The sequence below is a fragment of the Magallana gigas genome, chromosome 8 (genome assembly GCF_963853765.1).
Source record: "Magallana gigas chromosome 8, xbMagGiga1.1, whole genome shotgun sequence".
In the NCBI taxonomy this organism is placed as follows: Eukaryota; Metazoa; Mollusca; class Bivalvia; order Ostreida; family Ostreidae; genus Magallana; species Magallana gigas.
This window is the reverse complement of record NC_088860.1, coordinates 26,612,908-26,856,315: the sequence shown is the minus strand read 5'-3', so window position 1 is coordinate 26,856,315 and position 243,408 is coordinate 26,612,908. Positions and strand designations below refer to the sequence as shown.

The following is a 243,408-nucleotide window of genomic DNA, read 5'->3' as shown; positions in this document are numbered from 1 at the left end:
ATTTCCCCAGTGAAGAGAACAAATAAGTACGGTGAAAACTATTCAAAATCAATTAATTTGAATGAATGTTGATCATCGTATATTTATATAATTATCTATTGTATTCTTTGTACTATATCTCGTAGTACTTTTTAAACCATTTTCATTGTGAGTTTTCCGACATTCGGATTTAAACTAAAAACGCGAGGATGATATATACTATATTTTGTTAAAATCATAAGCACAATAAAAATGAATAATTTCATAATACAATAAATATTGATTAGTGAGAATAAAAACATAATAAATAAAACGTTTTTTCCTCTGTTTGATTGAAATCAAATGTTGATGCCACCATCTTAACATTCAGAAATTGTCTATTACCGATAATCTGTCCGGCCATAACAAAATTCCTTGCTCCGGTTGGAAGTACAACCTGGTCAAATGAAATGTTTATGAACTGTATATTTACGCGTCAAACATTTTCATTTGTCGTTTTTTCCCCTGAAATTTAATCGTATTCGGAAACTTTTTATGTTCAAACCTCGTATGTTTTTCCTCCTCCATGTGAAATAACCTCAGTTCCCGGAGTAAGTTCTCCATTCAAATACATTTTTATCGTGAAAATAGGTTTTCTTGTAGTTGCTTTAACTGAAGGACCACAGACATCGAGTAGTATGACGTCATCCCCAGACTTAACTGCAAGAGCACAGTTTCAAGCAGCCACTGTATTACATCTACGGTAGAAGACTCGGACCTAAACACCAAAACCAAAATATAAAAAAAAATTGAAGAATATGACGCATATGATATTAAGATCACCTAAAGCTAAGGTAATTATGGGAAGTTTCAAACTCAAACATAGAAAATTATTATGCTTTCAGAAAATATAAAGCTAATTTATTTTCTATCCTAAACCTTCGCCTGTAAGTTATTGAATTCTAACAATATTTATCATTAAAGAACTACAGTAGATATGACAGAAGTTGAGCATATTCAATTACTACTGCCTGGGAATGTGAGAAATTGATGCTTTCGAAATTTGTCGATCATCTTTCAAACTAAGCTAAAACAATTTCAACAAAAGTAAATCAGTTGACGTACACATGTTAATATCATTACTATGGTTCTATTATCATCTTTTATACACTCTCAACCTTTTCTTAATTATAGTTAGATTTATGATATTTTGATGTTTTGTATAAACGTATACTAGAAAAAAATACAAAGTAACATACATGAAGATGTCTTATTTTATTCGAGATTCTTTTATTCAAACTAAAACCAAAGTTTAAATGTTTAAGTAAATGTGAGCTTAAATTGTAGATTAACAGTTATATCCCAATATATATAAGGTATAAACTATGTACCTCATAAGGCAAGCTCTTGTGCCTGTACAATACAAATTTGCCTTCCAAATAGTTGTCATAATTACTGCAAGAATAAGATAGTCGAAGAATGCTCAGTAAACTTCAAATTTGCAACATAATACTTTCAAAAATTAATTATAAAAATCTGAGATGAAAAATATAATTATGTAGTCTTGTTCTTTTTTTTTACCTTTTATCAAATGATGTCATGTGAGGGTCATTTATAGATGAACATGTTGCTATCCTTTCTTCATCCACTATAGTCATCTAACGTATATTTAAGTGATTAACACACAACAATTATTCTTTATATACTGGGATCATCAAATTCATTTACTCTATTAAATGCGTGTCATACGTATGGCTACTGTGGAATCATTAAAATTCGTTGGGGCCAAATTTTCGTGGATTGCTTAAATTTTACAGGTTCGTGGGGACGTAATTTCGTGTATTCTCTTATACCTAAAAAAAAAAATGACTTTATAGTCCTGATTTCATGATTCGTGGAGGATACTAATTCGTGGATGAGAGTAACCGACGAATTCCATGAAAATTGAGCCACCACGAAATCTAATAATTCCACAGTATATAATATCGTAATGCTATACCATATAATTTCAATTTGTTATGCATCATTTTCGTTTTTAATGTATGAATTTAATTTTCATTGTATTATTTTCATAGCATTATCTTTCGTCATTTTCATGGTATAATATTCTTTTGTGATTTATAAATTCTCTTTTATTGTAAAATATAGTATACATGCACTATTATTGTAAAATATCTAAATAAAATATTTGAATTTATTTCAGTTTTTTTTTATAACAATAGATTTAATTTGTTCAATCCAAAAAAAAGTTATTTAATAAATAACTGCAGGCAATACAAATAACATAAACTATAATACTAGCATAAACAAGAAAAATCATATCATCAATACAGATAGAAGCTTTACGAAACAAATGCTATTTTTATCAATTTAGATAGAAATAAACAATTATAAAACTAAACGAAATTGCAATATGATATACGCATATGAAAAAAGTATAGGATTCAAATATGAAAAAAATAAAAATGAAAGAGAGCAGATATCAGATCTTTAAAAAAATCAAAGTACTGAAAGTACTGAGAAGCGCTAAGCATTTGCTGTTTGTTACTGTATTAAGGAACATCTGTTAAATCTAATAATAAGCAATGTACATGAGATATACTTTCTCTGTTTTAGAATTTTGAAATTGAACACTATTTGAAAAAGAAATGGGATATGGCAAAAATTTATACAATGAAAGTCCCAGCGGGATTCAAACTCACAACCTGCAAATTTTTAGTAATTGCTGTACCACATTTTCTACGCTGTTGAACAACAATTAAAGGAAAGAGAAAATCTATAAAGTATGTCAAACAATGAAGGTGTACCATTTTTTGTTGGATTTGACAGCCTTACCATGTTTACTGGAAAATGAAAGGTTTCAATTTTTGAAATATTTGCAAAAAGGTAATTATTGGTTTCATAAACAATGTTCTAGGTTATCTCAGATTAACATTGATGTTTTGTGCAGGTGAAAACATTTATATTCATTTTATTAGCCATGCATTTATAATTTCGTTTATATCTTAATTTAAATTGTAAAGGGAATTAAGAGTAATTTGCACAATGCATGCAGGTCTTAAGTTATTTGTAGAGGTAAAAGTGGAAAGAAATTTAAGAGATTTAACAAGTTTTATTGCAAAGAATTTCACAATGAATACAAAGTTAGAAATGCTTACAATGGTAATGTAAAACATTATTTGACACTGAAAAAAGAAATGAAAAAAAATAAACAAGTAGAGGTTCTTTAGGATGAAGAAAAACATATTTTCTTCAATAAAAAAATGTAGTTAAGTGTGATAAATATTACAAAAATCTGTTTGCTGGCCTAGAAAATTAAATATGAAATTTAATGGTGCTGGAGATTGGTTTCAACATGTAATAAGATAAAAAACAAAACAAACTAAAAACCAACACATGTACATCAGGTATGAATTAAATACAAGCACAATCCAATCTGCAAGATGTTAATAACCATAACAATACTTCTTTAATAGTAATCATGTCACAAAATTGTTCATCGATAACAATAATGGACAAACAAGTGTATCAAAAAATTGCAGATAAGGTTTTACCATGTCTTAATTTGTAACAAATGGAAAATGTTTGCAAAATTCATATAATATACATGTACACACAACAAGCAATATTGCTGCACAACAAAAGCTTAAATGTTCTTTCACATTTTGAATATATTTTTGTTTAAATCCTTTACGATAAAAATAAAAAAAAAAACACGTTTTTTTCTAAAAATTGCAATGATATTTGTTATAACAATATATAAAAAGGAGGGAGAGTGTATACTTCGAAAACATTTTTTTTCCTCAGAATTTTACATAACTATTGGGAATAATTAATTTTCAGAAGTATACAGAAAATTTTGAGTTGATAAATAGAGCTGAAATTACAGTATGAAATCCATCTCCTTCTCATTTGAGATTGGTGTTGTGGTTGTTGTCAGTAAATGCAATATTCAGACTGAGAATTTCAGATCCTTGTTGTGTGGTAATAATGTTAATTGGGATTTTACTCCAAGAGATAATCTTTTGGTTCATTGACGGAGAGACTGGAGGCATGGTTGTCACTTTCTGATAATGTTGTTTCATTACTGATTATAGTTGAACTGTAATGTCCCTGTAGTTTGAATCCAGTGATTGTTCTTTAATGGCCCTATTGCAATTGTAGACCTAAGTGCTTCCATGTGTCCACTAATTTGAATTTGAAGTGGCTGTATTTTCTGCAAAGAAAGAAAATTGCAAATATATATTAAAAAATGTCAGATTGACTTTCTTTATCAGTATATCTTTTAAAAATATGGTAGTTAAGTGTGACAAAAACAATTTAAATTTGAAAATGACAGTTATAATATTGTTGTAATTTGCAATACATATATACATTCATGTAGTCAATGAACAAATAATTGACCTAAACAATAGTGTTCCTACTTGAATTAAGAGTTCCATATCTTGCAACTCATTCAACAGACAATGGGAGATTTTGATTTGAATTCCCTATCTGTTGTTCTTGTTCTGCAAGTTCTGTCTAAAGAGTGACATCAATGTACATGGGTTATCTTCTTGAAGAGTTATTGATCTAATAAATGTGTTGTTCCATTAACCGTAACAGTTTTTGAGGCTTCATTCTAAAATAAACAAATGGAGAAATTCAGATGTACATGAATAAAATACCAACATGTTGTAAATGTATGTTGTTTTCTACTATCAATGTCAAAGATTGAGATTTTACTATAGTCTTACTTTGATTATTTGTCTCTTAACAGAGAAAATGGATCTCCATGGAGAAGTCTTTGTTTCAGAAACCTTCTTTATTGGTGATGTGGGCATGGTCATTTAAACTGCAGATTCCTCTATGGCATTTGGTACATCTATTCTTGCCTTCACCCATTCTTGTTGTTTTTGGCGATGTGTTCCTTTTGTAAACACTTTGACAGTTATACCATTTTTCCTCCTTGAGGTCAAGAATGCTTTTGAATGGCATTCTACAAAGAAATAACAATATTGTCACTGTTCAACTTTGAAACAAAGTCAGAAGAGATAGAGAATAGCTTTTGATGGCACAAAAAAATATTATATTGATAATACAGTTTATCTCACAAAATTAACAGGGAATAAAGTGTTTCTTTTGCAAATGTATATTTTTTCGAATTAACTAATATACACCTGATTGTAACTCAGATTTTTCATATTAATGGAATAACTGAAATTTAAATTTATGTCAAGTTCAAGTCTGATTCGGTATGAAAAATTATTTCTAAACCCCAAGAGGAATGTTATATTGACAACTGAGTTTATGTTACATTGACAACTGAAAAAATGCTTAAATATCATGATAATTTCAACGTTTTTTGTTTTTGTTTTTATTCAAGTTCATCAGTATGATCATCATGATATGGTAAATAAGCCACAATTGGCTTGTGGTCAGAGTAATATGACTTCAATGTTGCACTTGATATTTGAGAAGGACACATCATATTGGTATAAATGTGGTCCAAACATGAGTCATAATCACTTGTAACAGAGTGAACAACCTGGCTTACTTTATGGTCTATGAGAAATTCTGATAAACAAGTCTGTGTAAAAAAGTCAACATTTGCATCTCCCATAATAACAAAATGATGTTCTGTTCCAAGCAATTCAAACAATTTCTGAAGGTACTGACACAAATACCCCTGTGAAGCTTTTTGAGGAGAGCAATAAAAGAAGACAAGTTGCAATATTCTTTCCCGGTGAATTATATGACAAAGCACTGTTTCAGTTGCCATAATATGGAGTCTTCTTATATTCTGGAAAGGGATCTTTGAATAAATAACTATTCCGTGATATGGCCTTCCACTTACGTATTTCTCATCATCAAATCTAAAGGTGCTATATCCTTGTAATTCATAACATGTAGCATCATCTGATGGTTTTAGTCTGCTTTCGGCTATAGCAATGATATCAGCTGATATCAAGTTTTTCTCCAACTTCATATCATTGATATGCAAATGCAGTGATCTGCAATTATGATACAGTAGTTTTAAATCCTCGTTCAGATTTTGTAAAAGTGGCAAACATGAGTGTAGAGTAGCCTCCGAGTACAAACGATCCATTTCATCAGCAACACTCTTTGATACAGAAATCTTACTTTCATTTAGTTCTAATAAAAACACATCTTCTAATTTTCTAACTCGGCTTAAACCTACATAATGCATGTGTTCTTGCTTCCTTTTTCCAAAATGCAAAACGGCTTTATTCATGGTTGACCCCTGAGATTTGTGTATGGTTTTAGCACAGGCCAAACGCAAAGGAAACTGTCTTCTGATCACATATGCAGAGCGAAACATGCCTACATTAAAATTTCTTGTAATTTCTAAGACAGGAGTCCAAGATTTACTGCAATATGGAGCAAAAAGGTGTGCATACTTTGTACGTGCTTTTGAACCAACAGCTTCATTTTCAAATGCAACCCAAATAATACTGCACCTCTGTGAATTTTCCACTCGAAAGTCTAATTTTTTAACCAAACATGTTGTTCCATTAGTGAGACCATCCTCGACATCGATATTGATACAAATTTCAGCCGGCATATCTTCAACTATTAGCAAATTTTTGAATAACCCCATTGTTTTTGATGGATCATCAGAAACTTTTGACAAAATTTTCTGTTTAATGTCTTTAGTTACATCTCCACTAACAGTATCTATGGCTGAAATTGTACATTTTTTACTGGTTTCTGCATTTGTGTATGCTAGCATGTTATGCTCATCTACTTGTGCATTAATAGTGTACAAGTAAGGCAAAGAAGATGGGATGGAATCAAGTGACTTTAACCTTGTTTTCAGAGTGGCAATATCAGCAGAAGAATGCAATCCCTTGCGCATTCTATTGAGTAGTTCAGCAAAACTTTTATCATCCTTTTGACGCATGATATCTGTCAATTCAAATACCCTGAAATGGTCTTGCCAAAGATTTGCTGCCAAAGGTCCATAATCATCTACCAAATTCTGAAAGATCCACCCATCAAATACCGGTTTCAACTGAAACAAATCTCCAATAGCAATAATGCTTACTCCACCAAATGGTTTCTCTGTAGCAAATATTTCTTGAAGTCTTAGATTTATGTAATTGAAAAGTTTGTTTCCAACCATGGATATTTCATCAATGAAAATAACTTTCAAACTACGGAATTTGACTCTGAAGGAATCTAACTGCTTCATATCTAATGGTTTGTACTTCAAAGATTGATTTGCAGGAATACAGAAAAGAGAATGAATTGTTTGTCCACCTATATTGTAAGCTGCCTTTCCTGTTGGGGCACACAAAAGAGTTTTCACATCATCTGGATTTTCATGGATTTTTTTTGCAAAATACCTTGTTACAGCCTGGTAAATAGCAGTAGTTACAATGCTTTTTCCAACACCTGCTCCACCAGTCAAGAAACAGTAAATTGGTCCTTCATTCATCTTCATTTTATGTAATACATGATAGAAAAATATTTTCTGTTTTTCATTCAAAGTTCTGACCAAATTCATATAATCATTATGACTAAGTGAGTTCACAGGTGTATCACAAATGCTGATTTGTTTCCTTGTTATGCCTAAATCAAGGCCAATGTCATAGTCGAGACCAATATCTTTTGGGTTGAAACTTTTTGCCCATTCAGTTGACACTTTCTCATAGCCAAATTTACTCGATCTTGAATTTGCTTGATTTGCAGTTTTTTTAGTTTAAAGAAAATATTTGGAACTGAACAAGCTGCACGTCTGTCAACACTTCTCAATTCCCATTTGCAGATAGTGCTATAATGCACGGGCATTTGCCTGTCTTTGTTCTCGGGACGTTTCTGACCACAGTAAATACTTGGAAATGCTAAATATTCTGCATTATTGTCTTGATAAAGACCAAGTGGTACCTGACCTTCTCCAGGGGCAAATGAAAAGGTTTTACACAAGGACCTTACATCAACGGGATGAAGCAATGTATCTGTGCTACCAGTTAGCCTGTTTTCAAAATTTGGATCCTCTGTCCACTCATCAGAGTCATCATCATGATTTGTATTGTTTTGATTAGTCAGTTCAGTTTCACTTGATAATGTTTCAATATGTGAATCACTTTCACTATTACCCACATCATACCCTAGCCATTCATGCATTTCTGATTCTATGTTCCAATTTTCATTCATTTTAATCCCTTCTGTCTGAAATAATGAACTGTTATTCAAAAGCCATTTTAAAGCTTTCAAGCATTTGTTTGGTCTGATTGCTTCATGCAATACAGAGTGCTTGAAATTCATCTTTCTTTTCAGCTTAACCTGAACAGTTTCGGAATCTGACAAAGTTCTTGGTAAAGATGTAACTGTAGAATTCACATCTGATGGTACATTGACAACATTTCCTCTCAAACTTTTCTGACCACCACGAGGTTTCTCTACGACTTGCATAAATGGTATTCTTGGACTTATTAATCTTTCTTCAAGTTCAGTAATGTCAAGCTCAGGGGGTTTCTCTGGGAACCCCATTCCATTGAAGACAGAACAGGATGGAATTTTTTGAGATTTTAGATTTCTATAGCAAGTATTACATACCCATTCTGTATTTTCCACACTTTTGATTCCAAGTAAGCAGTTTTGCAATAAATCTGATGAACCAATGAGGGAAGTGGCTTTATGAACATTTTCCCTAAACCATGTTTGTGTACAGCAACTGCATATATAACAGGGTCCATGACAAACTTTCTTTTGAAAGTTTTGAACAACTTTGTCTATTCTTGCATCAGTAACATTCTTCAAAGTGAAATCATTTTCTGTTTTTTCCGTATTCAATGATGATTCGCTATTTACAATATCAAAAGCATGTTCACATGTTTTGCCACTTACTGAGTGAGTAATGTTCAGGTCATTATCTACATCTGTATCCAAATCTAAGTAAGTTTTCTTCCGCTTTTTGGAAACTCCTATTTTGACTCGACAAATCTCATACTGAACTTCTTGTAAAGTTGATGTTGGAGACAATGAAATACATAGTTTTCTCAGAAATGAACACAGATCTTGGAATGATGCTAAAGTACTTAAAACACCTGATCCATTTGGATCACACAAACCATTCAAACCCCGACTATGAGAGTCAAATACTCCATATGTGCCATTTCTTTCATTAAAAGTGATTGCAACTGCAGATGAATGGAAAATTAGGATGGCAAACTGTTTGGAACAAGAAGATGACAACACTGAATTCAAACTTGTTTCTAGCTTCTTCCCAACACCATCAACACTTCCATTGACTGACATGTTTCCATAAAATGTCGATAAAGTTTCAATTGAGAAACTAACGCATTTGAAATTGACAAACTTTGGTAAATCTGAAAACTGTAAAAGTTCTTGATTTGGTCGAAGAAAACCATATTGACACATCTTTTTATACAAAATATCACCTTTCACTAATGTAAAATTCAAATCGTTTCTGTCAATATCTTCAAAGCTTTTCAAACAACTTTGCATTATGAAGACAACACAGTTTGTCATACACTGTTTACCCCTGGATTCATTAGAGAAATAAACATCCCCTTGACTAAAATTAGCTTGAACTACTCTTTTCTGAGAATCATTTGTAGCCATTTTCTTTCAATACTTTAACTGTGTACTATCGAATGGTATTAAATTATTATCCTAATCAATAAATAAGTTGACACAAAATAAGAGAATTAGTCCTGATCTGTAGAGCATACTTGCAACTGTATCGGATTCATTTGGCATGACTACAAAGGGAACTTGAACGTCAGGCAGGCAAATATTTTATGTCGATTATCAAATTACGCTTCATATAATATCCCGCAGTTATATTTTTTAAAATAATCGATTAAGCTGTCATTCCTAAAAAATTTAGAATAATTTAGCCAAATGATGAAACAAATGGACACATAAAACTCTACATTACTAGTATCAATTTCTAATTTATAAAAAAAAAACTAATTATACACCATCTACAAAAATCTTATATTCTTTGAATTTGTAATCAAAATTCAAAACTAATGGACCTTTTTAGAATTATCTAAACAAGGTTTCAAGAAAAGTTCTACAGTGTCAATATTAATTATACAAAATCAAAGTTCTCACTTCTCATAAAGACAACATTGTTATAAAGCATAATTGATCTACATTTTGAGTCTTTGTCAAAATTCAAGTTGTATGTTTCTCACAATTCATAATTTTTATACTGACTCATTGTTCATAAATGCGTGTCTCAGAATTCTAAGTCGTGTCAAAATTCTAATTGAAGTTTCATAATTCTCATGTTAATCTCATAATTCTCATAAAATCTCTCATCAAGGGTATCATCAAATCTCTCATAAAGTCATCAATCTCAAATGTGTGTCAAAATTCTAAGTCGTGTCAAATTTCTCATTGGAGTTTCAGAATTCTCTCATGTATCTCATGATTCTCAAGTCTCTCAATGTTCTCAAATATATATCATTATAAACAATCGTAAATAAAATTCTCATTCAAATACTCTCATATTATTATAACGAATAGATCTGCTTCGACGTACTACTTTTGAAAATGGTTTAAAAGCAATTGCACTGTATGTACTCTTCAATCAAATTTACCGCCAGATATATGATTGTATTTACCTTTTCTCGGTCTGATGATTCTTTCTCCGCCTACTTTAATTGTCTTCGTCTTGTTTAAACAGCTCTCAGGTTCGCCCACGTTTAAGATTTTTCTCGCCTTCTCGAAGTAAATATTGTATTATTCCGCGGGTTTGACCTCATCATTTATAAATCGAATATATCAGTAATTAAGTGGTAAATGGTTTATATCTGGCATTTCATTATTAAAAGTGTAAAAGAAATAAAGTTAAACAACAATATGAAAACTTTAAACACCTTCTTTTTAGAACTATATTTCACCGCGGAGATATTTTATGAGACCTTGTACACTAGTCATAGAACCCCACTTTGTTTACATCATGATAGAGGTCGCTGTCGAGTTGCGTTCGATTTCAAGGAAGATCCACGAATTTTAAATCTTAAGTTGCTAATGTGTCCGCTAAGTGAGAAAATGACGAAAAATTGAAAATTATTTCATGTGCAGTATAAAACATATAAACGTTTCTTAAATTAAAACTTTATATCATTGGGCGCGTATATAAAAAGTTAACTTACACGTTTTCTCTTGTAAAGTTAATATTAATCGTAATTTTGTCCTACATAATTCCGCGAACGTTGCTCTTATTATCATACATGTATATTCTATCGAAACAATTCTAACTTTAACTTGAATAGAAACTTAAACGGCACCCAATCTCTTCAATTCACAAAAACTTGATTGTAGCAAATATATTTACTATGTCTGGATATTTGTAGTATTGAACGCAACCACGATTGAAACTACCGATAGATGTCGTTGATTGAAAGATCATGGAAAGATCATGAGATCTGAGAAACCCTAATAAGCGCTTGCGCATGCGCTTAGCGCTTAAAAATGACTATATAACATTTAATGATTGGTTTTCCGTGTATGGAATTGTTCCTAAATGGTTAATCTTATTTAATATATTTATTTAATTTATTTTAAAGTATAGAATTTAATTTCAGTTAATCTTGGAATAAAATGCCAGAAATTATTTTGTGATTTAATATCTGCTATATAGAGTGTTCTAAAATTTGTCTTAGAGACATTTGAATATAAGTTAGATGTGCCCTAAATTTAATTACATTTTTTGTTTTTAAAGGATTAAATTCACCAGGAAAGATCACTAAGAGATATTAGATGATATTAAAATTGTTTGCATACTTTCCTATTTAAGCTCATCACTAAAAAATGAGGAGAATAAAAGTATTATGATTCATCTATAAATAAACATAATATTTTACGTAAATAATTATGTATGAGCAAAAGTTGGACTGTTGGTAATTGCATGACTAATCAAAGTACTGAAGTACTGACGGGAGTTGATTTTATCGATTATTATTTATTTTAAAATCAACGATTTGTTATTTTGCATGCATGGCAAGTAAATTCCTGTAAGTATTTGAATTACGCACATTTTTCATAATATGAATTATCCTACAGGAATTTCGTGAAAATCCAATATCAATCATGTTGTGTAATATTCAAAGAATTAATTCCATCAAACTACGTATCAGTAATCGAAATAGTTATGAGAAATTGTATGGATCCAAGCAAAACTGAACTCTAGTCTCGTTAAACCAGACTCTCAGCTGTATCCGTTAATCTCCGACAAGCAAGAGAGACTCTCTGCTTGTCGGAGATTTACGGAGACAGCCGAGCGTCTGGTTGAACGAGACTATATTGAACTCTGGCGTAGGAATACCTACAATGTACGAGTACAAAAAATATCTTAATTGTTCGTACCATTTAAAATCTGACTATTTACAAGGTATCTGCAAATTAGTTTCCTTGAAAAACAATGCTTAAGAACTCATTACATCAAATTTATTGATTAGAACTAAATGTTGTCAGCGGTGTTTATTTGTGCTTAGGTCCAAACACTGTTTCACTTTAGGTTTGCCTGAGTAACTGCATAGGAGAGTTGATTAAAATCAATTCCCAAAAACTTTTGTAATCGAACCATCATTCGAGAGAATGAATCAATTTTTGAAATCGCAAATGAACGATTGATTTGTTGATTTGAATGTGTCCAACTAGTACTGTCACCACTATCCATTAAACTTCACCTCACCTGTACAGTAGATATGAGCTTTGTCACGTTGGAAGCGGTTAAAAGAACCCGGATGTTTCTGTATTGATTTCTGTCAACAATGCCGTCCAGTGTTGCCTTCACTGGTATTAATACTTCAGACGACCATGTCATCTTATCTGTACATGGTTTGGAATGTGAAACGTATGTACCGAATACAGCTTGACTGATAGGCACATGCGAACGAATACATGTTCTTTCCCATCCTGAAATATATCGTAGTAATTCAATAATTACCTTAATTTTGTTATAGTTCTCAACTCTCAGAAAATAAGGGCTAACTTTTAGAATTCGCAAGGGATATTTCCCTTCGTTTTTCGCGGATATCAATTCTTCGCGTTTATTAGGAATATAAAGAATACTATTGGTACCAACCAATCTTTTGAATGAAAATTTTTGAAAATGCAATCAAAATCAAGTTTTCCCTTTTAGAGCTTTTTGAAATGAGGTTAATAATGCTTCAATTTAGTTCAAATTTCAAAATGACTGAAAAACTCCACAGTCCAGATGTTTGGAGATACAACAGTCTATCGTTGACCTAAAAAATCACGCAATCCAGAACAGAACAAACGCACAGAAAGTGATATTTAGTAATGTAATATATATGATATTTTGTCAATAAACATGCTTTCGCATTCGCATCTTTTATATATATATATATATATATATATATATATATATATATATATATATATATATATATATATATATATATATATATATATATATATATCAACTCACAAAATTATTGGGTATTATTACCTTTTATATGAGCGGAGAGAGAGAGAGAGAGAGAGAGAGAGAGAGAGAGAGAGATTTTCATCGTTTACTAGCTAAATAGAATAGACCCTATCAATTATTTCATATCAAACCATATTAAATGGTTTATAAAAAAAACATTTTTCCATGATAAAAATTCGATCTTTTAGGCTACAAAATACACATATTGCGTGTATATGTACTTCTTTCATCTTTTATGTGATATAGTTCCAAATTTTGACTTTCAGAAATTCTACTTATATTTGCAATTTCTTTTAAAAGAAAGTTTTCTTTATTTCTTGACATTCATTTTACATTTATTTTAGTTTTGGTCTTTACATGATATCCCTTTTCCTATATAAAGTGATGCAAAACAAAAATGCAAATTTACGTTACATAATATCTAGTTAGCATGCGATGTAAGTTTGATATTTAGGTCAAGTCAGAATCTATTGGTAGTGGGTGTAATGGTATTTGATTTCAAAAGTAGCGGGCGTAAGGATTTTTGATGAGAGTTTGTCATGATAAGTTAGAAAAAATAAAACATCGACTGAAAAGAATACGTTTTGTCACCAATACTTCAAAGATATATTAGTCCCTATTTTTGTTTTTGCGAAAGATACATTAGTCCCTATTTTTGTTTTTGCGAAAGATTGTTTAGACCTGATAAATCAAACAAATGATAGAAGCTTTGAAAAAGTTTCACCTTTCAAATGTTTGCATGTAAATTGTAGTTCAAAATTTATGATACAGAATGTGCTTGAACTTTAAACCATTTTACATAAGCAAGAGGATTTGTCACAAAAAGAAATCTATAATATAATTTTAACTGCAAAAACGTGCGAGGTGTTGCATTAAAATGCGTTTTATTTATTGACACATTCCGATTTAAAAAAAAAAAGGATTGCTTGTTTGTTTTTGTAATCCAATTCACTCGACACCGAAACACGATTTACGTTATTGCGTGATAGTTTGAAAACTTTTCAAAAATTATTTAGGACATATGATGTAGGAAATTATAAACACTTATGCATTCATAAGGGTGTAGTGTTTGGTTTTTAGAATTATTCATAAAGGTTTTAGATTTTTTTTTACGTTTTTCTACATGTATTTATAATAGCTGAAATGAAACTGGAATTTTATTTCATTTTTATCAGATATCTAAGGTGAAAAAAACCCGATGGAAATACTTCGTAAATCATTCAACGATTATAGAGGCAGATATTGTTACAAGGATAAACTTACGGACTTGTCGGTTTAAAGAATAACATATGAACAATTCTAAGCATACGAGAATAAAAACATTTTTAGGATTTCGATTTGATAATTTCTCTGGAATATTTAAATGAAATCAATTTTTTGATTTACTTGACTTGACGTAAAACTTTTGTTCAGTGTTAGAGGAAAAAACACAAAACAAAGCACTGACAATATATGATATGATAGCCTCTATTTCTTTCAGGTAAATGATTCTTTCATGTAGATTTTACTCAGCATTAGAACCAACCATCAAACATCCTTTCCAAAAATATTACCCTGTTGTAATCCAAGAGGGCTTATTGCCTGACGTCAGGCATATCTAAGGTTTAAAAGTTGCATTCTCCAAAATAGTGCAGACAATGGGACAAGCAATATCATGATATTTCACAAAAAAAATTAACCGATGCATGTTTAAGATGTCAGCATTTAAATTCACAACTGATAAAAATGTTATATGGCATGTAATAACAACAGCGAGCAAGAGTTTTCAAGTTAAAAGGGACGTTCACCATTCAGTGCACGTGTGTAATCCTGATTTAAAAATAGATCAGCATTCGACTATTATTGAACACTGAAAAAGGGGGAGGGGGTCATCGCAACAAGTTGTAACATATTGTATATTACGGTACAATGTAAGTAATAATTGGTGTTAGATTATCATTATTACAAGGGAGTCATCAGTTTGGATTAAAACAAATATATATTTATTGCCTGACGTCATGACGTCAGGCATATCTAAGGTTTAAAAGTTGCATTCTCCGAAACAGTGCAGACAATGGGACAAGCAATATAATGATATTTCACAAAAAAGATTAACCTATTTATGTTTAGGATGTCAGCATTTACATTCACAATTGATGAAAATGTTATATGGCATGTAATAAGAACAGCGAGCAAGAATTTTCAAGTAAAAGGGACGTTCACCATGCAGTGCACGTGTGTAATCCTGATTTAAAACTAGATCAGCATCCCACTATATTTAAACGGTGAAAAAGGGGGAGGGGGTCATCGCAACAAGTTGTAACATATTGTCTATAACGGTACAATGTAAGTTATAATTGGTGTTGGATTATCATTATTACAAGAGAGTCATCAGTTTGGATTAAAACAAAGATATATTTATACAGCTGGAATTTTTACAGGAGGAACTAAATCGCCGAAGCGGGGTGTGACCCGATTTTCGTTCAGTTGGGCGATTTCATTAATCTTGAAAAGGGGTCATAACTCGCGTGTCTTACTTAAATGTACATTACTACATTTAACAATTACTAATCAAGTGTGTGTCTTAATTCGTTAGATTTCTTCCAAAACATCCGATCCAAAGTATAATATACCTGTATTTAGCTGTTACAAAACAAATGTCAAAAAATTCATCTGACCCTGGATCTTCTGCCAATGGATGAGTTCATTCGTTGCGTGAACGGTAATAGTAGGATTTCGCGCCATAATGTCTCATTCATAATTTTGCGCACCGATTAGTTGGCGAGTGCGCTGGGATCATGCGAATACCCCAGAGCACACAATGTGTTTACATCACAGGCACGTATCATCAGGGGTTGGAGTGGGGGGGAGTGAGGGGGCTGCTTCCCCCTCCCCACTTTTTTGGCAGCTGGCACTTTTCTTAACTTTATATGATATAGAATGGAAATATCATGGATTTGCCCCCCCCCCTCAACTTTTGTAGGAGCATGCAATAAATAAAACTGCTAATAAGGAATTCTAATTAAATTGAAGTTACAGTAAGGGGTTTTTTTTCATGAATTTGAGAATTCACCCTTTTTTAATTGCTTGTCAAGATGATTTTGATGAAGCTGCCCACACACATTAAAAGTGTTTGTATACCCATATTTCATATGGTTGGAATTTTTTTTTAAAATGCCTCTCAGTTGATTTTACATCTTAATATAACAAATATAATTTTAAAAAACGACTATTTACTCTCCAGCTTTCAAGCTTACATGTACTTATATGATATATGTGTACATTCCTAAAAATAATTGAATTCATAAAATAACTGAATTTCAAGTGATACATGTATATATGTACATGTTCTAGATCGAAGAAAAGACTGACATTTCGTCTTAAATTTGCACGTTCCGTTTATAAATTTATGATCAGCAGCGAAAATAAAAATTCATTTCTAATAAGATAGCCTAATTGATACATGGATGCTTCCATTGAATAATTTTGTTTAGTCAGGCAAGCTTTTTGGAAAGCTATTACTTGTACAGCTGGAATGTTTACTTGAGGAACTAAATCGCCGAAGCGGGGTGTGACCCGATTTTTGTTCAGTTGGGCGATTTCATTAATCTTGAAATGGGATCATAACTTGCGTATCTTACTAAATGTACATAACTACATTTAACAAATACTTATCAAGTGTGTTTCTTAATTCGTTAGATTTCTTTCAAAACATCCGATCCAAAGTATAATAAACATGTTTGTAGCTGTTACAAGACAAATGTCAAAAAATTCATCCGACCCCCTTGCCAATGGACGAGTTCATTCGTTGCGTGAACGGTTATAGCAGGATTTCGCGCCATAATGTCTCATTCATAGTTTTTTGTGCACCGATTAGTTGACGAGTCCGTTGGAATCATGCGAATATCCCCGAGCACACCATGTGTTTACATCACAGGCACGAAGCATCGGGGGTTTGGGTGAGGGGGGGGGGCTGCTTCCTCCTCCCAACTTTTTTGGCAGCTGGCACTTTTCTTAACTTTATATGATAAAGATTTGCCCCCCCCCCCTCTTTGTAGGAGTATGCAATAAATGAAACTGCATATAAGGAATTCTAATTGAATTGAATTTACAGTTAGGGTGTTTCTTTCATGAATTTGAGAATTCATCCTTTTTTAATTGCTTGTCAAGATGATTTTGATGAGGCTGCCCACACACATTCAAAAACAATGCGTGTTTGTATAACCCTTTCATATTTCATATAGTTGGAAAGGTTTAAAAATGCCTTTCGGTTGATATTGCATCTTAATATAACAAATACAATTTTAAAAAAACGACTGTTTACTTTCCAGCTTTCAAGCTTACATGCACTTATATGATATGTGTACATTCCTAAAAAAATTGAATTAATAAAATAAAAGAATTTCAAGTGATATATATGTACATGTTCTAGATCAAAGAAAAGACTGACATTTCGTCTTAAATTTGCACGTTCCGTTTATAAATTTATGATCAGCAGCGAAAATTAAAATTCATTTCTAATAAGATACCCTAATTGATACACAAATGCTTCAATTGAATAATTTGGTTTAGTCAGGCATGCTTTTTGGAAAGCTATTATTACTTGTAATGAATATAATTGACAAATCTTTCTCCTAGCTTACTTCAAACTAAGACTACATGTTTCGATGTCTGTTTTCTTCGGACTAATTTATACTTTATACCATCCTTTATGATTCCAAGTTAAAAAACAAACTAATCTCAGCTCAGTAAAGAAATGAAACAGTGTCTTCTTAAACTTGATTAATGTTCCCTGTTTTTCTCTTCAATATTGATGAGAAATAGAATTGAGAAAATCATAAAATAGAAATGAGTTTCTAACATGGATCTTTGATAGAAAAATTTAAAAAAAATCAAACATTTTATCCATTTTCTTATCTTTATTCACAATCCCCTTGTACAGCCTGATATTAATAAAATTATCAAGTCGGTTCTTTAATGTCATATACATGTACAAATGTATATAGTTTCCAAAGCAAATCCCACGTAAACTTTATTTTGAGGCCGACTTAGTCCATCTGATACGACAGAGTGGGTGATTGGGTAGTTTAATGAAGAAATTTAGGTATTATTTTTTTTAGTTAATAATATGACTTGGGCATTGCCTTGTTTAGGCAGATGAAATATTACTATAAAGCCATGCATGTATTAATAATTGGACACTCCATCATACTATTGTATCTCCATGTCCAGTACAAATATATGACGATATGGAAATCCCTCAACAGTTTTGTTATCATTGCATTTATACTCTTTGATTTTCTTAGGAAGAATAATTTTTATACTTTTATTGACAATTTGCCTCTATGAACATAGATAATATACAGAATAATGTTATTACTTATGATTTTATTTTTATCATATTCTAGTATGTATATGTAAAATTTGGTTATCTTGTTTTGGGTTTTTCATTTCATTTTTTTTTGGTCTTGTATGGGTCTATGAAGACTTCATACATGTACATTAATATTCATCATTTCCAACATATTGTTACCCCCCCTCCCCCCCGATAATTAATTTAAGACCAGTTTAGCAAGACATATGATTATAATCAGGTAACTGTATTCCTTACTGTGTATAAAATGTCTTGAAAACGGGAGCTCTTTCCAATTAAGAATTATGTTAAGATCTAAATTCTAAAAATTTGCTACAATTAATTGACGATGATTTACATGTTTTTATTTATTCTAAGCATTGTTTCGGTAATTTTCATTAACAAATCATTCCTTAATTTACACAAAAATTAAATGTATAAACTTTTCGACCATCGCACAATTAATGAATAAACATAAAATATCAAAAATAAACCTCACTGAAAAAGTCTAATTAAGAATCTGTATCGTCATTTTTCTAAAGAGCGCCCATTTTTTGCTCTAAATAAATGACAAATTAAATATAACAAAACAAATTTGTAATGAATGATATATTTTATTACAATTTAATAGTAGATATAAAGGAATAAAATTCAAATAACAGCTGGAAAAGAAGATGGGGAGGGAAGGATACAGCAAATGCCTATTTTGTTTAGTCGTAATATACTGTTAAAAATTTTTAAAGAAAAATTTATACCTATATTCAGTTTAGACTATTTTAACTAATTCTAAACTAATTTTGCTCTAACCACTGAGTCACTTCGGTTACAACAAAGTGTGTTGTTTGAATGTTATATGGGACTTTGGCCTTGAATTTACAGACTTTATTTTTCTAAAACGTTCAATTGCTGGGGCACAAAATGACATTTTAAAAGTAAGTAGCTCATCTCTCCACGTTTTCGTTGATTGAAATCGGTTTGATTACCATTAAACCTCATTTAAACAATGACAAAAATATGGAGTTCAGACCCATTCTATATAAGGAAAGGTACTGAGGTTCTAAAATGCCACTATTTGGAGGTTTTGATTTTGAGAATTTGGAGGGTTTCCGCCACTGTAAATCAACCTATTCTAAATATTTAACATACATAAAGTGTAACAAACCGATGTTCTTTTTATTTATTTAAAGATAATATATCTGACTTGTTGTATATTTTAACTTTGCAGTATCTTATCCCTCTTCATATAGGCATATTTCTCGCCTTCTTCTTTATTTAATTAAGGACATTTCAGAAAACATAGAGTTTCCAATGATATTTAATTAACATTACACAATGCTGAAACAAATCTTGATACTTTATGGAGGCAGGAGGCATTAGAAATTAACACGTTGCTTTGTTCGTAACACATTCATAGTAAAACTTAAAAGGAAAAGAACTTTTTTCAGAGATTGTCCAGAAACCAAAAACATGTTCAATCACAAAATTATAAACTTGTGACTTTAAACATGTACATACATGAATACATTATGATTAAACCTACTTATAAAAGTTTTAATAATACTTTTCGATTATATAGATAGAATAATTGGATAAAGTGCATATCGCATAAGACTGATATTATATACAATGTTCCAACTTTAACGATTTCATGGTTTGAACACGAGAATTTTGGATAAGCAAAGCTTAGTAAACTTAAAAAAAAATAACCAAAACCTTGATGGTTTTAACGGCGTTTAGTAATGTTAATCACCAGCTTTCTTGTTAACTTCCCATGACTTGTATGTAGTGATGGTATCCTTTTCTACTTCTGCTGCATTTGACGTTTCTGTGTAAGACCTGAAAAAATTGCAAGGTAACAAAACTAATAATTATCTAAATAGTTCAGCTACCAGTGTCGTAGTTTGTTTCAAACATTGTAACACTAATTTAATTATTATACATTAAATTTTCTTAGATGTTACAATCGCAAGAATTTTCGGTCAATAATTTTTTTAATTTTATCTATTAGTACTGCTTTGGCATGAATAGTAACTACTTGTCGCGTTTTCTATTATTAAATGATGTTGGTTACTATTTTATTTGTTCCTTGATACATGTATGATATTACTTCTTTACTAATTGATTTGTCTGGAATGCAATATTATTCAGTAATCAATATATCAATCAATCAGCTGTCCTCTATATCGTTATTGCTTAGGATAAAATACCTGTAAACTTTTTTTGTCCTTTCATTAGCAGGAATCTCTTTTTTTAAAACCACTGTTCTCCTGTTCTGAGATGTGGCGACCGACTCTCCTTGGAGTGGCTCCTTAACTTTAGATCCAGAAACAAAACTATAGCCATCCGACACATATTCTTTTGATCCACATGGTCTGTATCTAAACAAATGAACAACAGCATGAATATGTTCTTACAAAACTTCCCCACAAGAAACTCATAATAGTAAGAGCATTTACCAAATATAAAATACCTGTACATAATTCCATCCGGCTTGTAATGGACGAGGCTTTCATCATCTACCGAAGAATCCACTTTTTCAGCTGTATTCACATCATACCTTTGCAATGTTGTTTTTCGAGTTCCTATTTGGGAAACATCATATTTGATATCCCCGTTTTGGAAAGATTTGACCACTGGTCTCATCTCAGGTGTCTGAACACCAGCAGCAAATTTTTGTTTTTGTTCATCAGAGCGATGGTTGACTCTGCTATATTCATATTCAAGAAAGCCGTCGCTCGTTTCCCCTGATTTTCGAGAGAGTGTTCTATGAAAATGTTTTTCTGGTTTCTCTTCGACTATCTCAGCAGCTGATCGCCTGATAACATAGATGTTTTGACATTCTGGTTTTATTTCCATTTCAGTGCTCTTGCTAGAGTCTACAATGGTTAATGTGTCCGGCTTAGCTTGAATAGGATTTCGAGCTGACCCTGAAACTAGTGGTATAACATCTGCAGTATTCATGACTTCACCACAATGTTGACACAACTTTTTATTTTCTGCGATAACCTTCTGTTCATTCATTTGATAAGCATTTACCCGGCTTTGTTGTTCGCTCTTTGAATGCCTTAATAGTCTTGCATGATGAACTTCACCCCCGTCTCTCATCGTTTCGCCTGCTGTATATGATTTAAAACTCGGTTGTGTTTCATTATCATTTGCATATTGGATGATAAACCCTTTCGCAGAGTCCGTTGAAATCATTTCTTTATCCTGAATGTTACTTCCAAGATCAATCTCCTTCTCAGACTTAAGTATTTTTCCAACAGCATTGTCGGATTTTTCATCAATTTTCTCTGCGACAACCTTTCCACTAGTCTTACTAACAAGAAGGCCTTGTCGAGAGTAGCCACTTCCATTTTCTGATGCCTTAGGGTTTAAAACGCAATAATTTTCCGACAGGCCGTGCGATGTTGTATAAATTTTCATTTTTTTTTCTGGAATCCACTCCGTTATTATTTCATATGATTCATCACTGCTTCCCTTTCTCTGTATTCCTGTCGCCTCATTAGAATAATTCGCATGTGGCTGCTCTATTCTAGTAGTCAATGAACTCATTTCATTCTCTTCATATTCGCTTTGCAACCAAATCATTTTTTCTTGTTCTTCAAGGCTCAATCTCTTTTTATCTTTGTTTTTCTCTGATAAATACACCGCGTTGTCTAGACTATGCAATTCAATGCTTGACTCTGTTGGATTGATTTTTGGGGAAAGCTCCGCAATTTCTTCTCTTGCCGCTCTAAGCGGTCTTGATTGTGTTGTTTCTCTTTCCTCAGTTATGGCATGACCCATGCTACCCAACACCACTTGCCTTGGGTTATCCTCGACATCGTACACTACATCTTGGTGCTCACTTGTTGTTGCTTGGCTGGTCGAAACAGCTAAGCATGATTTGGTAGAGGACAACACATTCGTTTCATCATCTCTTTGATATCCAGAGATATGGCTTTGTTTCATGTACGTTAATTTGTCTTTATTGTTATCAGCAATATCATTCTGCGTTTCTCTTGAGTGTAAGTTATAAGCTTCTGTTTGACAGCTGCTGTCTTTAAAATAATTTTTCTCACTTGTGTTACGGCTTTTAAGCATTTCTCCATGTAATTCACCATGACTCGTACAGTATGAACAAAGGTATCGGCTTTCATTTGACTGATCATTTTTCGATAAGCTAGTATTTACTGTTTTGATCGTTTTCTTATGACTTTGATTTTCTGCATATCTCGTGTTGATCATTGCTTGACTTCTATCCGTAAACGTTTCATGTCTTTGGAGTTTATAGTCTGCCGACTCTTTATGGTTTTCCTTTTCTGATATTTGGTACAAAGAAAAGCTTGTTTCATGTTCTGGAGCTGACATACGTACTGCTTCATTGACCAAAGGTCCATCAATTAATTGGTTTCCATGTTCGTCATTCGCTGAGAAACTAGTTTTTCTTCTATAATTAGTCTTTTCTATGTGATCTGTTCTGATTTCATGAGTGGTGCGAGCAAACGATCTTCCACTTGTTTCATCAGAAAACCCTTGTACAACTTTACCTGTAGTTGTTTCCTGGTAAAATGGAATGTCTGTGTCATGGGTTTGTTTGACGTCACGATTTGTTATTTCTCTTTCATGCGGAATGGCTTGGTTATGCCCTTCGTACCTACATATATACAATAAATATTTTAAAAGGGTTTTCATCGATGTTTACATCTTAATTAATCATTTTGAAATTATAATTCTCATTTTTAAAATCAAACAATGTTTGTCCATGTGTTTACACGTACCTGTACATCCTCCAGGCAGGGTTTTCTCCAGTCCAGTGATGTCTGTATGCGGAGGTTCCGGAATCGTCTAAGAATACAGGGTTTAGTACAGCTTTTTTAGACTTCGTTTTCCAATCACCTTTGCTCTGCTCAGCTGATATCAGACTATTGTACCGCTTCTTCTTCTTGCGCCGTCGTTTGCATCTGTAATTATAAGAATCTCTGTCGCTGAATTAATGTTCTCAAATAAAAATTTAATCTTTAGTTGGTGTAAAAATTTAAGATATAGTTAAGTTAAAAGTTTGGCTTGTGTGTCACTATTACGTATGAATATATATGTGTTTACCCTACCCGAAAATAAAACATATGCAACAGATGATGGAAAATGAAATTCCGGAAAGAATAGATGTAGAGATGACTGCAGCTTCTAATGCAGTCGATGCCGAAGATCTTATGCACGAGTTACTTGGTACCGGAGGGATTCGCTCTGAAAGAAAATGAGTACAACATGTAAGTATGATCTTCAGTGCTGAACGTCCATGTTAACTTCAAATTATTACTTTAACATTTAAAGACCAAACTCCTAAATAAAATATATGGTTTGAATTTTAAGATAGGAATTTGTTACTGACCTATAAAACATAGATCTCTTCTGTTAACAATTTCACAAGAAGCACACACAGTGGTAAGACGTTCTATAGCAAGTTTGCAGTTTTTGTCTTTTTTTGAAGATCCTCCAAGTACAAATTCTTTAAGAGTGGTGTAATGTGACTCTGGTCTTGAAATGCATTTCTTGCTTGATACTTTTGTGCTGTTATCGATGCTTAAAAGTAATCCACTTTGCAGACTCCACATCATCTGTATACGAATAAATTCATCCATCTGAACGCTGGATATGGAAACAGACCATTCGTGCCTACTGTTGCTAGCTCTGGCATATAGACTGTCATTCTCGAGCCAAATAGCGTATCCGTAATGAGAAACTTCCTCTCCGCCAGTACTGAAAACAAAACAGGTTCTTGCGCTTCTTGTTAGTCTGACATCAAGGTTTATAGTTATACCAAGTGGATTCTTTTCTGCATCACCGAAACAAGTACTTGTATTAACTAAATCACCAATTGACAGGTACTGGTTTCCATCCAGCACGAGAGCTTTTCCTCCTGAAGAACCAGTTGTTATTGTTGGATAACCAGTCCCCCCAACTAAAACTTTGGAATCCTTCGTCAAAACAAAGGAACCAGAAATATCTTGAAAATCGTAACTCTTCTTTGGAATGTCTTTAACTGCAAATCATGTAAAGTAGACCAAGATAAAATGTATTGTTTACCACATGGATAACATTTATCAATGTCATTTCTTAAAAATATTGTAACGCATCTTTAAATGAAGTTGTTTATAATAATTGGACGAGAATAAAAAAAACACATGAGAAAAACTTAATAAATGAAAAAAGGTTAAATGAGAAAGGTGTGTTTTACAGCAAAATCATTATTTCAGGTATCATTGTTTATATCAAAGACCTGTTTTTCCATTAACTAACCATTTAAAGTAGACCACTGAATTTTAGAGAGTGTAACGTTGCAAACTTCCAATTGGTTCCTGGGATTCACAAATCCATGGTCCAGACACTCACCATTAATTTTGCAGATATTATTCTAAAGGAATGCACTAGTAATTTCAATGGGGCAAACAAGTACAAGAAGAGAAAAAGAGAAACGTGCTAATGATGAATTCAAAATTACACCAATAAAATTGTATTCATCAAAAGATCTTATAATGCATGTTACGAATTATGTTTATAACAAATTAAAATAGCACGTTCCTTTTATTTCTAATTTCAGAAGAAACAATATTTTATAATTAGCCTATGCATACCCTTGTTGTACACCAAGAACTGTTGCATTGGTGACAGTAACTGTTGAAAACAATGTATTGTTTGTATTTACTGGTTATTTCTCCGTCGTTGCTGACTGCAATTTCATACAATGCTACATCTGGAAGAGTGCACTTGACTATTTCACTGTTAAGATACGCCGCCTTTATTGTTTTAACATCTGAAATAGGATCCAGTCTCAGCTGAAAAAAATGACAAAATAAGGTTTAAAATTGAATGGAGAACATTCAACATAGTTTTACCTAATTATAAGCTATTTCCATATGAATATTTAATATAAAAGTAAAGCTCTTACAAATGATTAAGAAGTAACTCAATTTTAAGGCGTATATAAAATTTTGAATTGCTTGATTTAACGATTTCAAATAATACCTACATTCAGTACTTTATAGTGGCATGTAAGATTTTCAACATCAACAAAGTTCTCGCCGTATAATCTGACAGAGAGACACTCTGAACAAACAGCGTCACACGGCTCTCCATCGCCAACTTGATCAAGCTCTGGTGGCACAGTACTGTTGACGGAGCAATCGTCTCCAATCCAGGGATGAAAGCACTGACAAAGTCCTGATAATAGGAGTTCATTAAAAAAAGAATTTTTTAAATGCAACAATGAAACGCCACGCATTTCCTTTACACGATAACGATACGATTACAGTTAATCTCTCTTTCTCTCTCTCTCCTCTCTCTCTCTCTCTCTCTCTCTCTCTCTCTCTCTCTCTCTCTCTCTCCTCACCTTCAGTACAGTTTCCGTTGCCCTGGCAGTTGTTTGGACAGATGAGGTTGGTAATACCCGGTGGTGGACCAGCCTCCCCTGTCTCATTGCTCCACTGGTCTGTGTCCGTCTCCACTATGGTAATACATTCTCGTAGCAAATTGACAAGGCTTTCCTTCGCCCAATCAGTACTGTCCGTAAGCTTTTAAAGAACAAGAAAATTGCTAGATGAAAACAAGTTCAAAGACAAAGCTCAAATAGTTCATTTACACTTGTTTTAATCTATACTTCTATATTAAAATAATAGACTCGAATTTTTGGGCTTTAATACCGAGAAATCGGAAGAGTACTGTATTTTGTTTTCTATATTTTAAACATCATTGGTACTTGAAGATTACCAATTTGTTTTAATTTTTTTTCAATCAAGCTTCGCTAATTAATAATCAACAAAAACTCCTTTTTAAAATCCAGAAATCATCTGGATTTTTTGGATTTTACAATCTTGCGCATGCGCATTACATTCACGCTAAATAACGGGAGGCTCTTTATTAGTTTATGCTTCCACAATATCACATTTGCATGGATAAACTCCGAAACGATAATACAAATACGTGTAAATTTTCATTATTGGAAACATGCAATATATTCTGTTCATCAAAGAAAATACGGGAGGTAACTCTAACTCAGTGCATTTAATATGAGAGTTCCGAATGTCAACATGGTATGTAAATTCGAAGCGAGTAAAAAACGTTGGTGAAAAAGTGTTGAATTCTTCAATGATAGAATTAAATTTTTAGATGAAAGGTACTTACAGCCTCAAAATGGTTTGTTATGAATAATTTGACTGTTATTTTCAATGCAGCTTCATTAATTTTCTCCATAATCGTTTTGGAACGATTCTCACGGCAATGTTTTGCTACATTTCGCGTAAATGGGAGGCATTTTAACTGTGGTGAAGGCCTGTCCCGAGACACAGATTATTTTAACTATGCAGAGTGAAGTGAAATTAATAGCATTATTGTAAGCTTAAAGCTTGGTTATGTAAATGTCATCGATACGGTGTGTTGATGTATCTATTTTGTAAATTTCCGATATCATATGCATTGTCAACTCAACCCGTGCACGCACTGATCAAAGTCTAGTATAATATTATAATAATCATTGTAATTGTTCAGGCCATTTGGTTGTCGCATTACGTCATCAGGAGCTTTCCGGAGTATTTTACCATAATCGGTTTTAAAACCAATATTTCTTGCTTTTAAATTTTGTTTTAACACAGATTAAGTAATGTAAAGTGAAGTGACAATAATCTATATCAATTTATAGAGCAACATTAGTTGAAATCGCGGAATTCAATGAAAACTGATAAATTCATACAAATGCAGTCGTGTATATACACCATATTTTTTTTTACCTAAAGTGCTAATTATTTCTTTGCATATGTCGAGAGGACACATAATAATTTACAAACGTCTCCATTTTGAGTGGATTTGAACCTTTAATTAAAAGGTTATAGATATTTTGAGTTCCTAAACTGTATTTTTTCGATTACAGTTTAAGGTGGAATGCTACACCAAAATGTTATTTTATGGATCGTTAAGGTATCATTTCTAAAGCAAAATGACATTGTTCAAAGAAGGATATATGCCCTTAATTTTTCATACATTTTTTTGGCATTTTTTACGAAAAGGTGGAAAATCTGTTTTGGTTGCAAGTAAATTTTTTCATATAAAATTATTTATGAAAATAAAAAAAAACTTTTGTTCATACTTTTCAAACCTACGGATAAATTTTTTTAAAGATACGTGTATTATGGAGAAAGAATATAAGGCAATCACTCTTTATAAAGAAATTGAATCAAATTGACGAAATTTTAGAAATATTGCTAATTTTCAAAATTTGGTCGATCCCGATTAGAGACAAACTGATCCCGATCTAAATTGCAAAAAAATGAAAAAATCAACAGTATTTTTTCATGTGCAGAAAAGAAATCAATTTGATTTTTAATTGTTCTCCTAATTTACAAGCCATATTACAACCAAACATCCTAGTTTTGGGGTGAAATTGTTATATATTTAAAATTTCTATCATTCAAATCGGGATCAGTTTAATTTCGATCGGGTTTGTTTCAATTTTGAAAATTTGCCATCTCTCTAAAATTTCGCCAATTTGATTCAATTTGATTTCTTTTTAAAGATGATTGCCTTGCATTTCCTTTCTATAGAATACGTTTCTTTAGAAAATTTTATCCATAGGTTTGAAAAATATTATCAAAAAGAAGTTCTCTATTTTGATAAATATTTTTTTTTTAATTAAAAAAAATAAAACGTCTTTTTGACATTACTGGACATACTTTATTAGATATTTATATTATGCATGTATTGACATCAAATTTTAAACTCAGAAATGCGTTACTTGCAAACAAAACAGATTTTCTACTTTTTCGTAAAAAATACAAAAAATTCGTATAAAAAATTAAGGGCATATATCCTTCTTTGAACAACGTTATCTTGCTTTAAAAATGATACTCTAACGATCCATATATGATGATAAAATGGACATTTAAATACAAATACTTTCAACTTCAAGTAGCCTTTAATTCTTTGTTTGATAAGATCAAAAAAGGGGATTGTGATAACTAGTAATTTCTGTAAAGATTGCCTTTATATATGGAAAGCAGAAAAGACATTTAATTTATTTGATATTAGACTGGGGAGCAGTCGTTGCTATCTCAGACTGTGTATCTGTGTTTGCTCCCTCAGCATTAAAGATATTTGCAACATATCAATATTTTAGTTTAGATATGTTGTTTACATATTGAATTTAAATTTACAGAACAGTTAAACGGATAAAACTATAAAAAAAAATTAAAGGTGATAAAACTCTAATGAACTTCGTAATCTTCAAACTTAAATATCACTGTAAAATAATCATGTACTATCAATGTAAAAAAAAAATCAGAATTTTACGTTGAAAACGGAATCAGAACAGTATGTTGATACCATATGATTGCTAAAAAAGTGAAATAACCACTCGCCTGTATGTCAGTAATACAGCCTTGCAGTATAGGATTTAGATCTAATCCTGGCAGTTTCGTACATAATGCTCCTGCTTTGTCACTTCCCAAAAAATCTTCACAAGTTTTCTTTGCCATGTTCTCTGTGATATTTTTTGGGGTAGGCCATATTGGGTCCTATAATTTGGAATAGAAAATAAAGGCAGGTTGACTCTTGATCATACAAGCGAAAACTATGCTATTGATGTATGTTCAAAAAACATATATATTCTTATCAAAAAGTGTCAGTCATGTTTCAAGGACACCAGTTTCATGTTTAAGTTTGTTTTTTTTGGTGTCACTTTTTATCATCAAGTTATCCTTAAGCATTTATAAGCATAGCACATACAGATAAAGGGTGCAATTTCATATTACAAATATTTTTAAATTAATGATTTATTTGTAATAATCAATACTGGTCAAAATAATTGTTGATAATTAAAACAAAACTAAACAGACAAAAATAATTCCCACCCTATATAGTATAGTCATTACTTAAATATATTATGGATCTTGCAAAAAATAAACAAGTTATGTAAGAGATACAGTTGATTCACACACGCTTACATCAAATTTTATTTCATTTTCAATTTTTTATCAGCTCATGTAATTACCATAAGATTTAATTGCAAAACTTAGTTATGGTTTAAAAGAAGGATAGGTATACCTCAACATTGTTGTGTTATGACGAAAAATATTTTTTGAGTGTATGTGTACAATTAATACCGGTGGCATATGCTCTGGGTCAAACTCAAATGAGTCTGTCTTCCGAGTTGACACACATCGAAGTGGTGGGGACTCGGCATCTTGTATCAAGTCTTGCGTAATAAGTTTGACTCCTAAGAGAGAAAAAAGGCTTTTATAAGTAATTAGTTATCAAAACGAGGGGGAAATTGTTTCAAATTGAAAACAGTACCTGGGTTCCAGGCAGTACCATTTTCACATAGCCGCCAAACCCCATAAAAAAGTGCATAAAGGATAGTTCAAGTGTATGTATACGCATTTAGAAATTTGTCTTTTTTGTATTATGAAACACTAAATAATTATGTAGACTTTAACGGGACAACTTTGTCAATTTACAATCCCTTCTTATTATAATACTTACCTTTTTGTGCATTTAAAAGTCCTCTCCTCTTCTGAATCTCAGCACATGTCATCACATCTAATCCTTGCTGACAAACAGCAGTTTGTCTCTCCATACAATCGCAATAAATGTTCTTTTCAGCGATGCTGGAAGTTGATGTCCTGCAATCACCTCTAAATAACGACTCCTCCTCAGAAACCCTTGATAAATTCGGAAAAAGTTTTGAAAACAGTGAAATTTAAAAAAGAACTTAAAATGGAAAAACGCCAACTTTCATTTTGTTTATCAGTTTGTTTGTTTTTTGGTTATTTTTTAAAAAAATTACCCAGTTTTATTTACAAGAATTTTTATTGTTAAACAAGTTGTTTTAAATCAATGCTGATATTTTTGTTAAAAGCATCATTTACCTCCAAGACAAGGAGAACTCGTTCGGCTGTTTGCCTCCTCTTGTGTAAAGATCGCCATCCCTTTTCATCAAATCGTTATTTCTGTTTCCATCAAATGTCCCACAAAGTCCTAAACAATAAATTAATTTATCCCTGTATTTCATTAACTTTACCCCTAATATTGGTTTTCTTGTTTCTCAAAATTTGTTATATTACTCTCTCTTGGAAGTTTCTAATGTATAGACACTACAATAAAGAAAGCTGAGTTTAACTTCTTATTATGAGAAAATAATTATCAAAACTTGAGGAAAATAATGCCAAAAACTCCAAGCCGACTTCATGCCACGGTTAAGGCATATTGCTGGAATATGATATCATAGAAGTTTCCGGTCAGAAATCTATCACAGATTCTTCTATTTACGTGTATTAGAGAGAAAGATCATTTATTTTGTCATACGTTGTAGGTCACAATGGTTCAAATGTCTTTAACTGGTCTCAAACATTTTTCAAAAGTTTGTGTTTCCTTGCAATTGATCTTTAATAATATTCTTATCGACCTCCTTTTTTTTGAAGTATAACTTAAGTTTTGTCGGAATAACTTTTTAAACTGTTACTATATTGTCAAAACACGTTAATAATGTGAAGGAAAAATTTGTCGCAAATAGAATCGGATGAATAAACAACAAGTGATGACATTATATTCGTTACTTCTATCAATGGTTTATCTATTTTAAGGTAGTCCTATACTCGGTATTTAATGGGCTCAATCATTAAAAGCTTAGCTTTAAATGATAAATATACATTCTAGCAATACATATTTAAAAGAAAATATGTATGTTTACATGCTAGTTTGTTTGTTATCACCTCTCAGACGGGTGTACCCCCTTGCGAAAATTATTGACAATTATGAAATTTGCCAGACGTCCGTTTTTCATAAAAATAATTACCAATTTTGGGAAAATTAAAACTGAACATACAAAATAGAGTATAAATATTTAAGCCATATCTCATCAATAATTTGGCGCAAATTTTTGTAAGTGAGTACGCTTTATGGACCTGATGTATCAAAATAGAATACATAAAATGCAATGCTAGTGTCGCGTTTGGTAATTTTTTTTACTATTTTATGGACTCAAACTTAAATACATGGTGTTTATTCTATAGACTGACATCTTAGAAAAAAGATTGGGTAAAATAAATTATACGTTGACGGATTACTTTTCACGCTATAAGCTCTAAACCAAGTAGACCCTGACGAAAAAATCCGTAAAAGTCACATTTTGGTACAGTTTTCTGCCTAGATCTGTCAACAATATTAGATATCATTTAAACATTAATTAATTGACGATTGATTAAATTCGAAATAGCTTCTGTCTCTAAATTTAAACCGGTTTTAGTAAGAGAAAAAGAAAAATTGGGGGGGGGGGGGGTCAAAACAAAGAAGATATAAGCATACCTGAGATCCTGGTTAATCAGAAACTTCGTTTTTTACTTTAACAGAATCGAGTTTCTCAACATGAATCATTTCTATCTCTCATAGAATGCATATATTACCGTTCTAATTGCTTATTATTGCCATTAATTACAACAGCGATGTAGAGCAAAATCAATACCGGGTATCAAAAACGCTGTGTAAAAGTCGAACCAATATTGTAAAATCCGTATTATGACGTAGTGCGATACTCGGACTACTTTAAATATATTCATTTCTTCATTCAAACATTGTCTTTCAAAATTCTCGTGATCTTTACATCCCATGACATCCGCTAGAAGACAAAGACCACTTACCTTCTGTTTGATTGAAATCAAACGTGGAGGCCACTACTTTAACATTCAGGAAACGTTGTTTTCTGGTCATCGTTCCAGTCATTATAACGGTCCTTGCTCCGTTTGGTAGTACAACCTGGTTAATCAAACTAGAATTTGACCTGTGCGTACACGGGTTGACATTGCATATCATATCGGGCATTTACAAAATAGATCAAGTACCAATTATGTTTAAAATATATAAAACAAAAGACAGTACTTTTCCGATTTATCGGTATTAAAGCTCAAAAATTCGAGTCTATTTTTTAATATAGTAGTATAGATAATAGTTAAACATTTTTATGAAGGTGACCATTTAAAGAATCCAGTTTTAACGCTAGCGTAAAAAACAATCTAAAAGACTTTGATTTGCCATTAACAGTGGTTAAGAAGTCTAACTAACTGAAAAACTGTATGGCTAATGCGTTTTGAAAAACAATAGTTAGGTGTATTATAAAGGCAGTTGAGGCCAAGGGAGAAAATCTTATTTTTTACCATTGACCTTAAAATTTTGGGTCAAGGCATCTCTTACGAGAAAACAGTATTTTGGTAAAGTCTGATCAAGATATTAAGATATGGAAATGTAAATAAGGTTGTTTTTTTATAACATTTATCTGCTATGACCTTGATCTTTGACAAAGTCTTTAATCGAAGCAAATTACCACCCTTTACCAATATTCACTATTTAGGTAAATTCAAGCCAGTTTGGATCAACAGAATAAAAATACTACATGAACAATGTTTTTGATAATGTTGTTGGACGGAACACTACTAATTAGATGGGACTCACATATCGGGTTCCCTGCAGTCAATATGTACACCATGTGCATTAAGGTCAAACGACACGTTCCTCGAGAATCTTTTTTGTATCTCCTCGTAATAAAGAGTTCAATAAAAAATATGAATTTTATAATTATTTTTTAAATGATTAAAATTTAATTTGATGTGGTTATGTGACTAGATGGCCGAGTGGTTAGAACCGCAGCCGCTCACTGCAAGAAGCGTATAGGTTCTAGAGGTCGTGAGTTCAAAGCACCGCCCCGGCCGAGATAGAGATCCAATATAGTGAATTTTACTGTGCTGTTTATGTATTTATGGATTTATTTTCATAACAGCAATTCAAGTGTATTTTCAAGAAGATTATATAGGAAATTGCATACTCTAGTATTTTGCAGAAATGCCTGGTAAGGGACTCTAGTTTTTTGCAAGAAAGCTTGTCAAAATAGTAGTAAACAATCAACAAATTCCTAGAAAAAATTAAATAAAATTGGGGAACGTGTCGTCTGACCTTAAAACAAGACTTGAAAATCTAAGGTGTCAAAATAAGGCTGCCAATTCCGCGCTTTAAATGATCATGAACTATAGTTTTCAGATAGATGAAACAACCTCGAGTGTTTTTCCTCCGTCATGTGAAATAACCTCAGTTCCCGGGGTGAGTTCTCCATTCAAATACATCTTTATGGTAAAAATAGTTCTTTTCGTCGATGCCCCTCTTGACGGTCCGCAAACATCTACTAGGATGACGTCATTACCGGACTTTACCGCAACTGCACAATTGCATGCGGCCCTTAAGTTACATCTACGGTAATAGGTTCGCACCTAAAACAAACGTTTGTTTAAAAAAAATTCTATATCCAATTTTATTTTATTGGATATATTTTTTTTTAAATTGGATATAGATTTTTTTCCCATGAAAACTGGGTATTTGGGAAAGTCTTTGAAGGCCTTACAATAACTGTTGGTGTCCATACATGTGCAAATCTGAACCTCCTCTCTATTATACTAGAGATTTTAAAAGTTATTGCTATTAAAATTTAACGTTTGCTACTCATTACACCGTAACATGGTATTGAATTGCACAAATATTTCATTGAAATAGGCAGCAATTTCTCGGCAAACCCTCATTTGTCACTAGCTTATACCTACATGTATCCTGGCCTTGAAAAGTGTTCGCTTCTACTTTTCAAAATATAAATTGTCTTAATTTACTTATTGTCTTAATCTTCTAAATTGTAATGAAATTGGATTATAATAATTGTACAACTTAAGAATTTACTCAAGTGATATTTGTAAAAACTTGGATTAGAATATTTTCAAATTCTTTAACCAATACATAATCTCGTAAAACTTGATTGCAGTAGCTTTAAAGATCGTTCTTCTCTTTCGATATTTTTTTTTTATTTGAACTAATTCATAACCATACCTCATAGGGCAGAGTTTTGTGTTTGTACAAAATAAATTCGCCCTCCAAGTAGTTGTCATAGTATCTACAAACCAACGTCATTAAGATTTATATACAAAGATGAAGGCAACACGTAAAAGTCACAAAAAGACATTATAATTTAATGGAAAAAATCTGAGTATAGATGTACCTTTTATCAAATGTTGTCATGTGAGGGTCGTTTATCGATGAACATGTTGCTACCCTATCGTCATCCACTACAGTCAGCTAGTGTACAACAAAAAGTATTTTACTTAATTAAAATATTAACTAAAAAATGTAGGCGGCACATGTCGAACTATTGTGATATCATTTAAAGGTTTTCAGCTGGAAACGTGTGTATTAAGAAATAAAGGTACGTATCACTTAATCAGGTCGGGTACACTACCTTATATGGATAGCATTATTTAACACGTGACAGTATTTTCGTCAAACAGATTCTCCAATCCAGTGAATGAGTTGCAATGCATGACGGTCTACAACGTGTTTACGATTCAACAGACGCACATGGTTTTTGTCTGTTTTATTCACAATATTTAATTGCTTGCCGGAATTTTTGTACATCTTGATTTTTACTTTAGAAGGTAAAAAAGGAAAGATTACGTACCATTCACTTTGTTCCATGCTCACATTGAAAAATACTGTTGTTTTAGTTGATCAATTGTTGCTTCAAAAATGATCAGTATCAAACGACTGACAAACATACGCATACAAGTACAAACAGATTTTGATAAGAAAAAGCTGCACAGTTGTGTATTGGTGACTTTATCATTGTGGACTAGAAATAAATACAGGTAACTACATTTTTAACATACGTGAATACCACGGTAGTAGAAATGCACAAATATACAAACGCAGAAGCGCAAGCTGTGCAGCATATAGTATTTTGTCCTTTACGCATTCTGATGAATACATACAAGAATGAATACATATAAGAAAATATCAATGCGCATTCTAATAATGTTGTCTTAAATATGGGATATCACGTGAAAAAACGGTACTCGCTGCTTCTAATTCTATTGGACGTACCTCTCTTTTAAACAGTGACAATGGGGTATTTAAATAGGTTTATATAAGTCCTCATATGCAATATTTTTTAAATGTGAGCATAGAAATTGAAGTTCAGACATAACTGTCCATATTAATTTCATAAATTCTGAAAAATCATTCAAAATGAGTTTCCAAAGGACAATTCAAAATGGTATATATTTTCAATACGCTTTGTATACACTGAAACTTGTAGTAGCCCACAATGCCTTGCAACTCATTCACTTGATTGGTTTGTCGATAAAAGTAAACAGATGGCTTATTTAGTATGCAAATTTATGCCGACGTCACAAAATATAGTGGTCTCGACCTGTTAATTTAGAAGAAATAATTTTAGAACATTCTTTGCAATTATATCTTTTGAATTGTGCTCACGATAAGCAATTTAATTTAGGCTCAGTAACCGGAGAGGTTGTATGGTCCAACAGTAAGATCTTACCTTCACGGTTGAGATTAATTTTGTGACATTTGAAGCGGTAAAAAGAACTCGTATATTTCTGTATTGGTTTCTGTCCTTTATGCCATCGAGTGCTGCCTTTACCGGAATCAACACTCCAGATGACCACGTGTTCATCGTCATTTGGTACGTGCAAGGTTTGGAGTGCGGACTGAACATACCAAACACTGCTTGACTGACGGGGACATGAAATTGACCGCAGGTTATTTCTCGTTCTGAAAGGTACAAGACATATTTTTTTATTTAATCCAATGATACTTAGAACCATATTAACAAGAGCTTGGACTTTGGGTAGTTGGTGTCAAACAGCAATGTGATGTAGGCCTGTCTATTTCATCGAAGGCCACTCGGCCATTTGAAATCAACAAGATTTGTCTGGCTTTTGAGCTTAGACTACGCAATCAGTATGTATTTTATTTGAAACAAGCGTCATTTTTAACTTGTTTTGAGCATCAAATAGATAGTTTCGTCCTACTGAAAGTCCAAGGTCTTGTTAAAATGGTTCTAATAATGGAGCAGATAAGAAACCTTTTCTGATTTACCAGGCAAACTAACGATCAACTCACACACTTTGTAAACGCAAATTTGAATTATTGATGAAACTAGAGCAGAGCTCGTGGCAAAGCGCCGAGTAGGTCTTCCGTTGCTGCTGCGAGTTGAAAATATATGTTATATGGTGTCAAACGATTATAATGACTATACTTTCAGTTCTGCTTTTGTTATAAAAACGTGTTGTGATTGAAAGCTTGTATATAAAACGTGTTTTGAAAAAAGAAAGGAAGAAAATATTTTAGGAAAACTATTTGTCGAGCAGAGTTTATGTAATCGTTTCAAACATTCTTTAAAAAATGAGATGTTTGATGGCGAGTAAAATTTTCAAAGGGTAGCATGCATTGTTATAAACAGTATGTACTCATGATTCATGTCAGGAATTGTATTTCTTTTTTAAACTGAACCCGCCTACAAAACACGTAAACTTTTCTCGAAGATAACTTCTATATTGAAATATTTTTAAATTTTTGAAGACTATTTGCAAGTTTAGAATTGCGTGCTGACAAAATTGACAGACCCTAAAACGTATACTACTACACCAAAAAAAAGCGTGCGGCCTACGTGCGAGAAACGTTTCGTGTAAACCTTTTAGAGTTTCATGTAAACCGTTTAGCGTTTCGAACAAAGCGTGTAAATCGTTTCGAGCATAGCATGCGAGAACCGTGTGAAACGTTCATCAGATTTCATTCGGAACTCTCTGACAAGTTTATTGTTTCAAAATGGCGCCTATGTTTTACATTACTTTAACAAAATTGAACGAATTTTTAACAAACAAAAGAAAGGTATATATATTAAAGACGACTAGTTACAGAGTACATGTATATTTAAATAACGTTTTCATGCGATGTTTCAGTACTGAAACAATATTAAAATTCTCTATACATAAAGAATATTAAATACAGTTAGCGAAACATGATTTCTATTGGAACAAACCTAAATCAACTTTAACTTGCACGATCATGTTTTGATAAGCATGTATTTTTATTATTTATTTACATCGATAACTCTTACTAAGACAATTCGGCTGTGTACAAGCAGCACACATAACCTCGGACATCGGGTGAGACCTGCACCTGGCTGAACCTGTCAATCAAACTCTGTGTATTTGTTTTCATTGGATGGTAAGGCGTCTCTCTTTTGTCAAAAGCCAATAGAAAATTAGACTTCAAGGTAATCGGAATCAGTATTTGATGAAGCACACAATTTAAATGTTAGAAAATTTATTAATCATTTGATCAAAATTAAATGTAAACATAGAAAGGAAATAAAAATTTAAATATTATGGGAATCTATACGCATGGTACTCAATTCAAATAGATTATATTATGATTTTATTATTTTATGCAGTAAAATTACCCTTCCAACTGTTACTCAATTACATAACAATTGATGACCTGGGGCTATAAATGTTCTGAGCTGTGTGCGCTGAAGCGACACAAGATTCTCGGTCGCATGCGGCAATTGAATTAACACAGACTGGCCGAATAAACAAAGGGGTGGGAAAGTGAAACAAAATGTTACACATAAGAAGAAACCACCAAAAATGATTTTCGAAAGATCTTGCTATCTTTTCTCCAATTAAAAAAAATCCAGCGCGAGCACCTGTCAGCGGGGCGGGAGGAGTGGGGGGGGGGGCAGCAATGAGTTCGCTTCCACAATGAAACTACAGAAGTGATTAATATGTGACCGATAGAATCTAATCTAAAGTTGTTTAAACTCATGTGAATATTTTTGAAAATAATCATCGAATGCCTCAATTCAGGGCATTCCTTTATCGTGCTAGCACCTACCGCAAACATGTAACATGGAACTTTGATTATAATTTGATTTGATTTTTAAACTACCTTGTACGCTATCGTATTAATCAATGCTTAATCAACTGTACAAGTAAAATAAATTTATCTTTTTATCTTAAACCAATATAATAGTTGAAAACATAATAAAATATAGTTGTGTCCGTACAAAATATGAAACATAAACGCGTCATTAGGTACATGTTAAAGAACACGAACCGACCGCGGATCACTTATCCACTCGCACCGGATCTCCTCAGCCATGTGCGAGGGATGATCATCATTTAAAGGTTTAATATTTGAGGGGGGGGGGGTGTTGATTTAAAACGTTAATTGTACAGTTTTAAAGTAGTTTACATAAACAAACCAACCATTAGTTTATGTCTAACGATTTTTCCGATTTGGAGCAATATCGTTCTTTAATATTCATTTACACTCAAATATTTAATTAAACATATACAAGTAGGACAAACTTTTATAACATAAAATTAAAACAGTTCTTGTATATACGGCTATATTAACTCAAACACGTTCATATGCATGTAAGTGTAAGTCGCGGTGTGCGAATCTTGTGTATTAAATAACCGCTTACCCACCCCTGCGAATGTTATTGTCATTTAAATTTAGACCACGTGGTTTTATTTGACCCTTTTAGTTTCGCAGTAAAAATTGTGCCTCATGATGATAGTCTATTTCTTAGAATTTATAGGTACTTGTAGTCAAATGTAAAATCTAGGCATTTATTGATTTTAAACTTTATCTTCATTAATTAGAGGATAAAACGAGTTCTAGAAATAAATATGTAAATAGAAATTATAATTTTTTTCTGCTATTGCAACAATTAACATTCTTAGTAACGGTTCCCCTTTTAGGATTAATGTTTGATCCGCGCCTGACCTAGTAATAGCATCAATTTTAAAACAGACTATAATATTTTATGCAGAATATTCCTTGAACATAGCTCGATATACTAAGTTTTTATGCAAACCAAACACACATTCTTTTTTTAAAAAGCATGGTATTGCACGCAAAAAGTATCAAACATGGCTATGATTTTATTAGGCAACCAATGTTTATACTTACAACCACGTGTAGAGTGATTGAACACGAATGATAACTCTGTTCTAAATATTATCGTTTAGTTTAAATAATCTCTAGAGGATGAAATAAAACATATATCTTAACAGATTTTCATGTTTTAACATAAATCAAAGTAGGGTATGATATGAAAAATGACCAGAACTTACGTATTTTGAGAATAATATCCGAACACTGACACTTCCGCTTAAAATTTCACAGGAACTGAACAAATCTCGGTGAAGTATCGTGAACTTTCATTCGAGCATCTCTGGATTTATTACATACTTAGCTACGATAAAGGAAACATTCCGAACACATTTGCAGGGGTGTTACCGCTAGGTAATGAAGCCGTGGCTGATCTCCTCGGCCGTGGGCGAAGGATAGATTACGTAAAGGTACAAAGCACAGAAACGCACAGCTCAGAATCAAGGAAGATTTGAAAAGTTTGCAGTATAATGACCTTATCTATCAAATAGAAGTTATTTAGTTTAAACTTAAACCTCACAATTGATCTATGTCTATTATTGCTTTAGAGAATGACATTGCTTTTATTAATTAAATGAACTATTTCTTACTTGACATCCAATCGTTTAATCCACAAACGATTTTGTGTAATCAAAACTAAAACAATTATTGAGTTCGCGGCTAAATAAACTCATATATGAGAGACACAACTCTCGTGTATTAGATAACCTCTGACCGCTAGGTAGTCCAGCCGCGAGCATGGTGACCGATTTTCTCGGCCGCGGGCAAGGGAGAGCTTACGTAATGGTACACACACACACGTGCAGCTTTGATTCAAGGTAGATTTTAAATGCATGGAGTTAATAACTAAAATGTAATGCATAGAGTTTTTTAATTCCATATTTTGTGGTTTACTAGAAAAGAAAAAGAATGATTTGTTTTCCAATCGCCGTTTTTAATGATTGTGCACTATAAGAACTTAACAACAATGAATTAAACTCCTAAAGAAAAAGCTTATACTCCAACCAAAAAAAAAATTCTTATGAATTAATGCCTCCTTTATAAACCAGCATACTTTCTGCGGCAACTTTACGCCAGTTGTACGCATTAAGACTTTCTTTAACTTGTCAAATGAAAACAGGTACATGTCAACATGTAAAGCTTTATACACTCATACTACACAAATCACTTACAAAATAACATTGTTACGACCTTTATGAGATTCCAACAAACAACTTTTCCAGCGACAGCCATATCAAAATCCTAACCGTTTTTGAGTTATTAAGCAAAAACTTTTAGGGGCTATTGGCCCTTAATTTAAGGGGCCAGCCCTTTTTCATTGGTGTCAAATAAAAGCCCTTGATATTCTGCACAACTCTTATTCTACATGTCTTATCAAAATATTTTTCGTTAAAAAGATATAAAGGAAAATATGTCTAAATTTTTGCACTTTTTTGAATCCTGTTTTTTGACCCCCTACCTTTTCCTAAATAAAAAACGTAATCTAAAAACAAAAACCGATGTGCACCACTACAATGTCTCTGCTATTCAAACTCGTTGGATTCTCATTCCCTGCTATCATAGTCTCGGAGCCTATGTCTGGAAACCAAAGGCCCTAAACATTTTTAAAAGGGGAATAACTCGTTAACGGAAAGGGAATTCTAACTTTTATGAATTGATGAAGATAGTGTTTTGTAAAGTCCATAAGCCCTGAAAATTTGAGCAAAAACCGTTCACAAATCAGCACGATATGAAGCCTCTAAGTTCGCGTTTAGGAAGAAAAAAAAGAAGAAAGAAAAATAAGAATAATCTTAACCAGCACAATAATAGAAAGTTCTTTCGTTGGAAACGGAAGACCTTAATAATTCAAAGTATGCAATCTTTTAAAAAAAAAATTTGACTGCATCACAAAAAAGAAAGTAAGTGTAGAAAGTATATGAAACCTCTCACTAGTTCGATGGAGACATGTGCGTTACATAGTTCGATATTATTTCGGTGACTTCGTTCACAGAACAGATGTATGGGGACTGTGCTGGTGACATTGAAGTAGGCGGGGCCTGAGCTCTCAGCCACCGTGATCCGGACCTCGCTAGCCACCTGCCATGTTAAAGATTAATTCATCATTATTCATGCTACCTCAATTTTAAAGTTGCATCAAAATTGATAGTCATCAAAAATTATTAAGGGGAAGTAATTCACATAATATCGTATGTCATACCTGGACCTTTGCTGTGATAACGTTGCTTTCCCGAGGAGAACCTCTCATACTGCAGTTTCCCGGCATGCATGGGGTTACGGCACATTTTATCTTTTATTTGAAAAAAAAAATATATAAAATAAATCAAAACATATCGGTTTGATTCCAGGTAGCTTCACTAATTTTGGAGAGAACATAAATAGGCATTATGCCTGCTGTTCAATCTATTTCAATGTATCTATATACTTAAATAAAATACTTCTTAAATTAAATTAATTTTGGAGAAGATGAAAATCTGAACAAGAAAATATATGACAATGACAGACGCCGGACATATTTTTAAACAATCAGATACGCCCTTTTAAGCGTTCAGCTTAAGTAAGCTAAAATAAATTCAACTGTTTTTTATAATGATAACAGCGGATTATTATTACTGCATTCTGAATTTAGTGTTAAGCAACATTTCATTGTACAATTATACCTGATCTTCTTGCTTTAACAATGGTAAATCTCTTTCGTGCAGTGAACTTTCTGTTTCGTCAGTGAATGTGTGATCTTGAATAACTCCATCATTAAGATACCACTCCAATAAGAAATCGACATCCGAGATATTGGAACGAAAGGTACAGATAAATCTCGTTTCATTTCTGGGGGCCTCCACTGCCATTGTCAAAACAGGGTCGTTGGTCAAATGAAATGCTAAAGATATAATGAATAGTTAATGGAGAATGTTAGTAGATGTGCATAGCTTGTGTTGTTTCATTTTATATTTATTATAAAACAGAACGTTAAATAGCAGAAAACATTTTTATTTTGAATGACCTTTTTTTCAATCATTGACCTAGTGATTTTTTAAATTTACTTTATCCAATTTTAAAGAATTGTTATGTTAAGAATCCCAATACATACTATTGCGTTCACACATTACTGTGTGATATCTATTACAAGATACGTCATGCCATAATCCTCCGCCTCGAGCAAGCAATAGACAGTCCTCTGCCCCATTGTCCGGTTCACCTTTTACCGACAGAGAGAAATAAGAAAGCATGGGAAAATTTACCTACTCCTTACAAAATTGCGACCAATCCATAAATTTAAAGAACTAATATCCTGCATATTTGACTTCGCCGAGACCATATATATATATATATATATATATATATATATATATATATATATATATATATATATATATATATATATATATATATATATATATATAAGAAGCACTAGCAAACCAACAACACTCGTTATCTAAAGTGTCGGATCAAAAGATACACGGTTATAAGATGAGATATAAAAAAGCACTAAAAATAACCAACGACACGAACAATAAAGTAAAATATTGTTAAATTTTCGGGACAACCCGTCCCTTCTTCAGGACAACAAAATAAAAACCACATAAGAAAGAAGAAAAACATCTACAAAACTAGCACTAAACTAAACTAAATAATATATAAAAACTAGATAATGTTTAAACACCGGATCAAAACGTGGCAGCTACATCTTTATATTTAAGAATTCGAGCCCGAGAAAGAAAAATCCCGTCCGACGCTGCGTCAATATTTTACTTTATTGTTCGTGTCGTTGGTTATCTTTAGTGCTTTTATATATATATATATATATATATATATATATATATATATATATATATATATATATATATATTGAAACACAATAAAATCCACAGTGGTCGGCGAGTTATAGATAAAAAAATAGATAAGAAAACACGAAAAACGTTCAATATAGCTTTATATTTTATATATATATATATATATATATATATATATATATATAAGAGAGTTGGCAGTTGAAGATATTGATATTAAATGTATCCTTAAATAGTTAAGAATAAGATTAGAATAGATTAAAGACAAACGTAACGATTTTTAAAAAAATCAACAACAAAACAACTCCTAAGAACCACTGATTTCCGTTCTGTTTGCTATGAGTACAGTTTTTACTAATAGAAAAAAGGAAAACCTCGATCCCAGTACTGATAATTCCAAGGTAACGTTGTTCCTGCCCATGCCCATACTTTGTTTTTGGCCCCATCAAATCCACCAACCCACAGATGATCAGAGTTATATAAACCTGCCGAACAGAGGATATCAAAGCCAAACAGAGGATATCAAATTTATATTGTGTATCAATTGTGAATAAAGTTATTCATTTATAGCATTCAATCAATAGAATAATTTAAGATTTAAACCACACAAATTATCAACTGACCATTTACGTATGTCTGCTCAGCAGAGTTCTCAATGTTGACGAGCGTTGCAGAGTTTGACTGACAGAGCTCGAGCGCTTTGGTCCACGTTAACGTTCCGGGAAATCTTTTGTAGCATCTTCCTTCTCTGGTACTCCATGTTTTGTCGCAAAAAAATAAAGTAACTGAAAGAAAAATTAGCAACACCTTGATTGTAAGTACATGTACACGTTTTGATACTTGTTATTAATCATTCAAACCAAATCTTTGGTGGCTGCAATGAATGTGTTTTGTTTCGAGTAACATCAAATTGAAAACTGCATTTAAAAAGCAATCCAATGGTACGTATAAAATTTTGATATTTTTAATTTCTTTATGTTTTCATTTGTTTCTATGTTGACATTTACGCTTATTACATTCTATTTTTCAACCGTTTAATTCACGTTTAATGTTCTAAATTAACACTCACAACCCACCTTTTCTTTTACAGACAAATGGCCGAGTATAGCTACATTCCCGGTCGTTCCACATGCCGTTTGGCCTGATTAGTCCGCAGTGTTCATTTTTCTTGAAGTTATCGGGCTGATCTGTTCAATTCAGTAAACTTAAAATCAGTTGTCAAATTACGTTATATGTTATAGGGTCAACTCATTTAACTTTACAGTTGCAATATTTTACCTTAGGTACTCCATTTGCATTTTTAGGGCAAATACAAATTGAAGAGTGCATAATAATAATAATAGGAACTAATCCATTTTTTATGGTTTAAATAATTTTTGCCGAAAATTGTGCTTTACAAAATTGTATTATATAATTTAAAAAAAAATATTGAAAACAATTAAACCAGTTGGGATTTGCGCCATCCTATTACCCCATCTTTGTTTTATTTTGATCATTTCTAGAATCTAGAATTGACGGAATATGCTTCACAAAATTTTGAATGTTAAAATGTAAGAGAGATACAGAGCTCAGAATTCTTCGTTATGTAGGTTCGTGCTATTTTATAGTTACATAGGTAATATATTGGCAAAAGTTTTATTTATCTCGCTGTTGTTGTGGGTTTTTTGTTGTTATTGTTGTTGTATTTGGGTGGTTGTTGTTGTTTTTTTTCTAAAAGTTTATCACAATTATCACTTGTCAGTCTTTCAAAAAATATAGATTTTACAGTTAACATAACAAAAAGTGCCCGGATTCAGTATCTTGTTTGTACATAAAGCTCGACTTTTGACATTCAAACGTTGTCAATTATAAGAAATACCACAGAAAATCATTCTAGGCATTAAACGAAGAGAAGATAGAACTGTTTTTTAAAGATAAAACGTTAACCACATCTAATTTTTTATTTTTTATAATTGAAATGCCGTACGTGTATCCCACTTGGTAAACCCCCAGGGCTGGGTGCTGCCGTACCACAGCCATCTCCCCGCACAGTCCGACGCGCCTATCCAAAACATGTCTCCATTTGTTAAATCTGCAAAGTAATAAACACCATTCCAGATGAAAAAAAGATATGGTGTATTTATATATATATATATATATATATATATATATATATATATATATATATATATATATTGTGTTTTATGCTATTTTTCCAGGGCAGCCTACAACGTTAAGCAGCATCCTTTCATATAACTCAAAATTAACATTTAAACCATTCACTTCATTATTGAAGAATATAATATAACATTGAGCGAGAGTTTCGAAAGTCTATAATTTCAGATGAAAAAATAGATAAACGGCATACAGAAGAATTACTCTTACGAAAATACGTCTTTCGTGTATATTGATTGATAATTATTACTTTGCAGAAAGGCTTGCTCGTCTGCGTTTTCAATATCTGTTAGGAATCCATTGTCTGACTGGCACGTCTTGAAGGCGTAGATCCATGCCTTCTGTGACGTATAATATCGGTAACAGCTGTCTCCATACCGGACCCAGTCGCCATCACACGACTGTGTCATCACCCGGTGTTCTAAAGAATATATATAGCACTAAAAATGGCTAACGACACGAACGATAGAAATTGTCAAATTTTCGGGACAACCCGTCCCTTCGTCAGGACCAAAAAATAAATTACATGAGTAAAAAACAAAGAAAACAAAATCTAAAGCTACTACTAAACTACTTAAAGCTGAACACCGCCCGCAAATAGGCACCGTCACACAGATACCTGGTATATAAACCCTTCGATTTCGTTACACCCGATTGCACACCTGAACCTCGTGGCCCACATGTAGTATTCCTTTCGTGGTCTTTAGATTTTATGCAATTTTGTCTAATATTATGTTCATTTTCTGTTCGTAAAGAATGCATTGACCAATTTATTTGATGTTAGTATTCTCCTGGCTTCAAAAAGGTGCGTAAAATTTGATAATTTCATCGCGACCGAGTAACACGGCGAGACAAGATGTGTGTCCACACAGGTGAGACCTCTACAGCAAAGTACTTTGAACTGTTTAGAGGTCTGTCCCTTATATAAGGGTTGTAAAGACAGCAGTGATTAAAGAGAAATATGGCGGACAGTGCCTATTTACGAGCGGTGTTCAGCTTTAAGAAACTATGAAAAAGAACAGCTACATTATACACATCATTAGATCACATTCTTAAAGGTGTTGATACTGTCGCCGATCGCTATAAAGTAATCAATCGACTGCCAACTTCACGCCTGATTAAGTTAATTAGCTAATTAAAATTGACGTCCGAGTTAATAAATGAAAATTTGAACCCCCCTTGTTAACTCGTACGGCACTTATGATATAGACTCGAATTTTTGATTAAAAAGAGATAAAATTAGATGAAAATAAATAAATAAATAAATATCCCGAATGAATCCCCAAAGAAAGCATTTTATTGTTTAAATAATTATGTTTTGGACAAACAAGTATATTTATAGTTGACCTCCAACTTTGCTACTGAAAAATCAAAACTTAAATCAGAACACAGTAATTCTATCTTGGCCTAAACTGTAAAAATGGAGAGTGTTTAAAAAATCAAACATAAAAATTGCAACAGATAAAAAATACTCTAACGTGATGAGTTTTTAAAAAATATATATCTTGAAGTGTTGTTAAACTATACATTGGATTTAATATTCAAAACATGTACAATTTCTATATGATTATAGTGCGCCTAAAATTTACTTGAATTTGCTATGTTTGTGCAAAATTTACAAAAAGGGTATATATGCAATTCAACTCATGACAATTAATAGATTATCTTATTGTAAATGATGCTTACCTTGGCTCAAAACACAAATCAACTTAGTTGAGATGAACATCACAAAACCTATAGTTTTGCAACTGTAACACGTCCGAGGCATCTTCTTTTCTATGTCGCAACCCTCCTGTGTCCAAGAATTGATAAACTTTGTATTTTGAAAACGGTCGTTCTATTTATACAAATTTTAAAACAGCCCTTCGAATGAAAACGTCAATCAAAATTTTTCTTAATTTTCTTATTGCGTGTGTTCGACAGAGCTATATTTAAAATGGGTTTATATTTCAAGATGACCGTATTATCAGCTACCGAAACTTGATGAGAGAGAGAGAGAGAGAGAGAGAGAGAGAGAGAGAGAGAGAGTTTCCCAAACCCCAAATAAGATAATAATAAGTATTTGTATTTCTTTCAAGATCTATTTATGCAAACATTCAGAAATATCTACAACTTAAGGAAGTGCATTGATATTCATCAAAATTTTTTGGCATCATAATCACTTGATCAGATTCATTTATCTTTGTCGTTCACAGAAATTTCAACTTTAACCCATGCTGACAGTGAGAGGTTTTAGTTCTCCTTTATACATATATTAATCAAAAAATATAAATGATATAACATATTTTTAATATGCTATTAATGTGTACAGCATGCCTCATATAATATATCATTGGCGTCGGAAGCCCCCCCCCCCCCTTCACTTTTTTTTGCAAAGTTAGACCTAAGCATTAGGCACATAGCAGAATAGCAGAATAGAGGGTTCAGCGCAGGAAACATAATTGTTCCTTAATGTACCTTTGAAAGATTGAGAAGTTGGAGTCAAAGGCATACTAGCGGCCCCCCCCCCCCCCCCGAATAGGAATTTCGTTATTTTTGAAAAGAAGAAAATTTGGAAGGTAAGTTTTTTTTATTGGAACTATAGGTATACCCCCCCCCCCGGATTAGGATTTTCATAAATATTATGGCCGGAAAGATTTTTAGTTTTGGAAGTATAGGTTTAATCCACCCCCACCCCCTCCCCACGGATTAGGATTTTCATGATTTTGAGAATTAGGGTTTTTTTTCTCTCAATATTTCTGAGGATCAGTCTAGCCGCCCCCCCCCCCCCCACTTTCAATTTGCTTCCGACGCCAGTGTATATTCAAACAATAAAATGCTTTCTTTGGTGATTCATTCGGGATATGAAGGTAGCGACATTACAGGAAAAATACATAACCCGCGTTAGCGGGTTATGTAAATTTTTCCTGCAATGATCGCTACCTTCATAAACCATGAATCATCAAAGAAAGCATTTTATTGTTTATATTAACATCTTTCTTTAACTAATTAATAAACTGATTATGAAAAGTTAGTAAAATTCACTAAATTACTGTTAACGTACATAAGTACATTAGCTAAAAGAAACAGCCAAATCGTCTCCTGTGAGACTTTGAGTCTGGCATCATCATGATTATTTCATGCAGTCCGGGATTTTATTAAGGTCGCTGTAGGTTCAGACCATTCGATAAACAGGGCGTGTTAATTTCAGTTTTGTCACTTTCAGCCGCTGTAGATTTCGACCAATCGATAAATAGGGCGTGTAGATTTCAGTATGGCTGTATCTATAGAGTTATGAATTAACTATAACTTTCCTTAAGAAATAGAGGAAATTATACTTGGTTGATGTAAATATCATATATTGAATAAAATTTAAACCGTGATCTACATGTATTAGAAAAAGTGTCATACAAATGGCTTCTTATATGTAAATTCAATCCATCAAAAACAAAGTTGTGTTCTTTTCTGTTATAAAAAATCTGTTTTCTAAATTATTTATTCAGGCGATGGCCTAGAATTTGTATCAGTCCATCATCATTTGGGTCTTCTATTGTCGCAAAATCCCGGATAGTCTGAATATGTTAATAATACTGTAAGCAATGGGTATAAAAAACTGGGTCTTCTTAAGAAAAACTTCAATTTTCGATTGGGAGGGAAAAGCTTTTATATTTGTATACAATGTACAACGTTTATAAGAACTCTCCTTGAATATTTTACAGTTGTTTGGGATGGCTGCACGTTATACGAAAAAAAAATTTACAAAGTTCAATCGGCCGTCGCAAGGATTGTACTTGATCTCCAAATGAGAATCACTTTATTTTGAAACAGGCTGGAAACCTTTAAAAAAAGCAACGCTACGAAAAATTATATTTAAATTCACACAGGTGTGGTACCTGAATATCTACAAGAAATTGTTTCTAGTCGACGAGAAAACGTTTCAAAATAATATATCTGTAACAAAAACCAATATGATACTCCGAGATGTAAATTGGGAGAATTCAATCGGTCATTTGTACCAGATGCTGCCCGAAAATGGAGTCCTTTAAATGCAGAAGCAAAGAAGACTTCCTTTATATTTTGTAATACTTTATCTTCAAAGGATTCAAATCCACCCCATATTCTTCATTTGGTAACCGTTATACACGATTGTATTATTGTAAATCACACTGTAAGTTAGGACACGGCTGCTTGCCTAATTATGATTTATTCAGACGCAGTACTATAGATAGTTCCCTTTGTTCTTTTTTTATTTTTGCATAAAATATTCTAATGATAGAAATAATGTTTTAAACCGCATGTTTGAATTTGATTTAAACAAATAGATACCCACTTATTACATTCAGGTCATGAAATTTTTTTGTGGATCTTATCAATAATTATTTTGCCTCTTGTTCACAAATTCATAGCAGGTCTAAATAATACATATGTTGCCTGTATAATTATATTATTTTTAAAAAGTGTTAAATTACAGTTATGTTTACTACTGCACTACATACATGTATATACTACTGTATGTATTACCTACACTAAGTAATACCACTGTATGCATTACATAGTAACAAATCATTTTAACATTTTATACATTTAGTTAAGTTTAAAATTTCTGTTAATTTATATATTAGTAAATTTGACTACTGTTGTTCTATGCTGAGAGGAACTATAGTAAGTTGTTAGAATTGATTTCCGATCTACTTGAATAATTTCAAAAAAAATATGTTCGAACCAAAATTTTTTTTACTGAAATACCATGCACTAACATAAAATATTGCAAATAAACCATTTATGACCTAATTAAGTGGCAAGTGCACGTGCACGAGATAAGCACTTATTTTACCATGTAAATATCGCAGTTTTTTCTGCCTCCAGCTATAACTACTTTCTTCACGCAACTATCTCTTTACACTCTTGATATTGTTCATAGTTATTGTTTGAAATCGTGTAGTGTCTGGTACATGCATAAAGCAAAATCTGTTAACTGATACACCCCCATCCTTACATAATACCAAATTAGCGTGCTATACGGTTCGGTATGCGGGTCAGGTCAATACTTTCAGTAGCCCTCGTAGAGATATTAGATCTTGTAAGTGTAATATATCTATATCAGTCAATGACTCAAAAAGCATCAACTTCAAACCGTCTGCTTTGTCACTAATACTTCAAAGAAATAAATATCTCAGGATTTCTATAAATTACAATTCATTAAAAGCATTTATTACGTGTATCGAATTCATGCTATTATTGCATGTGTATTTATAATTGATTTATGAACGAAGAAAAATGCTATTAAATCTCTTATTTATTAAAGTGCATAGATCATGTAACGAGACAATAGGCAAACGCCCCCTCCCTCCCTCGCACTCCCTCCCCTCCCCCTCTCTTTCTCTCTCTCTCTCTCTCTCTCTCTCTCTCTCATAATATTGATGAACTAATAATTTACAAACAAACATCAAATATATTCATTAAGTAAATTACAATATATTTCAATACAATAGTATTCATTTGAAACCAAGTCTTTATAAAATCGACCCATTCCCCCTTTTCTCTCCATACAGTCATCAGGGCCTTGGAACAACAAAAATGTCACGACGATATCAAAATTTGAAGTATTATTCAAACAATTATCTTCTCGGCGATGTTATGGCATATTTAGCCTCATCTAAATAAATGACACCAAAAACGAAATGAAATATGTAACTGTTATGTTGAGCATATATCAGTATATTCAAAGTTCCAAGTTAATAGTTACTTGGTTGATCCACTATTTTATTGGACATTTTATCATTTCTAGAGAACAGTGTTACACTAGAAGTGGTCGTCAGATGTCCTACAAGTGATCTAATTATTTTGTTGGACTCATGAAAACAAACAACACACTCTGTGATAATTCAATTCAGGCCAGTTTGAAATATTTGAGGAACAATAAAAATGCCCCTTGGTTTAAACCCGTTATTACATGTTCATTCATTTGACGAAAGAATCTAATATCATTTATAAACATCATTTTATAAGCATGTAGTTTACTTGCCAGTTTTCCTGGCAGGTAAAATATCAATTGAAAGTATTTTTTTTTTAAAGCCAGGCATTAAAACGTCCGATATTTCGGACCAAGACACCTTGGGTCACATATTTTTATTACAATGAAAAACATTAAAATACATATACCCCTACCTTATAAAAGTATTTGAAAGATATACCGGGTATTTTAATTACAAAGAATATATATAACGTCAAATGCCTGTGGTGCTTTGAAGCAATATGAGCTGTATTTTTTTAGAATTTTATTTTGCTGCAAAAACCTGCTAGCATGCTTAGTCTGCATTTAACTTAAACTTTTAAGAATAAAATTTAAAAAATTAAAAAACCTTTGGGTTAAAGGTATGGACTTTACATCTAATTCATGTAAAAATACAAAAAATATTTTTTGGAAAGAAGTTTTTAACAGCTGGATTTTAATTGTAAAAGCAACTAGACAAGAAATTATGAATGTTCCAACATCTGAAAACATCTGGCTCAACCCAAAAATAAAATTTAATAACAGTTCTTTTTTCTAAAACATTATTTTAATGCTGGTTTTATACATATACAAGATCTTTTTGATAATGAGGGTATTTTCGTAGTCTAGAAACAATAGAAAATCAAAATATAAAACAAATTTTATTGAATATGCAAGCCTAAAAAGAGCAATATTTGAAATAAAATTAAATTATTAAATATTATTAAATGAAGACAATATCAATGATATCAAATACAAGTCTTGACCAAGTATACCCAGTCACATAAATATCTTCTTCACCTATGAAAAAGGTTGCAAAGACGGACTTATTAAGGAGAAAATAGAGCCAATTACATCTGTACATAAATGGCTGGAACAAAATAATTGAACTTCCATTTAAAACTACTAAAGTGTCAAAACTCCAATGGCTACAATTTCAAATACATAGAATAATACCAACAAATGATTTTCTTCACAAGATTAAGGTTAACGAATCCCCAGTCTTCTCCTTTTGTAAAAGGGTTAATATTGAACACTTATTTGAAGATCGCTATTGTGTAAAAGAACTTTGGGAACTATGCAAGGAGTGGTTGTTAAGGAAATTTGAAATGCAAGTAACATTTGACAAAAACTCAATTTTATTTGGAAAATATAAAGAGAGAAATTAGTATAAAGTACATAATCTTTTTATTCTAATAATAAAACAATACATATTTGTAAGTAGATAACTAGATAGAAAGAAGTTCCAAAACTGAATTTTAGTGCACTTGAAAATATAATGAAAAACAGAATATCTGTAGAGAATACATTTTGCTTAAAAACTGTAGATTCTCAGAGTTTGAAAGGCACTGGCAAAGAATGTGTGACTTATTATTATGACATACTAGTTATATTTATCAGATTCAATACATGATATAAAGTACTACCCCCTGCACACACCCACACAAACACCTTTCTTTTAAGAATTTCTCTCTTTCATCTTATTTTCACTGACTAACCTCCTTTTTCAAGTAGTATACAGGTACATTTGTATACGAGTTATATGCATAATATATAGTATATGCAACTTAGGCCTACATTGTATTCTTATTCTTTAAGAGACAATCTGTTACATTGTGAGATATGTGTACTTGTAACCTTTGTATCCTTTTCTACTGTCTTTGTCAATAATTTTCAACCCCCCCCCCCCCAAAAAAAAAAACCCCAAAAAAACAAAACAAAAAAACTTTTCTGATAAATAAGATTTGAAAAAATAAATAATTTTTGCCAGAAGAAAGATTTCTCTTCTAATGAATATATAGCAGTTCAATTTTTGTACAGGACGACAATAATTAAACTTTGATTCCATCAGGGCTTCTCACGCAAAAAATAAGGCTAACAGAAAAAAAATGACATTTTTGTCATTTTTTAGTAGAAATAACATTAACATTTTCGTAAACAAAAATCAGCATTTGAAAATTGCAGCTCATATTGCTTTACATGTACATATAATACTTGTTATATACATGTACATGTATATATATGAACACATATAATACAAAAAATAGGGGTGGAGGCGCCCTGGCGGTGTATTTTTGGCAAGAGTACTCACTCTATGAAACAAACAGAAAACGTTTGCTTACTTTTTTAATATTTTCCTGATGTTATCTAATTTTATTTATATATCACAGACGACTAAACTAAACGAGAAAATCAAACATTCAAACACGCGGAGCCGCACGGAACTGTTTGCGGATCCAATTTTCCTATTAGATGCTCATGATCTGGTGTCTTTTATATGCTTTGCTTCATGAGTTGGGGTGATGAACATTTCAAGCTTCTTTAAAACATTGAGAATATTATTTCTACACAAGAAATGTTTATTTCACAATCTTAAAAATGCTCGAATTAATCGAAAATAATATAGAAAGTAGCTTGATTGATCAACAAATTTCAGATAATGAATGGAACAGCGTTAATTTCGGTTGATGAGGAATCGCAACAACCGCCTGTTAGTTTTTCAGACCTTCCTGACGATGTCTTGTTTACAATTTGTAGACAGCTGGACATTGCATCCTTGTCAGTGTTATGTCGAGTTTGTCGCAAATTGAAGGACTTGCTGAGCAGTGATCACGCCTGGCTACCGTTCGATAAGAATTTCAATGTCCTGCGTGCTGACAACGGCATCACGTAAGTTTCAGAATAAATCAGAATAAGTATCTGTTAGATAACGTATTTAGTGCCACCCTGTATATTGTGCACAAGTAGTGCTTACGTCATTAGATGTTGAGTTTTAAATAAACACATAAAACCTAACATGGTGTCAGAAGCTGGCGTATTCGAAGCCACAATTTCCACAAACAGAAGCAAGACAACACCAATCGAGTGATTATTTCGTCGAAAGAGCTTCATATCTACCTCAGGCTAAAGTTGCATATTTACCCAACGACACTGAAAGAACTATATATGATATTAGTCAAATTTGGCCCCCAACATTCGCTATTTTTAAAATGATTCTGGTACATTAACTTCTTGTGTTATTTTATAAAAGAGTTGACATGAAATATGTTTTTCACCCATTTATTTGATTTATATGCACCCACTGGCAGTATATGACGTCAGAAGTGACGCTATTTTTATAATTCAATCAAAATCAACCAAAAATTGACATTTTTCTTATCTTTTTTCGAATGGGAAATATAGAGCGACTCTATGAACAAGAACGAACTTTTTGTCACTTATAAGTATTGGAAAGATACATCTTTGGTGAAAATATTTTGTTTGCTCAAGTAGTCGCTCAATGTTTCCTTAAAGAAAAACTGCCTCAAAACAAGCCGTTTTATGCTAAAAATGAGAAAATGGCGGGAAAAGGTAAACTTTATGATGTCATATTTTTAAATTGTGGGCACTAAAATCAAAATGAAAATTATGAAATATTTCAAATGTATATTTGTACAAATAAAACAAACAATTACAGTAAAATGACAATGTTCATTTTAGAGGGCCATTTTAGACTCAAACCATATATAATCCTTTCACTGTAAAGTTTGTCACGCTGGTGAGCACGTTTTCTACGGCAGCCATTTGCAATCAGATTTGAACTTATTTATTTATCAGAAAAGTCTGAGAGTTTGACAACATTTGATGTTAGTGTGCATCAGAAATACAATATCAACTATGCACAATAGTGTATTGACAGCAGTATTTGCATTTTTATACCGAACGATCGATTCTGGGAAAAAACTACGGTGTGCAGTTTGTGACATTTCAAAATGTCTGTAGTGCGAAGTGAATTACCGATTCCTTTACCTATGAATGTGAAGGGAGACCTCAAAGGGAACTGGAAATTCTTTAAATCACAATGGATGAATTATGAAATAGCCACAGGCCTGGACAAGAAACAGGATGCAATCAGGATAGCAACATTATTAACAGTCATTGGCAAAGATTGTTATCATATTTATGAGAACTTAAACCTCACGGAAGAAGAGAGACAGGATATAGCAGCAGTTATAGAAGCACTTCAAAAACACTTTACACCAAAGACAAATGTTATCTATGAAAGATATATCTTCAATACAAGTGATCAACTGCCTAATGAAACACTAAATGACTACATCTGCAGGCTGAGAGAACTCGCGAAGTCGTGCGAATTTCGAAACATGACTGATGATATGATACGTGATCGTCTAGTGTTAGGGACCAAAGACACAGCATCAAGAGGCAGAATGTTAAGAGAAGCCGACTTAACACTGGACAAAGCTATAACAATGTGTTTGACAAGCGAAAGAACTTCATCACAGCTGCAGAAGTTAGAACACAACACCAGTCATACAGCCAATTCAGAACAAGCAGAAGTGAAATACGTCAGTTCAAAAGGAGACAAAGCCTATAAACCCAGAGGAAAACATCCATTCAAAGGTCAAGGGAAGAAACAGCAGAAGACTGTTCAGCCAAAGAACAGTGCAATGGTTATTAAGTGCAAGTACTGTGGAGGCACACATCCACGAGACAGAGACAAATGCCCAGCTTTCGGACATACATGCTGGAAATGTAAGAAGAAGAATCACTTTCCAAAAGTTTGTAAACAGACTACTGTGAACAGTATCCAAGATGAAGACACAAGTGACTCGGACTCTGATTCTCTATATGCCGTGAATTCTTCGTCTGGAAAACAGTGATTCGTAAAAATACACATGAGTGCTAGTGGAAACAGTTCTAATGTTACCTGTCAATTGGATAGTGGGTCTACCTGCAACATAATAAACTTTAGGCAGTACGCTCAAATCATGCAAACAGGCGACCCCCCACTGAAACCTACCGAGAAGACACTAAAGCTCTACGGAGGGAAATCGAAACTCATTCCACTTGGCATTGCAACCTTTAAATGCCGGGTGATCCAGTCTGGAAAAACAGAAAATCTTGACTTTTATGTTGTCGAGATGGACCAGACACCTATCCTCTCAGCAGAAGCTTGTGAAAAACTTGGATTACTGACTGTCAATGTAGTTCACAAGCTGACAACTACGTCATCACAATTTAAGCCAATGTCCAAGGAACAAATTCTTGATGAGTTCAAGGATGTATTTGAAGGACTTGGTGAGTTTGAAGGCGAGTACCACATTGACCTTGACCCAACAGTGAAGCCAGTACAGAGACAGCCAAGAAGGGTACCACAAGCTCTTAAGGGAGAAATTAAGGAAAAAATTGAATCTCTAGTCAAAAGAGGTGTTCTCAAGAAAGTGTCATCACCCACAGATTGGATTAGTAACATGGTTGCTGTCAAGAAGCCTGGTAAACTGAGACTGTGCATCGACCCCAAAGACTTAAACTCTGCTATTAAAAGACCACATTACCAAATGCCAACTGTAGATGATATTCTACCTAAGATATCAAAGGCCAAAGTGTTCACTGTGATGGATGCAAAAGAAGGTTTCTGGCACGTGAAGCTGGACAAGGAATCCAGTCTACTCACCACATTCTGGACTCCATTTGGAAGATAACGTGCAAAAGAAGGTTTCTGGCACGTGAAGCTGGACAAGGAATCCAGTCTACTCACCACATTCTGGACTCCATTTGGAAGATAACGCTCTGGACACGTTTTCCATTTGGACTCTCATCAGCACCAGAGGAGTTCCAACAAAAGCAGCATGAAGTATTAGAGGGCCTTCAACATACAGAGGTCATTATGGATGATATCTTGGTCTATGGATCTGGTGAGACTATGGAAGATGCAATTAGGGATCATGATTTTCACCTACAAGCGCTTCTTCAAAGAGCACGTGAAGTAGGTCTGAAACTCAACAAGGAGAAGTTAAAGCTGCGACTCACTTCTGTCAAGTATATTGGTCAGATACTTACCACTGAAGGAATGTGCCCTGATCCAGATAAGGTGAAAGCTGTTGTCGAGATGCCACGACCCAAGAATGTTAAAGATGTTCAGAGACTTATTGGACTTGTGACTTACCTATCCAAATACTTACCACATTTATCTGAAACTTGTGAACCTCTACACAGACTAACCGTTAAAGATACCTTATGGCACTGGGAGTCACAACAAGAAAATGCATTTAAAGCAATAAAGCAACTAGTCAGCACTGAACCAGTGTTAAAGTACTATGACGTGAATGAGGAAGTGACTATTCAATGTGATGCATCTGAAGTTGGTTTAGGTGCAACTCTAATGCAGCAAGGACAACCAGTTGCGTATGCGTCCAGAGCGTTATCTCAGACTGAACAACGCTATGCCCAAATTGAGAAAGAATGTTTGGCAATAGTGTTTGCATGTGAGCATTTCTATCAATACATCTATGGCAGAGACCTTGTGACAGTCCAGTCTGATCACAAGCCCTTGGAGACAATTTTCAAGAAATCCTTATTGGCAGCTCCAAAACGTCTTCAAAGGATGCTACTTCGTCTCCAGAAGTACAATCTACGAGTAACATACACCAAGGGAAGCGAACTTTACATAGCAGACACTCTGTCCAGAGCCTTTGTGACAGATACCGAATACATTTTCAACGCATTTTCGCAAGAAATCTCACAGATTAATCAAAGTGAATGGATTCCAAAGATCAGCCATTCAAGATTTCAGCAGATCAGAGAGATGACTAACAGTGATCCAGTACTACAAACACTGAAGACTGTCATACTTACCGGCTGGAATGACCGTCAAGAAGATGTCCCAGTAGCAGTCAGAGACTATTGGAACATACGTGATGAGTTAACGGCTCAGGATGGATTGATCTACAAGAGCAACAAAGTCGTGATACCAAAAGTTCTTCGCCCTGAGATGTTCAGTAGAATTCATTCAAGTCATCTTGGAACTGAATCATGTTTAAGGAAGGCAAGAGATGCAGTTTTTTGGCCTAATATGTCAGCTGAGCTACGCGACTTCATATCGAAGTGCAGCACTTGCAACAAAATGCAGGACCAACAATCAAAGCAGCCTCTTATCGCACATGATGTACCAAAAATACCATGGACAAAGTTAGGAGTTGATATCTTCACTTACTAAAACCAAGAATATCTAGTTACTGTGGACTATTTTAGTGATTTCTTTGAGCTAGATATCCAAACAGACACATCAGCAATGACCGTAATAGATTGTCTCAAGCAACAGTTTGCTCGCCATGGGATTCCGGATACCGTTATTTCTGATAATGGACCTCAGTTTAAATCTGCAGACTTTCACACCTTTGCTTGTGATTGGGAATTTGAACATTCTACTTCATCACCGTATCACAGCCAATCTAATGGCAAGGCGGAATCTGCTGTGAAAATTGCAAAGAAATTAGTGAAGAAGTGTATTTCTAGCAAGACTGATATCTGGAAAGCAATTCTAGATTGGCGAAACACTCCTACAAAGGATATGAATTGTAGTCCCGTCCAAAGACTTATGTCTAGGAGGACAAGACATTCCTTACCAACAGCTGCTGCTCTACTTGAACAAAATATCAGCACAAATACCCATGAAAAGATCATGCATAAGAGACAACTTTCTAAACAGCAGTATGACAAACACACTAAGGACCTTCCAGAACTACAGATTGGACAAATCGTTCGAATGAAGAAACACCCAAATGTAAAATACTGGCAGTTTGGAACATGTACCCAGTCTCTCGGGAACAGGTCATACCTCATCGACTTAAATGGAAAGTCATACCGCAGAAACAGAAGAGAGATGCGCCCAACCAAGGAGGCTCATGATGCAGAAAGAACAGATCCTTTACCCTACAAGCCCGAGGATGATCCACTCATGATTACAAATGTACGTCCCCATAACGAGAGTGTGAAGCAGCCTATTGCTCCAGAACCACAAACCGCATTGGGATCTTCTAGAGAGACTATCACATCTTCCGCAAGTGACAATAATTGTGCAGTAAATGCTTCAACTAAATTGCGTGGCAGCTCAAGAAATGCCAGATTACCATCAAAGTTCAAGGACTTTATTATGACCTAAGATACATAAAAAAGTGCAGTATGAACTTCTAATTGTAATGTGCGTTTTTTTTCTTTCGTTTTAATAAAAGGGGGATGTTAGATAATGTATTTAGTGCCACCCTGTATATTGTGCACAAGTAGTGCTTACGTCATTAGATGTTGAGTTTTAAATAAACACATAAAACCTAACAGTATCCACCAGTTGTCTATTGGCTAATCAGGGTTGTGGCTAACTTTTCAAAGTCTATGGGTCCACAGTTAAACTTACGGGCATACATACTACATCAAGAAATTTTATTGAAAATAAATATTTTGAAGAAACGTCTGTGTGTCGTATGTCGTCATTATCAAGTCGAACATATGAACTATCTTTCTTTTTTACAGTGTCTTTGTGACACAATAATGTTAAACTGCATAACAGGACATAAAGTAAATATGGTTTACATCAAATCATATTTATTGCTTATCTTCCTGCATTTGAAGAAACTGTGAAGTCCGACATAAGACAGGTGCATGCTCCTGACACTGGATATTGTTAAACAAACATTGACCACGCGATGAGTCAACAGGTGGCTGATTATGTAATGGCGATTACACTGGCGAGAACTTGTTTGATGCAAGGAACAGTGGTCTCAGAGGATTGAAATTATAAGACATGAAAATAAAATTAATAATAAAGTATTTTTGATCAGTAGTGTACATTGTACACTCATACAATTTGCATAACATGAGATATCGGCAGAAATGCACTCTGAAAAAATGTTATTCGCATTTCCCAAATTTGATTAAATTTTGGCTGAATAAAGGTGTGAATTATACACAGGACTCTATGGTACTCACTCTTACAAATAATAAAAAAAACTCCTATTTTGGAAAAAAAACCGCTCGCCATGTGGACGATCAGACTTTGAATTTCTTATCGCCCACATAAAATTTTATTCACATTGGTGAGCGGGCAAGTGGATATCTACAACCCTGCTAATCTCAGCGGGATTCATTGAGGCTGAGAAATTTTGACTGAAGTTTCTTCCAAATCTAAGAAAGTAGTCATGCAGTCAAAAAGTTTTACAGTCTCAACGAATTTTGCTGAGATGAAATTTATAACATTAATAACACAAGGTATCTAACTCCAAATTGTTTGGGATATCCCTTCCATGAACTGATGAAATACGATCAATGTTCACTTTCAATAGAATAGCAGTGGACAAGTGTAGAGCCCCATTCTTTTTATGATAATATACTTAAACAAATGATATAAAACATGCTGGTCTCTATTTTCTTCTTACTATCATTGTTCACTTTCACTAGAAACTAGAAAGCATCATCTTCGCTAGCCAAGGGTTTTCGGTCCACTTTGCTCCCTGTAAACCCTTGGCGGATTTCATTACGAAAACTCGGTGATGTGGTGGCGCTATCTAGCGAGCAACTTGAGTTGCGCCCCTTACATATTTACATTTTAATTGAATTAAACAACGGGATATATACACACTACGGCATTAATACAACTTAAAAAAATGTTGACAGCCGAATGTCGGAACATAATTAATGATGCTATAAAACATGTTAAATACGAATTAAGTTATAACCTAGGGAAAACACGGAATGTGGTTTTTTTCATAGTGTTTTGTGTGAAGTCGCCGATTTATATGAAAGCTTTCATGCCATAAAACCAGGTATCGCTGTCGTGAATATTGCGGACCAAAGAAATTAAATAAAACAAAGCTCATTGAACCTTTACAAGCAATAATCATAAGCAGGAACGTATATACTAACGGGATAGGCTACTTCTACATTCGCCATGTTTACTTCCCATGCTGATCACGCGAGCCTTAACACGTTTGTAGAACTACACGTTCAATCCCAGTAAAATAGATATGTTTTAAAGCAATTTGGTTAGACCATCGTTGGGGAGGCACTGTACTCGTGAACTTGTGTCTCAACTTGTTAAAAGCACCAAATGTTTTACCAAAGATCACACATGTGTTTTCTTTTTAAGTTTATATTTACAAGCACTGTGATTGGATCAGCTACTCGCAGCTGCAGCCAATCATAAAGCGGAGCTTGTCACCGAGTTTTTGTAATGAAATCCGCCAAGGGTTTATGGGGAGCAAAGTGGACCGAAAACCCTTGGCTAGCGAAGATGAGAAAGCATAAACAGCATTGAAACATTGCTCACTGATTGGAAAAATTGTTTCACACCACAAAACTCTTAAAAACTGAACTTGGGTAAATCTCGGTGAGACTAGTTTAGACTGAAAAATGTTGACTGATGTCTCTTCCGAATCTCAGACCAATTTCACAAAATGTGTATAAAGAAATGACAGTTTAAGTTTTCAGACTCAACAAATGTTATTGAGATTAATCTTTAGCATAAGTACGCAGAGTTGGGGTCAATTACTTTGAAAAGTAATTAATTACTTTCAAATACATTGACAATTTTATCAATTACTTGCAATTACAATTACATTGATTTTTTAAAATGTAATTTATTACTCTCAATTACTTTGATAAATGTAATTAATTACATTTCAAATACTTGAGTTTTATTTTTTTAAATTTTGAGAACATATATTAACAGCTTTAAGATATACAGAGCTTTATGTACAGTAATGTTTCAGTTCAGATCAGATTTCTTGAAAATTTCTAGGAAAATTTTCTTTAACATTAAATTCATTAAGTACCATTGAGTTCATTTTTGGTTCTGAATAATATTTTCTCTGTTGCGAATTAATTTTTATTCACATATTAAAACTATGTTTGGGCAGTGTTTTATGCTGTATAAACATTATGGGACATTTAATTATTGTATAAACAAAAGTCCATGCCAAACATGTATAAAATCTATTTATAATTATAAGACACCTTTTTTATATTTTAAACATGGAAAAAAAAGTAATTGAGATGTAATTGAAAAGTAATTGAAAATACACAATATTTTTGGAATGTATTTAAATACATTCAATTACTTGTAAATGAAGACAGACTCAATTACAAATTACTTTCAATTACTTTGAAAAATGTAATTAATTACACTCAATTACAAATACTTTTTTCAATTGCCCCATCCCTGTAAATTAAAGTACGCATCATTTGATTACATATAATATACGGAGTTTTGAAAAAGCTATAAATATGGAAGATTATAGTTTGTGAAATAAAGCTATATACATGTATTATCTATTTGATAAGTTACAGATTTCTTTTTTAGTTGTTATAAAATATTTTTAATGTATTATTTATATTTTCTTTTATATCATGTTTTATACAGTATTGTTTGATTATTTTCTTTTATTACTTTAATTAATGATAAACAAATTTCATTTACTTTCAGACTTTCTTTGAAAGAGAAGTTCCGGATTTCTTGTAACAGAGAAAAGGGTGTTTATCAAGAATCTCTTTTTATAAATTTCACTGGAAGGTATGTTCATTGCTCCCCAGAAACCACAGTATGATATTTATCAGTTTTATTATTTACTGAGATGTTTTGAGTTAGGAGAAACATTCTAGAACAAGCTGAAAACCATACAAAAGCAATATCAATTAAATCCATTTTCGGTTTAATAAAGTACATTTTGATACCCATGCTTACCAGTATGTACCTTAGTTTTAGAGTTGCATGTATTTAGAGATATTTATTGCTTTTCATTAATTATTAATGATTTTTCTGGAAAATAAGATTTGACTGAATTTTAAATTTCAGACAACTGCCATGGCGAAGGAGTGAAAGTGCGAAGATGCAACAGCGAAGCGCGAAGATGCGATGGCGAAGGCGAAGGAGCGCCTTCGCAACTTCGCGCTCTGGCCTTCGCATCTTCGCACTTTGGCCTTCGCCTTTTTTGATTGCATTCAGCAAGTCTCGGTCGATTACATAAAATGTGATTCATGCACTGTTCTCGCCAAGGTTTTCCGATTAATCCATGCTATTATTGGTACGCATGCGCTAGGCCATCGTGCTTACTATGAATGTTTATAAATATTTTTATGTGTACATGTGAACTATATGTTTACCAGAGCTGGCTATGCCCAATCATTATATACTCAACATAAAATGTAATGTCCGCCATAATGTGTACATATGCACTTTCAGACTCCTGTCACTGAGCAGCCGTCTGTTTACCTTGGATCAAACACAGTAACATTCTAATTTCATTATGCGACACTCCTTGCTGATGCATGAATCTGAAGGGGAGAGGGGGTCCGCCCCCGGAATATTCAATATTGATAATTTCACGCAGTAAAAGGGGAGAGGGGGTCCGGACCCCATCCCCCTGGATAATTTAATTTTATTAATTATATAAAATAAAATTTCCAAAATATATGCCTTGGAACCCTTTATACGATAAAGAGCTCCGCAATTATAAAAAGGCGAAAGCGCGAAGATGCGAAGGCGAGAGTGCAAAGTTGAAGGAGCAATAGTAGTATCCCTTCTTCGCCTTCACAACTTAGCACTTCGCCTTCGCATCTTCGCGCTTCGCCATCGCATCTTCGCACTTTCTCTATATCGCCGTCGCACTTTCGCCATCGCAACTTCGCACTCTCGCATCTTCGCCCTATAGGCGAAAAAGCGAAGGTCGAAGTGGTCCGTTGAAGCACTACATGTATCTCATTATTACGAGTGACAACACATTAAAATTATTTCGAGATACAAGACACTTTTAACCAAATTCTGTTTATTGGAAATGAAAGAGTAGACTCGATATTTTTATGAATTATATTTGCATTGACGATGTCCCCTACTACAAACTGCTGGGTATGATAGTGCATCACCCAGAATTAATGATGAAACCAAAATTATGAAAAGTTTACTCCACTGTTAGGCATTATAACCAAGCTGAAGGTAGCTGGTACTGACAGCAACCATTACGCCAGCAGAAGTTAACGGCCAATAAATATAAATGTCAAAGTACTGAGAGTACTCGAAAAGAAAATATATTTTACTTTATCATCGGCATACTTTAATCAATATCATATGATTAATGCATCAATAGTTTGTATGAGCATTGACAACTTTAAAAAGATCGTGTGATCAAAATCAAGGGGTATATAAACCCCTAATAAGCCTAAACCCTTTATCAATGCTTTTAGAAACAATCTTTTCTTATTTTAATCGATCAGAGTTTATTATATATTAGGATTTACTATAGTCAGGTACTCTTCACACATTTGTTCTAAAAGAAGTCTATTCATGATCACAAATACAACATTACAACAAATGTTTAGAATATTGGTGTTCATGTATTACGTCGAAGAAAACAAAACTAACGTAAAATGATTTTTTAAAAACCACTTTCCCCCAGAAATGTAAATAAGAAGTATAATTCATATTCCTGCGTTACCTTCCTTAGTCTTTCTCCATAAAAATATATACATATATCATTCTTCGATTGACAATTCATTCACCAATGAATATTGCTTATATTCCATAACAACAATTATTATTTTATGATTATTGTTCGTTAATTATTACATAATATCCTCATTGTGTATGAATTTGTTTTTCTTTATTTGTGTCATTTCTCGCCATATGTCGACGAGAGAAGTGACGTAACTGTTAACAATCAATTTGTGGCAATGTTAGAGTCTTTTGTGTGTGCTTGCTACGGATATTAAAAACTATTTTAATATACAGTGATCCATTGACAAGTTCGGTGTTTTTAACTTCAAAAACAGTTGAACAGAGTGAAAATTCAAGTAATTTCAAAGTCGTACTAGACTTTGACCTGTGCGTGCACGGGTTGACATTGCATATGATATCGGACATTTACGAAATAGATACATCAACACACCGTATATTGTTGGCATTTACATAACAAAGCTTTAAGCCTACAATAATGCTATTAATTTCACTACACTCTGCTTAGTTTGAATAATTTGTACCATAGTTTACGATTATTCATTATATCTTATTATCATAGTAATATTGGGAGTGCATTTGCCTCTAAACAATACGGTGCCAATGCGTTGGTCTTTATATATGTACATTGTACTGCGTGAATTTCCAAAATGACTTTCTATCCCCGACAAAGATTAATTATTCTTAATTTTAAAAAAAAAATATAGCCCTAATGAATATATGGACTTCTCATTGTTATATTTTTATTTTATATTCATTCATTTCCGACTTATAGTATCGATATTTGCTTCAAAGAAGTAAACTTATTAACACAATTTCATATGTACGAACCGTAAATTGTGCAATGCTTCTGTTTAAACACTTGAAATTAAATTTAAATTGATAAAGGTAATTAGTTTTTAAAATCTTATTTGAAACTCTGTATCAATGTATGTTTTTTAAAGTGGCTGAAAAAACATGTACATATATATTTTGATCAAAATCAATCAATAAGCCAAAAAAAAAAATTATTTGAGAAATGCATCCCGCGAAACCGTGAATAGTTAATGTCGAATTCGATTGGTTACCGCTATTCACTCTGTCCACAAAACAAGTTTTCTATTCAAACGCTTTCCTATCACGTGATTGACTTTATATAAAACCTTTAAACGGGATACCCCTATTTCATTTAACACGCGTTTCTCTGATTGTCCAAACACATGGAGAGGAATATTAAAATAGAGTCTTTCTGACAAAGCCATTGCCGATATTGTTTTGTCTCGAGCTAAAAATGAGATTTATTGGACGAACTACATGTATGTTAGTCGAGTCATTTATCCGTGTTGAGTTTTGGCAATTTTGATCTGAAGCTCTTACTGTGGTGTATTATCACCCCTGCAAATATGTTCTGAATGTTTTCTTTATCGTTGCTAAGTAAGTAATAAATTCAGAGGTGCTCGAATGAAAGTTCACGAGACTTCACCGAGATTTGTTTAGTTCCTGTGAAATTTCGAGCGGAAGTAAATGTGTTCGGATAATATTCTCAAAATACGTAAAAACTGGTCGTTTTTCATATCATATCCAACTTTGATTTAGTTAAAACATGAAAATCATTTAAAATGTATGTTTTATTTCACCATCTAGCAGTTATTTATATTAAACGATAATATTCAGAACAGAGTTGTCGTTCGTGTTCAACCACGTGTAGAGTGGTTGGTAACATAAACATTGAGTTGCTTGATAAAATCATAGCCATGTTTGATGCTTGTGGTGTGCAATACCATGTTTAAAAAAAAAATGGGTGTCTGTTTTGCATTAAAACTTAGTATATCGAGCCATTTTCAAGGAACATTTTGCATAAAATGGTATAGTCTGTTTCACTATTGATGGTATTACTAGGTCAGGCGCGGATCGAAAACTAATCATCAGGAGGGATCTCTTTTAAGCATGTTAGTTATTGCAACAGCAGACAAAAACTAATTTTTGTATAGTCAAATTTATTTCTAGAACACATTTTATTCACCAATTAATGAAGATAAAGTTTGAAATCAATAAACCTCTAGATTTTATATTTGACTACAAGAACCTAGATACTGTGAAATAGACTTTATACACGAGGTACGATTTTTACTTCGAAACTGAAAGGGTAAAATAAAACCAGGTGGTCTAAAATTTGAATGACAATAACATTCGCAGGGGTGATTTTGGACGCGCTAAAAACAACTTGTTGATGTTTTTTCTCGAGATAGTGGGCGGAGTTATAAAAAAAAGTGTGTGGTATGTACATATAACCCACACCTTTAACAATAGAAAACTCGCCAAGCTATGGTTCAAGTAACTTACCCATATAATATTGTTGATTTTGTGCAGATACCCGCTGGGCGTGGTCCCGAGTGTCATTATGACCACGCCCATCGGGTATCTGCACATAGCCAACAATATTTTATGGGGTAACTACTACATAACTGTGTCACGGGACAGGCTATCGCTACAATTAAAATCCCTCCAATATACCCGTAATGTAGCAATAAATTGCAGAATTGCTCCGAAATTGCATTGAAAATAACAGTTGAATTATTCATAACAAATTATTTTGAGGCTGTAGATATCTTTCATCTAAAAATTTAATTCATATTAATGAAGAACTCAACACTTTCTCACCAACGTTTTTTACTCGCTTCGAATTTACACACCATGTTGACATTCGAAACTCGGGTGATTTTTCATATTAAATCCACTGAGTAATTAATAGTTATCTTCCGTAATTCCTTTGATGAACAGAATATATGACTTTTCAATGAAAATTTCCATGTATTTGTAATATCGTTTCTGAGTTTATCCATGCAAATGTGATATTGTGGAAACATAAACTAAAGAGCCTTCCGTGATTTAACGTGAATGTAATGCGCATGCGCAAGATTGTAAAATCCAAAAAATCTAGATGATTTCTGGATTTTTTAAAGGAATTTTCGTTGATTATTAATTAGCGAACTTAATTGAGAAAAAATAAAATAAAAACAAATTGGTAATCTTCAAGTACCATTGAAGAACCAATGATGTTTAAAATATATTCGAGTCTATTATTTTAATATAGTAGTATAGATGCATTGTTCAAAATTTAAATTCAGTTAAAGCTGCTTGGTCCGATTTTTTCGTAAATACAGTATCAAAATTTTGTTCATACAATTCATTTATCTTACAAAGTTATGGACTTTCTCCTATTTACACCAGCAGAATCAATCTCCTTTCAAAGTTAGAAATATTCAAAGTAAATAAAAATAATTTCTCTTTAGGCAAACGAAAAAACAAACCAAAATGCATCACGGGAATGTTTAGAAAAGGAAACCGCATGGTTTCGTCCCGCGAATGATTGGGGTTATTCAACCCGCATGCTATGCATCGATTGTAAAGAAAGTAGACTTTAGAAATATTGGCAAACGTACACATGTTTACTTGTAATTTGTCTGATCATTTGTCTGACCATTTCGACCTTTATTTAAAGTGATGTCAATTCGTAATACAACCATACCCGTCTCGTCGTCAGGGGTGAAATTTAACATGAGGCGAAATAACGCGGTACCTTTTAATGTCGTTTGTTTTGTTAGCAGATTTTGTACGTATTTTTCTTCATTGAAATTTGGCTTAATTGACTGGAAAAACTACTGCAATGTCTATTATTATACATATACTAAGCATACCCATCGTTTAAAAGCGTGCATAAAATTTGATATAAAGTCGGACCAAGCAGCTTTAATTAATTAAAGAGCGAACGAACGATAAGGCAAATTCAGACTTGTTTTTATTTTCTATGTACAAAATTCCAGTAGAGACGAACGGCAGTCATACCGCAAGTTGACTGGAAGCCAATGAAAACACCTATTTAATATGTAAGACATCTGTGTATAATCCGTCTTGATTTTAATTTCGACTTGCGCATGAAGTTCAGTAGTATTCAGGTGAAAGATTGTCAAAATAAAATTCACAACTTTTCAAAAATAGCACATTATGTTTGGGAACTTTACATTCGATTCAACCTTCAACCTCTTCTATTGATTAATGAGCTCGTACACCCAATCGTAACTGCTCGGGCCTTTCCGACAGAGTAGACTCATATCATCAATCGCAACTTCTCGGGCCTTTCCGGCAAGCTCGGAAAAACACCTCGAATGTATTACCTAGGCGTCCATGACAACCCCCCTTTTTGTACAATTTGAAATAAATAGAACACATTTTACGATCTGTTGAGATGTGAGCTATACTTCATTAAAGTAAACGATATACACTAAAATATAACACAGAAGCGACATATAAGACTGTCTAGCCGATACTTATTTTAATGACTCCATTTTGTATAAAATTCTAACATCCGGTGATGTTAATACATTCGAGGTGTTTTTCCGAGCTTGCCGGAAAGGCCCGAGAAGGTGTTTTTCCGAGCTTGCCGAAAGGCCCGAGAAGTTGCGATTGCTCATATCATGTGTTCTACGCGTGCCTTCCGGTTTGAGACTTCGGCTGACAGTAAACAAATAGACGAGGTCACGTGACCCCGTCTAAAAATTACAAAGATAATGGGGGGGGGGGGGTCAGTGTTCACCCCTCTGAGTTATTGCCAATTTAATTTGACCTTTTTGCACGTAAAATGCAATTTCAGTCTGATTGGGATTTGTTGTCAGTATTTTTTATTAAGCAAACTTTACGCCTCGGCTTTTATATTTCAAAACAACATTTTTCGACCTCAGAGGTTATTCTGCAACATTTCTGCTTTATTTCTCAAATATACCACGAACGATAACAAGAACATTTTATCTATTCTACTTACAGCTCAGGTAATTCTACAGATCGTTTCTCCAATAGAGAGACGATCTAGGTCATTTTGACGGCTGTTCCGTGTAACTCCAACGGTTTGGTTAGTAATGTTTACATGTGTATCGATCACAGAAATCACATGCAGACGACAAAATTTTTCTTTGGATTTTTAATACTCTTCACTTATTTATAAAATATCTTTGAATCATATTCCAAATATTTTAAGGCAATTTGATAGGATTATTAAATACTACACATTATAAAGAGTTATAGCGCCTTTACCCATTATTTCGCCTACACCAGTGTTTGGAAGGAAAGTACCTATTACTAAAAATAGCTACAGGTACCTAGCTGTAGCTAGATTTTCGAAACCTGGATACATTTACACTGTACTGATTTTATAATGGTGTCTGTAACAACTGATTTCATAGTTTCGGGAAACTCTGTGTGTAACAGTAGTTGATATTCTGAACCGTGATAAGTTCAAGCAAAATGCAATGGATCTAAGTGTAAATAGAATACATGTATAGTATTGATGGAGAGATCTATATATACTAATGAATGTGCTCATACTAAGACTGAATTAAACAAGATAATTAAAAAAAAACAAATAGAAGTTTCAATTTAAGTGAAAGAAAAATAACTACTTAGTGGATTCGATCCAGTGACCACAAAATCAAAAAGACCTCCGCGTTACCACTAGGCCATGCATCTAACATTTTCATCAGTTACATTTTCAATTTATATGGCTAAATACATGATTGTAATAGAAAAGACACTAATTGAAATATTTGTCTAATTTTCAGTACGAAAACTAATTCAATGTAAACGTGTACTACACTACCTGTTGAACATAATTTTAATCGGATGTCTTTGGTTTAAAGTGGTTCAAATAGTCAAATATCCAATTTTTTATCGTATACTAACTACTTTCCTATATATCCCTCACAAAACCTGAATATTTTAATGATGTCGTGTAAGATAATGAAGACTCTTAGAGCATGGTGATTGTACAATTTGCGTTTCTTTGGTTATATTAAAACTAAATATTGAACAGTGGGACGGACAACTTCGGATGGACATTTTTCCGGCGTTGCGCACCCCTTTCCATTCACAATATCGACCAAAGTTTAGTACCAAATGGTAGGGTTTTTTATTCTAAATAAATTTATGGAAAAAAATTGAAACATTTTTAGATAGTTTTTTTTAGATATTTGAACTAAAAAGTTCCAACCCCATGGGATATTTGTATAATACTGAAAATGTCCGATGTTTGCAAGAGGCTATATTTGAGGCCAAATCGTATATTAAGTGCGCTATACCTCTTTATGTAAAAACACGCAGTGAAAATGTGCAAGGGAGGTCCTAGGAACAGCCGCATTGATCTCTTAAAAATAAACTTTTGGTTTTAAAACTTTTTATGGTTTGAAATTGTACTTTCATGCTCATTGCGAGAGAAATATGTATTTCTGATCTGATAATTTACTGATGACGAAAGGAATACAACATGTCGGCCACGAGTTTCAGGTGTGCAATTAGGTGTAACGAAATCGAAGGGTTTATATACTAGGTATCTGTGTGATGGTGGCTATTTACGAGCGGTGTTCAGCTTTAACTTAAACTAACTCTCCGTTATGGAGGGTAATCGTGTTCAAAAATCCAGACCTGTAAACTTGTAAATTAAAAAATACAATCGTATTAATGTGTGAGTCTGAGTATAAATTATGTAATTTTATGGTGTTCCGATGGGGCCACTTTGACCTTCGCACTTTCGGGCGAAAATGCAGGAGTGCGAAGGCGAAATTGCGAAGGCGAAGGAGCGAAAGTGCGAAGATGCGACGGTGAAGCACGAAGATGCGAAGGAGAAAGTGCGAAGGTGAAGGAGCGATACTACTATCGCTCCTTCGCCTTCGCAATCTCGCTTTCGCAACTTCGCACTTTCGCCTTCGTCTTTTTATGTTTGTGAAGCTCTCTATCGTGTAAAGATAATTTTAGCACTATTAAATGACATCTGAGGCAGAAGGCGAACTACTGAGAATTTATTTTCAACAGCCCGGGTATATTCGACAAACCTTTGGCGAGTACAGGCGATCATCAAATTCTGTGTAATCGACCAAGTCTTGCTGAATGCAATCAAAAAAGAAAGGCGAAGGCGAAAGTGCGAAGTTGCTAAGGTTAAAGTGGCCTCATCGGAACACCATCTGATCTAAAAAGAATAATCTTACCGTGACCAGGCTCCGCTCAGGTCACAGTAAGAATTCGTCCCATTTACTGCAATGTAGCAGCCGCGAAGCGGATCTGCTTCGCGTCGAATTTAAGTCTGTTACTTTAAAACAAGTAATAGCTTTCCAAAAAGCTTGCCTGACTAAGCACAATTGTTCAATTGAAGCATGCATGTATCAATTAGGCTATCTTATCAAAAATGAAATTTAATTATCGCTGCTGATCATAAATTTATAAACGGGACGTGCAAAATTAAGACGAAATGTCAGTCTTCTCATCGATCTAGAATATGTACATATATATCACTTGAAATTCAATTATATTATTATTAATTCAATTTTTTTTAGGAATGTTCACATATGATATAAGTGCATGTAAGCTTCAAAGCTGGAGATTAAATAGTCATTTTTTTTTTAATTGCGTTTGTTATTATATTAAGATGCAATATCTACTGAAAGGCATTTTTAAAACTTTCCAACCATAGGAAATATGAAAGGGTATACAAACCCGTATTGTTTTTGAATGTGTGTGGGACAGCTTCATCAAAATCATCTTAACTAACAATTAAAAAAGGGTGAATTCTCAAATTCATGAAAAAAAACCCCTAGCTGAAACTTCAATTCAATTAGAATTCCTTATTTGCAGTTTCATTTATTACTACATTTTTATTACATGCTCCTACAAAACTGGAGGGGCAAATCCATGATATTTCCATTTATTATAAAAAGTTAAGAAAAGTGCCTTCTGCAAAAAAGTGGGAGGGGGTGTAAACACACGGTATCCTCTGGGGTGTTCGCATGATCCCAACAGATTCGTCGACTAATCGGCGCGCGCTATGAATGAGGCATTATGGCGCGAAGTCCTGCTTTACCATTCAGGCAACGGCTGAGATCTTGATCTAATTGTTTGAATGAACTCATCCATTGGCAGAGATGCATGGGGAGGGGTTAGATGAATTTTTTGACACTTGTCTACAGCTTCATACATGTATGTTATAATTTGGATCGGATGTTTTGAAAGAAATGTAATATCGAAATAGAGCAGAGCTCGTGGCAAAGCCACGAGTAGGTCTTCCGTTGTTGCTGCAAGTTGAAAATATATGTGTACTGATATGGTGTCAAACGATTATAATGACTTAACTTTCAGTTCTGCTTTTATTATAAAAACTTGTTGTGATTGAAAGCCTGTATATAAAACGTGTTTTGAAAAAGAAAGGAAGAAAATGTTTTAAGAAAACTATTTGTCGAGCACAATTTATGTAATCATTTCTATAACAAGCCAGCGACGCGTATCCTCAGTTGCTGCGCGGTTCCCTGTACAATTGCAATAACGACATCATTACAGTTAATGTTTTGAACAAGCCCTTGTCGGAGGGGAGCTTTCGCAATGATCGCTGTGTTGTGCTGTCTGAAACATGTTTCAATGACTTTGGAGCATCTTTGCGGTGAAAACCGAAGTCCCCCACCACCTGAATGCAAACACCTTTAAAAGAATTTGTGTAAAGTATATCATTTCAGCAATAAATGAGTTCGTATGTATTTCAAATTAAAATGTATATGTACGAGTTAGAAGTAAAAAAAAATAATACCGAAATCTGGATTTTAGAACTCCGAATGCCCTCTCAACAACTATTCTCGTCTTTGATAAAGCTTCATTGTACTTTTCTTCTTGGGGGCTACTTGGGGACAAAAACGGTGTAAGTAACCATTCTTTCAGGGGGTAACCTGAATCCCCAAGTAACCATCCCCTTCTGGCAATGTTTCCATGATTGCTGGGACGCCAGAAGACCGGAACACATACGCATCGTGGCTGGCTCAAGGAAAACACGTGTTGATGTGGAGAAATCTCTGAATAAAATCATAGAAGATTTTTAAAATTAGGAAAATAAGTTTTAACTTAAACTCATTGTTAACACCATCTCTTGACAATATCTCGATCTCATGTACAATATTAGATTGTTTAATTATTTACTTCAACAAATATATTTTAATTACCGCATATTTGGGTCAGCCACAGCCTGGATGTTCAAGGCGCAGAAATTCTTCCTGCAGATAAATGCAGGTTCTCCCAACCCACTCATCCCTTTGATTGGTATAAGGGTTCCGTCAATAGCCCCTACACAATTGGGAATATGCGCTATCTTAAAGAAATCAGCTTTAAAAGAACGTATGGTATTTGCATCATTGGGGAACATGATGTTCTTCATCGTCGAATTGATGGCTCCACACACTAAAATCTATATATACATATGTATTAATGAAATGTCATCTGTAATAACTTTATATATGAACAATAAATCATTATATAACGTATACCTTTGTGAATCTCTCTCTCTCTCTCTCTCTCTCTCTCTCTCTCTCTCTCTCTCCTTATTACATCATAACTTAAAAAGAAAAAAATCAGACACATTTTAAAGCATTATACTTTGCGGTTGTTTTATTATCATTATTTTTCCAAAGTATAAAACTGACTACCTTCATGAACAATTTTGCTAACTGATGCACGAGAAATGCCATGCAAGTCCCCCACCTCTGAATAAAAATCTCCTTTTCCTAGGTACCTTAGAGTCACAAGCACCTTGTATAATTTAAATATATGATATAAAACAGCATATAGTTATTTATCATATGAAATATGTATGTAATGATTAAAAATAAAAAAGAAATGGTAAATGATAAATTTTGAAATTTGAATTAAAGTTTTATAACACACATACATGTATGAATACTTTTGTGTTTGTTTAAAAGTTCATGTATATTTATCACAGGATGAAGTGCTCTTGTACCTGTGTATAAGTTGGAACTGCATTAGTTGGACCTCCCAATAATGGGATCAACGCTGTTTATAATGTCAACGATGACATTTCTTGGAAAGCGGTACCTCTCAATAAGGTCCAAGTCATCAAAGCTTTCGCGTACGTTTGTTCGGTCTCTAAAAACCCTCTCCCTCCTTAGAGAATGTTTAGAACGCCTCCGGAGCAAGAGCAAAGTCGCCATGTTTTTTGTTTATGTTTAATTTGGAACTTACGCCTACCCATGAGTAGACGTAAAATTTTGGCTTAACTTTAGTCCGGCGTAAAGATACGCCCTTTGATGAAACGTAAAATAGCGCGCTGGTCCCGAACTTACGCCGGCGTAGAGCTACGCCTGAGCCTAGGACCTTTGATGAAACGGGCCCCTGATATTGCAAGTTTGTCCTGTAATGCTATTTAACCTTTGTAACCTTTAAGCCATGTATGAATGAATACATTATGCGTAAGCGATGCATCATACCCAGGTGGGGGACTCAGAAACGACTGAAAACCTGCATCACAATTTTATTTCTGACAGTTCTGCCAGTTTTGTTGCTTTATTTAGAAATAAAATATAACTCTGAAATTTGAACACTAAATGTTCACTCATGATCATCGTAGATGGGCCGAACTAGTCATAACTGTCCATCATAAGTAAAATGTTATATATACCCATGTAAAATGATGTTGAGCAGATTCTTGATTTGGGCAGATTATGCAATCTTGATTGTACGGTCACACTTATTAATTAACTATTGGGGAAAGAAGTACTGGACTTCGTGGTTACTGAGCTTGAGTAGCATCTCCAGGAGATACTAAGGTAGAAGGCTTACATTTATAAAATTTGCTTGCAAGTTATAGTGAATTATTTGTCAGCGTTAATGTCGACTTTCCATGCCGTGTATGTTGTGAAGATGTGATTTCCTCCGTCTGTTGTGTCCGATGTGTTCAGGGGTTCCCTATAAGAACGAAATACACATGTACATTGACATCTGTTAATTTCATCTCAATAAATTTATGTAAAATAAAAGTTTGCTTTTTAACTGTTGTTAAGTTAAACTAAAAAGTGGAAACAATTATACGAGATATTTTGTGTTTAAATCTTTCAATTTTATCTCGTATTGCAGGATACACGTCTAATGATGTTAAAATTTATATAGATACATGTATATTTTTCACGTTATTGAATTTTATCAGTTATTTCGGCTACAATATTGAGCTTTATAAGATCAAAATCTGTAAACGTGCCTGGTCCATTCATTTCCAGGGACATCTATTTTAGACATCGAGGATGTCGTATTGTAACTTGTAGGGACTGATTCCGTTTTCTGCAGCGACCCCTCTACGATAGATGCAGAATCATGGTCCTTCAAGACAGGTTCTTTGAATTCTTCTGCAGCTGGTCTGTATCTAAGTAAGACAACGATTTGTGTAATAAATCTCACAAGTAGCATTCAGGATATTTTTGTTGTCAAAATTAAACATTCATTTTTAATCATACTTGAACATGGTTTCCCCGAATTGATAATAACCATCGTTTTCTTCATGTGAAGAATCCTCTTGGAGCGTTTCTTGTTTCTTAAAACCAACAGCAAAGTCTTGAATTTGTTCAGACAGATGCTTAATGTTGCTATATTCAATTCTTTCAGACTGATATTTCACTTTGCCAGAACCAACTAATACATTGCTGTCATATGTTTTCTTTAACAGTTGAGAGCTCCTACATGTATATCTTTCTTGGCTGTTTTCATGCATTTTTGTAGCAACATGGCCAACCATTTCGATGCTTTGGGGATGTTCTTGTATCTTATGTTGCTCTTTGATTTTCGCTTCACCAGTTTGCGCCCCCAATTTGGCTTTTCCTAAGCCCATATCCAAATTTGTTTGCAAGGAAGAGGACTCCGGATTCAAATTTCTACGACAGTGATTACACACTTTCTTATTTTCTCTAACAACCTGATGTCCATTTAAAATGTTAACAGATAAACACATTTCTTCTTTTATACCTGAATGCATATTAAGTGATCTGGCTTCAGGAAATTGACTTCCATTTTCTTTACTTTCAGACTTTTTATCTGTTGTGTATTTGCGGTTTACTTGTTTTCCACTGTCAGTTTTGCTATGAGTTGCAAGATATTTTGGGGAATCTGTTGAAACCAAATCTCTTCCCAGTACATGCATGTCACTTCGTGGAACAAATTCCTTGTCAAGTTTCACCTCAAAAAGTTCATTTGCTTTTCTTTCAGATTTTTGCTCCATTTTTACTTTGCTAAATTGAGTGTTTGCTGTGCCTTTCGAAGCAAACGTAAACGAGTCCGGCTGAGATCGAGAAGTTCCATTTTGCATTTCAGCAAAATTCAAAATTTCAGAACTTTCATTTCATGATGCACTTAAAACGTGGCTTGTGTTTGATTGGTGATTTCTGGAATCCATTCCATCCTAATTTCATATGATTTATCAATACCATCTTTTCTCTGCATTTCTGCATCCTTCATTATTCCCCCCATTTCAATCTCTGTTCCACAAGACAATAAACTTATGCTATCCTCTTCAGTTTCGCTTGGCATCCACATAGTTTCTACTTGTATTTCCTGGCCCTGTTTTCCCTCCTGCAATGTTTCTTTAGATAAATAAACCTTGCTATCTAAAACCTGTGATTGATTGCTGCACCCGGCCTGATCCCTGCTTTCCATGATTTCATCTTTTGAAACATCAAACTTTTTTGATTGGCTTGATTGTTTTTCTTCATTGATCAAACCATGCTGCCATGTTTAATTTTCTTATTTTTATACGAAACAAGATTTAACATGTATTGTTGACCTAGTTTTGTTTCTGGAAAATCTGGCAAAGGTTGACGAGAGCTCATGGAGTACAAATAATGCGACTCAGTATATTTCTATTCTCACTTTGGTTTTTATTGCTGAATTGGTCGTTATGGGTATAGGCAATGTTTCTTCGAGTTTTTCCAGAGGATTCGGAATAAGATTCAGTTTGACAACTGCTGTCTTTAAAGCAATTAGTCTTTCTAAAGACACCACCGTCAAGCATACTGGTATTTTCATGAAATTCATAATGACCCTTGCAGTTTATGCAAACATGACTTTTCTCTTTTAAACTACTAGTATCTTCTTTGGATAGGGTGGTTTTTACAGTTTTCATCATTCGGTTTTGATTTTGGTTTCCTATTCTACTTTTCTTTGTAGTATTATCAGGTAATAATTGATTACCACTTCGAACACGTGAACTATCTTCTATCTGTTCATGGCAATCCCTCTTTGATGTTGTGCTCACATCTAACTAATTTTTCATATTTAGACTTTGAATCCAGAGCACCTGATCAGGTCGTCTTTGATAGAAGGTTGGTACGTGTCTATTTTCGTCTGTCGATGAAATCCCGGAATGAAGGATGCACCTTGTGCTCTCTACGTGACGTGTATTAATTTCATTGGTTGTACGAGTATATGGACCTGTACTTGGCTCACTGGAAAACCCATAAACAGCATTGCCGTATCTCGTTCCAAGAGAAAATCTAGTTTCTGCTTCATGGATTCTTACACTGTTTGAATTTGTCATACCGTTATTTTGCGTATTGATCCTTATTCTATCATGCTCTGCGTACCTACAGTGAAGATCAGATGCTTAAAGATACGATTGTTCACTACATGTAAATTACGTACATCATAGCCAGGATTTTTAAAAATTTGAATTATATTTTGGGTAATTTTGAATGCAAGAAATAAATTGCGTATATCCTATCTTATTACTACATTTAAAGGGAATTGTTTTCCCTGAGTTTTAAAATGTAATTTGCGAATAGATCAAACAATATATATGTCTATATTTTTTCTACATGTAACATGTACCTGTATACTCTCCATAAAGGAGTCTCGCCTGTCCAATGATGCCTGTAAACTGAGGTTCCGGAATCGTCCTCGAATACTGGATTAAGTGCAGCCCTCTTCGCGTTTGCTGTTTGGTCAGTTTTACTTTGATCAGGTGACACAATGTGATTGTATTGTTTCTTTTTCCGACGCTGTTTGCATCTAAAGCAAACCCACAACAATAGTCAATTTAGATATTTGAAATCTTATTTAAACAGTTTGATATACATGTATATACTTGTATATTCTTCATACTGTGGTTTCATCAATATTCGTTGAATACCAATTTTCGTAGATTTCGTTTTTAAGTTTAACCATGAATTTAAATGTTCATTGAAGTGCATTTTCTTCTACCAGTTTGTATTGATAGGGTCATTGACCACGAATTACGTATCCGTGAAACTGTGATTTTAACTTTATTCACGAAAATTGATACCCTTGAATATTAATGAAACCACAGTATATTCCGTTTTATAAAACAATTTTCCTTTCTCTTTACGTACCCGAAAAATAAAAATAGGCAACAAACTGTACAAAATAAAACTCCCGAAAGTACATCTCTGTTGAGATGACGGCAGCTTCTAACGCTGTTGCTGACGACGTCGACTCTTCTCATGGCTTACCAGTAAGTATGCCTACCGTAGTTGTCCGTTCTGAGAAATAAAAGCAGCCATATATATATAGACATATACATCTTTTATTGTTAACGTAATTATTTAAGGTAATATTTAATTAAGTCTGAAATATATTTTCAACTGACCACCATTATTTGTCATAAAATGAATTGAAACTTGAAAAATGTAAAAAATATCTAACCAAAAAATGGTTTTTGAAAAATTCCAAAGAATTGGTATTTTATTCACAAATTATCTCTTACCAGTGACAGGCAAATCTGTACTGTTGGTTGTGTTGATAATGTCTCCAGAGGCACACACAAAAGTTAGATGTTGTATAGATAATTTACAGTTTTGGTCCTTTTTTGAAGAACCTCCAATTACAAATTCTTTAAGAGGTGTGTAATTTGATTCTGGTCTTGAAATACAATTTTTGCTTGATGTCATCGTGTTGGAATTTATAGTTAGTTGTAAACCACTTTGCAGACTCCACATCATCTGTATGTGAATAAATTCCTCCATCTTCACGCAGGAAGTAGAAACGACCCATTCGTGCCTACTATTACTAGCCTTGGCATATAGACTGTCAATCTCGAGCCACATAGCGTATCCGGAATGAGAAACTTCCTCTCCACCGGAACTGAAAACAAAGCAGGTGCTAGCGCTTCTCGACAGCTTGACGACGAGAGTGATAGTTATTCCAAAAGGACTTCCCTCCACGTCATGAAAACAGGTACTAGTATATGATAAACCTACTAGTGAGAGATATTGATTACCATTTAGTACGCGAGCCTTCCTGTTCAATGACTCTGTTAATGTTGGTAAACCTGTTCCTCCTACATAGAACCTCGATTCCCTCGTAATGACAAACTGGCCAGATACATCTTGAAAAGTGTAACTTTTCATGGGGATATTTTCAACTGAAATGTATGTTAATTTTAGCATAAGTGGCAGTACTTGCGTCATGAAATAATTTGCTCATTATTAATGTGATATGTTCTATTGCATTCTAGCTACAAATCATTTTGTTCATAATTGAATGAGAACAATATGAAAGCAAACATAAAGTGTTAAACTGAATTCATATATTCAAGAATTATTCATACCTCTAAAATTTCAGTCCAGTTTAATCCTATTTATTGTCTATTACAGTATTTAAAGCTTGTAAAATTCTGTATGCATATCCGATGACTTACCATTTAATCTAGACCACTGGAATTTGGAAAGAGTTACGTTGCAAACTTCCAACGTATTCGTGGGATTCATAAAGCCATGCTCTTGACATTCATCATTTATTTTGCAAACATCATGCTGAGAGAATATAGAAATATAAAATAGTACACAACTGAAGTTTACAAATATCATACTATGTCATCATTGGAAGAATAATGTTTCTTTCTGAGACAAAAATTTAAAAAAATGCATTCTCATACATACCCTTTTTGTACACCAAGCACTATTGCAACGGTGACAATGGCTGTTAAAATCAATGTATTGTATGTATTCACTCATGATCTCCCCGTCGTTGCTGACTGCAATTTCATAAAATGCTACTGCTTGAAAAGTGCATTTGACCATTTGACTGTATAAGTACTCTGCTTTGATTGATTTTACATCGGATATTGAGTCCAATGTTAACTAAAAAACCAATTAGATTTGCTTTCAATATCAAAACTCCAAATAAAATAATTCATATGATTAAATGGAAAACATTAACGTATATATGGAATTACAAAACAAAAAGATTATTGCATCAATATCATTGATGTTCTACGTTGGATTAGCAAATGTAAATAATTCATACATTTAATATTCTATAGTGGCATGTAAGATTTTCAACATCAGCAAGGTTCTCGCCGTATAATCTGACAGAGAGACACTCTGAACAAACAGAGTCACACGGCTCCCCATCGCCAACTTGATGAAGCTCTGGTTGCACAGTTTTGTTGACGGAGCACTCGGCTCCAATCCAGGGATGAAAACACTGACCGAGTCCTGTTAATGTATAATATGAAAAACTTAAGCAATACAACTCTTGTTGAAAAAAAAAGAGAAATAGTAATACTTCTATCATTTATTGCTTATTTTCTTCCCGCAATGAATATACATTTCGACATATTTACCATCAGAACAGTTTCCGTTTCCCCAACAATTGTTTGGACAAATGATATCTAATACATCAGGTCTCGTCATATTGCTCCAATCATCTGTCTCTATAATAGTTATACATTCACGAAGCTAATTGCCAAAAATCTCCTTCGCCCAATCAGTAAGTAGCTATTAAGAAAGAATAAGAAATATGAAAGAGTAATGTATGATTATTAAATTACCAGTATGTCTGCTTAATAACAATCATTAACCCTTATTGTCCTAATTATAACTAACCTTCTTTTTAAGAATTATATATTTGTGAAATATTGATTTTAAATGTAATGTTAAAGATGCTACAAGGTTGAAGATTTGAAAAAAAAACTCCTTACCTGGATGTCGCTTATACAGCCTTGCAGTATGGGATCAATATCAATTCCAGAGACATTCACGCATAAAGCTCCTGCTTTGTCGTTTTCTAGGAAATGTTTACAGAAATTTCGTGCTATGGGTTCGGTGATATTACTTGCAGTAGGCCATTCTGGAATCTATGTACACGTGTTAAAGTGAAATTTTCTCTTAATACATGTACCTAAAATTCAAATTTCATATATTTATATTGTAGCTTAACAGAACATATTTTTTAGAGTAGAATGTAATACATAATTTATAAAGATGATCATTATCATGACTTTACTGCAGTATTGTGCTCGACACATATTTCATAAGCCTTGGTTCACTTGTAAAAAAAAATAGATTAAAAGATGCTTGTACAGCCTAAATAAAAAAAAAGCCAAACCGGAATTTCAAGCAAACATTAACTGGATAGAACTCTGTTTACTTTAGTTTATTTTAATTGTTTACTAGTGCTGATATAATTATTTCTACAACATAATTGCCGACGATTTTATTGCTTACTCAATATGAAAATTGTTAAAGTCAGAAGGTTAAATCTTTTTATTCTCTTACGTGCATCGTATAATTTCGTAAAAGAGCACACAGAAGTTCCACAATAAACTAAAATTATTTATTTGATAGAATCTCCATACCGGTTGCCTATACTCTGGATCGTATTCAAACGATTCGTTCCTTGTGGACCCACAGCGTATAGGAGGGGTCTCCGCATCGTTCATCAAGTCCTGTGTGATAAGTTTCACTCCTACAATACAAAATCATTCAGAATTTTTTTTTTTTACACCAAATGATTAATAAGTGTTTATTGGTAGTGAAGAATATGTTATTTGCAATAAAAAAAATGCAAAAATGTGCTAAAACAACGTAAGCTTAATATCTTTTGAAAGAATGCAAAGTTGATAAAACGAATACTTTTTTTTTTTTACAATTTTGGAGTGTAACTTTCAGATGTTTGTTTATAAACTGTCAAAATTAGTGCTTCAGCTTGTAAAGTTTGAAGTTGATATCAAAGCGTAGTTAAATATTAGTCGGACCCTTTTGTCCGTTCAGAAGGCCTCTCCTTTTCTCGATTTCTGCACAGGTCATTACATCCACCCTTTCTTGACATATGGCGGTTTCTCCCTCCAAACAATCACAGTAATGTCGCTTTTCAACCATACCAGAGTTGGAGGACCTGCAGTCGCCCTTGAATAGCGATTCTTCAGGGGAAACCCTAAAGAAGAACATATTTATGGATCCAATAAATCTTATGTTCAAATAAGCACAAGTTGAAAGCACACCTTGTTTTATCACTTGATTAAAACAGAATAATAACCTACTTTTACTTTTATGTTGAAATGAGTAACAACCTCCAATTACTGACTAACTTTTCATTCATACCTCCATGTCAAGGAAAACTCGTTAGGGTGTTTAACTCCTCCTGTATACAACGAGCCATCCCTTTTCATCAGATCGTTATTTTTGTCTCCATCAAATGTCCCACAAAGTCCTAAAAATGTGCTTTTTTAAATAAGAAATTCTCCAACAAACACCTAAGATTTATTGATGCATACCGTTACTAGCGACGGTTACATATAAAATAGTTGGTTTTAGAGATGTTTCAATGTAAATGAATCAATGTTATAAATAAAATCCAAAATGTTTTAATATTCGTAAGATTTACATTTTATCAATAAGTTAGGTAGCATGGTACATGGTATTATTTTGCAAAATTGAGAAGTGTTACATATGATGATTTTGCTCAAGCTGGAATGGTATGCAACCTGTATGGTAAGGGTCCTCCACATCCCTAATTTTTACTTTTTTAACAGTATGCAAGAACACGGCGATTTTAATCCTTTGCAAATGTGATCTAATGCTCTAGCTAGCACAAAGCATATATAGGTTTGGTCGGAAGATTCGAGTTCAAATTCAAATGGAACTTTTTTATGAACAGCGATTAATTCATAAAAGATTACCTTTTCTCAAAACTAAACTCTTTTCTGTAATTTAGAAGTGAAATCCATGCTAGAATTCAATATCTATAGGGAATATACCAACTTGGGTTGGTTTTCCAAAATTTCCCCATAAGAACTTAAGTACGATGAAAACTATTCAGAATCAATTCATTTGAATGAATGTTGATCATCATATATTTATATGATTATCTATTGTATTTTTGGTACTATATCTCGTAGTACTGATTTACTTGTTTTGGTGAGGTGATATCGCTCTTGTCCATTTTACAAACAATTGATCATCATAATAAACAATACATAAAGTTTTTCACATTTTCACTATGAGTTTTCCGACATTCGGATTTAAACTAAATATGTGAGGATGATATATGCTATATTTTGTTAAAATGATAAGCACAATAAAAATTTACAATTTCATAATACAATAAATATTGATTAGTTAGAATTAAAAAAATGATAACAATTGAAAAATAAATAAAATGTTTTTTCCTTTAAAATTTATTCAATCTTACCCTCTGTTTGATTGAAATCAACTGTTGATGCCACCATTTTAACATTTAGAAATTGTCTATTACTGATAATCTGTCCGGTCATAACAAAAATCCTTGCTCCGGTCGGAAGTACAACCTGGTCAAATGAAATGTTTATGAACTGTGTATTTACGCGTTAAACATTTTCATTTGTCGTTTTTTCCCCTAAAATTTAATCGTATTCGGAAACTTTTTATGTTCGAACCTCGTATGTTTTTCCTCCTCCATGTGAAATAACCTCAGTTCCCGGAGTAAGTTCTCCATTCAAATACATTTTTATCGTGAAAATAGGTTTTCTTGTAGTTGCTTTAACTGAAGGACCACAGACATCGAGTAGTATGACGTCATCCCTAGACTTAACCGCAACAGCACAGTTACAGGCAGCCACTGTATTACATCTACGGTAGAAGACTCGGACCTAAACACCAAAAACAAAAAAAAAAAAAACCAAACAAAATACTTGAAGAATATAGCACATATGATATTAAGATCTCCTAAAAACTAAGGTAATTAGGAGAAATTTCAAACTCAAACATAGAAAATTATTATGCTTTCAGAAAATACAAAGCTAATTTATTTCCTACTCTGAACCTTCTCCTGTAAGTTATTGAATTCGAACAATATTTATCAGGAAAGAACTAAAGTAGATATTACAAACGTTGAGCACATTCAATTACACCTGCCTTGGAATGTGAGAAATTGATGCTTTCGAAGTTTGTCTATCAACAGTCGATCATCTTTTAAACTAAGCTAAAACATTTCAACAGAAGTAAATCAGTTGACGTACACATGTCAATATCATTACTATGGATCTATTATCATCTTTTACACTTTCAACCTTTCTTAATCATAGTTAGACTTATGATATTTTGATGTTTTGTATACACGTAGAACAAAATACAAATTTACATATATAAAGATGTCTTATTTTATTCGAGATTCTTTTAATCAAACTAAAACCAAAGATTAAATGTTAAAGTAAATGTGAGCTTAAATTGTAGATTAACAGTTGTATCCTAATATTTATAAGGCATAAATCATGTACCTCATAAGGCAAGCTCTTGTGCCTGTACAATACAAATTCGCCTTCCAAATAGTTGTCATAATAACTGCAAGAATAAAATAGTCGAACAAAGCTCAGTAAACTTTAAATTTGCAAATATAATACTTTTCAAAAATGAATTATAAACGGTATAGGTTAGAAATTTAAATGAAAATATGAGATGAAAAATATAATCATATAATCTTTTCTATTTTTTACCTTTTATCAAATGTTGTCATGTGAGGGTCATTTATAGATGAACATGTTGCTATCCTATCTTCATCCACTATAGTCATCTAACGTATATTTAAGTGATTAACACATAACAATTATTCTCTATATACTGGGATCATCAATTTCATGTACTCTTTTAAATGCGTGTCATTCGTAAGTCTATATAATATCGTAATGCTATACCATATAATTTCAATTTGTTATGTATCATTTCTATTTTTAATGTATAGATTTTATTTTCATTGTATTATTTTCATAGCATTATCATTCGTCATTTGCATGGTATAATATTCTTTTGTGTTTTATAAATTTTCTTTTATTGTAAAATATAGTAGACATGTACTATTATTGTAATATATCTGAATGAAATATTTGAATTTATTTCAGGTTTTTATAACAATAGATTTAATTTGTTCAAAACTGCATGCAATACACATATCGTAAACTATAATACTAGCATAAACAAGAAAAATCATATCATCAATACAGATAGAAGCTTACGAAACAAATGCTATATTTATCAATTTAGATAGAAATAAACCATTATAAAACTATACGAAATTGCAATATGATATACGCATATGAACAAAGTATAGGATTCAAATATGGAGAAAAAAATGAAAGAGAGCAGATATCAGATGTTAAAGTATAGAATTTAATTTCAGGTTATCTGAAAATAAAATACTAGAAATTATTTTGTGATTTAATATCTGCTATATACAGTGTTCTAAAATTTGTCTTAGAGACATTTGAATATAAGTTAGATGTGCCCTAAATTTAATTACAATTTTTGTTTTTAAAGGATTAAATTCACCAGGAAAGATCACTAAGAGATATAAGATGATATCAAATGTGTTTGCATACTCATCACTAAAAACTGAGGAGAATAAAAGTTTTATGATTCATCTAGAAATAAACTACGTAAATTATAAACATGTATGAGCAAAAGTTGGACTGTTGGTAATTGCATTACTAAAAACTTTTGCAACCGAACCATCGTTATAAAGAATGAAGCAATTTTTGAAATCACAAATGAACGATTGATTTGTTGATTTGAATGTGTCCCACTGTCAACACTATCCGCTAAACTTAATCTCACCAGTACAGTAGATATGAGCTTTGTGACGTTGGAAGCGGTAAAAAGAACCCGGATGTTTCTGTATTGGTTTCTGTCAACAATGCCGTCCAGTGTTGCCTTCACTGGTATTAACACTTCAGATGACCATGTCATCTTATATGTACATGGTTTGGAATGTGGAACGTATGTACCGAATACAGCTTGACTAATGGGCACATGCGAACGAATACATGTTCTTTCCCATCCTGAAATGTATCGTAGTAATTCAGTAATTATCTTAATTTTGTTATAGTTCTCAACTCTCAGAAAATAAGGGTTAAATTTTAAATTAGAAAGAGATATTTCCCTCCGTTTTTCGCGGATATCATTTCTTCGCGTTTAATTAGAAATATAAAGAATAAGGTTCATAAAAAAATAAAACTTACCTCTCACTAATTGAATAGACACATGTGGGTTACATAATTCAGGGCTATCTCGGTGACTTTGTTCACAGAACAGGTGTGGGGGGACAGTGCTGGTGATATTAATAAGGGCGGGGCCTAAACTCTCAGCCAATGTGATCTGAGCTCCGCTTTCAACCTACCAAGAAGTTAACAAGAGACCCATGGGCCATATCGCTCAACTGAGCAACAATAGGCATGCTAAAATCAGTTAAGGGAGTCATAATACGAAATTTAGATATTTGGACAATGTGGTATAATACATGTAGATCCTCTATATAAATAAAAATCCATTTTCCTCCTGGTCATTCTTTTGTTTAAAATCAAGCCCCTGTTTAACAGGATGATTTCATAGTCATATCACATGTTGAGCATTGCAGTTCTTAAAAATACCCCCAAACAATTGTTTATACATGGGATATAAACGTACATCAAACTTTAAACCCCTTGTAAGGCCTACGAATCGTCTAGCGGTCAGAGTCTGAACAATTTCAAAGAATCAGCAATGTGTCAAAATGCTTGCATTTAAGAAATAAAATATATGATGACATTCAAGGTTTTTTTTTAATTAAAATGTTCTCCTTGGTAAAATTGGATCCCCATTATGGCCCCACCCTGCTTATCAAGATTTTGATTTTAACGAATTTGAATTTATACTACATGAAGTTGCTTTCAATAAAGTTACAGCTTTTCTATGCAATTGGTTTTATTAGAAGAAGACTTTTAAAGATGTCTCTCTTTATATTCCTATTTAAAGATTTGTCCCTCCAAAGTTGGGACCCCATCCTAGCCATGGGGATCATGATTTTGACAAACTTGAATCTACCCCATCTGAGGATTCTTCCTTACACGCCTCTAAGAAGAAGACTTTTATCTATGTATACCCTTGTAAAAATTCGACTCCCTTGTGGCCCCACCCTACCCCTGGGGATCATTATTTTCTCTACTTTGAATCTACAATACCTAAAAACGATTTCACATAAGTTTCAGCTTTCGTGGCTGATTGGTTTCTGAGAAGATGATTTTAAATATTTACTAGTACTCTATACATGTATATTCCTATGTAAAAAATCGACCCCAGTGTGCCCCACCCTACCCTCAAGGATCATGGTTTCACAACTTTGAATCTACACTACCTGAGGATGCTTCCGCCTGAGTTTCAACTTTCCTGGCTGATTATTTTTTGAGAAGAATATTTTTGAAAAATTCTTTCAAAATTTCAATAATTATCTCCCCTTTTAAAAGGAAACTGGTCCAGTTTTTCTGGAGAAGATGTTGAAAATGTGAAAAATTTACAGACGGATAACAGACAAAATGTGATCAGAAAAGCTCACTTAAGCTAGCTAAAACATTTCATACATCACGAAATCACATTACAAAATAAGGTATATCATTCAGTTAAAAAGACAATTTCCTAAATGTTTGCTTGAATTTTTCAATTGCTAATATATTCCAATAAAAAACCCAAAGTCATGCGGAATTGGAAATTTCCATCTTCCTTTAAGAAACTTTTGGCGAAAGGAACAGGAAAGAGGAAGCTTCTTTTCTTGATATGTCATTTTCTTTATCATTTTCAAAACTTGATAGATTCCAAAAGTTAAATAAGTTACCATTCTTGCTACTTAAATATTTCGTTTGTGTACAAAAGTACACTTGGTTGCTGAGTTTTCCTTCTGGTGAGATAATTTGACAGTTTGACGAAATCTAAATAGAAGGGGATAAGTAGCCCCGTAAATCTTAACTAATTTTAAAAAAAAACCCACCGGTTTTCATGATAAATCTAATATTTTATTAGACGCCCGTTCTCACGAACATCGAAATATTCCTGTAGCATTTAAAAAAAAACAACACGTTTGAGGTGCAAAGAAATATATTTCTATACATAATCCTGATTTTAAAAAAAAGACATTTTTGGCTGGTGTTGGATCAAAAAGTATAGGGAAGTTTCTGAACACTAGCATTTTTATGGATAAGAAAGATAAACAAAACAGTTGAACGAATGGAGTGTTTCAAAAACGTGCAAAATTTACTTGCATAAAAATGAAAATAATGCAGAAAAATATTTACCATGAAATCCTCTGACAATTATTATGTAGATATACTGTTTATACAGATCAATGCATTTTACCATACCTGAATCTTTGCAGATATAACATTGCTTTCTCGTGAAGAACCTCTCAAACTGCAGTTTCCTGGCATGCACGGAGTAACAACACACTTCATCTTTAGATGTAAATCAAGTAAATATTATCGTAAGTATAATTTTTCTTTCTTATTTATAGATGAACTTTTTAAATATCTGAATGGAAAACTTAAACATGTACCTCAGGCCTGCATTTGTGTAAAGAGACATGACTGTACCTGATCTCCTTGCTTTAACAATGTAATATCTTTTTCCAGTAATAAGCCCTCTGTTTTATTATTAAGTGTGTCTTCTTTAATAACTTTATCATTCAGATACCATTCCACAGAGAAATCGACATCCGAAATGTTGAAAATAAAAGCACAGATGAGTCTCGTTTCATTGCTAGAAGCCTCCACTGCCAATGTCAAAACAGGATCTTCGGTAAGATAAAACGCTACAAGAGTATAAAATGAGCCATGATATGTATAAACAAAATAGCACACTTTTTAGTTTTAATGCTGACAAAGCATATTCTTATTAGACAATTATGGCATTAGTTATTATTTTATAAGAAATATGTGATGTCTTGTAAAATCCAATCAATTCCTCAATTCTATTTCCGTAGGAAATGAAAGTAGACCACCTACTCTTCCTTTCACATATATATTGTATGTAGTGGCCATCGCATTTTCCATCGTCCCAGAATCCAGTAGATGGAGCAAGCCCAAGGCAGTTCTGTAATCTACCGTTATTTGGCTGACCTTGACAATATGAAATCATACAATAAAACGTCAGGGGAGAGAAAGACAGAGACATGAACATTATAGGGCCTGTTAACATTCACCTATGCTTTTCTAAATCTGTAGAATAGCGAAGGTATGATGCTCATACAATACCTGGGCCCCAATACTGATATTCCCATGGTAGGTTCGTTCCAGCCCATGCCCAAACGTCTTCCGTCGGTGAGTAAAACCCACCAATCCAAATCAACCAAACACGAAATAAACCTGTGTAAAATGTAGGCTTGAAAGGAATTGTTATGCCGGGATAAAATGCCCTTTGATATTCTTATTAGAAATCAAACGGGGATTTAAAATAAATCTTACCAAACACATAATTTTGTTTAGAAATGCTATCGATATTAGCAAGTGTGGCTGAATTTGATTGACAAGTTCTTTGAGCGTCTAGCCAGTTCTTGAAATCAGGAAATACTTTGAAGCATCCTCCATCTTTCTTTTTCCATGTTGAATCGCAAAAAGATATCGTAACTAAAATATATGTACCAATTAACAATTTTTATTTTAAATTGTTTTTCTTTCAATTTATAAATTCCTTAAATAAATATCTCACCTGTCAGGCGAGAAACCACAAAATACTCTTAAAGCAATGTACTTCAAATGCGCATTAATGAATTTTGCGGACACTGCTCATTAGACAGGTGCAAAACGCAACCTTTGCATCATAAGAATTATCTGGCACAGTAATAGTGTTATGTACATGATTGTCTTACCATAGTACCCACAACTTACCTTTTCTTTTACAGACAAATGGCAAAGTCGAGCTACAGTCCAAATCCTCCCATTTTCCGTTTTCTTTGACTACAGCACAGTCCTCATTACCCCCAGAGTTATCAGGTTGACCTGTTTAAATAAGTCAGCTCAAGAATCAGTTAATTCACAAAATTTCACTTAAAATCACATTGCAATAGAAACTTTGGAATAATTTTAATCTTAAGGTTCAAAGCTTTGAAATGTAATTTAAAAGGTGAACGCTAATAGTAAAAAGACAGTTTATAACAATAACTGATTCATTCAAACAAGAGCCGTATGAGCTTTTAATGCATCCACATGAAGGATCCGTAAATGATAACAAGTGCCCAGTTAAATTTTTTAAAATTACTATATATATACTGTACTACGGTACATGTATATATGGTGTTATGTCATTCAACAAATCATGAAACAATAGTCGGGAATGAGTGATAAATGCAGGGGAATCGGATGCAGTAAATACGAAGGAGGCACAGGTTTCATAATTCATACTTTAATATCATTAGATAGAAATCTTGATTAAGTCGGGATATTCTAAGAATTGTAACGCACATTTGATGTTCGCTGTCTACTTTATTTCAAAATCTCAAAGATACCTGATGTATTTACTAGATAATTAATTACATATTCCTATAGATATTTTTTATATCTTTTAAATAGATACAAAAATGTCATTGCTATCATTTTCCCGTCTTTTGCCAATCAGAATAATTCTATATACTTTTTTCATTTCATTATAAATTTACATACCTTACGTTTTTTAGCCAAACGATTAAAAACATTTACCACCTCATGTTCAAGAATTTTTACTCAATTCGACATTATTAAGGAAAGAACAAATTGCGCTGTAAACCAGTATTTATTTTTAAATTTTTATTAAAAAAAATACAAAATATACAGAAAAATATACGAGTAAACAATGTTTGGCATGAAATGAAGAAATGCTTGCGCAATAGACGCGTAAACTAAAAACAATCCAAATATTTCTTTTTTTTAATCTGAATTTCATTTCATAAATCTATATTGTTTACCTCCAATGAATAAACTTTTCTCATACAGCGCATTTATAAGATTGCTATTGTAAGCAATTACCGCATTGTTCTTTCAAAATTACAGCTTCAACAAAAGTTACACTAAATGATTAACCTTAAATCATTAACAAAGTCGTGCCACTTGTGTTAAATAGTCACAAACAATTACTGACCGGTGTCCCAGTTGGTATATCCCCAGGGGTGAATACCGCCATACCACATCCATTTAAACCAGTCACCCACAGAATCTGACGCGCTTAACCAAAATTTTGCCCTGCTCGTTAAATCTACAAATAAACATAAAAAATATCAGTATAAAAATGATGCATAATTGGTCCGACTCATTTTATTCCAGATATTTTGTTTTCGAAATTTGAAAAATATTTTTTAATATATACATCTTTACATTTCTCATCCGTATTTATATATAATACAATTTATGTTTTACTTTGCAGAAAGGCTTGCTCGTCTGCGTTTTCAATGTCTGTTAGGAATCCATTGTCTGACTGGCACGTCTTGAAGGCGTAGATCCATGCCATCTGTGACGTATAATATCGGTAACAGCTGTCCCCATACCGGACCCAGTCGCCATCACACGACTGTGTCATCACCCGGTGTTCTAAGAATTTTACAATAAACGAGCAAATGAAACGATATTTTATTATGTAAAGTGGTATAAAACTTTTTAGAAAATTATATCTTTGATAATGAGTTGCACTATTCAGTGTTATACAGGTTTTTTTAAAGGTATGTTGACATTAGAAAAAGTGGTACAAGAAATTCTTAAGTATTTATCAGCAAGTATTCACATATGTATGGAATAGCATGAGTATTTTCGGTTACACATTTGAAAGCAATAGCCTCGTATATTCCCAGTAAATATTAATTTTAATCAGTTAGAATTTTGATTATTAAAATAACTCGCACAGCGAGTTCACTATTGAACAAGAATACCCATGATACAACCAGAAATCATTGATTTGGATTTAATCCCCCGGAAAAATATGAAAGATTTTTTGTCATAAGAAATATAACTTATTAGATATAGATCTTCTTTTCGGTGTTATTTACTAAAATAAGTTTGGTATTACAGGAAAACAAGTTTTAAAAGAGTCTCAACTACAAAATAATGTATACAAAAATAAATGAGATAATAATAGCATTACATTTTTTCTTGTAATAAACTCTGTTTTTTTCTGAAAGCTCAAGATTAAGCTTGCTCTTTAATTGAAAATGTTCAAATGGTGCGAAAATAAGGCAGTTAAAATACATTAAAATTGTATATACATGTGAACAAATTATAACACACATATGAATTAATTGGTACTTGTTACAAAGAATTATTAAATCAAATAAAAACGTCTGATATTAAAAAAAAACACAGTTCAGAACAGTTTCTTGTGTAATGTTGGTTTATTTTCTATCCATATGCTTTCCTACACTTGGAATTATTTTATACAATCATACGTCATTAATAAAAATACGACTAATTATGGACAATCAATGCTTACCTTGACCCAGAACATAATTCAAATTTAACAAGAGGGGTATGAAAAACCATAAAGCCTTGAGAATTTGAGCTGTTAAACACACGGACATTTTCCTCATACTATTGGTAGAGTTGTCCTACCAATCTTTTGAATGAAATTTTTTGGAAATGCAATAAAGATCAAGTTTTTCCTTTTAAAGCTTTTTGAAATGAGATTAAAAATGCTTCAATTTGGTTCAAATTTCAAAATGACTGAAAAAACTCCACAGTCCAGATGTTTGGAGATACAACAGTCTATCGTTGACATAAAAAATCACGCAATCCAGAACAGAACAAACGCACAGAAAGTGACATTTAGTAATGTAATATATATGATATTTTGTGAATAAACACGCTTTAGCAATCGCATTTTATATATACATGTCAACTCACAAATTATTGGGCATAATTACCTTTACTATGAGAGAGAGAGAGAGAGAGAGAGAGAGAGAGAGATTCATCGTTTACTAGCTAAATAGAATGGACCCTATTAATATTTCATATCAAACCATATTAAATAGTTTAAAAAAAACATTTTTCCATGATAGAAATTCCATCTTTTAGGCTACAAAATACACATATTGCGTGTATATATACTTCTTTCATCTTTTATGTGATATAATTCCAAATTTTGACTTTCAGAAAGTCTACTTATATTTGCAATTTCTTTTAAAAGAAAGTTTTCTTTATTTCTTGACATTCATTTTACATTTCATTTTAGTTTTGGTCTTTGCATGATATCCCTTTTTCAATATAAAGTGATACAAAACAAAATTGCAAATTAACGTTACATAATATCTAGTTAGCATGCGATGTAAGTTTGATATTTAGGTCAAGTCAGAATCTAATAGTAATGGATGTAATGGTATTTGATTTCAAAAGTAGCGGGCGTAAGAATTTTTGATGAGAGTTTGTCATGATAAGTTAGAAAAAATAGAACATCGACTGAAAAGAATACGTTTTGTCACCAATACTTCAAAGATACATTAGTCCCTATTTTGGTTTTTGCGAAAGATTGTTTAGACCTGACAAATCAAATAAATGATAGAAGCTTTGAAATAGCTTCACCTTTCAAATGTTTGCATGTAAATTGTAGTTCAAAATTTATGATACAGAATGTGCTTGAACTTTAAACCATTTTACATAAGCAAGAGGATTTGTCACAAAAAGAAATCTATAATATAATTTTAACTGCAAAAACGTGCGAGGTGTTGCATTAAAATGCGTTTTATTTATTCACACATTCCGATGATATGATAGCCTATATTTCTTTCAGGTAAATGATTCTTTCATGTAGATTTTACTCAGCATTAGAACCAATCATCAAACATCCTTTCCAAAAATATTACCCTGTTGTAATCCAAGAGGGTTTATTGCCTGACATCGGGCATATCTAAGGTTTAAAAGTTGCATTCTCCAAAATAGTGCAGACAATGGGACAAGCAATATCATGATATTTCACAAAAAAAAATTAACCGATGCATGTTTAAGATGTCAGCATTTAAATTCACAACTGATAAAAATGTTATATGGCATGTAATAACAACAGCGAGCAAGAGTTTTCAAGTTAAAAGGGACGTTCACCATTCAGTGCACGTGTGTAATCCTGATTTAAAATAGATCAGCATTCGACTATTATTGAAGACTGAAAAAGGGGGAGGGGGTCATCGCAATAAGTTGTAACATATTGTATATTACGGTACAATGTAAGTAATAATTGGTGTTAGATTATCATTATTACAAGGGAGTCATCAGTTTGGATACAGCTGGAATGTTTACTTGAGGAACTAAATCGCCGAAGCGGGATGTGACCCGATTTTTGTTCAGTTGGGCGATTTCATTAATCTTGAAAAGGGATCATAACTTGCGTGTCTTACTAAATGTACATTACTACATTTAACAATTACTTATCAAGTGTGTTTCTTAATTCGTTAGATTTCTTTCAAAACATGTATGATATACATGTTTGTAGCTGTTACAAAACAAATGTCAAAAAATTAATCTGACCCCCTTGCCAATGGACGAGTTCATTCGTTGCGTGAACGGTTATAGCAGGATTTCGCGCCATAATGTCTCATTCATAGTTTTTGTTTACCGATTAGTTGACGTGTCCGTTGGAATCATGCGAATATCCCCGAGCACACCATGTGTTTACATCACAGGCACGTAGAATCGAGGGTTGGGGTGAGGGGGGTGGCTGATTCCTCCTCCCAACTTTTTTGGCAGCTGGCACTTTTCTTAACTTTATATGATAAATGAAAAAAAAATGGATTTGCCCCCCCCCCTTTGTAGGAGCATGCAATAAATGGAACTGCATATAAGGAATTCTAATTGAATTGAAATTACAGTTCGGGTGTTTTTTTCATGAATTTGAGAATTCACCCTTTTTTAATTGCTTGTCAAGATGATTTTGATGAAGCTGCCTACACACATTCAAAAACAATACGTGTTTGTATAACCGTTTCATATTTCATATGGTTGGAAAGGTTTAAAAATGCCTTTCGGTTGATTTTGCATCTTAATATAACAAATACAATTTTAAAAAAAACGACTGTTTACTTTCCAGCTTTCAAGCTTACATGCACTTATATGATATGTGTACATTCCTAAAAAAAAAATTGAATTAATAAAATAAAAGAATTTCAAGTGATATATACATGTATGTACATGTTCTAGATCAAAGAAAAGACTGACATTTCGTCTTAAATTTGCACGTTCCGTTTATAAATTTATGATCAGCAGCGAAAATTAAAATTCATTTCTAATAAGATACCCTAATTGATACACACATGCTTCAATTGAATAATTTTGTTTAGTCAGGCATGCTTTTTGGAAAGCTATTATTACTTGTAATGAATATAATTGACAAATCTTTCTCCTGACTTACTTCAAACTAAGACTACAAGTTTCGATGTCTGTTTTCATCGGACTAATCTATACTTTATACCATCCTTTATGATTCCCAGTAAAAAACAAACTAATCTCAGCTCAGTAAAGAAATGAAACAGTGTCTTATTAAACTTGATTAATGTTTCCTTTTTTTCTCTTCAATATTGATGAGAAATAGAATTGAGAAACTTATTAAATCATAAAATAGAAATGAGTTTCTAACATGGATCTTTGATAGAAAAATAAAAAAAAATCAAACATTTTATCCATTCCTTTATCTTTATTCACAATCCCCTTGGACAGCCTGATATTAATAAAATTATCAAGTCGGTTCTTTAATGTCATATACATGTACAAATGTATATAGTTTCCAAAGCAAATCCCACGTAAACTTTATTTTGAGGCCGACTTAGTCCATCTGATACGACAGAGTGGGTGATTGGGTAGTTTACTGAAGAAATTTAGGAATTATTTATTTTAGTTAATAATATGACTTGGGCATTGCCTTATTTAGGCAGATGAAATATTACTATAAAGCCATGCATGTATTATTAATTGGACACTCCATCATACTATTGTATCTCCATGGCCAGTACAAATATATGACGATATGGAAATCCCTCAACAGTTTTGTTATCATTGCAATTATATTCTTGGGATTTTCTTAGGAAGAATAATTTTTATACTTTTATTGAGAATTTGCCTCTATGAACATAGATAATATACAGAATAATGTTATTACTTATGATTTTATTTTTATCATATTCTAGTATGTATATGTAAAATTTGGTTATCTTGTTTTGGGTTTTTCATTTCATTTGTTTTGGTCTTGTATGGGTCTATGATGACTTCATACATGTACATTTATATTCATCATTTCCAACATATTGTTACCCCCCCCCCCCCCGCCGATAATTAATTTAAGACGAGTTTACCAAGACATATGATTATAATCAGGTAACTGTATTCCTTACTGTGTATAAAATGTCTTAAAAACGGGAGCTCTTTCCAATTAAGAATTATGTTAAGATCTAAATTCTAAAAAATTGCTACAATTAATTGACGATGATTTACATGTTTTTATTTATTCTGAGCATTGTTTCGGTAATTTTCATTAACAAATCATTCCTAAATTTACACAAAAATTAACTGTATAAACTTTTCGACCATCGCACAATTAATGAATAAACATAAAATATCAAAAATAAACCCTTACTGAAAAAGTCTAATTAAGAATCTGTATCGTCATTTTTCTAAAGAGCGCCCATTTTTTGCTCTAAATAAATGACAAATTAAATATAACAAAACAAATTTGTAATGAATGATATTTTATTACAATTTAATAGTAGATATAAAGGAATAAAATTCAAATACCAGCTGGAAAAGAAGAAGGGGAGGATAGGATACAGCAAATGCCTATTTGGTTTAGTCGTAATATACTGTTAAAACATTTTAAAGAAAAATTTATACCTACATTCAGTTTAGACTATTTTAACTAATTCTAGACTAATTTTGCTCTTACTACTGAGTCACTTCGGTCACAACAAAGTGTGTTGTTTGAATGTTATATGGGACTTTGGCCTCGAATTTACAGACTTTACTTTTCTAAAACGTTCAATTGTTGGGGCACAAAATGACATTTTAAAAGTAAGTAGGTCATCTCTCAACGTTTTCGTTGATTGAAATCGGTTTGATTACCATTAAACCTCATTTAAACAATGACAAAAATATGGAGTTCAGACCCATTCTATATAAGGAAAGGTACTGAGGTTCTAAAATGCCACTATTTGGAGGTTTTGATTTTGAGGATTTGGAGGGTTTTCGCCACTGTAAATCAACCTATTCTAAATATTTAACATACATAAAGTGTAACAAACCGATGCTCTTTTTATTTATTTAAAGATAATTTATCAGACTTGTTGATATTTTAACTTTGCAGTATCTTATCCCTCTTCATATAGGCATATGTCTCGCCTTCTTCTTTATTTAATTAAGGACATTTCAGAAAACATAGAGTTTCCAATGATATTTAATTAACATTACACAATGCTGAAACAAATCTTGATACTTTATGGAGGCAGGAGGCATTAGAAATTAACACAAAAAAGTTTGTTCAGGACGTTGCTTTGTTCGTAACACATTCATAGTAAAACTTAAGGTACTTCACTACACCCAGACTTATACTTTTTAAGACACTACATCACAAGATGGCGATTTAAATGTTTTGTTAAACTGTTTATATCGTTCGATTCGGTTGTATATCTTCGTAGCTCAGTGGTTAAAGTACTGGGCTTCTAAACCGCAGATCATGAGTTCAAATCCGCCTGGAGCTTTTGTTCATGTTTACTGAATTAATTTTTCGAAAATGTTATTTTTCATCCAAAATTGCACTTTTGTTTGCCTATTTGACTTAAATACTTCTTATCCATTATATTATCTATCATAATCAAGTAATTTTCTGCTGATTTGAGAAAATACTTAAAGGTGTAGTGAGCCACCTTAAAGGAAAAGAATTTTTTTCAGAGATTGTCCACAAACCAAAAACATGTTCAATCACAAAATTATAAACTTGTAACTTTAAACATGTACATACATGAATACATAATGATTTAACCTACTTATAAAAGTTTAAATAATACTTTTCGATTATATAGATAGAATAATTGGATAAAGTGCATATCGCATAAGACTGATATTATATACAATGTACCAACTTTAACGATTACATGGTTTGAACTCGAGAATTTTGGATAAGCAAAGCTTAGTAAACTTTAAAAAAAATAACCAAAACCTTGATGATATTAACGGCGTTTAGTAATGTTAATCACCAGCTTTCTTGTTAACTTCCCATGACTTGTATGTAGTGATGGCATCCTTTTCTACTTCTGCTGCATTTGACGTTTCTGTGTAAGACCTGAAAAAATTGCAAGGTAACAAAACTAATAATTATCTAAATAGTTCAGCTACCAGTGTCGTAGTCTGTTTCAAACATTGTAACACTAATTTTAATTATTATACATTAAATTTTCTTAGATGTTACAATCGCAAGAATTCTCGGTCAATAAATTTTATAATTTTATCTATTAGTAATGCTTTGGCATGAATAGTAACTACTTGTCGCGTTTTCTATAATTAAATGATGATGGTTACTATTTTATTTGTTCCTTGATACATGTATGATATTACTTCTTTACTAATTGATTTGTCTGGAATGCAATATTATTCAATAATCAATATATCAATCAATCAGCTGCCCTCTATATCGTTATTGCTTAGGATAAAATACCTGTAAACTTTTTTTGTCCTTTCATTAGCAGGAATCTCTTCTTTTAAAACCACTGTTGTCCTGTTCTGAGATGTGGTGACCGACTCTCCTTGGAGTGGCTCCTTAACTTTAGATCCAGAAACAAAACTATAGCTATCCGACACATATTCTTTTGATCCGCATGGTCTGTATCTAAACAAAAGAACAAAAGCATGAATATGTTCTTACAAAACTTCCCCCCAAAAAAACTCATAATAGTAAGAGCATTTACCAAACATAAAATACCTGTACATAATTCCATCCGGCTTGTAATGGACGAGGCTTTCATCATCTACCGAAGAATCCACTTTCTCAGCTGTATTCACATCATACCTTTGCAATGTTGTTTTTCGAGTTCCTATTTGGGAAACATCATATTTGATATCCCCGTTTTGGAAAGATTTGACCACTGGTCTCATCTCAGGTGTCTGAACACCAGCAGTAAATTTTTGTTTTTGTTCATCAGAGCGATGGTTGACTCTGCTATATTCATATTCAAGAAAGTCGTCGCTCGTTTCCCCTGATTTTCGAGAGAGTGTTCTATGAAAATGTTTTTCTGGTTTCTCTTCGACTATCTCAGCAGCTGATCACCTGATAACATAGATGTTTTGACATTCTGGTTTCATTTCCATTTCAGTGCTCTTGCTAGACTCTACAATGGTTGATGTGTCCGGCTTAGCTTGAATAGGATTTCGAGCTGACCCTGAAACTAGTGGTATAACATCTGCAGTATTCATGACTTCACCACAATGTTGACACAACTTTTTATTTTCTGCGAAAACCTTCTGTTCATTCATTTGATAAGCATTTACCCGGCTTTGTTGTTCGCTCTTTGAATGCCTTAATAGTCTTGCATGATGAACTTCACCCCCGTCTCTCATCGTTTCGCCTGCTGTATATGATTTAAAACTCGGTTGTGTTTCATTATCATTTGCATATTGGATGATAAACCCTTTCGCAGAGTCCGTTGAAATCATTTCTTTATCCTGAACGTTACTTCCAAGATCAATCTCCTTCTCAGACTTAAGTATTTTTCCAACAGCATTGTCGGATTTTTCATCAATTTTCTCTGCGACAACCTTTCCACTGGTCTTACTAACAAAAAGGCCTTGTCGAGAGTAGCCACTTCCATTTTCTGATGCCTTAGGGTTTAAAACGCCATAATTTTCCGACAGGCCGTGCGATGTTGTATAAATTTTCATTTTGTTTTCTGGAATCCACTCCGTTATTATTTCATATGATTCATCACTGCTTTCCTTTCTCTGTATTCCTGTCGCCTCATTAGAATATTTCGCATGTGGTTGGTCTAATCTTGTAGTCAATGAACTCATTTCATTCTCTTCATATTCGTTTTGCAACCAAATCATTTTTTCTTGTTCTTCAAGGCTCAATCTCTTTTTATCTTTGTTTTTCTCTGATAAGTACACCGCGTTGTCTAGACTATGCAATTCAATGCTTGACTCTGTTGGATTGATTTTTGGGGAAAGCTCCGCAATTTCTTCTTTTGCCGCACTAAGCGTTCTTGATTGTGTTGTTTCTCTTTCCTCAGCTATGGCATGACCCATGCTACCCAACACCACTTGCCTTGGGTTATCCTCGACACCGTATACTACATCTTGGTGCTCACTTGTTGTTGCTTGGCTGGTCGAAACAGCTAAGCATGATTTGGTAGAGGACAAAACATTCGTTTCATCATCTCTTTGATATCCAGAGATATGGCTTTGTTTCATGCAAGTTAATTTGTCTTTATTGTTATCAGTAATATCATTCTGCGTTTCTCTTGAGTGTAAGTAATAAGCTTCTGTTTGACAGCTGCTGTCTTTAAAATAATTTTTCTCATTTGTGTTACGGCTTTTAAGCATTACTCCATGTAATTCATCATGACTCATACAGTATGAACAAAGGTATCGGCTTTCATTTGACTGATCATTTTTCGATAAGCTAGTATTTACTGTTTTGATCGTTTTCTCATGACTTTGATTTTCTGCATATCTCGTGTTGATCATTGCTTGACTTCTATCCGTAAACGTTTCATGTCTATGGAGTTTATAGTCTGCCGACTCTTTATGGTTTTCCTTTTCTGATATTTGGTACAAAGAAAAGCTTGTTTCATGTTCTGGAGCTGACATACGTACTGCTTCATTGACCAAAGGTCCATCAATAAATTGGTTTCCATGTTCGTCATTCGCTGAAAAACTAGTTTTTCTTCTATAATTAGTCTTTTCTATGTGATCTGTTCTGATTTTATGAGTGGTGCGAGCAAACGATCTTCCACTTGTTTCATCAGAAAACCCTTGTACAACTTTACCTGTAGTTGTTTCCTGGTAAAATGGAATGTCTGTGTCATGGGTTTGTTTGACGTCACGATTTGTTATTTCTCTTTCATGCGGAATGGCTTGGTTATGCCCTTCGTACCTAGATATAATAAATATTTTAAAAGGGTTTTCATCGATGTTTACATCTTAATTAATCATTTTGAAATTATAATTCTCATTTTTAAAATCAAACAATGTTTGTCCTCGTGTTTACACGTACCTGTACATCCTCCAGGCAGGGTTTTCTCCAGTCCAGTGATGTCTGTATGCGGAGGTTCCGGAATCGTCTAAGAATACAGGATTTAGTACAGCTTTTTTAGACTTCGTTTTCCAATCACCTTTGCTCTGCTCAGCTGATATCAGATGATTGTACCACTTCTTCTTCTTGCGCCGTCGTTTGCATCTGTAATCATAAGAATATCTGTCGCTGAATTAATGTTCTCAAATAAAAATTTAATCTTTAGTTGGTGTAAATATTTTTGTATGAATATATATGTTTTACCCTACCCGAAAATAAAACATATGCAACAAATGATGGAAAATGAAATTCCGGAAAGAACAGATGTAGAGATGACTGCAGCTTCTAATGCAGTCGATGCCGAAGATCTTATGCACGAGTTACTTGGTACCGGAGGGATTCGCTCTGAAAGAAAATGAGTACAACATGTAAATGATCTTCAGTGCTGAACGTCCATTTTTACTTCAAATTATTACTTTAACATTTAAAGACCAAACTCCTAAAAAAAATATATGTTTGAATTTTAAGAAAGGAATTTGTTACTGACCTATAAAACATAGATCTCTTCTGTTAACAATTTCACAAGAAGCACACACAGTGGTAAGACGTTCTATGGCAAGTTTGCAGTTTTTGTCTTTTTTTGAAGATCCTCCAAGTACAAATTCTTCAATAGTGGTGTAATGTGAGACTGGTCTTGAAATGCATTTCTTGCTTGATACTTTTGTGTTGTTATCGATGCTTAAAAGTATTCCACTTTGCAGACTCCACATCATCTGTATACGAATAAATTCATCCATCTGAACGCTGGATATGGAAACAGACCATTCGTGCCTACTGTTGCTAGCTCTGGCATATAGACTGTCATTCTCGAGCCAAATAGCGTATCCGTAATGAGAAACTTCTTCTCCGCCAGTACTGAAAACAAAACAGGTGCTTGCGCTTCTTGTTAGTCTGACATCAAGGTTTATAGTTATACCAAGTGGATTTTTTTCTGCATCACCGAAACAAGTACTTGTTTTTACTAAATCACCCATTGACAGGTACTGGTTTCCATCCAGCATGAGAGCTTTCCCTCCTGAAGAACCAGTTGTTATTGCTGGATAACCAGTCCCCCCAACTAAAACTTTGGAATCCTTCGTCAAAACAAAGGGACCAGAAATATCTTGAAAATCGTAACTCTTCTTTGGAATGTCTTTAACTGCAAATCATGTAAAGTAGACCAAGATAAAATGTATTGTTTACCACATGGATAAAATTTATCAATGTCATTTCTTAAAAATATTGTAATGTATCTTTAAATGAAGTTGTTTATAATAATTGGACGAGAATAAAAAAAAAACACATGAGAAAAACTTAATAAATGAGAAAGGTTAAATGAGAAAGGTGTGTTTTACAGCAAAATCATTATTTCAGGTATCATTGTTTATATCAAAGACTTGTTTTTTTTGTTTTTCCATTAACTAACCATTTAAAGTAGACCACTGAATTTTAGAAAGTGTAACGTTGCAAACTTCCAATTGGTTCCTGGGATTCACAAATCCATGGTCCAGACACTCACCATTAATTTTGCAGATATTATTCTAAAGGAATGCACTAGTAATTTCAATGGGGCAAACAAGTACAAGAAGAGAAAAAGAGAAACGTGCTAATGATGAATTCAAAATTACACCAATAAAATTGTATTTATCAATTGATCTTATAATGCATGTTACGAATTATGTTTATAACAAATTAAAATAGCTCGTTCCTTTTATTTCTAATTTCAGAAGAAACAATATTTCATAATTAGCCTATGCATACCCTTGTTGTACACCAAGAACTGTTGCATTGGTGACAGTTACTGTTAAAAACAATGTATTGTTTGTATTCACTGGTTATTTTTCCGTCGTTGCTGACTGCAATTTCATACAATGCTACATCTGGAAGAGTGCACTTGACTATTTCACTGTTAAGATACGCCGCCTTTATTGTTTTAACATCTGAAATAGGATCCAGTCTCAGCTGAAAAAAAATGACAAAATAAGGTTTAAAATTGAACGGAGACCAACATATTTTTACCTAATTATAAGCTATTTCCATATGAATATTTAATATAAAAGTAAAGCTCTTACAAATGATTAAGAAGTAACTCAATTTTTAGGCGTATACAAAATTTTGAATTGCTTGATTTAAACGATTTCAAATAATACCTACATTCAGTACTTTATAGTGGCATGTAAGATTTTCAACATCAACAAAGTTCTCGCCGTATAATCTGACAGAGAGACACTCTGAACAAACAGCGTCACACGGCTCTCCATCGCCAACTTGATCAAGCTCTGGTGGCACAGTACTGTTGACGGAGCAATCGTCTCCAATCCAGGGATGAAAGCACTGACAAAGTCCTGATAATAGGAGTTCATTAAAAAAAGACTTTTTTAAATACAACAATGAAACGCCGCGCATTTCCTTTACACGATAACGATACGATTACAGTTAATCTCTCTCTCTCTCTCTCTCTCTCTCTCTCTCTCTCTCTCTCTCTCCTCACCTTCAGTACAGTTTCCGTTGCCCTGGCAGTTGTTTGGACAGATGAGGTTGGTAATACCCGGTGGTGGACCAGCCTCCCCTGTCTCATTGCTCCACTGGTCTGTGTCCGTCTCCACTATGGTAATACATTCTCGTAGCAAATTGACAAGGCTTTCCTTCGCCCAATCAGTACTGTCCGTAAGCTTTTAAAGAACAAGAAAATTGCTAGATGAAAACGAGTTCAAAGACAAAGCTCAAATAGTTCATTTACACTTGTTTTAATCTATACTTCTATATTAAAATAATAGACTCGAATTTTTGGGCTTTAATACCGATAAATCGGAAAAGTACTGTCTTTTGTTTTCTATATTTTAAACATCATCGGTACTTGAAGATTACCAATTTGTTTTTATTTTTTATCAATCAAGCTTCGCTAATTAATAATCAACAAAAGCTCCTTTTTAAAATCCAGAAATCATCTGATTTTTTTGGATTTTACAATCTTGCGCATGCGCATTACATTCACGCTAAATAACGGGAGGCTCTTTATTAGTTTATGCTTCCGCAATATCACATTTGCATGGATAAACTCCGAAACGATAATACAAATACGTGTAAATTTTCATTATTGGAAACATGCAATATATTCTGTTCATCAAAGAAAATACGGGAGATAACTCTAACTCAGTGCATTTAATATGAGAGTTCCGAATGTCAACATGGTATGTAAATTCGAAGCGAGTAAAAAACGTTGGTGAAAAAGTGTTGAATTCTTCAATGATAGAATTAAATTTTTAGATGAAAGTTACTTACAGCCTCAAAATGGTTTGTTATGAATAATTTGACTGTTATTTTCAATGCAGCTTCATTAATTTTCTCCATAATCGTTTTGGAGCGATTCTCACGGCAATGTTTTGCTACATTACGGGTAAATGGGAGGCATTTTAACTGTGGTGAAGGCCTGTCCCGAGACACAGATTATTTTCACTAAGCAGAGTGAAGTGAAATTAATCGCATTAGTGTAAGCTTAAAGCTTGGTTATGTAAATGTCATCGATACGGTGTGTTGATGTATCTATTTTGTAAATGTCCGATATCATATGCATTGTCAACTCAACCCGTGCACGCACTGATCAAAGTCTAGTATAATATTATAATAATCATTGTAACTGTTCAGGCCATTTGATTGTCGCATTACGTCATTAGGAGCTTTCCGGAGTATTTTACCATAATCGGTTTTAAAACCAATATTTCTTGCTTTTAAATTTTGTTTTTACACAGATTAAGTAATGTAAAGTGAAGTGACAATAATCTATATCAATTTATAGAGCATTTTAGTTGAAATCGCGGAATTCAATGAAAACTGATAAATTCATACAAATGCAGTCGTGTATATACACCATTTTTTTTTTACCTAAAGTGCTAATTATTTTTTTGCATATGTCGAGAGGACACATAATAAATTACAAACGTTTCCATTTTGAGTGGATTTGAACCTTTAATTAAAACGTTATAGACATTTTCAGTTCCTAAACTGTATTTTTCCGATTACAGTTTAAGGTGGAATGCTACACCAAAATGTTATTTTATAGATCGTTAGAGTATAATTTCTAACGCAAAATGATGTTCAAAGAAGGATATATGCCCTTAATTTTTTATACATTTTTTTGGCATTTTTTACGAAAAGGTGGAAAATCTGTTTTGGTTGCAAGAAAATTTTTTCATATAAAATTGTTTATGAAAATAAAAAACATCTTTTGTTCATACTTTTCAAACCTACGGATAAATTTTTTTAAAGATACGTGTATTATGGAGAAAGAATATAAGGCAATCACTCTTTATAAAGAAATTGAATCAAATTGACGAAATTTTAGAAATATTGCTAATTTTCAAAATTTGGCCGATCCCGATAAGAGATAAACTGATCCCGATCTAAATTGCAAAAAATGAAAAATCAACAGTATTTTTTCATGTGCAGAAAAGAAATCAATTGGATTTTTAATTGTTCTCCTAATTTACAAGCCATATTACAACCAAACATCCTAGTTTTGGGGTGAAATTGTTATATATTTAAAATTTCTATCATTCAAGTCGGGATTAGTTTAATTTCGATCGGGTGTGGGTCAATTTTGAAAATTTGCCATATCTCTAAAATTTCGCCAATTTGATTCAATTTGATTTCTTTTTAAAGATGATTGCCTTGCATTTCCTTTCTATAGAATACGTTTCTTTAGAAAATTTTATCCATAGGTTTGAAAAATATTATCAAAAAGTTCTTTATTTTCATAAATTTTTTTTTTTTAATTAAAAAAAATAAAACGTCTTTTTGACATTACTGGACATACTTTATTAGATATTTATATTATGCATGTATTGACATCAAATTTTAAACTCAGCAATGCATTACTTGCAAACAAAACAGATTTTCTACTTTTTCGTAAAAAATACAAAAAATTCGTATAAAAAAATAAGGGCATATATCCTTCTTTGACCAACGTTATCTTGCTTTAGAAATGATACTCTAACGATCCATAAATGATGATAAAATGGACATTTAAATACAAATACTTTCAACTTCAAGTAGCCTTTAATTCTTTGTTTGATAAGATCAAAAAAGGGGATTGTGATAACTAGTAATTTCTGTAAAGATTGCCTTTATATATGGAAAGCAGAAAAGACATTTAAGGTATCCGATCCATAATAGCCTCAGATTCAATGAATCTAGGTGCATAACAGATATGTATGGGCTTAATACTCAGTATACTTGGACATAATTTTCCTATTTAAGTATTAATATGTATGAGTAGAATGTGTGCTAATTAATGACCTTTTCCTTTTTTTGAAGAGTTGTCCCCCTTTGGTTTTATTCTATGAAAATTAATTCTAAAAAAATATACACGGTATAAAATTTTTTTTTATTAGTGTTTGTATTTCTATTGATAAAATACATCTTTTCACCAAAGCATTTTTTGATATTCCTAGTAATTATTTTTTTATCTTAAAAAATGTGCTTGTCTCCATAGACCTTAACGCAATCTTCATTAATTAATTACTGCTTAGTTAATAATTTTTTTGAAAATTTCTCTCGGTAAATCTTTTTCTACTCTTAAATGCTTTATTTAAGTATCAAAGTATTAAATACATGATGAATATTCAAGGTTGGAAAAATTTTGTCCTAAAGTGGATCGGATACCTTAATTTATTTGATATTAGACTGGGGAGCAGTCGTTGCTATCTCAGACTGTGTATCTGTGTTTGCTCCCTCAGCATGAAAGATATTTGCAACATATCAATATTTTAGTTTAGATATGTTGTTTACATATTGAATTTAAATTTACACAACAGTTAAACGGATAAAACTATTAAAAAAAATTTAAAGGTGATGAAACTCTAATGAACTTCGTAATCTTCAAACTTAAATATCACTGTAAAATATTCATGTACTATCAATGTAAAAAAAATCAGAATTTTACGTTGAAAACGGAATCATAACAGTATGTTGATACCATATGATTGCTAAAAAAGTGAAATAACCACTCGCCTGTATGTCAGTAATACAGCCTTGCAGTATAGGATTTAGATCTAATCCTGGCAGTTTCGTACATAATGCTCCTGCTTTGTCACTTCCCAAAAAATCTTCACAAGTTTTCTTTGCCATGTTCTCTGTGATATTTTTTGGGGTAGGCCATATTGGGTCCTATAATTTGGAATAGAAAATAAAGGCAGGTTGACTCTTGATCATACAAGCGAAAACTATGCTATTGATGTATGTTCAAAAAACATATATATTCTTATCAAAAAGTTTCAGTCATGTTTCATGGACACCAGTGTCATGTTTAAGTTTGGTTTTTTTTGGTGTCACTGTTTATCATCAAGTTATCCTTAAGCATTTATAAGCATAGCACATACAGATAAAGGGTGCAATTTCATATTACAAATATTTTTAAATTAATGATTTATTTGTAATAATCAATACTGGTCAAAATAATTGTTGATAATTAAAAAAAAATAAACAGACAAAAATAATTCCCACCCTATATAGTCATTACTTAAATATATTATGGATCTTGAAAAAATAGACAGGTTATGTAAAAGATACAGTTGATTGACACACGCTAAAATCAAATTTTATTTCATTTTCAATTTTTTATCAGCTCAGGTAATTACCATAAGATTTAATTGCAAAACTTATTCATGGTTTTAAAGAAGGATAGGTATACCTCAACATTGTTGTGTTATGACGAAAAATATTTTTTGAGTGTATGTGTACAATTAATACCGGTGGCATATGCTTTGGGTCAAACTCAAATGAGTCTGTCTTCCGAGGTGACACACATCGAAGTGGAGGGGACTCGGCATCTTGTATCAAGTCTTGCGTAATAAGTTTGACTCCTAAGAGAGAAAAAAAGTTTTTATAAGTAGTTAGTTATCAAAACTAGGGGGAAATTGCTTCAAATTGAAAACAGTACCTGGGTTCCAGGCAGTACCATTTTCACATAGCCGTCAAACCCCATAAAAAGTGCATAAACGATAGTTCAAGTGTATGTATACGCATTTAGAAAATTGTCTTTTTTGTATTATGAAACACTAAATAATTATGTAGACTTTAACGGGACAACTTTGTCAATTTTCAATCCCTTTTTATTATAATACTTAGCTGGAGTTTAATTCAGACCTTTTTGTCCATTTAAAAGTCCTTTCCTCTTCTGAATCTCAGCACATCTCATCACATCTAATCCTTGCTGACAAACAGCAGTTTGTCTCTCCATACAATCGCAATAAATGCCCTTTTCAGCGATGCTGGAAGTTGATGTCCTGCAATCACCTCTAAATAACGACTCCTCCTCAGAAACCCTTGATAAATTCGGAAAAAGTGTTGAAAACAGTGAAATTTAAAAAAAAACAACTTAAAATGGAAAAGCGCCAACTTTCTTTTTGTTTATCAGTTTGTTTGTTTTTTGGTTATTTTTTACAAAATTACCCAGTTTTATTTACAAGAATTTTTATTGTTAAACAAGTTGTTTTAAATCAATGCTGATATCTTTTGTTAAAAGCATCATTTACCTCCAAGACAAGGAGAACTCGTTCGGCTGTTTGCCTCCTCTTGTGTACAGATCGCCATCCCTTTTCATCAAATCGTTATTTCTGTTTCCATCAAATGTCCCACAAAGTCCTAAACAATAGATTAATTTGTCCCTGTATTTCATTAACTTTACCCCTAATATTGGTTTTCTTGTTTCTCAAAATTTGTTATATTACTCTCTCTTGGAAGTTTCTAATGTATAGACACTACAATAAAGAAAGCTGAGTTTAACTTCTTATTATGAGAAAATAATTATCAAAACTTGAGGAAAATAATGCCAAAAACTCCAAGCCGACTTCATGCCACGGTTAAGGCATATTGCTGGAATATGATATCATAGAAGTTTCCGGTCAGAAATCTATCACAGATTCTTCTATTTACGTGTATTAGAGAGAAAGATCATTTATTTTGTCATACGTTGTAGGTCACAATGGTTCAAATGTCTTTAACTGGTCTCAAACATTTTTCAAAAGTTTGTGTTTCCTTGCAATTGATCTTTAATAATATTCTTATCGACCTCCTTTTTTTGAAGTATAACTTAAGTTTTGTCGGAATTACTTTTTAAACTGTTACTATATTGTCAAAACACGTTAATAATGTGAAGGAAAAATTTGTCGCAAATAGAATCGGATGAATAAACAACAAGTGATGACATTATATTCGTTACTTCTATCAATGGTTTATCTATTTTAAGGTAGTCCTATACTCGGTATTTAATAGGCTCAATCATTAAAAGCTTAGCTTTAAATGATAAATATACATTCTAGCAATACATATTTAAAAGAAAATATGTATGTTTACATGCTAGTTTGTTTGTTATCACCTCTCAGACGGGTGTACCCCCTTGCGAAAATTATTGACAATTATGAAATTTGCCAGACGTCCGTTTTTCATAAAAATAATTACCAATTTTGGGAAAATTAGAACTGAACATACAAAATAGAGTATAAATATTTAAGCCATATCTCATCAATAATTTGGCGCAAATTTTTGTAAGTGAGTACGCTTTATGGACCTGATGTATCAAAATAGAATACATAAAATGCAATGCTAGTGTCGCGTTTGGTAATTTTTTTTACTATTTTATGGACTCAAACTTAAATACATGGTGTTTATTCTATAGACTGACATCTTAGAAAAAAGATTTGGTAAAATAAATTATACGTTGACGGATTACTTTTCACGCTATAAGCTCTAAACCAAGTAGACCCTGACGAAAAAATCCGTAAAAGTCACATTTTGGTACAGTTTTCTGCCTAGATCTGTCAACAATATTAGATTTCATTTAAACATTAATTAATTGACGATTGATTAAATTCGAAATAGCTTCTGTCTCTAAATTTAAACCGGTTTTAGTAAGAGAAAAAGAAAAATTGGGGGGGGGGGTCAAAACAAAGAAGATATAAGCATACCTGAGATCCTGGTTAATCAGAAACTTCGTTTTTTACTTTAACAGAATCGAGTTTCTCAACATGAATCATTTCTATCTCTCATAGAATGCATATATTACCGTTCTAATTGCTTATTATTGCCATTGATTACAACAGCGATGTAGAGCAAAATCAATATCGGGTATCAAAAACGCTGTGTAAAAGTCGAACCAATATTGTAAAATCTGTATTATGACGTAGTGCGATACTCGGACTACTTTAAATATATTCATTTCTTCATTCAAACATTGTCTTTCAAAATTCTCGTGATCTTTACATCCCATGACATCCGCTAGAAGACAAAGACCACTTACCTTCTGTTTGATTGAAATCAAACGTGGAGGCCACTACTTTAACATTCAGGAAACGTTGTTTTCTGGTCATCGTTCCAGTCATTATAACGGTCCTTGCTCCGTTTGGTAGTACAACCTAGTTAAATCAAACTAGACTTTGACCTGTGCGTACACGGGTTGACATTGCATATCATATCGGGCATTTACAAAATAGATCAAGTACCAGTTATGTTTAAAATATATAAAACAAAAGACAGTACTCTTCCGATTTATCGGTATTAAAGCTCAAAAATTCGAGTCTATTTTTTAATATAGTAGTATAGATAATAGTTAAACATTTTTATAAAGGTGACCATTTAAAGAATCCAGTTTTAACGCTAGCGTAAAAAACAATCTAAAAGACTTTGATTTGCCATTAACAGTGGTTAAGAAGTCTAACTAACTGAAAACCTGTATGGCTAATGCGTTTTGAAAAACAATAGTTAAGTGTATTATAAAGGCAGTTGAGGCCAAGGGAGAAAATCTTATTTTTTACCATTGACCTTAAAATTTTGGGTCAAGGCATCTCTTACGAGAAAACAGTATTTTGGTAAAGTCTGATCAAGATATTAAGATATGGAAATGTAAATAAGGTTGTTTTTTTATAACATTTATCTGCTATGACCTTGATCTTTGACAAAGTCTTTAATCGAAGCAAATTACCACCCTTTACCAATATTCACTATTTAGGTAAATTCAAGCCAGTTTGGATCAACAGAATAAAAATACTACATGAACAATGTTTTTGATAATGTTGTTGGACGGAACACTACTAATTAGATGGGACTCACATATCGGGTTCCCTGCAGTCAATATGTACACCATGTGCATTAAGGTCAAACGACTCGAGAATCTTTTTTGTATCTCCTCGTAATAAAGAGTTTCAATAAAAAATATGAATTTTATAATTATTTTTTAAATGATTAAAATTTAATTTGATGTGGTTATGTGACTAGATGGCCGAGTGGTTAGAACCGCAGCCGCTCACTGCAAGAAGCGTATAGGTTCTAGAGGTCGTGAGTTCAAAGCACCGCCCCGGCCGAGATTATGGATTTATTTTTATAACAGCAATTCAAGTGTATTTTCAAGAAGATTATATAGGAAATTGCATACTCTAGTATTTTGCAGAAATGCCTGGTAAGGGACTCTAGTTTTTTGCAAGAAAGCTTGTCAAAATAGTAGTAAACAATCAACAAATTCCTGGAAAAAATTAAATAAAATTGGGGAACGTGTCGTCTGACCTTAAAACAAGACTTGAAAATCTAAGGTGTCAAAATAAGGCTGCCAATTCCGCGCTTTAAATGATCATGAACTATAGTTTTCAGATAGATGAAACAACCTCGAGTGTTTTTCCTCCGTCATGTGAAATAACCTCAGTTCCCGGGGTGAGTTCTCCATTCAAATACATCTTTATGGTAAAAATAGTTCTTTTCGTCGATGCCCCTCTTGACGGTCCGCAAACATCTACTAGGATGACGTCATTACCGGACTTTACCGCAACTGCACAATTGCATGCGGCCCTTAAGTTACATCTACGGTAATAGGTTCGCACCTAAAACAAACGTATGTTTAAAAAAATTCTATCTCCAATTTTATTTCATTGGATATTTTTTCTTTTTTAAATTGGATATAGAATTTTTTTCCATGAAAACTGGGTATTTGGGAAAGTCTTTGAAGGCCTTACAATAACTGTTGATTCATACATGTAGGTGTCCATACATGTGCAAATCTGAACCTCCTCTCTATTATACTAGGGATTTTAAAAGTTATTGCTATTAAAATTTAACGTTTGCTACTCATTACACAATAACATGGTATTGTAATTGCACAAATATTTCATTGAAATAGGCAGCAATTTCTCTGCAAACCGCCATCTGTCAATAGCTTATACCTACATGTATCATGGCCTTGAAAAGTTCGTTTCTACTTTTCAAAAAATAAATTGTCTTAATTTACTTATTGTCTTAATCTTCTAAATTGTAATGAAATTGGATTATAATAATTGTACAACTTAAGAATTTACTCAAGTGATATTTGTAAAAACTTGGATTAGAATATTTTCAAATTCTGTAACCAATACATAATCTCGTAAAACTTGATTGCAGTAGCTTTAAAGATCGTTCTTCTCTTTCGATTTTTTTTTTATATGAACTAATTCATAACCATACCTCATAGGGCAGAGTTTTGTGTTTGTACAAAATAAATTCGCCCTCCAAGTAGTTGTCATAGTATCTACAAACCAACGTCATTAAGATTTATATACAAAGATGAAGGCAACACGTAAAAGTCACAAAAAGACATTATAATTTAATGGAAAAAGTCTGAGTATAGATGTACCTTTTATCAAATGTTGTCATGTGAGGGTCGTTTATCGATGAACATGTTGCTACCCTATCGTCATCCACTACAGTCAGCTAGTGTACAACAAAAAGTATTTTACTTAATTAAAATATTAACTAAAAAATGTAGGCGGCACATGTCGAACTATGGTGATATCATTTAAAGGTTTTCAGCTGGAAACGTGTGTATTAAGACATAAAGGTACGTATCACTTAATTTAGAAGAAATAATTTTAAAACATTCTTTGCAATTATATCTTTTGAATTGTGCTCACGATAAGCAATTTAATTTAGGCTCAGTAACCGGAGAGGTTGTATTGTCCAACAGTAAGATCTTACCTTCACGGTTGAGATTAATTTTGTGACATTTGAAGCGGTAAAAAGAACTCGTATATTTCTGTATTGGTTTCTGTCCTTTATGCCATCGAGTGCTGCCTTTACCGGAATCAACACTCCAGATGACCACGTGTTCATCGTCATTTGGTACGTGCAAGGCTTGGAGTGCGGACTGAACATACCAAACACTGCTTGACTGACGGGGACATGAAATCGACCGCAGGTTATTTCTCGTTCTGAAAGGTACAAAACATATTTTTTATTTTATCCAATGAAACTTAGAACCATATTAACAAGAGCTTGGACTTTGGGTAGTTGGTGTCAAACAGCAATGTGATGTAGGCCTGTCTATTTCATCGAAGGCCACTCGGCCATTTGAAATCAACAAGATTTGTCTGGCTTTTGAGCTTAGACTACGCAATCAGTATGTATTTTATTTGAAACCAGCGTCATTTTTAACTTGTTTTGAGCATCAAATAGATAGTTTCGTCCTACTGAAAGTCCAAGGTCTTGTTAAAATGGTTCTAATAATGGAGCAGATCAGAAACCCTTTCTGATTTACCAGGCAAACTAACGACCAACGCTCACACTTTGTAAACGCAAATTTGAATAATTGATGAAATAATTCAAAGTATGCAATCTTTTAAAAAAAAATTTGACTGCATCAAAAAAAAAGAAATTAAGTGTAGAAAGTATATGAAACCTCTCACTAGTTCGATGGAGACATGTGCGTTACATAGTTCGATGTTATCTCGGTGACTTTGTTCACAGAACAGATGTAGGGGGACTGTGCTGGTGACATTGATGTAGGCGGGGCCTGAGCTCTCACCCACCGTGATCCGGGCCTCGCTAGCCACCTGCCATGTTAAAGATTAATTCATCATTATTCATGCTACCTTAATTTTAAAGTTGCATCAAAATTGATAGTCATCAAAAAGTATTAAGGGGAAGTAATTCACATAATATCGTATGTCATACCTGGCCCTTTGCTGTGATAACGTTGCTTTCCCGAGGAGAACCTCTCATACTGCAGTTTCCCGGCATGCATGGGGTTACGGCACATTTTATCTTTTATTTGAAAAGAAAATATATAAAATAAATCAAAAGATATCGGTTTGATTCCAGGTAGCGTTCACTAATTTTGGAGAGAACATAAATAGGCATTATGTCTGCTGTTCAATCCATTTCAATGTATCTATATACTTGAATAAAATACTTCTTAGATTAAATTAATTTTGGAGAAGATGAAAATCTGAACAAGAAAATATATGACAATGACAGACGCCGGAAATATTTTTAAACAATCAAATACGCCCTTTTAAGCGTTCAGCTTAAGTAAGCTAAAATAAATTCAACTTTTTTTTATAATGATAACAGCGGATTATTATTACTGCATTCTGAATTTAGTGTTAAGCAACATTTCATTGTACAATTATACCTGGTCTTCTTGCTTTAACAATGGTAAATCTCTTTCGTGCAGTGAACTTTTTGTTTCGGCAGTGAATGTGTGATCTTGAATAACTCCATCATTAAGATACCACTCCAATAAGAAATCGACATCCGAGATATTGGAACGAAAGGTACAGATAAAACTCGTTTTATTTCTGGGGGCCTCCACTGCCATTGTCAAAACAGGGTCGTTGATCAAATGAAATGCTAAAGATATAATGAATAGTTAATGGAGAATATTGGTAGATGTGCATAGCTTGTGTTGTTTCATTTTATATTTATTATAAAACAGAACGTTAAATAGCAGAAAACATTTTTATTTTGAATGACCTTTTTTTTTTCAATCATTGACCTAGTGATTTTTTAAAATTTACTTTATCCAATTTTAAAGAATTGTTTTGTTAAGAATCCCAATACATACTATTGCGTTCACACATAACTGTGTTATATTTATTACAAGATACGTCATGCCATAATCCTCCGCCTGGAGCGAGCACTAGACAGTCCTCTGCCCCATTGTCCGGTTCACCTTTTACAGACAGAGAGAAATAAGAAAGAATGGGAAAATTTACCTACTCCTTACAAAATTGCGACTAATCCATAAATTTAAAGAACTAATATCCTGCATATTTGACTGCGCCGAGACCATATATATATATATATATATATATATATATATATATATATATATATATATATATATATATATATATATATATATATATATATATATATATATATATATATATATATTAGAGAGTTGGCAGTTGAAGATATTGATATTCAATGTATCCTTAAATAGTTTAGAATAAGATTAGAATTAAAGACAAACGTAACGATTTTAAAAAAGATCAACAACAAAAACAACTCCTAAGAACCACTGATTTACGTTCTGTTTGCTATGAGTACAGTTTTTACAAATACAAAAAGGAAAACCTCGATCCCAGTACTGATAATTCCAAGGTAACGTTGTTCCTGCCCATGCCCATACTTTGTTTTTGGGCCCATCAAATCCACCAACCCACAGATGATCAGAGTTATATAAACCTGCCGAACAGAGGATATCAAAGCCAAACAGAGGATATCAAATTTATATTGTGTATCAATCGTGAGTTATTCATTTATAGCATTCAATCAATAGAATAATTTAAGATTTAAATCACACAAATTATCAACTGACCATTTACGTATGTCTGCTCGGCAAAGTTCTCAATGTTGACGAGCGTTGCGGAGTTTGACTGACAGAGCTTGAGCGCGTTGATCCACGTCAGCGTTCCGGGAAATCTTTTGTAGCATCTTCCTTCTCTGGTACTCCATGTTTTGTCGCAAAAAGATAAAGTAACTGAAAGAAAAATTAGCAACACTTTGATTGTAGGTACATGTACAAGTTTTGATACTTGTTATTAATCATTCAAACCAGACCTTTGGTGGCTGCAATTAATGTGTGTAACATCAAAAATTCAATTCAATTTTTAAAACTGAATAAAATTATTTAAAAAAACAATCCAATGGTAGGTATAAAATTTTGATGTTTTTAATTTCTTTATGTTTTCATTTGTTTCTGTTGACAGTTGTACGCTTATTACATTCTATTTTTCAATCGTCTGTTTTACATTAAATCTTCACCTAGGTTCACCCACACACAACCCACCTTTTCTTTTACAGACAAATGGCCGAGTGTGGCTACATGGGAAGTCGTTCCACATGCCGTGTGGCCTGATTTCTCCGCAGTGTTCATTATTTCTGAAGTTATCGGGCTGATCTGTTCAAAGCAGTAAACTTAAAATCAGTCGTCAACTTACTTTATATGTTATAGAGTCCACTCATACTAATTTTACAGGTGCAATAGTTTACCTAAAGTACTCCATTTGCATTTTTTAAGGCAAATACAAACTGAATGTGGATAATGATAATAAGAACTAATCCATTTTTCTCTTTGTGGTTTAAATAATTTTTGCCGAAATAATATTTCTTCTCAATTCAACATGTCATTTTTTTAAAAATATACATATAGTTATCTCTGGTTTCGATACGGCTTCATAATCATTTTGATTCGTTGTTGATAACATCTTCATTGAACGATCACTCAATGCCTCTTGATTCAAATTCTTTTACATTGCATACCACGAATACCATTTGTGTTAAAGTACATAATATGAAATTCGTAGATGCTAATCTTTACTAGATCCACCAAAAAAGTGTTACCGGGTTAACGTCTCGTTTTCTCGGTAAAGAAAAAGATAATTTTATATTTCCGAATTCGTAATCTCAAGGTAATATAACATAGCCATGGTATGAAATTGTCCTAATTATAATAATAAAAATATTTATTTCATAATATTAAAAGACACATAGGACATTAGTGTCTATATAAGAGGTCATACATGTATAAATAATGAAAGCTTATATGTGTTAAGAGTCATTGTGATAATCCATGCAGTTCCATTAGAGGGTAAGAAAAGCATGATCACAATTTGAGCCATTAAAAAAATTATTAATAAATCTGATAATTCTTTCATAATATCGTTGCAGACAATATACATGTATATATTTTACATAGCATCGATTTATAATTACTTGAGTTATGTTGATTTGAACCGATGTATGTGAATACTAAAGTCTTAAAATAATGCCATTTCTAGATCTTCAACGCCTATTGATGGTTTGATTTTTAAAATTTTCTTTGTGTTAATCAAAATATTTAAACTGCCTATAGTTAAAAATTGCGCATTGCACAATTGTATTACATACGAGGGTTGATCCAAAAATAATGCCACAGCTGCGATAAAATTGTGTAAAATTCAGGTAAAGTGACAAAAACTTGTGCTTTGAGATATCTACCTAATTCAATTTAGATCTGTAAATTCTAATGCGTTATGATAAATATTACTGAAGATAATATATTTTGTAGAGCACGAGGTAACGATAGTCGCCGCACGCTAGCGACGTCATTTCTAGATCTTTGGCGTTCTTGTAGAATTTCGTAATTTAGTGCTCTGTAAAAATTGGCAACGATGCTCTATTTTACATTTTTTTTCCATTATTTATATATAAAGTAAATAATTACTATTTTTGATGGTGTAGTATATTGAATATTATTTAATGTGCGGTCAGTTTGTCGAGGTCTCTAAGACGTCATGAACGTAGCTTTATGATATAGCTCATGACGAAAGAACCTAGTTTTAACTTTCTTTCAGAGCTTATATCCTCTGTCTATTTAATTTATTTATTAACATGATATATGCTTTTATTAGATTTTTGAACCACGTTAAGGGTACCCTGTTCACTCGCTCTCAATTTAAGTTGATATGTCAATTCCAGTACATTTTTTGATTATTTCTATCCATCGAAGCAAACAATGTCTCGTATCACTATTTGCATATCCAGTCTTTTCATTTCTTAATCTGGAAACAAATGGCATTGCATAGATATCCGAAATTGCCGGTTACTTTCCTTTTTGTAATTAAGAAAATTATCAAAAAAAAAACTATATTGAAATTGTTTTTTTTACAATTCAATCAGTGGTGATTTGTGCCATCCTATTACCCCATCTTCGTTTTTTTAACATCGTTTCTAGAATCTAGAATTGACGGAATATGCTTCACAAAATTTTGAATGTCAAAACAGAAATAAAGAGCTCAGAATTCTTTGTTATGTAGACTGGGCTCCTGCTATTTTATAGTGACATAGGTGATATTGATATTGGCAAAAGTTTCATTTATCTCGGTGTTGTTGTGGGTTTGTTGTTATTGTTGTTCTTTGGGGAGTTGTTGTTGTTTTTGTGGGGGGTTTTTTCTTCAAAAAGTTTATCACAATTATCACTTGTCAGTGTTTCAAAAAAATAGGGATTTTAATGTTAACATAAGAAAAAGTGTCCGGACCCAGTATCTTGTTTGTACATAAATCTCGACTTTTGACATTCAAACGCTGTCAATCATAAGAAATACAACGAAAATCATTCTAGACATTAAACAAAGAGAATATAGAACATTTATTTAAAGGTGGAACGTTAACCACATCTGATTTTTAAAAATTGAAATGCCGTACGTGTATCCCACTTGGTAAACCCCCAGGGCTGGGTGCTGCCGTACCACAGCCATCTCCCTGCACAGTCCGACGCCCCTATCCAAAACTCGCCTCCATCGGTTAAATCTGCAAAGCAATAAACACCATTCAAGATGAAAATATATAAGATATGTCATATGAATTATAACTTTAACATGTAATCCATATTTTATAAAAGTTTTTATGTTGAGTATTAGTTAATATTATTTTGCAAGAAAGTCTACAAAGTGTACATTGATTGAAATTACTTTGCAGAAAGGCTTGCTCGTCTGCGTTTTCAATGTCTGTTAGGAATCCATTGTCTGACTGGCACGTCTTGAAGGCGTCCATCCATCTCATCTGTGACGTATAATATCGGTAACAGCTGTCCCCATACCGGACCCAGTCGCCATCACACGACTGTGTCATCACCCGGTGTTCTAAAGAATATTTAATTAATGATATATATAGGGAATTTTATGAATATGGGATGATAAAAGTTTTGAAAATGTACATTATTTATGCAGCCAATGACAGCCTGGAAATAAATTGTTTAGAGAATATAAAATAGATATGTTGCCTTATTGTCCTAGAGAACTCTGAATTTTTTTAAACAATAAACTGCTTTGTTTGGTGATTCATTCGGGATATGAAGGTAGCAACATTGCAGGAAAAATACATAACCCGCGTTAGCGTGTTATGTAAATTTTTCCTGCAATGATCGCTACCTTCATAACCCGCATGAATCATCAAAGAAAGCGTTTTATTGTTTATATCAACATCTTTCTTTAACTACTTAATAAACTGATTATAAAAAGTTAGTAAAAATTCCCTAAATTACTGTTACTGTACAAAAGTACGTTAGCTAAAAGAAACAGTCAAATCGTCTCCTGTGAGGCTTTGAGTCTGGCATTGTCATGATTATTTCGTGCAGTCCGGGATTTTACTAAGGTCGCTGAAGATTCAGACCAATCGATAAACAGGGCGTGTCAATTTCAGTTCAGTCACTTTCAGCCGCTGTAGATTTCGACCAATCGATAAATAGGGCGTGTAGATATCAGTCTGGGTGTTTCTATAGAGCTATGAATTAACTATAAGTTTCCGTAAGAAATAGAGGAAATTATGCTTGGTAGATGTAAATATATATTCATGAATGATAAGATACCTATCACATTCTTCTTTCACCGATGAAAATTTAAGCGTATATTTCTTTTCGGGAATTTTTAAAGCATTATGAACTGTACTTTTTTGGAATTTTATTTTGCTGCAAAAAGCTGCTAGTATGATAAGTCTGCATATAACTTTAACTTTTATGATAAATAAGGTTAGAAAAAATCATTAAATTTTGTCAGAGGAAATATTTCTCTTTTAAGGAACATATAGCAAATCAATTTTTGTACAGGACGACAATAATTAAATTTTGCTCCAATTAAGGCTTCTTAACGACCTTTTCCAAAAAAAATTTGGCAAATAGGAATTTTAAAATCATGATATTTTTGTCATTTTTGTAGAAAATATCATTTTTGTAAAAAAAAATTTCATTATGAAAATTGCAGTTCATATTGCTTTAAGTTAGCCTGGTAGGATGTAAATTTTTCCTGCAATGATCGCTACCTTCATAACCCGCATGAATCATCAAAGAAAGCGTTTTATTGTTTATATCAACATCTTTCTTTAACTAATTAATAAACTGATTATAAAAAGTTAGTAAAATTCCCTAAATTACTGTTAATGTACAAAAGTACGTTAGCTAAAAGAAACAGTCAAATCGTCTCCTGTGAGACTTTGAGTCTGGCATTGTCATGATTATTTCGTGCAGTCCGGGATTTTACTAAGGTCGCTGAAGATTCAGACCAATCGATAAACAGGGCGTGTCAATTTCAGTTCAGTCACTTTCAGCCGCTGTAGATTTCGACCAATCGATAAATAGGGCGTGTAAATATCAGTCTGGGTGTTTCAATAGAGCTATGAATTAACTATAAGTTTCCGTAAGAAATAGAGGAAATTATGCTTGGAAGATGTAAATATATATTCATGAATGATAAGATACCTATCACATTCTTCTTTCACCGATGAAAATTTAAGCGTATATTTCTTTTCGGGAATTTTTAAAGCATTATGAACTGTACTTTTTTGGAATTTTATTTTGCTGCAAAAAGCTGCTAGTATGATAAGTCTGCATATAACTTTAACTTTTATGATAAATAAGGTTAGAAAAAATCATTAAATTTTGTCAGAGGAAATATTTCTCTTTTAAGGAACATATAGCAAATCAATTTTTGTACAGGACGACAATAATTAAATTTTGCTCCAATTAAGGCTTCTTAACGACCTTTTCCAAAAAAAATTTGGCAAATAGGAATTTTAAAATCATGATATTTTTGTCATTTTTGTAAAAAATATCATTTTCGTAAAAAAAAAATTCATCATGAAAATTGCAGTTCATATTGCTTTAAGTTAGCCTGGTAGGATGCTACTTGGCTTTGAAGGCTTTTGGCGCACCTCGTTTGAAGTAACAATAGTATGTGTGATTTAATACCAAAAAAATACTCTGAGCATTCGGTTAATATGTTTGGAACACACGGTATATTTATGGTTGACCTACAACTTTGCCACTGAAAAATGAAAAATCCTAACTGAATACGGTAATTCTATCTTGGCCTAAACTGTAAAAAAGAAAAGTGTTTAAGAGAAAACCATAAAAATTGCAACAGTTAGTAAACACTCTAACATGATATATATATATATATATATATATATATATATATATATATATATATATATATATATATATATATATATATATATATATATATATATATATATATATATATATATATATATAATAAATACGTTGAGGTAGTTAAAACACTACACAATGGATTAAATATTCAATACATGTACAACTTTTTATGTAATTTAAGTGCGCCTAAAATTCACTTAAATAATTTACGATTTTTATTCAAGTAAAAAAAAAGGTTAAATTATATATGTACACCGTTGCAATTTAACTCATGACAATTAATAGATTATTTTATTATTACTGATGCTTACCTTGGCTCAAAACGCAAATCAACTTAGTTGAGATGAATATCACAAAACATATAGTCTTGCAGCTGCAACACATCCGATGCATCTTCTTTTCTATGTTGCAACCCTTCTGTGTCAAAGAATTGTTAAACTTTGTATTTTGAAAACGGTCGTTATATTTATACAAATTTTAAAACAGCCCTTCGAATGAAAACGTCAATCAAAATTTCTCTTAATTTACTTATTGCGTGGGTTCGACAGAGCTTTATTTAAAATGGGTTTATATTTCAAGATGACTGTATTATCAGCTACCGAAATTTGATGGGAGAGAGAGAGAGAGAGAGAGAGAGAGAGAGAGAGAGAGAGAGAGAGAGAGATTTTCTTAGAGTAATTGCATAGAAATTCAAAAAAAATTTCGCCATCATAATCATTCAATCAGATTCATTCAAATGTGTCGCTCACAGAAATTTCAATTTTAACCCATGCTGACAGTGATGTTTTTTAATTATCCTTTATATATAAATGATATAAATTATTTTTAACATGTTATTAATGTATAGACTGTTTGCTGATGACAATTCTCTACAGCATGCCTTATATAATATATCAGATATTGAATCAAATTTAAACCGTGATCTACATGTATTAGAAAAATGGTCTTGCAATGGCTTCTTAAATTCAATCCATCAAAAACAAAGTTGTATTTTTTTTCTATTATAAAAAATCCGTTTTTTATTCAAGGCGATGGACTAGAGTTTGTATCATTCCATCATTATTTGGGTCTTTTATTCAAGGCGATGGACTAGAGTTTGTATCATTCCATCATTATTTGGGTCTTCTATTGTCGCAAAACCCCGGATTGTCTGAATATGTTAATTATATTGTAAGCAATGGGTTATAAAAAAAACTTGGTCTTCTTAAGAAAAACTTCAATATACGATTGGGAGGGAAAAGCTTTTAAAATTGTATACAATGTACAACGTTTATAAGAACTCTCCTTGAATATTTTTCAGTTGTTTGGGATGGCTGCACGTTATAAGAAAAATCAAAGTACTGAAAGTACTGAAAAGCGCTAAGTCGGGAAGAAAGTGTTTAAAATATATCGATTGATATGAAAATACATGTAAAGAATCATATTGTACGTTATTGAGAAAAATGCACTTACCTAGAATTCTGAAATGATGTAGAATTTGGATATGTCTCGGTTATAGAATGCATAATTTTTTTAATGATTTATCCATTTCACTGTAAAGTCAAAATTTCAATTTGACGATCTGCCTTAAAGCATGTTTAAAAAATGCTTGATTTCAAAATTTTAGCAATTTCTGGAAATCGAGATCATTTGTAGAAATTTTATAATGATATTGCTTTTTAGTTTTAAACAGATTTCGCTACTGTTTAGCAGAGCTACAGAGTGCATGCTTCTTGTGAAGAAAATAAAGTAAAATAAGATTTTCGCCAATAACAACGATCAAATTATGATTAATATCTATTTATGTTTATTTGCTAATTTTCATTATTTCTTTGTTTTTACATTTGACAACTTCCAAACCAAAAAAAAAAGATTGATGAACTCTAAATAATACAGTGGCAAATTACGATACCAATATTATTCCAAAATAAAAAGCCAAAACGTTTTGATAAAAGTAAGATTATACTAATCGCATTACAGATCTGCCTTGCAGGGAATGCTACATTGTACTTATTCTTCAAAATATAAGGTATTCGAATAATATTTCCTGCCTTATTTTACAATACAACATGAGACCCCTAATGTATTAACATTATCTGATGTTAGGATATCAAAATGGAGTCGCTTTTTTTCATTTAAGCATCAACTAGACGGTGTCTTTTGGGGTATATTTTAAGGCATATCATTGAATTTGATGAAGTCTAGCTCACATCTCATCAGACGTAAAAAGTATCGTTTTTTTTTTTTAAACTTTTATTTAAAAAATGTTGTTATCGACGCCTATGCAGATGTCACCACAGTATTTCACCGTAGGTTCACGACAAAAATAGCTGAGGCAAAACCATTCCCGAATTCTCCTTCGAATTTAAGCCGTTGCGGCCTGCGTCAGGGGCTACCTTTTTATGAGATGAAAAAAATGTGTAAGATGTCTGACTATTCACGTATTGTAATAATGCGAGCTAGGTCATTTTTTGTGATGTGTGTTGTTTTTTTGTGGGAAGAGGGGTGATAAGTTCTTGGCTTGTGGTCAAGTGCTTTTCAAGCACACATGTAACTTCGACGTAAACAAAATCTCGTGCATTGCTGGATGTACCTGTGTTTTTGGTACTAAATTGGAGAAGAAGTGTTGTTTTAAAAAATATCAAAAGGATTTTCGCAGAAGTTTGTATTAACTTTAATACTGTAGCGACACCTGCAATACATAAAGGTCTGCTGGAAAGGCCCGAGAAGTTGCCATTGGATGGAAGAACTTTTTTCACCAGCGCATCAGAGGTCATTTTAAAGAAAACTCGTAGCCATGTAATAGGGTACGGGTTCTTCTAGAAAAATTGAACTCAAATAGAAAACTTTTAGAATATTTTGAACGTTATCAAGCAATATTAAATTGGCAAAAAGTTTCATTTCATATATACCAATATAATGGGTACAGTTATCACATAATACGCGAATTTATTTAAATATCTAATATTCATATTTACATTGTAATTCATAGCAATATTGAATCTTACACATCCCTTGCAATTTTTACTGTTACTAAGTGTTTTTAATACTGCGTAATTTGTCCATACTGCACATAAATTAAATCATTAATAAAATCATATTTGCAAATTAAACGAGATTAGCTGGTATCACGTTTAAAGATTATTATATATATTTACCGTAGTAATTCAAGTAACTCGACAGTTGTATATATTTTTTTTTTATCAATAATAATCAAATCATTGGTTTTGGATAATTATAAAATTACATATCAATGCAAATTGATAGAAAAATATTTATGAAATATTGCATACAGAAAACGAAACCTAAAATAATGTTAATAAAAAGCAGCACAAATTATCGTGGAAAAAGCTCGGTGTTAATCGAAAAATTTTGTATATAAAAATTCTGCATTTTTTATAAAACATGGTGTTCATAACTGTAACATATTACATTTAAATAGACTCAAAACCTATTGATATTTTAGAATTCTTCCAATTAATACTAAACACCTAAAACACAACTTAATGCACATATTATCCATTTTTTCTCGAAATGAATCATCATGATATGGCTTTTGGAGCACCCGTGTCTGATATATAATAATGACATTTAAATGAAACTTATTGTTAATTCAATACTGGTAGAACTGCATCTGTATGCTGAATAACTTGAAGATAATTAAGTTCTCCCTACTGCAATGTTATCATTTTTCCAGAGTACGACTTCTCCAGCATCCGCCAGTAGGTGGCGATATATAGGAAACGCGAAAACGAAAGTGGAAGTAGGTTTAGAAATCTGGCGACAAAAAAGCGCTGCAGCTATGCTAAGCGCTTTAAAAAGGATAAAGCTCAACTGTCCACCGCAAGGATTGTACTTGATCTCCAAATGAGAGTCATTTTATTCTGAAACAGGCTGGAAACCTTTAACCAAAGTACTGAAGTACTGACGGGAGTTGATTTTATCGATTATTATTTAAAATCAACGATATGTTATTTTGCATGCATGGCAAGTAAATTCCTATAAGTATTTGAATTACGCACATTTTTCATAATATGAATTCTCCTACAGGAATTTCGTGAAATTCATGAAATTTCGTAATAATCATGTTGTGTAATATTCATAAATTCCATCAAACTACGTATCAGTAATCGAAATAGAAATTGTATGGATCCAAGCAAAACTGAACTCTAGTCTCGTTAAACCAGACTCTCAGCTGTATCCGTTAATCTCCGACAAGCAAGAGAGACTCTCTGCTTGTCGGAGATTTACGGAGACAGCCGAGCGTCTGGTTGAACGAGACTATATTGAACTCTGGCGTAGGAATACCTACAATGTACGAGTACAAAAAATATCTAAGTTGTTCGTACCATTTAAAATCTGACTATTTACAAGGTATCTGCAAATTAGTTTCCTTAAAAAACAATGCTTAAGAACTCATTATATCGAATTTATTGATAAGAACTAAATGTTGTCAGCGGTGTTGATTTGTGCTAAGGTCCAAACACTGTTTCACTTTCGGTTTGCCTGAGTCACTGCATAGGAGAGTTGATTAAAATCAACTCCCAAAAACTTTTGCAATCGAACCATCATTCGAGAGAATGAATCAATTTTTGAAATCACAAATGAACGATTGATTTGTTGATTTGAATGTATCCAACTAGTACTGTCACCACTATCCATTAAACTTCACCTCACCTGTACAGTAGATATGAGCTTTGTGACGTTGGAAGCGGTATAAAGAACCCGGATGTTTCTGTATTGATTTCTGTCAACAATGCCGTCCAGCGTTGCCTTCACTGGTATTAACACTTCAGATGACCATGTCATCTTATATGTACATGGTTTGGAATGTGGAACGTATGTACCGAATACAGCTTGACTGATAGGCACATGCGAACGAATACATGTTCATTCCCATCCTGAAATATATCGTAGTAATTCAATAATTACCTTAATTTTGTTATAGTTCTCAACTCTCAGAAAATAAGGGCTAACTTTTAAAATTCGCAAGGGATATTTCCCTTCGTTTTTCGCGGATATCAATTCTTCGCGCTTAATTAGGAATATAAAGAATATTATTGGTAGAATTGTCCTACCAATCTTTTGAATGAAAATTTTTGAAAATGCAATAAAAATCAAGTTTTCCCTTATAAAGCTTTTTGAAATGAGGTAAATAATGCTTCAATTTGGTTCAAATTTCAAAATGACTGAAAAAACTCCACAGTCCAGATGTTTGGAGATACAACAGTCTATCGTTGACCTTAAAAATCACGCAATCCAGAACAGAACAAACGCACAGAATGTAACATTTAATAAAGTAATATATATGATATTTTGTGAATAAACACGCTTTAGCAATCGCATTATATATATATATATATATATATATATATATATATATATATATATATATATATATGTCAACTCACAAAATTATTGGGCATTATTACCTTTAATATGAGCGGAGAGAGAGAGAGAGAGAGAGAGAGAGAGAGAGAGAGAGAGAGAGAGAGAGAGAGAGAGAGATTATCATCGATTACTAGCTAAATAGAGTAGACCCTATTAATTATTTCATATCTAACCATATTAAATAGTTTTTAAAAAAAACATTTTTCCATGATAAAAATTCTATCTTTTAGGCTACAAAATACACATATTGCGTGTATATGTACTTCTTTCATCTTTTATGTGATATAATTCAAAATTTTGACTTTCAGAAAGTCTACTTATATTTGCAATTTCTTTTAAAAGAAAGTTTTCTTTATTTCTTGACATTCATTTTACATTTCATTTTAGTTTTGGTCTTTAGATATCCCTTTTCCTATATAAAGTGATACAAAACAAGAATGCAAATTTACGTTACATTATATCTAGTTAGCATGCGATGTAAGTTTGATATTTAGGTCAAGTCAGAATCTATTGGTAGTGGGTGTAATGGTATTTGATTTCAAAAGTAGCGGGCGTAAGAATTTTTGATGAGAGTTTGTCATGATAAGCTAGAAAAAATAAAACATCGACTGAAAAGAATACGTTTTGTCACCAATACTTCAAAGATACATTAGTCCCTATTTTGGTTTTTGCGAAAGATTCTTTAGACCTGACAAATCAAACAAATGAAGCTTTGAAATAGCTTCACCTTTCAAATGTTTGCATGTAAATTGTAGTTCAAAATTTATGATACAGAATGTGCTTGAACTTTAAACCATTTTACATAAGCAAGAGGATTTGTCACAAAAAGAAATCTATAATATAATTTTAACTGCAAAAACGTGCGAGGTGTTGCATTAAAATGCGTTTTATTTATTCACACATTCCGATTTAAAAAAAAGGATTGCTTGTTTGTTTTTGTAATCCAATTCACTCGACACCGAAACACGATTTACCTTATTGCGTGACAGTTTGAAAAATTATTTAGGACATATGATGTAGGAGTATGTAAAATGATAACTAATTATAAACACTAATGCATTCATAAGGGTGTAGTGATTGGTTTTTAAAATTATTCATAAAGGTTTTAGATCTTTTTTTACGTTTTTCTACATGTATTTATAATAGCTGGAATGAAACTGGAATTTTATTTCATTTTTATCAGATATCTAAGGTGAAAAATAAACCAATGGAAATACTTCGTAAATCATTCAACGATTATAGAGGCAGATATTGTTACAAGGATAAACTTACGGACTTGTCGTTTTAAAGAATAACATATGAACAATTCTAAGCATACGAGAATATAAGCATTTTTAGGATTTTGATTTGATAATTTCTCCGGAATATTTAAATGAAATCAATTTTTTGATTTACTTGACTTGACGTAAAACTTTTGTTCAGTATTAGAGGAAAAAACACAAAACAAAGCACTGACAATATATGATATGATAGCCTCTATTTCTTTCAGGTAAATGATTCTTTCATGTAGATTTTACTCAGCATTAGAACCAATCATCAAACATCCTTTCCAAAAATATTACCCTGTTGTAATCCGAGAGGGTTTATTGCCTGACGTCAGGCATATCTATGGTTTAAAAGTTGCATTCTCCAAAATAGTGCAGACAATGGGACAAGCAATATCATGATATTTTACAAAAAAAATTAACCGATGCATGTTTAAGATGTCAGCATTTAAATTCACAACTGATGAAAATGTTATATGGCATGTAATAACAACATTCAAGTTAAAAGGGACGTTCACCATTCCATGCACGTGTGTAATCCTGATTTAAAAATAGATCAGCATTCGACTATTATTGAACACTGAAAAAGGGGGAGGGGGTCATCGCAACAAGTTGTAACATATTGTATATTACGGTACAATGTAAGTAATAATTGGTGTTAGATTATCATTATTACAAGGGAGTCATCAGTTTGGATTTAAACAAATATATATTTATACAGCTGGAATGTTTACTTGAGGAACTAAATCGCCGAAGCGGGATGTGACACGATATTTTATACAGTTGGGCGATTTCATTAATCTTGAAAAGGGATCATAACTCGCGTGTCTTACTAAATGTTCATTACTACATTTAACAATTACTTATCAAGTGTGTTTCTTAATTCGTTAGATTTCTTTCAAAACATCCGATCCAAAGTATAACATACATGTTTGCAGCTGTTACAAAACAAATGTCAAAAAATTCATCTGACCCCCTTGCCAATGGACGAGTTCATTCGTTGCGTGAACGGTTATAGCAGGATTTCGCGACATAATGTCTCATTCATAGTTTTTGTGCACCGATTAGTTGACGAGTCGGTTGGAATCATGCGAATATCCCCGAGCACAACATGTGTTTATATTACAGGCACGTAGCATCGGGGGTTGGGGTGAGGGGGGGGGGGCTGCTTCCTCCTCCCAACTCTTTTGGCAGCTGGCACTTTTCTTAACTTTATATGATAAATGAAAAAAACATGGATTTGCCCCCCCCCCCCCCTTTGTAGGAGCATGCAATAAATGAAACTGCATATAAGGAATTCTAATTGAATTGAAATTACAGTTAGGGTGTTTTTTTCATGAATTTGAGAATTCACCCTTTTTTAATTGCTTGTCAAGATGATTTTGATGAAGCTGCCCACACACATTCAAAAACAATACGTGTTTGTATAACCGTTTCATATTTCATATGGTTGGAAAGGTTTAAAAATGCCTTTCGGTTGATTTTGCATCTTAATATAACAAATACAATTAAAAAAAACCCCGACTGTTTACTTTCCAGCTTTCAAGCTTACATGCACTAAAAAAATTGAATTAATAAAATAAAAGAATTTCAAGTGATATATATGTACATGTTCTAGATAAAAAAAAGACTGACATTTTGTCTTAAATTTGCACGTTCCGTTCATAAATTTATGATCAGCAGTGAAAATTAAAATTCATTTCTAATAAGATACCCTAATTGATACACACATGCTTCAATTGAATAATTTTGTTTAGTCAGGCATGCTTTTTGGAAAGCTATTATTACTTGTAATGAATATAATTGACAAATCTTTCTCCTAGCTTACTTCAAACTAAGACTACAAGTTTCGATGTCTGTTTTCTTCGGACTAATTTATACTTTATACCATCCTTTATGATTCCCAGTAAAAAACAAACTAATCTCAGCTCAGTAAAGAAATGAAACAGTGTCTTATCAAACTTGATTAATGTTTCCTGTTTTTCTCTTCAATATTGATGAGAAATAGAATTGAGAAAATTATAAAATCATAAAATAGAAATGAGTTTCTATCATGGGTCTTTGATAGAAAATAAAAAAAAATCAAACATTTTATCCATTCCTTTATCTTAATTCACAATCCCCTTGGACAGCCTGATATTAATAAAATTATCAAGTCAGTTCTTTAATGTCATATACATGTACAAATGTATATAGTTTCCAAAGCAAATCCCACGTAAACTTTATTTTGAGGCCGACTTAGTCCATCTGATACGACAGAGTGTGTGATTGGGTAGTTTAATGAAGAAATTTAGGAATTATTTATTTTAGTTAATAATATGACTTGGGCATTGCCTTGTTTAGGCAGCTGAAATATTACTTTAAAGCCATGCATGAATTAATAATTGGACACTCCATCATACTATTGTATCTCCATGGCCAGTGCAAATATATGACGATATGGAAATCACTCAACAGTTTTGTTATCATTGCAATTATACTCTTTGATTTTCTTAGGAGGAATAATTTTTATACTTTTTTTGAGAATTTGCCTCTATGAACATTGATAATATACAGAATAATGTTATTACTTATGATTTTATTTTTATCATATTCTAGTATGTATATGTAAAATTTGGTTATCTTGTTTTGGGTTTTTCATTTCATTTTTTTTTGGTCTTGTATGGGTCTTCATACATGGACTTCATACATGTACATTTATATTCATCATTTCCAACATATTGTTACCCCCCCCCCCAATGATTTATTTAAGACCAGTTTAGCAAGACATATGATTATAATCAGGTAACTGTATTCCTTATTGTGTATAAAATGTCTTGAAAACGGGAGCTCTTTCCAATTAAGAATTATGTTAAGATCTAAATTCTAAAAATTTGCTACAATTAATTGACGATGATTTACATGTTTTTATTTATTCTGAGCATTGTTTCGGTAATTTTCATTAACAAATCATTCCTAAATTTACAAAAAAATTAAATGTATAAACTTTTCGACCATCGCACAATTAATGAATAAACATAAAATATCAAAAATAAACCTCACTAAAAAGTCTAATTAAGAATCTGTATCGTCATTTTTCTAAAGAGCGCCCATTTTTTGCTCTAAATAAATGACAAATTAAATACAACAAAACAAATTTGTAATGAATGATATATTTTATTACAATTTAATAGTAGATATAAACGAATAAAATTCATATAACAGCTGGAAAAGAAAAAGGGGAGGGAAGGATACAGCAAATGCCTATTTGGTTTAGTCGTAATATACTGTTAAAATTTTTAAAGAAAAATTTATACCTATATTCAGTTTAGACTATTTTAACTAATTCTAGACTAATTTTGCTCTAACCACTGAGTCACTTCGGTTACAACAAAGTGTGTTGTTTGAATGTTATATGTGACTTTGGCCTCGAATTTACAGACTTTATTTTTCTAAAACGTTCAATTGTTGGGGCACAAAATGACATTTCAAAAGTAAGTAGGTCATCTCTCCACGTTTTCGTTGATTGAAATCGGTTTGATTATCATTAAACCTCATTTAAACAATGACAAAAATATGGAGTTCAGACCCATTCTATATAAGGAAAGGTACTGAGGTTCTAAAATGCCACTATTTGGAGGTTTTGATTTTGAGGATTTGGAGGGTTTTCGCCACTGTAAATCAATCTATTCTAAATATCTAACATACATAAAGTGTAACAAACCGATGTTCTTTTTATTTATTTAAAGATAATTTATCAGACTTGTTGATATTTTAACTTTGCAGTATCTTATCCCTCTTCATATAGGCATATTTCTCGCCTTCTTCTTTATTTAATTAAGGACATTTCAGAAAACATAGAGTTTCCAATGATATTGAATTAACATTACACAATGCTGAAACAAATCTTGATACTTTATGGAGGCAGGAGGCATTAGAAATTAACACAAAAAAGTTTGTTCAGGACATACCTCACGTTGCTTTGTTTGTAACACATTCATAGTAAAACTTAAAGGAAAAGAATTTTTTTCAGAGATTGTCCACAAACCAAAAACATGTTCAATCACAAAATTATAAACTTGTAACTTTAAACATGTACATACATGAATATATTATGATTAAACCTTCTTATAAAAGTTTAAATAATACTTTTCGATTATATAGATAGAATAATTGGATAAAGTGCATATCGCATAAGACTGATATTATATACAATGTACCAACTGAAACGATTACATGGTTTGAACACGAGAATTTTGGAAAAGCAAAGCTTAGTAAACTTTAGAAAAAAATAACCAAAACCTTGATGATTTTAATGGCGTTTAGTAATGTTAATCACCAGCTTTCTTGTCAACTTCCCATAACTTGTATGTAGTGATGGTATCCTTTTCTTCTTCTGCTGCATTTGACGTATCTGTGTAAGACCTGAAAAAATTGCAGGGTAACAAAACTAATAATTATCTAAATAGTTCAGCTATCACTGCCGTAGTCTGTTTCAAACATTGTAACACTAATTTAATTATTATACATTAAATATTCTTAGATGTTACAATCGCAAGAATTCTCGGTCAATAAATTTTATAATTTTATCTATTAGTAATGCTTTGGCATGAATAGTAACTACTTGTCGCGTTTTCTATTATTAAATAATGTTGGTTACTATTTTATTTGTTCCTTGACACATGTATGATATTACTTCTTTACTAATTGATTTGTCTTGAATGCAATATTATTCAGTAATCAATATATCAATCAATCAGCTGCCCTCTATATCGTTATTGCTTAGGATAAAATACCTGTAAACTTTTTTGTCCTTTCATTAGCAGGAATCTCTTCTTGTCCTGTTCTGAGATGTGACGACCGACTCTCCTTGGAGTGGCTCCTTAACTTTAGATCTAGAAACAAAACTATAGCTATCCGACACATATTCTTTTGATCCGCATGGTTTGTATCTAAACAAATGAACAAAAGCATGAATATGTTCTTACAAAACTCCCCCCCCCCCCCCAACTCATAATAGTAAGAGCATTTACCAAATATAAAATACCTGTACATAATTCCATCCGGCTTGTAATAGACGAGGCTTTCATCATCTACCGAAGAATCCACTTTCTTAGCTGTATTCACATCATACCTTTGCAATGTTGTTTTTCGAGTTCCTATTTGGGAAACATCATATTTGATATCCCCGTTTTGGAAAGATTTGACCACTGGTCTCATCTCAGGTGTCTGAACACCAGCAGCAAATTTTTGTTTTTGTTCATCAGAGCGATGGTTTACTCTGCTATATTCATATTCAAGAAAGTCGTCGCTCGTTTCCCCTGATTTTCGAGAGAGTGTTCTATGAAAATGTTTTTCTGGTTTCTCTTCGACTATCTCAGCAGCTGACCGCCTGATAACATAGATGCTTTGACATTCTGGTTTCATTTCCATTTCAGTGCTCTTGCTAGACTCTACAATGGTTAATGTGTCCGGCTTAGCTTGAGTGGGATTTCGAGCTGACCCTGAAACTAGTGGTATACAATCTGCAGTATTCATGACTTCACCACAATGTTGACACGACTTTTTATTTTCTGCGATAGCCTTCTGTTCATTCATTTGATAAGCATTTACCCGGCTTTGCTGTTCGCTCTTTGAATGCCTTAATATTCTTGCATGATGAACTTCACCCCCGTCTCTCATCGTTTCGCCTGCTGTATATGATTTATAACTCGGTTGTGTTTCATTATCATTTGCATATTGGATGATAAACCCTTTCGCAGAGTCCGTTGAAATCATTTCTTTATTCTGAATGTTACTTCCAAGATCAATCTCCTTCTCAGACTTAAGTATTTTTCCAACAGCATTGTCGGATTTTTCATCAATTTTCTCTGCGTCAACCTTTCCACTGGTCTTACTAACAAAAAGGCCTTGTCGAGAGTAGCCACTTCCATTTTCTGATGCCTTAGGGTTTGAAACGCCATAATTTTCCGACAGGCTGTGCGACGTTGTATAAATTTTCATTTTGTTTTCTGGAATCCACTCCGTTATTATTTCATATGATTCATCACTGCTTTCCTTTCTCTGTATTCCTGTCGCCTCATTAGAATATTTCGCATGTGGCTGCTCTATTCTAGTAGGCAATGAACTAATTTCATTCTCTTCATATTCGCTTTGCAACCAAATCATTTTTTCTTGTTCTTCAAGGCTCAATCTCTTTTTATCTTTGTTTTTCTCTGATAAATACACCGCGTTGTCTAGCAATTCAATGCTTGACTCTGTTGGATTGATTTTTGGGGAAAGCTCCGCAATTTCTTCTCTTGCCGCACTAAGCGTTCTTGATTGTGTTGTTTCTCTTTCCTCAGCTATGGCATGACCCATGCTACCCAACACCACTTGCCTTGGGTTATCCTCGACATCGTATACTACATCTTGGTGCTCACTTGTTGTTGCTTGGCTGGTCGAAACAGTTAAGCATGATTTGGCAGAGGACAAAACATTCGTTTCATCATCTCTTTGATATCCAGAGATATGGCTTTGTTTCATGCAAGTTAATTTGTCTTTATTGTTATCAGCAATGTCATTCTGCGTTTCTCTTGAGTGTAAGTAATAAGCTTCTGTTTGACAGCTGCTGTCTTTAAAATAATTTTTCTCACTTGTGTTACGGCTTTTAAGCATTACTCCATGTAATTCACCATGACTCGTACAGTATGAACAAAGGTATCGGCTTTCATTTGACTGATCATTTTTCGAGAAGCTAGTATTTATTGTTTTGATCGTTTTCTCATGACTTTGATTTTCTGCATATCTCGTGTTGATCATTGCTTGACTTCTATCCGTAAACGTTTCATGTCTTTGGAGTTTATAGTCTGCCGACTCTTTATGGTTTTCCTTTTCTGATATTTGGTACAAAGAAAAGCTTGATTCATGTTCTGGAGCTGACATACGTACTGCTTCATTGACCAAAGGTCCATCAATGAATTGGTTTCCATGTTCGTCATTCGCTGAAAAACTAGTTTTTCTTCTATAATTAGTCTTTTCTATGTGATCTGTTCTGATTTCATGAGTGGTGCGAGCAAACGATCTTCCACTTGTTTCATCAGAAAACCCTTGTACAACTTTACCTGTAGTTGTTTCCTGGTAAAATGGAATGCCTGTGTCATGGGTTTGTTTGACGTCACGATTTGTTATTTCTCTTTCATGCGGAATGGCTTGGTTATGCCCTTCGTACCTAGATATATACAATAAATATTTTAAAAGGGTTTTCATCGATGTTTACATCTTAATCAATCATTTTGAAATTATAATTCTCATTTTTAAAATCAAACAATGTTTGTCCATGTGTTTACACGTACCTGTACATCCTCCAGGCAGGGTTTTCTCCAGTCCAGTGATGTCTGTATGCGGAGGTTCCGGAATCGTCTAAGAATACAGGATTTAGTACAGCTTTTTTAGACTTCGTTTTCCAATCACCTTTGCTCTGCTCAGCTGATATCAGATGATTGTACCGCTTCTTCTTCTTGCGCCGTCGTTTGCATCTGTAATTATAAGAATATCTGTCGCTGAATTAATGTTCTCAATTAAAAATTTAATCTTTAGTTGGTGTAAAAATTTAAGATATAGTTAAGTTAAAAGTATGGCTTGTGTGTCACTATTACGTATGAATATATATGTTTTACCCTACCCGAAAATAAAACATATGCAACAGATGATGGAAAATGAAATTCCGGAAAGAACAGATGTAGAGATGACTGCAGCTTCTAATGCAGTCGATGCCGAAGATCTTATGCACGAGTTACTTGGTACCGGAGGGATTCGCTCTGAAAGAAAATGAGTACAACATGTAAGTATGATCTTCAGTGCTGAACGTCCATCTTTACTTCAAATTATTACTTTAACATTTATAGACCAAACTCCTAAAAAAATATATGTTTGAATTTTAAGAAAGGAATTTGTTACTGACCTATAAAACATAGATCTCTTCTGTTAACAATTTCACAAGAAGCACACACAGTGGTAAGACGTTCTATAGCAAGTTTGCAGTTTTTGTCTTTTTTTGAAGATCCTCCAAGTACAAATTCTTCAATAGTGGTGTAATGTGAGACTGGTCTTGAAATGCATTTCTTGCTTGATACTTTTGTGTTGTTATCGATGCTTAAAAGTAATCCACTTTGCAGACTCCACATCATCTGTATACGAATAAATTCATCCATCTGAACGCTGGATATGGAAACAGACCATTCGTGCCTACTGTTGCTAGCTCTGGCATATAGACTGTCATTCTCGAGCCAAATAGCGTATCCGTAATGAGAAACTTCCTCTCCGCCAGTACTGAAAACAAAACAGGTGCTTGCGCTTCTTGTTAGTCTGACATCAAGGTTTATAGTTATACCAAGTGGATTCTTTTCTGCATCACCGAAACAAGTACTTGTTTTTACTAAATCGCCCATTGACAGGTACTGGTTTCCATCCAGCATGAGAGCTTTCCCTCCTGAAGAACCAGTTGTTATTGCTGGATAACCAGTCCCCCCAACTAAAACTTTGGAATCCTTCGTCAAAACAAAGGGACCAGAAATATCTTGAAAATCGTAACTCTTCTTTGGAATGTCTTTAACTGCAAATCATGTAAAGTAGACCAAGATAAAATGTATTGTTTACCACATGGATAACATTTATCAATGTCATTTCTTAGAAATATTGTAATGTATCTTTAAATGAAGTTGTTTATAATAATTGGACGAGAATAAAAAAAAACACATGAGAAAAACTTAATAAATGAGAAAGGTTAAATGAGAAAGGTGTGTTTTACAGCAAAATCATTATTTCAGGTATCATTGTTTATATCAAAGACCTGTTTTTCCATTAACTAACCATTTAAAGTAGACCACTGAATTTTAGAGAGTGTAACGTTGCAAACTTCCAATTGGTTCCTGGGATTCACAAATCCATGGTCCAGACACTCACCATTAATTTTGCAGATATTATTCTATACGAATGCACTGATAATTTCAATGGGGCAAACAAGTACAAGAAGAGAAAAAGAGAAACGTGCTAATGATGAATTCAAAATTACACCAATAAAATTGTATTTATCAAATGATCTTATAATGCATGTTAGGAATTATGTTTATAACAAATTAAAATAGCTCGTTCCTTTTATTTCTAATTTCAAAAGAAACAATATTTTATAATTAGCCTATGCATACCCTTGTTGTACACCAAGAACTGTTGCATTGGTGACAGTTACTGTTGAAAACAATGTATTGTTTGTATTCACTGGTTATTTCTCCGTCGTTGCTGACTGCAATTTCATACAATGCTACATCTGGAAGAGTGCACTTGACTATTTCACTGTTAAGATACGCCGCCTTTATTGTTTTAACATCTGAAATAGGATCCAGTCTCAGCTGAAAAAAAAATGACAAAATAAGGTTTAAAATTGAATAGAGAAATTCAACATAGGTTTACCTAATTATAAGCTATTTTCAAATGAATATTGAATATAAAAGTAAAGCTCTTACAAATGATAAAGAAGTAACTCAATTTTTAGGCGTATACAAAATTTTGAAATGCTTGATTTAAACGATTTCAAATAATACCTACATTCAGTACTTTATAGTGGCATGTAAGATTTTCAACATCAACAAAGTTCTCGCCGTATAATCTGACAGAGAGACACTCTGAACAAACAGCGTCACACGGCTCTCCATCGCCAACTTGATCAAACTGTGGTGGCACAGTACTGTTGACGGAGCAATCGTCTCCAATCCAGGGATGAAAGCACTGACAAAGTCCTGATAATAGGAATTCATAAAAAAAGACTTTTTTAAATGCAACAATGAAACGCCACGCATTTCCTTAACACGATAACGATACGATTACAGTTAATCTCTCTCTCTCTCTCTCTCTCTCTCTCTCTCTCTCTCTCTCTCTCTCTCTCTCTCCTCACCTTCAGTACAGTTTCCGTTGCCCTGGCAGTTGTTTGGACAGATGAGGTTGGTAATACCCGGTGGTGGACCAGCCTCCTCTGTCTCATTGCTCCACTGGTCTGTGTCCGTCTCCACTATGGTAATACATTCTCGTAGCAAATTGACAAGGCTTTCCTTCGCCCAATCAGTACTGTCTGTAAGCTTTTAAAGAACAAGAAAATTGCTGGATGAAAACGAGTCCAAAGACAAAGCTCAAAAAGTTCATTTACACTTGTTTTAATCTATACTTCTATATTAAAATAATAGACTCGAATTTTTGGGCTTTAATACCGAGAAATCGGAAGAGTACTGTCTTTTGTTTTCTATATTCTAAACATCATTGGTACTTGAAGATTACCAATTTGTTTTTATTTTTTATCAATCAAGCTTCGCTAATTAATAATCAACAAAAACATTTTTTTTTAAAATCCACAAATCATCTGGATTTTTTGGATTTTAACAATCTTGCGCTTGCGCATTACATTCACCCTAAATCACGGGAGGCTCTTTATTAGTTTATGCTTCCACAATATCACATTTGCATGGATAAACTCCGAAACGATAATACAAATACGTGTAAATTTTCACTATTGGAAACATGCAATAAATTCTGTTCATCAAAGAAAAAAACGGGAGGTAACTCTAACTCAGTGCATTTAATATGAGAGTTCCGAATGTCAACATGGTATGTAAATTCGAAGCGAGTAAAAACGTTGATGAAAAAGTGTTGAATTCTTCAATGATTGAATCAAATTTTTAGATGAAAGGTACTTACAGCCTCAAAATGGTTTGTTATGAATAATTTGACTGTTATTTTCAATGCAGCTTCATTAATTTTCTCCATAATCGTTTAGGAGCGATTCTCACGGCAATGTTTTGCTACATAACGGGTAAATGGGAGGCATTTTAACTGTGGTGAAGGCCTGTCCCGAGACAAAGATTATTTTAACTAAGCAGAGTGAAGTGAAATTAATAGCATTATTGTAAGCTTAAAGCTTGGTTATGTAAATGTCATCAATACGGTGTGTTGATGTATCTATTTTGTAAATGTCCGATATCATATGCATTGTCAACTCAACCCGTGCACGTACTGATCAAAGTCTAGTATAATATTATAATAATCATTGTAATTGTTCAGGCCAGTTGATTGTCGCATTACGTCATCAGGAGCTTTCCGGAGTATTTTACCATAATCGGTTTTAAAACCAATTTTTCTTGCCTTTAAATTTTGTTTTTTACACAGATTAAGTAATGTTAAGTGAAGTGACAATAATCTATATCAGTTTATAGAGCATTTTAGTTGAAATCGCGGAATTCAATGAAAACTGATAAATTCATACAAATGCAGTCGTGTTTATACACCATATTTTTTTTTTTACCTAAAGTTCTAATTATTTCTTTGCATATGTCGAGAGGACACATAATAAATTACAAACGTTTCCATTTTGAGTGGATTTGAACCTTTAATTAAAACGTTATAGACATTTTCAGTTCATAAACTGTATTTTTCCGATTACAATTTAAGGTGGAATGCTACACCAAAATGTTATTTTATAGATCGTTAGAGTATCATGTTTAAAGCAAATTGACATTGTTCAAAGAAGGATATATGCCCTTAATTTTTCATACATTTTTTTTTGGCATTTTTTACGAAAAGATGGAAAATTTGTTTTGGTTGCAAGTAAATTTTTTCATATAAAATTATTTATGAAAATAGAAAACATCTTTTGTTCATACTTTTCAAACCTACTGATAAACTTTTTTAAAGATGCGTGTATTATGGAGAAAGAATATAAGGCAATCACTTTTTATAAAGAAATTGAATCAAATTGACGAAATTTTAGAAATATTGCTAATTTTCAAAATTTGGCCGATCCCGATTAGAGACAAAAAAATGAAAAATCAACAGTATTTTTTCATGTGCAGAAAAGAAATCAATTGGATTTTTAATTGTTCTCCTAATTTACAAGCCATATTACAACCAAACATCCTAGTTTTGGGGTGAAATTGTTATATATTTAAAATTTCTATCATTCAAGTCGGGATCAGTTTAATTTCGATCGGGTGTGGTTCAATTTTGAAAATTTGCCTTATTTCTAAAATTTCGCCAATTTGATTCAATTTGATTTCTTTTTAAAGATGATTGCCTTGCATTTCCTTTCTATAGAATACGTTTCTTTAGAAAATTTTATCCATAGGTTTGAAAAATATTATTAAAAAAAGTTCTTAATTTTCATAAATATTTTTTTTCAATTAAAAAAAATAAAACGTCTTTTTGACATTACTGGACATGATTTATTAGATATTTATATTATGCATTTATTCACATCAAATTTTAAACTCAGCAATGCGTTACTTGCAAACAAAACAGATTTTCTATTTTTGCGTAAAAAAATACAAAAAATTCGTATAAAAAATTAAGGGCATATATCCTTCTTTGAACAACGTTATCTTGCTTTAGAAATGATACTCTAACGATCCATAAATGATGATAAAATGGACATTTAAATACAAATACTTTCAACTTCAAGTAGCCTTTAATTCTTTGATTGAGAAGATAAAAAAGGGGATTGTGATAACTAGTAATTTCTGTAAAGATTGCCTTTATATATGGAAAGCAGAAAATACATTTATTTGATATTAGACTGGGGAGCAGTCGTTGCTATCTCGGACTGTGTATCTGTGTTTGCTCCCTCAGCATGAAAGATATTTGCAACATATCAATATTTAAGTTTAGATTTGTTGTTTACATATTGAATTTAAATCTACACAACAGTTAAACGGATAAAACTATAAAAAAAAATTAAAGGTGATGAAACTCTAATGAACTTCGTAATCTTCAAACTTAAATATCACTGTAAAATATTCATGTACTATCAATGAAAAAAAAAATCAGAATTCTACGTTGAAAACGGAATCATAACAGTATGTTGATACCATATGATTGCTAAAAAAGTGAAATAACCACTCGCCTGTATGTCAGTAATACAGCCTTGCAGTATAGGATTTAGATCTAATCCTGGCAGTTTCGTACATAATGCTCCTGCTTTGTCACTTCCCAAAAAATCTTCACAAGTTTTCTTTGCCATGTCCTCTGTGATATTTTTTGGGGTAGGCCATATTGGGTCCTATAATTTGGAATAGAAAATAAAGGCAGGTTGACTCTTGATCATACAAGCGAAAACTATGCTATTGATGTATGTTCAAAATACATATATTCTTTATCAAAAAGCATCAGTCATGTATCATGGACACCAGTTTCATGTTTAAGTTTGTTTTTTTTGGTGTCACTGTTTATCATCAAGTTATCCTTAAGCATTTATAAGCATAGCACATACAGATAAAGGGTGCAATTTCATATTACAAATATTTTTAAATTAATGATTTATTTGTAATCAATACTGGTCAAAATAATTGATAATTAATTTAAAAAAAAATAAACAGACAAAAATAATTCCCACCCTATATAGTCATTACTTAAATATATTATGGATCTTAAAAAAATAAACAAGTTATGTAAGAGATACTGGCACTGTACCAGTTATCGGCTATAATTTTACGTTTTCTTCTCGTGTTTCCTTATTTCTTGATATATTGGAATAAAACTTTTCATACCTTAAATTGTGAACTCCTTATTTATCCATCGGTTAGATTATATCATCATTTAGAACCTAAAACATATTGTTTCTGGGCTTTTTAGGAAGCCCCGAATTTGCCTAGGTTTTATGATTTACTGTACCAGTTATCGGCTTCGTGATAATAACATAGTAAAATCCTTGTACATGTTGATTTTATATTCTGCAAAGTGTTGATTGAATTATGTCCCTTGCGGGGTCAGCCTATAGGTCGTAGGGGTAATTATACATAAATTAAACTCATTAAATTATTCTTTAATCATGATAGGTAATACACACAATTGTACGCTAATCAATGCATAATTATACAATCAGGTGTTCAACTGCGCCATGAATCTCTCGGAATTTAGTGAGTTCCTTTTCTTTATAAATGTTATATGTATTGATATTATATGTCAAATCAAAGAAGGGATATAATTATGTATCACAAAGAGGTCATATTCTATTTTTAACTTATTACGTCACTTCCCTCTCAGCTGAAAGTGCAAAGATGTAAATCAGCGGTAAACACTGATCGTTAAAGCTCAGGTTTAAAACATATTGAAGAAAGTTTTCAAGCAAACTTACTTTTCTTTATTAGAAACAGATGACTGAATTAAAAAATCTCGGATATTCGCGTGCTATAGACCCGAACCCTCAGTTAAGCCGATAACTGGTCTTAGCCGATAACTGGTACAATACCAGTATAGTTGATTCACACACGCTAACATCAAATTTTATTTCATTTTCAATTTTTTATCAGCTCATGTAATTACCATAAGATTTAATTGCAAAACTTATTTATGGTTTAAAAGAAGGATAGGTATACCTCAACATTGTTGTGTTATGACGAAAAATATTTTTTGAGTGTATGTGTACAATAAATACCGGTGGCATATGCTCTGGGTCAAACTCAAATGAGTCTGACTTCCGAGGTGACACGCATCGAAGAGGAGGGGACTCGGCATCTTGTATCAAGTCTTGCGTGATAAGTTTGACTCCTAAGAGAGAAAAAAAGTTTTTATAGGTAGTTAGTTATCAAAACTAGGGCGAAATTGTTTCAAATTGAAGACAGCACCTGGGTTCCAGGCAGTATCATTTTCACATAGCCGTCAAACCCCATAAAAAGTGCATAAACGATAGTTCAAGTGTATGTACATGTATACGCATTTAGAAATTTGTCTTTTTTGTATTATGAAACACTAAATAATTATGTAGACTTTAACGGAACAACTTTGTCAATTTTCAATCTACAATCCCTTCTTATTATAATACTTAGCTGGAGTTTAACCCAGACCTTTTTGTCCATTTAAAAGTCCTTTCCTCTTCTGAATCTCAGCACATGTCATCACATCTAATCCTTGCTGACAAACAGCAGTTTGTCTCTCCATACAATCGCAATAAATGCCCTTTTCAGCGATGCTGGAAGTTGATGTCCTGCAATCACCTCTAAATAACGACTCCTCCTCAGAAACCCTTGATAAATTCGGAAAAAGTTATGAAAACAGTGAAATTAAAAAAAAATTGAAATTTCTTTTTGTTTATCAGTTTGTTTGATTTTTTGGGTTATTTTTTACAAAATTACCCAGTTTTATTTATAAATTTTTTTATTGTTAAACAAGGTGTTTTAAATCAATAATGATATCTTTTGTTAAAAGCATCGATTACCTCCAAGACAAGGAGAACTCGTTCGGCTGTTTGCCTCCTCTTGTGTACAAATCACCATCCCTTTTCATCAAATCGTTATTTCTGTTTCCATCAAATGTCCCACAAAGTCCTAAACAATAAATTATTTTGTCTCTCTATTTCATTAATCTTTTCCCACTAATATTGGTTTTCTTCTTTCTCAAAATGTATATACTTTCTCTTGGAAATTTTAATGTATAGACAATACGTTAAAGAACTTTGAGTTTGAGTTCGTATTATGAGAAAAAAAATATCAAAACTTGACGAAAATATTGCCAGGAACTCCATGCCGATTTTATGACACGGCCAAGGCATACTGCTAGAATACCATAACAAATCATAGTAGTTTCCGGTCAGAACTTTATCACAAATTCTACTATTTATGTGTATGAGAGAGAAAGAACTTTTTTTTCATACTTTTTAGGTCACAATGGTTCAAAAGTTAATGTCTTTAACTGGTCTCAAACATTTTTCAAAAGTTTGTGTTTCCTTGCAATTAATCTTTTGAACAATATTTTCTCTGACCTCTTATTTCTAAGGTATAGTTAATGTTTTGTAGGAATTACTTTTAAAACTGTTACTATATTTTTGTCAAAACACGTTAATAATGTGAAGGAAAAATTTGCCGCAAATAGAATCGAATGAATAAACAACAAGTGATGACATTATATTCGTTATTTCTATTATTGGTTTATCTATTTTAAAAATATTCATTTCTTCATTCAAACATTGTCTTTCAAAATTCTCGTGATCTTTACATCCCATGATATCCGCTAGAAGACAAAGACCACTTACCTTCTGTTTGATTGAAATCAAACGTGGAGGCTACTACTTTAACATTAAGGAAACGTTGATTTCTGGCCATCGCTCCAGTCATTATCATGGTCCTTGCTCCGTTTGGTAGTACAACCTAGTTAAATCAAGTAATACTTAAACATCTTTAAGAAGGTACCATTTTTAAGAATCCAGTTATAACGCCAGCATAAAAAGCAATCTAAAAGACTTTGATTTCCTATTAACAGCCGTTAAGAAATCTAATGAATTATAAAACTTTATGGTAACTGGTTTTTTTTTTTTAAAAAACACTCGTTAAGTGTATAAGTTTATAAAGGCAGTTGGAGTCAAGGGAGAAAATTAACGTCCAGTTCTTCTTATCTTCTTATTTTTTACCGTTGATCTTACAATTTGGGTCAGGGCATCTCTTTCAAGTAAGCAGTATTTTGGTAAAGTCTAATCAAGATATGAAAATGGAAATGTATGTAAGGTTGTTTTTTGTGTATATATGCCATGACCTTGATCTTTGACAAAGTCTTTAAAGGGACTTAAACACGATTTGACTTTAGATTTTCAAATTTTATTTTTTCCATTTTCAATGTTTATACGGATAAATATAGAATTTTATAATGCTATATCAAAATTTGAAAGTCAAATATCAAGTTATAAGCAAGATACAGAGTTCATAATTCTTTGTTTTGTAAACAAAGCTCGAATATTGTCATTTTTACATATGTGTTGTATTGGTGTAAGTTTCACTCAAATGTCTCTTCTTTTGTTGATAATAGAATTTATGGAGATATTGAATTAGTTTAAATTGTTTTTAACATGTCATTTTGTCCACGACGTGGTAATTCTTTACATTACATTTTTGTATACAACTATAAGACTCGAGTTTTGCTTACATAACAATCAATTCTTACCTCTGTATCTCGCTTGTAACTTGACTTTAACATTCAATATTTTGGTCAATCATTTAAAATGCACCAGTAAACCATTTTGTACATAAAAAATAAAAATAAAATTTTTGATCTAAAATCGTCTCCAAGTCCCTTTAAACGAAGCCAATTACCACCCTATACCAACATTCAATATTTAGGTAAATTTAAAGCCAGTTTGAGTCAACTGAATATGAATACTACTATGCTTTGGACAATGTTGTTAGACAGATCACTACTAATTAGAGGGGGCCCCACATACCGGGTTTCCTGCAGTCAATATATACACCACATGCATTAAAACAAGATTGAAAAACCTGAAATGTCAAAATAAGACTGCCAAATCTGCGTTTTAAATGATTATGAACGATGATTTCAGATAGATGAAACAACCTCGAATGTTTTTCCTCCGTTATGTGAAATAACCTCAGTTCCCGGGGTGAGTTCTCCATTCAAATACATCTTTATGGTAAAAATAGTTCTTTTCGTGGATGCCCCTCTTGAGGGTCCGCAAACATCAACTAGGATGACGTCATTACCGGACTTTACCGCAACTGCACAATTGCAAGCGGCTACTAAGTTACATCTACGGTAATAGGTCCGCACCTAAAACAAAGTTATGTTTAAAAAAATTCTATATCCAATTTTAATTTTTTTGAATTTTTTTTTTTTGGAATTGGATATAGAATTTTTTTTAATGAAAACTGGGTAATTGGGAAAAGTCTTTGGAGGTCTGACTGTGACTGTTAACTCATAGGTATCCAAATATGTGCAAACTTCCTCTCTGTTATACTAGAGATTATCCCAATTAAAATATAACGTTTGCTACCCATTACACCATTACATGGTACTGAATTGCACAAATATTTCATCGATAGGTAACAATGTATCTCTGTAAACCGTCATCTGTCGATAGCGTCTACCCATCATAGCCTTGACAAATGTATGCTTCTACTTTACAAAATATAAATTGTCTTAATTTTCTTGATTATAATAATTGTACAACTATACAATTTACTCAAGTTATATTTGTAAAAACTTGAATTAGAATATTTTCATGTGCAAATTCTTTAACCAATAATCTCGTAAGACTTGATTTCGGTAGCCTTAAAAATCTTTCTTCTCTTTAGATATTTATTTTTATTTGAACGAATGCATAACCCGTAATGCATAAACCATACCTCATAGGGCAGAGTTTTGTGTTTGTACAAAATAAATTCACCCTCCAGGTAGTTGTCATAATATCTACAAACCAATGTCATTAATATTTAGATACATGTACAAAGATGAATCGAAAACGTAAAAGTCACAAAAAGACATTATTTAGTGGAAAAAATCTGAGTATTGATGTACCTTCCATCAAATGTTGTCATGTGAGGGTCGTTTATAGATGAACATGTTGCTACCCTATCTTCATCCACAACAGTTAGCTAGTGTACAACAAAAGATATTAAAGTACGACAACTTTAAAATAATAACTGTGTTCTAGGCACACCAAAAAGTATTTTACTTAATTGAAATATTAACTCAAAAATGTAGGCAGCACATGTCGATCTTCGGTGATATCATTTAAAGGTTTTCAGCTGGAAACATGTATATAGTTAGAAGTAAAGGTACGTATCACTTAATTTAGAAGAAATAAAATATTCTTTGCAATTATATCTATTGAATTGTGCTTATGATAAGCAATTTAAATCAGGCTCCGTCACCGGAGAGTTTTATGGTCCAACAGCCAGATCTTACCTCCACGGTTGAGATTAATTTTGTGACATTTGAAGCGGTAAAAAGAACTCGTATATTTCTGTTTTGGTTTCTGTCTATTATGCCGTCGAGTGCTGCCTTTACAGGAATCAACACTCCAGACGACCACGTGTTCATTTGGTACGTGCACGCTTTGGAGTGCGGACTGAACATACCAAATACTGCTTGACTGACGGGGACATGAAATCTACCACAGGTCATTTCTCGTCCTAAAAGGTACAAAACATATTTTCATCTTATCCAATGATACTTAGAACCATTTTAACAAGAGCTTGGACTTTGGGTAGTTGGTGTCAAACAGCAATGTGACGTAGGCCTGTCTATTTCATGAAGGCCACTTGGCCATTGCACTTTGAAATCAACAAGATTTGTCTGGGTTTTGAGCTAAGACTACGCAATCAGTATATATTTCATTTGAAACCAGCGTCATTTTTAACTCGTTTTGAGCATCAAATAGATAGTTACGTCCTACTGAAAGTCCAAGATCTTGTTATAATGGTTCTAATGGAGCGAATAAGAAACCTTTTCTAATTTACCAGGCAAACTAACGGTCAATTTCTCGCACTTTGAAAACGCGAATTTGAATTATTGATAAAATAATTCAAAGTATGCAATCTTTAAAAAAAATATGACTCAACAAAAAGAAGAATTTAAGTGTAGAAAGTATATGCCACCTCTCACTAGTTCGATGGAGACATGTGCGTTACATAGTTCGATGTTATCTCGGTGACTTTGTTCACAAAACAGTTGTAGGGGGACTGTACTGGTGACATTGATGTAGGCGGGGCCTGAGCTCTCAGCCACCGTGATCCGGGACTCGCTAGCCACCTGTCATGTGAAAGATAAACACATCATTATTCATGCAACCTCACATTTCGATCAATAAGTATTAAGGGGAAGTAATTCACATATTATCATATACATCATACCTGGACCTTTGCTGTGATAACGTTGCTTTCGCCAGGAGATCCTCTCATACTGCAGTTTCCCGGCATGCATGGGGTTACGGCACATTTTATCTTTTATTTGAAGAAAAAAATATATAAAATAAATCAAAAGATATCGGTTTGATTCCAGGTAGCGTTCACTAATTTTGGAGAAGATGAAAATCTGAACAAGAAAATATATAGCGTAGTGTTATCACAGGCAAAGACACTGAAAAATGTAAATATATAATGATAACAGCGGATTATTATTTTTGCATTCTGAATTTAGTGTTAAGCAACATTGCATTGTACAATTATACCTGATCTTCTTGCTTTAACAATGGTAAATCTCTTTCGTGCAGTGAACTTTCTGTTTCGTCAGTGAATGTGTGATCTTGGATAACTCCATCATTGAGATACCACTCCAATAAGAAATCGACATCCGAAATATTGGAACTAAAGGTACAGATAAATCTCGTTTCATTTCTGGGGGCCTCCACTGCCATTGTCAAAACAGGGTCGTTGGTCAAATGAAATGCTAAAGATATAATGAATAGTTAATGGAAAATGTTAGTAGATGTGCATAGCTTGTGTTGTTTCATTTTATATCTATACTACTATATTAAAATAATAGACTCGAATTTTTGGGCTTTAATACCGATAAATCGGAATTTTAAAGAGTAGTGTCTTTTGTTTTATATATCTTAAACATCATTAGTACTTGAAGATTACCAATTTGTTTTTATTTTTTCTCAACCAAGCTTCGTTAATTAATAATCAACGAAAATTCCTCAAAAAAATCCGGAAATCATCTGATTTTTTTTTTATTTTACAATTTTGCGCATGCACATTACATTCACGCTAACTCATTGGAGGCTCTTTATGTTTCCACAATATCATACTTGCATGGATAAACTTGGAAACGATAAAACAAATTCGTGGTAATTTTCATCGGAAATTTTTTCTGTTCGTCAAAGAAATATACGGGAGATAATTCTAATACAGTGCATTTACTATAAAAAAAATCCCGAGAGTTTCGAATGTCAACATGGTTTGTAAAAAAAACGTTGTTGTAATATGTTGAATTCTGCAATTATAGAATTAAACTTTTTGAAGAAAGGTATATAAAGCTTCAAAATGGTTTGTTATGAACAATTTGACTGTTATTTTCAATGCAACTTTATTAATTTTCTCCAAAATCGTTTTGGAGCGATTCTGCGGTTTTCTGCTACAATACGGGTATATAGGAGGCATTTTAACTGTAGTGAAGGCCTTTCCCAAGACACAGGTAGATTATTCCAACTCAGCAGAGTGTAGTGAAATTATTAGCATTATTGCAGACTTGAAGTTTGTTATGCAAATGTCAACAATATACGGTGTTTCGATATGATGTATCTATTTTGTAAATGCCCGATATCATAAAACTATGCAATGTCAACCCGTGCACGCACGGGTCAAAGTCTAGTTTATTGTAAAACAGAACGTTAAATAGTAGAAAATATTTTTATTTTAAATTACCTTTTTTTCAATCATTGACCAAGTGATTTTTTTTAATTTAAATGTTATGTTAAGGATCCCAATACATACTATTGCGTTCACACATCACTGATATATATGGTATATATCCTAAACAAGTTATGTCATGCCATTTTCCTTTGTCTTGAGCGAGCACTACACAGTCCTCTGCCCCATTGTTCGGTTGACCTCTTACTGACAGAGAGAAATAAGAAAGCATGGGAAGATTAGTGCTTGTGTTTACCTACTCCTTACAAAATTGCGACCAACCCATAGATTTAAAGAACTAATATTATTTGACTGCTCCGAGACTATATATATATATATATATATATATATATATATATATATATATATATATATATATATATATATATATATATATATATATATATATATATATTAGAGAGTTGGCAGTTGAAGATATTGATATTAAATGTATCCTTAAATAGTTTAGAATAAGATTAGAATAGATTAAAGACAAACGTAAAGATTTTTAAAAAAAATCAACAACAAAAACAACTCCTAAGAACCACTGATTAACGTTCTCTTTGCTATGAGTACAGTTTTTACTAATAGAAAAGGGGTAACCTCGATCCCAGTACGTATAATTCCAAGGTAACGTTGTTCCTGCCCATGCCCATTCTCCGTTTTGGGGCCCATCAAATCCACCAACCCACAGATGATAAGAGTTATATAAACCTGCCGAACAGACGATTTTTTTTTAAACCTGGATGTCAATCTATATTGTGTACCAATCGTGAATAAAGTTATTCATTTATAGCATTCAATCAATAGAATAATTTAAGATTTCAATCACACAAATTATCAACTGACCATTTACGTATGTCTGCTCAGCATCGTTCTCAATGTTGACGAGCGTTGCGGAGTTTGACTGACAGAGCTCGAACGAGCTTGTCCACCTCAGCGTTCCGGGAAATCTTTTGTAGCATCTTCCTTTTCTCGTACTCCATGTTTTGTCGCAAAAAAATAAAGTAACTGAAAGAAAAATTATCAACACTTTGATTGTAGGTACATGTACATGTTTTGATACTTGTTATTAATCATTCAAACCAGGCCTTTGGTGGCTGCAATTAATGTGTGTAACATTAAAAATTCAATTCAATTTTTAAAACTGAATAAAATTATTTAAAAAAACAATCCAATGGTACGTATAAAATTTTGATATTTTTAATTTCTTTATGTTTTCATTTGTTTCTATCTTGACAGTTACGTTTATTACATTTTTTTTTCAATCGTTTAATTTACGTTTAATGTTCTCCTAAATTAACACTCACAACCCACCTTTTCTTTTACAGACAAATGGCCGAGTGTGGCTACATGGGAGGTCGTTCCACATGCCGTTTGCCCTGATTACTCCGCAGTGTTCATTATTCCCGGAGTTATCGGGCTGATCTGTTCAAAGCAGTAAACTTAAAATCATTCGTCAACTTACGTTATATGTTATAGAGTCCACTCATAATAATTTTACAGGTGCAATATTTTACCTAAAGTACTCCATTTGCATTTTTTAAGGCAAATACAAACTAATCCATTTTTCTCTTTGTGGTTTAAATAATTTTTGCCGAAATAATATTTCATCTCAATTCAACATGTCATTTTAAAAAAAAATATACATATAGTTATCTCTGGTTTCGATACGGCTTCATAATCATTTTGATTCGTTGTTGATAGATCTTCATTGAACGATCACTCGATGCCTCTTGATTCAAATTCTTTTACATTGCATACCACGAATACCGTTTGTGTTAAAGTACATAATATGGAATTCGTAGATGCTAATCTTTACTAGATCCACCAAAAAAGTGTTACCGGGTTTAAGTCTCGTTTTCTCGGTAAAGAAGGAAGATAATTCTGTATTTTCGAAACTGTAATCTCAAGGTAATATAACATAGCCATTGTATGAAATTGTCCTAATTATATTAATAAAAAATATTAATTTCATAATATTAAAAGACACATAGGACATTAGTGTCTATATAAGAGGTCATGCATGTATAAATAATAAAAGCTTATATGTGTTAAGAGTCATTGTGATAATCCATGCAGTGCCATTAGAGGGTAAGAAAAGCATGATCACAATTTGAGCCATTAAAAAAATTAAATCTGATAATTCTTTCATAATATCGTTGCAGACAATATACATGTATATATTTTACATAGCATCGATTTATAATTACTTGAGTTATGTTGATTTGAACCGATGTATGTGAATACTAAAGTCTTAAAATAATGCCATTTCTAGATATTCAATGCCTTGATAGTTTGATTTTTAAAATTTTCTTTGTGTTAATCAAAATATTTAAATTGCCTAAAGTTGAAAATTGCGCTTTGCACAATTGTATTACATACGAGGGTTGATCCAAAACTAATGCCACAGCTACGATAAAATCGTGTAAAATTCAGGTAAAGTGACAAGAACTTGTACTTTGAGATATCTACCTAATTCAATTCAGATCTGTAAATGTTAATGCGTTATGATAAATATTACTGAAGATAATATATTTTGTAGAGCATAAGGTAACGATAGTCGCCGCACGCTAGCGACGTCATTTCTAGATCTTTGGCGTTCTTGTAGAATTTCGTAACTTAGTGCTCTGTAAAAATTGGCAACGATGCTCTATTTTACATTTTTTTCCATTATTTATATATAAAGTAAATAATTACTCTTTTTGTAATCGATGGTGTAGTATATTGGATATTATTATAGTGCGGTCAGTTTGTCGAAATCTCTAAGAAGTCATGAACGTAGCTTTATGATATAGCTCATGACGTAAGAACCTTTTTTTTAACTTTCTTTCAGAGCGTATATCCTCTGTCTATTTAATTTATTTATTAACATGATATATGCTTTTATTAGATTTTTGAACCACGTTAAGGGTACCCTGTTCACTCGCTCTCAATTTAAGTTGATATGTCAATTCCAGTACATTATCTAATGATTTCTATCCATCGAAGCAAAAATTGTCTCGTATCACTATTTGCATGTCCAGTCTTTTCATTTCTTAATCTGGAAACAAAAGGCATTGCGCATTGCGTAGATATCCGAAATTGACGGTAACGTTCCTTTTTGTAATTAAGAAAATTATCCCCAAAAAAAAAACTAAATTGAAATTGCTTTTTTTGTTGACAATTCAATCAGTGGGGATTTGTGCCATCTTATTACCCCATCTTCGTTTTTTTTAACATCGTTTCTAGAATCTAGCATTGACGGAATATTCTTCACAAAATGTTGAATGTCGAAATGCAACAGAAATAAAGAGCTCAGAATTTTTTGTTATGTAGACTGGGCTCCTGCTATTTTATAGTTACATAGGTGATATTGGCAAATGTTTCATTTATCTCGGTGTTGTTGTGGGTTTGTTGTTATTGTTGTTCTTTGGGGAGTTGTTGTTGTTTTTGTGGGGTTTTTTTTTCTTCAAAAAGTTTAATATCACAATTATCACTTGTCAGTGTTTCAAAAAAATAGGGATTTTACAGTTAACATAAGAAAAAGTGTCCGGACCCAGTATCTTGTTTGTACATAAATCTCGACTTTTGACATTCAAACGCTGTCAATCATAAGAAATACAACGAAAATTATTCTAGACATTAAACAAATAGAATATAGAACATTTATTTAAAGGTGGAACGTTAACCACATCTGATTTTTAAAAATTGAAATGCCGTACGTGTATCCCACTTGGTAAACCCCCAGGGCTGGGTGCTGCTGTACCACAGCCATCTCCATGCACAGTCCGACGCCCCTATCCAAAACTCGCCTCCATTGGTTAAATCTGCAAAGCAATAAACACCATTCAAGATGAACATCTATAAGATATGTCATATGAATTATAACTTTAACATGTAATCCATATTTTATAAAAGTTTTTATGTTGAGTATTGGTAAATATTATTCTGCAAGAAAGTCTACAAAGTGTACATTGATTGAAATTACTTTGCAGAAAGGCTTGCTCGTCTGCGTTTTCAATGTCTGTTAGGAATCCATTGTCTGACTGGCACGTCTTGAAGGCGTACATCCATCTCATCTGTGACGTATAATATCGGTAACAGCTGTCCCCATACCGGACCCAGTCGCCATCACACGACTGTGTCATCACCCGGTGTTCTAAAGAATGTTTAATTAATGATATATATAGGGAATTTTATGAATATGGGATGAAAAAAGTTTTGAAAATGTACATTATTTATGCAGCCAATGACAGCCTGGAAATAAATTGTTTAGAGAATATAAAATAGAGATGTTGCCTTATTGTCCTAGAGAACTCTGAATTTTTTTAAACAATAAAATTCTTTGTTTGGTGATTCATTCGGGTTATGAAGGTAGCGACATTGCAGGAAAAATACATAACCCGCATTAGCGGGTTATGTAAATTTTTCCTGCAATGATCGCTACCTTCATAACCCGCATGAATCATCAAAGAAAGCGTTTTATTGTTTATATTAACATCTTTCTTTAACTAATTTATAAACTGATTATAAAAAGTTAGTAAAATTCCCTAAATTACTGTTAATGTACAAAAGTACGTTAGCTGAAAGAAACAGTCAAATCGTCTCCTGTGAGACTTTGAGTCTGGCATTGTCATGATTATTTCGTGCAGTCCGGGATTTTACTAAGGTCGCTGAAGATTCAGACCAATCGATAAACAGGGCGTGTCAATTTCAGTTCTGTCACTTTCAGCCGCTGTAGATTTCGACCAATCGATAAATAGGGCGTGTAGATATCAGTCTGGGTGTTTCTATAGAGCTATGAATTAACTATAAGTTTCCGTAAGAAATAGAGGAAATTATGCTTGGTAGATGTAAATGTATATTTATGAATGATAAGATACCTATCACATTCTTCTTTCACCGATGAAAATTTAAGCGTATATTTCTTTTCGGGAATTTTTAAAGCATTATGAACTGTACTTTTTTTGAATTTTATTTTGCTGCAAAAAGCTGCTAGCATGATAAGTCTGCATATAACTTTAACTTTTATGATAAATAAGGTTAGATAAAAATCATTAAATTTTGTCAGAGGAATATTTCTCTTTTAAGGAACATATAGCAAATCAATTTTTGTACAGGACGACAATAATTAAATTTTGCTCCAATTAAGGCTTCTAAACGGCCTTTTCCAAAAAAAATGGCAAATAGGAATTGAAATACTCTGAGCATTCCGTTAATATGTTTGGAACACACGGTATATCTATGGTTGACCTACAACTTTGCCACTGAAAAATGAAAAATCCAAAGTGAACACAGTAATTCTATCTTGGCCCAAACTGTAAAAATGGAGAGTGTTTAAGAGAAAACCATAAAAATTGCAACAGTTAGTAAACACTCTAACATGATGAGTTTATATATATATATATATATATATATATATATATATATATATATATATATATATATATATATATATATATATATATATATATATATATATATATATATATATATATACATATATACATATATATATATATATATATATATATATATATATATATATATATATATATATATATATATATATCTTGGAGTGTTTACATAATAAATACGTTGAGGTACATGTAGTTAAAACACTACACAATGGATTAAATATTCAATACATGTACAACTTTTTATGTAATTAAAGTGCGCCTAAAATTTACTTCAATAATTTACGATTTTTATTCAAGTAAAAAAAAAGGTTAAATTATATGTGTACACCGTTGCAATTTAACTCATGACAATTAATAGATTATTTTATTATTACTGATGCTTACCTTGGCTCAAAACGCAAATCAACTTAGTTGAGATGAATATCACAAAACCTATAGTCTTGCAGCTGCAACACATCCGATGCATCTTCTTTTCTATGTCGCAACCCTTCTGTGTCAAAGAATTGTTAAATTTTGTATTTTGAAAACGGTCGTTCTATTTATACAAATTTTAAAACAGCCCTTCGAATGAAAACGTCAATCAAAATTTCTTTTAATTTACTTATTGCGTGGGTTCGACCGAGCTATATTTAAAATGGGTTTATATTTCAAGATGACCGTATTATCAGCTACCGAAATTTGATGAGAGAGAGAGAGAGAGAGAGAGAGAGAGAGAGAGAGAGAGAGAGAGAGAGAGAGAGAGAGAGAGAGAGAGATATTTTCTTAGAGCAATTGCATAGAGATTCAACAAAAATTTCGCCATCATAATCTTTTAATCAGATTCATTCAAATGTGTCGCTCACAGAAATTTCAATTTTAACCCATGCTAACAGGATGGTTTTTAATTATCCTTTATATATAAATGATATAAATTATGTTTAACATGTTATTGACATGACTGTTTGCTGATGACAATTCTCTACAACATGCCTTATATAATATATCAGATATTGAATCAAATTTAAACCGTGATCTACATGTATTAGAAAAATGGTCTTGCAATGGCTTCTTAAATTTAATCCATCAAAAAACAAATTTGATATTTTTTCTATTATAAAAAATCCGTTTTTTATTCAAGGCGATGGACTAAATTTGTATCAGTCCATCATCATTGTCGCAAAACCCCGGATAGTCTGAATATGTTAATTATATTATAAGCAATGGGTTATAAAAAAAACTGGGTCTTCTTAAGAAAAACTTCAATTTACGATTGGGAGGGAAAAGCTTTTAAAATTGTATACAATGTGCAACGTTTATAAGAACTCTCCTTGAATATTTTTCAGTTGTTTGGTATGGCTGCACGTTATAAGAAAAAAAAAGGACAAGGCTCAACTGTCCGCCGCAAGGAATGTACATGTACTTGATCTCCAAATGAGAATCACTTTATTTTGAAACAGGCTGGAAACCTTTATAAAAGCGACGCTACGAAAAATGAAAATATTATATAAAATTCACACAGGTGTGGTACCTGAATATCTTTAGATACGAGAAATTGTTTCTAGTCGACGAGAAAACGTTTCAAAATACTATATCCGTAACAAAAACCAATATGATACTCCTAGATGTAGAACAATTTTAACAAGAACTTGGACTTTGGGTAACTGTGTCATAACAGCAATATGACGTAGGCCTGTCTATTTCATTGTCAGCCATTCAGCCATGGCTCTCTGAAATCAACAAGATTTGTCTGGCTTTTGAGCTAAGACTACGCAATCGGCGCATATTTCATTTGAAACCAGCGTCATTTTAACTTGTTTTGACGCAAGAATTAGATAGCTACATCTTACTGAAAGTCCAAGGTCTTGTTAAAATGGTTCTAAATTGGAAGAATTCAATTGTTCATTTGTACCAGCTGCTGTCCGAAAATGGAATCCTTTAAAATTTAATGCAGAAGCAAGGAAGACCTCCTCGATTGATATATTTCGTAATACTTTATCTCCAAAGGATTCAAATCCACCCCTTAGTAACCGTTATACATGATTGTATTATTATAAATCACACTAAAAGTTAGGACACAGCTGCTTACCTAATTATGATTTATTCAGACGCAGTACTATAGATAGTTCCATTTGTTCTTGTGGAAACGATGGTGCATATCATTTTTTTTTTTTTTTTTGCTTTTTGTAGAAAATATTCTAATGATAGAAATAATAATTTAATAATTTTATAATAATTTGAATTTGAGATAAACAAATAGATACCCACTTATTAGGTTGAGGTCATGAACATTTTTTGTGGATCTTAATAATAATTTAATAATTTTATAATAATTTGAATTTGAGATAAACAAATATATACCCACTTATTACGTTGAGGTCATGAACATTTTTTGTGGATCTTAATAATAATATTTTTGGCTATTGTTCAGAAATTCATAACTGGTTTAAATAATACATATGTTGCGTGTATAGTTCTTAAAAAGTGTAAAATTTGAGTTATGTTTACCACTGCACTGCATACATGTATATACCATTGTATGTATTACCTACACTAAGTAATACCACTGTATGCAATATATAGTAATAATTAAATCATTCTTACATTTTATACATTTAGTAAATTAAAAATTTCTGTCAATGTATATATTAGTAAATTTGACAACTGTTGTTCTATGCTGAGAGGAACTATAGTAAGGTGTTAGAATTCATTTCCGATCTACTTGTATAATTTCAATAAGATATGTTCAAACCAAAAAATATTTTACTGAAATACCATGCACTAACATAAGATATTGCAAATAAACCATTTATGACCTAATTAAGTGGCAAGTGCACGTGCACGAGATAAGCACTTATTTTACCATGTAAATATCGCAGTTTCTAAAAATTCTTCTGCCTCCAGTTATAACTACTTTCTTCACGCAACTATCTCTTTACACTCTTGATATTGTTCATAGTTATTGTTTGAAATCGTGTAGTATCTGGTACATGCATAAAGCAAAATCTGATAACTGATACACCTCATCCTTACATAACACCAAATTAGCGTGCTATACGGTTCGGTGTGTGGGTCAGGTCAATACTTTCAGTAGCCCTCGTAGAGATATTAGATCTTGTAAATGTAACATATCTATATCAGTCAATGACTCTAAAAGCATCAACTTCAAACCGTCTGCTTTGTCACTAATACTTCAAAGAAATAAACATCTCAGGATTTCTATAAATAACAATTCATTAAAAGCATTAATTACTTGTATCGAATTCTCTACAATCATTGCATGAGTAATTGATTTATGAACGAAGAAAAATGCTATTAAATCTCTTATTTATTAAAGTGCATAGATCATGTAACGAGACAATAGGCAAAAGCCCCCTCCCCCCCCTCTCTCTCTCTCTCTCTCTCTCTCTCTCTCTCTCTCTCATAATATTGATAAACTAATAATTTACAAACAAACATCAAATACATTCATAAAGTAAATTACAATATATTTCAATACAACAGTATTCATTTGAAACCAAGTCTTTATAAAATCGACCCATTCCCCCTTTTCTCTCCATACAGTCATCAGGGCCTTGGAACAACAAAAATGTCACGACGATATCAAAATTTTTAAAAGAATTATTCAAACAATTATCTTCTTGGCGATGTTATGGCATATTTAGCCTCATCTTAGACATCTAAATAAATGACGTCAAAAACGAAATAAAATAAATGTATGTAACTGTTAAAGTTGAGCACATATCGATATGTTCAAAGTTCAGAGTTGTTACTCGGTTGATCCACTATCTTATTGGACATTTTATCGTTTGTAGAGAACAGTGTTACAGTAGAAGTGGTCGTCAGATGTCCTACAAGTGATCTAATTATTTTGTTGGACTCATGAAAACAAACAACACACTCTGTGATAAATCAATTCAGGCCAGTTGGAAATATTTGAGGAACAATAAAAATGCCCCTTGGTTTAAACCTGTTATTACATGCTCATGCATCTAACAAAAGAATCTAATATCATTTATAAACATAATTTTATAAGCATGTACATGTAGTTTACTTTACTTGCCAGTTTTCCTGGCAGGTAAAATATCAAAGTAGTATTTTTTTTTAAAGCCAGGCATTAAAACGTCCGATATTTCGGACTAAGACACCTTGGGTCACATATTTTTATTACAATGAAAAACATTAAAATACATATACCCCTACCTTATAAAAGTATTTGAAAGATATACCGGATATTTTAATTACAAAGAATATATATAACGTCAAATGCCTGTGGTGCTTTGAAGCAATATGAGCTGTATTTTTTTAGAATTTTATTTTGCTGCAAAAACCTGCTAGTATGCTTAGTCTGCATTTAACTTAAACTTTTAAGAATAAAATTTTAAAAATTAAAAACCTATGGGTTTAAGGTATGGACTTTACATCTAATTCATGTAAAAATACAAAAAATATTTTTTGGAAAGAAGTTTTTAACAGCTGGATTTTAATTGTAAAAGCAACTAGACAAGATATTATGAATGTTCCATTTGAAAACATCTGGCTCATCAACCCAAAAATTAAATTTGATAACTTCTTTTTTTTCTAAAACACTGTTTTAATGCTGGTTTTATGCATATACAAGATCTTTTTGATAATGAGGGTATTTTTCATAGTATAGAAATAATAAAAAATCAAAATATAAAAACAAATTTTATTGAATATGCAAGCCTAAAAAGAGCAATATTTGAAAGATTAAATAAACACAATATCAATAATATCAAATACAAGTCTGGACCAAGTATACCCAGTCACATTAATATCTTCTTCACCTATGAAAAAGGTTGCAAAGACGAACTTATTAAGGAGAAAAGAGAGCCAATTACAAAAAATGTACATCTGTACATAAATGACTGGAATAAAATATTTGAACTTCCATTTAAAACTACTAAAGAGTCAAAACTCATATGGCTACAATTTCAAATTTTACATAGAATAATACCAACAAATGATTTTCTTCACAAGATTGAAGTTAAAGAATCCCCATGCTTGAACAGTCAATAGATCAGAATTTTTCCCTTGATGCAGGGAACAGCTCAGTAGCCGTTGGCTGAGGGCAATAGATCATACTGAGCTGTTCTCTGCTGTTGGCCTCGGGCAAAAGATCATACTGAGCTGTTCCCTGCACCTCGGGAAAAATATTCTGGTCTATTGACTGCTCAAGCATTAAATAATTGTATAGTGTTATCCGTTGCCAAGTGTGTTGCTAACGCTGAGGGTAATAGAACGGATTACCAACTGCGTCTAAACCAATCAGATTTCAGTATTTAACATGAAAGTATGATAATGCCAAATGTTAAATATATATATAAGAAGATAAAAAGGTAAATTCAGAAATGCGCTAATTAAAATCAAATCCATGCTTACTTGTTAAAAAATTATATTCCGCCAAATAGTGTACACCCTAAATATAGTACGTTTATAGTATTAACGGAGACATTCCAACCACACGATTTTTTTTTATATTGATATGAAATATTGTAAAAATGAATCAAATAAAATGTGCGTCCGTGTGAGAGGGAGAGAAAGAGGGGATTATGTTTGGTTTAAGGTAATACACAGGTAAAAAAAACCTCTTTATAATTGCAAGTTAATTTTGTCAAATTACGACGTCAAAATTCATGATATACATATTAAAACAATTCTTATTATATGTTAGAAACTGGTAACCAACCAGTATGCTATAAATCACATTGTATTCGATCGATTCATTTTTACAGTATCTCAAATCTATAGAAACAAAATTGTTGTTAGAATGTCCCCTTCAGTATCATCATCATCATCATCATCATCATCATATCTCTCTCTCTCTCTCTCTCTCTCTCTCTCTCTCTCTCTCTCTCTCTCTCTTTCTCTCTTTGTTCCTTTCTATCGCTCTCCCAAACTTGCGTATATATTTTGCTATGTGATGTCGCTGGTAAGTTTTAAGGCCTCTCTCTCTCTCTCTCTCTCTCTCTCTAAACGTTAACGTCTGAATATCATTTAATGAAACAAATTAGAAACATTAAAAGGTATAGGAATGTACATCAGTTATTTACATAATTATATAATTTTTGCAAATTTCGGATAATCGGCTTAAAAATTTGCAGCGGCAATCTGAAACATACAGGTAGTTATATTTTATGGTTCAAAAATTTATTTTAATGAATTTATTTTCACTTTTATGTAGTCAAAATTGATATTAGTTTTGTTTAAATTCCGTTTCGTATTGTTTCGATTTTTGGTTTCGTTACGTTTTGATTGGTTTCGTTTCGTTCAATTTCGTTTCGTTTCGTTTGCATTGTGAGATATGTGTACTTGTATCCTTTGTATCCTTTTCTACTGTCTTTGACAATAATTTAAAAAAAAAAAAAAACCCGAAAAACCCCAAAACCAAAACTTTTATGATAAATAAGATTTGAAAAAATAATTAATTTTTGCCAGAAGAAAGCTTTCTCTTCTAATGAATATATAGCAGTTCAATTTTTGAACAGGACGACAATAATTAAACTTTGTTTCAATCAGCTAGGGCTTCTCACGCAAAAATAAGGCTAACAGAAAAAAAACATGATATCTTTGTCATTTTTTAGTAGAAATAACATAAACATTTTCGTAAAAAAAAAATCAGAATTTGAAAATTGCAGCTCTTATTGCTTTACATGTACATATAATAGTTGCTATATACATGTATATACATGTGTACACATACTTTACAAAAAAGTGGGGGCGGGGGGCGCCCAGGCTGTGTATTTCTGGCAAGAGTCCTCAGTCTTAGAAACAAACAGAAAACGTTTGCTTACTTTTTTAATATTTTCCTGATGTTATCTAATTTTATTTATATATCACAGACGACTAAACTATGCGAGAAAAATCAAACATTCAAACATGCAGAGCCGCGCGGAACTGTTTGCGGATCCAATTTTTCTATTAGATGCTCATGATCTGGTGTCTTTCATATGCTTTTCTTCATGAGTTCGGGTCATGAGCATTTCAAGCTTCTATAAAACATTGAGAATATTATTTCTACACAAGAAATGTTTATTTCACAATCTTAAAAATGCTCGAATTAATCGAAAATAATATAAAAAGTAGCTTGATTGATCAACAAATTTCAGATAATGAATGGAACAGCGTTAATTTCGGTTGATGAGGAATCGCAACAACCGCCTGTTAGTTTTTCAGAACTTCCTGACGATGTCTTGTTTACAATTTGTAGACAGCTGGACATTGCATCCTTATCAGTGTTATGTCGAGTTTGTCGCAAATTGAAGGACTTGCTGAGCAGTGATCACGCCTGGCTACCCTTTGATAAGAATTTCAATGTCCTGCGTGCTGACAACGGCATCCGGTAAGTTTCAGAATAAATCAGAATAAATATCCACCAGTTGTCAACGGGCTAATCAGGGTTTAATTAACAATTGAATTCTTAGGGGCTATGTGGGCTCCTAACTTTTCAAAGTCTATGGGCCCACAGTTAAACTTACGGGCATACATACTACATCAATGAATTTTACTATCATTATCAAATTATTGTCAATATCAAATCGAACATATGAACTATCTTTCTTTTTTACAGTCATACCTGTTAACCCTCCTGCATTGCGCGGGAGACTCCCGCAAAACGGCCTAAAAATCAAAGATCTCCCGCATCCAACCTATCTCCCGCGCGGGAGACAAATTTCTCCCGCAATCGTATTTGTCTTCCCCATACACCCCCCCCCCCCAATTCTGAATCTTTACATGCAAATTTCTCTGATTTTGAGCTAAAAAAAAAAAGCTGCTGTGTAGCTTGATCGAATATATCAAAATCCATCCAAGTGCTGTCTACCGTAGTACCGTTATAGTCCAGTTTACTTTTTACGATTACTTCCGGTTTTGACTTAAATCAGTTACGTATTTAGTTATGCATAGGCCTTATAAAAAAAGTAAGTGAAAGCTTAAAACATCATGATTTTACTTTGTAACACCAAAGAAAACAATACACAGCCAGTGGTGTCACTTTACAGGTGCTCAGGTAAAGCACCCAAGCCACGTGCAGTGAGTCGTGACTAATTCTGTCTGGCCAGCACGGTCGGTAAAAATCAAAGTGAGTTTGGAACAGAGAGTGTTTATACAAGCTACCGATAAAAGTGAAGCTCGAGGAAAAAGTGTAAAAGCATTTCACAAGAGTTTTTAAAGTTTATAGTACCGGTACTATGAATTACAGGGATGCTATAGACATTACAACAGAGATCATTTTTAAATTATACTGGAGAAATACATGTTGTTTTGTGAATTAAAAATCTTTCCTATATATAAGGCAAAAAATAATTTTATAGAATATTATTTACTGGTATTTTCTTAACTGGGTCTCACTGCATGTTCAAAATACGCAAAATAAATTTTCTGTGTTTACCCTAGATGTCAGCATGCAGTGATTGTTCAATACTGAACAATAAGAAGACTTGATATAAAAAGTGGCACTATTGACTTCTTGTATTGTACTATGCAAACAAATTAATAGTTTTATGAACACAACACATGTTGTAATTGCACACTGGTAGTCATAGAAATAATAAAATTTAAAATGATTGCAAATGCATTAATTACAATAGTAAATTAAGGTATCTAACAGTATTTTTAATATATATTTGCATTTCACCTGAAAAAACGTCGTTTACGCAAAATCTCCCCCTTAGCCAAGTTGGTAAGGGGGAGATTCTCCCACATAGCAGCTTTGAAAGGTTAACAGGTATGTACAGTATCTTTGTGACCAGCGACATAAATAACAGAGATTGGCGGCTGATCGAAATCTTGCGAAATCCCGCGGTCCCTATTGTAAAGTTTTCCCAGTTTAAATCAGTATATCTTTCTAATAAACAATTATATCGAAATATAAACAGCTATAACCTATCACCAAAGCATTCAAAATATTATATTTTCATGAGTTTATGTCATATGAACAATTTTAAAAGAGGAGTTTTAGGAGGCAGTTAGCTACCCATCGTCCGAGATTTCGCCGATGTTTTATAGCTGGCCAATATATTTTTTATATATTAATCTTATCTTTCAATTTTTTGTTTCAAAAATGTCTAAAACCTTAAGTTTGCACAATTTTCAATAAAACAATATACTTTTGGTTTAAGATCATTATCTCTGGTCATTAAAATGTAATTCTCAAAGTTAGGTTGGTCCCGTACCATTTTTCAACAACAAAACACGGCAATGGCGGAGTTGCCAATCTCTGTTGTGTCACAGTAATGTTAAACTGCATAACAGGAAATAAAATTAATAATAAAGTATTTTTGATGAATAGTGTACATTGTACACTCATACAATTTGCATAACATGAGATATCAACAGAAATGCACTCTGAAAAAATGAAATTCGCATTTCCCAAATTTGATTAAAATTTTGGCTGAATAAAGATGTGAATTATACACAGGACTCTATGGTACTCACTCTTACAAATAATAAAAAAAATCCTATTTTGGAAAAAACGTTCGCCATGTGGACGACCAGACTTTAAATTTCTTATCGCCCACATAAAATTTTATTCACATTGGTGAGCGGGCAAGTGGATATCTACAACCCTGCTAATCTCAGCGGGATTCATTGAGGCTGAAAAATTTTGATTGAAGTTTCTTCCAAATCTAAGTAGTCATGCAGTCAAAAAGTTTTACAGTCTCAACGAATTTTGCTGAGATAAAATTTATAACATTAATAACACAAGGTATCTAACTCCAAATTGTTTGGAATATCCCTTCCATGAACTGATGAAATACGATCAATGTTCACTTTCAATAGAATAGCAGTGGACAAGTGTAGAGCCCCATTCTTTTTATGATAATATACTTAAAAAATAATATAAAGCATGCTGGTCTCTATTTTCTTCGTACTATCATTGTTCACTTTCACTAGAAACTAGAAAGCATAAACAGCATTGAAACATTGCTCACTGATTGGAAAATTGTTTCACACCACAAAACTCTTAAAAACTGAACTTGGGTAAATTTCGGTGAGACTAGTTTAGACTGAAAAATGTTGACTGATGTCTCTTCTGAATCTCAGACCAATTTCACATTTCAAAATGTGTATAAAGAAATGACAGTTAAATTTTTCAGACTCAACAAATGTTATTGAGATTAATCTTTGGCATAAGTGTGCATCATTTGATTACATACAATATATGGAGTTTTGAAAAAGCTATAAATATGGAAGATTATGGTTTGTGAACCAAAGCTATATATATGTATTATCTATTTAATAAGTTACATATTCTTTTTTAGTTGTTATAAAATATTTTTTATGTATTATTTAAATTTTCTTTTATATCATGTTTTATACAGTATTGGTTGATTATTTTTTTTTTTATTACTTTAATTAATGATAAACAAATTTCATTTACTTGCAGACTTCCATTGAAAGAGAAGTTCCGGATTTCTTGTAACAGAGAAAAGGGTGTTTATCAAGAATCTCTTTTTATAAATTTCACTGGAAGGTATGTTTATTGCTCCCCAGAAACCACAGTATGATATTTATCAGTTTTATCATTCATTGAAATGTTTTGCATTAGGAGAAATGTTCTAGAACAAACTGAAAAGCATACAAGAGCAATTTTAATTAAATCCATTTTCAGTTTGATAAAGTACATTTTAGTACCCATGCTTACCAGTATGTACCTTAACTTAAAAGTTACATGTATTTAGAGTTATCTATTGTTTTTCATTAATTATTTATTAATGATTTTTCTGGGAAATAAGATTTGAATAAATTTTAATTTTCAGACAACTGCCATGGCTGCAGTACAACAATGGAAAGCTTTGGGTCTCCTCAAAAAATGAGATCCATTCAGTTGATCCTTCAGCAGGCAAGAAAAACAGACGAAGCCGAGACAACAATCGACGCAAGCTTCACACAGATGTCACCAAGTTTGTTGTCAAAGACCAAAAAATAGTCAGTGGGTGCTTGTAAGTAAACATGCACACATGAGCTACTGTGAAAAATTAAATATCAAAATCATGGGAACTTTTAACTGGCTGGTGCACATCCGAGAAACTTCAAAGTGACCATGACACTTAAAAATTTGAAGAACTTGAAAAGTCAGAGAAAGCTAAAAACAGATTAACATTTTCTAGTACATATATTTGAAATATAAATGACACACAGTCCTTAACATTTATTATTTGGGGATTTGTTAGGGATGGAAGCATCCATGTCTGGGACAACTGTGGAGCACACACTGAGATAAAGAATGCCCACTGTGTAGACACCCAGGCAGTGGACTCTTACGGCAGTACCATTGTATCAGGCTCAAGGGACGCAACTCTAAAGGTAAACTGAGTCTTTGTCAGTCTATTTTATAGAGTATACCTACAGTAATTCTCTTTTGATTCAGCATAAGGTCTTTGATAGACCTATAAAGTTATCGAGTTTGAAACAGTATTGACACAAAGAGTGTTATGATGTCTTTAAATTTCAATATGAATAGATCATGTGCTTCACAATTCAGTATATCTTCAAATTTCAATACATGTATAACTTTGTGTACTTCACAATTCAAACCATCTATAGATCTGGACGTAAAGATGTTGTTGTACCTTTAATATGAGCTGTTGGAAAACTAGTCTGTTGATTAAGAAATTCTATACTGTATAAACATCAATAAAAAGATCTGTTTAATGATTTAGGTTTTTAGTGTACAGTATGACGACAACAGGGGAATCTCAGGAGTCATGGAGAAGTGCTGTTTTCCAGTGGGAGACCGAGTGTGGTCCGTTTCCCTGTCCCAGTGTTGTCGGTAAGTTCCTTTCAATTATACAACAGAAATTTCAAAGTTTTATTAACGGTAAAACATTTCAGTTAGCTTCTTTTATTTATCCAACGGAAATGTCAAAGTTTTATTGACATTAAATTAGTAAAACATCTTCATTCCTGGCACCTTGATATACATTTTATGAAGTTTAAAAAAGAGGCTAATATTACCACAATGTTGTTTTTCTTCTAGTTTTTGTGCTTGTGGAACAGCTTTCTGTGATGGAGATGCACCTGTGTCTATAATTGATTTGAATAAGTAAGAACTTCAAGATTTATTCCTTATGTTTTCAAAGTTTTGCAACTTTTAGATTCAAAGAAAAGTGAAAGCATTTGATCATACTTGAGTTTTGCTTATATTAGTGACTAGAAAAAGATAAATATAAGAAATCTATATTGCCCTCCATCTCTCTTCTTTTTCAATCCCGGAACATTGTATATACCTTGTACATGTAGATGAACTAGAACAAAGAAATGATGGAACATCAGACAATCAGAAACCAGATATGCTTTAGACGTCTTCAATGAAAAAAGATGTTACAGCATCTATTGTTGCTTTTAGATCTTGCATACTTAGTCAGTTGGGTCGGGAACACAAGATCGGTGCTGGTGTACTGGATATGCAGTTTGAGGATGAACACACCCTGCTTACCTGTGGCTATGATACATACGTCCGGATGTGGGATCTCCGAACCAACCAGTGGTATATGACAGTCCCTTTATCCTACTCCCAACAACATGCTACATAATTCTGACCTTTTTATTTAAATCAAATTAATATCCTGGTTAAAAAGCTTGCAAAATTGAATGGATTATATATATATGTTGTAGTGAACATGATAAAGTAAACTACAGTTAATTTATCAAATACTTGCAAGTAATGTGTCATGAATTCAACACAATAAGCAGTTTACCTTTTAATGTAACCTGGTCAATGGTCAAGGCGATTTTGTTTACAATACACATATATATATCCCCTTTGGTTGTCATTATTTCTTTATTACATGGAGAACTGTGGCTTTTCATTACAGCTTCTAGTTTGATCATTGCAAGAAGATTAGTACATGTGTACACGTATTATAATTAGATAAGTTTTGCCAGCTGTAGTTTGACTGCATCAATGAATTAGCCACTTCTTTATGACAGTGTTGGTTCCTGGGAGCAGCAGTTTGACTCCGCATACTACTGTCTGCAGTCAGACGGACACAGAAACATATTTGCGGGGACGTCTCGACACGGTTCTATGGATTTGTGGGACAAACGACAGACAAAGTCACCTGTAAAGGTAGGTTCTATAAAAGTAATTTGTAAACCTTCTATCACCTGTCTAGTTAAGCTGCCGTCATCTGTAAAGGTAAGTTTTCAACACCTGTAAGAGTAAGCATCCATCACCTTAGCTTCCATCACATGTAAAGGTGTTAAGGTACATGTAAGTTTCTAGCATCTGTAAAGCAAAGCTTCAATCACTTGTAGTTGTTAGCTTCAATCATCTGTAAGGGTAAGCTTTTATTGAAAAATTTTAGTAAAGATATTGGAATTTTTAAAGCACGTAATGTACCATTAACAAATTTTTTTAAAATATTCATTCACAATTGATATATGCAAAAAAATATCAAGAGAGTCACAAAAGCATCATCTGAATACATTTTTTTTTTTTTTTTACTGTGAACCAGTCTTTCATTGTGTTGTGAAATGTTGATAATTACTTTTATTGGCCTAATTGTGAAATGTAATCGCAGGGAACAAGTTGTTAACAGATGAAATCTTGAAAGTTGCAAATTTAAGTTGTTGCAAATTAAAGTTATATTCATTTTGTAGTTTCTTTTCATTGCTCATAAAAATTTATAAGTAGAACTATTTCGGCACATTTTTGATTAGAATGTATAATACTGAACATTTATTATGATGATCATTTTAAAGTAATGACATGTTTGTTTCTTTTTGCATATAAAGTCTGTCACACCATTTTATTGATTGTTTATTTGGTTTTTTTTTTTGGTCAGACTTTTTATGCAGGTCACCGGAACAGTCCTGTGTATTCCTTGGCCTTCAACAGCACCAGTCTATTTGTCGCATTGGACGTCCAAGTCAAGACCCTTAACTTCAGCTGTTACAAGTGATTGAACATGGATCCAAGAATACAAAAAAATGAGAAAGCTGCTACAAGTGATTTGAACATTTTATTGTATTCAAGAATACTGAAGAATTAAAAACAAGTTCTGACAAGCGACAAGGTCCCTTCAGCAGCTACAAAGTGAAATGGACTTTTGAAACTTGTAGTTTGCAGTATATGTCCATTAAATGATATTGTAAGTGAGATTCTACGCCTTTGATTTAACTGTCTCAGGGTAAAACTGTGTACTTTGTGTCTGTGAATACAGACTAAAACTGCTCTACAATTTAGCTTCGAGCTGCTTGGTTCTTTTGCATATCATACTTAACTGACTCTGTAAAACAATATGGTTAAATTAGGTTTAGTACAGTATTAGTACATTTGTAACCGATGTGGTAAAAAAGAAACAAAGAATAAAAAAATAAAAGAAAAAATGATGTATATATATTTTAAAGGATAATAGGTGGTTTTGCCTCATAACTGTCCAGGTATTTCCCTACAATTATGTACTAAATTAATTTTGTTAATGGTGTTATACCATGGTAAATGTATGTAATTTCCTTAGAGATTTGGATGGTTACATGTTATTTGCAAAATATCAGACCAAGAAGTTTAATATTTAATATACATTTGTAAAGGTATTGAGTTTTGCTGTATTTATTTAATGTGATTTTTTAAAAATACATGTCAAAAAAGTCTTTCAATAAATATATTTAACAAAATCTGAACCTTATCTCTTTTCAAATATATACAGCTGTACAAGTACATTTATTTTATCACATACTAGTACATGTATTTAGACAATAAAATGCCTTCTTTGGTGATTCATGCAGGATATGAAGGTGGCGACATTACATAACCCGCATTAGTGGGGTTTGTAAATTTTTTCTGCAATGATCGCTACCTTCATTACCTACGGTACATGAATCATCAAAGAAAGCATTTTATTAGGGTCCCGCTCTGCGGACATCCTATATTGATCAGTTTGTCTGTCCGTCCAGGATCGCTTGTCTGGAGCATATCTTCTCTCCCCATGGCCAAATCTGGCTCATACTTCACCCACAGAGTGCCTTCGGGTAAAGGGTTGCAGTGACTTTGAACCATATCTTTAGGTCTATGGACAAGATCAAAGCAAAATTTTCTATAAAATCCTTATCTTGGGGCATATCTTCTCTCCCCTTGATTCAATATGGCTCATACTTCACTCACAGAGTGACTAGGGTCAAAGGGTGTGCAGTGACCTTGAATAAGGAATGTTGGTCAAGGTCATATCAGACAACATATGAATTTTTTTTCAGAGCATATATACCGGTACTTTCCACTTAGCCCTATTTGGCTCATACTTCACATAAACAGAGCTTTTGGGTAAAGGGTGTGTAGTAACCTTGAATAATTTTTCAAGGTCAAATGTTAAGGTCATAGCAGAATTATATGAAAAATCCTTTCCCGGAGCATATCTTCTCTCCCTTTGCTCTCATCTGGCTCATACTTCACCCACATGGTACCTTTGATCTAAGGAAATGCAGTGACCTTGAATAATGATTGTAGGTCAACTGTCAAGGTCGTATTGAACAACACAAAATCCATTTTTTAAGAGAATATATATATATACTCTCCACTATGCCCTATTTGGCTAATAATTTACTCAAACATAACCTTTTGGTTAATGGCATGCAGTGACCTACAACCATCAATGTGAAGGTCATAGCAGATTTCTTTCTAATCAGACGTACTGTATATTATTTCCCATTTATAAATCTTGCTCAGATTGAACAAAAATGCCAATACGTAAAGGGTTATGGGAGTGAATTAGAAGTTCTATGCCAGCTGGAAAATTTCTAAGTTATAGGTCAAAATGAAATTCTTATTATCCTATATTGTCCATTAGTTAAGCGGGGCCCTTTGAGATGGTGACCATCTCAATGTTGTCTAGTTGTTTATATTTACATCTTTCTTTTAACAAATTCATAAATCTATCGTGAAAAGTAAGAAAAATTTACCAACTGCAAATTATTGTTAATGGACATCAGTACGTTACCTAAAAGAAACCGCGAAATCGACTCCTATGGGACTTTGAGTCTGACATCATCATAATTACTTCTGGCAGTCCCTGATTTTTCTTAGGTCACTGTAGGTTTCAACCAATTAATAAAAGGGGCATGTAGATTTAAGTGCTGTCAGTTTTATTAGCTTTACGTTTTGACCATAATGATTTCTGTCTGGCTGTTTTTATAGAGCTATAAATCAACTACTTAAGAATCATTTTTATTTGTGGGGTCCATGTTCTTGGGTAGCCAAACTTTTCCTGGTTCATGGGGACGTAATTTGGATGTAAGAAAGTTCGGGATGTTAATTATTATAAACAAAGAATGCTTGTATATACGTTCCTGGGATTGTAAATTCATAGGCAAGGGTTACCATACGAACAATGATGATTCCACAGTATAAGTTTTAATAAGAAATAGAGGGAATAATACTTGGTAGATGTAAATATATAGGAATAATTTGTTCATACCATAGATTTGGGTTTTAATACCCGATTAGGGGAGGAGTGTTCAGATCCACGGTGAAAAAGATAGTCAAAAGGTCTTTTATCCAAATGCGAGTCCTGTCCTAACTTTGTTTTTCTGAGAAAAGTTATGGCAGAGTGTTTTATTAGTTTTGGAGTATTAGCTTTTGGAGTATTATCTGTTGGAGTAAAATGTATTGATACTGTAAATTCCTTATATTACGTGAGTACTTAATTCAGCGATCCCGATGTTTTTAATCAAATCGCGAGAATATAAAATCCCGAGATTTTTTATGCTTATATATTTCTTATAGTTTTCAACTCTCAAAAAATAATGGCAAGATTTTAAAATCCGCGAAGGGTGGTCCTCGCGATTTTACGCGGGTATTAATTTCTTGCCTTTAATTAGGAATCTGCAGTAGTCAAAAGGTCTTTTATCAAAAGGGGAGTCCTGTCCACACTAACTTCATCTGGATCGAATATGTATGGCAGGAGTTTTAATTAGCTTTGGAGTATTTCAGAGCACAATGTATTACTGAACACTGGAGGCCCACTCTCCACACTCTGCTGTTACACTAAATGTAAATTGGAATAAATCAGGTCTATTAACAAAGCATAAAAGAGGAGAGGGAAACTAGCAATGTTTTCGAAATATTTATATTTCATCAAATCATTTTTAAATAAACATTGTAGTGATATCACAGAGATAAAATAGTTTCAGTTTCATATACACAGTATAACAAATATCTGTATAAACTTTCTCATAAAATTGTACTGAAATTTTATGCCATATAGGGCAGGTACATGTATCTTTAATTTTAAAAATAACTTCATTTAATATTTGCAGAAAATAAAGCAGTAAATTTAACATTTCATTCAATTCCTTAAACAAAATTCAATGCAAGTATAACACATGCAAACTAATATATTAATAGTAACAAGGGTCTAATTTGTCACATTTTTGTCTTCCGATTGAAAATAAAGCTCAAACAAGCAATTAATTTGTCCTGCATTCTTTGAAGACAACACTCGGCTGATAATTGTACATTAGGAATAAGCGATCACAGTGTTCACATTTTCTCCTTTGCTAGTGTTCAACCTGAACTAAAGCTGGGAAAGTTCTCATTCTCAATCGCTCTACTTCTGCTCGTAAAACAGCCACTTCCTGTGCCTGAGCTTTGGCGAGATCGACTAACTTTCGACGCTGCACGATTTCTTGATATCGTTTTTCTGTTCCAGTATTGGATCTTCTGTCCGCTAAAGAACAAAATGATAAATTTGGGTCATTATTTCCTCTAATAACTATTTATGTTACCTTAAAATATTTTTGTGGTGGCAATTACATTTGATTTTCATCACTCAGAATCCTTAATCTCTAAAATAAACTAATCTAGAGGAAGGCAAAGTACATGTATTTATAGTCTTCCCAATAAAATGTCTATAAAACATGAGATGTTGTCCATAGTAACATACTTACCATTGACTTCATCGATATGCCTCCTCTCATTCACCGTCACATTCAGTTCCGCCAAATCATTGTCCATGGAAGAGTTCTCGGAATCCCGCGATTTTACTGTTTTTCCTAAATCCTTCATGATTCGCTTCTTTTCTCTGACATTCTTCTCATGATGCTACAAAAAAAATTGGAAGAATATTGATTAAAATTATACCTACTTTTGGTTTTTGATTAAAATTGCTAAAAATATCTGGCAACCAAATGAATGACATTAAGAACACCAATAGAAATGATTTCTGTATTCCTAAGATCTAGATCTTCCTTGTCAATTACGTCCCTGTATGCTTTACCTTTAACTGTGTAAGAATGGTCTGTTCCAACTTTCCAATTTCTTCTGATTTTTTACCTTCATAATCTTCATTAGATAGATACTATAAACAAAACAAAACAGTATGGATTAGATTATTAAATAGAATTTGGTTACCATTTTTTAATTCCTTTTACATTTCTTTCAAGATTTGGCTAGCATTTGATACAAATACACTGTAATTTTTTAAATTTTCTTTAATAATTTAAATATTTTTTTTAAGATATAGCAAGCATGATTTAGATAAAGTGCATAATAAAAATATTTGAAAAAGATTGTGGAGATAGATGTGAAGCTAAACTTACCAATTGAATCTCCCTAGTTACTTTCATAAACTGAATGTCCTTCATTTTATTTTGAAGATCCTCCATTTGCATCAACATTCGCTTTTGTTCCCTGTTGTAAAAAAGTCATGTATATATCAAACCCCATAAGTTTCGAGAATATCTTAATGTCCCTGGAATCATTTCCTTCCTCAGTGATTAGTATTCAACTTCTTGAATTTTTTGAAAAGACGTTTTTGAAATATATTACCCATTAAGCAATACAAAATATATCAAACACTCATTGCAATCAATTAAAAAATAATAATCATTATGATTAACAATTAATTACCATTCTAGCTGTATAATTCCTTTCCTAAAGTCCTTGCTCTCCATCATACTTGTTATCTTGCTCTCACCAAGTTGCTGCAAAATAAGAAATTGAAATAAACTTTAATTGTGTATCAATGATAGTATATACTACAGATGCTCCAATAGAATAGAGACCAAAACCAGGTTAGTCAAACTTTGAAATACTGCATTCTTAAGTCCTCCAAACTAGACCTTAACACTGTTTAAAGTAAGAAAATTTGAATAACTTATATATTATATATGTCTAACAGTAATAAACTATACAATCTATGCTGAAAGTATATTCAACTTATCTTTTTAACTTGTTAAACAAACCCTCAACAGTTGAACTTCGCTATCTCGAACACTAATATCCCTAATACAATGGATGTGTCGAAGTGATTTGTAAGTCCAAACCACTTATCTTTTAAGTATTTTACCCTCATATCTCAAATACTCTGATATCTCAAAGTTATTAAAGTTCAAGATAAAGAAGTTTGACTGTATATAGACACAAATTCAATATCTTCAAGAAGTATATTGCAACATTCATGGGGCTTGACCTAATTGTTCAACTTTTGGATCTTGACCTAGATAAGCTCCCATACATGCCCCCGCCTTGACCCCCATTACACGCCTGTGCCCCACCTTGATGTTGCTGTTGAGCTCCTCCACCACCGTCCTGTGAATCAGGGCGCTGTCCTTGTAGTCCTGAATGAAGTTGGTCGGATCCACCTCCACCTGACCTTGTTTGAGCATTAACTGAACCTCAAGGTTCAGGTTGAATCGCACTCTGTCATCATGTAATCTGAAAAAACCAAAAAAACAACTGAAACCAATCCAAAACCTCTGCCAGAATCCCTGCAGTAAAACTATGGCCTTATGCAATACTGTACATTGCATTTTCCTAATTTGAGAAATTGATAACTGCTTAAAATTGTCAGAAGTGCCCCTCAAGATCAAGAACTATTAGAAATTACAATTAATGTAGGATAAAAGTTCTGCATTTGCGTTTATCCTCTCGCAATTTAGTACAAACTAGCTGGATCACATAATTAAGTAATCAAGTCACATGTTAAATAAAGAATCTACAGTCAGGTAGTTGATGCCAACATACGCAGAAATTTAACACTCACAATTATGATTAAGAGAATTTATATACCATGCCTAATCCTTCGGTTTCTTATCAATGAAATTAAACAAAACTTTTTTCTTAGCAGAGAAAGTGAAAATACAGCCAGCCTTTTTTTTAGACAAATACAAATACCTGGCCATAAAAACTAAGACAATCTCATTTTTGATCCAAGACTTACTTTCACAAAAGGAATACACATGACACTGCTTAGTTGAAAAGTGAGACCGAGATTAAAAGTGGGCTTGTCTAGGTTTTATGGCCTCAGGGCCATGGATGCTCCAGATTCTATGCCTTACTTGTTAAGTGTGTCAAAGATGCCCTCAATTTCATTCCTCAGCCTCTCATCTTCCTCCACTCTCTTCTTGTAAAAGTTATCCATCTCAGCTAGAACCAAGGCTTTCTGTTTGATCTGTGAAATAGTTTAATTGGCATAAATATTACCGTTGATTATAGGTATCCTTTTTTATTTTTTCCGTCAAAACATAAAATTGACTATGACTGTTCCTAATATGAGACTTTAGTGAAATTGATGGTAGTTTTACCAGTAAGTCATTCTCAATCTTTTCCCTCCTGTAGGCACAGAGCCGTTGCCACACTGATTCATCAATGCCCTCGGGCATGTTGGAGATTTTGTCCAGGTCATTAATGGCGGCCTCCAGTTGGGACTTGGCCTGGGCGTGCTGTCTGGCTGTGGACGGGCGGTCAGCAAACGGATTGGGCAGGGAGGAGTCTGCCGTAGATGGAGCGGGCGTGTCAAAGCCCTTCAGTCTGGGGATTCTGATTAAAAAAATAATGAAAACTTAATATTTGCAATTATTTTTAACACAAGTACAATGTATGTAGATAAGGCACATAGTAAGAGAAGCAATTTTTTTTAAATCCTTTAAAAGCCTAGAATAACCATAGGTCTATGATAGCCATTGATTGTCAATAAAATTTCTAAGCACATGCTTCCATAAATCGATAAAAAAATCAAGAAAACTAGCTTTTCAGATTCTCCCACTTTTAATTTTATTTAGCTTCAACAAAATCTGAAGTGAGTTGACTATTCTTACTTTTCATAAGTTTAGTTCACTCAGTTTAGTATCCATTGACATCAATAAAAGTCAATCTCTAATTAAGTTAATTATACTGCCTTAAGATGAAGTTGGATAAGAAATGGCTGTCTTTTAAACCATTGCCAAAGTAATCACAATTTTGCTGTGCAACATAATAAGCTTAGGGCTTAAAAGACTTAATGGTACACATTTACTTTAATAAGTGGGGGTACAAAATGCTACAGACCTGGGCCTCTTCCTGAACAGCCTGTACAGCTGATCCTGTTGAACTGCCGTGACGTCGTTGAATTCACGCTTGAACGCTTTGTCCATCACCTTGTCCTCCGCATTCAAATCGTCGTAGTGCCCTCTGAAGGCATCCATGTGTTTCTTGGACTCCATCACAGCTGTGGCTGTCAGAGCCTTGTGAAGAAAAGCAAATGTTTAAAACACAAAAACTGATAATTTCAATGTTTAATATATGAAACATGTATTATGAGGTCTCTGTAAATTTACTTGTAAATTTGACCAATATTGTGGGTAGTTTTAACTTTATAAGACTTTGTGTGGTTTGAATCATTGACAATAAGCTTGACATTCAAAACACCATGGGAGAAACCTTGGAACAATTGACAAATAGATTTATTTGGGTGATTAGGTTCATGCCACCCAGCATTACACAAGGCAATCTATGAGAGGTCATTGATGGGGCACAGTCTCTCTAAATACCTTCATGGCCTTCTTGTGTTCCATCAGATGATTCAGCTCCTTCTCTCTGGTCTCCATTTCTTCCTCCACTAACAAAGAGTACCTCAGCCGAAGGATCTTCAGCTCCTCCTGCAAACCATGAATGCAATCAATGCCGATGTCACAAAATAGATTGTCATCTGATTTAATGTCACTCAAATGACAAATAACTGCATGAACTTGACCACATTCTAACAACCTACTCCTGCTATACAATTATCCACATACTGAGGAAAAATTACTTTTATAAAAATCTTCACAAAATTCTATTTCTCTACAATACATACTCTATTATAGAAAATCTGTAAAACCAGCACTACCCTTCTAAATATTGTAGCATACAAAAGTCTTATTTTGGTTAAACTGCCAAATGACAAATCTCGTACTGCTAAAAAAAAAAAAGATGTAGGACTGACCTGGTAAATGACCATCATGATTTTGATCTTCTTCATAAACAGCTGGGTCAGGTTATCATCAAAGCCCTGCATGCTCTCTTGGATGATGCTTTGCAGTTTTCTCAATTCAGTTTCTAGTTGCTATAAAAATAAATTAAAGACCACATCAGGACGGAACACACCCTTTGTCAACTCTCATTTAATTACAACATAGTTATTTTGGCATATATTGGTGGTTAAAATTAAATCACCAAATTTAAAGTTACCGGTAACAAAAATTATGCTACCTTATAGTATGTTAATTACATGGAAAATCTTGATATTGAAAAAATTGCGAATGTTTGTAAAACAAATTCATAATATCTTAACATTTTAGATCTGCCAAAAGAACCTGCTATGTGTAGTAGTACATGCACATAAAAATAATTTGTACAATACATTTAAAATTTGTTTCTGCATAAATATATAAGAAATTTTTTGTGATGGCCAGGAATTTTTGAAGTCTCCTATGCATCTATTGATACACAGTTAAAATACAGTCAGAGGCCCAAGTCTTCCCGCATAACCAGCAACCATTTAACACTGCATGATGCTGACCTTTCTGTACTTTTCCCTCTCTTCCTGCAAGTCCTTGACCTTCTTTTCGTATTCTTTGGCCAGTTTCTGTTCATCCTCCGACCAGTCCGTGGGTTCCTTGGTGGACATGAACAGTGGCTTAGGGACATCCTGAGTGGAAAAATCATATATACATACCTCAGTGAAATTTTCACTTGCATAAAGAATACTGGTACATGTTTTTTTCCCTCTTTTTATGTACTGTAGCATTTTTAAAACACAGGATCCAGGGAATATAATTCATTTACTGTGAAGTACTCTCATGTAAAAATTGCATCCAAAAAACCTAGTAACAAAACCAACAAATATAAAGCTGTCCAAAAAGGACTCACTTTTATCTAGTTTCATATGCCATAACATTTTATTCATGCTTGACTGAAAAATTACTTAAATAAAGCATCTTGTAAAGTTGCTTTGTTGACCTTCTTGAATATTTGTTTTCTGAAGGGTAAAACATCCAATCATACATGCATGAAGAATGAAAGACTGCCAAAAAAAGAAAAAAAGAAAAGAAGAGATCTAGCTGAAGCAGTAAAATGGACTGACCTTCTTTAGTTCGTCCTCTTTCTTGATTTCCAGGACTCCACCCATCATCATGTCGAGACCTCTCTCTCGGGCGTTGTCACCTTGCTCCCGGATTCTTCTCTCCTCTTCCTCCTTCTCTTTCCTCTCTTGTTCCTTCCTCTGTGCAGCTGTCAGATATTTCTCCACTTTTACCTAGTATTACAAAAAAAGCTCAATCATCAGAAATATTTAACGTATACTTCCATGAAGAACAATTTGATCACTCATTTCCCCCAATAATCAACATTGAGCAGGTGACTTCCGCTCCTTCAATAATACACAAGAAACTGAATGCTTTTATCATAAACACACTCTGAAATTTCTGATTCAATGCTCCCTCTTTATTGCATCAATTATTTACCTCATAATACAAAGAGCGATTCTCATTGAATATCATTGGAGTAGATTCAGTAGACAGAGTCTTTTAACCATGAACACATCTATTTCTACAACATTATCCTCCTTCAAGAGCCAATATCAATTGAGTTTCTTTCAACAAGTGTTCATCCAAAGGATATACCAACCCTATCCAACCAAACTCACAAAAAAACCTTTAATATATCTTATGACCCTACTCTATCACATACCCAATCTGATTTAATTAATTCTTAGGTAAACATGTACTAACAAAGGGTAAGTAGTCTAAAGCCCTTCCCCCTCCCTCTTTTCCTTGCGGTTCCAAATCTCAACCATCCAGTAGCAAACAACATGCTAAGACTCAGAGCCCACCTACTTCTATTGGCCTCCCACCATCCCAAGCGCCCATTACCTACCTCATGATCCTCCACTAAGACTCAAAGCCCCTACTTTCTTCTATTGCCCTCCCAACATCCCTTTCGCCCATTACCCACCTCATGATCCTCCACTAAGACTCAGAGCCCCTACTTTCTTCTATTGCCCTCCCAACATCCCTTTCGCCCATTACCCACCTCATGATCCCCCACTAAGACTTAGAGTACCTTCCTTCTTCTATTGCCCTCCCACCACCCCAAGCGCCCATTACCCACCTCATGATCCCGCTGTAAGACTCAGAGTCCCTTCCTTCTTCTATTGCCCTCCCACCACCCCAAGCGCCCATTACCCACCTCATGATCCTCCACAGTCAGCAGAGACTCAGGGTCCTCATAAATGGACAGTTCTGGCTTGACCACTTCCTCTGTCAGGTCCAGATCCTGCAGAATCTTCACGATCCTCTTGTTCTTATCCTTTATCTTGGAAATCTCGGACAGCTTCTTCTGGTACACATCATCAAACTCCTTGTTAAAGGTGTTCTTGATTCGGTAGATGGCATCCTATCAAATAATGCCCCCAAAAAAATATAGATAAAAAAAAAAGGACTAGGTAGACCTATTCTAATTAACTGAATTTTCTTTTTTACAGATTTCAAAAAATACTTTCTGACAATTCTGATAAGCATTGACCAGAGGTTTATCCATATAAACTTTGACTGGATCATTTACCTCTAGAAGAATGATCTGGCTCCTTTTCTGGTCCCGGGTGTGTAAGTCAAACTGGCTGTAGAAGAGGTCGCTTCCTCCCCCATACATGGCACCTGTTAACAAAGCACAAAACTTGTCAAAAAACTGGCGTCATTTGATACAGTGCAGCAGATATTCAACAAAGACATTTAAAACAAACTCATGTCTAAAACAAAATCATTCTTTAAAAAAATGCAGCAATACAGATGTTTGAATATTTCAACAGGTTAACATACATTGATAGTTAATTAATTCATTATTTATTAATAAAATATAATTTGTTAACAATCCGACATCATTATCTAATCCATTTAGTTGTTGCTGTTGAATTAGTGAGATGCAATAGTTGGTTAGTTCAGCACAAGGAGAGCTATATGATATGTCTGCCATCACCATTGACCTGAGATTCTACTGTACAGCTAATTGATGCCAGTTCTGTTATTGATTGACAGTTTACAATGTATGTATATCAACTTTCAGAATCGTCTTTGACTAGAGCATGCAGAAATGATAGAACTAGTTTGTAAATGTGTCTCATGCACTTCATATTTATAATGAATATCTATAATAGTACATATTATAAGTACATGTACAACTTATTTGTTGACTCTGTTCATAAGATACATGCAGACTGCAGTATAATTTTAAAATCCCCCATGCAATTTTTATAGTAGACTTTTTTTTAAGTATGTGCCAATATACTTTATATTGCATCCAGCATAATGTTTTTTGGTTTTTGTTTTTTTTACAAGTGATACATTTATAACTTTATTTTATTCTCAAATGATATTGAAGTATAATAAATTGGGTACGGCAATTCTAAGCACATAATACTATGGTATACATATTACGTTGTTACACCATTTTATTTCAATCAAATAATAAAAAAAAACCTGTACTCTAGTTCAGGGCCCATATAAAAAGTTTTCTTTTCCAATGTAGCATTTCATGCAAAAATTAATTATTATAGGTGAATATAACAGAAAAATGGATTCTGAATATTTGCTTCTAATGATAATTAAGGAAAGTTGTTACACAACTTATGTTGGAGGATCTCTGAAACAAAACAGTTGCATTGAGAAGCTTCCCCTTTCCAACTAAATCATACTGAATTGTGCCCCTAACTATAGAGATATATATCACATGCAGGAACCGTAACTCTTACCATAACCTAGAGGTGGGTATAAAGACAGAGAGAAATAATTGGTAGACCTTATGCATAGACCAAAGTTGCTTGTTGCTTTTGATAGAGTGTACATTTGGTAAGAAAAAGATCTTTTGAGCAACACTGTAATCAATAAAAAAAAAAATCAATTACTGGGGGTAGGGTGTGGTTCAGCACATTTTCTCGACACTTAATGAAGAACATTTCTTTTTCATAATCAGTTGATTATTCCAAAAGAACTATTATGGAACATTTATCATATTGGATAGATATCTTTTGGGAGTGTTCCAATTTTTCTGGCATTTAGTATTGCTCAAAAGTTCAATTTTGCATACTTATCACATAATAACATACTCATTGCCTGATCTGCAATCAACATATCATCAAATTGAAAATATTTTGTTCATCACCACCATCACCATTTTCATCATCATAATAATCATTGTCAAATATCATTAAACAGTAGAACTATCTTTTTGCAATATACCAGTATATTACACTTGAGAGTTCAGGGGACATTTTATTTGTTAAATCTTGTATGAGTTATTAAACAGGTTAACTTTAATGTTAGACATCACAATTAAATAATTATTTGTTAGCCTTGGGTTGGAAAACTAATGGCTGCATTCATACAAATGAAATTTTAATAAAAAAAAAACGTAAACTTAAAATGTCTAAGATTAAGAATTTTTGACAGTTATGTATATAAACAAAAATGAGATAAGTATAATCACATTGGCAGTACATACACAGAATTTAAACCTCATTTTGTCTACATCTACATCATTAAGAATTTCAGGGTGAATTGGTTAAAAAGTTAAATGATTGGAGGGACAATGCCTACCTCCCACAGGTTATGTAACGGAACTATATCTTTCAACCCTGATGAACTATATTAAGAGAACGGCCCCTCAGTCTTTAAATCTAGCTATTGGAGGGACATAAACTCCAAAAAATTATGGGAGGAGCACCAACCCCATTTCTAGGAGAACATCCAAAGGAAACTGCCTTATGACAATTATGGGTGAGACTGCTCTTTCCCTTACCTCCCCCCCCCCCCCCCCAAAAAAAAAATTGATAATGGATAATGTTGGGACACTGATCAATGAGAATTTTGTGGGAGGAACACAAACTCTAACCTTTGAAAGATTACATAAATACATCGGTACTGAGAGATAATGGAAAGCACAACACTCTTATTTATCTGAAATTTTTTGGAATGGACAATTTCCTGACCCCTGAGAGATCACAACTTAGTATATTTTTGACCCTAAAGAGATTTTGGGCCTGTGTCTTACCTAGACTGCCAGTTGTGGACGGCTTCTCTTTAGTCCCTTCCTCTCCCTCATCAATGTCACCACCTTCATCATCCTGTAAGCAGAAATTTCGAAACCTTTTAATAAAATCTTTGCTCAACACAGTAAAATAAGTCACATCTGCAACTTCCATTATCTTTTGATAATTAAAAAACAATGAAAGTTGTTTAACTTTCAAAATCCAACTTCATTCAAATGAAAGGTAATAATTATTAAAGCACTGTTCTGTTTTCATATATCTTGGCACGAAATTGGTTACCCGAAGCTAAAATTCTTGCAAAACATATACAACAATTTTAAAAGTTTCAACATATCAAGCAAAATTATCAATTCATGCAAGAAAATCCTGCATATTGTATGGAGAAGAGTGGTAGCCATGCAGTCTGATAATTAATGCATGGTAACCATCATGCATGCAATCTGAAAATAAATGCATGGTAACCATGCATTCTAAAAATAGATGCATGGTAACCATGCAATATGAAAATAAATGCATGGTTGCAATTTAACCTGTAAATATATGCAAAGAAACCACACAATCAGTTTTTAAAATGAAATTGTGAAAGCCTGCTTTATCCACATTTTGTACATGCATGAATCAAATAAATAACAACTTTCAGTGTTTTTCTTTTAAATTCTCAAGTCTGCAGTGAAAATGTCATTAAATATTAAACAAATGTATCACAAACAAGACTTTAAAATGACCCATATCAAACATCTTCGCTAACCAAGGGTTTTCGGTCCACTTTGCTCCCCATAAACCCTTGGCACAATAACCATAAGCAGGAACGTATATACATGTATTAACGGGATAGGCAACTTCTACATTCGCCATGTTTACTTCCCATGCTGATCACGCGAGCCTTGACAAGTTTGTAGAACTATGTTCAATCCCAGTAATATCTATAGGTTTTTAAAGCAAACTACTGTGGTTTCATTAATATTCAAGGGTATCAATTTTTGTGGATAAAGTGAAAATCACAGTTTTTAGGATAGGTAAATTCGTGGCCAATGACCCTATCAATACAAAATGTTAATAGATATTGCACTTCGATGAACATTTAGTTTCGTGGATCAACTAAACAACGAAATCCACGAAAATTGGTATTCAACGAATATTGATGAAATCACAGTGCTTAGAACATCGTTCGGTAAGCTCTGTACTCGAGAACTTTTGTCTCAACTTAAAGGCACCGAATGTTTTACCAAAAATCACACATATGTTTTCTTTTAAAGTTTATATTTACAAGCACTGCGATTGGATCAGCTACTCGCAGCTGCAGCCAATCACAAAATGGAGCTTGTCACCGAGTTTTCGTAATGAAATCCGCCATGGGTTTACGGGGAGCAAAGTGGACCGAAAACCCTTGGCTAGCGAAGATGCATATCAAATGATAATGTCACATTTGAAAAAGAAATCAAAATAATAAAATTAAAGCTGTATACAGTTGGAACAGCATGCACAATTTGAATTGAAAATAGACTGCCAAATAAGCCTGTGACAACTGTTGGTTACTCACTTTTTCATAGCTCTGCTGTTGTAACATACTTATCAACATCTAGGGGAGAATAGCAACGAAAGAAACTGCAAACAGATGCTTGGCATATTCTCATACCAGCAATTTACAGACAACTCTCTCTGAACAACATATCAGTGTAAAACTTTCATTACTAGGATGTCCTGATACTGACACTTGATAAACAATCTGAAAGAGAGGACTCCAAGAACTCTCTCTCTCTCTCTCTCTCTCTCTCTCTCTCTCTCTCTCTCTCTCTCATACAATAACATTGGTAAAAAATTGCAAGTGTTATAGTTGTCTATTTAGATATAGTATACACACATGTATACGTTAAACTTACAGCTGTTGTCAGCCCTGGTTTCCGAGTTGCTTCTAGTTCTGCTTTACGAGCCTGAAAAAAAAAGTTTATTATACCAAAAATTTCAAACGCAAAATAGTTTTAAAAAAGCAGGTTTATTTGTTGTAAATTTACTCAGAAAAAATACACCAGTCTGAGGTATAATGATATATTTTCAATACATGATGAAATAATTTGCAGTTTGCAATAATAAAAAAAATGTTTAAGGATTTACTATTCAAATATCTCAGCATTCTTCAAAACATACATCTTTTATCATAATTTCAATATGCTACTATTGAGTGAGCCATACATTTAAAGAATAAATATAATTTAAACCAAAGATATTTAAAAGAGAACAGAATGAAACATGCACACTAAAAAATGAATACAAAGATTCAAATTTTTATTTTAAATAAAGGAGTGTAATTGATGAAAGCTTACCGCTATATCGGCCAGTTCAATCTTACGGCGGGTGGTCACCACTTGCAATTGCTTCTCTGCGGCCACTGACCGCTTCCTCATTGGAAAGTTACTGACTTCCAGGGTTGTAAAGAACGACTGCAATCAATAGTCAGATATCAGATCATGTTTGTTAATTATAAAATTGTTTAAAAGCCAATTTTAAAATTACTGGTTTTATATCATCACTGGTTTCATATCTCATAGATATGTACGTGTAATAACTAAATACATGTATGCTGTTATGTCCTCCTTAGAGGTACGAAAGTTTGCTGTGCGATATCTTGGAAATTTATTACATGATAAATCAGATTTGTGGAGTTGTGGAGCACATGGCTCAGTGTTGCTAATAGGCATTAGGCCAGTAACCAAAAGGTCGCTGGTTCAAACCCTGTTCTGGTCACTTGATGTTGTGCTGTGCACTTAGACGAGGCACTTTATCTAGATTATCTCGGTCCTACCAGCTGAAATTTGGTACTGACTTAGAGTTGGAGTTAACCTGCGATGGACTAGTGTCCCATCCAGGGGAGTCATGGGCTTTAATCAGCTTTGCTCCACAGAAACCAGGATAAGCACCAGCCTTATGTGCCTTCATACCACAAAGAAGGATTTAATCAACTTAAGTCAGAATTACTCTTCACCTAATATTACTACCCTTAATTCTCCATAGAGACATTTCCACTAAGATGACATTTAAAAAAGAAAATTGATGAGTTTTTGATTTTTTATGATTTGATCAACTCAAATGAACTTTTTAATTGAAAAGTGCAATTGCATTGTATGTCAATCAATTTACGATAAGGAATAATTATTGTTGCATGAAGACATTTAATTGTGTTGTGTGATAAGACTTACCTGAAGAGCCCGGCCCTTAACATCCATTTCATCCCAGCATTCCCTTTTGATCATTTCACGTAAATAAATCTTGGCCAGGTTCTCAAATTCTATTTCTTCCCTAACCTGAAAACAAAAACAATTTTTTAAAAACAAATCCTGAATAACACCCCCTCCAATAAAAAATCCTGAAAAAACAGATGGATGGATGGATGGATGGATGGATGGATAGATGGATGGATGGATGGATGGATGGATGAATAGATAGATAGATAGAGAGAGAGAGAGAGAGAGAGATAGATAGATAGGACTTAATGTTTTGACCACTTACCCTGGTGACCTCAGCATCAGCCTCAGCCTGCAGGCGGTTTTGCTCTTCAATGTCAAGGTCAAACTCATGACGACCTAGTTTCTCAATATCAGGTAAAGTCTCATTTTGCTTCAACATCCCTTGGATCTAAGAGGAGAAAATGATTAAAGTATTCCATGTACAAAAAATGTAACAACTTTATGAATTAATCAGTATTTGATATTCCTTTCACAGAACTTTAATTACGGTATTGTAACTTCTCTAACTATTATTACAAACTAAACCCTGTAGAAGATTTCAACAATTCACAGCATTTTTAATGTAATAAACATGGTAACCATTCTGTTGCTTTAGGATAAAAATTCTTAGGAAACCCTATTAAATCAATTTAGACTTCTGTGAAAAAAAAACCAAAAACCTGTGTATTAAAAACTCACAGTTCTTCTCATGTCTCGAATCTGGACCCTGAGATCAGTTTTCACACTTGCATACTCATTGTCTTCTTCTTTAATTGACTGAAATTAAAGCAAAAGTTAAAGAGTGGATTGTTTCCATATGCTTATTACAACTATTATTGTCTATCAATCTGGAGTAGAAATTGTAACAGATGCAGAGTTGTGGGCCTTACCTCTAACTCCTGAACTTGCTGCCAGGTGGCATCATTAGGGGCTACTGGTGTGGGAGTACGGTATATCTCATCACTCTCATGGGCTTTCTCCATTGCTTTTTTCTCCTGCAGACATAACACAAGCATTATGCACTAAACTTAATTGCTTATGATGCTTTTGTAAAAATTTGTTCATAATTTTGCGTCCAATGTTTACTAGTCGCTCATGCTCCATGCTCCGTCATCACAGAGTGTTCATCATCCTCACTTCATCTTACATGCTAAATACTAAATTTTTACCTACTAAATAAATCTGCTGTCAAAAAATACTAGTCTATTCATATGCTTGTGTTTTATAGCAGCAACGAATACTGCTCAAGTACCTGATAATGTTTTAATTACTCACTTTATTTAGATGGAAGAGTCAAATGCATAAGGGGCAGTATTCCTGAATATGAAGATTAATTATCATGTATTTCTTTATTTGTTATTTGTAAATCTGGCATCTGGCATTATAATTCTGTTTTACCTTTTCAGCCTGAGTTGTTTCCCCTGAGACTGGTCTTGAGGCAGATGGTGCTGAGAATTCTGGGTAATTCCTCACCACCTCATCCTCATCTTTCTGTATCTGCATCAGCCTGGATTTGCGAGCCCTGGCAGCTTCCATGGCTGATTTGGCTTTCCCGATTCCAGTGGAGGTGAAGCTGAAAGTTATGAAAATGTTTCAATAATCTCTGTTCTATAAATTTTTGATACATGTATAATTTGTCATTTAGCTTAATCATCTTGTTATATCCATCCAATCCAAGAAAATTTCACAGACAATATCAGTGTGAGTTTTCATTAACAAAATTAAAAACCACTCATATTTTACTTATATCCACATTATATCTCCACTTGAACTTAGATTTTAGAAATCGATTCATGTGAGTTAATTAAACTTACTTCCAGGAGTAGCAGCAAAGGACACCGTCATATCCTGTAGTAAATAAGTTCTGGGCGTCTTCAGCGAATGCCACGATCTTGACTCCACCCAGGTGGTAGTCATGGGGATTAATAACCACAAACCTGTCCTGTGTAGGTTAAAAAGTATATCATACTTTTATCGATATCCACAAAAGAGGGGGAGGATTTTATCCTTTATTGTATAACTTCAAGTAATATTTCTTAAATATATAAATGAATAAATGCATACCAATGTTCCCATTGCTCTAAGTTGTACAGCTCCATCTGTGCCACAACTAGCCAGCCATTTGCCATGGGGAGATAACTGCAATTTTCCCCCTGGAAGCTGGTGAGATTCAAATTCTGCCTCAGGAAATAGTTCATTTGGCTTTCCCTGAAAATGTTGTATTTGAATGAATGAATAATTAGAATATAGCTCCATATTTCTTCTTCTCTTTTTATTTTAATGTTCTGAATTTTTTTTCTATTACACACTCTATCTTAAATTTTATTATCTAAAATATTAAAAAGAAATCAGTAAATTTGAAAATTGGTGAACACGAAATTTTCAAACAGTTCTCACTCGGACTTAGCTGTTAGTATGACAAGGTATTTAGGTAACAAATTCAACCTGATTATATAGTTGTGTGAGATTAAAAGTGTTTAATTTATCAAGCATATTCTGGATTATATATATCCAACACAATTTCAAAATTATTTGAATTGATCTTTCTTAATTTCCACATTAGTAAGAAGTTACTGTAATGAAAGTCAGTCAAAACATAAGAGCGGCCATGATCCTAATCAGCCAATTCATTTGAAGAATTCCCAAGAATTGAAGAAAAATCATAAGCTTGTTTTTTCTGTATACAAAATATTAGAAGAAATGCTGTAAAACCACCATAAAGAGGAAATATATTAGATAAGTCTTTTTTCTCATTAAAATTAAAGTAACAATAATTAATCTCAATAGAATCCCTTAATTGTTAATATAAGTACTGCAGAATGGAGATTTGAGTTTCATATAATTATATATTCATCCTCACTGTCACAGGAAGATAATCTAGCTAAATTAATTTTGTCAAGTTTATCAGTGTTAACTTTTTTTTCCCAGCAACAAAGAGTTTGACCGTCTACATTCCTTATATTAATGCACAGTATAAGCAGTTATATTTGTTGAAGCTGCAGCTTTTCCAGTCTTACCCTTGCCAACAGAGTCTCACTATCTACAAGTTCCTCCTCATCTACCTCCAGGATTGCATCATCATCATCTGACTAGTGTAGCAACCAATCAAATTCAAGGTTTAAATTAAATTAACGAATCATTTTTCTTCACAACTTCTTTATGCTCCAACCAAAATTTTCAAGAGGTTGCCTTAGTTTAATTTTTTTGTGTTTTTTGCTTCAATGGTTTTATCACACTAATCTTAACAAATTGAACATGCTAATTGATGATTAGGATACAAATAATTAATATGGGAATCAGGAAGTATATTTGAATAAACAGAATATATGTAAATCTTGATTTATCTTAATTAACTGTGAGATAAATACATGTAATAACTTAATTGCTTTCTTTATATGCCTTCAATGCTATTCTACACCAGAACACAATATTCAACAAAGTTTGCATGCATTTTTTTAAATGCATAAAGTCTATCTTTACATGTATAAATCATTACATTTCTTCTGATCAGTGTTATTTTAAATATACTGGTACATAAAATCTATAAAAAACTAAATTAAACAATTTTTTTTGTCCTTTGGTGAAAGCCTGCAAAATTTTCTGGCAATAGCAACAATCCAACACAACTATATAGTGTAACACTAGGTGGGTATGTGGCAAAACAAACGTCAAACTGGCTGGACTGCTTGAAATATACGATAAACGTAAAGCTTTGTAAAATATGGGAACAAATGGCAGCACTCGTTTTTAAAGTGTTACAAACCATATGAAAGTGCAAATGATGCTCCTCCTATAAATTCAGTTCAAAGCATATGATACGAAAATATTTCAAAAAATGTGAATACATTTAAATAAGATCCGCATACCTTTAAAACAAGAGTGATATATAATAAGGAATATGTGTGCACGCCTGCAATAAATATTTTTCCAAGCCTGGTGTATTATTTACGAAATGATATAAAGTGTCAAATTTTGCTAATTATCATAGTTTGTTGTCAAGCTCTTAGAATATATAATAATCATAATGAAAGTATATATAATTAATAGACCTAACTGACTACAATGTACCACCAAATACATCCTAGATTTTGACCCAATTGTCATTTTGTTGTGAGTTTGTAATACTTAAATGGTGAGTTTACAGGTGCCCTATATAAGGATTATTACAGGGCATGCGCAGCTTCCACTTTAAATTAATGTGTCTGTGACATGTACAACATTGTGAAAGTGGCTTGGGGATTAAGGATAAATTATGAGTGAAATTGAGGGAACAGGGAAGACCAAACATTGTGCCAAGTTTTAAATGTAACATTAGTCCTGATACATTCAGTATTTTCTACCTCTTTCAAAACTGTCTTCTTGACTCCATGATCTATGATTTCAACCTCCACCTTTGTACAGAAATTGTAGTTTTGAGGTTTATTTAACCACTTTAATTGAAAATTTGTCATGATAATCTTTTTCATGATTAACTGCTTTCACTTTTTGTTTTGAAAAAAACTATGACTCTGTAAGTTGATACTTTCACCAAACTCAAACCTTCCTCAATGACTAAGCTGACCATATAATGATATAAATTTACCAGCTATATTTCTTTTGTAGCATGCATGAAGGAGTTATATAGGGCTTATCATCATTATAAAACAAATAATTTGAGCATGTAAAAACTATATGCATATATACCTGTACTTGAAAAAAATATTACCGTACAAGATTTGTGTTACGGGAGTAAATACATGTACCACATTTGTGTAGACTGAGAGTCATAAAAAAGGGTGAAATTCAGACAGAGATGACAAAAATCCCCAAAGTCCTTAAGCAGGGGGCATAATGAAGCTATTATTTCACACTTGAATGAATTTATAATAATCCACCACATATCATTGGGAATATCTCATCCCCCCCCTCCCCCCCCCCCCCCCAAAAAAAAAGAAAATTTAAAAACCTTAGTATACAACTGAACTAGACTGCAAGCATACCTTTTTGGGAGGCTCCTCGGGGAGAGAGAACTGGTAGAGTTTCTTGGACATCTGACCCATGGTGAAGAAAGAGCTCTCCTCAGCTAGAGCTGCACCAAATCCTGGTATAGGCAGCTTCAGGATCATCCTTTTGATGGAGGCATCCTTAAAATCGTACTTCAGGCTGTTGACATGACTTCTCAAATCTGTAGGAAGAGAAATAATGTATGTAATATACGTTTATTTAAATGAGTCTATAACTAAACATGGCTTGACACCTATCAGTACCAGTCATCAATCAACTCCTCTGGTACATCCTCTACATCTGAGCTTCTGAGTCCATGATTACACAATGTCTAAAAACCTAACTTTTCATCATCTCTATGTGCCTATGTTTATTCAATAATGAACTAAGACCTAACCTTTCATCATCTCCTCTAAAACAACCTGTCTGTGCCTATGTTTATTTAATAATGAACTAAGACCTAACCTTTCATCATCTCCTCTAAAACAACCTGTCTGTGCCTATGTTTATGTAATAATGAACTAAGACCTAACCTTTCATCATCTCCTCTAAAACAACCTGTCTGTGCCTATGTTTATTTAATAATGAACTAAGACCTAACCTTTCATCATCTCCTCTAAAACAACCTGTCTGTGCCTATGTTTATGTAATAATGAACTAAGACCTAACCTTTCATCATCTCCTCTAAAACAACCTGTCTGTGCCTATGTTTATTTAATAATGAACTAAGACCTAACCTTTCATCATCTCCTTTAAAACAACCTGTCTGTGCCTATGTTTATGTAATAATCAACTAAGACCTAACCTTTCATCATCTCCTCTGAAACTCTGAAGTATAACACAGTGTCTGCCCCGTTCCTCTTGTTTCCAGACGTGTTGGAGGTCACCACGATCCGGGTCACTCCGTTTGAACTGAAGGTAGCAATGGACTGGATATCTCCAGGAATGGCTGCAGGGTTAAGAAAATACTTAAAACTTTTGGAACTCTGGATTGAACTGTACATAAAAATGGTAAAAATTTTCCAAAGTTATTTCAAATGCATTGATTGATCTCTAGCAAATCAAATTATGTCATAAAGTTGGCAAACACATATTTATTATTATATCAAGCTAAAATCTTTAGACAAAAGAGTTGCTTCCTACAATGAAAATTAAAATTTCTTCAACAAACTAGGAATCCGTGTCTATAGTATCATGTTCTAAAACTTACGGAAAAGTTCAATATTAATGGTGGTAATGTAATTTCATGGTTGCATATTAATCATACTGATACCGGATGGCCCAACTGTTTGGTATCAAATTGCAGGGACATGAGACTCACTAGTGTATCCCACTGGTTTGAAGTTAACAGACGCGCGGCCGTCGACCACGATCACATGACCATCATCTGAGCCACTCACCAAGTATTTCCCATCTGACTCGTACCTGTCAATCAAATGTATGATAAAAAACCTGGTCAGTTCATAAAATGAGAATTCGATCTCTTTTTCTCTTCTACAGTCTATTATTTTTAGGATTTTGTGTATTATCTAAATGAATCAAATCTTAAAATCACATTTCCAAAAATGACATGATTGTAAAAAATAAATTTAAGGTGAATCTTCAGATAAAAAGACCAGTAATCAAATTTATATATTCAGTTTACATTTTTTACAAATTACAGAAGATAATCAGTGATAAGATAATCATAATTATTTTTTTCTTGAAACTGAAAACTTACGTGAGGTGTGTAACAGGCCCCTGGTACATTCGCATTGCCTTGACAACTCTAGGTTTCTTCGGGAAGGTCAGATCCACATAGTAAACGTGGCCACTGACGGTCCCCACTGCAGCCACATGCACCATGGGGCAGCAAGCTAGACACAGGGCCTACAGACAACAGACCAGCGTTAACATGCACAGTACAGCTAGAACTTATAGTTTAATTTGACGAGAACTTATTTGTGGTTTTTTCTTCCCAATTTCATTGTGATACGTACCTGGACGCCCACAGACACTGAGGAGATCAGGAGACCTTTGTCGATGGTCCACACCTGAAGTTCCCCGTCCTCTCTCACAGACTGTAAAAAGTCAAAAAGTCATCAGCTGTTACATGTACTGTACTAGTAAAGGTTAAATATGATGGACAGCAGTGAAACATTTAATCTAAAATATGGAATTCAATTTTAGTTATGATTAACAAGGATAAGAAGATTCAGGGCGTTTTACAAAAGAACTTACGACTTACGACCAAATTAATGAATGCTAATTAGTCACCAACTAATCAATGAATTATTCTTATGGCTGGAAAATATAATTATGGGAATTGAAGTATTTTTAAACAAATGGTTTTATGTCAATTTAGTTCTCTAAAGATCATCTTACAAGACAGTAAATATTTACGACTTTGTCGTAAGTTCTTTTGTAAAATGCAGCCCAGCATTTTAAAATAGAATATCATTTTCAGGATGGGAAAAATTGTATGGATATTAAAACTTTAACATCCATTATTACTTTAATTTGTCCATTTTTCATCTAAAATCGCTGGCATAATTATGACAAATATTTTTTAGGGTATCATACACTCACATATTTACACTGTATTGTTACAATATGTACCTTTGGTGAAACTGAGCTGTATATTTCAAAATACATTTAAAATGTATGTAGATGCACAAGCAACATATATATACCATTAACTTAGCAATGAGCAGTATAATGGCCTACCACACAGTATTCATTTCCCGCCAAACATGACACGCCCACAACGTTGCCCCAGTGGATGTTCTTCACGGTTTTGACAGAATCGGGGGGTGACCCAATATCATAGACATGGAGGGTTCCCTGTCGGAAAACAAAAAAGGAACAGTTATCATTAAATAGCATTACAGAAATCATACACCCACCACATTGTACGTTTATTTGTTTTATCTATTAACTCACCTTGCCAGTTGCCAGAGATAAATGTCTGTAATTTGGAGAGAATGCCATGGATGTTACTGGATTTCCAATGGGAATCTGCTCCAAGAGTTTGAATTCCTCCGATTTCAAGTCAATAAGCCTCAGAATGCCATCCTATGTCAAAAGAAAAGTGATCATGATTATACTATATAGATTTCTCATCATCCAAAAAAAAAATGGTTTTGACGAAATGTATATCTTTGCTAGCCATGGATTAATGCTATTTCTCTTCTCCTCCAAGAGAGAGCAAAGGAGTTAATCTTTAATCTAACTTGCCTAGCATAGATGTACAATGTAATGATCTTCCATAATGATTGATAATTCTTACACTTAAAAGATGATGTAAATACCATCTGTAAATTCATAATAAAATGTGAGGAACATTTATCCTCATCTAATCACGACAAGCAATCAACTCCTACAGATTTTATAACCCCCCCCCCCCCTTTTAATTTCAACGCTCGCAATTATACATTCTTGCAATATGACACAAAACGACAAAATCGCAGAATTTAGTACTTGCGTAAAGTATGAAATCTACAGTACTACTTACTTGACCAGCCACATAAAGGCCCTTTTTGTGGAGAAGTACGCAGTCTGCTCCACCTTCCAAAATCATATCCCTCACTTCATCAGCTTTTAATCAATCAGGGGAAAAAAATGATCAATTAATAGAGAAAACTTTGTTAACATGAGTGTTACATCTTGTAGTTAATATATTTTTCAATTAAAGCAAAGTAAAAATTGGTGCAATAAATTAAAAACATTGCATGTGCTTAAAGTTGTGAACAGAACAGAATTAAGCTGATCGAATGTTGATTCCACAATGACCCATTTATAGTCATGCCTTTAATGTACCACAATTCTAAAACAGATCATAAAATTATGTTGATTAGTTATAAAGCTGCATTTAAAAAAAATAAACACTGCATCTGAATTGAGCAATATGACACATGATGTCAAATACATATTAATTTAAGAGGGTTTGATGGTTGTGGCCATTTTTAGACTATTTTACTCTCCTTGGGAAGAAGAGCTCTGTATAAGGATAACAGGAAAATGTTGAAATTTTACAGCTGAATGGTAAAGAAATCTTCTTTAATATAGTTTATAGCTTAAAAACCATACCGTATATCCGTTTCTTTTTGCGTGTCACAAAATTTGCGAAAATGGGGAAAAATTTGTAGCCTTTTTAATTTGCATTAGTCATTTTTTGCAATTAAAAAAGTTTGTTGTAGAAAATGACACAGAATATATATAATTTCTGCGTATTCAATTATTTGCGATTTAAAAGAGATTGCAAAAAAAGCAAAAATTAGATCATCGCGAACTTTACCGGATATACGGTATCTGAATATTTAAGGTAGATCTGATATCGATGGTTAATTTGTTGAGTACCCAGCCTCCTTTATAAAGCAGTACTGATTTTGACTGAGCACCACTTTTATTAAGTTTATTAATCTGTTTGTCAAACTAATTGTAAACTTGAACACAGGCCAGTCCTCCAGCATATTTTGTAAGGTTGATTGTTAATTGTTATCATTTAATTAATTGGTTAATTATATTAACATGAACGTCAGTTGGCTTTGCAGTGCCAAGTCTCATTTAACAACACATTTGAAAGAAAAGGAAAGTATTTCATCCATTCTTAAATAATTCAAAATAATTTAACTGAGTTTTTCTTTTTATCAATTAAGATGCATGGATTCGATCAAACTGCAAGCACTCAAAACATCTGTTTACAACAAATTTGATGAACTAGTCTTTTTTGATAGTTAACTATTTAAAACTGTGATTCTGGCACATTTTTTTAATATAATATACATTTGAATAAACAGAAGGTTGTATTTTTCCTCTTTTTTTAACTGAAGTATTCATCATTAAGCTACATCAAATTCTGTGCGATCATAAATTCTTGCAATATTTCTGGGACTTCCGAATACATAATGAACAAATAAAAAAAGACAATTTAAATCACATTGGTACATCCCTCTAAAGACACAGCCTTGTCAGATTTTTAATGGTCCAAATCAACATTCAAACACATATTTAGATTTGTAAATTCTTGTTATAAGATTCTGGCTACATCATTTCTACGATTCTCTAGACGATTCACTGGCACACACGTATTGTACAAATTCACAAATACATATAGCTCACCATATCTAGTTCTCTTTTTTGCTGTAATTTATAGATTATACTTAAACATGATAATGAAAAATATAATTAACATTCTTCTCAGGATTCAAAATTCAATGAAGGATTGAATTCCAAAGATTTAATCATAGATCAAATCCTACAACAACAGCTAGAATTCAAAATGTTGCCGTCTAAAAGTCTGAAGTTATACAGGTACATGTAGTATCATATATTTTCCAGTAAATAACTTTATTTTCTTAACTTTTGCTGATGAATTCTAATTTTTAGTTGGTTGTACTGGTGAAAACCCTCCAACAAACTAACAAAATTATAGATTTTTTTTAAGGTTTATATAAAGACCTTTTAACAAGAGATATACATTTGAAGCTCTCAATGAATAAACAATGATTTAATTCACATTCACAAATTTAAATTAAATTGTTAACTTAAAATTATAAGTTATTTTGTCAATATCCTCCCGAAAAGAATGCTGGTATAAAGTAGATTTCATAAGTTTATTTCTTTAAATAGTCAATATTATAATGTAAAGTTTTGTTCTAGTCTAAAGATACTATAAATTCCCTATTTTACGTGAGTACTTAAATACGCGATTCAATGGTTTTGAAACAAATCACAAGAACATAAAATTGGGAAAGCCAAATGTTTTATCATAGTTCCATTCAGTTTACATGGGTCAAAAAAATAAAAGCGAGATTTATAAATTTGTGAAATGTACCTCTAGCAATTTTACACGGTTATTAATTCCTAGTGCTTAATTAGAAATCTACAGTATAGGGTTGATGTACCTAAAAAAAATAGAACTACTTGTAGAATTTAATCTTTTACCATAGTTTAGGGAGAAAAAAGGATGTGCATGGCAACAAAGAAATTTTGTGTCCACATGTACAGTATATCTTGCAATTTCCTCTTACCTGTTGTCAAGTCCAGCTGGGAGTTGAAGCGACTGGTGGCACTGGTGGCTCGAGAGTTTGGGGCACTGGCTGGGGGTAGGGGGTGATAGAACAACTTGGCTTTGTAAATTTCTCCATCCACCTGTGGTAACAAAGATAATATCATTATGCATTTAATATGTACTGTTGCAATTAGATTTTTCATATGATGTCATAATGGTTCTAGTAACAAAAACACAATCTGGAATCATTTACTAGATCTTGATCTTAAGCATGTTTTGAAAGGTAAACCTGGATTTTTAACTGACCTGAGATAATGCATATATCATATACACTTTAAAGAAAAAAAGTAGACAATGTTATTTATACTTAAAAATACAGAGAGTAGCTTGATTCCAACGTGTAAGTACCTTGAGAATTTGCCCTCCTTGACATCCCACATAGACATCGCCACTTGGGGACCAGGTGTGAGACAGGGGCACCACACGGGGAGTGGTGTCCTGGACTTCGTCCAGGGCCTCGGCTCTCTCCCCAACCAGCCCAGCAATGGCAGCCTTGGGAAGGTCTATAGTGTATCGAGTCATCCTTGTGGAGGCTCGAGTAGGAATGTCGCGGTCCTTCTCTTCATCGGAATTCAGTGATGGATTCTCTGCTGGCAACTTTATTTTCCTGGTTAAAATAGTTACAGAACATTTCATGTACCGGTACTTGTACTTCATAAGACTTGAACAATTGAGCTTTTTTACAAAAACCTCTCCAAAGTGTTTTTCATATCATTCTTTATCATATTTCACAAAAAAATGTATTTTCTACTGGCAACTTTATTTCCAAAGTAAAAATAGTCACAGGTACCGTATTTCACGGAATTTAGGTCGATACTTTTTTCCCTTGCCACGTGGACCTCGCCCTATTCATCGTTTCTCTCTATTTAATGTTTTTTTTTTAATTTGATATAAAAATTTTCAAGTTAACAAGACTTGACAACATTTCGCTCTTAAAAAACACCACTCCTTATAAAGTATGTATTACATCATACTATAACATACTTAGGTACACAAGTTCAATGAATTGTGAAGAACCAAAATTGAATCCTGAAATGCTTATCACACTGATATCAATTTGACTGTAATGTCTTGCATCAGAGAAATAAATATTCTTACTGTGGTAACATGACATATTTGTCATTGCTCTGCTCGGTGTTCCAAACGGTCATCGATTTCTCCGTGGTTACACAAAGCTGTCTCCAGTTCCCCGGGTTAAAGGTCACACTGGACACTGGATCTGATGTGATGTCAACAGACGTCAGTTTCGTTCCATCTGTATACCGCCTTTGATGTTTGAAAGAGAAGTTTTAACATATGGTGCAGACAAAAGGTACATGAATATATAAAATATTTTAACATATTTCTGGCAGAGAGAGTAAAAAGAAGTGAGAGAATTTACTATTTTTTACTATATTGTCTATTTCAATACTATAAGCTTCATAAATTTGTGCAAATATCAAAATGATATCAAAATCATCAATATCTTACACTTTTCCATTTATTTTTTAATGAAGGCATGTGTATAAAGAAAATGAATGGTAAATAAACATACCATAACATGAGCTGGAATTCTGGTATTCCAGTGATGGTGACCATGTATTCACTGTGGGAGAAAACCAGTGACCTGTATTCCAGCTTAGCCCCATCTATTAAGTAAACCAGAAAACAATTTTGATTATTTCAAAATGCTATATTAAAACAAAATAGATCTGTTCCTGCCAAAACAAAAATTCTACTACTTCACTTCATGTATAAAAGATCATGAGTGACATGACATTTAGTGAGGCTGTCATTGATAAACTACAGTAATTACAACAAGTATAATACTAAATCCCATACATTCATCATCCTCTCTATTAAATCAACCATTGTAAAAGAAATAATTTCAATCAAAAAATCAAATTTCTTTTTTATATGATTAATTAATATATTTTCATGATACTTTGTTACATTATTATTATTTTTTTTTTTTTACATAAAATAACATGATAATTCAATAACACCCATCTTGATATGTCAATATCAAGGTAAATAAAATAATAATACCTTTTAAAACTGCTGCCTCTCTGAATGTTGGGTATACATAGACAGTGATTTTTGGGTTGAGACATCTTTCAGCTACTGCAAAACACTTGTTAGTTGCGTGAACTGCGAATGGGCCAACTCCATTTCCTTTGAAATTAAAGACAGTTTCTGCACCATCTTCTGCAATGAACTTGATGTTACTTCCTGCCTGGTAACAGATTACATCTTTGTCGATGTAACCAATTTTACCACCATTGTATCCTTGTGCCCACCTGAAAAACAATATATTCTGTTTAAAATATTCAAATATGTATAATGAAATGAAATGCTTTCACAATTGTTGAAGTCCATTTATTTGTTTGTCGTGTGGTTGTGTCATCAGTTTTTTAAATCTAGACAGTTAGCTGCTTCTCTGTTAATCTGAGAATCTAAGCGATTCAAACTCTATTCAAGAGTTATTACTTTGGTGAAATCTCTTCCGAAGAGACATAAATCTTGCCAGATTACCACTTTGTATACATTGATGATGTTATAACATGATTCCTGTAGCTCACTTTTGAATCTCCACTAAAACTTTTTAGATATGTATAAATGACTGTGAGTGACTGATATCATCTTATAGCAAAAGAAACATTTCTATATACTCTGGACAATGTTTATATCAGTGATAACTGTCATAAGTGACTTTGAAAAACAAACAATAGATGTTTACCATTAAAATTAAATGGAAAGGAGGGATGTAATGTCCATTATAGACCATAATTATTACTTAAATCCTCATATCTATAAGTGAATCAGCCAGCTAGCAATTAGTGCTTGCTGTAAGTTTATGTTTATGGAGCTGAGACCAACGTATGTTTGCATTATGAACTAGAATGCATGGGGAAATTAAAGTATTCACATATATATATATAATCTGTGTGAAAGTTTGGTCAGAATGAATGTAGCATTAGAACCAACCACGCGTGTTATCGTTCTATCCGATACTAAGCAATTTTACAAGTTATAATGTAGTATCGATGTTCACAATGTTTTAGTAAACTCCTGAAATGATACAGAATAAGTGTGTCCACCAAAAGACATCCGTATTAAAGAGACAATGCTCTTTTCATTTCTTTTACCGATGCATACTTACGATAGTTCTAAAGATCCAACTGCATCCATGTTTATTTAAATCACAAATTGTTTATATCATAATCATAATGGTTTTTCAGGCTGCTAAACCAGTTGCTAAGGAAGTGGACAAACTCTCGTGGAAAATCCCGTTCTCGTACGGTTATTAACTCGTTCGTAAAATATTCCGAATTATGGCATCTATATATGCGATATTTTTAAAGGTTTATTTTTTTTTACTTAGCCTCAATTTTATGGGCGCCTGTAAAGTGCGAAACGAAATCGAAACGAAACGAAACGAAATCAAACGAAACGAAACGAAACCAATCGAAACGAAACGAAATCAATCGAAACGAAACGAAATCAAACGAAACGAAACCAAAAATCGAAACGAAACGAAACCAAAAATCGAAACGAAACGAAACGGAATTTAAACAAAACTAATATCAATTTTGACTACATAAAAGTGAAAATAAATTCATTGAAATAAATTTTTGAACCATAAAATATAACTACCTGTATGTTTCAGATTGGCGCTGTAAATTTTTAAGCCGATTATCCGAAATTTCACTTATTTACATAATTATATAATTTTTGCAAATTTCGGATAATCGGCTTAAAAATTTACAGCGCCAATCTGAAACATACAGGTAGTTATATTTTATGGTAAAAGGGGTAAAGACAGTTTTAGAATACGTTTACAGTATAATCATCTTTATATTGCAAGTTAATTTTGTCAAATTACGACGTCCAAATGCATGCTATACATATTAAAACAATTCTTATTATATGTTAGAAACTGGTAACCAACCAGTATGCTCTAAATCACATTGTATTCGATCGTTTAGTTTTTACAATATTTCAAATCGACAGAAAGAAAATTGATGTTAGAATGTGCCCTTTAGTATCATCCTCATATCTCTATCTCTCTTTTTCTTTCTTTCTCTCTCTCCCAAACTTGCGTATATACTTTGCTATGTGATGTCGCTGATAAGTTTTAAGGCATCTCTCTCTCTCTCTCTCTCTCTCTCTCTCTCTCTCTCTCTCTCTCTCTCAAAACGTCTGAATATCTTTTTAATCATTAAATGAAACAAATTAGAAACATTAAAAGGTATAGGAATGTACATCACTTATTTACATAATTATATAATTTTTGCAAATTTCGGATAATCGGCTTAAAAATTTACAGCGCCAATCTGAAACATACCGGTAGTTATATTTTATGGTTCAAAAATTTATTTCAATGAATTTATTTTCACTTTTATGTAGTCAAAATTGATATTAGTTTTGTTTAAATTCCGTTTCGTTTCGTTTCGATTTTTGGTTTCGTTTCGTTTGATTTCGTTTCGTTTCGATTGATTTCGTTTCGTTTCGATTGGTTTCGTTTCGTTTCGTTTGATTTCGTTTCGTTTCGATTTCGTTTCGCACTTTACAGGCGCCCCAATTTTATTTTAAACTGAAAGTATTGTATAAAATATTTCAAGTAGTTTTAAATGGAATAATTTAGGTATGGATTGGCAGCGTTCAGATTTACAAAAATAAAAAAAAATAAAAAAATAGATTCAGTTCATGAAATACATGTACATGTAGTATCCTGGCATTGCCGATGTATGAAAAAATGCCCACTGAACTGAATTACCTGCCCTAAAATCTATTCCGTTTTTCAAAATATTGACTAACTGCATGCTTATAAATAATCTACTTTTTTTTGAATAGCCAAAATAAATATACAAAATTACAATTCAATTGTAATTTTATCAAACACACACAAAAATGTTTCATGTTTAGGTTGGGAACATCCAGTGAAAAAAAAGACCCAAATCAGTTATTTCCTATCAAATCAAATTTTTAAAAAAAAACCCTTTAGTAATTGAAAATTCAATGTCAGTAATTATCAACATTGACAGTCATATAATTCAATAATTATTATATGATCTAAAATGTCAGGGAATGGATCCCATATATGCAGACATAGCCAGGGAGGTATATACTTATTGTTATATTCAGTAGTATATTCTCAGTATAGAACTCTACACAGACAAATAGTCAATAATTGTAATATTAGCTTGCCCGAAAATATTGACCAGTCAATATTTTTTTTATATTGACCGGCTAGGAATAATATCTAGAGAATATTCCCTCTATTTCAATTAGTTGCCTCTGATTTGTTGACTAGTAAAGGATGACGTAAATAACTCTTCGCGACTCCAAAACAATGTGACGTCATAATAAGAAATCAGTCAAGGCAAGTAAACAACGAATGCGCAACGCGATGGTTTGCTATCATAATGGGTATATGGATTTGCAAATTATTGCGAAGTAAAATCAGGTAAAACATCTTTAGCTTAGTTCCTACGGATGGTGGAATATCACCAGTGAAATTTTGATGCCGACGATATTTTGGAAATGAACTTTGCGCAAAATTGAATTCTATGTTGAGCCTATAAAATTACGGCGATCTGTTTTCAAATCCTTTCTTGAATTTTTCATATTTTTTTCATATAACAAAACAAATGATGACTGCGTTTTCGGGCAACAATGATTATATTAGCCCCCGTGGGACGAATATACTGCCCTAGCTCTGCTTCGCGTCGGGCAATATTTCATCCCTTCAGGGGCTAATATAATTAATGTTGCCCTCAACCCCAGTCAATATTTGTATGGTATATACATCCCTGACATAACTAAAGTGGCGTCATAATCAAAATGTGAGAATATATATACATAGCTAGAGCATGTGATAATTAAATTATTGAGTATAACTTGGAATGTATACACAGACAAGTTTACTGATTTTCATTCATTTTTATTTTCATCCTTTTCCAACAGTTGAGCCAAGTCCACAACAGAATCACAAGTCCTGTTAGAATGTTTTTTCAGCTTCAAAAAAACTGGATTCACATCATCCTCGGATTCACTCTCAAAATTGTCCAAGAGAATTTCCACTTTTTTTCGAGACAAAACAGGCGTTACATCTTTCAGTGGCCAGGGCAAATTAAGATGGTGTCTGTGAATCTGTGGGGAAACAAAAGTGCAAAAGAGACAGGCATTCAATATTCATTAATATAATTTGATTTTGTGAGTTTTCTGCTATAATTAGCTATGATCAATATGCAACAACTAGTGACTATGAGGTGGATCTGAGTACCATTAGCAGTAAGGCATTTATAACACTTTCTGGACTCCACCACATACCTGTACATGTACATGTTTTCAGATAATCTTCCATTCTACACACATGTACCTAACATACACATTTTTAGTGTGTGCGTGTGTGAACAGCAAAACATTATTTCATATATATGCATGCATCGATCAACTCACTGCTAAAAAACAGATTTAAAAGGAGGTTCCAAGACATATATATGTATACATTTAGTTCAATCTTATACTCTGATATTTAATTCACAAAAAATTATCTACTAGGATGATTGGCATGCTCAATTTCTATCATATTAATATCTTTTTGATTTAATTCCTCAAAGCTTATAATTACTTTGAACAGTTTGCCATCAGAGCAGTGCCAAACAATCCCCTCGACTAGTCCTTGCTCTGTGGAAAACCAAGTTTGGATTGCTGGGAGAGAAACTTCAGGTGGTTCCGACAAAGTGATGGATCCATGAATCACCAGGAAATGAAGCGGATCTCTTTTGCTGCCTATATCTGGAGGCAAAATTAATGTAAATTATAATACATGTAAACTCATGTACACTGTATATGAATTGAAAAAAGTAAAAATTATATAATCTTAGCAGGACCTCCCTCAGCCTCCCCCCCCCCCCCCCCCCCAATTCCCAACCATCATATATGTTCACCAGGATATGAACTTGGTTGGTCACATGATCAAACCCTGTGGAGCCCAAAGGGCATCTCAGAAGATCGTGTGACCAACCAAGTTAATTCATATCCTAGCTGGTGAACTTTTTAACATTGCTGTTTTATATCACTTAATATATTTACATTTGAAAGAGGCAAATCGTTCAGAATTTTTAAAATTGCCGTGTTTATATGCCTTCAATAATCCAACCAACAAGAGATAAGAGCGTGTCATAATCATTGTGATGTCATGAGAAGGTTCACACAGAATTGAACATTTTTGCTATTCTAAAGGTTTATATAAGAAAACACATTTGCAAATGTTAAAATATATTTCATTGTTTGATGGTGAAAACAAAAGGACAAGGTACAAGTTCTGAAAACTTTAGAATGCCCTCTCCTAGATAAGACTTCAATATTAGACACAAGTACCGGTACATCAATTGAGAGGTCAGTATATACAAGCACTCACTGTAGTGGCTGAAATTATGACTGTATAGATACCCACACAGATATTAATTCATATGTGTATATATGCTTGTTATAGACAAAAAAAAATGATATTACTGTAAGTTAAAAACAGACCAGATCTTTTTTTGGAACTTCAAAGATGGAGAGGAGGATGAAATAAAGTCATATAAGGAAAAGAAACCAAAGTGTCAGTGAAAAAAAAATACAAATGGAAAGGGAAAGTCAAAAGAACAATTAATTACACAAACTGCAGAGGAAAATGTTTTTTTTTATTTCAAAAACAAGTTTTAAGTAGAATTTTTTTCTAAATACTTTCAGGTACTATTGAAAGTTACATAAGGACTACGTGACTGTATTTCCCTACTGTAGGCATTGGCATTGATGTGTGTTCCTATCAGCTCTGCTGTGTGGCCAAGAACACTCTGTAGAGGTAATACACGGATCTGCAGATGATGAGCCCCACTCACAACCTCCCCCTGTCTGTAATGAAAATGTAACATGTCATCTGAGGACTAGAGGACTTAACAAATTCAGATACAGTTAAATTCTGATTCAATAAATTCAGGAATTGTCATTGATTAAAATTCACAAAGTGCAAAATCACATTCAGTAGTGACACTATAAAATCATGAATACTTGTTGGGGATACATTTGGCTGAGAATTCATATTTTCAACAAACCAAAAATGACATAATTAAATTTCTTCTTTTTTTTTTATATTTATAATTGCAGGAATATGATATGAGTAAAGGGTAACAAAATGTATGAATTGGTCATAATGCATGTATTATATAAAGTAGAATTTTTTCTCTAAGATATGGATTCCTTGCAAAATTGCTGGTAAAAACCAGTACAGTTGTATTGCAACATGAAAAGAAATGTACCTTGTATCGTTGCACAAGTCTGAGTCCATGCAAAGTAAAACAGGATTAAATTTTCATATTTTCTGTACCAATTTTGTATCAGTGAATAAAGTTTTAAAACCAAGGTAAAAAAATTAGGAATAATAATTAATGTCAAGATCATGTGATGGTAAAAGCCAGAAAATAATCGCAGCTGAATTACTAGTATTCTCATATTATCTAAATGCAAAATAAAGTTTAATTAATTAAGGTTCCCCACTTCATCAAGGTTTATACTTTTTTTGACACTACGTACCTCACAAGATGGCAATTAAAATGTTTTTGTTTATTTGTATCAATAGATTTGGTTGAATATCATCCTAGCTCAACTAATGGTATAAGTATCAGAAACCACAGACCATGAGTTCGAATCTTGATTGGGGCATTAATTTTGTTCATTTTGTGAAAACATAACTTTTAATCCAAAATTGCATATTTTTTCCCATACCTGACTTAAATACTACTTATTCATCATACTATCCTACATGATCAAGTAATTTTCTGCTGATTTGAGAAACTGAATAAAGCACAAAGTGTTGGGAATGAACCAGTGACATTTGGCAAAAAGAACTTTGAATGTCCTGACCATAATAGATGTTTTCACAAGCAGGCAATTCTCAGTCAACATAAATTTGGGTAGAAGCTTTAGTCAGAAATTGTACTGTTGATTGATTTTTAAATAGAAGAATAAAGAGAAAGAGCCACTGCATTTAACATTGCTAAAAGCCAAGTTTAAGGCAACTTCCATGGTATGAGAAATTGAGCGGAAGTTGAGACGAGACAACCAAGAGTCAATTCTTGAAGCTAAGCAACATTCAATCTATACTTTACAGATTTAAATAGACTCTGATACCTTTGCAGATGGCAGTTGAAAATATGTAATCATGCCAAAATTGCGGCTCAATTAAATTATCATGATTTATTCAAACAACATAGCAAGGATTGAATTTCCATCAAAATATATCAAAACCCATTAGTTGCATTAAAGAAAGTGTTTAATGAACATGATGAAGGTACCCCACTTACCCCATAAACAATCCAAGAGATCGGTCCAAGTCAACAGCCGAGGCATGCCAGCAATACTGTCGCGAAGTCTTCTCCACTGGAACCCAACCTACATTGTATTGTGTTGTTATAATAAAAGCTCTTTATGAAAACCAGGAATCCACACTTCATAGTTTTTTTTTGTTTGGGGCAATCGAGTTCATTGTACATACATATGCATGCATGTATAAGAATACATGTTTTCCAATTCCTTTCCAAATTGAGGCTTTTGATTTACATATAATATTTTCATATAAAAATTTTTTTCACTAATAAGATAAATCCATGTACTACTATTATAATATTACACATGAAATTATTTAATTGTAATAAGGAAATTTTTTTCAACATGTTAAAAACATTTCTTACTATAATAAGATAATTCTCTGTACTATCTCAATAATGAAGCAGGGAAATTTCTTATACCTTTAATGTCAGGTGCCTAGCTGTTTCTCAACGCATTAAACTTTGTGAATTTTATAAACACAAATCATTTTAACATCATAAGTGATGTCAAACAATAAATTGCAAGTGTCAAATGTGATAAACATAATGTAACGAGATGGGAGAAATAATGACGGACCATACCGGGATTCGAACCCGGACCCCCTGAATCTCTAGTCAGGTGCTCTACCAACTGAGCTATATGGCACTGGTATTTGAACCGGTCTGACTGTCACATTAATAATACAATTAGTCTTTTCTCCACCTCAAATTTTTCTTTGCATGAATGCATTGACCCCTTCCCCCCCAACATACCTGGGGTGTGTCCATTTTGATCTGGCTGAGGATGGCCGTTTACAATAGGGACATCAGAGGCAGGAATCCAATGCTCTGGTACTTGCTAAAAAAAATAAATGCCCTCTTATTTAGTTATTGTTCAAGCTTGTGTGACCTTTTTGCACTAAACATGCTTCAAATTCATATATAGTCATTGTTCTGCCTAGTTAGGCATACTATGAACTTTCTATTTGTAGTAGTTAAGATTATAATGTACTCTTATCCACATTAGAACTATTTTAACAAGACCTTGGACTTTCAGTAGGACAAGGTTAAAAATGACGCTGGTTTTAAGTGAAATATGCACAAATTGTATATTAGTGTGGAATCATTTATATTCGTGGAGGCCATTTTGTGGATTGCTTTAATTTTACATGTTCCTGGGGACTTAATTTCATGTAATCTCTTACACTGTACTAACAAAAGTAATTATTACTTTTTAGCCCTAATTTATTAATTCGTGGAGGATGGTAATTCATGGATTCATGGATGAGACATACCCACGAATTCCATGAAAATGGAGCTACCACGAAATCCAATGATTTCACAGTATGTGCTCAAAAGCCAGACAAATCTTGTTGAAGCACCATGGCTGAGTGGCCCGCAATGAAATAGGTCTTATGTCATATATATAATCGCTGTTTGATACAACTTTCCAAAGTCCAAGCTCTTGTTCACAACAAGCAAAGGGGAATAACTCAATTTTCATATTTTACTCAAACATTACCAGTATTTCAAAAGCTACATTTACAGTTTAATTTGGATCTGCAGATAGAATGAGGTGTAATAAAAGTTGTCATATGAGGCCCAAAATAATTAATGTTTTGTTTCTAGGCATAGGCAACAGACACATCGAGTCAAATGATGTCGCATTGATTCATTGCAGTATTGAAAAGGGGAATAACTCAATTTTTTTTTAAATAGTTAAAATATGAAAATTGAGTTATTCCCCTTTGCAAATGTTTCAATTAGAATCAATTAAGTTGTTATGAAACGCCTGTGGTTAATGAGAGCTTGAACTTTGGGAAGTTGTTACAAATAGCAATGTGACATATATAAAGCCTATTTCATTGCTGGCCACTCAGCCATGGCGCTTTGAAATCAACAAGATTTGTCTGGCTTTTGAGCACATAATATGCAATCTGCGCATATTTCATTCAAAACCAGCATCATTTTTAACCTTTTTTTAATGCAAAAATTAGATAGTTATGTCCTACTGAAAGTCCAAGGTCTTGTAAAAATAGTTCTAATGTGGATAAGAGTACATTATAATCAAAACACTTTCACTACCGTATTTTAGAATTCTCATATTTTACAATATTTGACCAAAAATTATGGTTTAAAAAATTCTAATGTGGATAAGAGTACATTATAATCAAAACACTTTCAATACCGTATTTTAGAATTTTCATATTTTACAATATTTTACCAAAAATTATGGTTTAAAAAATTTGGGAAGGTAAAAATTATAAAGCCCCAGCATAATTCGAAGTCATGACTTACAGATTTGTAGGTAATGCTTCAATCATTTGTGCTACACTGTTGAGTACCCATGTTATACATAGTAAATTGAGTTCGTTAGTGTTTATGTTCACTATACTTTCATATAGAAAGGTATTTTGTATTGGTAAAGAAAAAAATACAAAATACATATACTTGATTTTCATTGTTTATTTTGATAGGAAGTGTGTAACAATGTGGAGATGGCCGATACCACATCAAAAAAATACCAGTCTGGCACATTGTTTACAGATCCTGAAAATTTACAAAGGATGGAGAGGGGGGGTGGGGTCCAGTCCAAAGAATAATTGTGTTGGCAGGGGAAGGGTGGGGGTCCAAGGTCTATTTTCGATAACTTTACTAAGCGAGTTTAACCCCCCAACCCCCTAACACCCCAACCCCATCCAAGATCCCACTGCCTCAAGCCACAGGTTTTGTGTCCATTCTATTTCCACAAATTTGTGGTAATTAATAGAATGGACACAAAACCCATGGCTTGAGACAATGCCCAGATTCATACATGCACATTATAATAATGCTGTATATAATATTTTGGTCAGAAAAACTAAAAATTATTCTTTTAACCTTACCTTAAAATCTTTCTCAATGTCCCATTCAAGTGAGGGCTTAGGTAGATCTTGAGAGCTTTGTTCCCACTTCTGAAGTGAAGACCTGTACTGCTTGAATCGCTTGTCGCCAGCTTTATTTGGTTTCCTGTCCAACCGAGCCCACAACCATGGACGACCTGGATAATCAGTACAAAAGTAGAGTAAATCCATATCTAACATATGTTTGCAAGTACTGTATACGGGGTTATTTTTGCCCAGTGTAATTTTCGTCCTTCTACACTTTCAAACAGTTCCGCCCCGTCTTGAATTTGCCCAGACACGTTTGTATTTACTATGATTTGATTTGAGACATTGGAATTCGCCCAGTCTTAAATTTGTCTACCGACAACCAGGGCAAAAGGGGCGAAAATAAAACGGGGGTGAATATTTCCTTATATACAGTAATCACTCAGACTGCATACCAAAATTAGCTAAACAACATTAGTAAGATAAAACAAATTAATATTTAAAGATCTTAAAATTCAGTAATTTTACAATGTGAATTACAAAAATTTGAGTTTTCCAGGGGAATCTGGACCCCCGACCACCTCATCCCCCTTAGATCCACACATGCAATTTTTAATACCATATTGCAGGTGTGCATAAAAATACCAAATACAATCTATGTAATTCCTTGTATTTGTAAAGGACTATATGCGGTATTATGCATTTCTACTCCCAAAATTGGTTGAAAATAGTTAAAATCGTACTAAAATCATCCAAGTGACATCATAATGTCAAAAATGAAGATAGTCTAATTTTGATGAATTAATGTTTTTGAGCAAATTATGGAAGTTTTCCTATGGTTTTTTGACTGGGAAACATCAAGTGCATGTTTTCTCAAGTACTATTTTATACTATGGTGTGTATAATTATATGAACACAAAGTCATATGTTAAAATCGTACTTAAGCAGACATATGCGCTCCATTGTTTTTTTCGAAGAGTCCCTGTTATTTATTTTTGTTTGTAATACATGTATTGCGTTAATTAGCCCATTTAAGTGACACAATAGAAGAACAGCTAGCTGTTGAAGTATGATGACTAATATCAATAATAATGTGATAGACAACATCTCTATTGTTTTATGAAGATTTGATTTTGATATGATACTATTTAAAATTTGGTTTATTTGGCCATATACAATAATATATGTCCTTTTTATCCTATTTGGGATTATATTCCTACCTATATAATATATCCCATTGAAATTTAATTACATGTAACAGGTTGGGATTTGCACGCAATGACCCAGTTTTTCTGTAACCTTACATTTATAGAAATTGATCTGTCTGTAGATATACCGGTAAGACCTTCTTGAGGATCTATCTTACAAATTGATGGCTTATCGGACAATCTGCTTACCAAAGTCGTTGAATTTGATTTATATTTCAAAGAGTAATTTAAATAGAGCACAACTAGCAAGCAAGCTCTATATAAGAACCAGTGTGTGGGAGAAAGACAGAGCTATTAAATTGACAAATCTGTCAAGAAATTCTTTTGTCAGCAAGCCTATGGGTATTCTCTTTTGAGAAGTGGACAGGCATAGCCTACATCCACTATGTTGGCTATGCCTGTCCACTTCTCAAAAGAGAATAGTCTATGGGGTGTAGTTGACAATGATGCATGTGAGATATGTGTAGTTCAAGCTGCACTCCCCCCAACAGTCAGGCAAATTATCAAAAATATCAAATAAAAAATGTTCACCATTTACACTTTAAATTCATATTATATTACTTGGAGTATCATATATCAAACAGGCTAAATGTGTCCCAAACTGTTATACTCCGTCCCAAGATATCCTCAATTCACATTTTGCTCATAGGCTCAATATTTATGAATACCTCAGGGTTCAAACAATGCTCATTCAAAAGGATGAAAGACCCCTGATTTGCAACACCCCCTCTAGCTTTATCAGGTTTAAATACATGGCTAAAAATATGATGTCGATGGTAATTTTGCATTGCAACAGACATTTAAAGTACCCAGATGATAACGTAGGAAAATAAAGTGAAATAAATCCTATCAATTAAACATTCAAAATATTATATTTTCATGAGTTTATGTCATATAAACAATATTAAAAGAGGAGTTTTAAGTGGCAGTTGGCTACCCGTCGTCCAAGATTTCGCCAGTGTTTTATAGCTGGCCTATATATATTCTATATACTAGACTTTGACCCATGCGTGCACGGGTTGACATTGCATATTATGTCAGGCATTTACGAAATAGATACAACAAATTTGCACACCATGTTGACATTCACAACTCTCGGAATTTTTCATATTAAACGCACTGAGTTAGAGTTATCTCCCGTATTTTCTTAAATGAACGGAATATATAGCAAATTTTTAATGAAAATTCACACGTATTCGTATCATATTGTTTTTTAGTTTATCCATGCAAATGTGATATTGTGGAAACATAAACTAAAGAGCACCCCATGATTCAGCGTAAATGTAATACAATTGTAAGATTGTAAAATCAGAAAAATTCAGACGATTTCAGGATTTTTTAAAGGAATTTTAGTTGATTATTACATGTAACTAGCGAAGCTTGAGAGAAAAAATAAAAACAAATCCGTAATCTTTAGGTACCATTGATGTTTGAAATATATAAAACAAAACATATTACTCTTCCAATTTATCGGTATTAAAGCCCAAATATTTGAGTCTATTATTTTAATATAGTAGTACATGTATAGATTTATCTTATTTTTCAATTTTTTGTTTCAAAAATGTCTAAATCCTAAGCACATTTTTCATAAAAACAATTTATTTTGGTTTAAAATCAATATATCAATTTACTAATATGCAGTTCTCAAAGTAATGTTAGTCCCGTAACATTTTTCAGCAACAAAACACGCAAATGGCAATGGCGGAGTTGCCAATCTCTGTTATTCATGTCTCTGATTCCAAGTGACTTTCCGAATGGAAAAAGATTCATCATTTCCCATTATATACATGTACATGTGTGTATTGCCATAACAAATATGTTTTCATTTCTTGAATTTTTCCAAGTGAAAAATGATTAGTAGTATGTGTCAATAGAGATACTTTGAATACTTTTCTCTCGCCTATTTCAATTGAACTTTTTTTGAAAGTACGTGTTACTATTTTTTAAAATTGAAAATCGTCTAAATGTGCTGCATAAATATCATGGGACAGAGTATAGACAAGACTATAGTATACTTTGGGCTCTTAATTTATCTCCTGTGTTTATCTCTTTCTTCTGGTATTGCAGTAGGTCCCCCCAAGATGGAGTTGCCCCCCCCCCCCACCCACTTTTATGGGACCATGTAAAAATTTGAATTGAAAATAAGGAAATAATCGTGGTGTGAAATTGAAGTTAAAAGTATACACCCCCCACCCCCCCCCCCCCCCAGTTTAGGATTGTGGAAAGTAACCTTTGCCCCCTTTTTTTTTTTTTTTTGGCTTGTCAAGATTTTTTGGATGAGTCTCCCCCCCCCCCCAACTTTCAAAAACGATGCTTCGTGCCTGAACGGGGTTGTAATGAGAGGTCTGGAATAGATGATTATCATTAAAACACGACTTTTCATTAAGCTGCTATCCACCCTATGCGTGTACCTTTAAATTCTGCAATAAATACACAGGTCCCATCCAATTTTTCTGTTGCAATCGACCGCGTTACATCACTCAAAAGCGCCGTGTTTTTTAAAACATCCGACGCAACAACTTTGTAGCCTTGAAATTGTCTTTTATTTGAAGGTTCATTTAGTATTTCAGTCTCAAATACACATGAAACCTTCTGCTGAACTTTTCCACATTTGTCCATCATCCCATGCCAAGTCGGTGTTTACAATTTTTGCTGGGTGCATCGATTTACCCAAAAGGACCCAATAGGACCCAAAAGGAACTGTTGATGTTTATAAAATGCCATAGTTTACAATATAAATGTACCAAACATTGTCTATTTGGGGGAGAGTTGTTTAAAAAAATGTCTTGAAGTGTAGGGTGTTAGCCGCCATCTAAACACGTTTTATTCATTAAAAGGTACTGAAAGGGGCATGGTCACGATTTTGGTCAAATTCTATTTTTCTGATTTTCTTATTTACAAAGCTTTAGGAATGCATTTCTAATGATCAAATGAAATCTGAGAGTCAGTCGTAGAGTTATAAGCAAGATACAGGAAATTTCAAGTCTTTGACATGTAAACAATTAAGGCTCGCGCCCTGTTTTTGTTTGCGTATGTTCAATAGGCCTATTCCAGTAAAAAAAATCTTTTTCAAGCTAATTTGTCAATGTTCTTATTCATTTGAAGCACAAATGGATCTATACTTTTCAGTGTTTACGTCTTTTTAGCTTTACGTCTAGACAATCAAATAGCAATAAGTTAAATTGTTCAATATTAATAATTATAAAGTGAGATATAATTTTATTAATTAACATATTTTATTGCATAAACAAATGGTTCGAACACAAGTTCTTACAACTTGCAAGGTTCTTGTCAAGTATAACAATTTACAGTTGTGTAGTAGTTAAGAATGGAAATGGATATTACTAAAGTGATTAATTGTTGAACGAACGTACAATACGTTCTGTTTGAATTTTGTCTCTTCAGTAATACTGAAATTACTAGAATCTACCACAATCTCTGATAAATTAATGGGATATATATCGGATTGGTCGGGTGTTAATTCCTTGCATTAAATGATATACATGTCTCTGTGGTTGTTTATGAAACACTGCCCCTACAATAAATTAATTACTTACAGTGTACCATCACCTCATATATAATACGTACTGACAGAAGGAATAATTTATCAATAAAAGTAAAAACGGTGACTCTGGTTCTGAAGGTAATATACATTTTTTTTCCCGAATGTCCAAGATACGTTCAACAAAGAGTGTTCAACAAAACTTTTTAATCAATTTAATGACATTAGTGTACCTTTTCATATTAACTATTTCATACAACTTAATTAAAAATGTAAAATCGTTTCTTATGTTCACAGTTATATTTAAGCCTCTAAGCTTTTTGACTTTTTTTATTTATTAATACTCTTTTTAATTACTGTTTCTTTCAAATGGGCTGGATCATAAGAACTCGATCTATACTTATGTTTGTCTGTCGGTATGAATGAATAAGGTGATGGGCTTATAAATGTAGGTATGAATGTTCATGTATATGTTAAACAACAAATTAACTTACAATTTACAATTATACGACAAAATTCAAGCTTATCATTTAATATCTAATTATCCCTTGTCTTGTATACAAAAAATGATAATGATAAATCACTCGATAAACTGGTAAATAAAACTAATATATACTATATTCTATGATTATTTTATAGCTCCACTTCTTGACTTTGTATTTTGGAAAGGGTTTATATAGGCTTTGCCTGTGCCCAAATCATTTGATTACTCAATAAAATATGTTTAAAGACCAATATGTAACTTATGTGAAGCCAACTGAATTGGCGATGAATATCACTATCTGCTTCACTAACAATAAGTACTAAAGAAAAATCTAATTTATAATTTCTTTACATCATAATTTATTTTAAAATTCATATCAATTATACCAGTGGCGTAGCTACCTTTTAATTTACTGTATTAAAAAAAAGGTAGGGGGTCTGGGGGCCCAGGGGGCGAAGCCCCCGGAAGCCCCTGGATTTTATGTTATTTGAATGACAAAACAGCCTTAAAAATATGGCATTTTATAAGCATTATGATTCCAGTAAATATAAACAAAAGTTGCTGAATTCCGAGACAAACATTATTTACCTGGTACTCTTCGAATATTTTCTTTAAAATTTCAAGACCACCGATGCTCTTGGATTTTAGGTTTTAGCTTTTAGATTTACAGGCTTTTGATGATGAGATATTGTCTCAAAATGGTACAATTTTACGTACTGTATGTGTAAGGGAAATGTTGAATTTTCTTTTTACTTATATGTTTTTTCTACTATAAAATGACAAAAATAACATTTTTTATTTTACATTCCTATTAGCCATAGTTTAGTGGAAAAGGCCGTAAAGAAGCCTTATTTGGAACAGAATTGAATTATTTTCGTCCTTTACAAAAATTTTAATTAAATAAAATATAAAATCTTTTTAAAATCGTTCTAAGTAATTCCTTCTGGGTCCTTTTGTGTTTCTTTTGGGTCCTTTTGGGTTCTTTTAAGTCCTTTTGGGTAAATCGATGTACCATTTTTTCTTCCGGTTTCGTCGGTATTGAACAACTTGCACAATTGCATGTCACATTCACTTTAAATATTTTCAATAAATCGTAAACTTCTCAATTTAAATATAAACATTTCATTTCATTTCATAATTACTACTTTGGTTAATTAATACCTTTTGGAAGTCATTAAAGCACTCACAATAAATGTTTACGAAAAATGAAATAGTATTGAATAAAATATTTTTATTCAAAATGTTATATGTACGAAAGCCGAATAGGGCCACATAAAAAAATATTTTTATCTCGTAATTACGAGAAAAGATCTCGTTATTACGAGTTAATTATCTCGTTATTACGAGAAAAGATCTCGTTATTACGAGTTAGTTATCTCGTTATTACGAGAAAAGATCTCGTAATTACGAGAAAAGATCTCGTTATTACGAGATAATTTTCTCGTTATTACGAGAAAAGATCTCGTTATTACGAGATAATTTTCTCGTTATTACGAGTTAATTTTCTCGTTATTACGAGAAAAGATCTCGTAATTACGAGAAAAGATCTATATAAAATGATGCGTTTCTGAAAAAGAATTCGACTGGATCACACTTTAAGTCTATCTTTTTCATTCCAGAAACGTTGATTCAATTTTGATCAATATTTAAAAATAACCACGATCATTATTCATTAATTTCTACATATCAAAATGATTGGATTTGACATTTTATCTGGTATTAATAAAAGGAAAGAACTTTATGTAATTTTTCTATTCAACTTATATATATATTATAATCCCACTCCGAAGTAAATACCAGGTAGTCCTATAGTCGTAAAAACACAGTTTTATAAGTTACAGATCACTTTAATGACTATATAGTTTCAGTCATGGATATGGATACACAGGATTTACCCGAATTTGTGTTTTATATGTTCATACACAACCTACATGTATATTGAAAATAATTGATTTTATATAAACATTTTTGAGTCTGAAAAAAATAACACGTATCCTTCTTAATTATTGACATATAGTTCAATGAATTTTTTAATCAATTTGCTTTGCTAATTCTTCTAAAATTTCTTTAAAACTGCTTGGTCCGATTTTATATCAAATTATGCGTTTTAAACGATGATCACATGTGCTAAGTAAGTGTATATTAATAGACATTGCAGTAGTTCATACACTTTATATAAAATAATAGAATAATGAAACGCGCCATTTCAAAAATAGATCTTTTCTCGTAATGACGAGATAATTAACTCGTAATAACGAGATCTTTTCTCGTAATAACGAGATCTTTTCTCGTAATTACGAGATCTTTTCTCGTAATTACGAGATAATTAACTCAAAATAACGACATCTTTTCTCGTAATTACGAGATCTTTTCTCGTAATTACGAGATAATTAACTCGTAATAACGAGATAATTAACTTGTTATAACGAGATCTTTTCTCGTAATTACGAGATCTTTTCTCATAATAACGAGATAATTAACTCGTAATAACGAGATCTTTTCTCGTAATAACGAGATAATTAACTCGTAATAACGAGATCTTTTCTCGTAATTACGAGATAAAAATATTTTTTTAAGTGGCCCTATTCGTCTTTCGTATATATGTGTACGTATGTCTATATAGAAATATTTTGTTTTAAAATTTTTTTACGAATTTAATGTGGATGCGCTAAATTTGGGTGGAGTGGGGGAAACACAACTAACAATTTTAAGAACATCGATTAAAATTGATGATTTTAATCATTTGTAGCCGGTGTCGGTAGAATATTAACTCAGACCGTGGCCCTATAGTCAAGGGTTCACTTCATTGATATAGATTACAAATACCTGGAATCATTCCGGGCATCTTAATTGTCGTTTGATTCTTTTTTCATACATAAAGAAACCAAGGAAATATTTTTTATTTATATCATTATCTTCCATTAGATAATCTTTATTTTAAAATTGCTTATATTACGATATCGATCGTACATATCAGGGACGTATATATACGCCCCTGTACATATACATGTACATGTATATGTATTATTGATTTGCGTCATGTTCGACTGACGATGAAAATGCATGATTTTGTTTACAATGAAGCGCACTGAAGTAGTTAAATTTTTCGTTCGAATGGAATGTTCTAAACTTTGTATCGAACGTCAATCGTTACACAAGACACGCCCATTTCTTTTGAAACGAGGAAAACAATATTCGTCACAATGCTTTAGGAACCGCCACTCTTCTGAACAACACAAGCAGGAATTTCACACACGTGCATTACATAAACACACTTTCTTTCTTTCCAACTATGTTCAGAAACAGTGATATTGTTCAAAATAAAGAGTCAAGAATATTTTAAGGTCAGACGACACGTTCCTCAAAAATCTTTTTTGTATCTCCTCGTAATAAAGAGTTCCAATAAAAAATATTAATTTTATAATTACTTTAAAATGATCAAAATTTACTTGGATTTTGATATTTGTCTAGATGGTCGAGTAGCGTAAAGGTTCTAGACGTCGTAAACTCAAGTCCCCGCCCCGGCGGAGATATTGTTCTAATATAGTGAAATTCGCTGTGCTGTAGTTGTATTTATTTTTATATCAGCAATTCAAGTGTATTTTCAAGAAGATTATTATTGCATACTCTAGTATTTTGCAGAAATGCCTGGTTAGGTATCCTAATTTTTTGCAAGAAAGCTTGTTAAAGTAGTAGTAAACCATTAACAAATTCCTGGAAAAAGTTATCTGAAATTGAGGAACGTGTCGTCTGACCTTAAGTAACAAATTTATTTTTGTTTTGAACTTCCTGTTACATGTACTGTATTGTAAATAAAGAAAAGGTTTTTTTTTTCACAAGATATATGCACATGATTCAGTTTTTCGTTTTAGAGGGGTAGACTTCTGCATGGTTTGCTGTGCTCGCAGCTTGGTGAGGGGACAGAGGAAAACATGCACGGGGCACGGAAAACATATACGGAGAAAATATCGAGATTCAGCTCGTGTCCACATTTCCAGGGTCCGTAGCCCTGCTTGTGTTGTTTAGAAGATGAGCGGTTCCGAAAGCATTGTTACGAATACTGTTTTCCTCGTTATAAAAGAAAATGGGCGTGTCTTATGTAACAATTGACGTTCGATACAAAGTGTAGGACATTCCATTCAAACGAAAAATTTTACCACTTCAATGCGCTTCGTTGTACTTATTAATGTAATCTTTTTTCTGTAAATTACAATTCTGAATTCCATCTCGTTACAAAGATATAAAATTTCAATTGTTTATTTTCTTGTCAGGAAATTAATGCTTTTTTGTGGAAAGAAAGCATTAATTTCCTAGCACACTATAGCGTGTATAGCTTTTTTAAAGTTTAAAAGTGCATACATGGAAGAAAAATTATACATGCATTAGACCCTTATCACATTTATAAACAGTCCTAGTCCAATCTTGATTTTATCCAGTTTTAACCAAATATATCCAGTAAGACAGTTTCAAATTATTATCATTATGACCCATCAATCCGATTTCGTAAGAATTTTTTAAATACAGAATAAAATACTCAAGAGAGGTATAGCGCTAATTACAGAATTTATGCTTGAAATATCAACATGATATCCTTTAATAATAAAACAATAAACAAACTTCATCAGTCAATAATAATTTCATAATTTTTTGGGGGATAAAGAAGCATAATCAAATAAGATGTACTGCATAATCATAATATACATGGACAAAAATTAACCACAAACAAATTAGGAAATTTTCCCCGAGAGTATCAGCGGAAGAATTTAATTCGGTCAACAATCAGAAAAGTTTAATAGGCTGTAGCTTGTCGGAGGTATAGCTGTTCTCTTGGTGAAATGCTTCCTCCGTAGCCGCCCCCGTACCCCCCTCCTAGTCCACCGCCGCCAAGCTGTGATAGGGCCAGTGCAGCCAGACCGCCCAATGCCAGGGCCCCTACTGCGTTGCCGGTCCCTTTGCTACTGGAAGTGGTGCCGGTTGTCCCTCCTGGTGCGGTCGCTGGATCCGCCGCTGGAAAATTGCAGTGACAAAAATATATTGATGATGTATATATGGGATAATCACATTCTTTTTGTGATGGCAGTTTGAAGAAACTGAATTTATGGTAAACAAATCACTCATCGGATCTACCACTCGGTACCTTAAGTTGTTTTTTTTTAGAATAAAGATTGTCATGTCAATGAAAGAATGAATATAAATACTTTTTTTCATATTTTCTGTAGAAAATTAACAAGACTTTTTTGATTTATGGTTATCAATTGGTTTTCTTAAATTATAACCTAACAAGATTTGTTTTGGTGCAAAATTAATTAACTTATGAGATCATCATGCTTCATTGTGTTATAAAATTCGAATTTTGAATTTTTGGACCATGTGAGCTGAAGCTCTCTGTAGGAAATTAAATGTGCTAAGGTATAAATATTTTGCCTTTCTAGTAAGTTTATAAGCTGTTGTAACTGTTCAAATAAAAATAAAAGTTTTGTTTGATATAAATTTCAAAAAGGCTTGGTCTACATTAAGATTACTGCTGGTTCTTAACATTCAGATAAAGGACCAATATATACATGTATATCACTTTATTTATCTAATCAGGAGAAGTCGGAATCGTAAATAATAAACATTTACTGATTTTTAAAATGAAGAATGTAAGTTATAATCCTTAATCTAATCTAATCTAATCTAAACGTGAACTTAAAAAAGTCGTCTTTTCTACTTATCAACCCTTTATTATCTATTCCGTGCAGTAGTTTTATCTTGAATATATAAGTCGAGATTTGAAAATAATCTGGTTTTGAGATTTTGCCCCAAAATACCTGAGCAAAAAATATGTTGATTTTCTTCTTTTGAAGTGTTCTGATATGAAGGGTATTGTTTGAACCAGGGGGAGGGGGAGTGAAAATTTACATGTACCCGGTATTATTGTTTAATGGCGGTTCTTAAAACTAGTTTGCTGCTGTAGTCACCGCTTAAACTATTGTTCTTGAGTGAGCAATCTGTCTCATGGGACTTTTGTTTACCAAAAAAAAAAAAAAAATTGGAAACAGTCCAACTTTACTATTCAGAGGTCTGAGTGGCCGTGCTCATTATCAGACGATACATTGTATCGATTTTCTTGAGAAGATGTAGTAAAGTACTCAATTATATAAAAGAAAATATATGGAATTTTACTTAACTAAATAATTGTGTATGACAAAAAATGGTTTCTAAGAAAAACTTAAGGTAGATCTGATGGATATGAATATAAATCAGCAAACCCCGTTTGCGCCCAATCATACGTCATTTGAATTTATTGGACTGTATAGTAAAAAAAAACATCGATACGTAATGTTACATGTATCACAGGCAAAGACACTGAAAATTTTAAAAAATATATTTCTAATTCCTTGCGTGTTGGACGTAAATAACGTCCTTACTTTTTGTGCGTTATAATACGTTAAATAAAAATTTTGCGAGTGTTGACTTTAAAACCCCATCCCAAATCATTTAGCTTTAATAAAAATTTATACATTTAGCATGGACAAACTTTATAAAAACAAATAATAATTAGAAATATGTGATCATATGATCTACATGCATAAGACTTAAACATTTTGATTAGAAAAGTTCACTTCAGCTCTTTGATAAGCTGAGTCTAGATTTTACTCAGATGAATTCAGATATTGCTCAGATAATAAACAGATTCATGAATCAAATAATAAATCATCTACTATTTAATCTGCATGTAGCAAAAAAAAAAAAAAGGATTCTGACTTACTTTGACACTTGTCTCCGGTGAAGCCAGGGTAGCAAATGCAGATACCGGTGACTGTTTTTTTATCTATGTCAAGAGTATCGACTGCACAAAAACCATTCTTGTTTGATGTACACAAGGTGCTGGCTCCGGGGGAACCTGTAGGAATATTACACGTTGCTCCACCAAGCGTAGCCTCAGAGCGGTCGATATCTATCAAAAAATAAAAACAGAGCTAGCTAGGTCACTTGTGAAAAAAAAATTTGAGAGCTCTGACCCGGCATTACTAGTATATTAAAGCAATATGAGCTGTATTTTTTTAGAATTTTATTTTGCTGCTAAAACCTGCTAGTATGATAAGTCTGCATATAACTTAAACTTTTATGATTAATAAGATTTGAAAAAATCATTAATTTTTGTCAAAAGGAAATATTTCTCTTTTAAGGAATATATAGCAAATGAATTTTTGTACAGGTTGACAATAATTCAATTTTTCTCCAAATAAGGCTTCTTTACGGCCTTTCCCACAAAAATATGGCTAACAGAAATTGAAAAACTATGATATTTTTGTCAATTTAGTAGAAAAGAACATTTTAGTAAAAAAAAATTCAACATGAAAAATGCAGCTCATATTGCTTTAAGCTACTTGTAATAGAAGTGAATTTAATTTATGGTTAAATAGAGATCTACTTTTTTATCTTTCCACTTCAAAGTTACAAAAAGATACATACAAGTGTGTCCAGTTTGAAGTTTCATATCGTATATATTCACATCTTATGTATTAAGTAATATTTCCTCTATTTCTTACGGACATTTATAGCAAATTAATAGCTCTATAGAAACAGCCATACAATGAAATTTACACGCCCGTTTATCGATTAGTCTAAATCTACAGCGGCTGAAAGTGACAAGAAGCTGACAGGACTGAATTTGACACCCCCTCTTTATCGATTGGTCGAAACCTACAGCGACCTAAAAAAAAATCACGGACTGCACGAAAAAATCATGATGATGTCAGACTCAAAGTCTCACAGGAGATGATTTGGCTGTTTCTATTAGCTAACTTACTTATGTACATCAACAGTAATTTAGTGAATTTTACTTACTTTTCATAATCAATTTATTAATTAACTAAAAGAAAGATATTAATATAAACAATAAAATGCTTCTTTGATGATTCATTCGGGTAATGAAGGTAGCGATCATTGCAGAAAATTTTTTTCTGCAATGTCGCTACCTTCATATCCCGAATGAATCACCAAAGAAAGCATTATATTGTTAAAATGTTGCACTAAACTCACTATGAACCCCACGAAAATGTATGCATACACATTAACCATAGATCTATTCTTATCTGTATCAGCAAAAAGAAGCTCCGAATTTCTTTGCACATACATGTAATTGATTTTGTGGCGTTCTGCACTCATATAATGCTGTTTTCCTTGCATGAAAGATTTTACTATGAATGAACTTTTAGTGGCGCATCATTGTTAACTTGCTCATGTAATGTATCGCTATTTCTATACCCATGGTTAAAATATATGAGAGATATGGTCTTTTTTTATGTCTGGATTAATCAAAAGAAATGTAGAAAATTCATTCAAATGTTTTAATTACGGAATTTTCAAGAAAAGCTTTGGACAGGGATTTATCTTCAGAAACTCCCAAACGATTTACAAAATTTAGAACCTGTAATCATAAATTACCAATTGAAACTGGAAGATAGAGTAACAAGGAAGATGTCCAATCGCAACTTCTCGGGCCTTTCCGGCAGGCTCGAAAATTCCGAGCTTGCCGGAAAGGCTCGAGAAGTTGCGATTGGGAAGATGTCATAGAATCTGTTCATTATGTAATAATTACACTTTGGGTGACGAATGCCACTATGTAATGGAATGTCAGGCATTTTCTTTATTCCGCAACATATTTATTTAGGAAAAATACTCATCAAATGTTAACATATATGAATTTGGGAATCTTATGAATACCATTGATAAAAAAATGTCCATATTAGTTTAAAAAATATTAGCTCGATTTATTTAATTTCTGTACTCTTCCTACTAGCTTGACCCTGCATTTGTACATTTGTAAATACTTTTTTGTCTTTTGTCTTCATGTACCATTGATATGATTTTAGTGAAATAAACATTCATAAAATATCTACAGTTCGTCCTAGCTATATAGGTTCCTGTTTTTGTCGATTTTTATGATAAATTAAAAGCACGTGCCTGTCTATTAGTGAGGAATAGTTGAAATGGATTCAAGGGGGGGAAAAAAAGTCACAGATTTCTTCTTTGACATGCTTCCTCTTTTATACTCAGACAAATGACAAGAGTGAAAACAGATTTCCCACGGAGATTATAAATATTCAATGATTTCACTTTAATCACTAGCAGTTGTGTAGCGAGTGAGCGAGCGGATCCACCATCGATAGTTTTAATTTAATAGTGTCGACAGAATTCATAAACATTGTTGAAATATGTAATCCCAATGGACAAAATCACTAAAAGTTTGTAAAATCCGAATTCAACAGGCTGCAGAATCTTTAGACATCATGAATAACTTTACACAAACGACAGCTCGAAAGGAACAAACCTGATTACAAAATATACCTACTGAGAATTGCCACCAGGACCAGCAAGCAGCAGAGGTTGGAGAGAGTAGCGTAGCTCATTATTTTGAGTCTGCAAAGAAAATCGGTTACGTACTTTATTGAACACTTTAAAAAGATTTATGAATAAAGTACATGTAGATGGACATTTTGTAGCAATTCATAGATTTGGAATTATTTTTTTCGGGTGTTTTGGGGTTTTTTGTTTTAGTTTTGTTTTCCCTTGTTTTTCGGGTTTTTTTTTGGTTGTTTGTTTTTGTTGTTGTGTGTGGGTTTTTTTTTTTTTTTTTTGCATCAACTTAAGTAAAACAAAGTATGGGAAAATCAATTCTTTATATACAACTCTTTATAAGGAACTGTTTCAGTTTTGTTCCTGTCCTTCAGCAAGTAGATGTAGATACCACTTTGTCTTTCCTTTTTTTTCTTTTTAGAAATTATTATAATTATTATATCTATCTTAATTAATTTTTTTTTATTCAAACAGGCCAAGTATATACATACATGACATAAGCAAATGAAGCGTATTTTGCAATGCAAATATAAAGCACGTTGGTTTTCTTGCCATTCAATAATTCAGTATTCCTGTTTAATAAAATTTTAATCTTCAGTTAGAAAAAAATATTTGGTTTTTTTTTCATATGTAAGAAATTACTGATTGGTAGTACTGTTTTTAATAGCCCAATCACCGAACAAAAGCTTTGTTCTACATGTACCAAGGCCTTAAATATTATTTATTAAATTTTCCCTCTTAATTGTATTTAATATATCTCTAACTATGAAATAAAGTTTAATGTATTTTTCATACGATTACGTATTGTTAAGAATATTTCTTCTGATTTCCAATCTTCAAAAAATTTTAAGTTACTTGAACAATGTTCCAACTAATAGCAATATTTCCAAATAATTTAATAAGATGCTTATTTTTTTTTCTGTAAAATGAGGCATATTTTTTTTTTTTAAATTTTACCATTAAATAAACAAAAAAAAATTGTTTATCATTCATGGTTATCATAATTATATAAAGTTTTAGGAAACTGTTTTACAAAGCGTTAATTATCCCGTGTTTTTATTCCCTCGCCCCTGCATCCTTTTTTCGCATTTCTCAATGTCAATAATGAAGCCAAAATTTATTTTGAAAATTAATTAATTTTGATTTTTTTTCGTCTATAATTTCTCTTAAGATAATGAATTTAACGGTAAATTAAACTTTAGTATGGGGTGTGATGGTGAGGGGAATTATTTGAGATGATTAAACTGTAAACGTGAAAACCTATTGTGTGGGACCGAAAAAAAAAATACAAAACTAACTTACAAGATGTGAAGCCTGCCAATAATCCGGAGATCTTCTGTCTAACTGCAATTGATTTCGATTTTTCTGTTTATATACACCTTTACAATGAAGTCAAAAGTTCAGCGTTGTCATATTCTATTACGAATTACGATATCACAGTACAGGGCGGCGATACGTCATCTTTATATGTTTGTTGAACCAAGCCATCTTTTATCTCTGTTATGTATTTATTATACGTATATATGTTAGTTTTTAAGCCCTTTCCTGTGTTTCTCTCAATATCTCTCACGCATACGGATAGACAGAGAATGAGAGAGGAAATACAGTAATATTTTGCCTATTTTTATCTGAGTGATAGTTCTATAGACTTTAAAACCGTTTTTCTATATAAAAATGTATCATATATAAAGGATATCTATATTGTGTGATTTTATATTTGCTTTATCCAACGAGTTGAAATGGTGTATATATTCGCGAGGCTTGCCGAGCGAATATAACCATTTCAACGAGTTGGATAAAGCAAATATAAAATCACACAATTATAGATGTTCTATTTATCGCATACAATTTGATTTATATTATGAAGCTTTTGAGACAGTCCCTTATATGACCCGAATTGATTTTTTTTCCAAAGATTAAAAACGATGATGCAACGTTGTGTTATCCGGTTATTGTGACCTTGCGCAATACAATTTAGTACGTCATTTCTGAGATAAATCTAACTGTTTTAATGTAAAGTGTCACTGAAATAAACCTTGAAATTATTTTTTAGCTCTAAATAATTTTCCTTAGAGCTTATTCATTTGATTAAATGGAAATACTAATCAGAAGACTTGAATTATCAAGTTTGTTGACATACACAAAGTTGCGAATGCACGTTAGTTTGAATTGACTCGAACAAGGAACAGTTGTTGATGTTTTATAACACAAACACCAACCTAATGATTAGGGATTGAAAATAGTGAATAAGGATGCTTACTGGTGGTGGAATCAAAGTCTTATGAAACATTATTTCGGTAAGGTCTTGTATATAAACACAATTTGCACAACCAGTACGCTCTGTTTCCATCGCGTCGTCAGGATGAACTCGTTGATAGTTAACGTAATTTGCAGTTTTATAAACTACACAAAGCAAATTGAAAGTTTGAATGGGGCTAAACTTATCAAAAAAGGTCTTTTGGTTACAGTTATGTATAACTTTGTGAAAAGAGTTTGGTGGGAGGGGGGGGGGGGGGTCAGTTTAATCGCAAAATCATTGCGTTTAAATGCAAAACTATTATTGCGTTTAAACGCAATATTTTTTGCGAATAAACGCAAACGTTTTTGCGATTAAACGCAATAATTTTTGCGATTAAACGGAAAAATTTTGCGATTAAATGCAATGATTTTGCGATTAAACGCAATGATTTTTGCGTAAAATCGCATTTAATTCATTTGCTTATATACACTTAGTATATGTACCAAGTCCGTGATGACACCACTTGACACATCACAAAGACTCAATTTCTGGTTTTCACTTGGAATAACTTATAATGAAATAGTAAGTTGTCATAACTTGAAAGCATCAGGCACTTCTAAGCAAACGTATCCTGAAAAGAATGATCCCGCTATAGATAAATACAAGAGAGAGAATAAGTCTTTCCAAATTCTTCCTTAGAGATGACATGCAAAATGGCTATTGATGGATTCACCAGTGATTTTTGCTTGCCGGATACTTTGTATCTAGACTGTGAGAAATAGTTGGATTGAAAAAACGGAAAAGACTCCATCGCAAAGAGCATTATGCCAAGGGGCCTTACAAATAGAGGCATGTCGATTCGTGTGACAAATTAAAACAAATGGAACTTGCACAAACAGTTGCATTGACGGCTATACTATGAAAATTTATTGTCTCCAAGATATTACCAAATTGAATAGGTTATATAACCTTTTCAAAAAGTAAAATCATCTATTTGAATAGGTGATTCCATCTATTCACACTCAAAAGAGTGATACATGTATCAAATATGTGATATCCCTTGTTCAAATCACAAGATAAATAAGTGATTGATAGGTAATAATACCAATTCTAATAAATGCTATCACTTTTTCAGTAGGTGATATCACTAATTCAAAACAGTGATATGACAATTACAATAAATGCCAAATCAGTTCGTCATATTGAATAAACAGTATCACTTTCATTTGACAATGATATAATAAAGCATTATGGATGGCAGTAATACAGTGTATGTGTGGACTATTTGATTTTATTGAATAATTAAGATTCGATTTATGAGAAACAATATGAAAAACCATTAGAAATAGAGGAGAGAGCACGACGAAAAAAGCGAGAAATGTCTAACATAACGTTTAATAAACAGATTGACGGATGGTTATAGCATAAAATAAGTATGTCATAAACCTCTTCGTTTGGTCTGAATAGAAAAAGTCATGTTCAAATTAAAAAAAAACAGTTTTGCAATAAAACGCAATAACTATTGTGTTTAAACCCAATCCCTTTTGCGATAAAACGCAACGATTATTGCGTTTAATCGCAAAATTGTTGCGTTTAATTGCAAAAACGTTTGCGTTTATTCGCAAAATTATTGCGTTAAAACGCAATATTACCTTTGCGTTTAAACGCAATACTTTTGCGTTAAAACGCAAAACTTTGCTTTTAAACGCAAACCTTTGCGTTAAAACGCAATGTTCTTTGCGTTTAAACGCAATAGCTATAGCGTTTAATCGCAATCTTTTGCGTTTAAACGCAAAAGATTGCGATATAACGCAAAAGATTGCGATTAAACGCAATAGTTATTGCGTTTAAACGCAAAAGAAATTATGTTTTCTGCTAAGCTGGCCTCAATAAGCTTCCGTATTTATCTTAAAAAGTTATGGACTTTCTCCTATTCACACCAGCAGAGTCAGTGTCCTTTCAAAGTTAGAAATATTCAAAGTAAATAAAAATAATTTCTCTTTGGGCAAACGATAAAACAAATCAAAATGCATCACGGGAATGTTTAGAAAAGGAAACCGCATTGTTTCGTCCCCCGAATGATTGGGGTTATTCAACCCACATGCTATGCATCGATTGTAAAGAAAGCAGACTTTAGAAATATTGGCTAACAAAACGTACACATGTTTATTTGTAATTTGTCTGATCATTTCGACCTTTATTTAAAGCGATGTCAAATTCGTAATACAACCATACCCGTCTCGTCGCCCGGGGTGAAATTTAACATGAGGCGAAATAACTAAAATATTAAGACTTTTATTCCACCACCAGAAAACATCTTTATTCAATAGTTTTAATTTTGAATTGTTAGGCTGGTGTTTGTTTTATAAAACATCAACAACTGTTCCTCAATCGAGTCAATTCAAACTAACGAGCATTCGCAACTTAGTGTATGCTTCTGATCAGTATTTCCATTTAATCAGGTGATTAAGCTCTATGAAAAAATTATTTAATTAAAGCTAAACAATTATTTGAAAGTTTATTTCAGTGAAAATTTACATTAAAACAGTTAAATTTTATCTCCGAAATCACGTACTAAATTGTATTGCGCAAGGTCACAATAACCGCATTTAACACAACGTTGCATCATCGTTTCCTTTGAAAAAAAATCATATAAGGGACTGTCTCAAAGGCCTCACAATAAAAATCAAATTGTATGAGATAAATAGAACATCTATAAATGTGTGACTTTATTTTTGCCTTATCCAACGAGTTGAAATGGTTATATTCGCTCGACAAGCCTCGCGAATATATACACCATTTCAACTCGTTGGATAAAGCAAATATAAAATCACACAATATAGATATCCTCTATATATCCTGTGATTCTATTACTATTTTCTATAATATGTCCATTCCAAAACAACAACGGTAAATATATTAATATCCAATTATCCCTAATTTCGACTTAATTGAATTGCAACTTAAATGAACTTGGAATTTAGCCTGTTTTGTATCTATAAATGGAAAAAATCCTGCCGAAAGGCTCTTAACTTAGTTATAAAAGTTCGATATTTGTTATTGTTTCTTTATAATTCTGTTGATTTTTTTTAAATACCAAACTCCTTTGATACAAAATGTTAACCTATGCGCGGAAATAGGTTGGGGTTGCCAAAAATATCCCTCGGAACCCCCAACCCCCCTCTCCCGGGGGTAAATTTTCTGGATCTGCGCATGGAAAAGAAAGAGACACTGACATAAACACCCGATAAAAACGAAAGCACTAGTAACACTATGCCGGATAATTATGCGAGTGCCAAGGTGGCATTTTTGCACCCGCTTAAGAGAAAGTTTCGGAAAAATTCATAATTTGACAGACCCTTGTCTAGAAAGTATATAACCACTTTTGTTATTAGTGTGTTTCACTGAATATAAATATAAGCATCGAATGCTTATTTTTGGAAATCGTCGTGCAGACAAAATACCTTAACGGCGTGGTGTGTTAGGGCCGAGGATACAACAAAAGAATAAGCATTTTAAAATATTTTTAGTGATATAAAACGGGTTTTCTTATTTCATGATTTTTTCACTTTACGGACGAAATTCTACAATCACAAGTGGGTAAGGGTACAGAAAAGGGCTATTTTTTTTAAATAAAGAATCTGGGGGAATAAGCCGTTGCAAATGCCCACGACCTTCTCATACCTCTAATAAGAAGTAATAAACGTACGAGTTAACTGGGCATTTAAACGGTGGGGTGGCAGGGGATAGTTTTTTTGGTCGAGGAAATGTGAGGCAGATAGTGCTCATATATGTGATTTAATTTTTCAGTGGATTTTTAAATTTGCTAAAATTGGTTTGCATGCAGGGGACACATGGTCCCGACTCTTGAGAATTTTTAAACATTTCAGAATAAAACAAGTACAACTTACATATAGCACTATAAAGAATAGCCAGGGACAGTCTCAAAATTTTCTGAAAAATGGCCCTTTTTTCACATTTTCACGGGTCCAGAACCACGCTCCAGTCCCGAGCAACTGCCATAAACTACCATAGGATTGGTAGCTTAATGTATACCCATGCAAATAATCACCAATTGATGGGGGGTCAATCACCTTCTTTTCGAGTGACATTTCGTGTTCTGAACCCACCCTACTTTTCAAGCACAAAACCGAAAGTGAAAATTTTGGCCACAGTTTCGCATTTTCATTCCATATCGGATGAGAAGTGCTACCAATAATAAAGTGTCATATATCAATGAAATTGACATGAGCTCCTCTATCCACAAAATGAATGCAATAAATATTCTACCAATTTATACCCCTCAAATAACCAGCCAAACCCCAGGTTCTCCCTTTATTTCAAAATTTTCCTTCGAAACTATCCCCTGCCACCTGGACAGTATTGTCCAAATGAAAATGTCCAACAAGTATTCCTTTTAAAGGAATGATCGGCAATAATGATATATTGATAGCTAGAAGCAACCAACATGATCATTTTGATGTAAAATAATTTAAAAAGTACTGTATTTTTACAAAATATAGAATATTTTGAATCTGTACTGCACCATAATTTCATCATTATAAACCGTCAACAAATTTAATTTTGAAATAAATTTGGGGAAAGCCGTTCGTAAACTCCTTGTCTAGTTTTATGTTTTTAACGTAATTATTAAATGTTAATGTATCTTCTTCTTCTTCAGAATACTGAGTAGGGCTCTTCAAAGAGCATTAACACGTATACAAAGAAAGAGTAGTATTAAAATGATTTAATGCGACTGAAAAACATTGAATGCCATCATAACTTGCTATTGAGGTCGCATTATAACGTAACCTTGTTTATAAATCAAGCCGTCTTCCTAGATACTATTATGCAACATCAATAGATCGAGGTCAGTTTATGGAGCATCTTCTTATGCTTGAGGTCAGTTCATCGAGGTCAACTGCATTACTGAATGAATCTTTCGATCGAAATTCTTACGCGTGAGACAAAATGTGCATTCTTGAATTAACAGGTCGAACTGTATCATAAACATAACTGATTATGAAGACCCCGTATCCGAATTATCCGAACATCCAATATTTCCAGAACTTGACTCTCCATTTACAATTGATGAAATAAACAAAGCAATTGCTGATTCAAAATTAGATAAGTCTGCAGGTTTTGATAATGTACTTAATGAATTTTTCAAAAGTTTTTCCAATGTATTTTCACCTCTTTTGACAAAACTGTTCAATGCCATTTAGAATGCCGGTTGTTACCCAACTGTTTGGTCACAAGGAATAATTGTCCCTATTCATAAAAAAGGTGATGTAAATAACCCAGATAATTATCGGGGGATAACTTTATTAAGTCATATTTCAAAATTATTCACATCTATCTTGAATAAACGTCTGTTGTTGTGGAGTGAGGAAAATAATGTAGTAAGTGACACACAGTTTGGGTTTAAACCTGGATCAGGGACAAGAGATGCTATTTTTGTCTTACACTCATTAATTAGCAAAACTTTGAATGACAAGAAACGTTTGTACTGTTGTTTTGTTGACTATAAAAAGGCGTTCGACAGCATTCAACACAATAAACTGTGGCATAAATTGGTTAAAGCTGGTATTAATGGAAAATTGTTTAATACTATTAGATCTATGTATAGTGACATCAGAAGCTGTGTGAAAGTTAATGGTCAATTTTCCAAATATTTTCCTTTACAGTCAGGTCTTATACAAGGTGATGCACTCTCACCCATGTTGTTTTCATTATTTATTAATGATATAGAAAATGAATTACTTTCAAACTGTTGTCAAAGCATTGAGCTTAAAGATTTGAATCTATTTTTACTTTTGTATGCTGACGATACTGTGTTATTTTCAGAAAGTGTAGAAGGGTTTCAAAAAATGTTAGATACACTAAAAGCGAATACAGATAGTTGGAAGCTAGAGGTAAATGTTAGCAAAACAAAAATGGTTGTTTTTCGAAATGGTGGTAAAATAAAAAGCTCTGAAAAATGTTTTTATGATAACACAGAGCTCGAAATTGTTGACGTATTTACTTATCTTGGTGTTAATTTCAAGTATAATGCCAAATTTGACTCTACTCAAAACTCAATTGCAATACAAGCAAAAATATGTTTGTTTTTACTCTTGAAAAGGGTTAAAGAAAATAGTCTAGATGTTGAGACCACGCTCTCTTTATTTGATACATATATTAGTTCTGTTCTGAACTATGGGTGTGAAACTTGGGGTTTTCATAAAGCCCCACAAGTTGAAAAAATACATGCTGATTTTTTTAAAAGAATTATGTCGCTTCGAAAATCTACAAATAATTTTATGGTTTACTTTGAATTTGGCAGATATCCTATGTATGTACAAAGAAAACTTCGTATTTTGAAATACTGGTGTAGCTTGCTGACAACAAATAATTGTATACTTCAGAACTGTTATATGGAATTGTTATATGAATATGAAAAACAACAGCAAAAATGTAAAAACTGGGTAAGTCTCGTTAGAAATGAACTTTATTGTCTGGGACTTGGAAATTTTTGGGAACAACAAGAAGTTACTAATGTTAAACAATTTGTTCTACTAGTTGAACAGCGCCTTACGGACGCGTTCATACAGAATTGTTATAGTGTTTTTGAAAATTCTTCAAAATGTATAGTGTACAAGGAAATAGCTTCACATTTTTGTTTACAGAAATATCTTTTGAAACGGCTGTCACATAAAGAAAAATCTCTGTTATGTAAATATAGAATATCAGCGCATTCCTTAAACGTTATAAAAACATACCTAGAAATGACCGTAAATGTACTTTGTGTAATTCTCAAGAGATAGAGGACGAATTTCCTTTTGTTCTAATATGTCCTGCTTTTTCGAATATACGAGAAAAATACATAAAACCTTACTACTTATACAGTTGTTTAGTTATGATAATCTTAAATCTACTCAGAAACTTTGCCAATATTTATTGAAAGCTTCGAAGCTGAGAGAAAACTTATGATGTTAATTCCTTATGATGTTATCTGTCTTACGTATATTTACATATCTATTATATATTAATAATATTGTACACCATTTGATATATATATACCATGTAGAATCCCCCGCCATTCTCCTGTTAATTGTATGTATTATATGCCTATGAGCCACATGGCTCCTTTGGTCAATAAAGAATAAAGAATAAATATGTGTTATCAATATTCGTTCTTTAAAAAATGGTACGATGACCCACTCTATGAAAAAATATAATTTGAACATCCGATTTCTATATCATTTTGTTGCCAAATTAGCATATAACTATTTTGTTGTCTTAATAACAATTAAATGTGAAGTTACTTTTTGTGGGTTATGGCAGCACTGAATGTATATGATTACATATGTTTAATAAATGTAACAAAAGTGAAAATCAAGCTTACCTTCAGAGCTCTTAGCGTCAAATTACATGTAACGTTACTATTTTTTTTTCCATTTTCAGGGGGAGTGGATTGACAGAAGATTCTACCTCAAGATTCTACCTCCATCTCACTGTCCACAGCAGTTGGTGCTCCTAAGTCAGAGACATTCCATAGATGTGCTATGTCTAATTATTTCAAACAGTTTTTCATGATAATTAAATTTTTTACATTATTCACCAAGGCCAAAATTTAATAATTTTTTAGTTGTATTTTCATAATTGAACATGAAAAAAAATGATTTCTTGAATCACAGAAAAATGAAGAAGTCTCTGTGGTCAACAAATTAGTCATTTATACCACCCACAGATTTTAAAGGTATATGTGGCGTATTTGGAGTAAAATTTTTGACATGACATGAGTTTTAGTAAAAATATACATCATGCTTCTTATAATTTGACGTTTCACAAACTCTAGGCCCGTAAAACATGCTCTTTTTTTAGTTATTTGTCTCTAAACTTTGCTACACGTCTGATGAATATATTAATGTGATCGGCCATTTGTAACGCCACTGCGCATAAGTGCGGGAAAACCTAGTATTGAAAACACGATGGAAGAACAGTTTGTTTACAAATTGGAATCACGTTTTTCATGTCTTAATATAGATAATTCTTATATCAGATGATACCCGACGCATCATTATTCCGTTAGTTATTAATGTAGAACGATATAAATTGCTAATTACGTGTAATAACGATGAAACACTAGTTTATCTAGAAAGAATAACCTTACCTTGACCAGGTACGTAGCTGCTACGTAGGGCTACGTAGTTGAACGGAAAGCTAGCCAAGCCGCTACGTAGATATTCGTATCCTAAATGTTTTATGCTTAGTATCAAATTCAAGATAGCCACCTTAGCTACCACTTTGTAACAAACATGAAATCTACTTATTTAATGATATTTTGTTCGTCCCTTAAGTTAAAATGAATTTTAACATGCCATATTTCCGCTTGAAATTAACAAATTTTGTCGATGTAATTAGTCTTTAGTTGAATATTTCCAACTTCAAACCTGAGACCTAGCGGCTAACCTAGCGGTCCGTTCAATAGACCTAGATATCTACGACCTAGCGGCTAGGCTAGCTGCTACGATCTTGAACGCAGCCCAGGCTACGCTCAGGTCACAGTAAGAATTCGTCCAATATACTTGTATTGTAGCAGCTGCGAAGCGGATCAGCTTCGAGTCGATTTTAAGTCTGTTAAAAATAATCTGCAGAGGAAAAACACATTTTTATACATTAAAAACTTTTTTGAACATGCATATGTAGTTTAGTCCACAAAATATCCATTTAATGAGTCGTACCAAGGCATTTTGTTAAAATACGCGATCGAATAAGCCTGCCATTTTGTGGGAAATCGCACTCGGAATGTCTCGGATTTTATAGTAAACATGGCGACTTTCCAACGTGATGTTTAAAGTGGCATCGATGTCGTTGCAAAAAACAGTTAATGTGGTAATATGGGATTATAAAAGAGCAACATTGTAGGTATTTGAGAACAATATCATATGAAAATTTAGGCGAGATACAGCGCGATATAAATTTTTTTATTTGCTACGAAGCGAGTATATGGGACGAATTCTATCGTTAAACCGGGTCCGTAGGATTTTAACGATGGAACATTCTATTTTTATATTTTAGCATCAACGACACGGTAAAATGACTGAATACCCCCTCTTCCTGAGAGATGCATATACTGAGAGTGTTTTTATTCTTTATTAAAAAATTTCTCTAAACGAAAACCCACTTGTGGTTCATAACTTATAAAGTAAAGACATGGAACACATGTCTTCTTCTTCTTAAGGAGACCAATACAGTTTAAAAATGGCCACGACCATTGAGCGCTTTTATTTTGTATAAATTTGACCTATGTGCTAATCTGATGATAAAACGAGATGTGCGGTTCATTTATATCAAAAAATATTTGACTCTGTATGACCTCTATGAAAGAGTTCTTGCCATTTTCCGTTTCCATGCTTTATGCATCCGACCAGAATTGTTTTGTGTATCACCTTTTTTAGATAGCCTATACGAGTTGGAAACACCCGAACTGTCTATTTGTTTGTGTTAGGGATTGAGAAATTGGTTCATTCACTGTAGTCAATACAGCGACTAACTGGACCTATACTTCCAAAAGAAAGCATCTCACATACCATAAAAAATCTTACCTACCGTAAAATTCAACTTCTCAATCTTTCAAGGTACATTAAGAAACAATTATATTTCCTGCGAAAAAAAAGTGGCTATGTGCCTAATAGTAGCACATACTTGTAATTTACAAGTATATGTAAAATTTCGAAAAACAAGGTTCTGTAATAAACTTACATAATTACTGAACGATGTACTTAATAATAAAAAAGGAATACTATTGCGAAACACTAACTAGTTTCGTATTTTCATACTAACTCGTAGTTCACTCGCAAGGTTCTCATATAATTGCACTCGCCCCTAATCGTATCAAATGTATTCGCATCAAATCGAACTACATTCCTATTCACCCGGAGGACACTCGGGGAAGATTCGAGAAACAATCGCATGAACTCGTAAAATACTCTGGGTAGATCGTAGGATATTCGTAGCATCGTAAGTACTACGAAGTTTTGCGAGTTTCCTACGAATGTAGAAGATTAATTGCTACTATGTGCACGAGTGCAGTGCGAGTGTCGTGCAAAAAATCTACGAATACTTAAAAATCGTACTGTGGGCACGATTGTTTTGAACAGGCTCAAAACAATCGCCGCGTTTGGCGATTTGCTGAGACGAACACTGGAAGAGAGCCTACGAATATCTCTACGATGAACCCCAAATAAGTTATTGTATAGCAGAGCGGTTCATTTGCCAATATTACTGGAAAGTTTTCATCGCTATTTCCGTTTGCATTTTTATTTTTCAACTTTTCATTACGTGTTGTGTTTACAAAGTCATGAACGCAACAAGTTTTTGCACGGCATGCAAAATCGTGAATTATTAAGTATGTAACTCAAACATATACACTGCATATTAGAGGTATAAGCGTACAGTTTACAGATTCCATCTTGTTTATATAGGGAATGGTGTTATTGATTTCACGTAAAAATTGTTATAGTATTGTTATGGTGTTCCGATGGGGCCACTTCGACCTTCACACTTTCGCCTTTAGGTCGAGGTGCGAGAGTGCGAAGTTGCGACGGCGAAAGTGAGAAGTTGCGAAGGCGAAGAAGCGATACTACTATCGCTCCTTCGCCATCGCAACTTCGCACTCTCGCCTTCGCATCTTCGCGCTTTCGCCTTCGCCTTTTTATAATTGTGGAGCTCTCTATCGTTTAAAGAAAATTTTAGCTGTATAAAAGGACATTTGAGGCAGACGATGAACTTTTTAGAATTTATTTTCAACAGCCTGCGCAGATTTATAACTTTTTCTGGGGGGGGGGGGTGTCGATGGATAATTATATTTGTCGGGGGGGGGGGTTCTGAGACATATTTTGGAGATTTTATTATATATGATTAATAAAATTAAATTTTCCGGGGGTCGGGATCCGGACCCTCTCTCCCCATTTATTGCATGTGTGAAGTTATTAATATTGAATTTTCCGGGGGGGGGGGGGGGGCTCTCTCCCTCTAGATCCATACATGAGCAAGGAATGTCGAAATATTAGAATGTTACTGTGTTTGATCCACGGTAAACAGACGGCTGGTAAGTGACAGGAGTCTAGAAGTGCATATGTATACATTATGGCGGACATTACATTTTATGTGGAGTATATAATGATTAGGCATAGCCAGCACTGGTAAACATTTATGTCACATATACACATTAAAATATTTATAAACATTCATAATAAGCACAGTGGCCTAGCGCATGCGTACCAATAATATCATTAATCGGAAAACCTTGGCGAGTACGGTGCCTGCATCAAATTCTATGAAATCGACCGAGACTTTCTGAATGCTATAAAAAAGGCGAAGGCAAGAGTGCGAAGTTGCGAAGGCGAGAGTGCGAAGTTGCGATGGCGAAGGAGCGATAATAGTATCGCTCCTTCGTCTTCGCACTTTCGCCATCGCATCTTCGCGCTTCGCCGTCGCATCTTTGCACTTTAACTCCTTCGCCGTCGCACTCTCGCACTTTCGCCTTCGCAACTTCGCACTCTCGCATCTTCGACCTAAAGGCGAAAGTGCGAAGGTCGAAGTGGCCCCATCGGAACACCATATATTGTTGTAAGAGATTTTGTAAGTTGTGTGAAGTACGGTATACATCCATTTAATATGGTGTTCCGATGGGGCCACTTCGACCTTTACACTTTTGCCTTTAGGGTGAGGATGCAAGGGTGCGAAGTTGCGAAGGCGAAGGAACGAAAGTGCGAATATGCGACGGCGAAGCGCGAGGATGCGATGGCGAAGGTGCAAAGGCGAAGGACCGATTGTAGTCTCGTTCCTTCACCTTCGCACTTTCGCCATCGCATCTTCGCGCTTCGCCGTCGCATCTTTGCACTTTAACTCCTTCGCCGTCGCACTCTCGCACTTTCGCCTTCGCAACTTCGCACTCTCGCATCTTCAACCTAAAGGCGAAAGTGCGAAGGTCGAAGTGGCCCCATCGGAACACCATATATTGTTGTAAGAGATTTTGTAAGTTGTGTGAAGTACGGTATACATCCATTTAATAGCGAGCGCAGCTCGCCGGCGCGCAGCGCCGGCGCGAAGCGAGCTCTACCGGCAAGGCGTGTGTGAATAGAAAATTCGGACTAGTTGCACATTCATTCAACGGATTTTTTTGGCGTCAGTAAATCGGACCAGTAATGCATCGTTTTAATCGTCCCAGTAGTTCCCTGTAATCATGGCAATTTTTATCACTTCACACTCTCACGAGAATCAGCAAGACAAATTTAGACAGTAAAAACAATAACGATGTAAGCGACATACAGTCAATGTTACCTCTAAAGTTCACCTCAGTACACTTTCAATCAAAAATAATCGTGTGACGTCACAAACGTTTACACATTGATCCGATATATTTTTTCGGAGTCAGTAAATTTTGACCCACAATTCATAGTACCAATGGTTTCCAACCTCACGTTCCAACATCACGTTCTCCCGAGAATCAAAGTAAAACCTTTGAAAAGCTTATAAGATGTGTAATTTTAAGAACATCATGCTTTTTAAGTAAATAAAACAGTATACTTCGCATACTTTTATTTCTCAGGGGAGTTTTAAAGAGTAAGACGACACTTAACCAACGTCAGCTTTGACGTCACAATAAGCACTGATAAGGGGAAATTACTCTAATTGAAGTTATTGTAAATCTGCTGAAATGACCAAAATCCTCTTCAAATCTTGCAAAGGCTAAGATAAAGAACAGCTGACGAATAAGGACATTTCTTCAGATACAGGAAACAGTTGTAAATTGCACTAATTTGGATGAATGCTCACAAATATTTTATTCACTATAATTACGGTAATTTCCTGAAACGTAACGTTATACGTAGCAGCGCTTTTTTTTAAAGGGGGTGGGTGGGTGGATGGCAGCCTCATCCAAAAAATCTTTGCAAGCAAAAAGAAAAATAAATCATGAAAATTCTAATCCTTCAGCTCTTTAGCAGTTCAATGGTTTCTTTATTTTCACTTCCATTTATTACATGCGGGGGGGGGGGGGGGGGGGGACAACACCATGTTCTTTTAACATGATAAGCAAATATTTTTAAGCGTAAATTAAAAATAAAATTAAACATTAATTTTTTTTTTAAAGTGGAGGGGCAAATCCATGGTAAGTCGATTTTCTATGTATAAATTGACAAAAATGAAAAAAAAATTTAGCATGGGGGGAGCTCTATGATGAGTCAAGTTTTATATGTAAGTTTAAGAAAAAATGTCTACTGCAAAAAAAAAGGGGGAAATCAATCAATCAATCATAATCACAATCACTTTAAAAGAGGAGATCGATGCAGTGCAATGAATATTTATATATTAAAATCTTTATTATTTAACAACATTGTTTCTGAGATTAAACTATTGTTCTACATATAAATAAATAAATTATAACAAATCTTATAAACTATGAATAATGAAAATTTACTGAAAAATAGGTATGTTTTATTTTTTGGCATTCAAATTTTACGTTGTTAATTTTATTTTATTAATTTATTATAATTCATTGTTTGATCACATGCTGTGCTCGCCCCAACGGTCGCACCGTAAAACATATTATGGTGTTCCGATGGGGCCACTTCGACCTTTACACTTTTGCCTTTAGGGTGAGGATGCAAGGGTGCGAAGTTGCGAAGGCGAAGGAACGAAAGTGCGAATATGCGACGGCGAAGCGCGAGGATGCGATGGCGAAGGTGCAAAGGCGAAGGACCGATTGTAGTCTCGTTCCTTCACCTTCGCACTTTCGCCTTCGCCTAATTTGATTGCATTAGTCTTGGTCGAATACACAGAAATTTTTGCAGGCACCATACTCGCCAAGGTTTTCTAATTAATCCATGATATTATTGGTACGGATGCGCTACGCCATCGTGCTTACTACGAATGTTTATAAATATTTTAATGTGTACATATGACATATATGTTTACCATTGCTGGCTTTGCCTAATCATTATATACTCCACATAAAATGTAATGTCCGCCATAATGTGTACACATCCCCCCGGAAAATTCAATTTTAATAATTTCACACAATAGAGGGGGAGAGGGGTCCGGATCCAACCCCCCCTCATGAAAAATCTAATATTATTAATTTTATATTATAAAATTTCCAAAAATATGCATCGGAACCCTCCCCCCTCCCCCCGACAAATACATCCCTCCCTATAATAATGACTCCCTTTGTAGTAGAACAATTTGATTTTTCTGAGAAAAAAAAGGCGCAGGGTGATTTTTCGTCTTGTTCAACATGAAGAGAAATGAACCCCGTAGAAAAATGAACAAGAATAGAAATGTATCCAAGATATCTGACTTGATACTTTTGAATAATTCTTAAAAACATTTTACGTTGCTTAATTATTTAATTAAACAAAGATACTTGATTTAAAAAATTATGCACAGCTTGATTGCTCTATCGCGATTTTACAATTGCATCGGCAACAAATTGCCATGTCTACACGTGTGTGGTTACAAATCTGTACAGGTGTTGCTACTGTTGCATAGCCATTCCGTAAAAAAAGAAAAAAAAGAAAACAAAATAAAAACACATTCATACACAATGAGTAATGAACTTTATCTCGCATAGGAAATTGTGTGATAATTAACGAACAAACATCATAAAAGAATAGTTGTAATAATATAAGCAATATTCATTGGTGAATAAATTGTCAATCGAGGAATGGCATTTATTTTCATGAAAAAAGACTAAGGAGGCAGGAATATGAATACTTCTTATCTACATTTCTCAGGGAAAGTGATTTTTTTTTTAAAATTCCCTTTACGTTAGTTTTGTCTTCTTTTACGTAATACATATATATATATCGATATTCTAAACATTTGTTTTAATGTTGTATTTGTGATCATGAATAGAACTTTATTTTTCAGAGCAATTGTGTGAATAGTACCTGACTATAGTAAAATTTAAATAGATAATAAACACTGATCGAATATAATAAAAAGAGATTACTTCTAAACGCGTTGATAAGTTTTAAAAAAAAAAATCATTTACATTCACATTTAAAATTTTAATCTTTACTTCAATAAAGTTTCAATTGCACTTTTAGGTAAAAGTAAATACACTGGATCTGTGCTCGCCGTGTAGGAACGAATTAAAGCATAGTGTGTTACCTTATACAGAGTTCTTAACGAGGCTAGATGGTCAACAATTTAACCAATCAGATCTGCTTTCAACTTAAATTCAGCTTTAAAATTTAGTAGTTTCCTATATCTTAATACAGAACTCTTCTTCTTAGGAGATTTAAATAGTCTAAAAATGGCCACGACCATCGAGCCCTCTTAATATTTTGATTCAAGGTTCCTCGACACACAAATATTTTATTTCATGGAAAAATAAAGCATTTTATTTTTTTTTAAAATATGGATGATTTCACAAAACAGATACCAATATCGGTTTTGAATTATGTTATGTGAATTTTTATGTTTTAAATGAAACGGAAAAAAATGTTTTGACTGCGAACAAGGTATTTAAGATTTGATAGATCGGTCATTTGAGTAATAATTCCACCAGGCTGATTTCATTGATGAAGTAAGATATAATTTTCTGATCGAGTTCTCTCAGTACTTTGATGATTTTCCTTATTGGCCGTTAGCTTCTACTGGCTTATTGGCTGCTGTTAGTGGCTGCTAGCTTCAGCATGGTTATAATGCCTAACAATGGAGTAAACTTTTCATAATTTTGGTTTCATCATTTATTCTGGGTGATGCACTTGCATACCCAGTAGTAGTAGGGGAAAATCGTCAATGGAAGTATAATTCATGTATTGAACTATATCGAGTGTCCTCTTTCTTCGCCAATAAACAGAATTTTGTTTTATAATGTTTTGTTTCTCGAAATAACTTTAATGTGCTGTCACTCTTAATAATGAGATACGTGTAAATGTAACTCGTTAAGATGAAAACCGTACTTCGATACAATACGTCAGTATCTTGTTAAAACGGAAGGGAATTTTATTTTCTAAGATTTACCCCTTCTTTCACTGTAAGTTTATTTGAAAATGACGTATAATTCTGTTACTTTCTGAAAACTGCAGTAAAAATTACAATATTGTAAAGACTATTTCCAAAATAATAAAAAATTATAGTAAATAACATAAATTGATAAGGGGGTCATTATTTTACAGGGGTCACTCTTCTTAATGTAGAGTGTGCTTATTTTTATGAAAATGACACTTATTCTTCAGGCAAAAGGGTCATTTTTCTACGTCGAAAAATGGCCGCTGGTCATTATCATACTAAGGTCATTATTCTTCTTTACACCGTTTTTCGAAAGTTAGGACTTGGTAGCATCATTTAAACTTGTTTTGATGCAAGAAAAAGATGGTTACATCTTACCGAAAGTCCAAGGTCTTGTTTAAACGGTTCTAACTATTAATATGATGAATCATTCTATCGTAAACATATGCCACTCATTTTTCATTTCTCAAATGCGGTATTGTGTTTAATATTTAAACCTAGAAACTGCATAATGATGACAACTTTTCTTCGATTTATTATCGGCGATTTCCGATGCTACATCTAAGGTTACAAATGATAGAGTTTAAAATTTGTTAACCAAAGAGAAAGTCATTAGTGGCGGTTTATCAGAAACCCATGATGCCAGAATAATTTCTGTTGTCATTGCACTTTTTCATGTTGTTAACAGGTGGCAGTAAATACAACATTTACAAGATGACAACTAATTAGTTTTAGAGTTATCCTTCTTTAGATGTCAGTACGATATGTCTTTTAGCATTTTTTTCTGCGGGTGGGATCATAGAAGGAGGAGATGGGGGGGGGGGGGGCAGAGAAAAAAGATGAAGGTTTTGTAAAGTAATAAAACTAAAATATATTCACAATATAGATATATTGTTAAAACTTTAAAGATCAGTTAAGTTTCCAACACAATCCACTCTTCTCTTTAAATACCCCGTTTCAATAACAAAATTAAAGGCTCGTCCGCCCATCTGTATATACAGCTAGTATACATGTACATATATCTAAGCCAAATGCCCAAAAAACTAGATGGTATATACTTTTTTCTACACCCTGTCACATATCTTGCCCATTATTCAACACGCTGTAAGGATTCACAACCCTTGTGTTACCTAAACATAGTAACGTTTTACGTTACGTAAACTCAGTCAGCAAAACGAGCACTCTGGCTACCATAAAAACTGTGGGATACAAGGTTTACAAAAAGAAAATACATAATACAAACAAACACATTCATTGTAAAAAAAAAATAATAACAAACTATTAACTTAAAAAAAACAAACGCTGAAATTGTGTACAGTTTGGGATTTTTATTTGTCTTTTTTCCTCTAGAAATTAGGAACAAGATGAAAAATAATGAAATTTGTTTTAATCATACATGTATATTAAAGTACAATATTAAAAAAAATCATTGTTTTCATTTTTCAATCTTTGATTTTAAATCAATAGTTCAAATTGCAATCAAGCACAGGAGTCCTATTTGCAAAGAATATTAAATTTAGTATTAGTATTTTATTCAATAAGACTAAATTTAAAGTATTTTATTCAAGTATATAAGAATACATTGAATCGGACCGAATTTCTTTAAAATATTACATTAAAAAAATACCCCCCCCCCCCCCCCCAAAAAAAAAAAAACCGCAAAACA

At 32.9% G+C, this 243,408-nt stretch overlaps 8 protein-coding genes and 1 long non-coding RNA gene across 20 annotated transcripts; 1 reads left to right on the top strand and 8 right to left on the bottom strand.

The window, feature by feature from the left end:
* Positions 1-2,702: 2,702 nt before the first annotated feature.
* Positions 2,703-11,009, bottom strand: LOC105341967 (uncharacterized). The gene is made up of 4 exons (XR_010708704.1): positions 10,563-11,009; positions 4,695-4,936; positions 4,383-4,579; positions 2,703-4,174 (listed from the first exon to the last, which is right to left on the bottom strand). It is a non-coding gene; the product is annotated as an uncharacterized lncRNA (long non-coding RNA).
* Positions 11,010-19,320: 8,311 nt separating this feature from the next.
* On the bottom strand, positions 19,321-93,158 carry LOC105328884 (uncharacterized). Of its 4 annotated transcripts, none has more exons than XM_066068525.1 (29): positions 93,027-93,158; positions 91,964-92,134; positions 91,689-91,802; positions 90,464-90,574; positions 90,041-90,202; positions 89,831-89,941; positions 89,582-89,695; positions 89,171-89,388; positions 88,943-89,032; positions 86,795-86,948; positions 86,391-86,614; positions 85,277-85,353; positions 85,061-85,124; positions 84,221-84,433; positions 83,998-84,112; positions 82,908-83,016; positions 82,562-82,740; positions 82,163-82,272; positions 81,506-81,661; positions 26,101-26,281; positions 25,741-25,931; positions 25,346-25,546; positions 25,011-25,125; positions 24,103-24,753; positions 23,822-23,957; positions 23,492-23,674; positions 21,199-23,367; positions 20,936-21,106; positions 19,321-20,564 (listed from the first exon to the last, which is right to left on the bottom strand). In XM_066068525.1, exons 1-29 carry the CDS (start codon positions 93,121-93,123, stop codon positions 20,471-20,473), a joined length of 6,681 nt encoding a protein of 2,226 aa, XP_065924597.1. In that variant the 5' UTR covers positions 93,124-93,158; the 3' UTR covers positions 19,321-20,470. The 4 variants fall into 4 exon arrangements, with proteins under 4 accessions (XP_065924597.1, XP_065924598.1, XP_065924599.1 ...); XM_066068526.1 differs by lacking the exons at positions 81,506-81,661; positions 82,163-82,272; positions 82,562-82,740; ... (12 more) ...; positions 90,464-90,574; positions 91,689-91,802 and adding exons at positions 29,117-29,272; positions 29,861-29,973; positions 30,240-30,418; ... (12 more) ...; positions 44,407-44,517; positions 45,297-45,401 and having other exon boundaries at positions 19,326-20,564; XM_066068527.1 differs by lacking the exons at positions 81,506-81,661; positions 82,163-82,272; positions 82,562-82,740; ... (14 more) ...; positions 91,964-92,134; positions 93,027-93,158 and adding exons at positions 29,117-29,272; positions 29,861-29,973; positions 30,240-30,418; ... (14 more) ...; positions 45,735-45,905; positions 47,171-47,305 and having other exon boundaries at positions 19,328-20,564.
* Positions 53,777-169,842, top strand: LOC105333731 (F-box/WD repeat-containing protein 4). Of its 2 annotated transcripts, none has more exons than XM_066068529.1 (9): positions 53,777-54,125; positions 165,602-165,688; positions 165,975-166,157; positions 166,389-166,521; positions 166,878-166,987; positions 167,195-167,260; positions 167,564-167,704; positions 168,148-168,286; positions 169,005-169,842. In XM_066068529.1, the coding sequence occupies exons 1-9, from the start codon at positions 53,896-53,898 to the stop codon at positions 169,119-169,121; spliced, it is 1,206 nt and encodes a 401-aa protein (XP_065924601.1). In that variant the 5' UTR covers positions 53,777-53,895; the 3' UTR covers positions 169,122-169,842. The 2 variants fall into 2 exon arrangements, with proteins under 2 accessions (XP_065924601.1, XP_011435174.3); XM_011436872.4 differs by lacking the exon at positions 53,777-54,125 and adding an exon at positions 162,169-162,556.
* On the bottom strand, positions 97,313-114,034 carry LOC136270802 (uncharacterized). The gene is made up of 20 exons (XM_066069514.1): positions 113,820-114,034; positions 113,479-113,555; positions 113,310-113,373; positions 112,481-112,693; positions 111,124-111,238; positions 109,361-109,469; positions 108,972-109,150; positions 108,576-108,688; positions 107,838-107,993; positions 104,320-104,500; positions 103,983-104,173; positions 103,590-103,790; positions 103,255-103,369; positions 102,337-102,987; positions 102,059-102,194; positions 101,772-101,954; positions 99,483-101,651; positions 99,219-99,389; positions 98,431-98,846; positions 97,313-98,084 (listed from the first exon to the last, which is right to left on the bottom strand). Exons 1-17 carry the CDS (start codon positions 113,994-113,996, stop codon positions 99,824-99,826), a joined length of 4,689 nt encoding a protein of 1,562 aa, XP_065925586.1. The 5' UTR covers positions 113,997-114,034; the 3' UTR covers positions 97,313-98,084; positions 98,431-98,846; positions 99,219-99,389; positions 99,483-99,823.
* Positions 116,475-122,466, bottom strand: LOC136270620 (type-2 ice-structuring protein-like). Its single transcript, XM_066068862.1, has 5 exons — positions 122,364-122,466; positions 119,579-119,749; positions 119,313-119,417; positions 116,892-117,027; positions 116,475-116,607 (listed from the first exon to the last, which is right to left on the bottom strand). The coding sequence occupies exons 1-5, from the start codon at positions 122,443-122,445 to the stop codon at positions 116,475-116,477; spliced, it is 627 nt and encodes a 208-aa protein (XP_065924934.1). The 5' UTR covers positions 122,446-122,466.
* Positions 131,856-155,722, bottom strand: LOC105322925 (uncharacterized). Its single transcript, XM_066069167.1, has 29 exons — positions 155,602-155,722; positions 153,786-153,956; positions 153,520-153,624; positions 151,133-151,243; positions 150,665-150,826; positions 150,419-150,529; positions 149,900-150,022; positions 148,633-148,850; positions 148,316-148,405; positions 148,061-148,214; positions 147,369-147,595; positions 146,979-147,055; positions 146,807-146,870; positions 146,019-146,231; positions 144,709-144,823; positions 143,896-144,004; positions 143,525-143,703; positions 143,116-143,228; positions 141,586-141,741; positions 138,595-138,775; positions 138,249-138,439; positions 137,852-138,052; positions 137,517-137,631; positions 136,609-137,259; positions 136,330-136,465; positions 136,001-136,183; positions 133,714-135,876; positions 133,463-133,618; positions 131,856-133,091 (listed from the first exon to the last, which is right to left on the bottom strand). The coding sequence occupies exons 1-28, from the start codon at positions 155,681-155,683 to the stop codon at positions 133,486-133,488; spliced, it is 6,534 nt and encodes a 2,177-aa protein (XP_065925239.1). The 5' UTR covers positions 155,684-155,722; the 3' UTR covers positions 131,856-133,091; positions 133,463-133,485.
* A 2,420-nt stretch (positions 169,843-172,262) lies between the features above and the next one.
* LOC105333734 (cilia- and flagella-associated protein 43) lies at positions 172,263-200,041 on the bottom strand. 8 transcript variants are annotated; one of them, XM_066068295.1, is made up of 43 exons: positions 199,891-200,041; positions 198,777-199,027; positions 198,283-198,376; positions 197,847-198,014; positions 197,097-197,355; positions 196,708-196,828; positions 195,797-195,817; positions 194,190-194,272; positions 193,619-193,750; positions 193,403-193,519; positions 192,676-192,756; positions 192,417-192,565; positions 192,018-192,121; positions 191,502-191,645; positions 190,693-190,877; positions 190,054-190,104; positions 187,778-187,921; positions 187,528-187,655; positions 187,112-187,286; positions 186,604-186,708; positions 186,413-186,490; positions 185,997-186,122; positions 185,687-185,791; positions 184,814-184,930; positions 184,373-184,423; positions 184,033-184,071; positions 182,495-182,567; positions 181,551-181,562; positions 180,014-180,105; positions 179,639-179,845; positions 178,536-178,706; positions 177,972-178,100; positions 177,396-177,515; positions 176,962-177,069; positions 176,480-176,655; positions 175,738-175,972; positions 175,492-175,604; positions 174,709-174,868; positions 174,062-174,135; positions 173,752-173,842; positions 173,430-173,510; positions 173,101-173,254; positions 172,263-172,880 (listed from the first exon to the last, which is right to left on the bottom strand). In XM_066068295.1, the coding sequence occupies exons 1-43, from the start codon at positions 199,917-199,919 to the stop codon at positions 172,711-172,713; spliced, it is 5,223 nt and encodes a 1,740-aa protein (XP_065924367.1). In that variant the 5' UTR covers positions 199,920-200,041; the 3' UTR covers positions 172,263-172,710. The 8 variants fall into 8 exon arrangements, with proteins under 8 accessions (XP_065924367.1, XP_065924368.1, XP_034327591.2 ...); XM_066068296.1 differs by lacking the exon at positions 190,054-190,104 and adding an exon at positions 189,477-189,503; XM_034471700.2 differs by lacking the exon at positions 190,054-190,104 and adding an exon at positions 188,731-188,802.
* A 2,612-nt stretch (positions 200,042-202,653) lies between these two features.
* Positions 202,654-212,836, bottom strand: LOC105319095 (RNA ligase 1). The gene is made up of 7 exons (XM_034471711.2): positions 212,576-212,836; positions 208,972-209,126; positions 206,861-206,945; positions 206,084-206,171; positions 204,520-204,635; positions 203,365-203,531; positions 202,654-202,883 (listed from the first exon to the last, which is right to left on the bottom strand). The coding sequence occupies exons 1-7, from the start codon at positions 212,784-212,786 to the stop codon at positions 202,665-202,667; spliced, it is 1,041 nt and encodes a 346-aa protein (XP_034327602.2). The 5' UTR covers positions 212,787-212,836; the 3' UTR covers positions 202,654-202,664.
* A 5,938-nt stretch (positions 212,837-218,774) lies between these two features.
* LOC105335041 (uncharacterized) lies at positions 218,775-224,888 on the bottom strand. The gene is made up of 4 exons (XM_020070081.3): positions 224,798-224,888; positions 223,491-223,558; positions 220,902-221,090; positions 218,775-219,157 (listed from the first exon to the last, which is right to left on the bottom strand). The coding sequence occupies exons 2-4, from the start codon at positions 223,546-223,548 to the stop codon at positions 218,940-218,942; spliced, it is 465 nt and encodes a 154-aa protein (XP_019925640.3). The 5' UTR covers positions 223,549-223,558; positions 224,798-224,888; the 3' UTR covers positions 218,775-218,939.
* Positions 224,889-243,408: the final 18,520 nt, after the last annotated feature.

What these genes read in the sequence shown, in the direction of transcription:
- LOC105333731 (XM_066068529.1), top strand. Translation starts at nt 53,896, where the DNA reads ATGAATGGAACAGCGTTAATTTCGGTTGATGAGGAATCGCAACAACCG. An exon ending in TCCCTGTCCCAGTGTTGTCG is followed by an intron (nt 166,988 to 167,194) that starts GTAAGTTCCTTT and finishes TTTTTCTTCTAG; the next exon opens with TTTTTGTGCTTGTGGAACAG. An exon ending in TCTATAATTGATTTGAATAA is followed by an intron (nt 167,261 to 167,563) that starts GTAAGAACTTCA and finishes TGTTGCTTTTAG; the next exon opens with ATCTTGCATACTTAGTCAGT.
- LOC105328884 (XM_066068525.1), bottom strand. Translation starts at nt 93,123, where the DNA reads ATGAGGAAAATGTCCGTGTGTTTAACAGCTCAAATTCTCAAGGCTTTA. An exon ending in GTTCTTGGTGTACAACAAGG is followed by an intron (nt 25,126 to 25,345) that starts GTATGCATAGGC and finishes GCATTCCTTTAG; the next exon opens with AATAATATCTGCAAAATTAA. An exon ending in CCGGATGGAATTATGTACAG is followed by an intron (nt 21,107 to 21,198) that starts GTATTTTATATT and finishes TCATTTGTTTAG; the next exon opens with ATACAGACCATGTGGATCAA.
- LOC136270620 (XM_066068862.1), bottom strand. Translation starts at nt 122,445, where the DNA reads ATGCATCGGATGTGTTGCAGCTGCAAGACTATATGTTTTGTGATATTC. An exon ending in GATTTGCGTTTTGAGCCAAG is followed by an intron (nt 119,750 to 122,363) that starts GTAAGCATCAGT and finishes AATATTCTTTAG; the next exon opens with AACACCGGGTGATGACACAG. An exon ending in GTTTACCAAGTGGGATACAC is followed by an intron (nt 117,028 to 119,312) that starts GTACGGCATTTC and finishes TGCTTTGAACAG; the next exon opens with ATCAGCCCGATAACTTCAGA.
- LOC105322925 (XM_066069167.1), bottom strand. Translation starts at nt 155,683, where the DNA reads ATGCATCGGATGTGTTGCAGCTGCAAGACTATAGGTTTTGTGATATTC. An exon ending in TGAGCAGACATACGTAAATG is followed by an intron (nt 150,530 to 150,664) that starts GTCAGTTGATAA and finishes TCTGTTCGGCAG; the next exon opens with GTTTATATAACTCTTATCAT. An exon ending in ATGACAACATTTGATGGAAG is followed by an intron (nt 146,871 to 146,978) that starts GTACATCAATAC and finishes ATTGGTTTGTAG; the next exon opens with ATATTATGACAACTACCTGG.
- LOC105333734 (XM_034471700.2), bottom strand. Translation starts at nt 199,919, where the DNA reads ATGGATGCAGTTGGATCTTTAGAACTATC. An exon ending in CCGAGGAGCCTCCCAAAAAG is followed by an intron (nt 188,803 to 190,692) that starts GTATGCTTGCAG and finishes TTGCTACACTAG; the next exon opens with TCAGATGATGATGATGCAAT. An exon ending in TGACTGTGGAGGATCATGAG is followed by an intron (nt 178,707 to 179,638) that starts GTGGGTAATGGG and finishes TTGTAATACTAG; the next exon opens with GTAAAAGTGGAGAAATATCT.
- LOC136270802 (XM_066069514.1), bottom strand. Translation starts at nt 113,996, where the DNA reads ATGTTCAGTCCGCACTCCAAGCCTTGCACGTACCAAATGACGATGAAC. An exon ending in TCAGTGGTCTACTTTAAATG is followed by an intron (nt 102,988 to 103,254) that starts GTTAGTTAATGG and finishes CATGATTTGCAG; the next exon opens with TTAAAGACATTCCAAAGAAG. An exon ending in TGCATATGTTTTATTTTCGG is followed by an intron (nt 101,955 to 102,058) that starts GTAGGGTAAAAC and finishes TTATGATTACAG; the next exon opens with ATGCAAACGACGGCGCAAGA.
- LOC105335041 (XM_020070081.3), bottom strand. Translation starts at nt 223,548, where the DNA reads ATGAGCTACGCTACTCTCTCCAACCTCTGCTGCTTGCTGGTCCTGGTG. An exon ending in GGTCCTGGTGGCAATTCTCA is followed by an intron (nt 221,091 to 223,490) that starts GTAGGTATATTT and finishes ATTTTTTGATAG; the next exon opens with ATATCGACCGCTCTGAGGCT. An exon ending in CACCGGAGACAAGTGTCAAA is followed by an intron (nt 219,158 to 220,901) that starts GTAAGTCAGAAT and finishes GCAATTTTCCAG; the next exon opens with CGGCGGATCCAGCGACCGCA.
- LOC105319095 (XM_034471711.2), bottom strand. Translation starts at nt 212,786, where the DNA reads ATGATGGACAAATGTGGAAAAGTTCAGCAGAAGGTTTCATGTGTATTT. An exon ending in ATTTATTGCAGAATTTAAAG is followed by an intron (nt 209,127 to 212,575) that starts GTACACGCATAG and finishes CTGATTATCCAG; the next exon opens with GTCGTCCATGGTTGTGGGCT. An exon ending in CATCAATGCCAATGCCTACA is followed by an intron (nt 203,532 to 204,519) that starts GTAGGGAAATAC and finishes TTTTGCCTCCAG; the next exon opens with ATATAGGCAGCAAAAGAGAT.